Raw genomic sequence first — 279,943 nt, 5'->3', positions numbered from 1 at the left:
CCAGAGCTAATATATGGCAGCTTCCTAAAGTGCACCCGGGAAAAAAGGCCTGCTTAATGGTGAATTCATGGATAAACTGTAATTTTAATGATTGGCTAGGCCGATTTACTGTATCCGGCTAAAGGAGTTTAAATGAACGAAAATTGTGCATAGGTACATAACCTCAAACATATGACATCGAGTCGAGTTCCCGAATTAAGGAATTACACTTATGATAAAGCTTTTAAAAATCAGAACTAAACTAAGATCTACTTACCACAGTTGGGAACACAACACTTTTTCACAGCTGCCATTATTTCAAGTCCGTAAAACGTAGCCGGGGTCAGAGAGCAAAATATAGAATCGTCGGAGTCAGAAGCGGAAAGCGGTAGGATCGTATAAGGCAGGAACATCAAAGTCAGTAAAAACAGGCCGGGTCGTCGGTGGAAAAAACAAAAAACATGAAAAAACACCATGAGCACTTCCGAATCGCACGAGGTGGGAAACAGAATGTTTTGACATGGACACTTGACAGGAAGGTGACAGCCAACTTCAAAATGGCTGCCCGCGTTTCAGTTTAATTTCACACAATTACAACAGATTTTTGTTTTCTGATAATATAAGCTGAATTTAGATTAATAAGTTATTATGAATGGATGATGTATAACAAAAAATAATGACTTTATTGAAAATAATTAATTTATCAAATTATGATAAAACGAAACGGTGCAACGTACACAGCACCATCTGTTGACAAGGTCTCGAACACCGATTTACAAAGATTTCTCATATAAAGTCAGAAAGTACTAGCTGCGTAGACCCTGGCTAAAATCATGGCTGACAACTTATTTCTTTTCAATACGAAAACCTTCAGAAACTAATGGAATCAAAATAAAACCAAAGTTGCAGGTACTTGTCGAACGAATGTATTATAAATTTCTCTATATTAAGATTTATTACTAGACATCGGATTATATGCATTTGCATATTTGCATATGCAAATGCATAAAACTCGCTAATTACGGCGTTAGTGCATATTTTAGCCTTTTTCCCCAATAGTGCATATTTCGTTATGTAACGGGAGTTTTGATTGGTCGACTAACCTTTATTAGCCAATCAGAACGCTCAGCGAGTAAACAAACCCTATTTTGGCATGGTAAAATGGCGAAAAATTACAAAATGGGCTCCATTTTAAGTAAATTTTGAGCTATTCAAAATAGGGCTAGATTACCCTAAAACTTAAAACATGGGTTGAATTCCAAAAAAGGGCTAGATTTAGCCCGGAAAGGTCTAAGGTGGCAACACTGGGCTCGCGGGTGACAAACGTCACAAATTTGCGCTCGAAAATTAGGTAAAAATGCCTAATTGTATATTGGCACAAAAACTATACTAAATTTCATGAAAATTCACTGTATTTGTACAATCTTTGATTTAAATATATAAAATAATAAAGGTTTTTTGATTTTGTATTGTGCATATTTTAGGCATATCAGTCGTTTTTAGTGCATATTTCGGCCTTTTTTAGTGCATATTTGCATGCATATTTTGGCATTTTGTTAGTGCATATAATCCGATGTCTATTTATTACTAATTAATATAATAGAAATGGCCTGGGAATGGTTATAATTAATTTTCTAAGAAGTGAACTCATTAGAATTTGCTTTTTATAGAGCTGTAGACGTTTTTAAACTTGAAAAGTAATTGAAATAAATGGTAAACAAAAAGGTAAACTTTGAAAAGCTCAACTTAAAGTTATTTAAATTTACTTATTTTTCGTTATTTATTATATAATACATATTTTAGGGCTTAATTCATACCTAGCTATTCTATATTTTGATCCATACATATAAAACAAAACAAATAATAAATATTTTGAAATAAATATATTATAGTATATTATGTAAATTCTTGAAAAAGGTATTAACTTATTTTATGTCTTTTCAAATATTCTCTCTCTTCTCTTTACAAACATCTGAATTTATATCATTACAAATACTAACTATCACCTACAACTTTTGCTGCCTCCCCGCACAGCTTACATTTATTATTATTTAAAAAGATCACTATATAGTGACAAGGCTGCTCTGTTATACATAATTTTGATGTATGAGTATTGTTTATTTCGTTTTGTCCATTCAAAGTTTACTTTTCCAATAAAAATATATTAGTTTAAATAATACTTATGTAAAATTTCCAGGATGGCAGAGCATTGTTACATTTGTAATAAGCAAGATGGAGGGGTGGAAAAAACAAAGATTAACATATTTGAAACCAAGGTAATTTCTCTACAATATCTACTTTATATTATAAAGCTTGTTTGAATGCGGTAATCTCAGGAACTACTGGTCCGATTTGAAAAATTCTTTTGGTGTTAGATAGCCCATTTATCGAAGAAGGCTATAGGCTATGTGTGTCTTGTGTTTTTACCTACTTTGCTTCACTCCTATTAGTTTTACACCTTCCTTGATAAATGGACTATCTAACAATGAAATAATTTTTCAAATCGTCCCTGTGGTTCCTGAGATTAGCGCATTCAAACAAACTCAGCTTTATAATATTAGTATAGATATCACAGAAAATTAATGTTCATGTATTCTTAATTTCAGACACCTATGTCGGGAAGTAGAATATTCGAGCTGTTATTAGAAATATCAGGAAAGGAAGTGCCACAGGAATGTAAGGAAAACAATAATTTGTGCGCAAAATGCTATAAATCACTACTCGAATATGATTATCTGCTTGCTAGGTAAGCAAATTAATTTATTATTGTATTGAATATGTATCTTAATATATATAAATCTCGTGTCACAATGTTTGTCCTCAATGGACTCCTAAACCACTTAACCGATTATAATAAAATTTGCACATCATGTGTAGTTCGATCCAACTTGAGAGATAGGATAGTTTAAACATGTAGGTGCCACGGGCGAAGCCGGGGCAGACCGCGGAGACGCGCTAAAATCATGTATTAGATACCCCACTATATATTAAGGCGGGGTATTAATATATAGTGGGGTATCTAATACATGATTTTGATTTATTATTTCCCTTTACAGTGAAGAATTTTTTTTTGTTGGGTTGTGATAAGTACAAACGTAATATGAAATATTTTAATTGTAATGAAGTTAAGAAATGTTAAATATGTATTTGAATTATTTCTGAAAATCGGAATTATTCTGCTATTATTAGTGATTTTCTAATATGCTATTATTTTACAGGCTTAACGAAATGAAAACATCAATTCGCGACAACATTCACAAATCGGAACAGTTGCGAAACATCAAAAAGGAATTGATAGTAGACGACGCAAAAGCAAAAGACAAAAATAATATAAAGTTAGTGTTGCCTGCGTCTAAATTACAGCCTTTGCCACCCGGTTTTGATTTAAGAGTCAAAACTTCAAATAGTTGGAGTAATGTGACTACTAATATTCCTAAAAATATGGTAAGTAATGATTTCATCTATACTAATATTATAAAGAGGAAAGGTTTGTATGTATGTATGGTTTTCACGGATATACTACTGGACCAATTTTGAAATTTGACACAGATAATCTTTAGACCCTGAGAAAGAACATAGGTTACCTTTTATTGCGAAATATGTACCACAGGCGAAGCCGGGGCAGACCGCTAGTAATTTATAAAATTGCATTATGTACTATGTCGATTACCAAAACCAAATTGAGGAAGCAGAGATCCTAAATATCACATTTCTATTACATCAAACCACTTGCGTTAATTTAAAAAGGTATTAAAGTGAAACTTTTATTACATCGTCTCAAACTTTTTGGTCTGTGTAGCGCATGTCGCGTGACGGTCGAACCGTACGATAATTATCGTACAAATACGATAATTTTGTGCCTAAATTTCATTTTTTCCGTGGTTTCATAAAACCAATTTCTCATCTTTTTCTATTCTCTATTTTCAGCCGTCAGTATCAAGTTTACCGAACTTAACAGAAACAACAGACGCAACAGAAATAACATCGACAATTAAAACTGAAATGGATATAAATCAATTATCAAGCATACCAAGAGTTATTATAGAACCTGAGACGATAGCAACACTATTGAATAAAGGCAATTTCACCCTAAATGGTTTAGCAAAAGGCTATGTTAGAGTGACGAATGAACAAAAAGATGAGGAAAATCATGAAGAGAAACCTATGGAGATTGATGAAGGTTAGTTTTGAAGTTTTTAATTGTTATTAATTTATATACTTACTTAACATATTTCTAGAAAATATAAATATATTATGTAGATATTTTATTTAAGTAATTAAAGCTTAATTACTTAAATAAAATATCTTAAAGCTTAATAAAATTATGATTAAACTTAATTAATTTTGTTCTAATGAGAAATAAACTTTCCCAGATTTTTGAAGTGAAACTTCTTTAGGCGCGTTGAGAGTAAAATTCCAAGGTCGCGTCATAGCAATACCGTCACGTCATGAAGTAAGGCGACGATTTTGGTATCTTTGAATCTTGCCAAAGAAGTTTCACTTCTGACACTTGTGCTCGGCAAACACGCTCTTTTTTTCAAAAAGTGGCATTTCCATTAGATATTAATCCGTCAGTCCTCGGATCACAGACACAATAGAAAATCTATTGTGTCTCGGCCCGATCGGGCCGCTCGGTGGTCAATGGGTTAATAATATCCTCTTATATTATAACAATAATGATCATAGTTACTAAAATAACTTCCATTATTTTTCTGTAATATAATATATATTGAACTATATATAATACTAGTCCGCCCCGGCTTCGCCCGTGGTACATGTTTCGCAATAAAAGGTAGCCTTTGTCCTTTCTCGGGTATCAAAATATCTCCATACCAAATTTCATGCAAGTTGGTTCAGTAGTTTAGGCGTGATTGAGCAACAGACAGACAGACAGAGTTACTTTCGCATTTATAATATTAGTATGGATTAATAATATGAAACAATTGCTTATTAATTTTCAGACGCAGTTGTAAAAGTACAATATATAATATTAATAATATGAAAATTATTTATTAAATTTCAGACGCAGTTGTAATAGAGAGTGAAAATGGTCCCATAATAGGTGTAATGTCAGGGCAAAAGTTTATATACGGTGATAACGAGATATCATTGGTCGTGCCTCATGATAACGATAGTTTGGACAATAACGATGATCAAGGTAAATTTAAAATTATCTATGTATGGTAAAAGTCCCTTTTTGATAGAGTTTTTCCTAGTTAAATAGTATAAAACTAGCTTACCGCCCGCTTTGTCTAAAACCTAATAAATTATATACTAAAACATTCCTCTTGAATCACTATATCTATTAAAAAAACGCATCAAAATTCGTTATTCGTCAAGGCGGGCGTTTATACAACCTTGATAGTATATATCTCATTTCTGTATTGGAATCCAACCATTCCTCTTACGAACCTTAAATTACGTAAAACATATACAACGCTAGAATTTAAATAATTAACAATTATCAATAAATTATTTACAGATTCAAACTCAGGATCGCACATAGAGCTCCAAATGTCAGGCGACGAAGAAACAGCTAATGCTATAATAGCCGCTGCTAACGAACAAGGTAATATATAATCACTAGCTTTCAAATTCATATTTTCTTTATTTGCAGAATGTAGAATTACAAAGATGTTAGGTGGGTACAGATTACATAGATTCTTAAACATTCTGGCTCGTAGTTGAGCGTGAAAATATATGTATTAGAAGGCCCAGAATAAGACATAGGCTACTTTTTATCCCGGAAAAACCCACAGGAACGGAAACTATGTGGGTTTCTCTTTGAGAACGCGGGCGAAGCCGCGGGAGGAGATCTAGTTTTATATGTATAGAGAAGATAATAAATTGTTAATATTTCAGGTGCCTTCATTAAAGTGGATTCCGGTGAAATGTATGAAGTAAAATCTGTTGAGAGTAAAATCGGAGATAGTAGCCCTAGTAGCGAGATGCCAGTAAGTAAAATCACTACATAGTATAAAACAAAGTCGCTTTCTCTGTCCCTATGTCCCTTTGTATGCTTAAATCTTTAAAACTACGCAACGGATTTTGATGCGGTTTTTTTTAAATAGATAGAGTGATTCAAGAGGCAGGTTTTAGTATATAATTTATTAGGTTTTAGACAAAGCGGGCGAAGCCGCGGGCGGTAAGCTAGTTATCATAACAAATTATAGATTTGAAGGTTTTAAATTTTAATGAAAATTAAAGTACTGTTAATTCTACAATTTTTAAATATGTAAAAATATTTATGTCATACTAAATAGGATATTACTTAAATAATGATGTCTTTTTTGATTTTATATACTTACTATTATTGATTTTATATTTTAATATTTTAGATACAAATGGTAGAACAGGATGGTGATAAATTTAAATGTCTGCTGTGCGAAAAAAATTCCAAAGCAGGTGAGATTGTTTCATTTCTTTCTAATATTTTTTGAATTGAATTGAAAATTGAATTGAATCGCGTCATGGCAATACCGTCACGTTATAAAGTAATGCGACGATTTTGGTATCTTTGAAAAGAAGCTTCACTTCTGACACGTGTGCTCGACACACACGCTCTTTTTTTATTACATTGACCTGTTTCTGTTTAACATTTCCCTAGAAAATTATTTATAACTACAAAATATTATATAATAGACGATAAAACCCATGGAGGGTTGTCGTGTAAAAACCACAGGACAGTTCTTTGGCATATTATTACAATATATGATTATAATATTTTGTAAAACTGACATGATTTAAAACAGCAACTATGGAGTTTCTTGCCGGTTCTGCCCACCAGAGACTAAAGAGCAGTAACAGCCCTTTTGTGATTTTTCGTTTTATTAGTGATTCTGAAAGCGGGTTTCTTAAGCTTTCTATTGAATTAACTTACTTATTTCTAAGACTATAAGAATGGTTTTTATTTAACAGTTTTCACTTACTGCAAACGAAAAAAATTAACAATTTGGCGTGATTTCCCAACTAAAATACAGTATAAATTATACTGCAGATTAAATTTTAAGGTTTCATAACTAAAATGCAGTAAGCAATATAATTTTACCGTTCTTTAGATAGTTTTATATTTCTGGAAAAAAATTAAAAAAAAAAAATTAATACGCAGTAAAATTTACCGCCATACAAGCTATTTTTACTGCAAATTAAGAAAATACAATTTATTGTCACGAACTCCCAACTAAAATGCAGTAAAATCAAAGCTTGTCGCATTTTAGTTGTGAATACTTAACATTCTTTTATCATTATAAACTGACTAACACGCAGTAAAATACAGCATTACTGCAGATTAGTTTGGATAACATAATGACACAGATATGATTATTCCTAGCTAAAGTGCAGTTAATGTTTTAAATACTGCAACTGTGAACTAGCTATTTTTCTTACTGCACTAGTAAATTGAACACTTTTTTCTTAAAAAACTAACTAAAATGCAGTATTTTTTTGACCTTACTGCATGTTAGTTGGGTTTCTTGACAAAATAACTGATCCAAACGCAGTAATAGGGCTTTTTGCTGCATTTTACTAAGTTTAAAATGGTATTTTTTACAAAAAAGGCTATGCAGTAATAGGCACCAAAAAGAATAAATGGCCATAATAAATTCAGTTATTAAGATATATTTTTTTTTATTGCTTTAACGTGTGAACCTATGCCTTTACAACCTTTCTGCATTCAAATTTTTTTGCTTATCATTCTGTTGATTTTTTAAAATCAATTCTTAACTTTAAATGCGTTTTACTCGAAATCGTGATTTTGCTGTTACTGCACTTTAGTGTATGGTGGGCAGGGTTCTTCTCCATAGATACTGCTTTCCGAATCGGTGGTAAATGTAAAAAATATGTAATGACGTTTCAAAAGTGCTTCTCGAAGAAATCTATTTGAATAAATAAATGTTTGAGTTTGAAATATATTTTCCCATAATAATCATGTAATAAAACTAATATTTACAGGTTCGGAGCCAGAATTGTTAGATGATGCAGTCGCAACGATGAAACACTTGAAATCATTGCACGGAGCGAGATTGTATATATGTCACTGTGGGGTTATGTTGAGACGAAGGGCTGATTATGTACAGCATATTGGTGAGATATAATGTAATTAGTAAAATTGGGGAAAAATAAATATTCGAGTTTGAATAACTACATACAGTCCCCGGCACGTAACTTGGCAAGAGTCGTTAGATGCGCAGAAGTCGTTCTTTAGGTCTCTTTGGTGGTCAAGCGGGACGCGGGGTATAACGTAGCGCCGATCACGACTCGCTATTGGTGCGTCAGTCGACCCTTGCCTCCCGCACCGCGTCTACGTTCCGTTCGCTCCCGATTACACTTGCGTGCACGAAAGTTGTACCCTTTGTTTTTGTTGACTTTTTGTTACGAGTTCAGTTTTAAATTAAGTTTTGATTTTGTTTTGGCTTTGTTAGTGTTATAGTTGTTGTTTTAACTTTAGTTTTTGTAACGTGTATTACAATGCTCTCTCCTTCCACCAGCTCAGGTGGTAGTTCTAGTTTGATGCCAGGTGTAACAGTATTATTAACCGATAGTGACGACGAGAATTTATAATTTTTAACAATAATATTTTTTTTTACTGAATAAAAAAATGCATAATATTATGTTTTATTTATAACACCCATTAAATGTCACGAATTCCTCCGCTTTGTTTAACTACAAGATTAAAAATAAATGATGGCAATAACCATAATAACAATCAATAAAAGTGACCAGTTTTTTGTTCCACTAAGTGTAGGATGCGCGAACTTGCCCCCACTACGCCAAAACCTTGCCAACTTACGTGCCGGGGACTGTACAATCCGCATATTTAGGGAGGACACGAAAAACAGTGTCCATCCATCCATCCAATGAAAAACATTTATAATTGTTTTTTCTAAATATAATACTAATGCTATAAAACTAAAAATAAAATAGGAGCGAAGAATGTTAACTTTTAGCCATAAATCACAGGTTTTGCTACTTATTTTGTTATTTAACCTTTTGACCGCCAGAGCAAAAACGCATCGCCGTGCCCTCCACGCCAAGCCACAAATTCAATGAGATAACCTTGAAAATAGTAGGGATTCCAAAATGTTATCGATAAACATAATAATTCACGTCTGAATATTTGAATAAACAGCTTATAACACAAAAATAATATTTATTTAACCTCATCTCCTACTGTAAAAACTTAAGACCACATTAAATAGCAACTATCAACAAAAAAAATCAACCTTTTGAGATACAAAAATACATATAAAATTGCAGCAAGTTACAGCACTATTCTCTATCAGTTACGCCCCATTGGCATGTATACATGCCAATGGCGCGGGCAACCATCCTTTTTTTTATAATCTCTCGCTTCTGATTAGGGATGTGTAGCTGTATATTATTATAACTTATCGAGTTTATTTATTAAGTTTATATGAACTATAGGTATTATTGTGGAGTGTTTATTTGTAAATATCAAAACAACTATTACCTTTAAATAAAGGGAATTGCATTAAACTACATATTTATTTTCCAATCATTTACAAATACTAATTATATGTACCTACATATAATTAGTATTTGTACCTATTTAGGTCAATTACCATATTTTGATATGACATAGCGACAATTTGTATCATAAGAATATTCTAATAAAGGCACTCACACTCTCGGCAATACTCGATAAAATATTTTTACAACTTTCCGCACTTAACAACACGGCACGCGCTTACGACGTCACCAGTCCGACATCTATTCATGTCAATGGCGCAGAAGGGATTGCATATCGATACTGTGCTAGGGATGCGCATGATTGGCGAAAAGGAAAATATTCAAATCAACAATATCCACAATATAGACAATATGGTATTATACCAAAGAATGTAGTATTTACCTTTTTTCTCAGTGACTAAGCTTATATATTTTTTTTGTAGTTATTACAAAAATTAAGCGAATTAGAGTAATTTCGCTGAAATTTTAATGAAGTTACTTGAATATTACACTACATCACTAGTAGGCACGTATACATGTCATTGGCGCGAGAGAAAATGCTTTTTTAGCCATTAATTAAGTTATTTTTTGTCATCAAATATTTGAATAACTACTTTGCAATTTTGTTTACTGTGTACAATTATGTAATAACTGGGGATTCAGTTCATAAACTGTATAAGTAAAACACGTAAAAGTAAAGGTTTAATATGTTTATTTTGTATTTATCTATGATCTGTTTCTTGGCATGTATAGGTGTCGCTGGCGCACAGGGCACGATTGCGCATGACATCTATAGATGTCATTGGCGTTCAAAAGGTTAATTGTTATATTTTTTAATTCCAGAACAACACGCGGAGAAATCAAATCAAATAGTACAACCTGCTGACAAGAGCAAAACCCACGAATGTAACGTGTGTAAGAAGAAATTTAGGTAAATATTGAAGCAAACAAAAATAAATTATATACACTTATATAAGGTGTTTTGATAATTTTATTAGTGCGCACAGGAAAATATACTTAACTTTAAAGTCATTTATTAACGCGTAATTTTGTAATCTTTTGCCTTTAGATAGATCCATCAGACATAAATTTTTTATTGCAAGACGTTGTTTTCGTTGCTAAATAGGTGCCATACGCAATTTTTTATTTCAAAATAATTAAAATGTCATCGAAATAAGTGAAATTACATCCTATACGATTAGAACTATTTCATTTTAAGTATGTAACTAATATAAAACGATTGTATAATATATCTTATATATCTTATTTTGATTTCCAGTTCCCGGTTACTGCTAAACGAACACACAAACACACATACAGGCAAGCGTCCATACCCTTGTGAAATATGCAATAAGTCCTTTGCGTCGAGATATACGCAACAGTCACATTTGAAAACTCATCTTGTGAGTATTATCTATACTAATATTATAAAGAGGAAAGTTTTGTATGTATGTATGGTTTTCACGCATAAACTACTGGACCGATTTTGATGAAATTTTGTACAGACAAATTTTTGGACCCTGAGAAAGAACATAGGCTACCTTTTATTGCGAAATAAAACAACGGACAAAGCCGGGGCGGACCGCTAGTCTTATTATAAAATACTAGCTTTCCGCTCGCGGTTTCGCCCGCTTTTTCTAAAACTTAATATATTACATAGTAAAATCTTCATCTTCAATCTATTAAAAAAAATGTGTGCGTGTACTAGTGTACACACGTAAGAAGTGAAACTTCTTTATGACCTTATTTTTCAAAAAATAATTTACTATATGCAACTTTACAGAAATACGTCGAATCACGCGTGGTAGGGATGAGAAAAAGATGGCGCGTAACGGAAGAATGTCACGCGTAACGAAAAAATGTTACACTAAATTTTTGTCCAACCCCGATAAAGAAGTTTAACTTCAAAAAAACCGTATCAAAATCCATTGTGTAGTTTTAAAGATTATAGGGACAGAAAGCGACTTTGTTTTATACTATGTAGTGATGTATAATACTTTCGTAAAATCGAGATAATACTATGATTTTATTTTATTTTCCAGGAACGTCCACGTCCGTTCAAATGCAATCAGTGTGGAAAATCGTTTTTCACTCAACACAATTTGCATCATCACGAGAAAATACATTCGGGAACAAAAGATTTCGTGTGCAATGTTTGTGGTAAGTTAAGGCGCGGGTCAAACACAAGCGGCTTGGCGCGGGCGTGCCATAAGCGCACCTCTTGAATCTGTTTTGCACCACGTGCTTCTTATACATTTTGTATGAAAGAATTTTTGTGTTGTGCCAAGTTGTGCCAAGGTTGCGCCAAGGTTGCGCCTTTCCAAAATTATTTCATACAAAATGCCAATAGCGCACCCGATGCACGCCTGCGGCGCGGCGCGCCTGCAGGCGCTTGTATATGTCCCGCGCCTAAGAGTTATTAAAACTATACTAATTGAAAATGTTCAAAATACGAATAAATAAAATGTGTACATAAACATAAAAAATTCAATACAATTAGTACAAGTCCTTTTTGAAATCTTATATATAAAAATGAATCGCAAAATGTGTTGGTAAGCACATAACTCGAGAACGGCTGAACCGATTTCGATAATTCTTTTTTTATTATATTCCTTGAAGTACGAGGATGGTTCTTATGTAGAGAAAACGTAATCATGTACCACGGGCGAAGCCGGGGCGGACGTACGGACGACGGACGGTAGTTTTTAATATATCCAAGCATTGAAAAATCGGCCCTAAATGCAATATGCAATTATTTTATAAATACACTAGTGGCCCGCCCCGGCTTCGCCCGTGGTACATATGAAAAATAGATGTTGGCCGATTCTCAGACTTACCCGATATGCACAGAAAATTTCATGAGAATCGATCCACCCGTTTCGGAGGAGTATGCAGACTAACATTGTGACACGAGAATTTTATATATAAGATATCAATCACTCGGATGCGCATTTGCAAATATTTAAAAAAAATGTAGGTAGATATAAATAAATAGAACTAGTGTTAAATCATAGTAGTAATATTTTTTTTTTACTTTTAAATCACATATAATTTATAAAGAATAGAAAAAATTCGATCACGAGGCGGGACTCCAACCCGCATCCTTTCGCTCCATTCCGGGGCATTAGGTTCGAGTCCCGCCTCGTGATCGAATTTTTTCTATTCTTTATAAATTTATACTTATAAAGCTTTTGAATGCCATAAAACCAAAAATATAATTTCATCAAATATATTTTTCCAGGCAAAGCGTTCGGAACTCAACACAATTTAGAAGTACACGGTGTAGTACATTCAGGCAAGAAGCCGTTCGTTTGTTCGGTTTGTGAAAAGGCATTCGCAAGACGGGCTGAGGTTAGAGATCATATGCGTATACATACTGGTGAGTTTTTGTGTTTAAAAGCTTTAAAAATATAAAAAAATGGATTTTGAGAAAACAATAGGTTTACGAAGAGATAATTATCATAAAGTTGAAATAAAGTAAAAGTACGCTTTAATGATGGAGTCAAAAAAATGTAAAAGGAAATGAAATTTTTATAAGACAATATAATATGTTTTATTTTTAAAAAGCACCAAAGCGTTCCTAAAGTCTCTGACAATCTCTTTTGTTGGATTTAACTTTAAAAAAAAACTATATCTAAAATGTATTCATTGAAAAATGAAATAATTACTTTTGTTGATATTTCATAAAGTGAAATAATTACTTTTGCTGATTTGTTTGATACAGAGAAATAATTACTTTTCCTGATTTGTTTGATAAAGTGAAATAATTACTTTTGTTGATATTTCATAAAGTGAAATAATTACTTTTGCTGATTTGTTTGATAAAGTGAAATAATTACTCTTGTTGATATTTCATAAAGTGAAATAATTACTAGTGCTGATATTTGATAAAGTGAAATTATTACTTTGGCTGGTATTTACATACACCTTCGCAATTATATTATGTATATTATGACCACTGTACACTCACGTTACCATCTATCCCTCTCTCTCTCTGATATCTCTCTCTCTCTCGCTCTCAGGCGAGCGTCCATTCGAGTGCGAAACGTGCGGGGCTCGTTTCTCGCAGCGCTCGAACCTGCACTCGCACCGACGAGCCACACACTTGGACGATAAGCGGCACCAGTGTACACACTGCCCTAAACGGTTTAAGCGGCGTCGGTGAGTATACACATACACACACACACACATTGCACAAAAATATGCACACACAAAGATTACACAAAAATATGCACACACAAACATTACACAAAAATATGCACACACACATATTACACAAAAATTTTAACATAAGGGTCAGACTCAAAATATAACTTTATATTCTACACGAATACACGAAAAGATACACATTTCATTGTGAGAACCTATACTAATATTATAAAGCTGGAAGAGTTTGTTTGTTTGAACGCGCTAATCTCGGTAACTACTGGTCCGATTTGAAAAATTATTTCAGTGTTAGGTAGCACATTCATCAAGGAAGGCTTATATCATCACGCTTAGACCAACAGGAGCGGAGCCACGCGGGTGAAACCGCGGAGCGCAGCTATTGAGAAATAAAACAGTACAAACTTTAAATTTCTCTGTAAAAATGATATCTCAACACTAATATTCAGCGTCATCCTGAGACATTTAAATTACACTGCTGATTTTCAGTGCCATCCTACGACATTTAAATCAATACCTAACTGAGAAAATTAAATATAAAAAGCCAACATTTGCAGTTTGCTAGACTACCACATAAAGTCGAGTCACACGGGCGAAAGGCCGCTCAAGTGTGAAGTGTGTGCCGCTACATTCGTGTATCCGGAGCATTATAAGAAACATATAAGGATACATAGCGGCGAGAAACCGTATATTTGTGAGGTGAGTTTCGTGAAAATGTATGTATATTGTTTGTGTCGTTTAATAGACTTGACTGCGGTAAAAAGGTAACCTTTATCACTATTTAGTCTCCTAACAATATCTAGGCTGAAAAATTGCACTTTACACTTTTAAATAATTGACAGACTTTGTCGTTGGTAAATAGTGCGTTTTAGCTATCCATGTCATTTAGGATGCGTTTTAAGCTATTGCATAGCTTCTATCGCGGGCCTTGAAATTCCATAACGAAAAAACCTCACGCTCCCCACTCCGACGGGCGGAGGTGTGGCTTGAAGGCATAGCATGCAATAGCTTTACCGCGGCAGTCCCCGAGTGTCACACGTCTTTTTTTATCCTATTTAGGGTTTTTTGCGATTTTTTGATTTATTTTTATAAACTTGTCTACAGGTGTGCGGCAAAGGCTTCAACTCGCGCGACAACCGCAACATGCACCGCTTCGTGCACTCGGACCGCAAACCGTACGAGTGTGTCGCGTGTGGAGCCGGCTTTATGCGGCGACACCTGCTCACACACCACATGCACACCGCCGTGCGTACACACACACCTGCTCACACACCACATGCACACCGCCGTGCGTACACACACACCTGCTCACACACCACATGCACACCGCCGTGCGTACACACACACCTGCTCACACACCACATGCACACCGCCGTGCGTACACACACACCTGCTCACACACCACATGCACACCGCCGTGCGTACACACACACCTGCTCACACACCACATGCACACCGCCGTGCGTACACACACACCTGCTCACACACCACATGCACACCGCCGTGCGTACACACACACCTGCTCACACACCACATGCACACCGCCGTGCGTACACACACACCTGCTCACACACCACATGCACACCGCCGTGCGTACACACACACCTGCTCACACACCACATGCACACCGCCGTGCGTACACACACACCTGCTCACACACCACATGCACACCGCCGTGCGTACACACACACCTGCTCACACACCACATGCACACCGCCGTGCGTACACACACACCTGCTCACACACCACATGCACACCGCCGTGCGTACACACACACCTGCTCACACACCACATGCACACCGCCGTGCGTACACACACACCTGCTCACACACCACATGCACACCGCCGTGCGTACACACACACCTGCTCACACACCACATGCACACCGCCGTGCGTACACACACACCTGCTCACACACCACATGCACACCGCCGTGCGTACACACACACCTGCTCACACACCACATGCACACCGCCGTGCGTACACACACACCTGCTCACACACCACATGCACACCGCCGTGCGTACACACACACCTGCTCACACACCACATGCACACCGCCGTGCGTACACACACACCTGCTCACACACCACATGCACACCGCCGTGCGTACACACACACCTGCTCACACACCACATGCACACCGCCGTGCGTACACACATATTAATAAAATAAAATAAAATATTATACCTTTAAATTTAATATAAAGAATAGAAAAAATTCGATCACGGGGCGGGACTCGAACCCGCATCCTTTCGCGCCATTCCGGGGCGGATGCCTGACCAACTCAGCCACTCGTGACCCGCCAGAGCAATCGAATTTATTCTATTCTTTCAGTTTTGTGTCTAAGGGACACACCGCGCGCCATCTATTGAGATGATTAACAACCATCTCAACCAATATGAAAGATTTTTCAATGAATTTATTGTAACGATGGAACACGACCTTTTTGTTTGTGTGCATGTGTGCATTCAAACACATACACCTTCACAAAAAAACTGCATATGCATACAAACACAGATATATCTCTATACAAACACTATAACTCACACGCACTCATGCAATTCAGAAAAAAATATTTATAATATCAAACTAATATTTTAAACAAGAAATCTGTATTCTTGTTATCATAATACACAAATATTATAAAAAAAGATAAAAATAAAAACTTTTTAATAATACTACACTACACATAAATTATATACTCTTTAAAAAATCCTACATTTTTAATAAGAAATTGTATTTATTTCAATTAACAGGGCCACGTGTCAGAGTCGATTGTCATCAACCAACCGCGAATTAGTAAACTTGAAGATAATGTAAGTATATTTACTTCATTAAGGGCCGATTTTTCAATGCTTGGATAAAACTTATCCGTCCAATAAAGTATTACACGATAATATTAAAATGTCACGTAAACTGTCAAATACGGGCAATTATATTTAAAGAGAATTACGTTTTTAAAATGGTAGTTTTATACATTATTCGACGAATAAGTTTTAACCAAGGATTGAAAAATCAGCCCTTAAACATTTGTGAAGTGAAACTTCTTTAGGCGCGTTGAGAGTAAAATTTCAAGGTCGCGTCATGGCAATACCGTCACGTCATGGAGTAAGGCGACGATTTTTGTCTTTGAATCTTGCTAATGAAGTTTCACTTCTGACACGTGTGATTAACACAAAGTTAAAATGACGATTGAAATGTACTTTTTTTTTTGTAATAAATACATTTTTTGTAGGGATGTAACGATACCGATACCGATACCGATATATCGGCCGATATATCGGCAAGCCGATATATCGGTATCGCCGATAATAAATCAACCGATACCGATATTTTTTTATTAAATTCTTCCTTTTCTTTTATGTTTTTGCATTGTATTCATTCATATTGTTTAAAACTATTTCTGGCCACAGTGATCCGAAGTGAGTGTATTGAGAATATTTTTCTCTAAACAGTTGCAGTCGCAGTATAGGTATATTATCAATACAGGTTGCAGAAGTAGGTGTGATTCGTGTGGGTTCATTAAAAAGTTTATACAGATTAAATGACTGAAACAAATTAACAATTCGTGTTGCCGTTTGTGTTTGTAAAAGTATATCAATATTAAAATCACCACATACTATAACTTTTTTTTTACTCCTACTTAAACGCTTTAATATTTCTTCCATGACTGTCTCAAACATATTATATTCACTGGAAGGGGGTCTATAAACGCAAACAATAATATAACGCTCCAGCTCCACACAGGACAGTTCAATGGTCCGTTCTACAGAAAGACTAACAATGTCAGTTCGTTCTTTACATTTTACACTATCATGTACAAAAATAACAGAACCTCCGTGAATATCCTGTGTCCTAAAGTAATATTTCTGTTTATATATTAGTTATTTATATATTCTGTTTCTGTAATAGTGTTAAGGAAGAGCGGAACCTCCTGACACAAGCATTTTATTTGCTTACTAGGAGTGTTCCAATCACAAATTTGTTTATGTAAAGGAAAGAAATAAATAATTTTGAATTTTTTTAATTTTTAACGTGATAACGTTTTTAAAATCGTTTTAGTCGGGTGACATGTTCATAAACTTGTGTCACACCAAAACCTCACGAGCGCGATCGCAGGTATAACGAGAGAGAGACGGACCGATCTCCCGTTTCATCTCGAGCGCTGCCACTGCATTATGTTATCACGTAAACATCTCGATCGTAAACCTACTTTACAAACAACCAATTTTTTTGATATCAAATAATTCAAAAATCCGCGCCCAATGAACGATGCGGGAGGCCGCCCGCGCGTGCGCACTTTGTTTTCTGAAAAAACTCTACCAATATAGTAAACTTTTATTAGGTACTGATTGTATGTGTATTACTTAAAGTTTTACTGACTTCGTAAAATAATAATACTAAAATAAATGGTTTTGTTGTTTTTTAATTTGGCATTTTTATTTGAAAGAATACGATTAACAGTCGTCTCTGTTAAATGTTGGTCACTTTTTATGCATAATTCACTATTTATTTTCTACCAAGCCATCGATATCGGTATCGGTATCGGTATCGCCGATACATTACTACAAATATCGGTATCGGTATCGTATCGGCAAAATCATGTATCGTTACATCCCTAATTTTTTGTATTAAAAATATTTTTTTTTTCAGGAAATTAAAACGCAATCTGTCATCGTGCGGGATAAAAAGAGAGACGATAAACTAATGGAAACCGTAAGTATTTATTTCTTAAATAAAATTATTTTACAATTTACCTTTGGATTTTTCATTATTTTTTTGTAATAGAAAAACTCAAAAACTAGTGAACCAATTTTGAAAATTATTACACAAACAGAAAGATAGAATATAAGATAGATGGATTCCTAAATGATATTCCTTATAATCTAATATAATATAGATTAAATTTAAAAATACATGTAAAAAAAATATTTTATTTTCAGATTTACGAATCGGCCGATGTTTTAGAACTTGATTCTGCTGAAAAAGTTGGTAAGTGTATTAAACTTTTAGAAAAATATGTTTGAAATGTTTTATTTCATTAATAATTTTAATAAAAATATATTTTTTTACAGTTGAATTGGAAGGGGAAGACAATACAACAAAATATATAATAAGTACGGATAAAAAGTTTATGATGTCTGATGGTGAGATACTTATATAGTTATTTAAGTATATGTACTAGTCTTACCCGCGGTTTTACGCGTTTTAAAAATATGTGTAATTCTTCAATGATCTCTTTTTTTGATAAATTTTATTGACAGCAGTTTTGCTATTTTGAACTTTGATTATTTTTTTGTAACTTTTCAATATATCGTGGGTACTAGTACTGGTTTAAATATTTTTCAAGTCGAATAATTAAATAAGTTATTTTTGTAATATAGTATTTAATTGTATTTTTATTTTTTCAGGAAAATCATTGAACTTGGTGCCTGAAGTTGAAGGTGAAGAAACAGCCTTGCTAACTATACGTAAGTATTTATATACTTTTGTATATTAAATATATCTAAGGAATTACTGTAGTTTTTGCATAATATATTTTACAATGTAGTAAGTTAAATGATGATTAATGAGATTCTTATTAAAGTTTTTGATATAAATAGAAAGACAACGTTTTATTGAATTTAATTTTTCAATTACTACCAAAAATGGATTTTTTTAATATATTTTTTTATTTTTTAAACATATGTGCAAATAAATTACTTATTTTTACGCAAACTTCACGCTGTTTATTTATTTAGAGACCTTTTCTTATATAATATTTTGATAAAACATACTCAATAATGTTTATTTTCAGAGCATTTGGAAGGTGTTGAAAAAATAGAAGGAACTGTCTTGGAGAATATCACAGCGGAGCAACTCGAACAAGCCCATGTGAATATACTTGTATTATTTAAATTATACATACTATAAAATAAATTTAATTTAAACATAGTTTTCTATTGGTAAAAGAATTTTCAAAATCCGCTACAAATATTATTTTGTACAACAAAAACAAAATCTACTACATTAGTAAATATAAAACATTTTATTTACAAATTTCAAATTTGAAAGACCTATTTGTTATGATTTTTTCTTCATAAAATATTAATAATAACAATATTTTATAAGATTGCTTATGAAGAATTTAAAACAAATCTAGAATTGAAGAAAAAAACATAAAAACTATAAAATATTAACATACCTTTATTAATATGTATTTTCTTTTTACAGATACTAAGCGACGGCAATAACACAGTTCGTTTGATTCAAATACAACTAGCGGATGGAAACAGCGGTTGGGTGGCTGTCAGTCAATAGACAAACATACATACAAACTTTTGCCTTTTAATGTAATATTATATACACTACCATGTAATTGTAATAACCAAATATGTATTGGGAAGTTCTTTGATTTTGACTGAACTGAAATAAATTTATTATAGTAATCAATTTTAACTAAATTTTTACGTTAATTGATGTAAATAATAAAATAGATTCTTCTGTCAGATGTATTAAATTTTTTGTGTTTAACGGTCTTTTACATTTGTTGTAACTGTAATATATGTTTAGTTGTAAGTTAGTGTAAATAAAGTTATATTTTTATATATTTTGTGTTTTTTTTTCTGATTCCTATCACCTTCAACCTAACCAAGATATTAAAAGTAAAAACAATTTTCTAAGGCACTACTGAGATATTTTTTTTGTCAGATAGGAATGTAATATTTAAAATATTATAAACATTAGCTAACAATGTAAGTCAGTCAGTAAATATTGCATAGAACGATTTCAATAAACATTCGCATAGATTCTTAAATATAAGCCAATAATTATTTACACTTTAAAAACACAAACTTGCACTGACACAAAACTTCGTTTTCATACAAAATATAAAATACTTCACAGATATCAATATTAAATTTAATTATTGTAAATGAAAAACACTGGTCGTGTTTGAAAATTGTTACGCTTGGTTGCACCATTTTATAGTTAAAGTTAATGTCAAATTTAACAGTAACGCTGACTTTTACTATGACTGCGAATTGGCTTGCAACACAACGTATAATTTTTAAACCCGGTTTCACCATACTCTGGTAGTTACGCTGTAAGTTCTTTTTACGGATCGTTAAAGTTAGAGAGTGTCCCACTGGAGGAAAGTTATCAGTCTCTTAGTTAAAATTGTCAAATGACAACTAATATTTTCCCTAACCGTTACTCATGTTTGATATTGCTAAAGTAACATGGTACAACCCAGCCTTAAATAATAGAATAGAGAAAATCGATATACTTAATTCATATTCGATAAGTGAACCTATTTCGCTGTAAGCAAAATTTTTCTGAGCCGTGAACACTCAACGCCATCTATTGAGAAATTAGGTAAACATCACAACCAGAAACTCAAACATTTATTTATTCAATTAGTACTTTTCAAACGTCATAGGTACATATTTACCACCGATTCGGAAAGCAGTATCTACGGAGAAGAATCGGCAAGAAACTCCATAGTTGCTCTTTTTAATCATGTCAGTTTTACAATTTAATTTTACAAATTAAAATTTTACTTCATTAGCTTTATATTTATTTACTACGACTCCGTCCGCGCGGATGTCGGTCTTCGCGTGGATGGTTTATTTCTCTATTTTGAGTAACTCTGACAATAACATCTTATAAAATATATCTATTGGACCCAAATACGGCTAGGCCCAACGTGTGTTCGCGGTTCTACAGAACAACGTCTATGGATAAAACTGAAAAATTAAGATTTTTTTTTTCTACGTATTTTTCCAGAATAAAAAGTATCCTATTTTACGCCCAGAATAATAAGGTATAATTATATCAAGTTTCATCGAAATCGAATCGTTAGTTTTCACGTGATGTCTTCACATACAGACAGACAGACAGACAAAAAGTTTTTTAATCACATATTTGGGTTTGGTATCGATCCAGTAACACCCCCTGCTATTTATTTTTTCAATATTTTCAATGTACAGAATTGACCCTTCTACAGATTTATTATATGTATAGATATTGTATCGTTGATAGCACAATTTTCTTAAAAATACTTTGTAGAAAAGACACTACGTCAAACCTACATCAAAATACCTTGTCAGTCCGACATCAACGTAGCAATAGGAATTTTGATTTTTGTGTCATCATTCAAAGCGATTATTTTAATATTACAAATAGGTACACTATATAATTTTATTATTGGTGTATAAATTTTTCGTAGATATTTTTGAATTGAGGATTGTCCTTATAAATTATTGTGAAACAGATAGAAAGGGAATAAATATCAATCACAACAACAACAATTTATATCAAAATAAGTTTATTTCAACAAAATAAAAGTAAACATATGAACATAATTATTTCATCTCTTCATAATATCCCTTGTTGCATTTTCTCACTTATAATTTTCAATAATTTGAGTACCTGAAATAAATAAATAAATTTTTAAGACACAATTTTTATAATAAATAATTTTCACATAAGAAATTAAAAAATGAACAGAAATCTATAAAATATAAGTGATACCTTGGAAAAAACAAAGGTGATTTTTGTATATAAAAACCGCGTGCAAGATCCGAAATCTGATAAATATTTATATAATTACTAGTTTTGCGCCGAGGTTTTATCCGCGTTACTCCGTTCCTGTTGGTCTTAGCATAATGATATATAGCCTATAACCTTCCTCGATAATTGGGCTATCTAACACCGATTTTTTCAAATCGGACCAAGTAGTTCCTGAGATTAGCGCGTTCAAACAAACAAACAAAATCTTCAGCTTTATAATATTGTAGTATAGATATTATTCTAACGCATAAGCTACATGACTGCCAAGTATCTGGTTTCCCGTGAAAGAGTAACAAACATACATACATTCATACTCACAAAAACGTGTATAAAGTATGTATAACTAGATTTCCGCCCGCAACTTCGCCCGCGTTTTCAAAGAAAAACACGCATAGTTCCCGTTTCTTTGGGATTTCCGGGATAAAAAGCAGCCTATGTTTTATTCCGGGTCTTCAGCTACCTAAAATATCATTGTAATCGGTTCAGTAGTATTTGTGTGAAAAATTAACAAACATCCATCCATCCTCACAAACTTTCGCATTTATAATATTAGTAGGATATAATAAAAAATCTCACCATTATCTAAGAGCAGACGACTCCTTTACAAGTATCTCCATACATAGGACAGGGTCGTTCGGAGATTTTCAACGGTTCGCATTTACCGCAAAATTGTATTACTCTGAAAATAAAGATAAATGTTAGTTATATATTAATTACATTTTAGTTTTGCAGCATTATAATACTATAAGACATATATTATAACCAGAAGTGGTTTTACTGAAAAAAAATATAAGTGACTAGCTGCTCCGCGCGGTTTCACCCGCGTGGCTCCACTCCTGTTGGTCGTAGCGTGATGATATATAGCCTATAACCTTCCTCGATAAATGAGCTATCTAACACCGAAAGAATTTTTCATATCGGCCAAGTAGTTCCCGAGATTAGCGCGTTCAAACAAATAAACAAACAAACAAACTCTTCAGCTTTATAATATTAGTATAGATTAATATAAACTGCATTTAATCTTTAAGTAAATTATCAACATTTTTTTTACATTTTTATTTAATACGAGAGTTTGATCATACTTGATCATGTCACTCTCAAAAATAAAATCAAAACATAACAAAAACATTGCAACAATAAAAATCAAAAAGGCTTAACGTAATATCGGGTGGGACCTTTTTTTAAGTGGGGAAATCTTCAGAGAGGGAGGGAGGGAGGTTCTGCTGCAATGCGATCGAGCCCGCGTGGTGTTATTGGTGGGCGATCTGCGAGCCTGATCTGATCTGCTGCAGGGAAGAATGTCCGTGTGTGCTTCAGTGTGCTCAGCGAGACCCGGTGTGGGAGCACTGCGAGCCCAGCGCGGTGCCGACTGTCTATGTGTATGTGTTTATTGTAGCTACCAAACAGATGAACCGATTTCGATGTGTTTTAACGTGATAACGTTTTTAAAATCGTTTTAGTCGGGTGACATGTTCAGAAACTTGTGTCACACCAAAACCTCACGAGCGCGATCGCAGGTATAACGAGAGAGAGACGGACCGATCTCCCGTCTCATCTCGAGCGCTGCCACTGCATTATGTTATCACGTAAACATCTCGATCGTTAATCTACTTTACAAACAACCAATTTTTTTTAAGCTATTGCATAGCTTCTATCGCGGGCCTTGAGCGCGGGGACCGAATCGAGAAATTCCGTAACGAAAAAACCTCACGCTTCACACTCCGACGGGCGGAGGTGTGGCTTGAAGGCATAGCATGCAATAGCTTTACCGCGGCAGTCCCCGAGTGACACACGTCTTTTATTATTTGAATGCCAAGATTCCAATAAATACGAACGGCGAATTCATTCGAAGGAGTGAATAAATAAGTGGAAGAATGAATGAATGAATAAAACTTTCCTCACCCATAATCCCCCTTTTCCATCCACTTTTCGTCGATTTTATTCAACTGCTCCCACTTCCCTTTCGGCAAGCCGCAAATTAAATCCGCCTTTACTGTTCGACACGCCGCTATGGGCGCTGGTAGAAAACCTATGATATGAAAAAAGCATTAAATTAATAATAATATTATCGTGGTACTTAAAAAAATATGCAATTTAATAGTTTACTTGTAAATTAATTATTCACAAGTAAATTATTAAAATTGTGGAAATACAATTCTAATTGTGGAAAATGTTTCTATTGTTATGTCTCGTTCAAAATTTTATTATACTGTTGAAAATTTTTTCACATTATATCCAAAATTTGTATTTGATTCTAATTTACAAATTGGATCGAATCGCAAATCTTCACAATAATTTTTAGCAATTAATTAATATTAAATAAATAAATAAATAAATAAATATTATAGGACATTATTACACAAATCGACCTAGTCCCACAGTAAGCTCAATTAAGGCTTGTGTTGTGGGTACTAGGCGACGATAAATATAATATTTAATAAATACATATACATATATAGATAATAACACCCAGACCCAAGAACAAATAATTGAGTTCATCACACAAATATTTGCCCTGACCGGGGATCGAACCCGGGACCGTCGGCTCAGTAGGCAGTTACTTTACCACTGCGCCAACCGCGTCGTCAAAAAATATTGTAAAAAATATTGTATGTTAAATTTATTAAAATTAAGGTATGGAAAAATTAAACGCTATTTTTTTATTAAGTTACCTTAAAGTTATAGTCCGGGATACATCGCCCATTTTTGCAAGTGATTACTATCAAGCTAATTTTTCGTGAGTAGCTTCATTTTGATGAGATGCCAAATAATTTCATGTACGAAACTCTCGATTGTGGTAGCTACCAGAGGAAACAAGGATAAAATATTTTGATTTGATGGTTCTCAAATATTAATTACTAACTGAATGTTTTTTTTTGTTCAATCTCAAGATAATTATCTAAATTATTCGAAAAAATATTTGTGCTACAAAATCTATGGTTTGATCAAAGAGTCCCCCTTTCCAATGTGTATCGATAACGAAGTCATCATAAATGATTACTAACCAGCTGATTTTTTTATTTTCACTTATTTAATACTTATATAATTCAACAGACATATTGTCCTACAAATTGCGTAATAAATATTTGAGAACCGTCAAATCAAAAAATTTTATCCTTGTTACCTCTGTAAGCTACCACAATCGAGAGTTTCGTACATGAAATTATTGGGCATCTCATCAAAATAAAGCTACTCACGAAAAATTAGCTTGATAGTAATCACTTGCAAAAATGGGCGATGTATCCCGGACTATTAATACAAATGAAGAAAAATAATCACTTGTATGAAACCAACTAAATTAGACTCGATTTTGACCCACTTTAAACGGATAGATTTAATTCAAACTTTGTGCATTTATCAAGAATCGATGGCAATACAATAATTTCACGAGTTTAAGCATGATTTTTAGTTTTTATACACTATACTAGCTTCCGCCCGCGGCTTCGCCCGCGTGGTGTTTAGATAAAAGGTAGCCTATGTTTTTTCTCAGGGTCTAGAGATTGTCTGTTCCAAATTTCATCAAAATTGGTTGAGAGGTTTAAGCGGGAAAGCGTAACAGACAGACAGACAGAGTTACTTTCGCATTTATAATATTAGTAGGGATATTAATTATTTCGATTCAAAGCACATTGAATATACAAACGCGGACTATAATTATACGTAATAAATAAATAAATAAGCAAATATACTATGTATAATAATAACCAAATCCGACCTTGCAACGCCGGTTCGAATCCCAGGGTGGGATTACAATTCCTCTCTCCCAGTAATTTCCTATAATTCAAATCTCCTTTAAACAACACGCAAGTCGCAAATTGTAATTGTCTATATAAATCCGGATCGTATTTCTTCATGTCTTTATACACGTGCGGGGACGTCCAGAAATCGTCGCACTGAGGAAAAAAAATATTTTTTGATTTATTTATGATAAAAAAATACTAAAAAACTACATTGGTGAAGATATTGTCAATAAAGATAAATATACACATGTAAAACAATGATTGTGTTTCAGAAAATGAATTTCAAGGATAATCTAATATGGTAAGTATTTAATAATTTGACATTTGGTAGCAATTTAATCATTTGCAAGTTGCGATTAATATTTTCATGTTCAAAGTTACAGGTAAATTAGCTTGGAGAAATTTTTGCATATGTAGTGGTGTGTATATTACTCAGATCTTAGAGCGCGTTTCCACTATATCGTTCTGGCCTATACAAAAATGTTTCGATATCCTAACATTACTATTTAACTTTATACTTATTCCTAGCAACACTTTTGTTTTCAATAAAAACAAGTTTTTATTTGAAAGAAAATGGTTTTGACTTTATAAAAAAAAATATATCATTCAATTTTACGTCCTTGAGCAAACGACAAGGCGACTACCGTGAAACAATAAAATATCGTGTCCATAATAATTTGTTTCATAATTAATATTTGACCATAATAATTACGAAACAAAACAAATAAATAAATCGTCACTTGATAGTGGAAAGTGGAAACACGCACAAAACCAGAATAAACCAGTTTACGCTGTCCGCAGGTGCCACGTGCAGTCGTTTGGTAGCGTTAGAACATAAAGTACATTTCATTCAAAAATTATAATTATTATGTACGTAGTTTAATTGATAAATTTTGTATTTGTTGATTATTGTTATTATTTGTTATTATTGTTATAATATTTGTTGAAGTGAATTACATGTCCCGCAGCCGGAGGCCCCAAATGAAAACTCAGATGTACTTAAAAACTACATTTAATAGCTAAAATGAGACTTTTACACCCATGTCTGCACGATGCAGACCGGAGTTAAAGAATGAATTTATACAGTTTAATAATTATAAAGACGTAAGCTTGGATGCTAACTAAGGGAAATCGCATCCACATTCTATTCCCGTGCGAACGGCGTATTCAGCAGTTTTGTATGAAGGCAGGGCCATAACTAGTGTTTAATTTGTGTGTAAGTGTTGTAACTTTATATTGTTAATTCAATATGGCTCCAGTGTTAAAACATGGTCGAGGCAAGCCTTTGACTTCTCAAACTAAAGAATTAAACTTTAAATGTCGTTTCTTTTTCAGGTTAGTAAATTTTTCATTTTAGTAACATTGTTAATGTAAAAGTTATATGTATGTTAAATGTGCAAATATTAAAATAAAGTCTCATCTTTTTCAGAGGAGAAACACATATAGTTTAATTTAAAATCCCTTATATATACAGGGTTACTTGTAAAACACCGGCAACCTCGCAGGACAAGATAGCTAACATCATAAGTAACAACAATTCGACTTTTGATAATTTGTTAGATTTTATTTTCATACAAAAATAAATATTCATTTAATTTTCCGTCTGAATATTATAAACTCTACGCCTCCCAAAAATTACGTAAACAAAAAGCGAACGAGAGGGGGAAGGGGGCGTCGCGTCGTCCATCCGATAATTAATAGAACATAGACTTACAAATGTAAGGAGAGTACAATAAAAGTTTAAAAAATCATTTAAAAATAATTTATTGCGTTATGCCAAAAGTCGTAGAACAAATGTTGTTATTTATGATGTTAGCTATCTTGTCCTGCGAGGTTGCTGGTGTTTTACAAGTAACCCTGTATAAAATAAAAACTAAAAATAAAATGTTGTTTTATTTTATTTGCTGACCATACACTACTACAAACGCAAAAATTTCTCCAAGCTAATTTACCTGTAGTTAACTATGAAATTTTAGCAAATTTTCATGTGAAGGATTAATTTCAAAGATACACTCTAAAATAAATCACAATTCACAAACTACAGAATACATCGTTAGTCCTTTTCATTTTTATGACCTTTTTCACAAAATTCACAAGTATGAATTACTAGCTTTCCGCCCGCGGCTTCGCTCGCGTTTTCAAAGAAAAGCCCACATAGTTCCCGTTCCTGTGGTATTTCCGGGATAAAGCCTAAGCTTATGTGTTAATCCAAGTTACTCTCTATATGGGTGCTAAATTTCATTGTAATCGGTTCGCAAATACTAATTTGCGTGAAAGAGTAACAAACATACACATACACATACATCCATCCTCATAAACTTTCACATTAATAATTTATAATATTATAGTAGGAAGTTTGAGTTAGGGTTTAAGTTGAAACTCACCATAACAACAAAGGTCCCGTCTTGAACGTATGACTCCCAAGTACTCGCCAATTGCTGTAAACTATCTGATGAAATTACGCGCGGCGGTTCTTCTGCACTATCTTCTGTTGCATCTGCATTCAAAATAAATTAAATAATGTAGTTTTTTTTTTGTAAATGGAGGCTCTTATTGTCGGAGGCCAAGACTCACTTTGGGTCCCTGCGCCACTCTAGTACGCTTTTTTGTTGAAGTGAAAACTTCTTTAGCGGCGTTGAGCACTTTTTCTGTAATGGGTATAAAATGTTAAACTCGCGTCAGGACACGTGACCTGATCGAAAAAGCGTAAGACGGATACCATTCCAAAATATCAAGCATGCTCAACCTTAATTATCAAGTTTTCACTTCTGCCGGCACTCCCGTCTTTTTTTTGTAATTTATAAGTAAAAACTGCTTTAATATTATATGTATGAAGGAATATAAAAAACAGCGTGTGTACCGAGCACTCGTGTCAGAAGTGAAACTTCTTTGGCAAGATTAAAGATACCAAAATCGTCGCCTTACTATGGAGTAAGGAGTTCAAAATACACACAGACCCACAAAACATTTACTTTTTAATTAAAACTGTATTATTATAAAATATAATACTGTGTATATATAACTTTTTATCATTTTTAAGGGATCGGGTACTGGTGTAGTTAGTTGTCATCTATATACATATATATATGAATGAATGACGTTTCGAGTTGTCACGGCATCACGCGTGAACGGTTGCACCGATTTCGATAATTCTTTTTTTATTACATTCCTTGAAGTACGAATCCTCGTACTACTACTAATAAGAACTATCCAGTTCTTATGTAGAGCAAACGTAAATATGTACCACGGACGAAGCCGGGACCGCTAATCTTAATATATATAAATCTCGTGTCACAATGTTTGTCCTCAATGGACTCCTAAACCACTTACACTACGGCCAACGTAACTTGGCGGGCCTGAACTTCGCGCAGAAGGCTGCGCACGAACGTTTTTTAGGAACGAAATGGTGGCATGAGGCGGCGTGCGCGGGGCGGAGATCTAGGCTAGGGCTTGACTCTATGTAAACACAATCATCCCTTTATTCGATCGAATATCGCAATCGATTTTTATCGATTTGAAATTTATTGATTTTTGTTTATATGAGATACTGAACGAAATAGCTTTACAAACTTATTGAATTTTGTCGTTAGTAAAAGAGATTTCGAGTTTAACCCATTGAGCCCCGAACGGCCCGATCGGGCCACGACACAATAGATTTTCTATTGTGTCTGTGATTCCGGGGCCTGAGTTATTAATAGCAAAAAAAAACTAATAACATTTTATTTTCATGGTTGTAAGACATGATTTAGTTAAATATCACTTATTTATAAACGACCACTACAATAAGGACTGATTGAGAATATTTGAAACCTATTATAAAATTAAATATAAATATATTTCACAATTCAATTTCAATCGATTTGAAAAAAAACGATTAATCACAATCAATATCCTCAGACACGCATAGTGGACATCCCTTTTTGTTTACGTCGTATAACTTCGTGCATATTCGGCAATTCTCGGTACGCAATTATGTATCTCAGTCACACGTTAACATTGGTGTCGTGTTCGTGTCGCTATCTCTGTCTTGAGTACAGGCGGTTACAAAAGTTTTCGTTGAGTTGATCGTTATTATTTGTTATTATTATATTGTTGAGTGTTAAGTTTAAATTTGTTCGTGTTTAAGTTTGTTTTAGTGATAATTTGGAATATTCTACTTGGAATTTTGTATTATTCGCGAACAAAGATGCCACCTAAGCATAATATGGTTTTAAATCGCCAGGCGAGAAAAATAATATTCGATTTAACGCAGTATTTTAAAAAAGAAAAAGAAGAAGGCGTAAAAAATGTTGACAAAGTTTTTTTAAGAGTTGCTGAGTGAATCCTGAATTCATTAGGTTATTTTTATTGCTTTATGTCTCATAGCGTTTTGATATTTATTTTATTTGTACTTGGTCTCTGTATAAGGAAATTTTTATTCGAATTTCAGTTTAAAAGAAATAAATGCCTATAACACTTTTTTTTACGAGTGTACATGCGCAAAAGTTCGTAGAGGCTATGTTCAGGCCCGCCAAGTTACGTTGGTCGTATTGTAACCGATTATAATAAAATCCAACTTGAGAGATAGGATAGTTTAAACATGTAGGTACCACGGGCGAAGCCGGGGCGGACCGCTAGTAAATATATAAATTTAAAAGCATTAGGATACCTGGTTTAGGATCGGCCGGCACTTCTCTACGGTAACTTCCCTTTGCGCACGAACTTATCACATATCTGAAATTGTAATAGTTGTCATATTACAAAAATAAAATAAATATAGTTTTAAACACACAAAAAACACTTCAATACAGTTTTTATGAAATTATTGTAATATCACCGCTACTTGTGTATAAACTTTACTAAAATCTGTCATTTAAAGTGGGTCAAAATCGAGTAACGGATTCGGTAATTTCTAAAAACATTTTATTTTTTGTTAGTTTATTTGCCATACTCTCAAAATTGATTAATGACATTAAGTTATTGATCACACCTTTTAAAGTTATTGTATATATGCAAGGTTGGAAAAAAATCCTACTATATTGCTTTTTTGAACTTCATACAGTAATTATTTATTTAAATATGTATTTTTATTAATTATACTCACTGAAAATCTACCGGAGTGACGTCAGACACAAACCAAGGAATTTTCTTAACGTGAAACCTAACCTGGACAAAAAATGAAATGTTATAAAATTATGTTAGTTATAATAAAATAAGTTTTTAACCAGCTATTGCATTTAGCTATTTAAAAAATGTCACTCGAATTATTTTTCATAAATATTCAAATATAAATAATTTTAAGAATAAGATATATAATAATACTAGCGACCCGCCCCGGCTTCACACGGGTGCAATGCTGATACTAATTAATACACTACAGAAAAACTGTGAACGTTGTATATAAAAACAGCGGCCCGCTCCGACTTCGTATAGATAGCCTGGCGGCCGGCCGGTACCGCCGCAAATGCTACGTCCCGCAATTTTTAAATCTGTAATATCTTCGAAAATATTCACTTAAATCATACGGTGTAAAGGGCCATATAGATCTATATTAAATGAACAATGTATTCAAGGTATTTAATTGGTTAAGGATTAATGCTGTATTGGTTAAAATCGCATCGAAAATTAGCCATTATTTTTCGTAAAAAGTAAATGACAAAAAAATGTTATTGTGGGTTATCCATAAGAGATAGACATATACCATCGCGGACTTTTCTGTAGACCTTTTCAATGTGTATAATACTTAGTACATTATTTTGATAAAACTCGTAGGGTTCAGCCTGCGTTTGCAATGTAAGCGGAAAAGATGTAATTTTTTACGACATCACTTTAGAAACCTCAAAAATAACAGTACTTCTCCACTATTTAATGGATGTTATTATACATATAAACCTTCCTCTTGAATCACTCTATCTATTAAAAAAAACCCCATCAAAATCCGTTGCGTAGTTTCAAAGATTTAAGCGTACAAAGGGACATAGGGACATAAGGACATAGGGACAGGGAAATCGACTTTGTTTTATACTATGTAGTGATTACTAGCTTACCGCCCGCGGCTTCGCCCGCTTTGTCTAAAACCTAATAAATTATATACTAAAACCTTCCTCTTGAATCACTCTATCTATAACAAAAACCGCATCAAAATCCGTTGCGTAGTTTTAAAGATTTAAGCATACAAAGGGCCATAGGGACAGAGAAAGCGACTTTGTTTTATACTATGTAGTGATGTTTTAAAATAATACCTTTTGTACGATTTTTTGTGATATTAAGAAATGTGCCAAGCACAGGTCGGTGAACAGCTCGTAGCCCGCGTTGTCACAGACTATATCTGCAAAAAAAAAAAAATCAAATCACAAAAAATACTAAATGATAATATAAGATCTCGTTTAATCTATACTAATATTATAAAGCTGAAGAGTTTGTTTGAAAGCGCTAATCTCAGGAACTACTGGGCCGATTTGAAAAATTATTTCGGTGTTGGATAGCCCATTTATCGAGGGAGGCTATAGGCTATATATCATCACGCTAAGACCAACAGGAGCTGAGCAATGCAGGTAAACCCGCGGGGCACATCTAGTTATTGATATCGTACAAAGTGTACAAAGTTTGAGTTCATTCTGTCTCTTTAATGTTGGTCAAAATCCAGTCTAAAAGTGTCGGTTACAAACATACAGGTGAAGTCAATATAAAGTATGACGTTTAATTGTCCTATATAAGATACGCATCATAAAAAGTCTGCCCGTCTCTCTCGCACGCAGTCTTGCTTATGAGTTATTTTGTAATTATACTACTAACTAGACTGTGCACCCTGGCCATAGAATATATACTCTAAGCCCTAAGGCGACACTAAAGCATGTATGTTCGTAAAATCGCTAACAGCTATGTGTGCGTGTTTGGAAAGCCGCGGGGGCCATGGCTTAACAAAATGAGGGACAAATCGTTTGAAAATTTATGAAATGCTAGTTGATTTAATGTATTTAAAAATATAATAAACATAGATACTGGTTTCCGAATCTGTGGTAAATGTTAAAACTGTTATTATGAATCAAAAGTGCTTCTAGAAGAAGTCTAATTGAATAAATAAATGAAAAAGTTTGAGTTTAAAAGCAATAATTTAAAATTATAATATAAACACATTTATTTATCATACATGTATTTATTTATCTACAACGCATTTTCAATTCAAGTCTACACTTACAGTCGCATTTTGAATCAAAATCAAAATTTTTAAACATACTACATATATTGCATAAGTGTGAGTACTGTGAACGTGCCAACTTTAGTTAATCGGCCTATACTTGTGAGTTACCATACCATTTGTAAGTTAGTAATCACATAACTTAAGTACAACTGAATAACTTACCGAACATAACCGACTCGGGTACTGTGAACTTAGCCGGGCAGGGCGGAGGCGGAGGCCCTTCGGGGACTTCGCCCTCGGGCGGGGCTTCGGGGGGCTAGAGAAATTAAATATTATTATAATAAAGACTATTAATAAATAAAGCTTTATTTTTTCCATAAGAATATACAATTTAAGTTAGTTACAGTTTGAGTACATTGTAGAACAATTTAGATACTTAGGTTTCTATATGGACCCCGTACGGGTAGAAGCCTCCCCCAAAGAATGCCACTTGTCCCTGTTTTGGGCCAAGTTCAGCCAATTTATGGCCAATAGGATATTACAAATATATTGTTACTTTACATAGTAACTAACAATCATTGACAAAACAAGAAATAAAAATTCATCTATTCCTACTTTAGCTTACATCTAAAAACTCAAGAGATATATATGTATTTTTGTCTCTAAATACCAACTATTTAGGAATAGAATGTAGCTTAATATCTAAAAACTCAAGAGATATATATTTTTGTCTCTAAATACCAAAATATAATACGACATCTACCTATAAACAACATAACAATTAACATTCATAACTACATTTTTTGCTTCTTTACTCTAGTAATATATTATTATTATAAACTAACTATATAACAATTAATTGTCCTATAAAATATTCAATAATACAACAATATAATATTTAGCTACTTTTTATATATGAATAAGTATATTACTTTTTCATCTTGCTCACAGAGAGGCAAACCGGCGGCCGTAGCTAGTCTATTGCAACTGCACTTTTTCAAAGTGGTATTCTGCAAGATATTTTATATCCAGAATATTGATTTCAATTTAAAATAATATTTCCATTCAAATTACAAAATCATCATATTTAAATCCAAAATTTTTCATTTTTGGGATCATTATATTATAAAATAAAATTTCCGCCCGCGTTTTTAAAGTAAAACCCGCATAGTTCCCGTTCCCGGGGGATTTCCGGGTGTAAAACCTATCCTATGTGTTAATCCAAGTTACCCTCTATATGTGTGCTAAATTTCATTGTAATCGGTTCAGTAATATTTGCGTGAAAGAGTAACAAACACACACACACGCTCACAAACTTTCGCATTTATAATATTAGTAGTAAGTAGTATAGTGATAACAAAATTTTCAATAATGACTCACCCCTTCGATAGCTTTTGCTATATTTTCCGCTCTAACAACAACTTGATCCGCTATTTTAGCTGAGTCATCTACAAGTATCTGAAAATTAATAACAAGTATATAGTAAAATATGTAGTAGGAAATAATCTATACTAATATTATAAAGCCGAAGAGTTTGTTTGTTTTAACGCGCTTATCACAGGAACTACTGGTCCGATTTGAAAAATTCTTTCGGTGTTAGATAGCCCATTTATCGAGGAAGGCTATAGGCTATATTATATCATCACGCTACGACCAACAGGAGAGGAGCCACGTGTGTGAAACCACGGAGCACAGCTAGTTAATAATAATAAGTCCCGATATTAAAATCACTACTATACTATCACTAGTTTGTAAATTAAAAGTAAAATTTTAATACAATTCAATTCACAATCACGCTCAAAAATTATCAGAAGCAAAACTCTGCCTTCGCGTGTTTTAAGCAGAGTTTTCAAATGAGCGATACAATAGACTTTGAACATTACTGCCGACGAAATAAGGTGTTGATTTCAATGAATGTGATACACAAATTTTTCGACGACCTTTACTAGGCTATTTTGAGTTTAATTTATATATATTTACTAGCGGTCCGCCCCGGCTTCGCCCGTGGTACATATGAAAAATAGATGTTGGCCGATTCTCAGACTTACCCGATATGCACAGAAAATTTCATGAGGATCGGTCCACCCGTTTCGGAGGAGTATGCAGACTAACATTGTGACACGAGAATTTTATATATAAGATTACTCGTCTGGAAAAAGTTTGTCTGGAAGAAATCGCTCTAAAGCGATAAGAGCGCCATTTGTACTTACTTTAAGCTATCTTTCAGTGTTTGTATTTCTTTTTTATTCTCTTTAAGTGCAATAAAGGATTGATAAATAAATATATAAATATATTCAATGGATTTTATGTATTACTCACCTTGTCTTTAAGGTCTAGAATCATTTGAAACGGATCTATGACATCTCTAGACGGACTCTTTTGGACACCCTCGTTTTTTAACTTCACTTGTTCACCCATAGACAAGGATAGATCGCATTTGTTGGACCATAGACAAATCTAAAATACATAGACGATATAACAAATAAATAAATAATTCAGGATAATTTTCACACACGGCACGATTTGATACCATACTAAGCTATCGCTTGTGTTATGGAAACCAGATGGCTGATAAACATACATGTATTATTTTAAAAACTTAAATAGATAATCAACACCCAGACACAGAGCAAACATTTATGTTCATCACACAAATATTTGCCCGGGGTGGGAATCGAACCCACGACCTCTGGCTTGGATCGCAGGGCCACTAGTCACTACCAACCAAGCCAACCGGTCAGTCATATTTAAAATACGTATAAAGAATAAAAAAATTCTATCAGGAGGAGGGACTCGAACCCGCATCCTTTCACGCCAATCCGGGCGGATGCCTGACCCACATTTATATTTATAAAGCATTTGAATGACATAAAACCAAAAATATCAAATTCTACATAGACAATATTTAATGAAAGAAATAAAATTAGGTATCTTGTTCGTGAAAATCCGCCTTGCGTGTGTTTGTGATATTGTGTGTCTGTGTTTGAGTGCTTGCTTGCGTGTGTGTGTTATTTTATCCACATACCTTCAACAAAGTCATAAAATACGCCTTGTGTGTGTGTGTGTTATTATGTGTCTGTGTTTGAGTGTTTGCTTGTGTGTATGTTTTTATTCACCTACCTTCAACAAAGTCATAAAATCCGCCTTCCTCTTATCCTTATCGCTAGGCTGTAACATGGTGCTAAGTTTCTCAGCCACAATGCACATTGGTTCAAGGCTGTTGGTAAAAGACTGAGCTTTCTGCTCGTCGAACGGGTCGAATTTTTCCAGTGTTTTACTGGAACGTACATACGAAAATTGTTGGGTTGAATGAGCGTACATAAAGGATGTAATAAATATCAAGTCACATGAACGAAAATAAAAAAATTGTCATCATAAATTGAAGTAATTTTATAGCTGTTTTTGAAGTGAAATTTCTTTATCGGGGTTGAAAAAAAATTTAGTGTAACATGTCGTTACGCGTGACATTTTTCCGTTACGCGCCATCTTTTTCTTATCCCTACCACGCGTGATTTAACGTATTTCTGTAAAGTTGCATATATAGTAAATTATTTTTTGAAAAATAAGGTCATAAAGAAGTTTCACTTCTTACGTGTTTACGTATTATATGTATGTGTACACGCACAAATTTTTTTTATGTGTGTGTGTGTGTGTAGCTAATCTATCGGGTAAATGCTAATTTCGCCAAAATATACTTTTGAGCCTTGTAGGTATTACTTTATAAACACATCTAAAGATTTAAATTGTGTAAAAATAAAACTAGGATGCATGTTGAATATGTACAAAAAAAATTCAAACAATAATGTCACTTAAGGTTCGTTCAATTAAAACGAAAGAAACAATGAAACTTATTCATACAAATCGCACAATTATTAAATTACACAAAAAAAATGAAAATATTAAAAACTCGATATCGACAACCCTAACGACAATGTTGTCCATTCTACTCACTTCAGTTCACACCCTTCCCTTAACCGCCTGTAAACATAGCACTCAGTGAACACCCAAGTGTTAAGGAAATAGCTAGGGCTGTCAACCGCGGATATCCACTCGTTCCACCGCTTCGCTTCAGGGCTGTCAACTTTCAGTAAATCGTAGGGTTTGTTGGTGACTAGGTCGTTCTTTAGTTTTGTTATGTATTGTATGTAGTTGCGTATGTCTTCGTCGGACTGAAAATTTTTAAAATATAGTAGGTAAGTATAGTAGTTAAAGAGATAGTGAATAATATAAAAATACCTTTAAATTCTCAACATTTTGTAAATGGGATATGAATTCATTTTATAGTTCAAATAATGTATAGGTACTATTATTATAAAGCTGAAGTGTTTGTTTGAACGCGCTAATCACGGGAACTACTGGTCCGATTTGAAAAATTATTTCGGTGTTAGATAGCCCATTTATCAAGGAAGGCTATATATATGGCTTATATAGGAGTGGAGCACTACGGGTAAAACCGCGGAGCACAGCTAGTGCAAAATATTGTAATAAGTACCTATGTTAAAATTAATAATACATAACAGAACTATTCTTGCAGTGGAGCCATACATAAGCCAAAAACATAAAGAATTACAATATTATTACCAAGTCCATCGACCAAGTTGATAATAATTTATAACGTTAAAAAAAAGAGAATTCTATAAATCATATTACAAAACAATTTCTTTCACTGGTCCGCCATTTTTTATAAATATATAATGTAAATAAACCCGTACCACATGGTAAAGGTTTTTAACGACTGTACCAAAAAGATAAAAATATGAATACACAAAATACTCACAGCACCACATGACCCTTTTATTTTAGAACTCTCCCGCGAAAGATAGTCGATAACTTTGGTTAATATAACCGGCATACGTTCCTTTAGCGAGTAATACGCGAAACTCCTGTAACGAAAACGATGTTTATTTGAAAAATAAGGTATAAAACGAAAAATAAAAATTTTTGGAGACAATGTTAAAATATTGACTGAGATTTTTATGTCTATTTTTATAAACACATATCGAACAAAAGGAAACATAATAAATACAAAAAAAAAAATTAAAAAAAACAAAAAGTTATGGCCGCCCGAACAGGGACTTGAACCCTGGACCCTTGGATTAAAAGTCCAATGCTCTACCGACTGAGCTATCCGGGCTTCGAGAAGTGTGTCGAAATTACGCTATTATAGCCACACCACCGCTATTTCATCGTCTTAACATTTCATAAACTGTAATATTTTATTCAAATTGAACATTATTGCTATCATGATAAGGTTTCATGTACTAAGGAAACTTGGGAGCGTGTCTTCGATCGAACAATATATTAGTTTTATGTGTGTACAAACATGAACCTTATTCCTTTGACATTAAGTTTATATTATAAAAAAAACGGCAATAAAACACGATGCAAGTACTTAAGTGAATAAATATTAATTAATTATTCTTCATCAATTCAAAGATAAATTGCTTACATATATAGGATTAGGATTAAAAAAAATGCATTTTACCACTACACCAGGGGCCGTATTATGAACTCTTATTTCCAGACAGTTTACGCCGTGAATTGAACTGACCGGCCATAAAACCGTATTTTCCCGACTGCTGGCTGGCATGTTTTATACGTATACGAGCGCTAATTTTATGGCCCTTTTTATAATGGGCAGCGTTGGGCGAGTAGAGGCAATCACGATAGTGTAGAGGGCCTAATTGTCTATGATCGGCCGTCATTGTAGATGTTTATTACTAATCGCCGTAATGGCGGCAAACATCGACGATCATATGTTGGGCCAACGTTGCCCATTGTGAAGAGGGCCCATTAGCTCTTATTAAGTAACGACATTATTAAAATTGCCTCAAATCATGCCTCAAATGAAGACTAAATAATATATTATATGGATAGCCAAGAAATTAGAAAGATGGGTGAAAAAGAAAGAATTTTATACACATTTAAAATTATAATTTTTAATACACAATTTTTTTATTAATATCACATTATTCGAACATAGAGTAATTTAATTATTTACAAAATAATATAATCAATAGAAATAAAGTTTAAGCTTATAAGTAATATGATTTGTTACTTACTTAAGTATTAACACTTGTAACAAAAACTGTAGATCTATATGTATATTTAAAAATGAAACCCATTTTACTTGGTCACGGCATCACGCGTGAACGGGTGGACCGATTTCGATAATTCTTTTTTTTTATTATATTCCTTGAAGTACGAGGATGGTTCTTATGTAGAGAAAACGTAAATATGTACCATGTGTTTTTCAGATTCTATAACAAGTTTGGTATGACCTGGCATTTGTGGCATGTGTATACAGAAAACAACCATTCTTTAAAAGTACAAATAATGTACACTTTTTATATTTTAGACACAATGGAATAATAACATAAATAATATCTTTATTTAGTATGTTATAACTTATAACATAATTTTCATATATAACCAATAAAATATAATATGTATTTACAATATAAATATAAACTTAGTATCTAAACAATTATAACTAACTTAACTTAAAACAGCTTCATCTTGCTATAATATTCTCTAATGTGTCACAAATTACATTAATCTGAAACAAAAATATTTTAAATAAGTAATAGTAGGGGAGCCCAGGATGCTAAATGTGGATTTACTCGAGCGTCACGGGAACCTATTAGAATTGGTAGATTAGACCATAGCGAGAAAAAAAGGTCCTATAATGTTTTCACTTTTAGCGGTGGGGAAGGGTTTTTTGATTTTTTTTTATTTAAAAAAGAAAAAAATTGGCTTGGAAATACTCAAGCGCGTTAGATATTGATATTTTGCATGCTCCAGGACGTCATTGAAAAAAAGTATACGTTAATCTGACGATTTAAGTGGCGATTTAATCGCTATGAAGAAAGGGTAAAAAATTAAAGTAATATTATTCGAGCGCGTCAGATTAATATATGGGGGGGTTAATTACAATATAAGAAGTCCCCATTTCGCTAATCTGACGATTCGAGCTCAACCTTAGGGAATTATGGATTATTCAAATTTTCCAGCGGGGCCCCTGAGCGCACCCACCAACCATAACTGCTCATATTGACTAGAGGTACTAATGAATAGCTAAGGTACCGTCCCTTATAGTAATCTGACGCGCTCGAGTAAATCCCAAAATCCCCCTCTTGGCCTCCCCTTTTTTTTTTTTTTTTTTTTTTTAAGTGGGGAAATCTTGCATAGATACCCACGGCCTCCGGGGAAGGGGCCGTGGGTTATGTCGGATTCCTACCGACCAAAACCCCACTGTGTTCCGTCAAGCCGCATCAACGACGGGGCCACGGGTATGGTAGAATTCTTCCGTGACCCCGTCAGCGGCTGCCCGTCGCCGGGCCAAAACAAATTGTGAGCCAACCAGCTCTAACCTCATGGGGCGGCGTGAGCGGAACACGTCTCACGCCACCACATCTCTCCGGACGATGGACTAAATCCCCGCTCCATCGCCCGGCTCCCCTCGTTAGGGAGGCTGGTTGCGGCCGCGTAAATCAGCCGCAACACGACGACGACGCCCAATAGGGCGTCGGCGCCGGATCGGGTCCGCGTGAGGATCCCTCTCGCGGACCCGCTCAGCCTCCTCTTTCCGCGAGATCACGTCCTCAGAGAACGTGATCACCGCGCGCCAGGATCTGTCGCTGCCCACCATTGCTCGAACTATGGAAGGCAGAGAGAGATCCGACCCGACGACCGCGACCAAGCGAGCACGAGGCTCGGCCCACGCGGGGCACACGGCAAGAGTATGATCTGCCGTGTCCTCCGGGCAGGCGCACCAATGGCAAGCCATGCTGGGCTCCCTCCTCGCGACTTTGCACAGATACCGCCCGAAACAACCGTGCCCGGACAGTACCTGTGTAAGGCGGAAGGTTATGGCCCCATGCCGCCTGTCGCACCACTCTCGCAGCACCGGTCGAATTGCTGCGACCGTCCGCTCTCCAGCGCTGGGCTCTTCGAGCCGGCGTTCCCACTCCCGGAACCGCCGTTCGACGGCCTCATCCCTCCACTGCTCAACCTCCTCATAGGATGGGTTGAGCCCAAGTAACTTGGACGCCGAGACGCGGCGATACACGTCCGCGAGCATCTCGGCGTCCAGTTCCCACGGTGGCGTTCCGGCCATCACGCACGCTGCCTCGAATGAGACCGTGCGGTACGCCCTCACTACCCTAAGCGCCATGACCCGCTGCGGTCTCCGCAGGAATGGTCTATTACGGGCGCTTAAGGCATCTGCCCAGATGGGGGCCCCATAGAGGGCCATGGAGCGGATTACGCCTGTATACAAACGGCGACACCCACCCCTGGCACCCCTAAGGTTTGGGAGCAAGCTTCCCAGTGCCCCGGCCACCCCAACAAGACGGGGGGCGAGGCGACGGAAGTGCTCCACGAACCTCCATCTGCTGTCCAGCACAATGCCTAGGTACCGCATTGTGGATCCAACCTTGATGGGCACCCCGCTAACCCGGATCTCCGATCCAGCGCTGTGTAGCCTTCGACGGCCGGGAAAGAAGATAGCCTCCGACTTCTCCAGCGCCACCTCGAGACCCAGCCGCCGAATGCGACCCACCACGTCCGCCACCCCCGCGGCAGCTAGGAGAGCCGCCTCGTCATACGAGGCACCACGCGCGGTCACCAGGGTGTCGTCCGCGTAGCAGGTTACGCCGACACCTGGGAGATTTGCGGCGCGCAGGACCCAGTCGTATCCAATGTTCCACAGGAGAGGTCCGAGGACTGAACCCTGTGGAACACCGCACGAGACCTCCTTCTCGCTCCACCCATCCCGGGTAGGATACGCCACAGCCCTGTCCGAAAGATATGATCGCAGTAGGCGCATCATATATTCCGGAACGCGGTGAAAGTGGAGCGCGTCAAGAATCTTCTCCCACGGCAGGGTGTTGAAGGCATTGGCGATGTCCAAGGACACCGCCAGAACAACCTCGCCGCTCTCAGTCGCGCTCTCCACAGTCGCCCTCACACGCGTTATGGCATCGAGCGTAGACCTCCCCCGGCGAAACCCAAATTGGTTGTTGCTGAGGTCCGGACCTATTCCCTCTAAATGGTTGACGAGGCGAGCTGCGAAAACGCGCTCAAAAAGCTTGCTCACCTCGTCAAGCAGAACGATAGGCCTGTAAGCAGTGGGTGAGTTCTGCGGGCGTCCATCCTTCCTCAGAAGGACCAAGTTCCCCGTCTTCCACCTGCGGGGAAATTGGCCCTGCCGAAGGCAGGCTGAAAATAACTGCTCTACTCGGGGTCCGAGAGCCTCCATCGCCAGCACCCAGGCTCGACCAGGGATTCCGTCTGGGCCTGGGGCGGTGTTCTTCTGCTTGAGTCGCCCCACCGCTGTTTCCACTTCGTCCCGGGTGACATCTGGAACAGATACACCTGCAGAGTCTTCCTGTTCGTCAGACGTCGCCGCCGTTGTCAAGGCATCTGGGCCGCCGTTGGCAAGGCTTCCCCTCTCTGGGAACAGGGTTGCTACTATCTGTTCCAGTAAACGAGGCTCGAGGGACTGAGACAGGGGAGGGGCCCACGGGCGGAGCTTCTGCCTTACCCGCTTGTACCTCTTGGCCTCCCCTACTATAATGCAGACATGGAAATAATCATTTTGGTTGCAAGGTATGGAGGAAAAATTCACAATTCATATATTTGGGTGAATCGTCCATTGAAATCGCATCACTACATAGTATAAAACAAAGTCGCTTTCTCCGTTCCTATGTCCCTATGTATGCTTAAATCTTTAAAACTACGCAACGGATTTTGATGCGGTTTTTTTTTATAGATAGAGTGATTCAAGAGGAAGATTTTAGTATATAATTTATTAGGTTTTAGATAAAGCGGGCGAAGCCGCGGGCGGTAAGCTAATATAGATCTAAATAGGAATGAGTCCATATAGTTACTTGGTGTGGAGAACTATAAATTAATGTAGATGAAGTGAATACAAATTAAAAAAAAAAAATTTATGAATAATTATTTGCCTTCACGTCATTCTTGATATAATACCATTTATAGTCAATGCTTGTGTGACATCAAATCTATCAAATTCTTTCACCACAAGAATTTGAGATTAAGTTTACGCCAGTTTTTATTAATGTAAAATGAATTGTACTGCACTATATTGTGTACTAGCTGTGCCACGCGGTTTCACCCGCATTGCTCCACTCGTGTTGGTCTTAGCGTGATGATATATAGCCTATAGCCTTCCTCAATAAATGGGCTATCCGACACCGAAAGAATTTTTCAAATCAGACCAGTAGTTCCTGAGATTAGCGCGTTCAAACAAACAAACTCTTCAGCTTTATAATATTAGTATAGATTTAACTTACCCGTCAATTTTGTTCACAAGCTTCTGCAACGTCAAAAGTATTTGTTGCAGTGTTTCTCCATTTTTTTCTTCTACCGCCAATCGCTTTTTACTTATTTCTATTAGTATTGCTCGAGTATCCTCTTTTGTTCTACTTTGTGTTCTACGACGTCGTTTTTCACGAAACGACGAGGAATGATTATTTGGAGATACTGCTTCAACAGGGGGTGGTTCTTTACTATGGTATGATATCTCGGACGATAGTAAATCCTTTTGAGATGATACCTCATCTTTAGATGGTATCTCCTCCGATTTTACCTCAGATGGTTCGTCCTTTTGAGATGGTACCTCCTTTTGAGATGGTATCTCTTGAGATGGCATCTCATCAGATGGCATCTCTTCAGATGGCATCTCTTCAGATGGCATCTCTTCAGATGGCATCTCTTCAGATGGCATCCCTTCAGATGGCATCTCATCAGATGGCATCTCTTCAGATGGCATCTCATCCTCCTCCTCAGATGATACCTCCACCTTTTGACGCAGTATTGCCTCACGTTGTGAAACACTAGTTTCTCCTTTGTCTGTATTTGCAGCCTGAAATTAGTTTTTACTATGAATTAACGTTACCCTAATTTTGACAATTGTTTTGAACATCAACAGTGCTTAGACACAATAACCTATACTTATATAAGAAAGCTGAAGAATTTGTTTGAACGCGCTAATCTCAGGAACTACTGGTCCGATTTGAAAAATTCTTTCGGTGTTAGCACATTTATCGAGGAAGGCTATAGGCTATAAATATAATATATCATCTCGCTAAGACCAACAGGAGCGGAGCACTGCTGCGGGTGAAACCGCGGGGCACAATAATAATTATATAGAACTCACGAGTGTGTCAACCTGAGTGTTAGACAAGCTAGCGGCTTTGTTTTCACTTATTAAAGCGAGGAATTTTAATTCAATCTCAGTCAAGGGTGCCTCCCTTGCTCCAGTGCTGAAGGAACGTCGAACCGCTGCCACCCTCCTCTTTAACTTGGATTTGTAGTCGACCCAATACTAAAAAAATATTTTTATACTGTATTTTTTTTTACTTCCCCTTATTAAATTACAATAAATTTGGTTTAGTATGTTTAATGTATACTTAATTTAAGCAATATACAAATTAATTTCATGCTTTATGTAAATAAGCTATTGTTTTAATATAAATTATAAGATTTATAATTTCTTTTAGCTTCCATTAAAATATCATCACTACATGTAGAAGCTCTTATTTTATTGACGCTTCTATTAATTGTAAATAAGTAACTTAAGTTATATAGTTAATACAAAACATTTATAAAATATATTGAAAATACTTACACTAGACCATTCCTTCCAAGTTTTCTCTGCGCCTTGCCCTTGATCATTCAAAGACGCAGCGACACTTTCCCACATTCTCTTTGAATCCTCACGCGCTTGAGCAGTTTTATTATAACCCATAGCAATATCTCTATGGGTTTTCACAAATTCCAACAAAGCTTCCAATTGCAACAAGGTAACGCGCCGCCTACGATTGGAATTTACCTCGCTCACCGAACTAAATGATGTGAAATAAAAAGTATGTTTTGTGAAACTCACGTAATACCAAAAAAAAACACTTTAATAATAATAATATGAAGTGTCCGCAAATTGACGTCAAGCGCAAAAAAACACTCAAAATACGCCACTCTTATAACATTATAATTTAAAAAAAAATCTTGATTACTTTTAAAAATAGAAATTTTGAATTTGAAAATGGAACTCCCGCTAACCCAGCTTTTTTTTCTAAAAGCAACGTACGAGTTTCGTTTGAAAAAGTTATTCTTAATGATGGATGTTATAAACGCCATTATGATTACATATTTACTTCATAATGGTGTTTATAATCTTATTATTATGTTAATATGTAATTGTTATTTTTCTTTAAGTTCATTTTCATGATTGAAACTCAAATTTGTGTGTAGGTACTTTATTTTTTCATACAAAATAAATTTATTAACGAAAACCGCAACTTTCCGATAAAACCGATAATCTTATTTTAGAACGACATAGACGTAAACCATTCTGTAGAAGGTCTGTGATATGTGTCTTATAATACAAACAGACGTAAATTGTCTGGAACTTGAATGGTATTTTAAAAGGTCATAATACGGCCTCAGAATTTACTAAAAAATAAATAATATTTTGAATAAAAAATATTGCACGTACAAAATCTTGTCATTATCTCTATATATAAAACGCTTCCCGCAGTCTGTTAGTTAAATAGACTTAGCTTACAGATGATTGAAAAACTTATAAAATAAAGGTTTAAACCATAAACTTGCTTGTTTACGCTAAACTGAAAGCTTCAACCACTACTTGTGTGTTGTAATCTAGTTTATTTGGTGTTTTAATTATCAAAATATAGGTATTTAAATGTTTGTGGCTGCACTATTGCGAAAAACTCTTCACTAATTGAGTATCACATTTATATAATAATTAATAACAAACAATAGAATAATGACTGGTATACATATTTTCTAATAAGAAATAAAGGATAAAATACTTGCTCATTGCTGAGCATTATTAAATTAGGTACGATTTCGTATATAGTTCAAAAATATTTATACTACTCTAGGCCCACTGGTTTACATGTTAAAATAATCAATATAGAATACGTACTTTTTGAACGTCCCTTGCAACTGCAAATTAATTGGAGTCGCTGTATTTATGAACGGACTGGGTTTTTCAACTTTAATAAACGGCCCGCCGTAAATAAATTCTGGAGTTGTACTATAATCGTCATCACCCGTTTTTGCAACATTAGCTGAGGACGCTCCACTGCCCGGCGTTTCTGATATTCTTTTTGTCGATGTCGTACTCATTTTTTTAAGTTTATTATTTCATCACAAGAATTTAGATAGATCCGTCCATACACGGTGCGGTGGGTCCAGGAAAATTGACATTTAGAAAACACCACAGGAAAACACCGAAAATATTTCAACTGTCAAACGAATAACTGACAGTGGCGTTGATTCGTAATACGAAACGGTACTTGTAAATGCGAGCCATATGTTGTGGTTGTTTGATTGTTTGTAACTTTATAAACAGAGACTTTTTAGATTATATTCATTTAATATTCATCTACGCTCATAATATAGTTTTTTATTTAAAAAAAAGAAACTTATCCCATAATCGAACAACCGTTTGTTAAACTGACTAGCAGAAGAACAAGGGATTGTAAATGCAAACGAGGTGATACGAATTACGAAAATTAGAAGAAAAATTTTAAATATTTAATTTTATATGAGCAAAGCATTATTTTAATGAAATAGGTAACATGAACATTAAATTCAAGAATACTTACATTCCATACAACCCGCACATATCAACATTTCGCGGGGTAACAATTCGCATCACGGGCAAATTTTCCGTGTCAACAAACCAGTCGTAGGCTGGCATTTTGTTTTATTATTTTAATAACTAAACACAATCACACACAATACTGAATCATACAAGTACACATTTATATATGCGTATTAAGCATGTTACACGTGCAGATTTCACTGTACAAAAGAAACTTATGTTATTTCTGAAACTATTTCGGCCATGAAGCCAAACTAAAAATAGAGCACAATTTCAGTTACGTACAAAGATTTTACTATTGAATTATTTGAATACGTTTTATTTTGGCAAATATCGTGAATATGTTGTATAAAATTCATCTTCAAAGTCAGTCTCAAATGCTTTTGATTTTCCATAATTGATAGAATAGGTAGGTAGTAGTAGGTACCTAGGTTCCCATGAATCAAAAAGTATTAAGTAAATAATTAGGTACTTAATTGCTTCTACAAACAAAAGCAATAGGTAGAAGTCGTTCTGTTAAAAAAAACTACTAACCTTATGTATTTTGATTTTTACGATGAGCTTAAAAAAAATAAATTTAGAAATTCGGAAAAATATAAATTACTTAGGTATGTAGCTAGGTACATAGGTACCATCTATGGTACCTATATAAAGGTAGATAGCTAATAGGTATGCGGTTTTTGAAGGTTTACCTGATCAGCGATTTATACCTATGGCAGGTTATGTTATGTACAGAGCATGGACTAATAGAATCTTTCTATTAGTCCATGGTACAGAGAGCAGCTTTATTTCTATTTAATAACAGGTACCTAGGTATTGTCACAGTATTACAATATTATTTCCTAGTATTGTTCTATAAAAAAAAGCTAGAAGAGTAGGTAGGTTCGTGTCCCTTCGTCCAGCATACTCACCACAACTCACCATGGAATCCTGATATTTCATGAATGTCAAAAAACTGTTCTGAAATAGTGCTAAATAGTGCCCAAAGGAAAAAAATAGTGCTCTTGTACTTGCGAAGTTATAGCCATAGTTCGATGAGTATGCTGGACGAAGGTTTCGCCCAGCATACTCACCTCCGTCCGGAGAATCTGTATACGCTTCAAACATAATTCATACTTCAAAAAATAGTTCCCAAATAGTGCCAAACGGTGCCCAAAAAGAAAAAACAGTGCTCGAATAACTTCGGAGTTATAGGCTTCGTTCAGTGAGTATGCTGGGCGTAGGTTCTACGCCCAGCATACTCACCTCAGTGCGCGAATATCGAACGAGCTATAGGTATAATTTACGTCTCAAAAAATTGTACTTGAAATAGTGCCCAATATCAGTCCAATTTTTGCTTGACTTTTGACTTAGAAAACCATTAAATTTTAATGTAAACTTCTACATACTAACGTAAAATGGGGTACAGTCGTCGACACATGTTTTTGGACAAAAATATTAAACTTTCTAATTGTAGACTTCATGTTATTGGAAATAATTATGGTATTTTCTCACATGTCAAAAACTTTCGATTAAATGCATTATTATATATTTTATAAATAATAATAAATGAATGAAACTTTAAGCGTAAATGAAGTCTATTACTTCATTGCATTGTGTGTTTGTCTGAATAAAAACAGTCATTTGCAGCCAATAAAATTAATATCTTGAAAAATTGTAAAACGGAAATTATACAGTTTCTTTTTGTATATATGTTGCAGGCAAAACTTATAACCAGTCAAAACTAGTACTGTGACATAGTTATACAAATTTTTAAAACTCTTTCCAATAGTTTCATCAATGAAAGGTTTAGCAATAAAAAACATTTTTAATTACTTACGTTATTTATTACTATTTAAAGGGCCAAAGTAATCAGAATTCTAGTTAACTAGTTCACAGCTTTTGTTAACATTCATAATATAATCAATGTAAATAGAAAAAATTGTAGTTTTAATATTGTATATAATATACATATAAAAAAATGTTTAGCGTCGCGGGCGCCGCGCGTCGTAAGCCCCATACCTATTGACCGTACGTGCATCCATTACTGCCACACTATATTGAACTTTATCACATGAGGAATACAGGTCAATTCCGTAAACGTTGTGGTACCGTCCTTGATCCGGAAAATGATTATTTTGAATAATTTTGTCAGTTGTAATGTAAGCATTAATAACAGCAACTTTATTTTTCATGCATGATTTACTTCATTTGATATCTTAATCCTTCAAGCGCCGTGATCTAGACAAATATATAAAATCATTGTTCCTAGCTACCGGGGTCCCATGCGACGCGCGAAGGCTTAATCATATTATTATAAAGTATTATTAAAATAATGTGTAATTAATAATATTGCGATTCTAAAGTAAATACTCCCTTACATAGACAATATAACAAAACAAATAATTTACACAAGACAAAAATTGTTAGAAAGAAAGTTAATAATATTGTATTCGACTGTACTCAATGTAATGTATGTAGAAGTTTACAATCAAATTTAATGGTTTTCTAGGTCAAAAGTCAAGCAAAAATTGGACTGATATTGGGCACTATTTCAAGCACAATTTTTTGAGACGTAAATTGTTCCTATAGCTCGTTCGATATTCACGCACTGAGGTGAGTATGCTGGGCGTAGAACCTACGCCCAGCATAAATAAATAATAATAATAAATAAATAAATACACTTTATTCAGCACCATGTAAATACACGTAAAAAAAAAAAAAAAAGAAACAGACAATATGATTATAAAGCTAAAAAGGCGGCCTTATCGCTACTAAGCGATTTCTACCAGGCAACCTATGGGTAGGATTTTTAATTATAAGAAAGAGGTGAAAACAATAGGTGGTGCAGCAATGAAAATGAATTACAGTATATTTAAACCATACAACTACTTATATTATAAATACATAATAATATGTAATAAAGATAATTTAAGAATACCTACTTATACATTATATACATATTAATATATACGTACACATAATATACAATACATACAATACATACAATACATAATATAAATATACCTATACAATACAATTATTAAATAAAATATAAGGATACTAACAATTTATTTGGGAGAAGAAATGGTTGAAAACTAAATTTTTAAATATGTTCAGCGATTTCGCACGTCTGATTTCAATTGGCAGAGCGTTCCAAAGAAGTATCGACTGTATATGGAAGGATTTGTGGTAAAATTTTGATTTATGGGGAGGAATTTTCAATAGCAAATTGCCAGTGCAGCGCAGATTTAAATCAACATTCGAACGAAATTCAAATTTTTCTTTAAGGTAGACAGGGGCTTGAGGATAGAAAAGGATTTTGTACAAAGATGTAAGTACATGCATGTTGCGACGTAGACGTATGGGTAACCATTTGAGCCTCATACGGTATTCTGTGACGTGATCATACTTGCGGAGGCCAAATACGAATCTTATACAAACATTTTGCAGCCGTTCAAGTTTGTCCAATTGCAATTCAGTAAGGTCAGTATAGCAAATGTCGGAATAATCGAGGATGGGAAGGAGGAGGGACTGTGCAAGAGAAATTTTTGTTGGAATGGGTAAGAAATTCCGAATACGTCTTAACGAATGTGATGCAGCAAATACCTTCTTACTGAGTTCGTTAATTTGTTTGTGCCAAGATAAAGTGCGATCAAACATAACACCAAGATTTTTAACCGAATCACTTACCGGTATAATTGTGTTATCTACAGTAATAGGAGGAAGAATTGACCAGTCAATCCTCGAAATGAAACTGGGACTCCCGATGATAATAGATTGAGTCTTTGATGGATTGACTCCCAAACCGTATGATCTACTCCAAGCTACTATCGAGGCAAGATCCTTATTCATCAATCGAATAGCAGATGGTAAATCTTCGAGAGTTGAACGAGTATAGATTTGGAGATCATCTGCATACATATGTGAGAGCGAAGTAAGGGAAACAGTGATATTATTAATAAATATGGAAAAGAGGAGAGGAGAAAGGACGCCACCTTGTGGAACGCCAGCAGTGATGCTTGACCAAGTTGAGAAAGTACTATCAACTTTGATTCGTTGCTGACGCCCCAGCAAGTAACTTTGAAACCACGCAATCACCGTTGGAGATATGTTAATGGAGCGAAGCAAGCTCACTAGGATATCAAAGTCTACAGTGTTGAACGCGTTACTGAAATCCAGTAAGGTAAGAATAGTGAGCTGCTTGTCATCGATTCCCGCTCGAATATCGTCAGTGATCTTAGTGAGTGCAGTAGCCGTACTATGCCCAGGACGGAAGCCAGATTGACAAGGATTTAAGATGGAGTTTTTGTTGAGGAAACGGGTTAACTGTTCGTGGACTAAACGTTCCAGTGCTTTGGATAAGAAAGGGAGGATGGAGATTGGACGATAATCGGAAAAGGATGCAGGATGGATTTTTTTAGGTAAGGGTAGAACGTCTGCATTTTTCCAGGCATCCGGAAATATGCCAGAGGAGATGGAAGAGTTAAATATGAAAGTTATTACAGGTGTAAGGATATCAATAATAGGAAGGATCATACTGCGGCTAATACAATCACCACCAACGGCTTTAGAAGAAATCGATGAAATGCTCTTCTTAACATCACAATCGGAGAATTGCCTGAAATGGAACGGTTGATAATTAGGAGTTTGATAAGAAGAAAGATTATTTAAAGTTTGTGATTTATGATTTGAATCGAAGTTAACAAGATTTTTTGTGAAATGTTGGTTCATCTGATCGATATTGATGTTATTTGGAAGAGAAGGCTGCTGTTGTTTACCAACTCCTAAGGATTTTAGAAATTTCCAAACCTTGGCCGTGTCGCCGTCCTCGACTGAATTATAGATATGGCGCCGCTGAGCATCTCTACATAGTGTATTGCAGTGATTCCTAATCTTATTGTATTTGTCCCGGTTAGCAGGAGAGTTGTTTGATCTTAATTTTGCTTTAGCCCTATTTTTAGAATTTATTATCGATTTAATGTCGTCAGTTAGCCATGGAGCTGGTAAGTGTTTAACTTTTACCCGTTTGACAGGTGCATGGTGGTCATATAAATTTACCAGTAAAGAATTAAACACATTTACCATTTCATTTACGTCACTTGCATCGTACACAAGACTCCAGTCAATCTTGCACGCATCCTGATTCAGTCTATCAAGATCCATTCCAGCAAAATTTCTCTGCAAGAGGATTTGAGGTTTTACTTTAGGAGCACGCAGTTTATAGGATAGGAAGAGGAGATCATGGTAGGAGAAAGCTTCCGCGGGATATTGACCATGTTTACAGACAAGGGTAGGATTTGAAACAAGGATTAAGTCTAATAGGGAGGGAGAACTGTTTGGGAAGTAATGAGTAGGATCTAGAGGCAGTATGTGGAGATTAAAAGAATCGACAATTGAGACAAACCTTTTAGCACGCGAATCATCTTTAACCAGGCAAGTATTAAAATCACCCATAAGTATTATGTGGTCATAGGATGGTACAAAATTCTCCAGCAATTGATCAAATGACGCAAAATAGTCCACATGCATCGAAGGACTATAAAATACTCCTAAGAGCATTTTGGTGTGAGAAAGGGATATCTCGACAAGGAGATGCTCAGGAGCATCAGGAGGAGGGGGTTGACAGGAAGAACTAATAATTGAGAAAGGAATATGGGAACGCAGGTAGATTGCTACACCACCACCCGTTCTTCCAATACGGTCGTTGCGTATTAGTCGAAAGCCGGGTATGGAGTAGCAGGAAGATGGGAGTGTGGGCTTTAACCAGGATTCGGATATCAGTATTGCATGGATATTGGGATTGGATTCAAAGGATAGTAAAAGATCTGGATAATGCGCTGGGATACTTTGTGCGTTTATATGAACGACATTGAAATTTTTAGAAAAATCGGTGAAGTTGTTTATGAGTAAAGATTGTAGAGATGGGTGCGATACACTTTGGAAGCTATCATTCGTACTGCTGCTTGAATCGGACGATAACGCTGAGACAAAACTATCATTATTAGAGTCAGACATAAAAATAAAAGTTGATAAATAAATTGTAATAAATAATAATAAATAACAATACCTATAAAAATAATCAAAATAATAAATACAAATATATGTGATATATAAGCAATTATACCTAAAAACAATCTATCAGTTTATCCTTTACCCATCAGTTACCTTTAACATAAGATAGTATGGTAATAAGTAATAACATTACATAACTATTAAAAAAGAAAAACAACAATAATAATAAATTAAAAAACACTGCTTACAGCTAATCAACTAATATTCAAAAATGCACGTATCTATGATAAAAAAAACTTGTGACGGTGACATTTGACTTGTGGTATTTGACGTAAGTGTCATAATTGTTTACAAAATATAGTGTGCCAATTAGAACTATTTCTTTACATATTATTAACATAAACTAGCATTTTCTAACTACCAACGCAAAAAAAAAAAATAGAAGTTAACTGTAAAAGAAGGAGCATATCACACACAAACAGAGATTTGAAATAGCAATTTTGGCAAATAAAGATAAAAACATAAAACATACAAGTCTAGTGGCATAGAGAGAAGCAATAGAAGTTATAAATGATAATACCAAAGCCATAATCAGGAAGGAAATAAAAAAGCATATCAAAATACAGACAAGAAAAAAGAAGAGTAAAGAACAATATCACCATATTGACGTATTGAAGATCTATTTCTTGATTACTCTTTTGGATCTTGGAGGCAATTTATCTTTTGGCTGGAATCCAGATGATGCAGTTGGAGCTTTGTGAACAGGCCGGTTTGAGGCAGAATCACTGACAGGAACATCATCCAAGTCTGCAAGTGCATTAATTTGGTGCCGATTCCCATCCGGCCCGATCAGAAAGATGTTGCCATCCCTGGTCCAACAGCGCTCAACACCAAATCGCTTTCGAGCAGCCATGAAAACATCGTGCCTTGGCTTTGTCAAAAACTCAGACAATGTGATGCCAGATCCCTTCAAATCTTTCTTGGCAGACCAGATCTTGTGCTTAAGCGATATGTCTTTAAACTTGACTACTATGGGACGGGGTCTATCATTGTTGCTTCGTCCCATGCGATGGCAGCGGCTGAAAGATGTTATTGAAGCATCGGGAATATTCAGATGCTCGGTTAAGATACCAGCTACAGTAGAGTCCACTTTTTCATTTTTATCCTCCTTCACTCCATGAATTAATAGTATCTTCTTCCTGGTTTGCATCTCTTGTTGATCAACAAGCTTATTAAGGAGAACAACTTCGGACTGAAGGCATTGTAATGAAGTCAGCACAAAGGTTCGGAATACAGTAAAGTCTGAAGCCAATTTCGACGAGGGACTACCCATTGGTGCTGCAGATATAGCTTGGAGATCCTTTTGGAAGTCATCCATTCTGTGATTGAATGTTTCAACCATTTGCTGCATGGACTGTGCAATAGATTCCATGATTCAAAGGAATAGTGCAAGATAGTGATAAGTGAGGTTATGTTGTTGTGACACTGATTTTAATAGCTACCAAGTTTAAGTGAAATAATTATAGGATACAATAACCAATGGCCAAGGTATTTATAGCATATTAACTTTTTAAAAAATATTAAGATGAAAACGAAAATAATATTTTAAATTAAACAGCTGATCAAACATGTGTTTACTGTCACACACCAGCATACTCACTGAACGAAGCCTATAACTCCGAAGTTATTCGAGCACTGTTTTTTCTTTTTGGGCACCGTTTGGCACTATTTGGGAACCATTTTTTGAAGTATGAATTATGTTTGAAGCGTATACAGATTCTCCAGACGGAGGTGAGTATGCTGGGCGAAACCTTCGTCCAGCATACTCATCGAACTATGGCTATAACTTCGCAAGTACAAGAGCACTATTTTTTTCCTTTGGGCACTATTTAGCACTATTTCAGAACAGTTTTTTGACATTCATGAAATATCAGGATTCCATGGTGAGTTGTGGTGAGTATGCTGGACGAAGGGACACGGTAGGTTCCTATATATGCATATAGCACTGGCCATTGAATTTATGATCTGAATAAAAAAAAAAATTCAAATTTCCAAATACGAATTTCCCTCGCTTTTCATCATTTTAAAGAATCGACTAGGGTACAAGCTACTTTCATTACCTAATCTCAATAAAAAACCATTTCAAATTATGTTCTGCGTATATATCTAACAAGAAAAAAGTGTTAATTAAAATTATTAAGTAGTGGTAAGTGAAGGAAAACATTAATCTATCATCTAAAGTCTTTTATTATGATATATGTACCTACCCATACCACAGGATATAATATAATAGTACTACGCCCATACCCATAATAATTAGTTGTGTAGCAATAGGGTGTTTATGTAAAAATAAAGGTGTATTGAAAAGGAGAAGGAAAATAAAAGCTGATTGTAATTCGTTAAAAATATATTTTTATAAAAAAACAATATGTACGTGACGTACCTTAAAATTTATATGGAAAAACATGAATACAAATAATTTAGACACTGAATAATTCGTATCATTAGAAAAAAATTTCAAATTTTTTTCAGTTACAATTCTGCCTAGTTAGTAGGTTATTACTTATTACTAAATTATTAGTGAAATGTACGATATAATTTTACAAAGTTTAAATCATATGACAACCCAAATACAATCATACTGCATACAGTATTCTCGAGAATAAAGAAAACATTACTTATAAAATATTTGAATGAAGAAATACCTTTAATTACAGTAGCAATAAGTATTTTTGAGTTAAAAAAGTTAAATATTGAAATCTTAATTACTTACATAATGAAACAAAACAGTATCTATCAAAGAAAACAAACAAAAATCATTAATTTTCAAAACATAACAAAATTTTTTTTTTCAATCAACCTTATATACTATAATTAAAACTTAATTTACATAAAATCTAATTAGTAATTCATCTTAAAAACTATAATCACCCAAAAATTCATCAGCATTCCGTTATTTAGTTGACACAATTTAGCACGGCATAATTCAATATTTTTAAAGTGAAACTTTTATTACATCGTCTCAAAATTTTTGGTCTGTGTAGCGCATGTCGCGTGTATCGCGGCTGCCGAGTAGGTATACCTCTCAGAGGAATAAACCTATTATTCCTCTGAGGTATACCTACTCGGCAGCCGACCGACACGCGACATGCGCTACACAAAGCAGTGTTCGGAACCATTCGAACAGTTTCACTTTTACCGTGGTTTCATAAAACCACACAACATTTTTTTTTATATATTATGTACTATACAAATTTGAGTTTAAAAAAAATAGCTCACATATTTTTTTTTAATAATTTTGTTACTTACAGCTGTTAACAACCTTTTAAAAAAGATTTATTTAAAACTTTTTTATTTTTAAACGTAATAAAAAACACAGTTCCTAGTCCCGTTTACCCGAAATTATGTTTTCTAACAATAGCGTTAAATAATAGTAGATAAAGAAGTTACTATCAAATACCTAGTCATAATATATTTTCTATTTTAAAACAATTTTATAATAAATATGTTTGAGATCAATGCAATTAATAAAAAAGTACCTATCGTAACTTAGGAATAATTAAGAAAAATTAAAACTTACGTACTAGTCATGTTCAAAACTTCAAAAGTTACTTAACTTTAATAATACTGAATTAAATTGAGACAGTCACACAAAAAGAAAGATATTCATTTTCGTCAATATATCCTAAATCCTAATTCTCATAATTTTCTTTTAGTCACATGCAAAATAATATGTATATACATAATATAATAAAAATGTTTCCAAAATGTATCATGTATAAATTATAAATATAAAAAAGACGTGTGGCACTCGGGGACTGCCGCGGTAAAGCTATTGCATGCTATGCCTTCAAGCCACACCTCCGTGCCCGTCGGAGTGGGGAGCGTGAGGTTTTTTCGTTACGGAATTTCTCGATTCGGATAGAAGCTATGCAATAGCTTAATAGAATGATAGAAATGAAAGAGACTAAAATGAAAAATATTTTCCCCAACTAGTAAAAAAAGCTATCAAAGAATAGGTCACATGATATGATATTGATATAAAGAAAGTCAAAATACAGTATTTTTTTTATAAATAAATAGTTACAATTTTCTTTGTTTTATAGTCAAAGGTTCTGTATAGACTTGGCTATTCCACCAGAGAAGTTAGCGAGAAATGTGTTTGTAAATAAACAAAAGTATCAAACAATAAAGTAAAACGCTTCACTAAATGAAGCGATATGATTGGTGCTTTAGGCGCGGGTCAAACACAAGCGGCGCGGGCGCGGGCGTGCCATAAGCGCACCTCTTGAATATGTTTTGCACCACGTCCTTCTTATACATTTTGTAGAAAGAACTTTGGAAAGGCGTCGAGACGGCACGACACGGTTGCGCCGTCAGTACGCCCGAGGCGCGCCGCGCCGCTTGTATACATTCACATAAAAATGCGTCAATTACGTGACGATGCTGATTTTAATATAAAATTTTGCACCCGATGCGCGCCGCGCCGCTTGTGTCTGTCCCGCGCCTTACAAACACTTCCCTTGCTACACATCCCCGTACATCTCTGGTGAAAAAGCACCCTAAGTCCTAACAGAATAATTTTGTTGGTGAAAATATTTTGTTCTATATTATAACAAAATACGCAAGCAATGATCATTTTAATTATTTTAGTCAATGATAGATATTAATCTGTAGTTTAATTAAAATTTGTCAAAGTAGGTATTAAAATGTGGATTTTCGATTATCTTAATATAAATTAGTCATCATACATAATAGAATAGAGCGTGTATATATTTTTATTAAAAAAATAAATTTGTTCAAGCAAAATCGTAAAAATTATAAACTAGATATTGTACAAGATAGTCGCATGATCAGCAAAAGAAATTTGTATGCTTTTCTGATATTTTTCACACATAAATACGTATATTAATTATTACTTTTATAAATAATCATGATTATTTTAAATGTAGTCAAAGTTAAAAATTAAAATTAAGAAAAATAAAATAAAAATGGTTATCAAGAAATATGAATTTTTGACACAGATTTTTGATAAATATTGGTTTTCTTTTGTCTTTATTTAAATTAGTCAAAATGTGATTGATTAAAATGTAATTTGTCATTCATAGTGAAAAAGTAATCACACACTAATTATTTACATTATGACGTCATAAAAAATTAGAAATATGAGGGTAGAACTAATTTTAAATGTACAGTTATCATTTTCATTAGCAGTACCTGGTCCATGTTAAAAAAATAACGTAAATTGTATAATATAGTCGTTCTTATTTTTTCAGTCAATAAATTTGGGCGTGTTTAAAAAGGTGATTTGGATTTACAAAATTATATGTCAAATATATGAAAAGAAGCTTATAACTCAGGTTTGATCCTGTACTTTGTTAATGTTTAAAATTACATGGTAAGTTTAAAATCCAACAACAATATTTAAAATTTAACATGTAATATCATAAAATTCTCATATAACACAGTCTAATATTCAGTCAAAACTTCAAAAATTAAAATATTAGGAAATGATTATAGTTAATAATTCGTAAACATCAGAGCTTAATTATATTATAATATACTTAGTGCATTCAAGGAATTCCGGATGAGGGGAAATTTCGGAAAATTGTGAATACCACTTCATAGCATCGTTTTATTGTGAGTATTGTGACGGTATAGCATGAAAATGAACGGATTTGTTAATAATAGCATTCATATTTGTTTAATATATCACTACTTACATATTAATTTAAAATTATTGTATTTACCCTGTCATCCGGAATTACCCTAATGTACCATATTAGTTTAATAGCGTCTCCTACCATTACTAAGAACGCGTGTATTCTTCAAAGTGATGGTTGTCGACTGTAGCGGCTTCCCATTGTTACAGTTGCGTAGAACAGGACAGTAAGTACTGAAAAAGATTGTCGATATTAGAAATAAATATGTGATTTATATTTTATAATAATGAAAATGGTTGATATTAGAAATAAACGTATGATTTATAATAATAGTTAAATTATATTGATTGTTATGTTTCATATTCCTAAACAATAATTTAGTATTAGGGGCATTTCACGCGAAGCGGACACAGATTTCAGAGCCCGGTTTCAGATTTCGGTAATATTTTAGTACATATGTTACATCTGTATACATATATCCTCGGTTGACCCTGAAATTTGTGTCCGCTTCGCGTGAAATGCCCCATAAACTTATAATAAACACCACAAACTTCAATAAAATTAAGAAGGTATGGTATGACTTGTACTATGACTAGGCAATGTACTATGAAACCCGCGTAACATGTACGTTTCTTCTTTATCTCTTACCTTGGGCAGCCTGGAAGAGATCGCTAGTAAGCGATAAGGCCGCCTAATGTACCTACCATATTAATCCTCTTTGTATAATTGTAAATATTACTTGGTGTGGTATATTAAATTGTTAAATAAATAAATAAATAAATGAAACTATATGAGTAATAGAAATCAAACTTTTAAATTTTTCATACAAATACAAGAATAATCCAGAGATTACTATAGTTATTTTTTTTTGTGCTTGGTAATTACCAATTAATTAATTACCAATTTAAATTTAATCCATCAGTCCTCGGATCACAGACACAATAGAAAATCTATTGTGTCTCGGCCCGATCGGGCCGCTCGGTGGTCAATGGGTTAAATCAGTTATAAATAGAGAAACTTACATTGTATGAGCTTTATCCCCACTCTCTCCACACTGTGAACATACATGTGATCTCAACACGGGGCAGGTTACAATAAATTTATTCCCAACCTTTTCTTTAACACAATGAGTCATGTATACCTTTGGTCGCTCACCATTCTTCTTACAAAATGAACATATTTTCGTCTCGCCTACACCTATAGATGATGCTGGTCTATCAAAGTTGATTGGATTTATTATCGGCGAAGCTTTCGGTGTATTTCTAATAGGTTGAGGTGAATTTAGAATGTTACTTAATGGTGTAGGATTTCGCGGTGGTGTGAGATCAAAGGTCTTTTCAATTGGGAATAACTCATAATTCCTGCTGGGTTCCGGTATCTGCCACATTTGATCTTCATTTGAAGTATACTGCCGTTCTGGTATCTGCCACATTTGATCTTCATTTGAAGTATACTGCCGTTCTGGTATCTGCCACATTTGATCTTCATTTGAAGTATTCTGCCGTTCTGGTAAGATCTTTCTGCCAAGTATGGGCCGTTGACGGACAATAGGCGTGTCGAATATTGATTTTGGCGATTGATTGTCAAGAGGATTGTATTCATATGAGCTTATCGACATTCTTCGCGGTTCGTACATTCTGAAGCTGTATTCGGAGGAAACGCAAGAGTTTTCGTAAGACTCCGGTGAATTAGAGTCGGTTGAGCTTGATAACCTGAGTGGTGTTGGTTGGAGTGGAGACGCGTGGAACTGCATGGCTTCTGCCGCTGGAAACAGAAATATAGTACATATCACTACATAGTATAAAACAAAGTCGCTTTTTCTGTCCCTATTTCCCTATGTATGCTTAAATCTTTAAAACTACGCAACGGATTTTGATGCAGTTTTTTGTAATAGATAGAGTGATTCAAGAGGAAGGTTTTAGTATATAATTTATTAGGTTTTAGACAAAGCGGGCGAAGCCGCGGGCGGAAAGCTAGTTGGTAATTTAGAACTGCAGGTTTGAATGGGCATTATTTCTATAAGTTAGGGTTAGACTATTTCTATTTACTGTACTCCTTTCTATTCCAATTATCCTACTAATATTATAAATGCGAGTTTGTGAGGATGGATGTGTATGTTTGTTACTCTTTCACGCAAATACTACTGAACCGATTACAATGAAATTTAGCACAAATATAGAGTGTAACTTGGATTAACACATGGAATAGGTTTTATCCTGGAAAATCCACGGAAAGCTAGGTTTTCATATAGAACTGTAAGTTTAAATGGGAGCTCTTTCTATGACTTATTTTTAAGTGTTAAACTATTTATCTTAACTCTACTCCCTATTACAATTTATTATATTAATTGTGTTAAGTATATAGGTATAATAACTAAACAATAATATTTAATTCTCCTTTATTTTTGTTGTGGGCATAGAATTAAAATTAGGACATTTTTCTGTGCCTCATTTTATATAGCTAGCAATTTTTAAATATTTTCATTTAAAAATGGAATACTTTTATTCCATTTTTAAATGCTAGGGGTTGCTAAATGCTAAGTTTATAATTTCAGTTACCTGGTGTATCTACATGTAATAGGTATTAATTAGAAAATGTAGATATTATGTAATATTAAAAATTTGATGAGCTTGTGGTAAAAATACATAATTTGTCTCCTATATTTAAGTAAAAGGTATTGTGCATTGTTTGTAATATTTGTATAGTAATTTTTCATATCACTGTATAATTAATAAAATTATTATCAGAAGCTCAATAATATATTGGATCTCAGGGATACAAGATGTGAACAGTGATACCTACATTAATTGATTAACTGTAAGTATACTATTTGTACATATAAAAATAAGTAAGCATGATAATATACTTCAATGTTTAATTAACATAATATTGGGAGTCATTTATAGGAAATATTATTATGGTAAGTTCTTAGGAATAATTTAGTCAAGTTATAAGAAATAATATCTTACCACTTCTCTCCAATTTAGGCCAGAACCTCTGATCAGCCTCGTAATCAAACAGTATGTTTTTAGTCGGGAACATGTCGACCTGAAATATTACAATAACATTTTTAAAATTACGAGATTTTTACTATTATTTACAAAAAATGGCGTATTTACGTCCCCGCCCCCCGGTCCTCAACTCGAAAAGTTTTACGAGCTTTCGTCAATCGTCGTGTTTGTGTCATAACAAGTACTAAATAAAAAGAATAATTTATTTTTTTCGCATAAATAATTATAACAAGTACATGCCAAAATACAAGATTAAATGAATAGTTCGATAATTTAAATAAGAACGTCGTTTTGGTCTTTTTGTATAATACGATGAATAAATATTTTAACAAATTGATTTTAATGCGGGAAATTTAAAATAATAATTACATATATCATTAATTGGCACTCTACATGGTTGTGTGCTTTACGGATAAAAAAAAGATTTTTATAGGACTTGTCTGCAGAGAACGATTTTTAGATAAAATATTAGGAAGAAGAATCGATTAAAACAAATACTGGTTCAAAAAGGTAACAGTAGGTACAAAAAAAGATACCTGCCTTTCAGAGTAAGAGTTGTAGGTATCAAATTACAAACGTTTTTTTCGGGCGAAAACTAATAAAACGGAAAATTAGTCTTTATTTCATCTACCTAGTCATTACCTAACATACAAAATATTATTCCAACAGGAATAGGTGATAATTTACATGAAATTACAGTTATAATTTATAAAGCATGGAAATTATGTAAAGAATATTGCATATAAATACTAATTTACCTTATTGATAAACAAAAACCTATAATTATTATTACTCAAATATATTTAAAGCAATACTCACATGCATTTCAATTTATTCGATAGTAGACCAGCACAACCTTCGCCTATGAAAATCAAAAATTAAATGATATTTTTTTCTTCAAATTTCGCCGACCTAGCGGCATGATCAAAGGAGCGAATTTGCCCTACGAACCAGTAGTTACAATTTTTATTTATTACATGTTCGATTCTGGAGGAAATTTAAAAAAATCTTTCCATATATTTTGATTGATAAAGTCTACATTAACGTCGATTTAATTTGATTTTAGCATTATTTATGAATTAACAATTATTTCAGAAAGAATGTTTCTTAAATTTTGTGATTTATAAAATTTTCAAAAGCTTATTTAACTAAGCATAATTGATTTGTTAGAAATCTTCTAATATTGGGCATAAATCGCAATAAATACCACCAAAAAAATATAATAAACTTGTTTAAAATATGGGAAATATGAGTGAAGCTACCTTTCTTTATAACATGCCGCGTCTCTTTGAAGAAGCCGCCCGGCACGTGTATTTAATATCGCTATTCGACACTAGATGGCGCGCCCAATTTAAATAAGAAATATCAATTTATTTAATTACGTTATCGTTTAAAATATTTATGTAAAACACTGTGAAGCATTGATATAAAAAACCTTTATATATCAATGCCCAAAATTTTATTGTTTTCTATTTCATATTATTACCTAAATAGAGCATCCTACCTAGGTATCTACGTTTTTTCTAATTCGCATGCTAACTATTGGAATATTCAATTTAAAATAAATTAGGTACCTACCTAGGTACATCCTAGGTATATTATTATATATTTTCATTTGTAAAGTTATGAAATTATCCACAGAAATTATCGCAAAATCATTATACTATAGCACAGACTAATAATAATATACTACTTGTATACGTAGTATATTATTATTAGTCTGTGATACTACGTATACAAACTATAGGTATTTATTGGTTCAATCAAACGTCGCTAGATGTAGATAGTGATCAATTACTAGCTTACCGCCCGCGGCTTCGCCCGCTTTGTCTAAAACCTAATAAATTATATACTAAAACTTTTCTCTTGAATCACTCTATTAAAAAAAACCGCATCAAAATCCGTTGCGTAGTTTTAATGATAAGCATACAAAGGGACATAGGGACAGAGAAAGCGACTTTGTTTTTCTATACTAATATTATAAAGAGGAAAGGTTTGTAAGTATGTATGTATGTATGTATGTATGTATGTATGGTTTTCACGCATTTAAACTACTGGACCGATTTTGATGACATTTGGCAGAGATAACCTTTAGACCCTGAGAAAGAACATAGGCTAACTTTTATTGCGAAATATGTACCACGTCCACGGGCGAAGCCGGGGCGAACCGCTAGTATTCTATAAAGGTAGGTATGTTTGTAGTTATTTGAAGTAAACAAAAGTAAGTGAATATCGTAATATTTAATTTAACATAAATTATTTTCACAGACCGTTTACCTATTTTCTCGATTGTAACTTGACGTTAGTCTGATCAAGATTTTCGTTAGATGCATAAAGATATTCTTTAGTGGACCACTTACGTAAGCAGAGGTTCCATTGTTGTACGATACGATACGACAATTTTATTCTACTAATGTTCTACTACTAGCTTTTCGCCCGCGTCTTCGCCCGCGTTTTCAAAGGAAAACCCGCATAGTTCCCGTTCCCGTGGGATTTCATCATTTCATCCTATGTGTTAATCCAAGTTACCCTCTATATGTGTGCTAAATTTCATTGTAATCGGTTCAGTAGTTTTTACGTGAAAGAGTAACAAACATCCATACATCCATACATCCATACAAACTTTCGCCTTTATAATAGTTATAAGTAAACCATTTACATTGCCAATTCTGGTACAACGGACACGCTTGACCTACTCTAATTACACATAGTAATTAGAATTTTGCGGAAAACTAATTTGCATACCCAGAGCCATTCCCAGGCGATAATCTCAGATTTGTATGGGAAATGATGGCACTAGCATTATGTAAGGTTGTTTCATTGTTTTAGTTTGATTCCTTATGTATTTGTGTCCTGCTATCCTTTATATTGTGAAATGGTACCATGCGTTATATCTATACACTTTTTCGTATAGGTATCTATATTTAACTATTTTAGTGTGCTATATTTACCAATTTACTAGTTTTCCGCCCGCGGCTTCGCCCGCTTATCACATTCGCTTTTAAATCTATAAAAAAGCACATCAAAAACCATTAGATAGTTTTGAAAGCTTAAAAAGAGAAAGACTGACAAACAACAACAAACAACTTTGATTTTATACTATACTTGCTGTCCCGGCAAACGTAATCTGCCTCTCTTATCAGTTATCACTAATCACTCAATCTACACAGTAGACAAAATTTACATGCGAATCGGTCCAGTCGATTCGAAGGAATATGATAATTGATAACTATACTAACATTGTGACGAAATAGAGAAGAGATAAAGATTGCTTAATAATATACAGATTAATCATGCTATAAATCAGTAAAGTATTTCGAAAAGCATACATCAAAAAGCATATAGTTCTATCTAGACTCTTGTCTAGATCTAGATCTTTCTAGACTCAATTAGAGGCGCACGTAGGCTGACAGATGAATTAATAGGTGATGTTCTCAAATTAGATTTTATCAGATAGTACACCCACAAACCAGTAACGAAATACTTTTTAGTGATGTAGAGTTATGAATGTTTAGACAGTTTAGTTTTTGGGAGAATATTTTGGTAATCATTTAATTTATCAGGCATGTAATCATTTAATTTATAATGCATTATAATAAGAGAACTTCATTAAATATCTATAAGAAGTAGAAATATATACCTACGTGATAGCAACTAGCTTTGTACGCCGTTAAATTTATTAATTTATGCCTAGCCGGTAGCCCCTTTATTCAACGGCCGGCGCTATACAATCAATGGTACTAAATAAAAAATAATAAAATAGTTAGTTGGCTGCGACATTAACATACCTACACCGTAATAAAAAAAAACAATTCAAAACTTAAGATGGTAAATATTTTATTGCAATTTATTAGTTACATTCTTGTTCTACATTTATATGGCGTAACAAATGAATGGTTTCATCTTCAAACGAATAAAATACCTACAAATTACATATTTGTACTTTGCCTCAATTATTATATAAATATCGTGTCTAAAATTATATAATACAAAAAAGCACAATATGTAGATCAAGGCCACCGCAATTATAAGCTTATTGTGCTATCTTTATTTGTGGCACAAGTTATAAGCTGAAGCGCAAATCATAAGCGGGTCGAGCGATAAGCGGAAGCGTTTCTTCCATATAAATTTTAACAGTGAAACTTCTTTCGGCGCGTTGAGAGTAAAATTTCAAGGTTCTTGCCAAATAAGTTTCACTTCCGACACATATGCTCGGCACACACGCTGTTAATGTATATTATACTTAGACTAATATACTAGAAGTAGATTATACTAGACTTGACTTAAATTTAAATAGGTACTTTGAGTAGAGCATTCAGCATTGGCACATTTTGATTTGTTTTATGTACTTATTGTGATAAGACAAATCTAAGAATTTATTTATTTTATCGTAATCAGTTTCTTAAAACGTTTATAGCGGGAAATTACGCTATAAAATATTGCTTTAATTTTTACACTCAACATAGGTAGGACTGATAATACTCTAAAATAAATCGCTACTTCCTATAACTTGGCCACATCACAATATTTGTGTAATCCACGTCTTGTTGATTGTATTTGATGTTGTTTTGACGTCGCCATTGTATAGCCAGCTCATTATTTAAAGATAATAGCTATTTCTTTGTATTGATCTAAATTGGATCTCGTTTGGAAGGACGGTATGGGATCAAGGTTTTAACATACCCTTGAAGAACTTCCTAAAAATTGCTCAATTGAAGTTTTGCCTCAGTAATTATAACCAACTAGCTTACCGCCCGCGGCTTCGCCCGCTTTGTCTCAAACCAAATAAATTATACACCTTCCTATTGAATCACTCTATGTATTAAAAAAAACCGCATCAAAATCCGTTCCGTAGTTTTAAAGATTTAAGCATACAAATTACAAAGGGACATAGGGACAGAAAAAGCGACTTTGTTTTATACTATGTAGTGATTTGTAAAAAAGTACATAATGTTGTAAGTACTTAATTATTGGGGATATTTTTTCCCATAGTTCGGAACCGTTTTGATCAGCCAAGTGTTTGGCTGGTACTTGGTAGGTTGATATGAAATGACATCGAATCTTTGGTTCTAATGACAATATATTTTATTACCTTTTTCAGAAGACTATCGAATAGAATATCTCTGCCAGGCAAAGGTTTGACGGGATACTTTTTTTATACTACATAGGTACATCTATACTAATATTGTAAAGCCGAAGAGTTTGTTTGTTTGAACGCGCTAATCTCAGGAACTACTGGTCCAATTTGAAAAATTCTTTCGATTTGAAAAAGATATCCCATTTATCGTGGAAGGCTATAGGCTTTATATCTGCATCACGCTAAGACCAAGAGGAGCGGAGCAACGTCGAACGCGGGTGAAACCGCGGGGTGCAGCTAGTACACAGATACAAGTAATACAAGAAGGTAAGTGGACGGAAAATTATTAACTTTACCATATAATTAAAATTACCATAATCTTAGATAAGTACCTACCTATAATGATCGGGATTCGGGAATGATTCCCAAAACTTCTTATTTCGTATAGACCATATAGAAATTATGTATTCTATGGTGTAGACAAACGAACATTACAATCCCTATAAACCATGGCAAAATAAAATATTTCAACACAAATTTCGTAATGACGTACTACTTTTGGTAATAATTACATCTGCGGTCGGCATCCATAGAGATGCTGTGATACGCTTAAATGTTAAATGTAACAATTTGCTGTACATATGCTTTTGTAAATACATGTTATTGCTGACGAGCTTTGACGTTATCTATACTTCATAGTATAAAGCTGAACGCTGAAGAGTTTGTTTGTTTGAACGCGCTAATCTCAAGAACTGCTGGTCTGATTTGAAAAATTGTTTCGGTGTTGGATAGCATATTTATCGAGGAAGGCTATAAGCTATATATCATCACGCTAAGACCAACAGAAGTGGAGCCACGCGAGTCAAACCGCGGAGCGCAGCTAGTAATGAGATAATTTTCGAAAAAGAATTACCTAACTACTTTATAGAAAGAATTACTGTTTCGAATTGACCAACAACAGCGGATCACCAATGAAAAATGCTGCAAAAATGGAAAAAGAAGATAAATCTTTTCAGGGCAAACAAAGTGTCGTGGGACAGCTACCTAGTTAATTATCTAATTAGAAATTGAAGTAGTTTTATTTGTTTTAAAATTGCCTGATAGTATTCCTTTCTTTGGCTGCACAATACGGAGAATGCAACTCTATTTTATTGTGATTAATTAATATGTCTTTTGAACGTCTTACATTCGCAAATAAATGCATTTGAATTTGAATTGTATTATGTAAGTACTAAGTAGGTATATTATAACAAGCTGAATCGTGCGTGAGCTACAAAATGGGTGTTTTAAACACTATCTGACCTGGATTTAAATCCGTTATTATATATACTTATTCGTGATAATCATTACTTAAGCTTTAATTAAATTGATTCGTTCATTGTATGATATAATTAAGTATTGTTGGCTCGTGATCCATCAAACCTTGGTGTGATGAAAGTTATTGTGTTTACTGGTTTTTATACTACAAATTACAATAAATATTTTTCGACTGCACAAAGGAGGGTTACAGGGTTTCTATTATTTTTCTACTATTTGCATATAACCATTAATAATAGAACAATAACAATAATTGAATAGATAAATAACAACAAAATAAATTCCAACTAGGTACACTTCAAAACAAATTCCAAGGAAATCGATCATTGAAACAAATGGGGTAGATGTATATTGCATAATACATCTACCCTTCAAATAGGTACTTTGAAAAAGTCACAGTGCGGTCTGCTACTGCTAGTCCTGGGTTTGACGTTTCAGTCGTTCTTCTGTCCCATTGAACTATTATCTATACTAATATATCTAAGACTAATATTATAAAGCTGAAGAATTTGTTTGTTTGTTTGAACGCGCTAATTTCGAGAACTACTGGTCCGATTTGAAAAATTCTTGCGGTGTTAGATAGCTCATTTATCGAGGAAGGCTATTGGCTATATATCATCACGCTACGACCAACAGGAGTGGAGCCACGGGGGTGAAACCGCGCGGAGCAGCTAGTACATAATATGAGAAGAATGCACTTGATTTGCGTCAATACATGTGCACTATATTTCCTGTAGAGCTGTTTTATCCAAATATAAAAATATATATAGCAGATAGCATTTTTTAAAACAGTAATTACATAGGATAATTTTCATTTTGACTTGGTAGGTACCTTGCTTGCTTGAGATTTTTGAATCGTCCGGAATATACTTAATATTATAAAGAGGAAAAGTTTGTATGTATGTATGGTTTTCACGCATAAACTACTGGACCGATTTTGATGAAATTTGGCACAGGTAATCTTTAGACCCTGAGAAAGAACATAGGCTACCTTTTATTGCGAAATATGTACCACGGGCGAAGCCGGGGCGGACCGCTAGTTATATAAATAAATGTGCATGTCTATATAGAATGTTCAAAACCAATTGTTAACTTCACCAAGACTATTGTAAGTTTTCCGACAAGCAAACAACGAAATGAAGCAACCTTGATACTTTCATTATAATTACGATCTGCATATATCATGGTTTTGAAACTTGCATGGACTGTGAGAGAAATAGAATAATGAATCGAGGCGGTAGTAATTCTTATCGTGACGGGAGATAAAAACGGGTTTAAATGTAAGTGAGAATAGTTCATCGATTTCAATCAATGAATAGGATAGGTGTCAATATATTTGTTATGCAATGCTGCTATAGTTCCGTGTAGATTCTGTTTGATTATTTCTTAAAAATAAATATCAGAAAAAAACATGCAACCTACCATATCGCCGCAATGGCGATTCAGTTAATGTAAATACCAAAGTCCTAAATAAACCCTTTTTTATTCATTTAAGATAGCCAGGCATTTGACAGCATCCTATACCTGATGGTAAGTAGTGATGCAGTCTATGGATGGACATGCCTGCCTAGAAAGTGCCTATTCACTTTTACCCGTTCCAGTCCCTTGCAGTTCGGTTTTATAAAAGAAGAATTAACCTAAAATCCCTTATATCTAAATTCCTGAAGAAAACACTTGCGCACCGCAGTTCGCAGTTGCGCAACTGATGCGCAGCTGCAGCGCTGCATAAGTATAGAAAGCCTGTCTGTGCAGTTGCAGTGAGAAGAAAATATATATTGTGTCCTTGCAGTGGGAAAAAATGGGATGATGACGTCATAAAATATAATGTGACGCGTTTTTTTACGCCTTCCTTATTTACATTCGTGACACTTAACTCGGAAAACAATAAAATGCTCATAACGACATGTTAATGTTTTGCTTCTTGTCAAAATATTAAAAAAGTGGATCAGATAAATATATCAAAGGATCATCCCGCTTTAGTGCCATAAAATAGCACTGTGTGTCCATAAATTTTTATCTATTCTCGTTCTATTATAATAGGTAGGTACACATTATTGTAATTGTAATAAATACCTACTTAAAATTATATTGAATAAATTATTATAATTATTTTTTGACAAGCTTATCATTTTATTTCAGGTAAAAATATCTACTAATTTTATCTCAAACCTGTTTAGATGTCAGAATTAAATTAGGCCATAATTACCTACATCAGTTCTAAATTCTATACCAATATTAAAAAGCTGAAGAGTTTGTTTGTTTGATTGAATGTTATAATCTCGGGAACTACTGGTCTGATTTGAAAAATTCTTTCGGTGTAAGATAGCCCATTCATCGAGGAAGACTATAGGCTATATATATCATCACGCTAAGAGTTAAGACCAACAGGAGCGGAGCCGAGCAAACCGCGGAGTGCAGCTAGTTAAATGTAAAGTATGAAACAAAATTATACCCTAAAAACCTTCCTAAGTGGATTACTTACGGGAAAGTCGTTATAAAGTATAACTACATGGCCACACTTATCATAACTGACAGATAGCTATCAGCAAATTCAGAAAACATTGACCTCAACGTGATGTTACATCTGAATCATAACGAGGATCGAGGAAAACAGTGGGAAGTTAATTGAAGTGAGAATTATTGCAGTCACGGATGAATGAGTTTTTAAAAGACATCTAAATATTCCTGGTTCCTGGGTTCGATACTCGGATATTTGAATGTGAAAAAAAATAGGTTTTATTATATAAAAGAATGACTATGATAATTAAATTATTATATTATCCAATATAAATGATAAATAAAAAAATATGCAAGTTATATTGCATTGATCATACCTACCAAGTGGGTAACCTATTTTATTTATAGTAGCCGCACCATTATATTAGAACCTGCGGACGAAACCGCGGGCAAAATCAAGCATTTCTATAGCTCATACGTGTTATTTTGATGCATAACCATTAACCATACCTATATTACTCTAAAGTTTCATCCAAATACTTTCAGAATTTTTTCGTGAAAGAGTAAACAAAAACTATAATATTTTAAGAATGAATATTAACGAAACTGATGAACTGAATTCTGTTCTCTGTTTACAAAAAAAAAATGAATTTTTGATATATATGACTTTTGCCAACATTAAGAAAAAAGTTTGCATTAAAAAAATAACGCTAGGTTGCCTACCCACTGTCTATTGTTAACTTTCAGGAATGCGTTTAAACGGAAATAAACAATTGCTTATTCCTGTATCTTAACTTTTTAATCTGTTTTGTCGTCATTGTCGGATAAGGATATCCTCTTGAAGGGATGAAATTCTTAAAGTGTCTAAAAATATCTAATTTCCAACGATAAATTACATGAAACGTTTTATTATCGGTACATTGCGAGATCACGACTTGCACTTGGCCGCAAATGTTTTATTAGCACAGATCTGCATACATAATGCATGTTGTAAATCTCATTAGTCGAAAATCATATTGCACGTACGCTAATAAACTATATCATAATACGATGAGCCCCACGCTTCATAAAAACTATAAAACTATCATTTCGCGAAACTGTATCACAGTGTGTGTTTGGTGGTAATTTTTGTGATTAATAGTTACAGTAAATGAAGAGGATCATAATACTTAAATAATTTAACTAGAGTAAATTAATTAATGTAGAGCACATATTGTAAAAATTTAAAAATTCCATGCTTTAACACATCGAATAGAATAATGGAGTGAAAAATATTAAAATTTTGCAATTATTTTGACTTCTTAGTAAGGATTCTTATAAATTTGAAATAAAGTAGCTAAAACAAGACTAATATTTATTTTTATGTATTTAAAATTTTCATAAGCTAACAAAGGATGTTTAGTTAGATCAAATTTAAGATAATTTTTTTTTACATAATATATCTGTAGTTATTAGGTACCCAATATTTTGAATTATTAATGGGTTCCCATATGAAAGCATATATGATTTCAATCTGACTTTCCCCACAAAGGCTACACATGTCTGTCTGATTTATCAAGATAACCCCTGTCTCTAATTAGCCTAGTTTTTATAATATTATAGTTCTAAATAAGGTTACATGACTATCCAATGGAATGAAATGCTTTCACATATTGTTTATTTTACCAAGGATAACTAAATAATTATTACGTAAAACCATAGGTGATAAAAGTGTAGTTCTAAAATAGCATTTGGAGATAATATTATGTTCAATGATGTTTCGATAGAATGACTAAAAAATATCTATAGTAAGTAGTAGTGTTTACCTGAAAAAAAACTGAAAAAAATCAAAATCATGTACATCTTGATGAAAATTTCATCAAAATCAGTGTAATAGCAATTAGCATATTAAACTGAGAATTCTACAAAAAAATTGTGTTATTTTATCAAATCAAATGTCGGTGTTGGTGAAAATAAATGTTTTTTTTTTTATTATCATCATTAACACGCATCAATAAACGTTTTTCTTTCTTTCTTTTACTAGCTTCACCTGTATGTTTATAATAATACTAGCTATCCGCCCACGGCTTCACCCGCGTTTTGAAAGAAAAACCTGCGTATCTCCCGTTCCCGTGGGATTTCCGGGATAAAACCTAGCCTATGTCTTAATCCAAGTTACCCTCTATATGTGTGCTAAATTTCATTGAATTCGGTCCAGTACTTTATGCGTGAAAACCATACATACACCGACTTCTAAAGGACAGACGGATTGAATTCAACGATCAGCGACAATACTTACATACAAACTAAAACATAGGTCTAAAACAATAGTTCTAATACGTTATGTCACATTAACAGAGTTAACAATAATTAGCATAAATCTTATAACAATGAACTAACTGTGTCCCGCGACTTTTCTTCATTTTACTTCGTGTTAGCAAATTCTTCATAGAAATTAACATTTCTTATTTCTACTCCGAGAATTAACATATTATACTTTATAGTTATAACTTATGCGAAACAGATTTTGAATATTTAACGGATTATAATCACGATTTATTTGATACTAGATTTCCGCCCGCGGCTTCGCTCGCGTTTTCCAAGGAAAACCAGCACAGTTCCCGTTCCCGTGGGATTTCGGGGATAAAACCTATCCTATGTGTTAATCCAAGTTACCCTCTATATGTGTGCTAAATTTCATTGTAATCGGTTCAGTAGTTTTTACGTGAAAGAGTAACAAACATCCATACATCCATACAAACTTTCGCCTTTATAATAGTATTAAGATTAAGATTTAAAACCAAACTAAAGTAAATCGAGCGTAATAAAATTCCAGTTTTATACCTAATTAGTGGTTGTATATTTTAATCGTAAATAATTTAATTCAAATAGCTGTTTTGAAAAAGGTCACGATTAAAGCACGAATTTGTTTTACAGATTTGGAAAACTACAAATGGCGTTTTTCAAGGTATGTACATATAATTTCAACTACATATTTATATTTTATTTATTTATTTATACAGGGTGACTTGATTTATAGGATATAGGTGTAATAGTTTGAAAGGGTTGACAGTATATTATTATAGCTCATTTGGAGTAAAAAAATAAACATTACCTAGACGAAAATTATTAGTTTCAGAAATATTTTACAATTTACTTTTTTTTTATTTACCAAATTATTAGGGAAAATGATAAAAGAAATGAACATACACACACATATTACATACGTTTGAGTACAGTAGATTAAAAGTAAACTAGTATAAACCGACTTGTTCCTCTCAAAAATACGTAATTTGTCACGCACAATAAACTTAACAAATTATTATTGCTGTCGCTCGATTATTTAGAAATTTTTCATTTCGTTACGTCATACATATTACAACTACCTGATAATCTCATATATAAAAATGAATCGCAAAATGTGTTGGTAAGCGCATAACTCGAGAACGGCTGAACCGATTTCGATAATTCTTTTTTTATTATATTCCTTGAAGTACGAGGATGGTTCTTATGTAGAGAAAACGTAAATATGTACCACGGGCGAAGCCGGGGCGGACCGCTAGTATTGTAATACAAATAGCTGTAAGGAATCTATGTATGTAAAAATAAATAAATAAATAAATAAAACTTACTAACTTATAACATAAGCACAGAATACTTAATAGTAGCTAACGCTGTTAGAAGTAGCCGTTATTTGCTCTACCCAGGAAGAGCCAAATTATGCAGCTTACTACTAAAAGAATCGTAAAAAAATTCTAATGCAATAATTTGCAGCGTATATCGAAACAAATAACCTCAATCAAACACATAAAAAATAAAAATATTTGTGCACGTTTTTAGTATAAGTTTATCTAAGTACCTACTAGCTTTCCGCCCGCCGCTTCGCCCGCGTTTTCAAAGAAAAACCAGCATAGTTCCCGTGGGATTTCCCGGATAAAGCGTATCTTTTGTTTTAATCCAAGTAACCCTCTATATGTGTGCTAAATTTCATTGTAATCAGTTCAGTAGTATTTGCTTGCAAGATTAACAAACATACACACACATACACATACATCCATCCTCACAAACTTTCGCATTTATAATATTAGTAGGATAACTACGTAATAATAATATAGTCTAGTTATACTTTCCGGTGTATAATGTTTTTGTGTAGAAATGGCAAATTATCGGTCTATTTTAGGATAATTACAATCACGACTAGTATGGGTCATTAATCATAATGGCAGAAATATGTAGGGCAGGGCCATAGAATTTGTGTTGTAAGTTTTGACGAAAATATATAGGAACTAGATTTCCGCCCGCGGCTTCGCCCGCGTTTGCAAAGGAAAACCCGCATAGTTCCCGTTCCCATGGGATTTCCGGGATAAAAACTATCCTATGTGTTAATCATAGTTACCCTCTATATGTGTGCTAAATTTCATTGTAATCGGTTCAGTAGTTTTTACGTGAAAGAGTAACAAACATCCATACATCCATAGGTACATCCTTACAAACTTTCGCCTTTATAATATGTATTAGATTCCAATGGTCATGGACCTTATAATAGTATCGAATACTTGTTCCCTTATATTGTACCTACTAGCTTTCCGCCCGCGGCTTCGCCCGCGTTTTTAAAGAAAAACCCGTTCCCCTAGGATTTCCGGGATAAAACCTATCCTATGTCCTTTCTCGGGTATCAAAATATCTCTATACCAAATTTCATGCAAATTGGTACAGTAGTTAAGGCGTGATTGAGTAACAGACAGACAGACAGAGTTACTTTCGCATTTATAATATTAGTATGGATTGTACCTATTATATTTATAATTGTATGTATTGGCATTTGCATTTCACATAAGTTTTAGTCATCGATTTTTAATAATAATAATGTTACTCTTTCATGCAAATACTACTGAACCGATTACAATGAAATTTAGCATACTTATAGAACTTGGATTAACACAGGATAGGTTTTATATACCTACCGGAAATCAACGGGAACGGGAACTATATGGGAAGCTAGTTTATATGTATATACTAGCGGCCCGCCCCGGCTTCGCCCGTGGTACATATGAAAAATAGATGTTGGCCGATTCTCAGACTTACCCGATATGCACAGAAAATTTCATGAGAATCGGTCCACCCGTTTCGGAGGAGTATGCAGACTAACATTGTGACACGAGAATTTTATATATAAAGATTATAAGTGTGTGTAATATAGAGCTCAGGAATCTAGGGTCCATTTCTAATTAACCACTGAACCAAAGTGACGGTCATAGTGTAAGTGTAGCATAAATCAGAGTGAAGTAACCGGCACTATCCTAGAAAACAATGCGTACATTCACTGTGTATAGATGAGGCTTATATGGAGATATAGTTTAATATTATTTAGTTTGTTTTTTGGAAATGCGAAAGATATGTGTTTTTTTTATAAGTATTTATAGCGGGGATGTAATTAAATTGGAAATTTATAATATACTAGCTGTTGCCCGCGACTTCGTCCGCGATTACGTCGTTTTAGGTCATTCGTCGTTTAAAAAAAATACGTGACACTTTATTTTTGAATGTTCTTAATTGTCTCTTATAAAATTTAACTACATTAAAATTGAACACTCTGAAAATCTTAAAATCGGAGAAAATTGAAAATCTGAGAAAAACATGAAGGAATGTGATTAAAATTCTACATTACTTAGTATTTCAAATAATAATCTAAATTAAATGTAGATTAACAGTTTGAGAGCACCGTTATAGAATATGTACCTAAGTATTAAATTACGTTAGTTTACATAGTAACAAAACAAAAACACGATGACTTTCTTTCGCGCTCGGTACCACAAACTAAGCATGTTAATGGTACGTGGCCCGCGTCACTTGACCCCCCGCGAGTTCCCCTCCTTTGCTATGCGAAAATACATTCGTCGCCCTGCTGTAGGAAAAATTGTAATACTGTGGCCTGGGCGTTATACACGCCCAGGGAGTTCCTGAGTGCCGATAGATGTCCGTCTATCGGCATTTATAACAATCTTATATTAATATCACCATCTTGAGGAAAAGCTTCTAATGTCGATTTAAAACTGCATACATACGAATTAACCTGATGAAACATGTTCTAAAATTGTGAAATGAGTTCAGTTTTAAATTCGAGAAATATTGATAATTCTTGTATTCGACTATTCGTTGTAGTCGAATACAAAATATATTTAAAGAAACTTAGGTTGGCCTTCAGGCAAAAGGGATCCTATCAAATGGTAAACTTGACCTTGTATCTTAAAAGTAAGCATGAAAGGACCTTCTGATAATTGTTGAGCACCAAAGGATCATTTGAAACGCACTACTATAAGAGCGAATATTGTCTAAGAACTGTTTAGATTGCACGTCATGTTCCTCTAAAAGTAGTGATTTCAAAGGTTCCGGTGTATCTTCAAACGAAAGCCGACTCCTTACTCCACTTTAAAGCATTACAAAAATAACATACTACGTTAATATCGCCTATACAGAAGATGATCTGTAATCAATTGTGAGGTTATAAGAAAACCCACTTTTATATTTGTCGGACCCCACCACCGAATTCGTAGATTGATCTTCTATGTTTACCTCTAAGTCATTAAGACTATGCGAAATCTGTCTGCAGTAAGAGGGGCCTCTCGCTATTCGTCCGTTTCCAGAGACCGAATAGTTTCAATTCTTAATCTTTCATTAAACAAACTTAATAATCGTTTTTGTCTCAATTAATTGTAATATTCGCGTCCCTACTCTAGTCATTGCTTATGCTCATGTTCATCTTCAAGAGATCGAATAATATTATGGTGCACCCTATCATTTGTCAAACGGTCTTCATATTGAGTAAAAGTTTCAGATTCTCGAGATAAAATGTGACGGCCGTGATCAGCTGTGAGACGTTATACCCTCTCAGTGAAGGTTTCGGTCTCACGGGATAGTACATGCCGTTCGCGGTCAGCTGTGAGCCGCAATTCTCGTTGTGAAGCGGTTTCAGGTTCTCGGCATAACACGTGTTGTTTTCGGCCTAGAGTATACCTCTAACGATTCTTGAGAACTCTTATTTCTCATTTTCTTAGCTTTGCTCGAATTTCGAGATAAAGATTTTTTAGGTGGCACTGATGCATGAAAATAAAAATTGAGTTAAAACGGACTGAGAGTGTTATAGACAAATATAATCAGAAAGCTTCGAACTCCTAAGCTATCGGAAGTTACACGTGTTATTGTGAGTCAACCATAAAAGATAGACATTTATGATGTCGGGAGATATTTTTTATATAATAAGGAGAACATTTCTTTCATACATGATTTCTGTGTAGCTTTAACCATTAAGGTTGCACACGCGACGAAAGCTTAAAAATGGAGTTACTGCTCTGCTCAGGAATATGAAAAATAATTGTACCAAGTTTCGTTTAAATCCGTCGAGTAGTTTTTGTTTCTATACCGGTTATACGGACACAAATTTTACTGTTTGCTTCTTTGGCATCAGTGTCGATCCCTAATCACCCCGTGATAGTTATTTAGGAAATATATTTCATGTACAGATTTAATATACCTAAGTATACATAATATATTTAGATTCCAATTTCCATGTAACGTTAAATTCGACTATACAATAACTAACAGACAACGCAGGTTACTCTCGTTTCCGTAAGTTGAGGCGGCTACATATTCGGTCCTCATAACATCACTTTTAATGAACGAAACGACAGCGCGGTTTAATTCGATGCCAACACCATCAGAAAAAAGGAAATATTTTTAATTGTGAAAAAATATTATGATTTACACTATTTTAATATAAAATATATGGCTGTGAGTGTGTAAAAATAAATCCAGCTAGTTTCACATCACACTTATGTTTATAATTAGCTATACGACATGAAAATATACATATTAATTACCAAGCAATAATCATACAGGTAAATACTGAACAAAAGTATTAACAGTCAAAGTTTATTTTTACTAACATTTAACAACACCCATGTAAATGATGAAGAAATGATAATTATCAACGAACTAACCTTTTCTATAATACTTAACACAGCACATTTTTTAAATTATCTTGCTCAACTCTGCTCAAAAATTTGAGGGTTTTGTTGGAACTGTAATGTGTCAAAACTATGATATATCTAAACTACGATACAACTTGCATGCGGAAATGCTCATTACAATCAGTGAATTTAAAGAATAACTAACAACAACTATTCAATTTTATTGAGCTGATGAATATCTTTTGCCTGGAAGAGATCACCGCCGCCTAATAAATATACTGTGTTTTCTTATAAAATCGTAACATAATTTCTTTTATCTACTAAATTTTAATAAATAAGTTCTTTTTGTTATTTTTATCTAAAAATGATCTTGAGCTTATATTAGGCAAAAGTATACATTAACTTTTTATAATTTCAGGACCGCACCTTAAATGGGGTGCTCGGAAAATATGCCTACGGATTATTAATAGAGAAATGATACCTACACAACAAAGTTATGTTGGTTCCATTTTATTTATAAAATATAATGAAAATTGGCAAATATAAAACATATTATGTAAAATGATTAAAAATAAATAAATGAAGCAACTACGATTCAAAGAAAACATCTTTTTCAGTGTGAAAATGCTCTAAGCAATCCTGGATGATGAGTAGGTATAATATCATGTACTCTCATCCCAGTACGGTCGGTACCTCGATAGCCATAACGATAAATATTATAATCAGATAACAGCAAAGTCAGAATAAAAATCATAACTTGTACAGTTGTGAGTGCAAAATTTATGTTTCATTTGGCAATAACATTTTTTTCGGTACTAAAACGTAGTAGTTTGATAGTTGGCTGCCCCTCCTCTCCTTCCTGAAAAATATCCTCCAAAATTACCCGAGATACTTCCAATGATTGAACCATACGTTGGACATTAACTTCAGTCAAAAATTGACGAAGCGGATGATTACTAATTTCCACTTAATCCTTGCTGCCACTATCTTCATCATCAAATCATCAATTTTCAAGTGGTGTTGTAAAATTGTCAGCAGAAATAGTCTTCCAAAGGCGATATAATTTTATGAACATTGAATCTGTAAATAAAAAATCAAACGTTAATAATTGTAAATCAATAAAAAAAGCTACTTACAAATAAAATTTTATCAACAAACTACTGTTCCCAACGCACCTCAAAATCTTGTAAAAGTCAAAAAGAATTCATCATTTTATTATTTCATTCTAAAAGTGTAATATAAAACCATTATAAAACCAATAAAAAACATGAATTGCTATCATTATAAAAAAAAAAATACCTATAAAAGTAACAACTTACCTTTTGTGGGAACGCATGGTGAAAATTCACAAAACACGAAGATTGAATTTGATATTTTTGGTTTTATGACATTTATTTTAATTTTATTTATTTATTTATTTATTTATTCAAATGCTTTATAAATATAAATTTATAAATAATAAATTTATAAAGAATAGAAACATTCGATCACGAAATTATGTGGGTTCGAGTCCCGCCTCGTGATCGAATTTTTTCTATTCTTTATAAATTTATAAAACACGAAGATTAAAAATGTAACCAATGAACACAATCAATATTAGATTAATTGTAATGGTGTCTAGTTTGACTTAAAATAATAAACATCTACCCTCACTTTTAAAAATGTAGTATATTCACACGAAATATAAGCGCACCTTATAGGGAAGGGAAGATATGGGTTAAAGAGTTAAATAAATAACATGATTATATTTAAATTATTAATTTTCAACAGTTGTTCAGTAGTGATAACATGTAAATTGATTTGATTTTTACGAAATCTCATAGATGGCGCTGTTTCAAATTTGTCTTTATACTACTAAATTCATTAAACTGTTTCTCTGCCCAAATTACGTAAATGACATAGTTTTTATTTTGTAAAGCTAGATAATAGCATGGCTTACTCGAAACCAACATTTAAACATGAGTCTTTAGATTGCACGCTGTCGTAGTACACGGAATATGTAAGAAAAATAAAGGTTCACAGCTCCTCCCGCGAAGGTGATATCATGATAATATGTTTAAACTATCCTCACCCGACCTCTTAGGAATATTCATGCAAAATTTGAAGTAAATCTATGCAGTACTTTCTGAGATTAGCCCGGAAATACATACAGACAAACAGACAAACAGACAAACCGACAAACAGACAAAAATTCTAAAAACTATATTTTTGGCTTCTATATCGATTATAGATCATGGATCAAGTATTCTTTTAAAAAAATATTCAATGTACAGTTTTGACTTTCCTACGATTTTATTATATGTATAGATAACGTATCATACTTCGTTATTAATATTATAAAAAAAACTAGCGGTCCGCCCCGGCTTCGCCCGTGGTACATATGAAAAATAGATGTTGGCCGATTCTCAGACTTACCCGATATGCACAGAAAATTTCATGAGAATCGGTCCACCCGTTTCGGAGGAGTATGCAGACTAACATTGTGACACGAGAATTTTATATATAAGAAGAAGATATCATTCATTTTTTCAATTCTTATTTAAAACAGAACAAATGTAGTTGAATCGTCCAAATTGTTGGTTTCAATAAAAAAGACAAAAAAGTAGGTATTTTTTTATTTTTGCAAAATCGTAAAATGGCGCCATGTAAGCCCAACATAAAACAATTAATGGTTCTTTCTGTTGTAACAATGCATGTTTGATGGCCATAGTTTGTATTCAGTTCTCAGAGGAAAAAATAATTCCTTCATCGGGCTGTTTTCTCTTGTTTCCCGACTTTGCTAAAAAAAGGGTTATGTTATTCGTAAAAGGGCTTGATGATTATTTTTATTTCAAGTGATAATGATAGTGTTTATTTTTCTAATGACGGACTTTGAAAGTTAAATTGTATGTTTTTTGTTTTAAAATGTCGTTAATTTCTAGATGTTTTTCATAAAAATAAATAAAATAAGACAATATCAATTATTTCAAATCTATGATAAAATATAAAAATTAATAACTACTAACTAGGCAACTAAAAATTAATAACCTAATGATTTTAATCTAATATAGGTACATTTTTTATTTATTAATTAAAATAAATGTTAATCTAATATTAGGTATGAAGAGAAAAAATTAGCTTGTTTGTTTGTATTTAAATCAAAAACCACAACGACCGATTTTAAAAATTCTTTACGTCTTGACCGGTTAAGTCTAGTAGGTAAGTATTTAATTTTATCCCAGCTTCGCTCGTATTTACGCGTGAATGAAATCCTTTTATTTAAGAAAATGTTTCAGGCGAAGTATTCAGGTATTGTTTTGAACTGTTTATAAATAAATACTAAAATATTATTATTTAATTTTCCAGGTACTCAGCATAACATTACTAGCATCTTTGGCACATTGTGAGCCGCCAGTCAACTACTACAATGGAGGTTACAATAATGGATTAAATCGACCGAATAATAATTATTTACCGCCAAATTCAGGTAATTTTTTTTTAATTTACTTACGCGGTAAAATTAAATTATTTTTCATGATTTTTTCTGTAATTACTTTTAATGTGTGATAGTAAATAGGCAATTGCATTTATAATTATAACTCCATGAATGCAAAGTAAATCATCATGAAATGTGAAAATTTTTCTGTATATATTTTAGTTTCGTAATTTTCGAGTAACATTTTTTTATTCGTTTATTAGCTTCAATACCACAGTCTACAATAATAAAAGTAGCTTAGCTTATGTACGGGTACAAGATCTTTTGCAATTTAAGGAATAGGAAACTACGTACACTTCTGCTATAGTAAAAAACTAGCTTTCCGCCCGCGGCTTCGCCCGCGTTTTCAGAGAAAACCCCGCATAGTTCCCTTTCCCGTGGGATTTCCGGGATAAAACCTATCCTATCTCTCAAGTTGGATCGAATGGTGTACGAATTTTATTATAATCGGTTAAGTGGTTTAGGAGTCCATTGAGGACAAACATTGTGACACGAGATTTATATATAAGAAATAACTGAAAGAGCATTTAAAATTTTTCTACGTGGAAAATTAAATTTAAATGTAAAAAAGTGTATTATGATGCAAAACGTAGTTATCTTTATGAAACACTAGCTGTGCCCGCATGGGTCCGCTTGCGTAAATGAAATTGGGTAAAAGGAAGTAGGTACCTACAGTTCATGGCGGTCGTAATCATGCTAATTACGAACTTTAATTCACTTCATTGTGAATTTTATTTTATGTACTTAATAATGACCTGGTAGTGGTATCATATTGTATTTAATCAATAAGTTTTACCCGCAGCTTCATCTGAGGCTTCATCCGCTATGCCTAAAATTTTGCAAATATTTTTTACCAAAAAAAAAATATTTCTAATTCACTTTTGACAATAATATACTTAATTAATAAACAAAATACCGTTTAGTCAAAGTCGCTTTCCGGGTGTCTTGCTTGTACGCTTAGATCTTTAAAATTACGCAAAACATTTTGATGATTTTTTTTACTTATATTTTTTGACATTTAGATAGATTGATTCAAGAGGAAGGTATATAATTTGTTAGGTTTTAGACAAAGCGAGTGAAGCCGCGGGCGGAAAGCTAGTAATTCATAAGCAAAACATCGTTTATTCAAAAACTATACATATTCTTATATATGTTTTCAGGTTATACACCACCTAATACCTATCTACCTCCACACACAGGGTCTTACCAAGGCTCAGAATATAATGGTCTAAACCATAATCAAGGTTATGACAATGGTCACGGTCAGAATCACGGTCACGGTCACGGTCATGGGCATGGTGATGACAATGAAGTGGTATGTAATTTTTTATATATTTTAATATATAAATTATAGATATTTCGGGAATTTCATAGGTAAGTCTATGTTCTGCCGAATTTACACTAGATTATAGTGTAAAATTGGTAGATTCTTGATATGTGTAAGCCATGAAATGGCTAAACAACAGTTTTTGTGGAGTTTAGAAATACATGTTGATATTCCTACTTTACCCATGCTATAAAACTGGGAGTTTATTAATTAGGTATTTCATTAAAAATCGTTTGACTGACAAAATAATATAATCCATACTAATATCACTAATATGCGAAAGTAACTCTGTCTGTATGTCTGTTACTCAATCACGCCTAAACTACTGAACCAATTTGCATGAAATTTGGTATGGAGATATTTTGATACCCGAGAAAGGACATAGGCTACCTTTTATTGCGAAATAATAATATGTACCACGGGCGAAGCCGGGGCGGACCTCTAGTCTGACATAAATATATAGAATCAGCACGCACATACCTTATATTATCCAAAATACGTTTTTAAAAAACCTGATATACATACCTTAAAATATTTACAATTATTACATTGATGAATATTTTCTATGAAGCCATATACGTAACTTTATAATTGACCTTTCAATTTAAATTCAATAAATAATAGTGTTATTTACATTCTTGTAATATTTTATACAATAATATGTTATCACAATCCTTATCAAAATATGTTTATTACATCACCAATAAATAAAATAAATACAAAATTAAAGCTTATTTACAATCATTCAACAGAATTCCTCTTAACATTGTAAACGAAGTAAGAATTTATCGGAATTAATCTATAAATATTATCATCAGTTGCATAGAAAATATCACCATAGTCACCAAAAATTATACTCCTAGGAAAGAACGATAAATTTGCTACTTTGTTCGCTGTACCGTTCCTACAATCGATTTCAAACAGGCCATTATCAGTGACACCGAAAGTTTTCATTTCATCACTTAGAAAATGATAAACGACATTCAAATCTTTGTTTTTAACAACTTCAACACCGTCCACTGCACAAAAAACACCGCACATGGTCACAAAATGTATATTTCTTTTGAAATCCACGTCAAATTCCATGACTGTCTTCATGTTTCCAACTTTGACTGCCCGAGTTCCCAGATTGAAGATTTTGTAAATCATATGGTTGTTCGCATCGATTATATACATTGCATTGTTGCGGATGACAATTTTGAATATGTTCATATTGTAAAGACCTATATTAGTAGCCACATTGGAAACAGGATCGTACTTGTATAGACCATTATCAGATCCGAAATAAACATCTCCTGTATCTTGGTCCACTGCAGTTGCCTTATTCTTTGTTATTCCGTTGATTTTCTTGGCATTTTTTGTTATTACATTTATGTAGGCTCGACCAGAATTCTGCAAAACATCGTCCATGTACATGAAGTAAAGATTTCTCGTTGACGAATCGTAGGCTAGCTCTTTTGGGTCTTTGAATTGGTCAGTTAGAAGTTCCTGTTTGTATAGACGGCCGCCGATTTTCTGTATTGGGGAGTCTGTCAAGTACACAGTTACTTTTGCCTCCACACTTAGGATCGTCACTAGACTTATTATAAGGTACATTATGATTCGTGCACTATACGTCACTATGTGAATCGCACTGAGCCCAATTGAGAATGTTTTCATCATTTATCTGGTTGAGGTTAAACTAATTTACGTTTGCTGCTGGTTTATTGTGTTGGTCGACTTTGATCTCTATAGCCTTGGGTTAGAATAACGTTTTGATTCAATTGACTCGATCCTGGTTTGAGTGAACAAGTATGAAAATTGTCATAATCGTCCGGAGGTCATTTGGGACAGCTCATCTCTTACTAATGCGTTTAATTATGTTCGTTGTACTGGAGCAAATTGCTTAAAATTTTTGTATAACAGGTCACAACAATTGTAGATTATTTTTCCTGCATTAAAATGTTATCCATTAATTCATTAAAATAAAAATAATAACTTAGCATAATTACTACATTCTGTATTCAAAATTGAGCATAATTTTTAAACTAATTTCGATTATTAATCGAGTTAGATATAAACGCGTAACTTTTTAAATAGGGAAATAAAACTGAACACATAAAATCAATTTATATATTTACAATCACAGCTTACAGTAACAACCCTTAATTCGAACAATTGTTATTTTTATTAGGTTTCAGTCTAACCAGACTCGTAGCATCAGAGTAAATCATATGATTTTCATTATCAAACGCAAGGCCGAACGCATCATCAACTGTCAACACTTTATCTAAACTGACTACTTCTTTATTAACTTTAAAAACACCATCCATCATACAAACATATGCATTACCATTTATATCTGTTGTCAAACCACGCACACTATCACTTTGAGTCTCTTTGTATAAAACTGCGTCTTTCGTACCTTTCTTCTGACCGTATAAACCAGTAGCATTTGTATAGAATAGAATATCTTCATTATCAATTACGAAATGATCAACTTTAGTGTCTTCTAAATCCTTAAACCTCGTAGAAGTACCATCTATGAGCGTGTAAAGGAACTGTCTGGGAAAGTCTGAATAGTACAAAATGTCTTTGAAGTATAGAGTCCATATATTGGCGTCAGCTTCTCCAACGAATTCTGCTTTCTTCGACATGTGATTATATTTGTATATACCTTCACTACCACCTATATAAACTTCATGGTTCTTCTGATCTACTGTTTGTGCGAAGCCGTTATACACACCTGCTACTTCACCAAATTCTTTAGTATTTAGATTGATAAATGCTGTTTTGAATACATCGTCTTCTTTGTTAATACTATAGCTGAAGTATAGGGTATTAGTGCTGTAATCTACAGTCATTAAGTATGGTCTATCGATGTCTGTTTTAAGGACTTCCTTTTCGTGGTATAAATCGTTAACAGTAACGCCATCACATTTTTCTTTCACCACTGCTGCTTGAATGAGAAAAGAACTTGAAAGAAGGAGTAGTAGATGCATTTCTGAAAAGTAAATTATGGATTAAAGTTTTGAATTACTTAGGCTCAGGTTCGGCTTAGATCAAGTGAAGTACTTAGGCTACAAAATTGAGAAAATAAATAAATAAGGGTGCAAACTTTGCTTAAGAATCTTTAGGAAATTATTGAGGCTAGATTTATTAAAGGAGATTTGAGGACTTATAATTAGACGTTATATTCTATCTGTAAATGAAAAATTTCGCACTAATAAATTATCTTATTTTTGCCTTAAATTATGTGGTAATTTAATTTATTTTTCCAAACGTTCAAGGTTAATTTACTTGTTACATAAAATATAACAAATAAATCACTTACCCGTTAAGTATTGCGGTCAAATTATTACTAAATAGATAAATGAATTTCATATAATTCAACGTATAGAACAACAAAATGCATAGAGTCGTTGTTCTCAAAGTATTTACATTTATCGATTTGACCAAGCTTCCATTAGAAATACTATTTTATAACTGTTAAACAAAATTAACTAATACATAATGAAGAAAGTAGTTCAATTAATTTTTTGTTCATTCATTAGATACTATAAAGCGGAAGGCCCGCGTTCGAATCACAATACAATTCTTCTATTCATTCGCAATTATAAAAATTACACATTTTTTTAGTCACAAACATCGGCTCTATGTATTCGCTTCCTCGATACGTAAACCAAAGGTTATCTTTTAGCAATGTGATATAGATATTAAGTATAATTAGTTATGTTCTTATATTGTTGACAATTGTTTTGTGGCATGTCTAAGAATTTAATTTTCAAGGTCGGGGGTTCAAAGCCAGTGTTGATCATTCATTATCTACATATATTCATTTGTTAAAGGTTTAGAAATATTTTAAGCTAAAAACTCAAAAAATAAAGTGCATGTCACTCAGAATCAGGAATAGTGTAGTTTTAGCTGTAGCGCCTCTACCAATGATTAATGTAACTACATATTTTACGATATCTATACAAATATTATAAAGAGGAAAGGTTTGATTTTTTGTTTGTTTGTTTGTTTGTATGAATTGAATAGGCTCCGAAACTACTTGGCAGATTTGAAAAATTCTTTCACTGTTGGAAAGCTACATCATTTCTGAGTGACATAGGCTAGGTTTTATCCCGGAAATCCCACGGGAACGGGAACTATGCGGGTTTTTTTTTGAAAACGCGGGCGAAGCCGCAGGCGGAAAGCTAGTGATCAAATAATTTTGATCATTTCATGAAAAAACCGCGCGTTTAGTTGGCCATATCGTGAAACGATTTCTTATCATTGATCTGCTCAAGCCACATCATGATGTGGCCAAACTAAATTGGCCATTTCACGAAATGCGACCATTTCGTGAAATGGCCAATCATATCATGAAATGAGCAAATTTACAATATGGCCACGACATACATATAGCCTATAGCATTCCTTGATAAATGGGCTATCTAACACCGAAAGAATTTTTCAAATCGGACCAGTAGTTCCTGAGATAAGCGCGTTCAAACAAACAAACTCTTCAGCTTTATAATATTAGTAGATTATATTAATATTCCTACATTACTTAATTTAAAATATATTATTTCAGCCAAAAGCCTACGAATTCGGTTATTCAGTGAAAGACGCGAAATCAGGCAACGACTACGACAGACGAGAGATGTCCGACGGTAATGTAGTGCGGGGTGAATACAGGGTGGTCCTACCCGATGGAAGGACTCAGATTGGTGAGTTTTGGGATAGTGATAGATTGGTAGGTCGAGTTTAATGTATGTAGATTGTGATATAAATTTTTAATTTACCAAATTATTGTCAATTCTAATAACTACCTACGTAATCTCCGCTATGTTGAAGTAAAATTATACTTGCCTAGCCTTCGTAATAATAGTACGATTTACTATGCTTGTATATATCAATTGTTTTTATTTATCCATATCAGAAAAAAATGAAGGAACCCTATCCATTAAGCGAAATGCTGTCTAAGACCCTATCGGATCCTAAATCCTAATACACCTCAAACGAATCCTAAAATAATATTTTCCATAGAATGATTTACTACTATTAAAATGGTAATTTTCAATTACCGCATTAAACATTCATAAGTTTTCAAAAATAAAGGAGATGGGTTCGAATTTCGTGTCATGATCATGCCATGATTTTATTTTTTCTCTTCTTTACAAAAATTCATTCTATTTAAAACAATTTAAACAATTTAAACAATCTTAATTGTTTAAATTGTTGTTTTTAAATTGTTAATTAAACAATTTAAATAATTAATTTTAAAAATTTTAAATTCCTCATATTATTATTTATTTATTATTCCACAGTATCCTACCACGCCGACTGGCAAACGGGTTACCACGCTGACGTGAGGTATGAAGGAGAAGCGCAGTATCCTGAAACTAACACTAATGTTTTGGGTAAGTTACAATTTATTAATAATTAATTACATATTATTTTTGCAGATTTTTGACGTGACAACGTCTTATAATTCGATAGAGCACGCACGCACGAAAAAACATGACTCATGCGGCGTTACCTCGCTCTGAGGCGTTCCATGTAAGGCTTGAAGTGCGAGCGAGAGCGCGGAACGAGCGACAAAGAAGCACAATCGGACGTTGTCACGTTCAACTATCGTCAGTAAACCGACTTTACAGACAACCAATTTTTTTGAGTAAAATTTCAGAATCGCGTCATGGCAATACCGTCACGTTTTGGAATAAGGCGACGATTTTGGTATCTTTGAATCTTGCCAAAGAAGTTTCACTTCTGGCGCGTGTGCTCGGCACACACGCTTTTTTAAAAAAATAATTATGATGTACTAGCTGTGCCCCGCGGTTTTGACCGCATTGCACCGCTCCTGTTGATCTTAGCGTGATGATATAAAGCCTAAATTTCTGGATAAATGGACTATCTAATACCGAAAGAATTTTTCAAATCGGACCAGTAGTTCCTGAGATTAGCTCGTTCAAACAAACAAACTCTTCAGCTTTTATTAGTATAGACTATAGATGATTATAGATATTAACTATGGGTCAGTTAAAATCTAATTTTCTTATTTCTCTCAGGATCAGGATCCGGTTATAACTACAATGCACCGGAATTCGGCGGTTCGTTGACCGGTTTCCATGGCAACGGGCAACAGTTGCCCAAACCCTCGTATGGGCCTCCCGCTTTTCATTGATTTTTATAATAATGTCAAAAGAATTGCTTAATTTGTGTGTAAATTATAGATATAAAATTTCTTGTCTCAATTTTTTAAATTTTAAGTTTAGTTAAAATTGAGTGTTTCACATAAAAAACAGGATATATTTTATCTTTCAGAACACTATTACTATTATGTAAACATTTGTAACGAATTGTAACGAATTTAAAAAGTTCATTCAGAAATAGTATTTTTTTTAATTCATTTAAAAGCTATGAAAATATATGAAAACTGTAACTATGTACTGTAATTTTTTGACTAAACGTATGTACCTACCATTGTGAAATAGATACATATTATGTACCTACCTATTTGTTTTGTTTTAAAAATACATATGTATTTATAAGCATTTCTATTGACAATAACACCGAGAAGTATTAAACCGTAGTTGGTAAGATTTTTGTACAAACTTAGCTATATTTTTGTATTGAATAAATGACTTTTTTATATGTATTTGTTTTATTTGCCTCTACCTCTTCCTTGGTATAGTTTAAATGAATCGGAATATGTTTTATTTCCGTTATTTTATCGTCATATCTAAGCGTACCTACTAAATGTTAAAAATATGTACTTAATGACGTTTCAATTATTGTGCTTCTAGAAGAAGACTAATTGAATAAATAAATGTTTGAGTTTGAGTTTAAGAACCATCCTCGTACTTCAAGGAATATAATAAAAAAATAATTATCGAAATCGGTTCAGCCGTTCTCGAGTTATGCGCTTACCAACACATTTTGCGATTCATTTTTATATATAAGATTTAAATTATTTTCTGACCTTATCGACTATAGATGAAAATTATTTAAATTAACAAAAATCATATTTTGCAAATTGAAAAATGGAATAATTTTATCAAATTAGTGTGTTGTCATCGGTCCTCAATAAATCTACAAAGTTTGAACGAAATCTGGCCGTTTAGTGGGTCAAAATCGCGCCCAAAGAAGTCGGTTACAAACAAACATACAGGTGAAGCTAATAAAAGGCGTGTAAAATAGGTTTTGTGTACAACGGGTTTACATCAAGTATTGTGTTTGTTAAGGTGTTTGTGTGTAAATTATTGTTGGCTTATAATATTATGTATTTACTATCATTTGACTCAGGACATTGATAACTTTGACGACGCGGTTGGCGCAGTGGTAAAGTAACTGCCTACTGAGCCGACGGTCCCGGGTTCGATCCCCGGTCAGGGCAAATATTTGTGTGATGAACACAATTATTTGCTCTTGGGTCTGGGTGTTATTATCTATATGTATATGTATTTATTAAATATTATATTTATCGTCGCCTAGTACCCACAACACAAGCCTTAATTGAGCTTACTGTGGGACTAGGTCGATTTGTGTAATAATGTCCTATAATATTTATTTATTTATTTATTTATTTATTATTATTATTAACTTTAACTATGCAAAAAATACGCTGTTGCAACTATTTTCGCATTAACTGTAATAGCGGCAGTACACATGGGGCCAAGGCGTTGGGCCAACGTGTTGGGAAAAAATGAAGGATATCAAGATTCCTGTTCACACATTGGCGTACTGATCATTCTGCATTGGCGCTTCAAGGATGGACGTAGTCCGTAGAAGTTCTTGCAGCCGCGGCAATTTATTTATATACAGTGCGTTTAATTATTACGTACATGTGCATCAATAACAATGAATGTACTCTGCCGTCTGCGATGATACCATTTTCCAATCTCTATTGTCCTTTTTTTATAACTGTATAAATAAAACATTATTATGTTTAGATTTTTTCAAATGTTTAAAATGTGTACATTTTACATTTAATTTAATTTTAACTACCTATAAAACGAAACTTTAAAGATTAGATTTTAGATATTATTTTATTAAATGATAATATTATTTATGTAATAAAGCACAATTTGATCAAAATCATGCTCATTGTATATTGTTATTTAATTTTTAAGAACAAGTAACTTTTTAATACTATTTTACTCATTTTATAAATATATTCATTTTTTTATCGCATTGTATGAAAGTTAGATATGAAAAACATCTAGAATAATATAATAAATAGAAAACAGAACATCTAATTTATTGAGTCATATGGTTTTATTTTTGTGTAGTTCATGCCGTGGATTCCAAATTATTCCTTCATGTCGATACAAATCTACGAATTGTAAAACCTCGGCGCCGCCATCGCTATCGGAACATGGTTAAACGTAAATTTCATTGACGCGCAACGATACTGTCTCCGCTGACGAGTAACAACAAACTGAACAAGACACCAACGTGTGAACGCTGTTTGTGGAGCGCGCCAAGATCCTTTGATGTGTGCACAAAAAACCGACAACATTCGGTTGGCCTGCCAATATTGGCGCCAACTAGGCTAATGAAGCCAACATACCGCCAAGTAGCTCTCTACACGTTGGCCCAACCCGTTGGCCCAACACATTGGCCCAATGTGTACTGCCACCATAAAAGTCACCGTTACTGTTATTGTTAAATTTAACATTAACCTTAACTATAACTAAAATATGGTGGAGCAAGCCTTAGTAAATCAGGAAATACTAATACTAATGTTTTTAAGTAACTACCTAAGTGCCATATCACACTAGCGGATTGCGAGCGGTTTCAAAGCGGAGCGGGTGCGCAACGAATACGTTGCGGGCGCGCAACGAACACGCCGCGGTTGCGCAGCGAATTCGTTGCGGACGCGTCATTTTGTATACTCTCGCACAAAAGCCAGCCCTTCCGCCTTGCCTAACTTCCATTCAATATTTCCATCGTTTCTGTAGCACTCAATTTTTTAACCGTACTGTGGAAATGCACTTACTTAACAGTTAACTAAAGATGTAATAACAACTGGAGTTGTTAAAAAAAGGTGCTATAAAATTGAATTACTAGGACTTTTAGAATGTACCATACATTCCAAAAGTATGTAACGACTGACCAGTATAATCTCTCCCATAGCAACGTATGTTATAAAGAGATTTTGTGAACCTAATTATGAGCAAAGTGATAGTGAGTTGCTGGTTGCTTGATAAAATTTTCTATTCACTGCTATTTATCTAATAATAAGATAGCCCTGTTTTAGTTAAGGAGCTTTAACATTTATTTCACTAATGAACTTTCTTAATGAGCAATTAAGTTATCTGATTGCATTTCGACCAAGATTTAATAGATAAAACAATACCCTAAACATTAACATGTTATGAAACTCGTAAAAAATAATGATCTCATAATTATTATACTATCACAAGTTATAAGTAACAACCAGCACGGATTCCATTTTGTTAATGAGTGTACATGACTGCGACGTAAACGTTGCGCATCTGCCACGCGTCCGCAACGAATTCGCTGCGCAACCGCAACGTATTCGTTGCGCACCCGCTCCGCTTTGAAACCGCTCGCAATCCGCTAGTGTGATATGTCACTAAATGTTTACGTTTTCTGATTTCCTCCCATAAGAACTAACCTCGTATTTCATGAATAGGTATTATAAAAAAGATTAAACGAAATCGGTTCAGCCGTTCTCGAGTTTTGTGCTTACCAACACATTTTTTGTTTGCTATTCATTTTTATTATAGATTGTTATAAAACGACAATTAAATAAAACAAATATTACATTATCAATACTTTATTCAATAAGACTATTTGATACAATAACAGTATTTATCCAAATGCGGACTTGTTCCATTTAGACACGCTGGCTCCTTGCCGTACCTGAAAACAAGAATATTAATAATTATAGGTAATTAAAACTGCAAATTTACAAATATATATATAAACATTATTATTTATACACTAGTTACGCCAACGGATCCCCAAGACATTGCTGCGTCGACGTTTCACACGGGAACGTATTGTGCGGACGTAGCAGATTCCATTGGCGCAACGTAATTTTAAGTTTTCATTTTATATTCATTTAGCTTTATAATTATTAATTGTTAAGACTTGCATCGAGCAAGACGTATTGTAATAAGTTTATATTAAAGTATTTCTAAGTGAATTCGTAGTTTTTTTTGGGGCCTCCGGCTGTCTGAAACATAATTGGCGCAGCCGGTAGGATCCTCAAAAATAAGTGGCATAGATAGTGACCTTCGCTATTGCTACGAGGATCCAGAATCTACGGTTTCTGCGGCCTGGAGGCGACATCCGAACATTGATCCCGAAAGAAGCCGAATTATGTTAATGTAAGTACATAGAATAGATCTGTGTTACTTATCCTTTTAGTTTTAATCCTTTTTGATATTTTTTATATTTCCAAAATTTTCCATCCGAGAGAATTATTTTCCCGGGAGCCTGCATCGAGTAGGTTATCTCGTAGGTCGTATCTAGATAATAATCGTAGGAATTTAGGTAGCTTAGAAAGTATTTTTGAAGAGATGGCTGTACATGACCCTGACGTTATATTTAAGGCCTTACGCCCGGTTCCCGAATTCGACGGGAATCCGAATGTTTTAACTAGATTTATAAAAATTTGCGATCTAATAGTTAACCAATATGTTAGTACAGGGCCAGGTAGTGAATTATCAAATTTATGTTTAATAAACGGAATTTTAAATAAAATTACCGGTTCTGCCTCTCGGTTTATGAACTCAAATGGAATTCCCGAAAATTGGGCCGGTATAAGGTCGGCTTTAATTAATAATTTTTCAGACCAAAGAGATGAAATCTCTTTGTACAATGACTTGTCTATGGCTTCACAGGGGTCCTCAACCCCGCAGGAATATTACGAAAGGTGCCAGCAACTTTTTAGTACAATCATGACTTACGTTTCGCTTCACGAAGTGATCGAAAGTACAATCGAAGCGAAACGTACGCTCTATAAAAAAGTAGCCCTTCAGGCTTATGTTCGCGGTTTGAAAGAACCTCTAGGGTCACGAATTCGGTGTATGAGGCCCGAAACGATGGAAAAGGCCCTCGAATACGTGCAAGAGGAACTTAACGCGACATACCTGCAAAATAGAAATAGTATTCAAAAATTAGATAAAAAGCAATTTAATTTAGGGCCCATGCCTTTGGGGCCCCAATTTTCATTCAATAATACACATGTTCCAAGAAATTCCGAACAATTTGCACCGATGCCTAGACCTAGTACGCATCAACCTGTTCAAGGTCGGCCGCAATTTAATAATTTCAATAGGCAGCCGACGCGAACACAACAGATGTTCCGCGCTTTACCACCGAATTATAATCCGCAAAGTAACGTTTTTAGGCTAAAACCAAATTTTAATCAAAATCAAGGTCCGAAACCAATGAGCGGCGTTAGTCATTATGTAACTAAAGAGATTCCATCTTCTCAAATTGCGCATAATTTTAGGAATAGGGAGATGCATATGCATGAATCCCAAATACCTCATGAAAGTTACTACTTTGATAATGATTTTAATAATTATGACAATAACTGTTACTATGACTCTGAACAATACTTTAACGATTATAATGACTATGACTCATCTAACCTTGACTGTAACTATATTGAAGAACAGCATTGCGACTTATCCCAAGTAGTGACACCTGAGTTAGAGCCCTCTAGCGGTGATAATGAAAATTTTACGAAAAAGTGCCTTTTAAAAAAGCCAAGATAGAGCTTAACATTCAAACGCAAAGGCAGCTTCCTTTCATACAAATTTCAGATCCACCTTTAAAATTATTAATAGATACTGGTGCTAATCAGTCGTTTATAAGTCCGGAAGCAGTTCAATTATTTTTTGCACATGTAAAATTAGATTACGATCCCTTTGAGGTAACGAACGTTCACGCGACAACTCGCAATAATTATTCAATAACTATACCGTGCTTTTCAGAATTTAGGGATAGCGAAAATATAAAACTTTTTATATATAAATTTCATGAATTCTTTGATGGGCTTATAGGATTAGATTTGTTAGAATTTTGGGGCGCAAAAATTGATTTGAAGGACAGAGTTTTAATTACGCGTTATGCTCGAAACCCTATCCTCATGTATAACTCGTGTAACATTAATTTTTATGAAGACGTCATACCTGCCGGTTCATCAAAATTGGTTAAAATTCCCATTAATTGCGAAAATGGTGACGTCATCATTTCTGAGCAGGCTGTAGGCAGCTGCGTGATACCCCAATGTTTAACTTCAGTAGTGGAGAATAGAGGTTTCCTGGAAGTGTACAACCCATCTCCGCATGACGTAATTTTTTCATTAGATAGACCAATTAACTGCGAAATTTTTAATGCAGAAGTTTTTAGCAATAATAGAGTTACATCTCGTGCAGATAAAGTTTTATCCAAACTTAGAACCGATCATTTAAATCCGGAAGAACGTATCAATTTAGAGAAATTATGTGCTAGGTACGCGGACGTATTTTACATTGAGGGAGAGCCTCTCACGTTCACTAATAAGATTAAGCATAAAATTAGGACAACGGATGAGGTACCCGTTCACACTCGTAGCTACAGATATCCATTTATTCATAGAGAGGAAGTCAAAAGCCAAATTAAAAATATGTTAGAACAAGGTATCATTAGACCTTCTGCATCTGCATGGAGCTCGCCTATATGGGTGGTCCCAAAAAAAGCAGACGCTTCAGGTAAAACTAAGTGGCGGCTTGTTGTAGACTTCAGAAAGGTTAATGAAAAGACAGTAGATGATAAATATCCCATCCCCAATATAAATGACGTCCTCCATAAGCTAGGAAATTGCCAGTATTTCACCACCTTAGATTTAGCTAGTGGATTCTATCAGGTGGAAATGCACCCTGATGACGTCCACAAGACAGGTTTCAATGTCGAGCATGGGCACTACGAATTTTTACGTATGCCCATGGGCTTAAAAAATTCTCCATCAACTTTTCAAAGAGTGATGGATAATGTTCTCAAAGACCTACAGAACACGATTTGCCTAGTTTATCTCGACGATATCATTGTTTTTAGTACGTCATTGCAAGAGCACATGAATAATTTGGAAAAGGTTTTTGCAAAATTGAGAGAATCAAATTTTAAAATCCAAATGGACAAGTCAGAATTTTTAAAATTAGAGACATCGTATTTAGGCCATGTTATTTCTAAGGACGGAATTAAGCCTAATCCGGACAAAATTTCAGCAATTGAAAAGTATCCTATACCTAAAACGCCTAAGCAAATTAAGCAATTTCTCGGTTTATTAGGCTATTATAGAAAATTTGTACCCGATTTCGCTCGTATCACAAAACCTCTAACGCAGTGTTTGAAAAAAGGCAAGAAGATAATTTTAGATACTGATTACATAAATTGTTTTACGAAATGTAAGTCTCTCTTAACGAATGATCCGATTTTACAGTATCCAGATTTTAGTAAAGATTTCATTTTAACAACGGACGCTTCAAATTTTGCTTTAGGAGCTATTTTATCGCAAGGTCCTATTGGTTCTGATAAGCCTATCTGTTACGCATCTAGAACACTTAATGACAGTGAATTAAATTATAGTACTATAGAAAAAGAGCTTTTAGCTATAGTCTGGGCAACAAAGTACTTTCGCCCTTATTTATTTGGCCGTAAATTCAAAATCGTTACCGATCATAAGCCATTACAGTGGGTTATGAGTATGAAAGAACCGAATGCAAGACTAACGCGGTGGAAACTTAAGCTTAGTGAATATGATTTTTCGGTAATTTATAAAAAAGGAAAAGCTAACACAAACGCAGATGCGTTATCTCGCGTTGAAATTCATAACGAAGAAATTAGTTCCGTATTAGTTAACACACCAGTAGATAATATTTCAATTAGCTCATCCACAGAGACAGTTCATCTTAGTTCACCTAGACGTAATCAGAACGCAATGAGGTCTTCAACCGAAACGGCTTATTCACCATCAGGTGACCATATATCGCTAGGCTCATCCACGGAAACAGCACATACTAGTAGAGAAAATCCTATACTTGAGGTACCAATTACGGACGAACCATTAAATAAATTTCACAGGCAATTATTCATTACGGTAGTAGGCGATATTAAACGTAAGCCTAAAGTAACTAAGCCTTTTGAAAATCACACGCGTATTTCTCTCCAATTACGTCAACCTTACCTTGAGGAAGATATAGTCGATATGATTAAGGAATTTGTTAGTCCAAAAATTAAAACCGCGATGTTAATAGAACCATATGACTGTATGTTCGATATTGTTCCCATTATACAGGAAAAGTTCAAGAGTTCATCATACAAACTTGTGATAGCCAAATCCGAGATAGAAAATGTCAGTGACTACTTAAACCAGCAGGATTTAATTAGAAAGTACCACGACGGTAAAACAAACCACCGGGGGATAAACGAATGTTACTTAGCTCTTTCCAAACGTTATTTTTGGCCTAAAATGAAGGATGAAATTACTAAATTTATTAACGAATGTAGTATATGCGGTCAGGTAAAATATGACAGGAAACCCATTAAACAGCAATTCAAGGTTGTTCCACCAGCTACAAAGCCTTTCGAAATTGTTCACATAGATACTTTTACAGTTGAGACCGAAAAATATCTAACTATTATAGACGTGTTTTCCAAGTACGCGCAAGCTTATTACCTCCGAGATATTACTGCTATAAGTATTGTGCAAGCTCTTTTAACATTTTCAACGCATCACGGTCTGCCTTTAACGATTGTAACTGATAATGGCACGGAATTTACGAACCAAATTTTTTCTGAATTTGTTAACTTACATAAAATTAATCATCATAAAATACTTCCAAATTCGCCAAATGATAACGGTAATATAGAAAGATTCCATTCCACGCTTTTAGAACACCTTAGAATACTTAGATTAAAAAATAAAGAGGCTATGGTGACGCACTTAATACCTTACGCACTTTTAGCATACAATAGTACCATCCATAGTTTTACGAAATGTAGGCCTTATGACCTCATACTTGGGCATATGGACCCTAGAGACCCTGTGGATATTGATCTAACAAAACACTTAATGCAGCAATATATATTAACACACAGGAGTAGAGTACAGGAAGTATATTATAAAACGATTAACGAATTTTCTTTGCAAAATAGAACTAATCTAATAGAAAATAGGAATAGGGATCGGGATCCCGAGATCCAGTACGAGCCTGGTCAGATAGTATTTGTCAATAACCCATTAGCTGCCCGTAAGAAATTAGCACCCCGTTATACTAAAGATAAGGTTTTAACTAATTTGCCTATACATATATATACCTCTCGTAAGAAGGACCCCGTTGCAAAACACAGACTTAAACGTGTGCCTAAGACCGTCAAATTGTTACAGGATACTGATGCTTCTCACGATCCCCGTAGTAATGACACAGGAGATAAAACTTGACGACTTAGGAAATGGACCAGGACTACTGCCGTTTAAACTTGGACAAGCGAGACTTTTGACGCATTATCATACGTTTTTAGAATACATAGAACTTAATGACATTGACATTAAATTAAGGACATTACAGGACCAAATTATACACTATAAAAGGACTCTAGACAGTGAAGCTTTAAGTTTGTACGAAAATCAAATTGAGCACCTTTCTTCTAAATTAGTGCAAGTTTTAGAACATCTTAAATCGCTTGAGCCAAGTCGTGTAAAAAGAGGTCTCATTGATGGGCTAGGATCGGTAATAAAAGGCATAACTGGTAATTTAGATTACACAGACGCAATAAAATACGATAGTGTTATCAAAAATTTAGAACACAATCAGGATCAAATAGTTAATGAATTCAATACTCATATTAGTATAAGCAAAGAATGGATGAAACGTCATTCTGAACTTATATCTAAAATTGTCGAAAATCAAGTAAAGATAAATTCTACTTTAATATTTTTTATGACGCAACAAGACTATAAAATATCCCGTTTGATAAAATATGCTAAATTTGCCCAAATCCTTAGCATAATGACAGAAAATGTAGATGATATATTGCAAGAATTGGTTAGAATTGAAAATACATTAGCTTTCATTCGTACGTCCTCAACACATCATTCTATGTTAAGTTCAAATGTGTTAAAGGATATATTAATAAAATTAAATACTATATATGGTAAGGATAGAATTTTAGAGTTAGAATTAAGACAATATTACGATATTTATTTATTTATTTATTTATTTATTTATTTATACAAAACCATTCCTATCATTACAGTTTACCCAATGCGATAGGGAGGTCAAATTTACAATACAATTTTTCATTAATACAAAAAGAAAAAAAAAAAAAATACATTAATTAAGATTATAATATACAACCGCTACAATTATGTTTGAAATTCTAGTCAAATATTATAATGATTAATACATTATATATAAAGCTGAATAATTCATATTTTTTAATAATGTCAAATTTAAAACATATTAAATTAAAAGTTAAAAACTAAATTTAATTCAAAAACGCAATATTAGTACATAATATAATATAACAGTATCACAACATTGATTTAAGTACACTTAATACAGTTTTAGATAATTTCCAATTGAAAACATAATAATATTCCATTAATAGTCAGAAAATAAAATTCATTTATAAATCCAATATTAAAATAATAAAACAATAAAAATACATCAATTTAAATAAAGCCACTCATTTCTCAACAATTTAAATAAGTTGTAAAATCTAACACTGTATAATATGTTAGATTTTGGGACTAGGAGTAAGCAATAAAATTTAAAATAATCTTTGTCAATTCACTCAAATTATTTGAAAAAATGTCAGACTTGCTGTGCACCTCATTGACAACATGGATGGCCTTTGTCAAAGGGGCTCTAGACAGTAAATTAGTTCTGGCCTGGGGAACAAGTAAAAGCGGCGGGCTTCGACGTTTCCATACATATGCGTCCGGTACACAGAAACTAATGCTTCGTAAAACTTGCGGGTTCTGGTCTTTGCCCCGTAGTATACGTATCAGTATCAGTGCAAGTTGGCACTCCCTTCGCACTTTTAAATCGTAATATCCTACCATTCCGAGAACAAAAAGAGTAGGATACTGCAAAGGATAATATGGGTACACTGCATAAAGTTTCATGTATAAATATCTTAAAAATTTATTTTGAATTCGCTCCAACATAAACGAATATTTTTGTTCATACGGAGCCCATACAACTGAACCATATTCAAGATGGCTTCTTACCAGTGCATTATATAGTGATTTGATAGTTCCGATATCGGTAAATTCCCGTGATTGTCGCAATATAAAACCTAGGTTCCTATAAGCCTTTTTGCAAATGTTTACAATATGATCAGAGAATGTTAAATCAGAGTTGAAGTATATCCCTAGATCTCGTATTTGAGAGACTCGCTCTATGCAACTCGACTCAATATTATATTGGTGAAGTAGCGGTGTTCGAGTGCGAGTGAAACTCATTACATAGCACTTAGTTGTGTTAAAATAAAGTTTATTGCTCTGACCCCATTGAACAATTCTATTAATGTCGTTCTGTAAAAGTTTACAATCCATAAAGTTTTTCACATTCATGAATAATTTTAAGTCATCCGCAAATAGTAAGCAGGTCCCGTGTTTAATCACTTCCGGTAAATCATTAATCATTAATAAGAATCCAAGAGGTCCTAAATTACTTCCCTGGCTCACGCCTGACCTAGTGTAATATGGTTCAGATAGAAAGCCTTTGTAATCTACATATTGTTGCCGATCTCTCATGTAACTCACAAAGAATTCTAATAGCTTTGGGGTGTATCCTACTTCAGCAAATTTTTTTAAGAGGATGTCATTATCGACTGTGTCGAACGCCTTTCGAAAATCAAAATATGCAACATCCACCTGGCCTCCAGCATCCACCGCCGGGATCAACTGAGTCATGAAACTTAGGAGGTTTGTGGCAGTGCTGCACGCTGGCCGGAACCCATGTTGCTCGTCCGAAAGCATTGGTCTGATTTGCTGCTGTATTCGACTATGGAGGGCTGCCTCAAATACCTTCGCAGGTGTCGACAATACAGCCACGGGCCTATAATCTCTTACACTGGATCCAGTTTTATTTTTGGGAACCGGGATGACACGTGTTATTTTCCAACGGACCGGGAAAGTAGCAGATTTTAAACAAATATTAAATATATAGAGAAGGGGTTCGACTAACACTCTGCTGCAATCCTTGAACAGAAAAGCAGGTATACCATCAGGCCCTGCAGAATGCTTTGGCTTCAAATGTTTTAGCGCATCACTTACATCTTTTTGGCTAAAAGCCTCCACATGCACTCGTGCGCAAGATACTCCACTGGTCGCCGCCGCCGCCGCCGCCGCCTTGACATCTAATCGTGGTGGTACGCTGCTATACACAGACTCAAAAAATTTCGCAAATTGTGCAGCACATTCCCCATCGTCTAAATGTTTGTTATCCTCTATAATGACTGTTTGATTCGGCGTGCCTCGTTTAGACCGGATATATTGCCATAAAGATTTCGGATCCCTTTTGAACTGTTTTTGAATTTTATCCCTATGCAGTTTATGGGCAGTCTCTATTGCTGTTTTTATTCTAGATCTATATGCAGCAAATGCATCATAATCGGTTTTTAGTTTGGATATTTTATATTTTCTATGTAACCTAGCCTTAACTTTAATGTCATGTATAATATTTTTCGTGTACCACTCCGGATATTTATATCTCATATTTGTTTTGAATTGTTTTTTCTTGGGAACACATCTATCAAAAATATCATACACTTTCGCATAAAAAAAATCTAGCGCCTGTTCTACACCTTCCATTTTATATAAAGGATCCCACTCAGTAGACGTTAAAAGTGCGTACATCAATTGAAAATCAGCCTTATAAAAGTTCCATTGTAATCGGTCATTTGTGAACCCGGCGGAGGCGGGCTGGGTGGTGGGGGCGGCAGCAGCGCTCGCTGCAGAGGCTTGCGCGCGCAGCCGCACCGTCAGCGGTGGATGATACGCGTCCGCAGGCACTAAAACTTCATCCGCTGCAACTACCTCAATTCCATCGCTAAAACCCGAGCACAGAACCAAATCCAACTGTCGACCTAAACAATTACATGTTGAATTTTTTTGAGTGAATTGACAATAAGTCATAAAATATTCATAATAATTATTTATATTTATTGAACTAGAATACAGATTAAAGTCACCTAACACAATAACTTTTTCATATTTACAACATAATTCCTCAATTTTCTTAAATAATACCATATACTCATTTTCTGAACTACTTGGAGGAATATATACAACACAACATAAAAATAACATTTTATTACCTAAATGTACAGTTGCACAAACCATCTCGAACACGCAGGAGTCTATCGCGACGCCGGGCGCGCGCACCTCACGTAGCTCCAACCGCTGTGTGGCCACGAGAAATACGCCGCCTTGCTTGCGTCCGTCATTGCGGTCGCAACGTAGAATTTGATATCCGGGGGGAATAATTTCTCTATCTTGTATAGACGGACTACACCCAGATTCAGTTATAGCAAAGAGATCTGCATTCAATAATTCAATATTCACTCTAAATTTATCCAATTTCGTACGTAAACCCCGTGTATTTTGATAGAATATTTCAAACTCAGAACTTGGTTTATTCATTCGCTTTTTTATTGGATTTTCGAAACCAAATCCATTCATTAAATTCAACATTTACAGGCCAAATTTCAGCTTTATTCAATTTATCAAACATCTGCTCCGGTACGCTGATAATAAAAGATGCATAATCTCTCTCGATTTTATGTTTGATTTTTTCAATTTTTATAGAAACATCAGGACCACATACCGATTGCACGTAAGAAGTTATGTTTTCAATAGTGGTATTAGAGTGTAAGCGCCACACGTGTAAATGTTTCTTACGTTCAGTGCCCTTTAACGCCACAATTGACTCGTTATTACCTTTAGTCACATAGTTCTTGGTTTGACGTCGCTGAGTATTTTTATACGGCATTGATTTAAAATTAGTATCCGCGCTTTGTTCCATCATGTGCTCATCGATTACATCCGATCCATTCATAGATAAAGCCGATAAAGTCGCAGGTTTAGTGGCCACACACTTATTTGTATTGAAAACATTCGTACTTTTAATTTGACTTGTTATTTTGTGACTTAATTGTGGGCTATTTTGCTGATGGACAGTTTCAGCGAACGAACGAGAGGAAATCAGATTTTCCATTTCGCGCGATAATTCACAATTTTGATTATTTATTTTTGTGATGATTTTATTTTCAAGTACCTTCATAATTGCAATGATATTAGTTAAATCAGTTGTTGTTTGTGTAACTACATCTTGCAAATGCTTTAGTGTTTTTTCGTGGCTATCTAGACGGGTTATTATATCAGAACGTAGTCCTCTCAACTCTTCTAGTAGCTGGAAATCCATGCAAATAGTGGTAGGAGTTAATTGTGAATTAGTGCCGCGTTTAGTGTTAACATTACTTTTTGGTGTTGTGAATAAGTCTATCTTTGGATTCTCATTCCTTACCGAAATATTATCAACATTAGATTGTCTAGCATTCGAATACACACACAGAGGACATGCCCATTTTTTTTTGAATTCATGAGGAAGCTCAGTGTAGGTGGTTAATTCCATTTGAAGGCATCTGATATCATATTTTTTCTTACATTTATTGTTGGAGCATTCCAAGAATAAGTTATCAGGTATACATTCCCGACACATATTACAATTTTTTTTATTAGACATATTTATATTTGATTCACACAAAAACACTGAGACAGCTGTTAACCGTGCAATACTTTGATAGGTGGATTTCACTATTCCGGGTGAGTTTAAATCGTGGTTATGCCCTTTTCCAGACTTTTTCGTTGTATTCGATGCTCATGATTTGGTGAAATATTCAAGTAAGAGGAATTTTGTAGATAATTTTCAAAAAACTTTTAGCATAAACTTTCGAGTTCAAACTATTTGCTTTCACTTCGCCAACACCAATAACTGATAATGTACTTTATAGATATAACACTTTACTTTAACTTGTGACAATTTATATGAATAGAAATACTTTATTTTGATTTTAAAACTTAATTTTTATTCTGAAGCTGATTATAACGAACGTTACGCTAACGCGCCCTCTAGCGGTTATAATAAAACCAGGATATTATTTTAATGGAAAAAAGATTATAATTGTTCTTAAATTTCCGATAGTGTCTAAGGATTCATTTACTTTTTATAAATTAGCTGTTTTTCCTAATAAGTACATGCAGGCTCTCATCCCTCCTTATCCTTTCATTGCCACAAGTACACAGTCTTTCTTGTACATGGAGGCTGAATGCCCGAAGTACGGTAATGGGTATCTTTGTGAGATAAAAACCAATCAGATCCAGACGAAAGCAGACTGCATACAAGATTTTATACAAAGTCAAGTCTTGGGCCAAGGATGCAGGATGACGGAAGTAATCCTTTCTCAAGAAATGATACTAGGACTGGATGACAGACACTACATCCTATCTATGCCACTCCAGACGAAAATACATCTAAGATGCAAACAGGACGACTTCATGACTGTTAATGGCAGCTTCCTCATAACCGTTCCTGAAAATTGTATCCTGGAATCAGATAAATTTAAAGTCAATAACGTTCAAGATAGAATCCGAGGACAACCACTGAAAATAAGTAATATCGACTTAAATGAAATACACTTCAACCACAGCCTTGAAAATCATGTAAAGTTGAATTCAATAAATTTGGAAGATCTGCATAAGATTCATACTAAGGTACTGATGCAAGCACCGATTGAACTAGAAAAGGATACATCGACGATATACCATACCACTGTCCCAATTTATACATTCCTTTTGGGCACTTCACTACTTTTCGCAACTTATAAAGTAATCAGTTATAAGAAGGTTATGTGCTGGAAGAATCAAGACGACCCTAATACAAAGACGGAAGATCAAGACAGTCAAAATTGTACCGAATCTTCGCCAGGACCACAGTTTCCAGCAACATTTTATCACACCGTGCTCAAATAGTTGCTGGTCTTCGGGGGGAGGAGTTACGCCAACGGATCCCCAAGACATTGCTGCGTCGACGTTTCACACGGGAACGTATTGTGCGGACGTAGCAGATTCCATTGGCGCAACGTAATTTTAAGTTTTCATTTTATATTCATTTAGCTTTATAATTATTAATTGTTAAGACTTGCATCGAGCAAGACGTATTGTAATAAGTTTATATTAAAGTATTTCTAAGTGAATTCGTAGTTTTTTTTGGGGCCTCCGGCTGTCTGAAACATAATTCACTTAAAAAAATCGTAGTAGTCTAAATTGTAATTGAAAAAAAAAATATTTTTTAAAGAATAATTGGGGCATGATCTACAATCGATATCGCAGCCAAAAATATATTTTTGTATGTTTGTATGCCCGGGCTAAACTCAAAAAGTACTGCATGGATGGCGGAAAGCTAGTAATTAATAAATTGCACACTTGGATTTGCATGTGTTTTGTACTTTGTTGAATAAATTTTACTGACAATATGCATTAAATTAAAAATATGAAAAAATATAATTTTTGCTCTCTAAAAATACAATTAGTATTTTAAGTTTAAGTTAAGATATAAAAACACTTTACATTATTTAAAAGAAAATCGAATAATAATATTATTTAAAACTATCTGACTTGTAAAAATTATATATGATGGTTCTGTTTTGAAATATTATAAATAAGTACCTATATACTACACTAGCTTACCGCCCGCGGCTTCGTCCGCGTTTTCAAAGAAAAACCCGTTCCCGTAGGATTTCCGGGATAAAACCTATCCTATGTCCTTTCTCGAGTATCAAAATATCTCTATATCAAATTTCATGCAAATTGGTTCAGTAGTTAAGGCGTGATTGAGTAACAGACAGACAGACAGAGTTACTTTCGCATTTATAATATTAGTATGGATTATAAAAATGTAAAAAAACAATACAAACGCAGATATCCTAGATATATCCCGATCGCTAACAATAAACTTGTCCGTCAGTACATTGTATTTTATTGTCGCTTCAAAAGACGCGCGTTTTGGACTCATCACCGCCTGAAAATTATAAAATTATTTTAAAAACTGTATATCACTACATACTTAGTATGTAAAAAACAAAGTCGCTTTCTCTGTCCCTATGTCCCTATGTATGCTTAAATCTTCATAACTACGCTACAGATTTTGATGCGGTTTTTTTAATAGATTGATTGAGTGATTGATTCAAGAGGAAGGTTTTTATAATTTATAAGGTTTTAGACAAAGCGAGCGAAGCCGCGGTCGGTAAGCTAGTTTACTATAAAAATAAAATGTAAACGGTAGAAATATGTTATAACGATTCAAAAGCACACGTGTCACAAGTGAAACTTCTTTATCAAGATTCAAAGATACAAAATTCGTCGCATTACTCCATGACGTGACGGTATTGCCATGAAGCGACCTTGAAATTATACTCTAAACGCGCCTTAAGAAGTATCACTTAAAAAAACAATAAATAAATTTACCATCATTTGATAATACATGTTTCCTTCTTGTAAGGTAACGTTCGTCCAGTCCCTTCTAACTATCCATTTTATTGATACAATCTCCCTTTTTGCGCAAAAATCTCTGTAAACAATATGATTAAATTATTAAACAAAACTGTATACAAAATAGTTGATCCATTTAGGAGCTACAAACACAGTTAAAATTGGTATAAACTATAAATGATGATGATTTTTGAAATGAATTGACATAGGAGCAAAAAAAAGTCGTAAAATATCAGTAAAATCATGAACACATTATTATGTTTATATTAATATGGCTATCTATGTATGTATTTAAAAGAGCAACTATGGAGTTTCTTGCCGGTTCTTCTCCATAGATACTGCTTTCCGAACCGGTGGTAAATGTTAAAATATGTAATGACGATTCGAAAGTGCTTCTAGAAGAAGTCTAATTGAATAAATAAATGTTTGAGTTTGAATAAAAATTTTTTTTAGTCCTTAAAGTACTAAAAAAAAATATAACACACCGCTTCTCCGCTGTAGCGTTATTGATGAACTCTGCCAGAGTGATAGCTAGTGTATTATACGCGGGATCACTCACACCAACATCGTGCCACTTTGTATTAGTGCACACACACCAATGTGGTAGAATTGATGCGTCTTCGCATGTACGAGTACTTGGTATCTGAAAAAAAACACATAAATATAGAGATATAATATAATAGACTAGAGGCCAATGTTGTAAAAATTATGGTTGAACCACCAGGTGACCTATCTAGAACGATATAAGAGCATAAATAAGATTCAGCACTATGCCGTCACTTGTAAGCTGTCCAAGTAAGCTAACCTAGGTTACCTAAGTAAATTTGTAAACAAAAATCTGACAACTAACAACTACTACTTCAAAAACTAATACTACAAAAAAATCTCTCTAGAAAATCTACCTAAAACAACAAATAGTCCGGGATACATCGCCCATTTTTGCAAGTGATTACTATCAAGCTAATTTTTCGTGAGTAGCTTTATTTTGATGAGATGCCCAATAATTTCATGTACGAAACTCTCGATTGTGGTAGCTTACAGAGGTAACAAGGATAAAAATTTTTGATTTGAAATAAAGCTACTCACGAAAAATTAGCTTGATAGTAATCACTTGCAAAAATGGGCGATGTATCCCGGACTAAAGTGAGTTAAAACTAACTTTTTACTTTAAACAACTACGTAAATAATAACTCAAAATTACTCTACTACTTACTACTTTTACTATAGATTATTTAAAATAACTAACCGGTTGCAATAAACTCAATCCCCGCAACATTTTGCTACCAGGCACGATATAATCACTTGCAAATAACTTAAGGCCCATAGCGTCCAAAATAGTAGTATGAATATCAAACGGAGTAGTAAGTACTTTACTATTTAGTTTTAGATTTTCTAATATATTCGGTTTTTGTAATTTTAATATTTCCGGTAATGTTATTGACATGAAAGCCAAACGTTCCTCCATTTTACCTTGATACGTGTTTCGACGCATGGGGGAAAATCTATTGAAGTAAATTAAAATTATTTAGTATAATTATTCAATCTATTTAATATCAATACTAATATTATGAAACTGAAGAGTTTGTTTGTTTGAACGCGCTAATCTCAGGAACTACTGTTCCGATTTGAAAGATTGTTTCGGTGTTAGATAGCCCATTTATCGAGGAAGGCTATAGGCTATATATCATCACGCTAAGAACAATAGGACCAGAACAATGCGAGTAAAACCGCGGGGCACAGCTAGTATTTAAATAATAACAATACCTTGGTCCATGATCGCCCATCAAAATGAACAGAGTGTTATTCAAAATATCGGAATTTTTCAAATATCTCATAAAATCAACTAAATCATCATCAGCTGTAGAAATTAGATTGAATTCATCATGGCTTATATCCGCTATGAACGTAAAACAGAATTTTTTCGATTTTATTGTTGTGAACTGAAAAACAATTATAAATATTTAAAAATAAATAGAAGTACGTAATTACATTTTAAAATTTTAAACTTTTTTACTAAAAAACAAATAAAATATCTTTCATACTCAAAAAGCAATATTTTTTTAACAAAAAATCCCAAATAATAAGAAAAAATGTAAATGGGACTAATCGAAAGGCACCAGTTTTCAAATAATAAAGAATAATCAAAATCGGTTCACCCAGTTAAAAAATCCGATGTAACAATCCCAAAAAAAGAGCGTGTGTGCCGAGCACACGTGACAGAAGTGAAACTTCTTTGGCAAGATTCAAAGATACCAAAATCGCCTTACTCCATGACGTAACGGTATTGCCATGAAGCGACCTTGAAATTTTATTCTTCGCATAAAGCAGTTTCACTTCAAATAAATAAATAAATAAAATCTTTATTTGAATTCATACATTTTAATTTGTCACATTGGATTGGGGTTCAGGCCCCCCTCAAAAGAAAAAATACCTGTTTAGTCAAGTCAAATAACACTTTATACTGCGGTTTTTCCCCTATACAATATCTCTTTTTGGTCCCCGTCCACCATTTTATCCCAGATTTGGCTTCCTCCATGAGAAAGGATCGTAAATAGTGATCCGCGGGGCATTTGGAGAAACCATTGTATCTGTATTGGAAGGAACCAATCCATGGCATGTCTTCGTAGTATGCCGTTTGGTAGCTGAAAAAAAAATATTATAGACTACAGGCCCATGTTGAAAAAATTATGGGTCATTTGACCCACCACCTGACCTATCTAGAATGATATAAGAGCATAAAATAAAAAGATTCAGCACTATGACGTCACTTGTAAGCTGTCCACCTGAGTGCAGATGAGAATTCGAAGGTTCAGGTAGAGATTTTCTCCCCTTGTCTCCATGATTTTTGTACGGCGTTGCGGAATAATGGCTTAAAAGCAGTATAGAAATAGTATGACACAGATGCCGTACAAAAATGGTGGTCCACAAAGTCGGAATTTATTTTTATTTTTCGACAGTTGCCGGGGTAAATTTGGTCATTTGATTTTGTACGGCATCTGTGTCATTCTATTTCTATACTACTTTTAATCAATTATTCCGCAACGCCGTACAAAAATCATGGAGACAAGGGGAGAAAATCTCTACCTGAACCTTCGAATTCTCATCTGCACTCAGGTGGACAGCTTACAAGTGACGTCATAGTGCTGAATCTTATTATTTTATGCTCTTATATCATTCTAGATAGGTCAGGTGGTGGGTCAAATGACCCATAATTTTTTCAACACGGGCCTGTAGTCTATTACATAAATAAAATAAAATGCAATTTATTTTGTGTAAAAAATTACTATAACATAAGTACAAAACATTTTCATTTAGGTATCCCGGCGAACATTTACACTCATAATTCTTAGCTATCCATAATCCACACACAATATGTTTTATCTGAATTTGTCTTATTTATCCTTTTTTAATAACAAAACCTATAATTATTTTTTTTCTATCGAATACTTTTTTTTTAATTTAACCCTTTAACACACGGTACTATTATCATCGGAGGTTTTTTAGTATTTTTTTCTAACCATATTTTTATTTTTAATTTTTTGTAATTTTTTCACAATATCCCTTACCCGTCATCCATAGCAGTTTTAAATATAAACAAATCGGGGTCTATCTTAGCGTCTGTGTGCACACGCCTCGCGCTAGTGTGCTGCCACTCGTGTTTCCCCGTTAGTATGGGAAATAAAGCGTCCGGTGTACCATCGCCTAGTATGTTATATCTAAAGTATAAGAAATCAAAATAATTTTGAAGATTTTTTTTCACAATAGATGTAATATTAATAAATAATTTATTTATTGTACATCAAATTAAATAAGTGAAGAAAGCAAAATAATATTTGTATATTGTAGAAAGACGGTTTAATAATAAATTAAAATTAACTTTACTAAGCAACATACTTATGATTCCAAAAAGTACAAATTACAAAATTTGTACTAGTCAAATAAGTAAGTAGCAACTAAATATTGCATTGAAATAGCCATAGAATAACACAAATAATACTAAATTATAAGATTATCTTTTCAAAAATTGACATTTTTTATAACTTTTTTTTTTCATACCCATTCAAAATCACGCCACCCAGTTCGTTCACCAAAACGCTATAACTCTTAGGCATCTTCCTTATAAAGCCGTTATGCGACGTTGAATCGAAGCCGAGTATGAGCACGTTTAGGCTTGTTACACGTGAGGCGGAAACGCTGCGTTTTATTTCACGCACACCGGAGATGTAGCCTTGCCACCTGTGGGATAGGAGGCCGAAACTGGAAGGAAAACAAAAAAAAATGCTCATTCAATAACTTATATGTAAAAAAAAATGCATTCGTTTTATATTTTCTACGTAAAAATTGAAAAAAAAGAAAAAAAAATGGGTTTGGTATAAAGTAATTATCGGTATGACTAACTGAAAAAACATGCGTCATGCTTTTCATCATTTTTTCGTCAAAAAAGATCACCGCCCGAACAGGGACTTGAACCCTGGACCCTTGGATTAAAAGTCCAATGCTCTACCGACTGAGCTATTCGGGCTATGGACGAATGTCACTAATAAGTAATCTGAACTTTTAAAATATAATGTCTAAGTAAGTATAATATTTATTTATTTTTTATTTTATTTTATTAGTTTCCAAACAGCTTACACAACAATATAACAAACAAATTATTCAAGTACAATTAATAACGTTCTAACTTCTATGTATAAGCCTATTATATGGATACACAAATGTTTATGGGGCGATTATAACACCTAACGAGTACCAGTGGCGAGACAGTGTCCTCGGCCGAGTGCTCGGTTGGTATAAACACTTTGGCTTTTACATGCGCTAATAACCTTGAGCATATGGACGGATCTCAAACCTCTCCCCCTGCACCTTCTTTTTTCCTCGCATTTTGTATTTAAAAAGATACTAATCAGTGAAACAAAAAATCCTCGTCAGGGACTGTTGAGTCTGTTGTGTAACTGATAATTTATTAAACACTAGCGACCCGCCCCGGCTTCGCACGGGTGCAATGCTGATCTAAATACACTACAGAAAAACTAAACTGTGAACGTTGTATATAAAAACATAGCGGCCCGCTCCGGCTTCGCACGGGTATAAAATAGATAGGCCGGCCGCGGCCGGTACCGCCGCAAACGTTACGTCCCGCAATTTTTAAATCTGTAATATCTTCGAAAATATTCACTTAAATCATACGGTGTAAAGGGCCATATACATCTATATTAAATGAACAATGTATTGAAGGTATTTAATTGGTTAAGGATTAATGCTGTATTGGTTAAAATCGCATCGAAAATTAGCCATTATTTGTCGTAAAAAGTAAATGACAAAAAAAAGTTATTGTGGGTTATCCATAAGAGATAGACATATACCATCGCGGACTTTTCTGTAGACCTTTTCAATGTGTATAATACTTAGTACATTATTTTGATAAAACTCGGAGGATTCAGCCTGCGTTTGCAATGTAAGCGAAAAAAATGTAATTTTCTACGACATCACATTAGAAACCTCAAAAATAACAGTACTTTTACACTATTTAATAGATGTTATTATACATATAAACCTTCCTCTTGAATCACTCTATCTATTAAAAAAAACCGCATCAAAATCCGTTGCGTAGTTTCAAAGATTTAAGCGTACAAAGGGACATAGGGACATAGGGACAGGGAAAGCGACTTTGTTTTATACTATGTAGTGATAAAATTTTCAGAGCTCTAAGTCAGCAGGTTACGAAGTTTATAGAGTATTTGCAGAAAAATCGATGACCATGGCACATTTTTTTTCTAGAAATCTATTAACTTTGGAAAAAAGTCCTCGCGAGCAATTAAAGATCAAAGACCATCCTATTTTATATATTTTTTTCGGTATTGTGCTTTATGTTGTACCAGACTTTATAGAGGTTGAACATAGTCGAAATTGCCGGGAATTGCCGGGTAACGCCTTAACGAGTGCTCGGCCGAGTACTCGGCCGAGGAGAGCGGCGAGAGAGTCACTAGAATCCCAATTTGTTTACTAGGTCGAGTACCCACCTCCCCGCTTCATTCTTCTGCCCCCGCAGTGACTCGCTATCCCGCTCGGCACGTATAAACACGCACTCGCTTGTCACTCGGCCACTCGCCACTCGTTCGTTATTCGTCATCAAGAAGTGTGCGTGTTTGTGTATTTTTTCAAACAATTTATCAAAATCTCAATTAAAATGGCCGCTAATAACGAATGGATCTACTGCAATTCATTAAAAAGGCTATGTTGCTCCAAGGGCATTTCGCCTTAAAATCCATTTTCTGGTCCAAATTCGTTGATCTTCCTCTTCTTATAAATCTCACAATTCGTTAATAATATCTGGTAACAGCCGATTTAAAACCCGTTTAAATTACACCCGTTTTATTACCCGTTTACATTGTGATAAAATATTAGCATAATGCAGGGGTTAAAAAAAAAAATAATAAAAATTAAATGTAGATAAAGATATTTATGTAAAGACTAAGGCAGATTTTTAATCTTATCTAGATAGACTATTAATGAGTACAGCTGGAGAATGTTCGTTTTTTCTCATATAGACCTTCCCAAACTTACCCACACGAACTTGTAATCAAGTGTCTTAGAAGCTTGTCTAATGTCTAGCCTCCATGAAAATATGTCTCATTTCTGGCGTGAGATTTTCAGCTACATAAACTTGTTTAACTTCACCTACAACACTGAGGTCAAGCGAGTTCAACACATTCCTGGAGTTAATTTATTGTAGCGATGCACTGCTGTCTGCTGATAATATCATATCGCGATGCCTAGGAGTCATCAATGTAACCAAAATAGTGCGTGGGCGGTCGGTGCTTTTCACCCGTTTGGCCACACGGTAGGAAGAAATGACAGCATCGTTGGGAAGCGAGACAGATATTTTATCCAAAAAGTTAGAGACAATTGAACTTAAGTTCTCATCCTTTTTATCAGGTACGCCATGTAATTCAAAATTATGTCTTCTGGATATTTGTTCCAATTGGTTAACTTTATTTTGAAGAGTTTTCAAATTATTGTCAATAGTAGAAGTAGTTACTGACTTTTAATTCGGTTGTAGTTAATGTCTGTGACGAGGAATCAGCTTGTACATCGTCGAACTTCTTCGAGAGAAATTCTAGTGAGCTTTCATGTTCAACTAGTTTGTTTTTAATGTCTACAATTGAGTTCTTCGTACACTTCAGAGCGGCCTCATTACGATTGCTTATATCTTTTAATTTACTAGAGCATTCCATTACAGAGTCTAGATCGGTGCGAAGTGACTGAAAGCACTTTTTCATTTTGATTATTTCAGATTGTAAATTACAATCAAGAACCCCGCTGAAAGTGTCAATCTTCTCTTCCTGTTTGTCTAATCTCAATTGCATATCACTACGGAATGATTTGAGCTCCGACAAGATGGTAGTAAAATTCGCGGAATCACCAATGGAAGAAGCAGCCACAGGAGACGTCACTGCACCAGGAGTAGGCCTAATAGGTGTGTTCGTGTTGTCACCACCCCTTCGAGAAGCAGCAACACAAGCAGGACATACCCAATTAATACGGGCCACTTGTGAAGAATTGGTTGATAGAACGCATTCCATATGATAAAGAGCACTATATTTAGTGCATTTTATTCTCTTATGCGTCACTAATACGCTCAAATTACATGCCAAACATTCTCCAGCCATAATTAATCAATGATCGTGTAGACACAGCATTAGCAGAAAATATTCATATAATTTTTATATCTATGGCAACTTTTGTGTGAATTGGCAGTTGACACTAGACAGTGAGTTATGACAGTTGCAATGTTATTGTTATTCGTTGTAGAAAAATTCAAATTTCAAAATTTCTTCTTGTTTTTACCCTCTGCCCTCTTCTTGAAAGTGTTATAGAGTGAAACTGTGTTAATTTTCAGGTTTATAATGTGTAAGCAGTGTTATAAGTTTTACTCACTCAAAAGTCCGAAACATAGGATCAAAATTAGTCAGAAATTACACTCGGTAAATCACTGTCTAGGTAAAAAAGTAAAAAACAAAATAATCAGAAAAAATACAACAAAAGAACAGAATGATTTGCTTGAGTTGAAAGACAAATAAAATTTAATTGTATTTTATTTTATTGTTATAAGACATTTTAACGATACACATTACATTTAGGATTATCCATAAAAATAAAATAAAATATAACACCATTATCCAAAATTTTAAGTAAAAACCATGGTAAAAACATACTTATTCACTTACCCTTTTTTATCGTACCCAAAACACGACACCTTAAAGTAATCACTCTGATTAAGTATATACTTTTCATTACCAGACAACTTAATTCCATCACCGATTTTATAATTATCATCATCTATGTATATTATATCTTTGTATACACAGGTGATGTCTTTTTTCGAGTCTAAAATCTCCTTTTTAACATAGCATTCCGACATCTGTATGAAAAAATATATAAATCTTGTTTATCTGTGTATGCAAAAGTTTATGATCATTAACAATAAAATAATAAATGTAGTAGTTTAAAAAACTAAAACACATGCTTAGACTCATGAAATTATTGTATCATCAATCATTATATCCCAAGAGCCCACTACGGCCAGACATTCCTTATTTTATAAAAGTTGAAAGTTTCTCTGTGTATGTCTCCTATACACACAGGTAGTAAAGGTGTATTAAGTAGTACCTAACTTTCATTATAGTTTAAAAGCTAAGTTTTATATATGTTAATTGGGGACATATAAAAATATGGAACCTCAAGAGCTGGACAGTTTTCATGGTTTTTACATCTTGCCAGACACATTTAAAAAATAACTAACATATCATCAAATTCACGTTACTACCTAAAAGTGTAACAAATATGAAATAACGTACTAAAAACATTAGTTAACTATAATTATTAAAAAATAATAGTATAATATAAGTAATAAAGTTATTACTTATCTTTTACGGGGACTTATGTTGATGGAATTCCACGTATCACAATGACTTTTGACAGTTAAAAATGAGATATCAGTACTCCCAGATACTTCCCGTGAGTCATATTGCTTAACAGACGCTTTAAAGCTCTCACAATAACTAAAAAGTCATCGAGATACGTGAAATTCCATCAACATATTAAGTCCCCGTAAAAGATCACACACACAGAAACACCTTTACTACCTGTTTCCTGCCAAAGTAACCACAACCCAAACTTGATAGTCGCTGGTCATTCTTATCTGTATAGGAGACATATACAGAGAAACTTTTATAAAATAAGGAATGTCTGGCCGTCGTGGGCTCTTGATCTTGATGATTAGCTTATGATGTTAACGATGATGTTGTTGAAGATTATGACGATATTGAAGATATAAATGATATTGAAGATTATGACGATATTGAAGATATAAATGATATTGAAGATATAAATGATATTGAAGATTATGACGATATTGAAGATATAAATGATATTGAAGATTATGACGATATTGAAGATATAAATGATATTGAAGATTATGACGATATTGAAGATATAAATGATATTGAAGATATAAATGATATTGAAGATTATGACGATATTGAAGATATAAATGATATTGAAGATTATGACGATATTGAAGATATAAATGATATTGAAGATATAAATGATATTGAAGATTATGACGATATTGAAGATATAAATGATATTGAAGATTATGACGATATTGAAGATATAAATGATATTGAAGATTATGACGATATTGAAGATATAAATGATATTGAAGATTATGACGATATTGAAGATGGTGATTGGTGACGATATTGAACATGTAAATGATATTGGAGATGATGACAATATTGAACATGTAAATGATATTGGAGATGATGACAATATTGAAGATGTAAATTTTATTGAAGATGGTGACGATATTGAACATGTAAATGACGTTGAAGATGGTGACAATATTGAACATATAAATGACGTTGAAGATGATGACAATATTGAACATGTAAATGATATTGAAGATGGTGACAATATTGAACATGTAAATGACGTTGAAGTGGTGACAATATTGAACATGTAAATGTTATTGAAGATGGTGACGATATTGAACATGTAAATGATGTAGATGGTGTCGACAACTATGTCGATAATAGTGATATTGATGATTAAATATTTAAATTAATAATATTGGCATACATTGCACTCAACCCAATCCTTCCCTTTGCACGTAACTTTCGGCATATCTCTGTTATATTTCATGGCGATTGGTGAAAAAGGGTCTATAAATGGGAAAATACAACCAACGTTAGGCGATGATACATGTGTGTTTGCGTGTATTCTGTAACAAAATGTATTTATATTAGCGATCCAACCAAGAATAATATCATACTTATTATTAACTAGCTTTCCGCCCACGGCGTCGCCAGTTTTATCTAATACTTTCCAAATCATATTATACTTACTAAAATCTTTGTCTTGAATAAAAACTGTGATAAAAACTATCGAAATGTGTTGCGTAATTTTAAAGATCTAAGCAAACAGACACTCAAATCTCGGAAAGCAACTGTTTTATATTACATACTATGTAGTACCTATGTACTGATTAGGTTATCAACTAAGAATAGGATCGGCTCAGCGACATTTTTATGACGTAGCTGTTAAATCAAACGTATTTAAATTATATGATTGAAGATTCAGACGTAATAAACAGGTAAGTATAGATTTGCAGAAAGGTTTTCTAAACAAATTCCATTTTATACGAGATTCTTTAAAAAATAAACCATATTGATAATTCTTAAATAGAATAGTAGTTTTTTAGTTGGTAAAAAAAAGGTTTGTGATGACATGTTAAAGAGATTATTATAAAAATAACCGCCCGAACAGGGACTTGAACCCTGGACGGCTGGACCCTTGGATTAAAAGTCCAATGCTCTACCGACTGAGCTATCCGGGCTATGTTTTGTCGAAATTAAAAATCAATTGACCTATTAATTTTATGTGTATTTCAAATTTATTTATATTGATCTTACATACTAAGTAATTATCAGAAACTTTTATAATTTTTTTGTACAAATCTTTTATACATATAGTATATCGTAGAACGCAGATAACTGCAAAAATTCTTTTTCGAAAAGAAAAAAAAACAACATTTTTTAAGAATTTGCCTTTGAAAAGCACATGAGAATTTAATATTTAGGCTATGAAATAATTTAATGAGAAAGAAAAAAGGAAAATACTACGAAAAATTACTTCAAAAGCGTTCTTCTTCCCCTTACCGTACCTAGGTACCTAGTTACCTACGTCTTGAGATATTGCACACTATCGAAATGTTATACCTATAACATCGATAGTTCCCTAAAACTATGCAAAGTTTCTACTAAAATAATTAAGTAAGCATACAAAATAATATTAGTTCGTCTTCGGTAAAAACCAAAGACGAACTAAATAATAGAACCGAGAAATTTGCAGGGGCCGTATTATGACCTCTTATTTCCAGATAGTTTACGCCGTGAATTGAACTGACTGGCATATGGCATACCTATTGTGATTTACGGCCCCTAGTCTGCTGTGTTGCATCGCGATAAAAAGTGAGTGAAGTCCCGTGTCCCCGAAGTGGGGTAAGGGGCAGATAGATGCATTATCCATACATCTATTTCACTGATCGATTTTTCTTAAGGGACAAGTAGGTGATCAGCCTTCTGTGTCCTGCCAGACCGAGACATTTTTTTTTTCTTCGTCTCCACCGGGAATCTAACCCAGGACCCGTGTTTAACGCTCACGCGTCAACCACTGTACCAGCGCGCATCGCGAAACGTGCAGTGGAATGCGTGTGAGCAGTGAGGCGATTTTTTTGTAGGCATTGCATATATTTTTTTGGTCAAAAATATTTTAGAGCAAACAAACAATTTCATTATCTTCAAAATCTATACAAATCTTAATACTTACTATATATATAAAAATGAATCGCAAAATGTGTTGGTAAGCGCATAACTCGAGAATGGCTGAACCGATTTCGATAATTCTTTTTTTATTATATTCCTTGAAGTACGAGGATGGTTCTTATGTAGAGAAAACGTAAACATGTACCACGGGCGAAGCCGGGGCGGACCGCTAGTACTATTATAAAGGCGAAAGTTTGTATGGATGTTTGTTACTCTTTCACGTAAAAACTACTCAACCGATTACAATGAAATTTAGCACACATATAGAGGGTAACTTGGATTAACACATAGGATAGGTTTTATCCCGGAAATCCCACGGGAACGGGAACTATGCGGGTTTTCCTTTGAAAACGCGGGCGAAGCCGCGGGCGGAAATCTAGTAACTAATACTATACAGCTGAATATTTTGTTTCATTTGAACGCGTTAATCTCAGGAACAAACGGACCGAATTAAATATTCTTTCGTGATCCAACTAGGTACATTAATCATTATATTAGTACCACGGGCGAAGCCGGAGCGGACCGTTAGTATTATTGGTATTATCACAGATAACATAATGTGTATTAGTATAAACATACTTACGGATTAGTGTTTAACATATCCTCGTTAAGCTCCTTGTACATTAATAAATAAAGACCAGTGCATATAAAAGTGCAGACAAACACGAATGTTAGCATTTGTATTTTTCTTGATCTATTCTGTAGCCTTTTTATGTTGTGGCTTAGCTGAAAATAAAGGTCAAATATGAAACGGCTTAAAACATTGAGATATACATATTGAGACGACACCGCCTACATCACCTATGTTCCGCTCAACATACGCCATATGGCGTATCTGCACGCTCATTTTTTATTTGTTTTAAAGTGGAACGCATCAAATATGCCTTCGTGTGTGTTACGATATTGCACAAATAATACGGAAAAGTGACTAACATAACTTTTCATCGGTAAGTACCAACTAGATAATAATTTTTAAAACTTAGTTAGAGCAAAAAAATGGCGCACAGATTTTGTTCGTGGTGTCTCCTCCATACGTAGTAATATTATCTCAATGGCTTAAAATTATTTTCGACTAGCTGTATTAGGCCTACTGGGAACTAAATAAAAAAGAGCGTGTCACGTGTGTGCCGAGCACACCCTGCACACGTGTCGGAAGTAAAACACTTCTTTGGCAAGATTTTTGAGTCTAACCAACCATTGATACCAAACTCGTCGCCTTGAATCCATGACGATGAAATTTAACTCTCAACGCGCCTACACGCGAAATTTCACTTCAAAAGCTTTGCTCATCTTCCTGAATATAGAAAATTTTTCTGCGGAAACGCGTGTATTAAACTAACAATTTTTGGCGTTCGTAAACTATAGAATTTGCGAAAAATTTTGTAAATATGTATTTAAATATTTGGAAATTCTCTCTGGTTTATTGTTCACTAGCTTTCCGCCCGTAGCTTCATCCGCTTTTTCTATAACCTAATAGGTACCTAAATTACCTATATACTAAAACATGACTAAAACCTTCCTCCTGGATCACTTAAAAAAAAAACTGCATCAAAAATCATTGCGTAGTTTTAAAGGTTAGGGACAGAGAAAGCAACATTGTTCCATTCTAGGTAGGTATCAACTATCAGGTACCTATGTACCTAGTTATACATATTTTTGCCGCGTAAAATGACTGGAACAAGACAAGTATTACGACCATATCTGGGGGCACGGTAGTGCCCCCGCCAAGACGAGCCAAGCGAGGCGCACGGGCACTACCTACCTTTTCTCGAAGCGCTTCGACGTTTTTTTGAACCCTCATAACTTGGGTTTGGATTATGCTAGATCAATAAAATTTTCGGGATATATTATCAATAGCGGACTTATTGAACATATTAAGTTTTAATTACATTAGCTTTTATACTTCAGATTTTATTTATATCTAAAAAACGCTAATTTCGTCACTGACTCACTGATGATCATCAAAATTCTTAAGGTATTTCCTAATGTCCTAGAAAGCTGAAATTTTGTATGTAAGCTAGTATTAGCTCACAAACAACAAAAAAATTATAAAACTTGTAACTTTCATCCCCCAACCCCTTAAACTAGGGAATGAGAGTTTGTATGAGACCTGTAATTTTAAATTAAATTTTGATGACGCTAGAGGTCTAATCTAATAATCTAAAACTTGGTTCCCCTAGATATATACAATGTATACTCCTTGTTAAAAAAAATTGTTACAAACAACCTACAAAAAGAAATGAAATCCCACTAAAAACATTTTCATGTAAAATGTTGCCAAGACGAGCCCATATGACTCGCACTGTCAAAAAGTTATCAGATCTCATGTAGAGCCAAGCTTCTAACACTACACGCCCTAACTCTACAAGGCCTAACTTCACAAACTCTACACCTTAGTCAAAATATGTGGCTTGGCCGTTCGTTACTACAAGAACTATTGTATAACACAAAAGTAATGAACAGTGAATTAATTTTTCACCTTACGCCGATGTGAATGTAGCGAAATGGCCAAGCCACATATTTTGACTAAGGTGTAGAGTTTGTGAAGTTAGGCCTTGTAGAGTTAGGGCGTGTAGTGTTAGAAGCTTGGCTCTACATGAGATCTGATAACTTTTTGACAGTGCGAGTCATATGGGCTCGTCTTGGCAACATTTTACATGAAAATGTTTTTAGTGGGATATGGATTACGACCAATGGTATTATAAAAAAAGTGTAGATAGGTAGGTTATTAGCGCTCTAGTGGCACTTCAAAATGTGGCTAATTAGCCACACTTTCTCTTTTTGGCTTACGATATTTTGAATCATGCCATCTCACTTTGACGTCTATATGTAGTATGTACGTTCGTAGGTAGATTGTCTAATCTAAAAATGAACGCCCCTCCACTAAACTTAATTGTTTCAATGTGTGAGGACAAATAATTATTGAACCACTTTATATGTGTGCGCGCGTCGATTCTACTGCAAACTTTGACACTCGCGCACTGATTTGTCAACTAATCGGGCGATCAGTTCAGGTGCCTAGCATTGTATGGCGGGGAGAGCGCACTATGTACGGAATGACACGTCCGTTCTGTCGTGCATCGCGTCATTTATGCACTAGTTGGCCAACTGGTCCTGTCGTTCGGGCATGGACGGGACTGGAGGACTGAACGACCAATGAGGCAGACCAATTTGTGTGTATTGCGTCTATACACGTACTTTGAATGTGAGCGTAAACACAGTGGAGGGGCGTTCATTTTTAGATTAGACAATCTCTACCTATCTATGCCTTTTTCAACATCGAAAGTCGTGTCGGTAATCTGATATATTATGTCTGTGTCTGAATCTTTTTACTTATAATATCATTGATTACGAACATATAGGCTTAAAACGACGCCGTTTTGCACGCCTCATAAGCGAAGCGTTGAGGTGGGTACTACTGTCACTTCGCGCAAAACATCTGATTTTTCAAACTTAAAATGTCTTTATGTATCATACATTGCACTTGTAAGATAATACATACACACACATATTAAGAAAAAACACTATTTTTAACGTTCATGATATTTTTGATGTCATTTTTGTTATTTAAACTAGTTAAAAAACAGTTTAAAAAAGTTCTGTCTTGGACGTCCGTGTGTCTGTATGTGCGGATCCTTTTTCTTGTTAACACGATAGCGACCGAAATACTTTACTAATCGAGTCTTTTTTTTTTCTCTTACCCTTTCATTTTTCAGGGTCTGATTCGATGTGGTTTAATTGTTATTAAATAAACAAAAATAATAATTAATAAATATTTATTAAAAAAAAATTATGAGGCGTGCACTTTTGGATTTTCCAAATTATTTCAAATATGGCGAAGTAATGATGAATGAATGAGGAAGTGGCAGTGTAGAATTTTAATAGTTACGATTAGCGTTGCCGAACTATCGATAGTTTGACTATCGATAGTTGACCTTGAAAATAAGTCAGAATATCGATAGCACTATCGATAGTATCGATATTATCGATACTATCGATACTATCGATAGCGTTAATCATGGAATACTATTGATGAACTGCAATAGTATCGATAAAATCGATAGTATTGATTGCCAATAGTTGCTATACTATCGATACTGTCGATAGTATCGATACTATTGCTACTGAATATTGCAACTACAATCGATACTATCGATAGTACTGATACTATCGATAGTTTTGAGCTATCGATAGTAGTAAATTGTGCAATAGTATTGTTCACGATTTCTTGGTATAATTCTACATCTAGTTCTCTGTCATCCACTATAATATTATTGATAAAGCAATACTATCGAGAAAAAGGTCACTATCGATGGGACGATATTATCGATAGTATCGACACTATCGATAGTATCGATAGTTCGTTCGATATTGAGCTTCGATAGTATCGACACTATCGATAGTATCGATAGTTCGTTCGATATTGAGCTTCGATAGTATCGATACTATCGATGGTATTGCTATGTGTCGATAGTATTTACGCTTATAGGACTATCGATACTATCGATAGTATCGACACTATCGATAGTATCGATAGTGCTATCGATACTATTGCTTTTCCCCAACTATCGATAGTTAATCGATAGACTATCGATAGTGGACTATCGAGCGGCAACACTAGTTACGATGGTACGAGTCAAAATAAAAGTAGGTAGGTATGTACTTACAGGTGTAATTTTAACTGTTCAATATAATATGGGTCAATTCTCGGGTGTGATAAGCAATTTTTTCGAAATGTTTGAATGCAGTTTTCGTTCTTTCAAAAAATAATGGGTTACCTACTGAATATAAAAAAATCTATATTCAGTTGTACGAGTATTTTCCCTCCTGGTGGCATAACAAAATTCCACTCTGTATTTTGTATAGCGACAAAACAAAATATTGTCTTTGTGCGGTTGCAAATAAAGGTCCGCCTAAAGCAAAGGGGGCGCAAAGTAAGGACTTAGAAAATTTTTGATCAAAAGTGAAAAAAATTATTTTTTTTGCGCGTCGACGGAGCCCCGCTTCGCGGGGCTCCTATTTCTGTGTAGTTTTTTTTTTAACAAACCTAACCTAACCTAACCTAATGAAAACCATCAATCTTTGAAGGTGAATATCTCGGCCATTTTTGATTTTAGAGAAAAGTTGTTCCTATAAAACATGCTTATATTAGCGTAATCTTTACGATAAAACAATAATAAATAGGTGTTATAATATAAATTTTTTAAGTCCTGCGCCCCCTTTGCTTTAGTCCAACCCATTTTTACAGAGACCAAAAGTATCTGACTAACTAATACACAGTATAAAATTCTGATTCAATAGCACTGAAACGTCATTTTTAACATTTACCACCGATTCGGAAAGCAGTATCTACGGAGAAGAATCGGCAAGAAACTTCATAATGGCTCTTGCCGCTTTTTAATCATGTCAGTTTTACAATTTTACAAATTACAAACATTTATTATTTCTATCCTATTGTATCTATAGAAAATTTAAGATAAAAGTCCTTATAGGCCATGGCAATTGGCAGCAATGTAATTTTTATCAGGCATTATAAAATGAATATATTAACTTACTTTCCAAATTATTGATGACAATATCCATTTCATTTCTTTGTCTTCACGGACCATCACAACGCAATTATATTGTCTATTAATAACTACAAATTAAACTTATAATATTTAAATCAAATTTCAATTGAGATCGTAATTCGTAGCGGCAATTTTTTTATTTTTTTGGCAGTTGACAAAAGTGAAGTCAATAGAATGTCTTTTCTTCTTTACATTTAATCAAGTAAATTTCCTTTTTAATAAAAAATCAGAGAATTCATATAAATGTTTTTTTTTTATTGGAACAGATTTAATCTTTTTTTATGTTATACATCATAACTTAACTTAGTATGTACTTAAACACAATATTTTGTTTTCCATAATTTAATTTTAACTGGAAGTAGGATTCGTGTTTATATCTTGCCAACATGATAAAAATTATGTATTTATTATTTCTGTTTCCTGTATTGTCTATGATTTGAGGCCTGAGGGTCTTTCTGTTTCATAAACAATACATAAATTTACACTATTCATCGATATTAATTTAGGATAATATCTATTTTGTAATCATTTGGCAATAACAATTGCTACTGCTTTGGTAAACAGTGTGATATAGCACCGCGGATGTTTGAATAATGAATATCACCAATTATTGTCAACATTTATTTTGCATAATGTACACGTGCAAACATACTTAAAATATACTACTACGAACACAAAAAACTAATTAAAAGAAAATATAATAGAGATAAATAATACAACAAAGTAAAACAATATTTTAGGCTTAGATTGTAAGTTTGGGATTTGGCATATAATTTTTAATTCATGTTATAACAAAAGTTTATCCACAAAAAAAATCGAGAGGTGTATAGAAGAATATATTCTGCTTAATAATAATTTTCTTATAGGTACCTTTATCATGAAATGCATAATTATTATCGGTAACCTATTTATGTGACGGCTATTGGTTATTACCGTTGCAAGATAATTGAAGTATTCTATATAGAAAACTATGACTACTATACTAAAAATGTAGTGCAAAATTTTTATAGTAAAGTAATTCTTTTAACATTTCTACCCGTTTCAACGCGTTTTCTACGCCACTATTCTAAATAAATTTAGGTTTACCTAATTGAATAATTTCCATTGAACTGCCTTAAATTAGTTTCGAACTTGTGAATTAATTCCTTAATCTTCAAAACAACCAATAGGGCTCAACTCTAACCTAACGAATAAATCAGCCACTGCATAAATTGGTTCATTCATCTTACTAAATGCAAGAACCTTTAGCCTTGCAATATCAGAAACTTTGTCAAATACATATTTGTACTTATTATATACATACACTCCCTTGGCAGTACAAATGTACGGCTTATGGTAAATGTCCGTAGTTAGCGCATCAACTGTATGCATTTCATGAGTATTAATAGCTCTTGTGCCCATTTTAATTCTAAAAAGCTTCTTATTTTGTGTGAAAAACATGTTGCTGTCATCGTCTATGACAATTTTATCAGCTTCCACTCCTCGCATCTCTGGAACTAAACTAGCGTAGCCATCTTCAAACTTGTACACTTCTCGTTTCCTGTTTGTAAAATATAGTCCATCTCTAAAATATACGCTTTTCACATCCTCCTGTATTGGAAGTCGTTCTGGAACCTTCTGATCGTTTATTTTGTAGAGACCGTCAGCACCACCGACGTATACTTTCCCATAAAACTGATCAATAGTTACGGATGTTGCGTTTCTTATCCCACTTATAGTTCCTACTGTACGAGTGCCTACATCAAAGTAACCAAGAAGAAGCAAGGGTTTTTCAGAAAGTGTTTCATACGTAAAGTATATTGTATTGTCGTTTTTGTTATAGGCAAAATCATGTAAGTTATGAATTCCTTCCTTGATTATGTAGAGGTTATAGTACTTATCATCGAAATAGACACCATGACATCTCTTATCACCAGTAGTCAAGGTGATGATGGCAAATATAATAAACAGCAGCTTCATGGTAGAACTGTAACAGAAAGGAAACACTCAGACTATTGCGTATAACTAACTATTGGAAATTAATACAAAAAGTAACACGATAACCAACTAGGTAGGGTACGCACAATCCTATTGTTTGTGTGTATACTGTAGCGCTGCATATACTAACAAATAAACCTCATGAACAATTGACCATGAACTGGATTCTATGTGTATCTATTAAGTTATTGTTCATTCATGCACATACAACACATCCTCGATCATACGTAAATCGAGTTTGATAAAAAAAAATATTTGTTTAATTTTACGACAAATTAGCTGATGAAAAATGCTCCTCAACTTTTGTATGCATTATACAATATACAGCCATAGAGATATTGCTCATAATATGTTACCTACGTGTGTCCCACTTAACAGTCTGATTGGAAAGTAAAATTATAAACAACTTTAATATTATAGCCATTGTTAAGTAGGTATGTGGTTTATGTTATACACATAACAATTTTTAAATGTTTTCTAATTTTAGGTTTTGAATCTATATTATTTTCTTTTAGAATTATTAATTTTGCCCCTTTTATATTATGAGCGATTAAATTGTTGTAAATTTTTTAATGTGTATTTAAATACAATGAATACATAACTTATAAGCGGCATTTTTCATTTTATTATTAGATTATCATTACTGACCTACAACTCTTACCTTGCACAAACAGCAAAAACGATCACAAGCACGTCATTTGTAATTTGTAGTCAGCATTAAACTGGTGTGAGGAGTACTTCGATTCTCGAGGTTTGAACGTGAAATAAAACAGAAAATGTTTATAAATATAAATCTTGACCTCCTAACATTTGAACTTCCGGTCAAGAGCAAGATTAGATTATCAAAATAGCTAGGAAAAAATACTATAAATTAGGTATTTATTTTACGCATAATATTATTATTTCGGCTCTTATGTCGTCTTATTTACCATTCAATATTAATTGCTCGTTTAACCATCAAATTATTTTTTGTTTTCGTAAAAAAAACTTTCTTCCTAAAATATGTACATAAAGAATCACAACAAAATTTAAAAAAAAGTTGGGAAGCTCTGATTGTTTCTTTTTTTCACATTTCTGCATAACTTAAAAAAATAGCAATGTATTATTAGCATCGTTTCCTATTAAATTATTTACTTTAATAGCGCTTATCGAAACTCCGAAAAAGCTAAAAGAGATCAGAGAAAATAATTAAATAACTACTTCTTTCCTATAACTTTTGTCTATGGTCAGTACCAACTGCACCATGCAAACAGCTGTCAACGTCAATTTGAATTTGACATTGGTGGTAGTCTGTAATCTTTGCTCGCAGGTAACCCTGCTCGCAAGTTTCATTTTGCATTATAAAACGTTTAATAGTTTTCCTTGAATAATTTATTCTGTAGCAGTATATTTTATTTTATTTACATTCTACACGCTAGTGTCCAATGTGTAATATATAAATAAATAGAAAGAAATGTGTGTCAGTATTTCGATATTGTAAATAAAATTTAAGGGAATTCCTTATTGGAGTGTTTAGTGTTTACCCTTCAAGTAGCGGTAAATAGGGTAAGTAATTGAAATAAATGCGTAATTATTGGCCTTCAGGGTATATTCCTAACGTTAGTAACTACCCAGTTTTTAATTTGTTAAAGGATAGAAAGATATACAATAAAAAATACTGCGTACATTATTATTTATGCAACTGGAGTAACAAACGCACATTAAAATATTTTTCTTTTATTCTTGGGAAATATTCTTGTTTGTATAAAGAATTAACGAATAAATTAGCATAATCGCTCACTTATTTAAATAACAAATATTTGGAAAATCCAAAAGTGCACGCCTCATAAATTTTTTTAATAAATATTTATTAATTATTATTTTTGTTTATTTAATAACATTTAAACCACATCGAATCAGACCCTGAAAAATGAAAGGGTTCTATTCCTGAGCATACTCAAGCGTAAGAGAAAAAAAAAGACTCAATTAGTAAAGTATTTCGGTCGCTATCGTGTTAACAAGAAAAAGGATCCGCACATACAGACACACGGACGTCCAAGACAGAACTTTTTTAAACTGTTTTTTAACTAGTTTAAATAACAAAAATGACATCAAAAATATCATGAACGTTAAAAATAGTGTTTTTTCTTAATATGTGTGTGTATGTATTATCTTACAAGTGCAATGTATGATACATAAAGACATTTTAAGTTTGAAAAATCAGATGTTTTGCGCGAAGTGACAGTAGTACCCACCTCAACGCTTCGCTTATGAGGCGTGCAAAAATATGAATCCTTCATAATTGATAATTTTTTCTCTAATTTATAAAAATCGATTAAAATTTTCGTATAAATAAATATAATAATTTATGTTCAAGAAGCACAAGAAAAGCAAAATTATAATTCTGCCGAGATTATTTAATTCATGTGAAGAGAATATAGAACAATATTGAATTATTGTTAAAAAAAGTAGATGATAATTCATACATAAGATATTTAATTTAAAACACCATGTTCGTTTATTCCCAACAGAAGAGATTATGAAATACTTGATTTTTAATCTTGTATCTCATAAAAGTTATTACCTGAATTTAAAGTCATAAAATAGTTACAAATTATAAATATATTCGTCAGATACGATTTTGTATATTTTTCTGAGAAATAACATTTTGTCATTCATGCTGATTACCATTTCTATGCATGAAACAATTGTGATTTATTATAGCTATATTTTTAGAATAACTATGATTAGGTAATACATTAAAAAATGAAAGAAGTAAATTATTTATTTAATAGCACATAGCCTCACATGAACAGTGCAAATACAATACAAAACATACTTATCTACAATAATATTATAAAGAGGAAAACTTTGTTTGTTTGTTTGTAATGAATAGGCTCATAAACTACTGGACCGATTTAAAAAATTCTTTCACCATTCGAAAGCTACATTATCCAAGAGTAATATAGGCTATATATTATCACGCTAAGACCAACAGGAGGAGCCACGCGGGTGAAACCGCGCGGCACAGCTAGTACATAATATAGTAAATACACATTGAAGTTGTGGTCTGTGAAATTGTAGTATATTAGTGAGGGTACACACAAATAATGTCACCGATCGTATGTCAGTTTGTTGTGTCAAATAAAAGTGATTGCATCATCCTTGTGTTTTAATATAAATTGAGCCTCAAATACCATAATTGGCGACGAGGAAATAGTAATTCACACGTGAAAAAGTACAAAGAATACAGTGAAATATGTCTTTTGTTGGAAATGCATCATTTGGCAGCAATCTCACATTCGACCACCGCGCGCAAGAATGGAGTATATTCATTAGTCGTTTTAAGCAGTATTGCACGGCTAACAGCATTGATGAAAATACAGACAAAGCCGGGGTGAAGCGCCGCGCGTTGTTGTTGACAGCGTTGGTAGAAGACACTTATCGCGTCGCTAAAGATTTAGTATTTCCTTCGGATTTAGAAAACATCGAGTACGCCACACTCGTACAGAAGTTAAACGATCATTTTATCTCGAAGAGAAGTAGTTTTGCTGAAAGATATTTGTTTTATAAGGCTGAACAAAGACCGGGGGAAGATTTAACTGAATGGGCGGCGCGAGTACGACATTTAGCGCAACATTGTGGCTTCAAGGGCGAATTGGACACAGCACTACGTGATAGATTTGTATTGGGTCTAGTAAATGCCAAAGAAAAAGAAAAGTTATTCGCTGAGAATATCGATAATTTGTCTTTCAACAAGGCGTTGGAGATGGCATTAAGCGTGCAGTGTGCCCGCTTGGCATTGCAAAGTGCTGATTCGGCATCATCGGCGAGTTTGCAGCCGGGAGTTGAACGAGGTCCGGTTGGTGTGTTCGCCGTCCGTCCCGGCGCCCCCGGGAGGGCGGCCCGGGGCCCCAGCTTCAGTGAGAAAGTGTTATGTGTAGTGTGCGGTGGTAAAGGCCATTCAAAAGAGCAGTGTCGTTTTAAAAGTTATAGTTGTAATAAGTGCGGTAAACAAGGGCATTTACAACGAGTTTGTAACGTTAATGTTAAGCGTAATAATTATGTAGAAATGCACGGCGAGGACTCTGAAGTTGGTGAGTTATTTAATATTAAATGTTTAAATGGAGAACCTATGCGTCTTTCGGTGTTGTTGGATTCGTTAAAGTTTATTTGTGAAATCGACAGCGGTAGTGCAGTATCCGTTTTGCCATATCTTATTTATGAAAAATATTTTAAACGTAAACTGTTGTTACAACCGAGTAGTGTGGTGTTTAATTGTTATAACGGGACTAGAATTAACCCATTGGGTTATATTTGTATGAACGTTACCTATGATAATATCGTTAAACCGATTAATTTTTTTATTGTAAACACACACAAAAACCAACCGATACTTTTAGGCCGTGATTTTATTTCTATTTTTAGTTTGGAGTTTAGTTCGTGTAACTACAACAGTTTAGAATCAAACGGACTTGCAGATAAGATTTTAAATAAATATTCTGTACTTTTTAGTGATACCTTAGGTACGTTTAATAAATATAAAGTGACTTTAAAAATCAAACCAGGGAGTCAATTGAAATTTTTTAAACCTAGACCGGTGCCGATTCCATTGAAAACTAAAGTGGAGGCGGAATTAAATCGTTTACTTGATTTAGGTATTTTGGAAAAGGTTGATTACTCTGATTTTGCAACACCTATCGTTCCCGTTTTAAAACCCGACGGTAATATAAGAATTTGTGGGGATTTTTCAGTAACTTTAAACAAAGTGCTGTACATCGATAATTATCCGCTGCCTAGAATCGAAGATATTTTTTCTAAATTACACGGAGGGTTAGAATTTTCTAAGCTAGATCTTTCTAGGGCTTACAATCAATTATTATTAGATAATTCCAAAGAATTGACATGTATCAACACTCATTTGGGTCTCTTTCGATACAATAGACTGGTTTTTGGTTTATCGAACGCTCCGTGCATTTTTCAGCGTACTATGGATCAGTTATTGGTGGGTATTGAGGGAGTTTGCGTCTTTTTGGACGATATTTTGATAACGGGTCCTACAAAAGCATTGCATTTGCAGAGATTGGAGCTGGTTTTGAGTAGATTGCAGGATGCGGGTTTACGTGTAAAACGAGAGAAATGTAAATTATTTCAGACGTCTATCGAATATCTCGGTTTCGTCATAGATAAAAACGGTCTACATAAATCAAAACAAAAAGTTGAAGCTATTTTAAACGCAAGTTGCCCAAAGAACGTTAGTGAGTTGAAATCTTTTCTAGGTATGGTAAATTATTATAGATGTTTCATACCAAACACATCGAGTGTTTTGGATCCGTTACATTTGTTACTAAAAAAAGATACAAAATGGTTTTGGGGCCGTGAACAGAATGAGGCGTTTTGTAGAATTAAACAAGAATTATCTTCGGATCGGGTGCTGGCTCACTTCGACCCCGAGCTGTGTACGATAGTGACGGCAGACGCGGGGCCGGCGGGGCTGGGCGCCGTGCTGGCACAGCGGCAGCCGGACGGCGCTGAGCGGGTAGTGGCGTATGCGTCGCGGTCGTTGTCGTCCGCGGAGCGTAATTATGCGCAGATTCAGAAAGAGGCATCTGCTATAGTTTTTGCAATAAAAAAATTCCATCATTATTTGTACGGTCGTACTGTTCCTTTCACCTTACGAACTGATCATAAGCCTTTGTTGTCGATATTTGCATCAAAAAAGGGTATTCCCGAACTCGCTGCGAACCGTTTGCAGCGATATGCGTTGTTTTTATCGGCATACAATTTTAATATCGAATATATTAATAGCAATAACAATGTTGCAGATTTTTTGTCTCGATCGGTTCTAGAAATTCCGTCTGAATCTGAATGTGATTTAAATACAACCGACTCATGTTCATACGTTAATTTTATTGCGAATTTATTTTTAAAACCTATATCTTTTAACGAAATTAAGAGCGCCACTGAAAATGATAATATTTTCATTAAAATTATAAATTTCATTAAGCACGGTTGGCCTAAAAAGCTTGCGGATGTAGATTTAAAACCGTATTTTATGTGTAGAAATGAACTTTCATATGAAGATGGTTGCATTATGCGCGGCCATAAGATTGTAATTCTTACCATTTTACGTGAACGTTTATTGAATGAATTGCATAGTTCTCATTTTGGAATCGTTAAAACTAAGAATGAAGCGCGCACTCGTATGTGGTGGCCTAACATCGATAAACATATTGAGCAAAAAATTGGTTCATGTAGTATTTGCAATGTTTTTCGTAGCAGCCCCCCGCGCGCGCCCCTCGCCCATTGGTCCTACCCCGAGCGTCCTTGGGAGCGCATTCATTTAGATATGTTTTCGTTGAACAATAAACATTTTTTAGTAGCAGTTGATGCATATTCTAAATGGGTAGAATGTTTTATTATGTCAACGACAGATAGTGAAGCGGTGGTATTGAGAGTCAGTGAAATGTTTAGTAGATTTGGTTTAGTTAAAGTTATAGTGACGGATAATGGAACTAATTTTTGTTCAGCTTATTTTGAAAATTTTTGTCAACGCAATGGAGTAAAACATGTAACCATTGCACCGTACCACCCAGCGTCTAACGGTCAGGCCGAAAATACTGTGAAAACATTTAAACGCAGCATTCAGGTGATTTTAAACGAAGGCAGCTCCAAAATGTTGGTTGATAAATTATACGAATATTTATTTAATTATAGAAATTCGGCTCACTGCACTACCGGTGTCTCTCCCGCAGAGTTGATGTTTGGCCGTAAGTTACGTTGCCGTTTAGATTTACTTTGTGAACGTAGTACGGTGGCTGGTGGCACTTCACCGACCTCAGAGTCTTTGTCAAGTGTCATTAAGGATAATGTTCATGCTAAACAGATTTCACAAAGTAACGCCTATGGGGGTCATCGTAAAATTATATTTAAAACCGGAGATGAAGTTTTGTTTAAACACTATTATAAAAATGGAACCAAACATACTTATAAATTTGGTATAATTAAGAAAAACATTGGCTCAAGGATGTATTTGGTTTATGTACCAGAACAAAATGTCTACGTTCGCAAACATATAGACCAAATTTTGATTTATAAGGGTTCTAAAAAATACAATGAACATGTTTCTGATGATGTGAGTTGCTTCGGGGACTACACTTCTAATGAGGTGACTGAATCTTCAGTTCCTGGGGAACATGTTACAGAACAAGATCCACCGCAATTGCAGGGGGTTCCTCATGATTCAAACGTTTTGTCATCGCCAGCTCCTCAACAAGAACAGGTAGAGGAGGAGAGGAGTGAGTCGGTACCAGTTGGCTCAGATTCTGAAGGAAGCTCTGTCACTACTAGCGTGAGTTCTCCTTCCGCCCCTATAGACCCCCGGAGTGACGATCAGTTGACACCTCGTAGATATCCTTTGCGTATACGTAAAAAACGTAAATTTTTGTAATACCTAGTCATTAAGTTGTAACTAAAGGTGGAGGGATTGTAGTATATTAGTGAGGGTACACACAAATAATGTCACCGATCGTATGTCAGTTTGTTGTGTCAAATAAAAGTGATTGCATCATCCTTGTGTTTTAATATAAATTGAGCCTCAAATACCATAGAAATATAATGCAATTAAAAGGGGATATCACTTGGAATACCTGAAATGTAACAATGCAGCATCGATTTTCAGAGATATGTGATGTTTGTGATTTTCGTAGATGCCACAGGCATTTACGTTACTTTTTGACCAGTGCATCTCTGTTTGAAAAAAAAAAAAAAGACGTGTGTCACTCGGGGACTGCCGCGGTAAAGCTCTTGCATGCTATGCCTTCAAGCCACACCTCCGGGCCCGTCCCCGTGGGGAGCGTGAGGTTTTTTCGTTATGGAATTTCTCGATTCGATCCCCGCGCTCAAGGCCCGCGATAGAAGCTATGCAATAGCTTAATTAATGCTCCAATCCTGTTGGTTGTAGTATGATATATTATAGCCTTTAACCTTCCTCGATAAATTTAAATTTGAACCACTACTGTCAGAGATTAGCTTATTCCTAGAAAACACCACATAGACTTTTCATGTTATTATTAAAGATAATTTTGATAAAATTATTAATGAATTTTTATCAACTTAAATACAAACAGTATTTTTTAGTTATCAGTTCAGTTATTCCTTCAAAATTCAAGGAAAGTCTTGATTAAATAATACTGAAAAATGATATCAATTCATAATTTATAATCTTGATTTAAAAGACATAAGTGTGCTTTCAAATAGAGATTATAATAATCATTCAATTTTTTGTATATGTGATGGATAATTAATTTTTTTTAATTGTATATGGTAAATGTTAAAAATATGTAATGACGATTCGTAAGAGCTTCTAAAAGAAGTCTAATTGAATAAATAAATGTTTGAGTTTTTTTTATAATAATATTTTTTTTCAATATGATTGGAATTCATAACATTAATCATTCAAGTACAATAATTTTAGATAAGCATTTATTATTAACATATTATATCTTTATATTATATTATGTTCGATTTTCCAAATAATAGGTATTGTGTACATTTTCCTCATAATATCATAGATACACAAATATTATCTCGGATATTTCAATTAATAGTTTTCTGACCATGACTTCCTTGTTGAAAGAAATCCCCATAGGAATGACATGTTTCACTGCCGTAAAAAGTAGCCTATGTAACTATCTCAAGACACAAAAATCATATAATATAAATGCTCTGTTGTGATGTAAAGGAATGACAAAAATTTTGTATGTATCTTTACTTATTATCTTCTTATCTCTTATATATAAAAATGAATCGCAAAATGTGTTGGTAAGCGCATAACTCGAGAACGGCTGAACCGATTTCGATAATTCTTTTTTTATTATATTCCTTGAAGTATGAGGATGGTTCTTATGTAGAGAAAACGTAAATATTATGTACCACGGGTGAAGCCGGGGCGGACCGCTAGTAATATTATAAAGCTGGTGTGTTTGTTTGTTTGTACGCGCTAATCTCAGGAACTACTGGTCCGATTTGAAAAATTAGTTTGGTGTTAGATAACCCATTTATCGAGGAAGGCTATAGGCTATATCATGACGCTAAGACCAACAGGAGCAGAGTAATAGGGTAAGACTGCAGGGCACAAAAAAAAAGTGAAGTCCGATGTCCCCTAGATCAGCCTTCTGTGTCCTGCCAGACCGAGAATTTTTTTTTTCTTTGTCTCCACCGGGAATCGAACCCTGGACCCCTCGGTGTTACGCTCACGCGTCAACCACTGTAGTTACCAAGGACGCGGTCAGACAGGGCACAGCTAGTTGGTAAAAAATTGTTCTTTTCTCTTAGGATTTGAACACGAGGCTTCATGGTTGGTAATTTACATAAAAAAATACCAAAGAGGTGTTAATTCTTATCAAGAACTATAGTCATAAATAGTATTCATTAAAAAGTAATTAAAAGTTAATGTAGTATGTTTAGTATCCAATTATGTTTTACATGCAATAAAAGTGTTTCCTTTATTTCATTAGGTATTTAAATTACTTCATTTCAATGTTAATTTGTATGAATTAGAAATAATGTTTTTCAGAAAGATAAATAAGTCATTTTACTTATTACTATGTACTTTTTATTTATCACTAGATACGCTTCGCAATTTCACCCGCGTGGCTCCGCTCCTGTTGGTTTTAGCGTGATGATATATAGCCTATAGCCTTCCTCGATAAATGGGCTATCTAACACCGAAAGAATTTTTTAAATTGGACCAGTAGTTCCAGAGATAAGCGCATTCAAACAAACAAACTCTTCAGCTTTATAACATTAGTATAGATTTATACTAGCTTGTTCAGGATTTGTCTAGGTTTATTTTAACCCTATAAACATTTAATTTAATATTTTATAGTTATTAGTTAATTATACTTATCATGGTACAACAGATAGAAGTAGAGCATAAATAAAAAATAATAAATAAATATTATAGGACATTATTACACAAATCGACCTAGTCCCACAGTAAGCTCAATTAAGGCTTGTGTTGTGGGTACTAGGTGACGATAAATATAATATTTAATAAATACATATATAGATAACACCCAGACCCAACAACAAATAATTGAGTTCATCACACAAATATTTGCCCTCACCGGGGATCGAACCCGGGACCGTCGGCTCAGTAGGCAGTTACTTTACCACTGTGCCAACCGCGTCGTCAAAAATGTTGCAAGAATTGAAAAACCTATTATTTTTGAAATTTTGTGGGTCAATTAATTAAATAAAAAATTCCTTTAACACAAACCAAGTTATCTATATAAAACTATAGTTTTAATTTCTACAATCTGTATTTCAGAGTCAACAATGAAAAAAATGTGGTACAGATCAAGAAAAAACCAACTTGTTATAATTATATTACTTATATTTTCCTTATTTTATTACATATCTATAAGTAATAACTTACATCGAGAACCAAACTTGGATATAACAAGAAGGTAAGTGCCTATTTGTGGTGATTAATTTTATTTACACTAATAAAACAAGCATGCTAGAAAACACTATCATTTCATAGTCATACATTTCACACTTTCTCACATAATATAATATATTATTAGTCAATCACTACATAGTATAAAACAAAGTCGCTTTCTCTGTCCCTATGTCCCTATGTATGCTTAAATCTTTAAAACGACGCAACGGATTTTGATGCGGTTTTTTGTAAATAGATAGAGTGATCCAAGAGGAAGGTTTTAGCACATGTTTTAGTATATAATTTATTATGTTTTAGACAAAGGGGGCGAGGCCGCGGGCGGAAAGCTAGTTTTGTATAAACAGTAAATATGTACCTCCTGTGTAGGTCCTAATTTTTTTTTACATTTATTTACAAGAATGTAGTTACAAACATTAAGCATGGGTCCTGTGTTTGCGACCAATAGTGACCACCGTTTATGAAAAATGTATTTTTATATTTTTCCAATTTACCATGTTTATATTCAGCCAATTTACCAATTTACATGAATAAACACCAGGCAAAAATGATAAAATTTTATGATTAAAATAAGTGTCTGCTGTGTTCTCAATTTCTCCGAAAAAATAGGATCTGATTGAATCGATGGCCTAAGTTAAATTTGTTATTTAGTCCTTCAGACATATTCTAATAAGAATTAGGTCTAGTTATAAATTATCTTATCTTCTTATATATAAAAATGAATCGCAAAATGTGTTGGTAAGCGCATAACTCGAGAACGGCTGAACCGATTTCGATAATTCTTTTTTTATTATATTCCTTGAAGTACGAGGATGGTTTTTATGTAGAGAAAACGTAAATATGTACCACGGGCGAAGCCGGGGCGGACCGCTAGTCTATAATATAAAAATGAATCCCAAAATGTGTTGGTAAGCGCATAACTTGAGAACGGCTGAACCGATTTCGTTAATTCTTTTTTTATTATATTCCTTGAAGTACGAGGATGGTTTTTACGTAGAGAAAACGTAAATATGTACCACGGGCGAAGCCGGGGCGGACTGCTAGTTATATATAAAAATATGTAAGAATTGTGTATGTGTAAAAAAAATATTAATAGACATGCGCGTATTTCATAGAAAGGCGGAACAAATATATTTTTAGACAAAACAGAAATTAAAAAAATACTGTGAGAGTGGAAATAATTTAGATAATTCAGGTATTGATTAATCTTTTATTATTAACTGTCAATCGTTGAAATATGTCAGATAATGTATGTATGTATGTTTTATGTTTAAAACACGTGGTGATAATGATAACACATGGCATGTGTTTTTACTTAATAAATTTTTAGTATTATCTATCGATAATTATTGTATCTATATAGACAACTATTAGTTATATCTTTATTTCTTGGTATTGGGTAAAGATAAAACTATACCTATAAATACGATAAAATATTTTGATGAAAAAATGATTTGGTCATGAAATAATTTTGTACCGACCATTGAGATAATATTACTATACGTATGGAGGAGACACCACGAACAAAATCTGTGCGCCATTTTTTTGCTCTAACTAAGTTTTAAAAATTATTATCTAGTTAGGTTCTTACCGATGAAAGTTATTCCTTTGCACATTTCCGTATTATTTGTATTATTTGTGCAATATCGTAACACACACGAAGGCATATTAGATGCGTTTCACTTTAAAACCATAAAAAAAAACCGCTCAACATACGTCATGTGGCGTATGTTGAGCGGAACATAAGTGATGTAGGCGGTGTCGTCTCCATATATGTATATCTCAATGGTACCAACCTAATAATTTTTTCGAGCGAAATATCTTTCTCGTAAGAATATCACTTGCCTGCGAGTGGGAGTTTATTCAGAATTGGTCAAGCCGTTTCGTAGATTGCTATTTTCCTTTAGATAGGTACCGTGTTAGTATAACTTCATAAAAATAAAATTGTTATTTAAACATTAGTTACCTACTAACTGACTGAACACAAAAATTTTAATAATTTGTTTACACAGTCACAGTTATTCAATAACAAATAAACATGCAGTAGTAAGTAAAAAAATACTAAATATTTAAACCTATGAAATGAAAATTTTGTCAGTTTTTACACGGTAAAATACCTATAATTCAGTTAGTGTATGCTATACAACATTAAGAATATATGCTATATTAGTGCAAAGTTTCATCAAAATCCGTTCAGTAATTTATGCGTGAAATGTAACTATTTGCGCGTTTATAATAGCAGGATAAGCAAGGTTCTGTAAATTACTATACAACCTAAGTAAAAACCATCTCAATGTTTATAAATGACATTATCTATTTTAAAATTCACTCAAATCGATTCATCCATTCGAGAACTACACAAACGCAGATACATTTTATTTAACAATCTTTTTCGTCGACATTTAAAATTCTTAACGCTGTGTTACTATTATGAAAATACCCTTGAAAAATTGTTATTTTCCACAAATTACCATGTAATTTAGAATCGGTATAGCACAATGGTTATTATTCTTTGTTATATTTTACGTCATTACATAGCTACATTATTGGTATGTAATACTAGCTATCTGCCCGCGGCTTCGCCCACGTTTTTAAGAAAACCCCGCATAGTTGCCGTTACCTTGGGATTTCCGGGTTAAAACCTATCCTTTGAAATGAAATGAAATGAAATGAAATGAAATGATTTATTTTGCAAGAAATGTGGTAGATTTACAGATGTTGCATAATTCATTGTTCAGCACAAATCGCCAATTGATTGGCATGCAAAAATTAACAAGAGAATGTCAATTATACATAAATATCATTTTTATAATAATTATATATGTCAACTATTATGTACCCTTTTTCACTTACAATTATATAATATATATGTCAATTATTACGCTTTTTACTATTAAATGTCCATTTCTACAAATACAATTTAATTTATATAAATAAGTAATTACAATATTATAATATTATATGTCATATTTTGATTTTTGAAAAAATTCTTTTAAGTCATAATAACATTTTTCAATTAGCCAGGCTTTTAAACGCTTTTTAAAAATATTAAATGGCAATTCCCTCAAAGATTTGGGAATTTCATTGAATATATTTATACACATAACAGATGCATTTTTATGGTATAAGGCCGTACGGCATTTAGGCATCAGCAGCCTTGTAGGGTCTCTATTGCCAAGTTGATATCCCTCTTTTGCAGATCTAAACAAATCCTTATGTTTCTTAGCAAAAATACAAGATTCCAGGATGTACAAACCAGTTAATGTTAATAGTTTGCATTTTTTGAAGAGTGGTCGGCAAGAGTCCATTGGGGACGCATTACAGAGAGCCCTAACACATTTCTTTTGTCCAATAAAGACACTCTTTACATTAGTTGAGTTTCCCCAAAACAGTATACCATACCTTAGCACAGAAGCAACGTAAGCATGATATGCTGTCAGGGCAGCTTCATACGAAATTGTTTTTCTTAGTTTTCTTAGGGCAAATACGAACTGGTTAATTTTAGAACAGATAATTTCACATTGTAATTTCCAGTTTATATGCTCGTCAATTTGTACCCCGAGAAACTTTGTACTATCTACTTGCTCTATTTGTTTGCCATTGTATTCTAGATTTATGCTAATTTTATTTGTCTGATAATTAGAAAATTGAATATATTTTGTTTTCGTCATATTGGGTGTCAAATCATTACTCTCAAGCCATGTCATAATAGAATTTAATGTATTATTCAAAGTCATGTTATAGTCAGAATCTTTTTGATTGTCAGGAATAGTCAAACATATGTCATCAGCGAATAATGCACAATTATAATTCGTCACGTTTGGTAAATCATTTATATAAATTAGAAATAGCAAGGGTCCCAACATGCTTCCTTGTGGTACACCACACGTGTTATACTCATAAGATGATTTATACGGCGTCATTTCATATTTATGATTTAAATTTGAGATTTCTACACACTGTTTTCTTTCGGATAAGTAACTCTTGATTAAGTCATAGGCAATGCCTCTGACTCTTTGTGTTAATACAAGCTATGTGTGTGACAAATTTCATTGTGATCGGTTCAGTAGATAGTATTTCCGTGAAATAGTAACAAACATCCATACATACATACTCACAAGTTTCGCATTTATATAATATTAGTAGGACTAAGTAAGGTAGGTACGCGACTTCGTCCGTAGGTGTTACTGAAAAACCTTAATGCCTAGATATAATGTGTAAAGATACTGCACTTTAAAATTTTGTGAGAATGGACGGACGTTTCCTCAATTATGCCAGAACGGCTGAATAGATCTGCATGAGATTAATCTACTTACATGTTTTATCGCGAGACGTGGTTTAAAGAAAATTCATTCAGTACTTTTACATAAAAAATCCCTTCAAGAGGATATATACATAGCGCCAGGAGAAACCATATCTAATATTATAAATGCGAAAGTAACTCTGAGTGTCTGTCTGTTACTCAAACACGCCTTAACTACTGAACCAATTTGCAAGAAATTTGGTATCTAGAGATATTTTGATACCCGAGAAAGGACATAGGCTACTTTTTACCCCGGGAAATAGGATAGGTTTTATCCCGGAAATCCCACGGGAACGGGAACTATGCGGGTTTTTCTTTGACTGCGCGGGCGAAGCTGCGGGTGGAAAGCTAGTTCTATATATGTACGAGTAACTGTTAAATACTGTATTATGTATAGTGTATAAGTAACGATAAGGATAAGGAATGGTGTTGCAACGAATTCCATTATTTATGCTTTTGACAATTACTTTAACGATACATAGTTTTTATACTGAATTATGTAAAGTATGATTAGACTGTGTTGAAATTCAACCGTCACACTAAAACCGCTCCCCCTTGTTTCCACTGCACGTATCGATGAAATACACATTCGACAAATCCGCATTGTGATACGGGAACCACGAATCACGATATATGTAGCCGAGCTAGGTATACGTGGAGGGAACACTTTAAAATACATACGAGAAGGCGACCACGAATGGATATCTATCAGCGGTTAGATAATATGTAGTTTATTCAGAGAACATAAAACTTATAAGTTAAAAGCAATTCATGAATTAACTTACGTAGACATATACATGTAAAATATATAGATAAATCATTCAATTATTACTTCTATTTACATGCATGAAATAAAGACATGATAAGCAATGTAAGGATCGAAACCACACTCTCAGGTGTAATTTTTAACACACACAGACTGACACAGGTATTTTATTGCACATAATATGATACTAGTAATTTAGTACTTACTTCAATGATTACAACCGAATATAATATGTTAAATCTTATAAAAAACCTTTATCTAGATACACCTCCCCACATATTTTAATACTTTAATCCTATAATCACAGACATACACAATTTCCCATCAACCCCTTTTTAGTTTAGTTTTCTTTTGCTATTTGCATGTATATTAGTTGCTCGTTTCCATTTTAGTGATGGTATTGTGGGTGAAATTAATCATCATTCCGTTGTTAGACCGCATTGGGACCAAATTAACACGCCAGCTAATCTTAACAGGTAATGGTTTTATTATGCTCGTAGTGTTGCTTTTAACCCCTTAAACCCCTAAACTGTGATTTGAACCCCTATTCACAGTTATAGTATGTATATGTATCTGGTTATAATAATCACATACAGTTATATATATCTGGACTCTACCGATCTAATTGGTTACTTAACAAAACAAATATTACTTGTTTTTAATTACGCTTACAAACGATTCTAGTAATAGGTGGCCATTCGGTTAGTCGGCGTTTGGATATTCGATGTTCTACTAAAACTACTACATTTTTGTATGTTCTACTTTTTTGTCATGAAAAAAATGAATACACAAAGCTATTATAAACATCATCATAATAATTTACAGCAAGTAACAGCTAGTGTTGATATAAAAAACTATGTTACTTAAAGTTCCTAAGTTTAGGGGTTTCTAGTAATACATAAGGGGTTGTGAGTAATATATATTTTTAGTTAATTTGTACATCATTCAAACGCATGTTAGAATCACTGGTGTATTTGATACAAAATAATATTATGTACTATGTGTAATATAATAACGTATTAATGATTCTCAATGTTTTTGTGCTTTTTTTTTTGCTTTTAGTTGATCATATTTTTTTTTGATATGTAAGTATATATGACTTGTATATTTAAGAGTTGTATTTATCAATGCTCTTATTTATTAAAAAAAGTTACTGCTAATTTTGAAATGAAACTTATTTAGGCGAGACGAGAGCAAAATTTTAAGGTCGTGTCACGACAATACCGTCACGTCAAGGAGTTAGGTGACGATTTTGGTCTTTGAATCTTGCCAAAGAAGTTTCACTTCTGACAGGTGTGCTCGTCACATGCTTTGCATGTTTTTTGTTATTTTATTAGAAAATAAAAACATTGAAACTTCAACTCTAGTAATGGCATGATTAATTGTGTTATTAAAGATTTGTATTTTTTTTCTTTCCAGAAATTCTGTAATAGAGTGAGTATGCATTGATTTGCTTTGTTTAGAATTTGAACGCTTTCTATGACTATATGCTTTGGAGTTTTTTTGCATATGAGTAGTAATAGTATTGATGTATTGCAAATAAACTTTTAAGGTGAGAACTATCATATGTTTATATTATTTTTAAAACATTTATATAAGTAATAATAACAACTTTAACTGGCATAATATACATCTTCATTTAGATAAGAATCCTTACTAATATTATAAATGTGAAAGTAACTCTGTCTGTCTGTCTGTCTGTTACTCAATCACGCCTAAACTACTGAACCAATTTGCATGAAAGGAGAATGGGCATTTTACTATGGAAGTTGGGCCTGAACCCTTGAGTTTGACCAATACACATGAGATATTGTTTTTATAATAAATCATAACACATACATAACGGGAAAAATATATATAAAAAAATAATCAACCGGGTTTTTGTACAGTCACATCAAGTTTTATTACTTTGTGTATAATATTTTTTGCAATAAATAACTGTTATAAGACAATGACAATATCTTTATGTTACTCCAATTCACTTTCACTTACAAATATGTACTAATCTTAAGCCTTCTAATAACCGAAATACACTAATATTATGTTTTGTAACAGGTACCTATACCGTGTTTATTATAATTCAACGTAGTTAGACGTTTTTTATGGTTAAACTCAGTCACTCCAGTGACATTTAGATTTATATTTACTTCACTCGAATTAAAAACACCGTTATTGTGCGCAAAATAATAGCCAAATAAATAAAACTTTTTGCCTTGACTGTACAAGAACCCGGTTGATTTATTTTTTTATTTTATTTTTTTCGTAAGGTATGTGTAATGATCACAGACATCATGTCTGTGGTAATGATCTATCACAAAAACAATATTTCGTGTGTATTGGTCTTAGCCCAAGTTTCAGGCCCAATTTGCCCATTCTCCTTTGGTATGGAGATATTTTGATACCCGAGAAAGGACATAGGCTACCTTTTATTGCGAAATATGTACCACGGGCGAAGCCGGGGCGGACCACTAGTTTATTATAATAAAAACATTTAAACATGCTTATTGGTACATCATCATACATCATCATTTAGATTTCAGTTGATTTGGTAAAACATAAGCATGAAAATTGGGTTTACTTTAACATTCACAATTTTTTAATATAAAGTACCAAAATTATTCGAAAAAATTAGTATAAAAGCCATTTAATTTAATTCCTAATTCAATAAAGTCAGACTTTATTAATTTATTTATGGACAAATTGAAAATAATAAATGCGATTGTACAGAAAAAGACGCAGGTTCGAATCCCACCTCATGGTCGAAATATTTATATTCTTAAAAAATTGGTATTTAGTTTCCATATGAAATCATTTTTTTTCTTCAAAAACACTCTTTAACAATTTTTAAGTGACTTAAAAATATCTACACCAGAAACGAATTATTTTAACTACCATATAAGACATTATTTAAAAAATACGTCACCAAAAAGTTTTCTCAAACAAAAAAAAAGTTACCCCAAAGCAAAAAATGACAAAAAACATCCACCGTTACAGATACATAGAGAAGCGGCTCGAAGAAGCGTTACAACAGGACAAAGGCACCGGGTGTGAGATACCCCACCTCGATCCATTCGCGCAGGAGGTCACTAAGTTCGATAAGGAACTGCCAAAAGTTGTTTGTGAGGGACAGGATTGGGTTAAGTGCTATGTGAGTATGGAAAAATGTTTAAAAACATCAGTAAACCTACTAAAAACGTAAAAAAATCATACATCAACTGGTTTAGAAAGAAAAAATGTAAAAAATAAACAACTAGACTCAAAACAGTCAGAATTGTCCGTATTAAAACTCTGCCTGAGTCTTTATAGGGAGGTTTTGAGTTTTCTAATGAGCGATACAATAGAATTGATGGGTCCGAATTAGGATTATAAAAAACACGAGTAGTTTTCCTATTACGGTGGTAGTTATTTCCAGGTAACTCTGTATTAGCCATTAGGTTATATGATCTCCTATTACGGCCCTATTCATAGAACATAACGTTATTGATACGAAATAAGGTGTTAATTTTAATGCAACGCATAATTCTGTTCATGCGTCTAGTTGTTTAGAGTACGTCATTGAAAAAATTATCACGGTCACGGTAATTGTCATGTTCATGGCTTTGCCCATAGTTAAAGTCATCTAAATTAATATTATCAAGAGGAAACATTTGAGTTTTTGTGTGTATGTCTGTTATGCGACAAAACCTACTGGACCTTTCAAAAATTCACCACTAGAAAGCTACGTCTTTATCGAGTAGCATAGGTTTTCTCAAGTAAAGCCGGAGAATGAAGCAAGTATATTTTTAGTTTTTTTATCCAGTATATAATATTTTTATTTCTTTTTCACAGCTATCACAATGCAAAGTGGTACCAGACATTTTAGCAACTACCCGCGACATTATATGCACTTACAACGATATTTTGTACGAAAGTGACAAAAAATACACCATTGGACCCCCCACGGAAGTTAAAGGGGGGAATCCATACGATCTGGTGAAAAGTGATCATGTGAAAATCAAATGTACTGGAAAACATGAGAATAGGTGAGTTTTATTGAAGTTATTTTAAAGTAGAGGTTGCTTGGATGAGATTGTTGATTAGTGATAAGTTTGACAGTGTGTTACTAACTAAAAATTCAGCAACTAGCCTCACTTATAAAAAATATATTACATTGTATACAATGTGCTGTTTTTCGTTTTCTATTTCACTTATTCATAAGCTTTTGCTTCACCGGTGTGTTTGAAAACAAGATATTGCTTTGAACGCTTATTTAAGCTATGATACGTCACAATATGGCGCGTAAATCGATTTAATTCTTAGTTGAATAGCTACTAATATTATAAACGCGAAAATGTAAGGTTGTCTGTTTGTCTTTCACGCGAAAACTACTGAACGAATTTTGATGTAGCTTATGTATCAGAATAAGACATAAGCTATAGAAATATTAGTTTAAAAGGGCACTGCTATTATATTATATCTTTTTACAACTTTTTTTCTTATATTATATGCTTTATTTTCAGCATACTACCCTCAAAATGGATGGGCCATGGGGTTGGTTTTCGTTCGATCCGTCCCAAGCCCCCGCCCCCGGGACGGGAAGAAGCATATAATATACTTTTTCTGGGTTTTGATTCGACCTCAAAAAATGGTTTTATCAGACGAATGCCGAAGAGTTTTAAAGTCATCAATGAGATTTTAGGAGCTACTGTTTTGAATGGGTGAGTAAAATTATAAGTAAACTAGCTTATGCGCGCGGCATCGCCCGCTTTGTAGAAAACTCAACAAATTATTCCCCAAGAACCATTCTATGTATTAAGAAAACCCCATCAAAATCTCTTGCGTATTATTAGTTACAGTTATAGTTGCAGTTGCAAACAGGCACGAATACCGCGGAAAGCGACTTTGTTTTATGCTATATAGTGATAAATAAATTATTCTAAATAATTGTCAAATTGTATATAAAATAAAACTTCACAAACGTCTATAAGGTCTTTAATTGTCCAATCGTCCATAAACTTCAAATGACGATATAGGCGTATCACTACATAGTATAAAACAAAGTCGCTTTCTCTGTCCCTTTGTATGCTTAAATCTTTAAAACTACGCAACGGATTTTGATGCGGTTTTTTTAATAGAGTGATTCAAGAGGAAAGTTTTAGTATATAATTTATTACGTTTTAGACAAAGCGGGCGAAGCCGCGGGCGGTAAGCTAGTTTTTCATATTCCTTATATCCATTGTCTACGTTTGTCCAATTTTCTTTCATCTAACATCTAAAGCTAGTGAACATACGCTCGACGCGACGTTGCCGCACCGCACAGCGAGCGGCTGATGATTGCAAGACATTATGAATATAAATAAATAAATAAATATTTCGGGACAATTTTCACACACAGCACGATCTGATCCCATACTAAGCTTTCGCTTGTATTATGGAAACCAGATGGCTGATAATAAACATACATATATATAATTTTAAATAAATACTTGTATAGATAATTAACACCCAGACACAGAGCAAACATCTATGTTCATCACAAAAATATTTGCCCCGGGTGGGGATCGAACCCACGACCTCTGGCTTGGAAGGCAGGGCCACTACCAACCAAACCAACTCGCCCGTCAATATTGCGTAGAATCATCTACGGAGTGGCAACGTCGCCTCGCCATTCACAATGCGTTTCTTGAACATACATATACTTGACCAAGTCTCGAGATGACAGAAAACTAACGCGACGTTGCCGCACCGCATGTTTCTACGCAAGATGCATTAATCTTGCAATCGTCAATTGAAAGTGGATTGAAATGCTTATTACGTAGACAAATTATAGGTCTAATTTAATTATTCCGTACCAAGTCAAACTAAAAGCTAAGATGTATTTTTATTTTTTTTATATTTTATCGTGATATGGATTGATAGAATTTTTTGACGAAAAACCGAAAAGATATAAACATCTTTTCGGTTTTTCGTCAAAACATCAATTTCTGATTCATATGTTTTATTTATTATTTGCATGCTTTAAATAGTTACCCATTAAAAAAATGCAGTTATAGCGAAGTATACTTCTTAGCAAATATTTTACATAGTAATGCAAGAGATAGATATACCAACACCAAAAATATATAAATATTCTCCAATTGCACGTTTTAGGGCCGATTTTTCAATGCTTGGATAAAACTTATCCGTCTAATAAAGTATTACACGATAATATTAAAATGTCACGTAAACTGTCAAATACGGGCAATTAGAATACGTTTTTAAAATGGTAGTTTTATACATTATTCGACGAATAAGTTTTATCTAAGCATTGAAAAATCGGCCCTTAAACATATTTGGAACGAAGTTTCTTATCGCGCGTTGTGAAAAGGGGCTAGACGAAAAAAATTCTTACAAAAGGTTATCACGACACTTTTTGCTAGAGTTGTGCGGCGTGCGCGTGGCTCTCTGTCTGTCTCTCTCTAACTTAACACTTCGTTCCATCCGGATGTCCCTTGACATCGCTCAAGTTTTTTTGACGTGACAACGTTTTATAATTCATGCGTCGTTACCTCGCTCTGAGGCGTTCCATGTAAGGCTTGAAGTGCAAGCGAGAGCGCGGAACGAGCGACAAAGAAGCACAATCGGACGTTGTCACGTTCAACTATCGTCAGTAAACCGACTTTACAGACAACCAATTTTTTTATTATTATTTTATTTCCAGGTACAATATAGTAGGCGACGGTACTCCAGCCGCTTTATTTCCGATATTAACTGGCAAGACCGAATTGGAGTTGCCAGATGTAAGGAAGAAAATGAAAAACAACGGCACTCTGGACTCTATGCCGTTTATATTTTATAAGTTACGGGACGATGGGTAAATATGTAGTTTGTTAGTTTGTCCATTTGTGGCTAAAAAATAATCTTAAATCGCAGATTAGAGAAAATAATAATCTACCTCTAAAATTTTCTTGCTAATGTTATAAATATGTTAGTTCGTTTGTCTCTCTTTCACGCTGCATCGGAGCGATTGAATGAATGGTTTCTTGAAAAATAATTTTTTATTTATTATTTTATGCTTAAGAGAAGACAATTATTAATATTACATCACGCTACATTTAATAGATCGTAAAACCACGAGGTGCAGCAAGTTAATTTTAAAAAATATGTAGAACTAACCCACTGACGTTGTAATTTTGCTTTAATATTATTTCTATTCATGAAAAAATGTCTTATTCATTTTCATTTATTAAATAACTATATAACGGTGCCGGTGCCTTGTTAAAGCGTGTCCCAGACAGACGCGGCCTGCGGTGGCGGTGACGGTCAGTTGGATGACTTGAAAGTTTTAGGAACATCATAGACACACAAGCCCCAGGGCCGAAAAAAATAATAATAAAAAAAATGTTGTGTGGTTTTATGAAACCACGGTAAAAGTGAAACTGTTCGAACGGTTCCGAACACTGCTTTGTGTAGCGCATGTCGCGTGACGGTCGGCTGCCGAGTAGGTATACCTACTATACACGATACACGCGACATGCGCTACACAGACCAAAAAGTTTGAGATGATGTAATAAAAGTTTCACTTTAAAAAAAAAATACATAATTGTTTCGGGAGCCGCAAGCCCCGCCCCCTCCGCCACCTCTTCTGTGTGAATGAGCGCGCGGACATGAGGCGGCCATTACGCGATCAGTTGTAAATTTTTGTAACAGGCCGCGTGTACCGCGTGAAATTATGCCTATAAACACTGAGTTATTTTTTCGAATAGTGCAAAATTACCCAGTTTTGTATGATACATGACATAAAGACTAAAAAAAAACAGCAAAATATGGGCAATATAAGCAATAAAACTTCGTACGATTGGCCATTACTAACGTCCACTTGCAGGTGAGACTCAAGAGTTAATGTGTTGCCGTAAGTTAGAATGACCTACGTCCAAGAAGGCAACAGCAGATCGCCACCGCAGGCCGCGTCTGTCTGGGACACACTTTAATAATAAATTCTACGATTACTCAGTTCAGTTACAGTCAGATTGTTTTAATAATATTTATCTTTTCATATTTTTTTGCTACCCCATATTGTCTCCTGAAAGAAAGGGTTCCTTTGTGCCTTAACGAAAACGTAAAAAAATAGCCGAATTGTTTCATCCATTCTCGAGTTTTATCTTATTCATTTTATATAGATTTAACTAGCTTTCTGCCCGCGGCTTTGCCCGCGTTTTCAAAGAAAAACCCGCAAGTTCCCGTTCCCGAGGGATTTCCGGGATAAAACCTATCCTATCGCTCAACTTGGATCGAGCTGCACATGGTGTGTGAATTTTATTATAATCGGTTAAGTGGTTTAGGAGTCCATTGAGGACAAACATTGTGACACGAGATTTATATATATTAAGATTTAATACATTTCAGGTACCGCACAGCATATTTCGAAGATATGCCCTGGATTGGCACATTCCAATACCGTTTCAATGGATTCCTTCACCAACCAGCAGATCATTATCTCCGAGCTTTCTATTTAGAAGAGTCAAGTGAAGGTAAAAAGTGGTGGAAAAAAGGGGGGAGTAAGTACTGTGTGGGGGATACTCCGCAGTATAAGTTGATGATGGATATCACTGATCAGGTGAGAGAAAGACCCGAAAAACTCAAAATTTAACGAAAAATTATTATAAACTCATTATGAAAAATTATTATATATACCTTACGAGTTACGACTCGACTATATGAATTTTAGGAAATGAAGATTAATGGATTTTAAACGCGATTTATTCATGATATTATTAACTCGAACTTTACAGCGAGCGTGTTCGGGGAAATGTTAATCCATACTAATATTATAAATGCGAAAGTAACTCTGTCTGTCTGTTTGTTACTTAATCACGCCTTAACTACTAACCCGAGAAAGGACATAGGCTACTTTTTATTGCGAAATATGTACCACGGGAAAAGCCGGGGCGGACCTCTAGTAATGAATAAATCACATTTAAAATCAGTAAAAGTCAATACAATCAATGTTAATAATTTTTATTGTATTGTTTAATTGCTTTTTATTGTATGTTTGTGTTCTATGAATAAACGTATCATCTATCTATCTATCTATCTATCTTAACCATAATTAGGTTAAAATAATTATAAGGCTTTGTTACATTTATGTACTATAAAAAATTAGACTCACAATCGCCTATTAAAAGGTCGGTGGGCCGCGTAGGCGGAGTTTTGTGCTTTGTGTCTCATTTTTGTAGCCAATTTTCTGTGTCACACTGTCTATAGTAGATGTTGAGTATATAAATTTATAATGTAGTTTATGTGTATCTGTGAATGCTATGGTACAAACTGTCTTTGTAAATGTTTGAAGTTTTCTCGTTTTGACACTTGGTGCTATCTGTCCTTTTCATGGTTGCTCTGTGCTGTACTGCTGTGTAATGTAATGCGTTTAACTTTTATTAAATACATCGGTTGTAAAGAAGAAGTTTTATTGAAAATATTACCAAATCCCAACAGGTTATGGGCCCAGGCATATTTAAAATATATTTTCAATAAGAGAAATCTATAAAAGAGCAAGATTACAACCGGTGTAAAAACTAACCTAAAATGGAGGTTGCGAACTCGATGAAAATTGAGAAGTTTGATGGGAGAAATTTTAAACAATGGAAATTTCAAGTTAAATGTGCATTACGAGCAAAAGGATTGAATATCGAGAAGGCAAGACCTACGGAAACCAGTTCGCAAGTGCAATGGGACAAAGATGATGGCATGGCAATGTTCATTCTGACATCGTCCATGGATTTAAACCAAATATCTTTAATAGAAAACTGCGAGACTGCTAAACAAGTTATGTCAAAATTAGAAGCTATCTATGAACAAAAATCTGAATACAACAAGATGTTGATTCATGAAAAATTTTATCAATATTCATATAGTGTCAACGATACTATGGCGCAGCATGTGTCCAAGGTAGAAAGCTTGGCAAAGCAACTACGGGAGACTGGTGAGAAAATCAGTGACACAGCAATTATGACAAAAATTCTAAGTACATTACCATCAACGTACCGTTCACTTAGACAGGCATGGTTGTCACTTGATGAAGGAAGTCAAACAATTCAAAACCTCACTTCTCGGCTAGTAGATGAAGAAGCCAGCCTTGCCAATGATATAAATGTTAGTGAGACAGCATTAGTGACATCAAAAAGTAATTTCATATCAAGAAGTGAAAATAAACAGAAAACTTCAAAAGATCAACAAAAAACAAGTCATAGATTCATATGCTATAATTGTAACAAAAGAGGCCACTTCGCTAGAGACTGCAGACTGCCAAAGAGAAAGCATGATAAGAAACCTAACAATATGTTGGCTTTCAGCGCTGCACTGAAGGAACATGATGAAGAGGCATGGATTCTTGATAGTGGAGCCTCAATGCATATGACATTCAAGCGGGACTACTTCTGTGAGTTTAACGAGTGCCAAGAGAACAATTCTGTTAAATTGAGTAACAAACAGAATATAAAAATATGTGGTAAAGGAACTGTACTGATAGACAAAAAGGTTAATGGTTCATGGGAGAGGTGTAAACTTGAAAATGTTTTGTATGTACCCGACTTGAGAAGAAACTTATTTTCGGAAGGTGCTGTGACAAGAAAAGGATATATGATAATGAAGAGCAATGAAAAGGCAATGATTATGAAGAATAATGTTGTTGTTATGATGGCATATCTATCAGAAAATAACCTATATGAGTTAGATGTCAAAACAATAAAACAAGAAAGTTGTAATGTTGTGCAAACAGATATAAAAGTTTGGCATGAAAGATTGGGACATTTAAATGTGAAGGAACTTCAGAATATGTGTAAAAATGGTATAATTCCTGTTACATTGAGTGGAAATCAGGATTTTATTTGTGAAGCGTGCCAGTATGGAAAGCAAGCAAGGCGCCCTTTCTGTAAATCAACCAGAGGTCCAACACAGCCTGGTGACATTGTGTACAGTGATGTTTGTGGCCCTATAGAAGAACTTTCTGTGTCTGGTATGAAGTACTTTGTTTTATTCAAAGATGGAGCTACAAGCTACCGCCATGTTTACTTCATAAAACATAAGAGCGAGGTATTTCAATGTTTTCTTAAGTATAATGCAATAGTGAAAAACAAATTTCAACATGATTTGCACATATTACATACAGATAATGGGTGTGAATATGTGAACCAAGAATTTGCATCATATCTGGAGAATAAAGGAATAACACATGAACGTACTGCCCCTTATACCCCTGAACAGAATGGGAGAGCAGAGAGAGAGATGCGTTCAATCATGGAAAGTGCAAGAACTATGTTGTATGCGAAAAACATTCCTTTAAACTTGTGGGCAGAAGCTGTCAACTGTGCAATATATTTATTAAATAGAGGTACATCAAGCCAAACAGGAAATGTTACACCATTTGAACTGTGGCATGGAGTTAAGCCTAACTTGCAACACATAAGAATATTTGGGTCCATTGGTTATGTACATGTACCAAAAGAAAAGCGAAAGAAACTTGCAAAGAAAAGTGTGAAGATGTTGTTAGTTGGGTATGAACATGAGAATTACAGGATGTTTGATCAAAATACTAGAAAGATTATAATATCGCGGGACGTGAAATTCGATGAATACAGTATGCCAGAAGAAAAACAAAGTTTTGTAGAAGTAACAGCTTCACAAGAAAGAGAACAAGATCATTTTACAAGGTCTACTCCAGAGGATGAGTTTCAAGAAAGCAGTACTGATGATAGTATATTTTAGTATATATTTTTATATTTATATGAAGAGCTCAGAGGATTTAGATGTAACTTATATCCCTCCAAGAAGTATATGTTTGGAAGAGGAAGAACAGAGAAACATCACACTACGTCCACGTCGGAATAGAAACCTAGAAGTAAATATAACTGAATTGGAATTACCTAACACTTATGAAGAAGCAATGAATAGTCCAAATTCTCACCTATGGAAGAAAGCTATAGATGAAGAACTTCAGTCACATGAAAAAAATAAAACATGGATATTAACTGATCGAACTGAGAAGAAGCCTGTTTCTTGTAAATGGGTGTTCACTATAAAGAAGAATAGAGATGGAGAAATAGTACGATTCAAAGCACGACTGTGTGCACGTGGGTTCACACAAGTCAAGGGCGAAGACTATAATGAGATTTTTTCCCCTACTAGCAGGTATGATTCCATCAGGGTGTTGCTGAGCATTGCTGCGAGAGATGAACTGCATATCGAGCAATTTGATGTGAAGACGGCCTTCCTGTATGGTGAGCTCTCCGAAGAAATTTTCATGGAGGTGCCCGAGGGTTTGGAAACACAGTCTTCAAAAGTATGTAAGTTAGTTAAATCTATATATGGTCTTAAACAATCATCGAGATGTTGGAATGAAAAATTTAGTTCTTTTTTATCTTTTTATGGATTTAAACCATGTCCATCTGAGAATTGTGTATTTGTAGGATATTTTAAAGATGTTAAAGTAATTTTAATTCTTTATGTTGATGATGGTTTGTTACTGGCTAAAAGTAAAGTTGTTTTATCTGAAATAATAAAAATATTCATGCAAACATTTGAGATTAAGACTTTAGACTGTAATTCTTTTATTGGAATGGAAATAGATAAAGGAAAAGGTTATATTAGTGTAAGTCAAAGTCAATACATTCAAACAATAATTAATAGATTCAATTTGTTAGATGCTAAGGGTAGTAGTACCCCCGCTGATGTAAATGTAAAGTTGTCTAAGAATACAGTTAGTGATAAACTTATTAATTTCCCATATAGAGAAGCGGTGGGAGCATTGTTATTCTTATCATCAATATCTAGACCTGACATAGCTTATGCTGTAAATGTTGTTAGCAGGTATGTCAATAATCCAGGTCCTTCACATGTTATAGCTGTGAAAAGAATCCTACGTTATTTAATTAATTCAAAAGATATGAGAATTGTTTATCAAGGTAATGCTGACTTAGTTGGTTACTCTGATTCAGACTTTGCAGGTGATATGGATAGTAGAAAATCTAATACAGGTTATATATTTCTTATGAATGGAGGTCCTGTCACTTGGTCTAGTCGTAAACAAAATACTGTGGCATTATCCACAACAGAGTCAGAATATATGGCAGCTAGCGAAGCCGCTAAAGAAATTTTATGGCTTAGGCAATTTCTTTGTGATATTGGGGAGCCACAAGGCTCAATAACTTTAAATGTTGACAATCAAAGTACAATCAAATTGATACATAATCCTGTGTTTCACAGAAGGAGTAAGCATATAGATATAAGATACAACTTTATCAGAGAGAATGTTGCAAATAAAATTGTCAATATCAAATATATTGAGAGTTCAAATCAATTAGCTGATTTCTTAACAAAAGCTTTGCCAGCAAATAAATTTAATTCTATTAGAGATAAGATTATGAGAAATGTTTAATGTTATGTAGACTTCATATAAATGTGCCTAATGTTTAACTTTTATAAACTTCATATAAGTGTGTCTAGTATTTAACTTTGTATAAAGTTAGAATAAAAAGTGTATGTAAGTTGAGAATAATATTTAACTTTATATAAAATTTGGAATAAAAAGTGTATGTAAGTTGAGAATAAAACAGTTTGTAGTTTATGTATTAGAGGAGTTATTTGTTCTTTATGAAAAATGTATGAAGTTAACTAGAATATTTTATGTTTGTTTAAAAAACATTTAGTTGTCAGTTAAGTTGTTATGTCTACCTTATAAATTTAGGTGGGAGTGTTGAGTATATAAATTTATAATGTAGTTTATGTGTATCTGTGAATGCTATGGTACAAACTGTCTTTGTAAATGTTTGAAGTTTTCTCGTTTTGACACTTGGTGCTATCTGTCCTTTTCATGGTTGCTCTGTGCTGTACTGCTGTGTAATGTAATGCGTTTAACTTTTATTAAATACATCGGTTGTAAAGAAGAAGTTTTATTGAAAATATTACCAAATCCCAACAGTAGAGCCATTTTAATAGGCAACATTTGACAGTTCAACAAAATTCAACGACGTAACCTAGTAACGACGACATAGAATTAATTATTATTTCGTTTTGTTAGAACTGCACATTTGCTTAACTTTTTTCAATTACGATTACATATTTACGATATTAATGACCGATACAAGTAATTTTAAGATTTAATTTTACTGATATAGTTGTCATCAAATGTTGCCTATTAAATTGGCTCGACTATAAATAAACGTTTTTTATTTCTTCTTTCTTTCATACTATACATTACTTATATAATTTAAAACAAATTTCAGTTCTTCAAGTTACCGGACAAGAAGTTCTGTTTCACGTTCATAGCGGACATCACCCATGATGACTTCAACATGATAGCCACGGCTGATGATGAGACAGCATCCTTCTTGGAGAGATTCATCACCAGTGGGCTGGGTGAAGACACTGCTATCTTGGTGTTCGGTGATCATGGGCCGAGGTGATGAAAAGTTTCAGTTTTATAGCTGTTTAGTGGTTGATGATGAGACAGCATCCTTCTTGGACAGATTCATCACCAGTGGGCTGGGTGAAGACACTGCTATCTTGGTGTTCGGTGATCATGGGCCGAGGTGATGAACTATATTATGATGAGAATTTTCATTTAGCAGTTTAATGATTGGTGATGAGCAGTTCTTTAGTTCTTTAGTTTAGTTGATGATGAACAAATACTATATTACTTGATGTTTGTGTATGGTTTTTATTTATTTTTATTAATCAAAAAGATAAATCATATAACAAATAAATTGACATGCCAAAAACCACACGGACATGTGTATGTGTGTATGTTTGTTACTCTTTCACGCAAATACTACTGAACCGATTACAATGAAATTTAGCATACATATAGAGTAACTGAGTAACTGGGATTATAGATTAGATTATAACACATAGGATAGGTTTTATCCCGGAAATCCCACAGGAACGGGAACTACACGGGTCTTTCTATGAATACGCGGGTGAAGTCGTAGGCGGAAAGCTAGTCAATAAATTTTACGATTCATTAATATACAATAATTTCAAACCACAGATACGCAAACGTCCGCGACACGTTACAAGGTAAACTAGAAGAGCGTCTCCCTCTAATGGCGATCAGACTGCCAGACTCTCTAACAAGGTCCCGACCAGACGCTATACACAGTCTGGTCGGGAACGCAGAAGTTCTGACAACACCACACGATATACATGCTACAATATTGGATATAATGGGTCTGTCTAGATATTGGAATCCGTACAGGATAAAAGGTGCGGAAAATACGAGGGGACTGAGTTTATTGGAACCGGTGAGTTTTTAATAATAATATTATCTTTCTTAATATATCTTAGGCGCTGACTCCACGAGCGAGAGAATCGCGGCGATATTATCGTCGTGCCACGTATTTCTATACACTCTCTATGGAACCGTCTCCACACGGCGATATTATCGCCGCGATAGGACGAGTGGCAATGAGCGCGCGAAACGTCATTACATCGTCGCTAGCCCGCTGCTAGTCGCGGCGGGCTAGCGACGAGCGCGCGGCGGGCCCGCTGTCAAACGCAGCGGCATTTCAGCGTTGCCTCTGGTCTTCTCGTAGTTCTCTTCAAGGAAACGTGACAGATACCGTTACGAGTCGCCGCGGAAACGCTGCGATTCCGTTACGACTCGTGACGATACACGGCGGAATTATCGCTCGTTCGTGGAGATTATCCGACGATATAAGGGCGGACTCGTCGCGATTCTCTCGCTCGTGGAGTCAGCGCCTTAATATCTTAATATATATTATAAAGGCGAAAGTTTGCAAGTATGGATGTATGGATGTATGGATGTTTGTTACTCTTTCACGTAAAAACTACTGAATCGATTACAATGAAATTTAGCACACATATAGAGGGTAACTTGGATTAACACATAGGATAGGTTTTATCCCGGAAATCCCACGGGAACGGGAACTATGTGAGTTTTTCTTTGAAAACGCGGGCGAAGCCGCGGGCGGAAATCTAGTATTATAATATACTAGCGGCCCGCCCCGGCTTCGCCCGTGGTACATATGAAAAATAGATGTTGGCCGATTCTCAGACTTACCCGATATGCACAGAAAATTTCATGAGAATCGGTCCACCCGTTTCGGAGGAGTATGCAGACTAACATTGTGACACGAGAATTTTATATATAAGATAAAATAAATCTCGTGTCACAATGTTTGTCCTCAATGAACTCTGTAGATACGCGTTCACTGTCGTATACGCAGGGGATGGGATTGGCTCGTTACGTCGCCAGTAATTAGGGTAAACACACGTCCGCTCACGCCGAGGGCTGCTGCGTGACTGTGCTCCCCACTACCCGCGAACCCGAGACATCCGGGGATATAGTACCTATACTTTACTCAAACACTACATCCCTTCCTTATTCTATTTTTTTCTTTTATTAAAATATAATCGTTTACAACATACATTATAGACATACATTATAGAAAGCTATCAGACTGATTTAGTTCGGTATTTCATTAGCGGTATTCTTCGCTTTCATTTACATCACCGTTGTCTCCACCTGTATCCTGAACTTTCTGGACCCCTTCCATTCCATTCTCCCTCTGTTCTTATTAAGTTACATTACTTCTATGCTTTTGGCTAGTATCCACGTTTCTGACAAGTACGTATCCACCTTCTAATCGTTCTACACTGTTTCGAGTTGGTTTAAAGTTTGCTGTCAGTTTGTTACGCTTTTCCATCTTCTTTACATATTATACTTTATCACTTGTTATTGACCTTAAAATCTCCTCTTTCTATCTGTATGTTATTTTCTATTGTTTTTTAACCCCTTTTTCTAACATCGGAATTGTCAAATTCTTGTTCGTTATACAACCGAGAGGAAATTTTATCTTTATTTTCTGTCTTCCAGAGAATGCCCTTGTTTTCCAAAAGAATTTCATTTCATCGTTTGTTCTTCGGAGCTTGTTTGTATATTCAACTTTCCAGCTTGGTTCCGCAGTTTTCCTACAACTTCTCGAATATCTCTCCTTCTTCCTGTTTTATTTGTTGAAACATATACCGGTAAAACCTGCTAGCTTTGCCAACGGTTGCAGACTTTGCCATAGCCAACTTCTGAGGGAAAAAGTGTAGTCACATCTTAATATCAGTTTTTTGTCATGTATGCATGCCTTTATAGTAAAATTTATGAGTTAAATGGCAAAACCGAATGAGATGTGGCAGCCCAGCTTGTTTTTGAGATGTAATTTTCGGCGGTTACTTTTTTCGAATTTTGGCGGTATGAAACTTAGTGCTCCGGAACTTTTACAAAAACAAACGGGAAAAGCATTGCCTACGTAAGTATTTTTTTGATATTATGTTAACATAATGTTCTTTAGCTAAATAAAAGCTGATTTACTGTGCTACAAGCTACCTTTACTTCGCAATTGGTATTGGTAAATTCAACAACCCCAATCACAACGTCTGTGATGGTGACTTTGCCATGTTTTGTTGGAGGTTAGGGCTGCCACAAAATTTCTGATGAATATTTTATCAAGTTTAAAATAACAACAATTTTTATATTCAATCAAGATCATATAAATAAGAATTTGTCATTGTTTAAATCTTTTAGGAATGTCGTGTAATGTGTGATATTAAAAAAAAGTTAGTTAGTTTAATGAATACTATTTTTTTTTGTTTTATTATGTAAAACAATTCAAAGTTAAGAAACTAACTAGAAGTAATTGATTATGTTTTTTTTTTTACTTTTACTAAATTGTTCCTACTACGAAAACATTTTTATTTGACAACCCTAACCCTAACTTCTTCTTATATAGGAAATATTTTGGAAAGGTTGGTGAATTTGCCACCTTCTTAGAGAGTTAAATTAAAAGTGCTAAATAATATAAAGTTTTTACTTTATTTTACGGGATATAGGAAGAGTGCAAATATATTACTTTTTAACCTCATAAACTCCAAAAATTTCATTTTTTCTTTCATATGGCAAATTTACCAGAAGTGACAGCTAACTTTGCCATAATTGTTTTTATGCTTAAAATATTATAATTTACAAAAATGAAATAGATATTTAGTAATATTGTAAATTTTCATGAAATTTACTACGTCTAGGTGCAGGTTACTCATTACGTTTTCATACAATTATATTTTTTTTAAGCGAATCAAACTTTTTAACACATGAAAAAGTGGCAAAGTAAGCAGGTTTCACGGTACCTTTCGATAAATAAAAACACAAACTCAACATTTACTCATTCAATAAGACCTCTTCTAGAAGCTTCTTTGAACCGTCGCAACATAATTTCACGCATTACCACCAATTCGGAAAGCATCATCCATGAATGGAACCGGCAAGAAACCCTTTAGCTATTCCTCTAACATCATGACAATATTACATTTAATTTAACATATAACATAATGATGATGCCAAAGAACGGTCCCTCTTGATCCCACGCGAAAAGCCTCCATGGTTTTTTATTCTCCATAATAAATATTATATTCCTTAATGCTGCAATAGGCTCACTGAACTAATACGTTTTATATTTAAGTTTTAAAATTACCAATACTAAACTCTTTAATTTTATCAGGAGTTCTATTGTAAAAGAGTACAATATCTTGACCCATTAGATAGCCGGAAAATAGCATGTCAATTTTATTTTGTTCCTTATGTAATAACAATGTCCATCTCCTTCTGTTGCGTATTATTGCAGTATTATTGCGTACATTTAAAACGTTATTAAAATCTAATTATATACTGTGAAATTACAGTAAGGAGGCCAGTATCTCTTAGTGAGTCCCGCGCACGCAATTTATATAAATGCGTATGGACCATTTGTGCAATATAAAAACAGTTTCAATATCTGCTGCCAAGCCCCATAGTAGCCATATGTCATGAAAGTAGTTAATAATCCAATCTAGTCGTATCTTTATACGTGAAATGATGCCTCATGTTCCGAACTGTACGCAGCTGAGCTGGTCCTAGCAGCGGCAGTGCTAACATAGACTCCCCATTGTAACTTCTCGTCTTATTTTCCTATAGCTGTGGCAAATAACTACACCGACTCCTTCAGAATCAGTTACATATATTTCAGGTAGACTGTAAATAGTCTCCTGTAACTCAGATCCACCTAACAATAACAAAGTGGCCCTATTTTTTTCGGTGCCTTTCGCGCATCCAAGAAAATCCAAGAACACCTTTTCCAACAAAAAGCAAATGTTGCATTGTCATCTTCTAGGTCGAGTATACCAGGAGGGAAAGTAAGTTAGTCCTTCTTTAGTCCAATAGGGACAACCTAAAATCAGGTTTGATTTTATGTGATAACACCGGTACGTATTTATTTATTTATTTATTATTTATATAAGGCACAGTTACAGGATATAATCCACAAACATTTACATCAACTTACTAAATTAATCAGTATTAAGGTTACAATCCAATTAAAACTGCACAAAACATTTAAATCATTACAATAACATAAAAAAGTGAATACAGTAACTATATACCCTCATTAATTGTTAAGTCAAATGTTTTATCAATATATCACACAACAGGTACTCATTAAAATTACAAGAAATGTTGTGTGGTTTTATGAAACCACGGTAAAAGTGAAACTTGCTTTATACCTACTCGGTAGCCGACCGTCACGCGACATGCGCTACACAGACCAAAAAGTTTGAGACGATGTAATAAAAGTTTCACTTTAAAAATGGTCTGTATGCTTTACATTAATATAATGAAGGCTCATACTGCCTACTGCTAACAAACAACATACTATATTATACGTATAGTTTACATTTTAAAATGGGGCCTATACAGCCATCGCAAATTTAAGATGAATGGTTTACAAATTTACGAAGGCCCGTCCTGCCCACACTACTTTTACATAAGGTTTGGAGGGCCCGTACAGTCTACATAACCAATTAAGCAGAATTTACAATTTATGAAGGCTCATACAGCCTATATATACAATTACGTACAATTTACCATTTATGAAGGCTATATAACAAATAACGCACGATTTACAATTTATGAAGGCTCGTACAGCCTATGTCACCAATCACGCACGATTTACATTTAATGAAGGCTCGTACAGCCTATACAACCAATCACGCACGATTTTCATTTAATGAAGGCTCGTACAGCCTATGTCACCAATCACGCACGATTTACATTTAATGAAGGCTCGTACAGCCTATACAACCAATCACGCACGATTTTCATTTAATGAAGGCTCGTACAGCCTATACAACCAATCACGCACGATTTTCATTTAATGAAGGCTCGTACAGCCTATACAACCAATCACGCACGATTTTCATTTAATGAAGGCTCGTACAGCCTATACAACCAATCACGCACGATTTACATTTAATGAAGGCTCGTACAGCCTATCCAATCACGCACGATTTTCATTTAATGAAGGCTCGTACAGCCTATACAACCAGTCACGCACGATTTACATTTAATAAAGGGTCGTACAGCCTATACAACCAATCACGCACGATTTTCATTTAATGAAGGCTCGTACAGCCTATACAACCAATCACGCACGATTTACATTTAATGAAGGCTCGTACAGCCTATCCAATCACGCACGATTTTCATTTAATGAAGGCTCGTACAGCCTATACAATAAATAAATAATAAAATAAATATCATAGGACATCATTACACAAATCGACCTAGTCCCACAGTAAGCTCAATTAAGGCTTGTGTTGTGGGTACTAGGCAACGATAAATATAATATTTAATAAATACATATATAGATAACACCCAGACCCAAGAACAAATAATTGAGTTCATCACACAAATATTTGCCCTGACCGGGGATCGAACCCGGGACCGTCGGCTCAGTAGGTAGTTACTTTACCACTGCGCCAACCGCGTCGTATACTTCTTGCATAAACCAATAATTTTATTCATTATTATTATTTTAAATTTGATTTGCACCCCGTGTGCAGTCTCGTCTAACTTGAAGATAGGATAGGTTACATTTCAGTTTATAGTCGCAAAAATATATATATATATATATATATATTTTAATTATTTGACAGTCAGTTCTCTGTGTATCTGTTACTTCCAATTGATCCTTACATAATATGGCGGTATCTATTGACTGGATTGAGTAAGTATTCAATAGATGGCGCTATTTAATAATTAGAAGACTACGCGTTTGACCGTTCATATTCATAATTAAGACAAGACAACGTCTGTCGGGTCAGCCAGTATGTATATATTTATCGAATATAAAAATAATATTTACAATTGCATGATTAATATTAAGCGAAATACGTAGATCAAGCGTAGATCAATTATAAAGTTATATCTTTCGTTTGGATACTACTTACATATTATTTTATTTCATTTAGTCGGTACACAATTCGCTATAAGATACTACAGTTAATATATTTTGTATCCAATAAGTATAAGTTGTAGTACCTACATAAAACTTCCGACTAAATACTCTAAATAGTTTTATGGCCATACAAATGTGTACCTACAGCGGGTACTGTGCAGTGTGCACGCGTAAAGAGTGTAATAATAATAAATAATAAAAATACTTTATTGTACACACAGATGAAGTTGACAGAAATACAATAAAAACAGCAAAAGAGGTTAAGGTACAGTAGGCGCCGGATATTATATGAATTAAGTATATTTGAACAACTAATACGTAGAAGAGGAATTAGTTATGTCTTCATTTACTTTTTACGACAACATTTTATATAAACAAATATATCTCTGTCTCTATCTCTGCTAGGAAAACACACTGTCATATACGTATTATTTATTAGTAAATTATTGCATTCGTACAGTCACGTGGTCTCCTCAGAAAATCAGTGCAGCAATACCCTTCAATTAATGGTTGCTGCTTTGCGGTAATCCTTTTTGCCGCTATTGCTATCTCTTCTTTTTAATTTTATTAGATTATTAAGAATTGCATTTTTTCTTTATGGTGGCAAATAAAGTCTTCTATTTCGAAACAAATCATCATGTCATATTTATTAATTGTTCTGATACCGACTATTATAAATCATTATTATTTATAATAAGTAGTTACAGCCCTATAAATGTACATATTATTTACTATTATAAAACAGAGTGCAGCAATAACATAATTAAATCATAATATTTAATACAATCTACAAAATTTATAATACAAAATCATTGGCCGCTTTGTTTGGCTTATTTAACCTCATGTTGGTAATTATAATAACTTTGGCAGACAGTGCACGTACTTAGCACCGCGTAGCTTTAATGTCACGCTCTGCTCATGTCACACAGATTGACTAACGTGCCTCGCTAAGCAAAGCCTAAATACTCGCAAACCATTAACTTAAGAAACTATTGCATTATCACCGATCCCTGATAAGTAGGTATGCAGATACTGAACCAAATCTGTCCGTTCATAACGGGTTAAAATCTAGTCTGAAGGACTGACTTAATACAAGTAGATGAAGCTATTAATAGCATGTTATAAAGAGAAATCATTTAGCAGAATATCATCGTTTGTATCATGAGTATATAAGTAAGAATTATCATAATACAATACTTTTGTACACGCTAGGTGTTTTCCTAACTAATAATATCAGTTTTACAATAATTATGTACTCAAATACATTAAAAAGCAAATATTTCGTCGGACGCTTATATAACTTTTATGAAAATTATAACGTTAGACGTCAAGCGTCTGAGTACCTACACCCAGCGCTGGCGCTTGATAGTCTGTTTAGCAGTATAGTTACTGCGCAGTACAATCATAGAAAATATACTGGTACAACGCGTTTGACATATTATTAGCGCGGCGTCAGGTTAGTGTTACGTTTAGTACCTTGACGTCGCGTACGTACGCATCCTATGTGTCAAACTCAAAGCCTAAATCATGATTGTCGCTTACGACTTGGACAAAAGCAAAACGTAACGTAATTAACATTAGTAATCTACCTCCCATATTTTTATTTTTTTAATTATTTAAAATTATAGATCTGACCTTTATCCTCGTCGCCAAATGTAGATACGCGTTCACTGTCGTATACGCAGGGGATGGGATTGGCTCGTTACGTCGCCAGTAATTAGGGTAAACACACGTCCGCTCACGCCGAGGGCTGCTGCGTGACTGTGCTCCCCACTACCCGCGAACCCGAGACATCCGGGGATATAGTACCTATACTTTACTCAAACACTACAAACTCCTAAACCACTTAACCGATTATAATAAAATTCGCACACCATGTGCAGTTCGATCCAACTTGAGAGATAGGATAGTTTAAACATGTAGGTACCACGGGCGAAGCCGGGGCGGACCGCTAGTAATATTATATGTAGTGTGGAATGTTCGTTGGAGAGAAGTATTTTAAATACTGGAGATAGTAAATTTTTCTGAAAGGAAACATTCATTTATTTTTGACTAGCTGTGCTCGGCGGTTTTAACCGCAGTGCTCCGCTCCTGTTGGTCTTAGCGAGATGATATATAGCCTAAAGTATTCTTCGATAAATGGGCTATTCAAAACCGAAAGAATTTTTCAAATCGGACTAGTAGTTCCCGAGATTAGCGCGTTCAAACAAACAAACAAACTCTTCAGCTTAATAATGTTAATAAAGCATAGAAAAGAAATAGAACTGCATTCAACGAATTTCGATAATTCACTTGCTTCGACTGTGAAATTTTTATTTATAAATTGTGATAACGTCTCTTGCCGAGAGATGCTCTTACATTGTTAGACGCTAGATGCGGTCTGGGAATCAACCATCTACTATATAAAAAAAAAAATTGGTTGTCTGTAAAGTCGGTTTACTGACGATAGTTGAACGTGACAACGTCCGATTGTGCTTCTTTGTCGCTCGTTCCGCGCTCTCGCTCGCACTTCAAGCCTTACATGGAACGCCTCAGAGCGAGGTAACGCCGCATGAGTCATGTTTTTTCGTGCGTGCAGCCGGCTCTATCGAATTATAAGACGTTGTCACGTCAATAAGTCGGGTTTTCCTTCCTGACGCTATAACTCCAGAATGCACGAACCGATTTCCACGGTTTTGCATTCGTTGGAAAGGTCTCGGGCTCCGTGAGGTTTATAGCAAAGAAAAGGTGTCTCTGGTGGCGAAACGGAGTTCGCCCGGTTTGCTAGTCAAGATATAATTTAAACTAGTTAGACTATTTATGCAAATTATTTAATCGTCTTTTTCAACCACAACAAAAACAATTACATAAAAAACTATACATCAATAGTTTTAATAGTCAAAACTTTTTATGCGTAAATAATTTTTGTAAAATTGAATTGTCAACGATTACATTATTTAAAAATTTATCTTCAAAGTCTTCTATTATTTAAAAATATGATATTAATTCTTTCATGCGTTAGTTTTATTTCTTACTATTTCTTCAGATATTGGTTAAATTAAACTTTGTTTATTTATAATTTTATTATAATTTCCAGATATCCCAAAACCGTTCTTGCAGCGAAGCCGGGATAGAACCACACTGGTGTTCCTGTTTGTCCTGGGAAAGGGTGGAAACGAGTGAACCGATATACGATAAGTGTACAAAAGCCATCGTCGATTATATAAACTCGCTCACTGAGAGTGTTAGGTGAGGAAAAAAAGACGGGTTGCACTGGGGGAGTGCTAACGTTGAGCATGTTTGATATTTTGGAATGGTATCCGTCTTACGCTTTTTCGATCAGGTCACGTGTCCTGACGCGAGTTTAAGATTTTATACCCATTATAGTAGGGGAGCCCAGGATGCTAAATGTGGATTTACTCGAGCGTCACGGGAACCTATTAGAATTGGTAGATTAGACCATAGCGAGAAAAAAAGGTCCTATAATGTTTTCACTTTTAGCGGTGGGGAAGGGTTTTTTGATTTTTTTTAATTTAAAAAAGAAAAAAATTGGCTTGGAAATACTCAAGTGCGTTAGATATTGATATTTTGCATGCTCCAGGACGTCACTGAAAAAAAGTATACGTTAATCTGACGATTTAAGTGGCGATTTAATCGCTATGAAGAAAGGGTAAAAAATTAAAGTAATATTATTCGAGCGCGTCAGATTAATATATGGGGGGTTAATTACAATATAAGAAGTCCCCATTTCGCTAATCTGACGATTCGAGCTCAACCTTAGGGAATTATGGATTATTCAAATTTTCCAGCGGGGCCCCTGAGCGCACCCACCAACCATAACTGCTCATATTGACTAGAGGTACTAATGAATAGCTGAGGTACCGTCCCTTATAGTAATCTGACGCGCTCGAGTAAATCCCAAAATCCCCTCTTGGGCTCCCCTACTATTACAGAAAAGTGCTCCACGCCACTAAAGAAGTTTTCACTTCAATAATAACTTTGAAAAAAAAAATGTAAGCGGCCAGGGAACGCCTGAAAGATGTGAAACATCGACATTATTGTTGTGAATTAATTTGGTTTTACGTGCGCCTATAGATGTTTCACATAAAAAAAAACTACAAATATGTTACAATGAATTAAAAAGTGTCTTTAGACATGTATAATTGAAAGAGTAGAATAAATTTGATTGCTCTCGCGGGATCAAGGCGTCACGCCACGGAATGGCGAAAAGGCGCGGGTTCGAATCCCGCCGTGTGATCCAATTTTTTCTAGTCTTTAAAAAATCATAATTTTTAAAAGATCCAAATATGTAGATTATTGAATAATAAAAATAAAATGAAAAGTGGTAAGAGTAGGTGAAGAAATAATAATAAAAAAATGCACAATATTTGTTATTAATAAATAATGAATCAGTATAATTTAGCTACTGATCTCCATATCCCAGCTCAAATTTAATTTAATTTATTTATCCATGTTTTGTTATAAACTCGATTAAGGGCTGATTTTTCAATCCTCGGTTTAAACTTATTTGTGGAATCCATACTAATATTATAGATGCGAAAGTAAGTCTGTCTGTCTGTCTGTTACTCAATCACGTCTAAACTACTGAACCAATTTGCATGAAATTTGGTATAGAGATATTTTGATACCCGAGAAAGGACATAGGCTACTTTTTACCCCGGGACATAGGGTAGGTTTTATCCCGGAAATCCCCCGGGAACGGGAACTATGTGGGTTTTCCTTTGACTGCGCGGGCGAAGCCGCGGGTGGAAAGCTAGTATTTTATAAAACTACCATTTTAAAAACGTATTCTAATTGCCCGTATTTGACAGTTTACGTGACATTTTAATATTATCGTGTAATACTTTATTGGACGGATAAGTTTTATTCAAGCATTGAAAAATCGGCCCTAAAACTAATATTTTCAGGTCAAAATGCATCCCTCGTACATTACAAACAACATCATGGGTGTTAAGACAACGCCCAAACAACGGAGTGCTAACATTCGTAGCGGCTAAAGACGCGGACGGATATGTGGGCAAGTTCGGTGCCCGGGTGAGGCCCGATAGAGAGAATTATCAGGTTAAGGTACGATTTGGTGTAAAAAATTGGTAAAAGTTACAAAAAACGACAAAAAAATGAGGGGGAGGCCCGATAAAGAGAATTATCAGGTTAAGGTACGATTTGGTGCAAAAAAATTGGTAAAAATCACAAAAAAATCTAATAAAAAATGAGCGTAGACACGAGGACGGACGCAAGTATACATTCAAGTATACCAACACCATCTAGTCTTTTACATTTATTTGAAACCCTGATTCGTTCAATCCTAGAATTTAACTGTGTCATATGGTCACCGCACTATACAATTCACATCAGACGCATTGAACGACTTCAGAAGTTTTGCTTAAGGGCTAGCGCATACATACAACTTTTAAATCGACTCAACTATTGAGTCGACGGAGGTGCGCATACTATCGATTTCAGTCGATTTGTAACCCAAACAAAATTTTATCGGAATACTCTTTAAGGCTTTTTAACAAGAGAACAAACGTTGTGCCGCTTCCAATGCAAATGCGAGACTGAACAGTCGTGGATCGACTGTTTAGTCGATGGTATGCGCACTTCAATACATTGCAATACAAAATGAGCGTGTGATCGATAGTTGTCCAACTTTTTAATCAAAAGCAGATCGATGAGGCTTTTTGATTTTTTTGTCGATCAACTATCGAGTTGATAATATGCGCACGTTCATATATTGCTGTGTACTTTTGAAACACAACAAAATAGTTGTTCAACTAAAAGTTGTATGTATGCGCTAGCCCTAAGGCTGGTTTCTCTTCGTTACCACATCGGACGAAGTGGATACTACGAGTCTTCTTGAGAAATTTAATCTTGTCTCGTTGGAAAAGCGTCGACAACATGAAACACTAACACTCCATAAAATTGTTCACTCATCTATCCACTCTCCGTCACTACTGTCAACTGTTAATTTTAATGCTTCATTTCGCTTCCGGACTAACAAAACTTTTTCTTTACCTTTAACCAGGAAAAATACCTCTTTTTATAACCCCATATCTCGTTTCTGCCGTTTGTACAACGATTTATCCACAAGATTCCCGGACTTTGATATATTTGATCATCGAATAAACATATTCAAAGAACATGTTTGCCAAATCTTGAAATGATGTCCTAGTTTTGTTGCTATTGTTTAAGAAACCATTGTTTTAATTGTCTTTCTTTTATATGTATGATCAAATTATCGAATTTTAAACATTAATTTATTGTAATACGCTTTAGATAACTGTAAGCTGTATCCCATTGTAGTATTAATTTACACGATCTTAATTACACGATCCAGATGCAAGTATACATACACACGATCCGGTCGTAGCGATCCGCGGTTGGCTCCGCTCGTGTTGGTCTTAGCGTGATGATATATAGCCTACAGCCTTCCTCGATAAATGGGCTATCGAACACCGAAAGAATTTTTCTAATCGGACCAGTAGTTCCTGAGATTAGCGCGTTCAAACAAACTCTTCAGCTTTGTAATATTAGTATAGATTTCTAGCTATCTTCCTATTGTATTTTATCCCATAAAATTTAAATAATTTATATTATTTTTCAGATTTCCGTGGGACCAGGAAAGGGTATATATGAGGCTTCAATGACCTATATTGTTAAGGAAGATAGATTCGAAATCGATTCCAGAGATATTTCCAGGACAAATGCGTGAGTTTTTATATTATTTTTATTATTTACTAGATTTGAGCCCGCTGCTTCGCCCGCGTTTTCAAAGGGAAACCCGCATAGTTCCCGTTCCCGTGGGATTTCCGGGATAAAACCAATCCTATGTGTTAATCCAAGTTACCCTCTATATGTGTGCTAAATTTGATTGTAATCGGTTCAGTAGAATTTGCGTGAAAGAGTAACAAACACACACACACACACATCCTCACAAACTTTCGCATTTATAATATTAGTAGGACACTGATTTCAATATTTTTTTTTGCATATGCAGAGAAATATAAATGGTTTTGGGGCAAAAGATATTACAGTTAATTTATTTCGGCAAAAAATTCTGAAACAGGCACACATACAATCAAAACGGAACTTGAGTATATGATTTATTGGGTATTTTTCTTTCGATGTATAACACAGTTACGTAATTGAAACATTTTCGCTCATTTCTTTTTTTATTAAAAAATTATGCCTTTTTTAAGACTTATTACATTTTTTGAAGTGAAAACATCTTTAGCGGCTATAAAATCTTAAACTCGCGTCAGGACACGTGGCCTGATCGAAAAAGCGTAAGACGGATTTTTTTTTAGCCCTTATATTCCATGCGTAAGACGGATACCATTCCAAAATATCAAACATGCTGAACGTTAATAATCAAGTTTTCACTTCTGCCGGCACTCCCCCAGTGCAACCCGTCTTTTTTTTAAAGATTTACTTGGACTTTATGTCTAAAATTAATGTTAACAGTAAGAAAATAGAGTTTACTATCGAATCCCAAGATATTTTTTCTCTAGATCAATTATTACTTTAGTTATAAACGAAATATTATTATTATTATTATTTATTAAATAAGAATTGAGACTTACTTTTCCAGCTCGAACACGATAAAAGAGTTATGTTAAGGAGCCTCCTCTTAAATACCAAAAACACTAATATATATTTTTGTGTATTAATAAGTAAATAATATACATGTTTCTTTTATTTTTTTTTCAGATATAACAACGAGCCGAGCTGTATTAGCGCAACGCATCCACACCTCAATATGTACTGTTACTGTAGAGATTATAGTTAGAAATTATATTATTTATCATTTGTAATTAAAAAAGAGCCTGTGTGCCGAGCACACGTGTCAGAAGTGAAACTTCTTTGGCAAAGATACCAAAATTATCGCATTGACATTACGTAACGGTATTGCCAGGAAATTTTACTCTCAACGCGCCTAAAGAAGTTTCACTTCAAAAATCTAGTTATTGATAATATCAAAATTACATTAAATTACATATTATTATATAATAAGTGTAAATATCAAAACATATTTATGTAATAATATGTAACATATTATATTAGTTATTTTTTATTACAGTAGAACCTCGATAAGTTAAAGTCCAAGGGAAACACAAAATATTTTAAGTTATAGAGGTTTTAAGTTATCAAGGGTCTATCCATTTTTCACTGCTTCTATAGCTTTTAATTTATCAGCATAGGTGAGGGTTGTTAGTTTTTTTTGGACTCATTTTAAGCTAGTTTTATCACACAGTAAGTAAAGTGATGTTTCCAGGACAACAATCAAAAACTTAAGATGCAAGTAAGTTGTTGTCTGTTGTCATATAAAGCTAACCGCCGCAAAGCTTTGAAGAATTTCGATAAAGCAAACAATAGGTAATGTATTGTTTACGTTAACAATACATAGTAAACACGTGCAAGCAATAAATACCGAAACCTTTTGTTTTGACACTCTTTCAAAATGACTCATTGACAAATAATTTTATGTTATAGAGGTTGTGGAAACATTTCTTGAAGTTACTGAGGGCCAATACAGAGATTATTTATTTAAGTTATAGAGGTTGCGTATTTTAAGTTAAAGAGGTTTTGGGCTCTGATGGGAAGGGAACACATTATTTTTTGAAGTTACAGAGGTTTTTATGTTACCGAGGTTTAAGTTATCGAGGTTCAACTGTATTTATATAATTTAAGAAATACAGTTAAATAGATATTTATTATTTAATATACCTACAAATCATAAAAAAAATGTATGCGTACTAGAGTACACACGTAAGAAGTGAAACTTCTTTATGACCTTAAAAATGTCACGAGTATGGCGTAACGCAAAAATGTCACGCGTACGGCGTTACGCAAAAATGTTACACAAAATTTTTGTCCAACCCCGATAAAGAAGTTTCACTTCAAAAATATATAATCCATAGATAAAATATCATATTACATGTGTTGTGAAATCGAGAAAATAATTTTATTATTTTTGAAATAAAAGTAACATAATTATAAAACTATGACTAAAATACATTATTTAATAATTTTATAGTGTTCATTCTATTTTGTATATATCTATTTATTTTGTTTATTTATAATATAAACACGTAAGAGTAAAAGAGATAGTAGATATTATTCATTTGTAGTGTAAGAGCGAGATGCAAGATTTAGCTTTCTAGATATATTTTTTCAAAGTAAAAATTGGTTAATTTAGTTAATACATTTTTAAATTAATTTTCAACCCACGTTTCTCGTATCAGTTTTTAAGTTATTTATTTGAAATTATTGAGATTAACATGTGAATTATTCCAAAAATAATAATTAGATTTATATTTTTGTATATATATATATGTATTATTAATTTTAATTAATATGACAGTTTTTAGCTTTATGCTGTTAAGTGTAAATGATCGAAAATTGTTGTAAAAAAAAATTGCATAATGAAAATCTATCAAAATTGAAACAGCAGTTGCGTTTAAAAATGGGACATACATTTAAAATTTGTTAAATAAGTTACAAAGTATTTATTTTACGCTAGCTCTTTTTAAATCAAGCTATATTATTATGTTGTGGTTTTTATATGTACATATTTTATGTTTTGTATGTGTAGTGTATTTTTTAACGGGTTTAAATCGCGATTTACTTCATTAAGTATATTATATTATATACCAACGTTTCTAAGATTTGATTTTTCCGTGAAAAAATCGTGTTTTTAATTATGATTATTAAAAAAATTAAATTTTCCTGTATACGATCTCAAGATATTTGAAATTTATTTTTATACTCTTTTATGGAGTTTCACAATTTCTGGATATGTTCTGTTTAGCTTATCTGTCAGTTAAAATTAATAATTTTAGGGCTGATTTTTCAATCCTTGGTTAAAACTTATTCGTCGAATAATGTATAAAACTACCATTTTAAAAACGTATTCTAATTGCCCGTATTTGACAGTTTACGTGACATTTTAATATTATCGTGTAATACTTTATTGGACGGATAAGTTTTATCCAAGCATTGAAAAATCGCCCCTTAATGAAAATGTATTTATCTATCAGTTAAAATGACAAAGTGTATGAAAATGTACGTCATAAAGTGCTGGATAGACTATCAGCGACTTAATCAGCTAGTCGTGAAACTGACGGTTAAAAATTGTATCTTTTAAAACATTGTATTTTGATTTCGAATGGAAATGGAATGGTTGAATCAAATGCAAAAGTTTAATTTAACTCGGTTTATTAGTTCCTGAGATTGTCATGTGTAAGCAAAATTCAATGGAATTTGTTTTTTTTTATGATTGTCAATTCATACGCTCGAGATTATAAAATCCTATTTACATGACTGAAAAAAGTGGGTAATGTTTAATTTTATGTAACTATGTATGTGAGTTTATTCAACCAAATAACTTCAAAAAGGATGGAAAGATTTTGATGTATTGTATAATTAGTATTTTTTCTAATGCAATAGATTAAGTTATATCTATAAAAAAGATCTTTTTTGTATTAATAACTTATTTTATATAGTTTAGTTTTATCGTATTTATTTATCTATCAAAAACGGCTTCACTCATATTGATGAGATTTTTGTATAAATACGGGCTTAGAATTTTGTTTGTATAATATGTACTACCTAATAGACTTAGAAAAAAATTCAGCCAAGTTCTAATATGATAGAAATAATCTATTCAAAAGAAAATAAAGGCCACCATGTTTTTTTATTTTAAGAATTGTATTAGGTTGATAAATGTTATAAAATTTGTCAAGCCGTTTCCGAGTTTGTTCAAAACGCTGTGACACGATAATTTTTATTAATAGTTTTTGTACATATACATAATTAATTTAGTTAAAACAACTTAAAAGTCTAAAACTCAAACTCAAACTCAAACATTTATTTATTCAATTAGACTTCTTCGAAAAGCAATTTTGTATTTTTTATATTTTTACATATTTTTAACATTTACCACCGATTCGGAAATGGAGAAGAACCGGCAAGAACTCCGTAGTTGCTCTTTTTTGGTCTTATAAGATAGCTTTCCACCCGCAGCTTCGCCCGCGCAGTTAAAGAATAACCCGCATAGTTCCCGTTCCCGTGGGATTTCCGGGATAAAACCTATCCTATGTCCCGGGATAAAAAGTAGCCTATGTCCTTTCTCGGATATCAAAATATCTCTATACCAAATTTCATGCAAATTGGTTCAGTAGTTAAGGCGTGATTGAGTAACAGACAGACAGACAGAGTTACTTTCGCATTTATAATATTAGTATGGATTAAAATATCAGTGGCCCTTATTTTCTTTCGATTAGATATCGTGTAGTATCTATAGATTAAAACCTACCGGAAAATTAAAAATGTCACAAAAGTTTTTAACTATCAATAAATTTTCGTAAAGTATTATTTTCTGGTTGAGCACCAAATATTATACTAGTCAGTACAATGCGAATTTTGTGCTTTGTATATATGTAATAAAATAATTAATATATTAATACCTAATACAATGTTTTATTTTAAACTAGCGGTCCGCCCCGGCTTCGCCCGTGGTACATATTTCGCAATAAAAAGTAGCCTATGTCCTTTCTCGGGTATCAAAATATCTCCATACCAAATTTCATGCAAATTGGTTCAGTAGTTTAGGCGTGATTGAGTAACAGATTGACATTAATTATAATATTTATAATATTAGTATTTGACATTTATTATATACACATAACAATTGACATTTATAATATTAGTATGGATACCTCTTTTTTAATAAATCAAAATACATCGAGCCGTTATGTGATTTATCAAAATTATCAAGAGATTTACTCTGAGGAGCTTGAAATGTAGCTAATTAGCTTCATTTTAAAGTTGTCTCATTTTCGCTCACGATAGTTGAATCATGCCATCTCACTTTGACGTCTAATCGTTAGTATGCCGTGTTTGAAGATCGAATGTTGTGTTGGTAACCTATCTACAGTTTTTAGTTTTAATTAATCTATACTAATATTATAAAGCCGAAGAGTTTGTTTGTCTGTTTGAACGCGCTAATCTCAGGAACTACTGGTTTGATTTGAAAAAAATATGTCGGTGTTAGATAGCCCATTTATCGAGGAAGGCTATAGGGCATAGGCTATATCATCACACTAAGAACAACAGGAGCGGAGCCACGCGGGTGAAACCGCGGGGAACAGCTAATAAAACAAATAAACGAATTTTGCAGTTATTTGAAAATATTATCGACTGTTGAATGACTGACTGACTGAAGAATAAAATAAAACAAGAAGTTTCCGTCAATAATATGTATTTCATAAGGAAATGAATCTAAACTTGTTTTCCTGTTTTTGATTCAGTTTCCTGTCCCATTTTGTTATTAATAGGTACGTCTTTATATTAAGGGGAAAACTGGGTCAGATTATAAAGTTGGTTACACATATAAATATGAGAATGTAGAAGATACATTAAATGCGTGTGTGCCTAGCACACTTGTCAGAAGTGAAACTTCTTTAGCAAGATTCAAAGATACCATATCGACTTACTCCATGACGTGTCGGTATTGCAATGACGCGACCTTGAAATTTTACTCTCAACGCGCCTAAATAAATTACACTTCGAAAAAATATTACTTTCATCTCCGAACCTAAAGTGCGCGAATGAAGCCGAGGTGTTACCTAGTATATATACTAGTATTATAATATTTATACGCCTTTAAATAATATATCTGCTTACGTACTGTGGTATCTATACTAATATTATAAAGCTGAAGAGTTTGTTTGTTTGTTTGTTTGAACGCGCTAATCTCGGGAACTACTGGTCCGATTTGAAAAATTCTTTCGGTGTTAGATAGCCCATTTATCGAGGAAGGTTATAGGCTATATATCATCACGCTACGACCAACAGGGGTGGAGCCACGGGGATGAAACCGCGCGGAGCAGCTAGTATATGATAAGAATAGCTTATACAATTAGCTTACTTGAGTAACAAACATTGAGGTATTATTACTACGTATAGAGAGGACACGAACAAAATCTGTGCGACAAGCGCGGCGGCGCGGCGCGGGGCGTCTAGTTAGTCATAGATTAAGCGATGAGAGTCTGTGACGTTTGCCTCTAACTCGTGTTACAAAGGGTGTAGTAGCGATGCCCTCTCTAGTACGTAGAACATAGTAACTCAATGGTAAGAAATATTAAATTATCCTTATTAATGTATCTAACTTCAAATTGGTATATAAAGGTTTAAGTTGTATTCAAATGAGGATTTCAGCTCAAATATGAAGGTAAGTGTAATTACGTCTTAATAATGTAAGGGCCATATTCACTGTTTCGTAATTTTTTTCCTTTGTTTCATAAATAACCTTTGTTTCATAAATTTTACGGGTATTATGTTATTCTGCTATTATTTTATATGGAACTAGTGGTCCGCCCCGGCTTCGCTCGTGGTACATATTTCGCAATAAAAGATAGCCTATGTCCTTTCTCGGGTATCAAAATATCTCCATACCAAATTTCATGCAAATTGGTTCAGTAGTTTAGGCGTGATTGAGTAACAGACAGACAGAGTTACTTTCGCATTTATAATATTAGTATGGATTACAATAATAGTAGATATCGTTATTAAATAGTTTATTAATATTATTCTTGTAAATTCAAATTCAAATTACATTTATTTTACGAATTACAAATATAATGTTAAATCAATTTAAATTATTATGTGTTTGATTTCCAGTTACTTATTCTTTTCGTTGCAATTGCTATTGCATCTGTATATGGAAAACCTCAATATAATGGGTAAGTGAGTAGAATATATTATGTACCTACATAATTATTATTAATAATAATTATTCTTTGTTCATTCCTTTGTGTTTACAATAAAACATTTTACTTTTTAACGAATTATACAGGATATCTTAAATATCTATAGGAATCCTTTGTAATCAAAATTCATATCTATGAAAAGCATACGTATCATATTTCTTAAATCCTATTTATATTTTTAGATATCCTGTTAACGGTGCTGCCTCGGTATGTTTTTAATTTTTATTAAATAAGTACATATTGATGGTTAAATTTTACATTAAAATTGCTTTTTCTTTAATATTAATAATTTAATTTGACAGGACAACAACTACCTCTATAAATACATGGTAAAACAAGAGCCAGTAGGTCCCAATTTTGGGCAGCGCGAGTCGCGAATCGGCAACCGTGTTGTTGGCATGTACTATGTGTTGCTGCCTGACGGACGGATACAGGTAATATATACTAATATTATAAAGCTGAAGAGTTTTTTTGTTTGTTTGAACGCGCTAATCTCAGGAAATACTGGTCCGATTTAAAATTCTTTCGGTGTTAGATAGCCCATTCATGAGAAACCGCGGAGCGCAGCTAGTTATTAATATTTTTACAGGTAATTTATAATTATTTAATGTTTTATAGACGAAATACTGTTTTTGTTACATATATTTATTTATTTTTATTAATCGAATACTGGGAGTCTATTAAATCCTCTCTTAAATGTAAATAATAATCTTAGTGCTATGAGAATGTTACAATAACCTACATAAAACTTGAATACATTGAAACTATAGGCGATCTTATCGCTTTGCAGCGATTTCTACAAGACAACCAGACGTACTTTCAATAAATTGAATTGTGCAAATAAGTTTATAATTGGCATTTAAATAAGTAATTTTGATTCATGCATTCGATAGATTTTCAATATTTTAGAAGTTTGAAACAAAAAGCTTCAAATTTAAGCTTTTTATTATATATTTTATTATTAATTATTATTAACTTTAAATATTTTATTTAAAATCTAGATTGTACTAGTACTTAATAGTTGTAATAATAACAGCATTATTATTTGATTTTTTCAGAAGGTGGATTATGTAGCTGATGAAAACGGCTATAGACCTACAGTTTCCTATCTACTACCCAACTAGAATCCATCATTATTGATCTAGCCAATTTCAAGTGAACTATGTTAATTATGATTTATTTATAAGATATTTTGTTGTTAACTTATGATGTTTATAAATGATTTAATAGAGATACCACTATTACCTATTTTTTTACCTTTTTCAGTTTTCTTATTGTAACCATTCGTAACTTAACTAACTATGTCAAAATAAAATATTGAATTACAAGAAAATATTAAATTCATAATTTTGATCAACGGAAATATATGAGAAAGTGAACCTATGTCTTAAATAAATGTTATTTTTATACATGCATGTTTTATTTTAATTGCTTATAAATCTTATAATAGTTTTTATAAAAGGATTTTTTGCAATGTTTTCTTTTTATTACAAGCTCCATGGGACAATACAATTGATTAAAAGGTAGGTAAGATAGGTTACAGAAAAGAAACAAATAAATATACAAAAGCAAAGTTTATTAAAGTAACCATTAAAAATAAAACTGTACAAGCCTTAGAGAAAGATAGATTTGGCAAAACTGGCCATTTCGTAAATTTAAGATTTACGACAAACTTTTAGTTCCAAAAACAAACAGTTAAAATTCAAACATAAGTGAAACTTTGAAAAAAGTATGTTTTTTATATTATTACGATTCATTTCTCCCAATTTTAATAAAAAAATTGGAAGGCGAAACATATTTAATATTCTTAACTATTACTTATGAACTAAAAGTTTGTCGAAACCTACATTTTACATAAAATATCTTAACCTTAATAAAAACATCAAAATCCGTTTATCATAGCCTCAGTCGTTTGTTAACAACGATACAAATACAATACATTACAATTAAAAAACCAATAGCATTTATACAAATAATATACATATTTCTACATATTATTTTTAACAATTTCTAATTCTTCATTTATAATATTACTAAAAATAATAGGTGGTATTCGTTCAAAAATGTAACCATTTCACTTTAAAAATCAATACAAAATCACAATAATAAATTCCTTCAAAAACCCCAGAGAGATCAATTTATACACTAGCATTTTTTAAAGTGAACCCCCGTTGCAGAATATTTAATACTACCAGTATGTATAATAATATTTAATACTGGTAACCCCCTTGAGCGTTCTGGTTGTAACCCCCCGCCTGCGCGTTTCTGTTGTAACCCCCGACCCCTAAACCGGTGTCTTCGTAGGATATTTTCGGTCTGTAACCGTTTTGGTCTGCTTCGTACTCGACAGTCTGGAAATAATAGATTATTTCAAATCTTTTATGGTTAATAAATATTTTGTTACGATACATATTACCTACACAACTCACATTCTACTTTTTAGATTATCAGGAGATTGGCGATAATATGGTTACATTACGATATAAATCTCTAAATTAGCTGTAATAGATATTTGCTATAGCATTTTCTGATACAGAATTGAAAATATTTTAAAAGTTCTTACTATAAATTTGGATTAACATTAAAATTATTGATTTGGAGAATACAGCATCCAGAAACTATCCAGGCTTCAATTATTATATTCTTTTAACTGCTTGAATAAATATATAAAAAATATACCTGTTTCCTGCCATCAGGTAATAGCACATAGTATAAACCCTCGGCTCTGTCTCCTTGACGAGATTCGCGGTGACCGAAGTCGTTGCCGGAAGGTTCGTCTTTCACCATGTATTCGAAACTGTAGTTTGCAGGCTCCTAATATAAATTATAAGATAATTTCGTGAAAAGTTCAGTTATATTTAACTACTACGGTTAATTTTGTCTGCTCTCGCTAACATACAAAACACGAATACCTTCGTATTTGTGTATTGAAGAAGAAATTTTTAATAGTTTTGTTGGATGATTCAGAAGTAATATTAAATAAAGTGAACCCTTATTGACGAAGCTGCTGTGATCCTTTCATTAGTATGGCAGAAATAATATTTTTATGTCTATCTATATCTATTGAAAAGTATAGCAAGCTGTTGAGCATTTATTAACATAGAGCGAGGTATAAGTAAATAGGAAATAATTCCGTTTTAAAAATCATATGTAAATGTAGAGCATCCTTACCCCAGAGCTTCCATCATCGTAGTTGTATCCGCCTTGCGTGGGAGGAAGGTACTGACGGTTTTGGTTTCTGTTGTAGCCGTTGTTGGCGCCATTGCCATTCTGAGAGTATTGACGGTTACCACCTGTATTACCACAGTTAGGTTAAATGTAGAAAATATAAATTTATAATGAATGTATTCCAATGAATACCTAAATCGCATCATGCTCGATACTACAAATAAATAAATAGACATGAAAAAGTAAAAACACTGAAAATACGATGTAATAAAATATGCAATTATTGTATTTCTACCGATCCTTGATAAGCGAAGGTACTAAGTTTGAATTAAATCTGTCCGTTTCAAGTTGGTCGAAATCAAGTCTAAAGGAAACAGTAACATACAAACACAAACATACAGGTGAAACTTATAAAAGTGTGTTAAAAATAATGCATTATTCTGACTTATTATACGAGAATTTACATTAATATTCATGGTTTCGATTAAATGTAGTAAAAAGAATTAAAACATTACCTCTACCAAATCCAGGAACGCCGTATTCTTGCGAAGGGGTCACGAACTGAACCCCGAAGTCAGAAGAACCAAACCCATTAGGGGTTCCATACTGAGCAGACGGTTGCGATAGGCGTGCGCTTTGCGGCGGCAGGTATTGATTAGTCAGACTCTGTGATGGGGGTCCGTATTGGTTAGATGGTATCTGGTTTGGGGGTCCGTATTCTGAGGAAGGCCGACGGGAGGGTGCGTTGTATGTGCTTGACGGACGATTTCTACAAAAATATATAATTTGTTATTGAAATGGATATACTGTTTTTAAGAATGTAGTTCGTTGTATTTTTATATTGATACTAGCGGTCCGCCCCGGCTTCGCCCGTGGTACCTACATGTTTAAACTATCCTATCTCTCAAGTTGGATCAAACTGCACATGGTGTGCGAATTTTATTATAATCGGTTAAGTGGTTTAGGAGTCCATTGAGGACAAACATTGTGACACGAGATTTATATAAGTAGGTGACGCGCAAACGACCGGGCTCAGTGGCGTGCCATGACTGAGGCCTATGTCCAGCAGTGGACAAGTGTAGGCTGACAATGATGATGATGATGAGGTGACTTATTTTTAAGTAATCAGTGTGAGCTTTTGTTTCTCTGTGTAAGTATATTTTGTTGAAATTTCAATTCAATACCTATAACATAGAAATAAAGAAGACTAGCTTTCCGCCCGCGGCTTCGCCCGCTTTGTCTAAAACATAATAAATTATACACTAAAACCTTCCTCTTGAATCACTCTATCTATAAAGTAGTTTTAAAGATTTAAGCATACAGAGATAGCGACTTTGTTTTATATGTAGGTACTACTAGGTATGTAGAGATATTGGCTAATTAGGTAAACCCATTGATTTTCTTTATTGGCAAAAGATGTGTGTTAACAAAAACATGTTTTTCAACCTTACGACTATTATATTATGAATGAAAAAAAAATAATATTTACCTGAAAATAGCATCTGTCTGTCTCTGTCCTCCAAAACCAGGAACGCCGTAGGACTGAGAGGGAGGGAGATACCTGAAAAAATGGTTATAAATTTATCGTTTGTATTGTATGTATTGGATTTGCACCTCTAAAATAGATGATAACCAATGATAATTAATAAAATAAAAAGAGATTTTTTTAACTTTAATGTTGTTTTATTGGTATTTAAAAAAAAGTAAGTAGGGAAACATTTTCACAAATAAAGTTAAATTCGTTAAATTACGACTTGGCTGTACCTACATTCGATCTTATGACTTTTCTATAGTTGCGTCTTGGCCTAATTTTGCATGAAAATTATATTTTGTGGGATTTCTAAAGAGCGACTACGGATTTTCGGCTCTTTTCTTGAAACTGCTTTCAGAACCAGTAGTAAATATTATATAATGTGTTTATACTAACCATTCAATAGCGTTCAGTTAAGTTTATCTTTGAATATTTTTTTTTATTTGAAAAGTTATATTACCAACCATGTACCTACTGTTTGTATTGTTTTCTATCTAAATTTTTGCAAAATTCTGTTCATGTCTTTTGTATTGATGGATAACCAAACATACATAAAACACAATATTCACCTGTTGTTTACTGGTGGTTCAGCAAATGCTGACACAGCAAATAATACACCAACTAAGAACAACTGGAAAAAAAAATATAAATGATAGAATTAGAAATTATAGATACATTTTGTTGCAAATTTTTAATCACAATATTAATACTCATTTAATATAGATTGTGCTGAGCAAATAAAATATACACACCTTCATGACTGCTTCGATCTCCTGTGATGTCCTGTTTAGAAACATTTAAATTGCGATAAGTATTATTTATTATGTAAGTAATTCAATAACAATAATTAGACGTTTTAAAACGAAAAAAAATATATCTCGTTTGCAAGTTACAACTATTTAATTGTAAAGAAGAAAGTAGGTAGATATATGTATATTATGTTGAAATTCCTTGCAAAATATCTTATTTCCATATCTAATTATTGCTTTTGAAAAAAAAATCAAACTACGAGAAAAGCTAGACTATTTTTGATATAACTATCTACGTTTATTTTTTTAAATCATAAAATTGAATTCACTGGAAAATACTTATTTAAAAAAATCTATAGACTTCTGTTAGGCTGTACATTTTCCACAAAAAAAATTGAAGATGAAAATTCGAATTTAGGGGTGAAAATGAAAATGAGAAATTTCAATTTTCTGTGCATTACAAAAATAGATTACACTTGCACAGTGCACATGGCCTAAAAAACTTAATTTTGAAAATATCTAGATTATGTGTTCTAAATGATTTTTTACAACTAGGTACTTATTTCATATTACCTTTAAAACGTCGAAATCACTGTATAAGTAAAGAGATGATATTGGAATGATGATCCGATACCATTCGGAGACTTATATACTAAATCTTAACTCGTTAGGCGTGCGTGAGCGCATCTCCTGATATATATTGTGTGGAGAATGCTCTACTTAAAATATTTTTAATATGGATAAATGAAGTATGGATATTGCATTTTTAAAATGACTTGAAACTATTAGTGACATATCACACTAGCGGATTGCGAGCGGTTTCAAAGCGGAGCGGGTGCGCAACGAATACGTTGCGGTTGCGCAGCGAATTCGTTGCGGACGCGTGGCAGATGCGCAACGTTTACGTCGCAGTCATGTACACTCATTAACAAAATGGAATCCGTGCTGGTTGTTACTTATAACTTGTGATAGTATAATAATTATGAGATCATTATTTTTTACGAGTTTCATAACATGTTAATGTTTAGGGTATTGTTTTATCTATTAAATCTTGGTCGAAATGCAATCAGATAACTTAATTGCTCATTAAGAAAGTTCATTAGTGAAATAAATGTTAAAGCTCCTTAACTAAAACAGGGCTATCTTATTATTAGATAAATAGCAGTGAATAGAAAATTTTATCAAGCAACCAGCAACTCACTATCACTTTGCTCATAATTAGGTTCACAAAATCTCTTTATAACATACGTTGCTATGGGAGAGATTATACTGGTCAGTCGTTACATACTTTTGGAATGTATGGTACATTCTAAAAGTCCTAGTAATTCAATTTTATAGCACCTTTTTTTAACAACTCCAGTTGTTATTACATCTTTAGTTAACTGTTAAGTAAGTGCATTTCCACAGTACGGTTAAAAAATTGAGTGCTACAGAAACGATGGAAATATTGAATGGAAGTTAGGCAAGGCGGAAGGGCTGGCTTTTGTGCGAGAGTATACAAAATGACGCGTCCGCAACGAATTCGCTGCGCAACCGCGGCGTGTTCGTTGCGCGCCCGCAACGTATTCGTTGCGCACCCGCTCCGCTTTGAAACCGCTCGCAATCCGCTAGTGTGATATGTCACTTAATCCATACTAATATTATAAATGCGAAAGTAACTCTGTCTGTCTGTCTGTTACTCAATCACGCCTAAACCACTGAACCACTTTGCATGAAATTTGGTATGGAGATATTTTGATACCCGAGAAAGGACATAGGATAGGTTTTATCCCGGAAATCCTATGGGAACGGGATTTTCTTTGAAAACGCGGGCGAAGCCGCGGGCGGAAAGCTAGTGTATTATAAATATTGCAATTCTATGACAATATTCGAGTAATTTGATTTGGAATTATTATAACTTAGGCAAATACTAGAATGAATGTAATGTGCATTGGGAAATATTATTTTAATAGCCATGGACTGCAATATTACATTTTCTTTTAGTTATGTATAAAAAAACGTTTTAACTCAGTAAAATCTAAGCCTTTGTTTGTAGGTAGAAGCCCAAAATAAAAGCAAGTTACCCTTCTTTCTCTTATTAAAACCTTCAAATTAGACTAAGTAACACTTCGAAAATACACTTTTAGAAGCATTTTTCAATGGCATTGTATACGATACATCGGTTCGAAAGTAATTTGGCAAGTAACAAATTTAATAATATACAAAGTAGAGTGCCTTCCACCACAATACTTTACAATCGCAAAAGCCCAAAACGGCGAAGCGTGCTCCACAAGTTTCTGACCAACATACAATTTATTATGACTAGTGATCGCCCGCGGCGCTCGCTGCTTTAATTGATTTATCAGTGTTGAGCAAGTGCGATTTATTTGTATAAAATATGTGTTTGCAGGTGATTTTAATTTGTTTATTAGTCAGTTTTATTGAATTATGGCCTTATTAATGACTAGCTTTTTTTGCGTGGTTTTGTTCGGATCCTAAACCTTTAGGATAACTTTTTATGTTAGGTATATAAATTACTAGCTGTACGTCCTGGCTTTGCTCTGTTTTAACTCGGAATAAGAAATAAAATAAAAAATAATTGCCCAGTGTTGCTCGATATTTGAATGGTAAAATAAATTCGATTTAGTAATTTTTGATTAAGACATAATAAAAGAACAAACATAAAATCAAATCTAGTCTCTTTCAATTAATCAATATTTTTCATTCCCTTTGAACTTTTGTAGAAAAATAAGCTCTTGAATCTATACATACGGATAACATATTTTTATACTAGTTTTGCTCGCGTTTAAGGAAGTAGGGATAAAACGGTTCCCCTTTCCGGATTTAGAACACATAAGATAACTTCATCATCATCATCAGCCCATATACGTTCCCACTGCTGGGACACGGGCCTATGAGGGTACAGGCCATAATCCACCACGCTGGCCAAGTGCGGGCAGATGTCACATGTCGAACTTTTGATTCTTCGACATGTCAGTTTCCTCCCGATGTTTGCCTTCACCGTTTAGTTAACTTATTTGTTTTAAATAAATTATTTTATTATTAATTTGTTTAATAGAACCTGTAAGTACCAATATTGCCGAATCTTTCACAAATATTCATCCCCTATTCTAGGGGCTGCGAAAAGATTTCCAAAAAAGGTACCTAGGTATTTTTAATTGGTCAGAAAGAGTGTGAAAAATATATACTTAGTTTTTGATACATACTAAGAAAATTAAATTTTAAAAGAGCAACTATGGAGTTTTTTGCCGGTTCTTTTCCATAGATACTACTGCTTTCCGAATCGGTGGTAAATGTTAAAAATATGTATTAATGACGATTCGAAAGTGCTTCTAGAAGAAGTCTAATTGAATAAATAATTAATGTTTGAGTTTGAATGTGTACTTTGTACAGATCTACTTTCAAAATCAGATTAATAATAATTTAAATTATGTGTCCACCAATGGGCTGGTTCCAACCTCCTTATTGGATTTTGGATATTGGATTTACCGGTGAAGCCCATGACAGTGGGGATACAGCGGGCAGTCCTGCTGGACAACGCTCGGATAGTCCGTAGGTTCCTCACTCAGTCGCCCTAGGCTCCGGCCGTCTGGCCACTCAGCCGGAGTTGTTAACAACACCGCCGCGAGGCAAGATACTTGCCCCCCATTTAAATTAATCCATTGAGTATTATTATTATTATCCATATAACTACATATATGTATACTTTACGATTATAATATTATTCATTAAAATTATTATAGACAAAGAAAAAAAAAATGTCTCGGTCTGGCAGGACACAGAAGGCTGATCACCTACTTGTCCCTAAAGAAAATCGATTAGTGAAGCATATGTATAATGCATCTGCCCCTTACCACACTTGGGGACTTGGGACTTCACTCTTTTTTTATCCTACTTAATATGGATTAATTTGCATAGATATTAGGAGGATATGAAGCTTTGTAAAAAAAGACAAATTCAAAACTTAAGTTGTGGTGCTTCTTGCTTTGCCCTTTTACAAGTTATGCTAATTATGTATAGTCATTTTTTAAAGTACTACCATTTTGAAAAGTTACTTATACCGCGAATTGGCAAAAAAAGCTAGAACACAATTAAACGATACATTTATCCATATAAATAACATAAAGGGAAAGGAGATGCAATATGCAAAATGCAAATATCGATTTGGCCGGCGAGTTACGAAACCGTATCATTTGCACCGGAATCAATCATTTTGCATTCCGACAGCTTTGTATGCATGTGACCTTGCTTATTTACCCTGCTTTGCCCTGCGGTTTTACCCGCTTTGTCCGTGTGTTGTTTGTTTTACCATAACGTAATCACTACATAGTATAAAACAAAGTCGCTTTCTCTGTCCCTATGTCTCTATCTTTATAACTACGCAACGGATTTCGATGCGGTTTTTTAAATAGATAGAGTGGTAGAGTCAGCTATTAAAATAAACTGTATCAAAATCCGTTGTGTTGTTTTAAAGACCTTAGCATACATACATTCAGATAGACGCAGGAAGTGACTTTTATAATCTTTTTTAAATTTTGTATCTGTTATAAGATGCAAAATTTTCAAATCAGAACCGTGGTTCCTGAGATTAGCGAGTGCAAACAAACAAACTCTTCAGCTTTATTTTATATGCACATTGCACAACAGCTATAATAATTACTATTTTACTAACTTGGAAGGGCACCATGAAAGGGAGATATTATTGATATTAATTTACTTAAATATATAGTATCTTGATTACCTAAATCATACTTATGGAGAAACATGTAGAGATTCTTATTACATTGTATATTAGGTACATATTATTATGGTCTACACTGCATAGGTGTAGTTTATGTAAGTCAAACTATTTAATTTGGTATGTTACTTGTCTATTACTAATTAAGTTTACGTTTAAAAAAAAGGGAAGAGCCGACATAACAATAATTAAGGAAAATAATTTGGAAAATCCAAAAGTGCACGCCTCATAATTTTTTTTAATAATTATTTATTAATTATTATTTTTGTTTATTTAATTACAATTAAACCACATCGAATCAGACCCTGAAAAATGAAAGGGTTCTATTCCTGAGCATACTCAAGCGTAAGAGAAAAAAAAAGACTCGATTAGTAAAGTATTTCGGTCGCTATCGTGTTAACAAGAAAAAGGATCCGCATATACAGACACACGGACGTCCAAGACAGAACTTTTTTAAACTGTTTTTTAACTAGTTTAAATAACAAAAATGACATCAAAAATATCATGAACGTTAAAAATAGTGTTTTTTCTTAATATGTGTGTGTATGTATTATCTTACAAGTGCAATGTATGATACATAAAGACATTTTAAGTTTGAAAAATAAGATGTTTTGCGCGAAGTGACAGTAGTACCCAGCTCAACGCTTCGCTTATGAGGCGTGCAATACGATTAATCTTTAATGTCTATTACAAAGATGTTTTAATTCTATCCTCTTCTACTTATTATCCTTCCTACTAATAATTTTAATATTATAAATCGGAAAGTTTGTGAGGATGGATGTATGTGTACGTGTATGTATATTTGTTACTCTTTCACGCAAATAGTATAGAATCGATTACAATGAAATTTAGCAAACATATAGAGGGTAACTTGGATTAACACATAGGATAGTTTTTATCCCGGAAATACCACAGGAAAGGGAAGTATGCGGGTTTTTCTTTGAAAGCGAAGGCAAAGCCGCGGGCGGAAAGCTAGTACAGTTATAAGTTTAGACATAATTGCACGTATGACGCAAATTGTAGATGTTTTAAACTTTGAGAAATGCAGAATATTATAATATGGTAGCTAAATTTAGTAGTTTGTATCGAAAACCTTATAAAACCTAATTATGTGAAGAGTAATGTTTATTTAAAAACACCGACCCAAATAATGCCGAAAATTACAAACCTCAAAAACTTTGGCCCAATTTACAAAGTGTAACAACTTATTATAAGCCTATTATTTATCAAGTACATATTACTATAATAATAAACTCGATTGAATTCGGTCCAATTACTCAGCACATCACGATTGATTATCCAATGTTACGCAAAATATAATTTAATTGTGCCAATTCAATAGTTTGGTACGAATATTATTTTAGTTAAGTATTTGGTTGTTATTCATTTGATATATATATTTCTTTTAAAACTTATTGCTTGAAACCTATCATATGAATATTATAAATACGAAATTATAATGCTTTTACAACTAAACCAATGTACCGAATTAGATAATTTTTGAAATGAAAATAGTTACCTAGAGGCGCATGTTTAACTACATTTTTGTCATACGTTGAAATAGGGGATGAAAGTTTGATAATCTATATTATAATAAAAATGAATCGCTAAATGTGTTGGTAAGCGCAAAACTCGAGAACGGCTGAACCGATTTAGTTAATTCTTTTTTTATAATAATTTTCCTTGAAGTACTAGGATGGTTCTAATGGAGAGGAAACGTAAACATGTACCTACCACGGGCGAAGCCGGGGCAGACCGCTAGTATCTACTAAAATACATACAAAATTTCATAAATTTCGCTTAACCATGAAAAATACAAGACGACTTTTTAAAGGAGAATGGGCATTTTACTATGGAAGTTGGGCCTGAACCCTTGAGTTGGACCAATACACATTAGATATTGTTTTTATAATAGATCATAACACATACATAACGGGAAAAATATATATAAAAAAATAATCAACCGGGTTTTTGTACAGTCACATCAAGTTTTATTTCTTTGTGTATAATATTTTTTGCAATAATTAACTGTTATAAGACAATGACAATATCTTTATGTTACTCCAATTCACTTTCACTTACAAATTACGTACTAATCTTAAGCCTTCTAATAACCGAAATACACTAATATTATGTTTTGTAACAGGTAACTACCTATACCGTGTTTATTATAATTTAACGTAGTTAGACGTTTTTTGTGGTTAAAGTCAGTCACTCCAGTGACATTTAGATTTATACTTACTTCACTCGAATTAAAAAAACCGTTATTGTGCGCAAAATAATAGCCAAATAAATAAAACTTTTTGCCTTGACTGTACAAGAACCCGGTTGATTTATTTTTTTATTTTATTTTTTTCGTATGGTATGTGTAATGATCTATCACAAAAACAATGTTTCGTGTGTATTGGTCTTAGCCCAAGTTTCAGGCCCAATTTGCCCATTCTCCTTTCATGTTTAATTTACATAACATCATATCAATTTAAATTTTAAACACATCACTCATAATACCTACTCATCACTATTTAAGTTCTACCGTAAAAGGCAAGAACATCACTAGTTTATCGATATGACAATCCATCGATAAATTCGGAGCAAGGTCGCCATAAAAATACCGATGCTATGTACGGTTGTTCTTAGAAATAACATCGATATCGATACAGTATTGCATAAACATAGGTGTAACTCCTATTAGGGTTCCGTACTGAAAGGGTAAAAATCCCTATTATTGAGACTTCGTAGTCTGTCTGTCTGTCTCTAGGCTGTATCTCATAAACCGTCATAGATTGAAAGCTGAAATTTTCACAAATGATATTTTTCCGTTGCCGCTATAACAAAAAATACTAAAAATTGAATTGAATTCGTGCGCGAGTCCGACTCGCACTTGGCCGGTTTTTATTACAAGCTAATACTAATTCAATTAGATGAATGATTTGCAAATTTTGTTGTGCATTTTAAACTAGCTACACGGCCCGATTTCGCACGGGAGCAGTTAGAATGTAAACCATGAAAGTAGTTTTTTACTTTGTGTTGAAACAGTTTCATTAAAAGTAATAAGGAGTTTTTTTATTAGTACATATGTATCAGTTATATAATAATACTTCTATACTAATAATATAATTATGTAAAGCTGTACTTTGTTTGAAAGCACTAATCTCAGAAACTACTTGCCTGTGAAAGCTAAGAAGAAAGAATATGAGATTTTCTCAAAAATTTGATGTACATGGTAATATAGTGACAACATGATCCATTTTTTTTTGTGTGGTGTTTCTCAATGTTAGCCAGAAGGGCTTCTACATTTTAACGCGGGGGTGAACGGAAGGTTCACCCTGGTAGCGACATGCACAAGGGCGTCCCCCCTTGACGGGGATCTCGAACCTCGGCTTGGGCTGTCGCTTGAGTGGAGGAGGCCAGCTGAAGGGCCCTAATCGGACGGGACAACATGATCCAATGTAATTAAAATAACAGGATGTTATTCCGTTTACTTTGATAAAATAGACTAGGGTTTGTAGATTGATAAGATTTTCCATAATTTCCAATGATTTATTTTAAAACAATAATAATTGATATACTAAACAGAACCCTAAAAAATGAATAAAACTCCTTTGAATACCTACCGTTTTAACATTTTTAATATAATTTAAAGGTACCTATACCTAATGCTTGCGTAAATCTTTACTTATTTTTTAGATAATATTACAAAGCTGAAGAGTTTGTTTGATTGTTTGAACGCGCTAATCTCAGGCTAGTAGAAGCTGGTCCGATTTGAAAAATGCTTTGGGTGTTAAATAGCCCATTTATCGAGGAAGGCTATTTATAGGCTTATATATCATGACCAACAGGAGCGGAGCAGTGCGGGTAAAACCGCGGGGCACGGCTAGTACTAAATTATTTAGTTATCTAGCTTCTAAAATGTAGATTACTAGTATAATTTCTAAACACGTATTGGTTTGCCAATCTCTTGTAAGCTTCGTCGATATGTATCGATCATGTTTTTAAGTTATAAGCTGAGGAGGTTTGATATAAATAAAATGACAAAATATTAAATTTTATATTGAATGAAATGAAAGTTTTATACTGAATAAAAATAACTTTAGGTTTGGAAGTAAGGTGTTAAAAACACACTGGTAATATATTTTTTTGTAAATATGTATGTAATTACGATGGAGTACCTAAGTAGTTTATAATCTGTTAAACATAAGTTTTGTAAAAACACACAAACATTGAATCAACTGTATAAAATATAATTTTCATCGCAGATATAATTTAAGTTGTGATCAATAAAAGTTGATAAATTGTTTTATGAATACCTATTCCTACTTTCCCAAAAATATTTATTTAAGATGTAATAAGTTTCACAAAATCTAAACGTTCATACAATTTATGATTTTGAAAACAGACTGAATAGCATCGTTTCGTCAATTATTGTTTGCAATACTTAATAGTAACTTATAACTTAATTAAGTATTGTTATAATTTGGACCAATCACGACACAGTGATCCTAATTTCGATGCGCACGATTCGACAGCTTAGTCAGGTTTTGAGTACCTATGAGTTAAGGTGCTCGTCGATTATCCATATAATTAAACTAGCCGCGCTCCGCGATATCACCCTCGTGGCTCCGCTTCTGTTGGTCTTAGCGTGATGATATATAGCCTATAGCCTTCCTCGAAAAATGGGCTATCCAACACTGAAATAATTTTTCAAATCGGACCAGTAGTTCTTGAGATTAGCGCGTTCAAACAATTTTAGTATAGATTATTTTGACTTATCAAGACAAGTTTTGGCCTTTTAAGTTACCTATGGTATGTGTTCAGATTTTAAATTAACAATTTCATTTTTTTATATTATCTATTTAAACTGCTTTTCTTCAAATAAAAGTAAATATAAGGCAATTGTAGTTGCGTACATAAAAAATTCATACGTATTTAAAAGAAAAATATACTTAGTACAAATAAAAAATATAAGGTACTTGTTTATTTTTTGTTAAACACATTTGTCAGTTTTAATTTTTAGTAGGTACGATAAAGAATATTATAATTTTATAACATGGATGGTGTGTAACAACCTTTATACCTAGTTTAAAAATTGCAATGTTTTTTGCCATTGAATTCGTATTAAATATAATTAGTAATTTGTCTTATGTAATATGTACAATGATTGATTGGACAAGTTATTTAATTAAGATGAAGTATTTATTTAACTATTGATTAAATTAAATTAAACACAGTTTTAAATTTTCGCCCGCAGCTTCGCCCACATTGTCAAAAGAAAATCTGCATAGTTCCCGTTCCCGTGACTATCCGTAACTAATAACTATCCTACGCTAATCGTCACCCTTTATGTGTGTGCCAAATTTCATGAAAATCAGTTCAGCAGTTTTTGTGTGTAGAAGTAACAAACAAGGATACACATTTTCGCATTTATTACATTAGTAATTTAGTAGGATATCACGTAAAAGCACTTGACAGAATCTAATTTATATTGTTGAGATCAAAATATAGATCATATTAGATTATTGTGTCACGATCGACTACCTTTTGTTACAATCAATTGGTTTTATTAAAATGGTTTTGTTTAATAATAATTATTAGAATAAGGTACTTATATCTGTTTACTAAATTTTTTTCCAACCCCGATAAAGAAGTTTCACTTCAAAAACTTGGGAAGTGAAATTGTTACATGCAATTGTTGTTAATTACAATAACGTGATAATATTATAATTTACTAGCGACCCGCCCCGGCTTCGCACGGGTGCAATGCTGATACTAAGTACACTACAGAAAAACTTTTAACGTTGTATATAAAAACATAGCGGCCCGGCCTGCCGGTATACCGCTGCAAACGGTACGTCCCGCAATTTTTAAATCTGTAATATCTTCGAAAATATTCACTTAAATCATACGGTATAAAGGGCCATATAGATCTATATTAAATGAACAATGTATTCAAGGTATTTAATTGGTTATGGATTAATGCTGTATTGGTTTAAATCGCTTCGAAAATTAGCCATTATTTGACGTAAAAAGTAAATGACAAAAAAAAGTTATTGTGGGTAATCCATAAGAGATAGACATATGCCATCGCGGACTTTTCTGGAGACCTTTTCAATGTGTACAATACTTAGTACATTATTTTGATAAAACTCATAGGGTTCAGCCTGCGTTTGCAATGTAAGCGGAAAAAATGTAATTATTTACGACATCACATTAGAAACCTCTAACAGTACTTCTCCACTATTTAATCACTCCCCTTTAATCACTCTATCTATTAAAAAAAACCGCATCAAAATCCGTTGTGTTGTTTCAAAGATTTAAGCGTACAAAGGGACATAGGGAAATAGGGACAGAGAATGCGACTTTGTTTTATACTATGTAGTGATAGTGATAGTGATAGTGATGATGATAACGTGAATAATCCAATCCTAAATACCTACTAAAATACTTCGAAATAGGTTAAAGCAATACATTTTTAAAATTTTTGAGCGATATCTATACAAATTTCTTTGGATTGTAAACTTAGGTACTACCAAATTAAAATGTTCCACAAATCAAATTTAAATAAAAACGTTGTTTTTGTTTTATATAATTTTGTCTGTATGTGTAATACGATCGTAATATCTTATCTTATATAGAAATGTCCTAAAAATGGCATATGAAACATGCTTTTGATGCTCATAAGTCATAAGAAACTCAAACTTAAATTTTAAGTACATTGCAAATATGATTTAAACGGTAAAGTATTCAATATAACTAAAACATCTGAATAGCCATCTATCAATTGATTTAGATGTATCCATTCAAGTGTAAGAGCCCTAAGCTGTCTAGATTTTAGATATTAAGCTTTTAGGATTCAATTTATACAAGTAATTTATTATGAATTAACGATAATATGCGACGTCGAAATGTAATAGTTATTTCGTTTATTTTGAGAGACATCTTCATAAAATATAGAATTTGTGATAGTACGTAGTATATTCATCCGACCGGGGTTTTGCCCGCGTTATCAAAGTATTTTTGGGATAAAAAGTAGCCTACCTATGTCTTATTCTGGGTCTTCAGCTACCTACATACCAAATTTCATTGTAATCGGTTCAGTAGTATTTGTGTGAAAAAGTAACAAACATCCATCCTCAAAAACTTTCGCATTTATACATAATATTAGCAGGTTTACTTATAATTAAGTTACTAGAATGGCTTATACAACTTAAAATATGCTTATATTTTAAACATTATTGAAGTGAAACTTCTTTATCGGGGTTGGAAAAAAATTTAGTGTAACATTTTTTCGTTACGCGTGACATTTTTCCGTTACGCGCCATCTTTTTCTTATCCCTACTACGCGTGATTCGACGTATTTCTGTAACGTTGCATATAGTAAATTATTTTTTGAAAAATAAGGTCATAAAGAAGTTTCACTTCTTTTGTGTGTACTAGTACACGCACACATTTTTTTATAAATTGTGATTTCATAATCAATTTATGTGGTTAAAAATATTGATGAAATTCTGGGCGTTAACTTATCACTTTGAATAGACAAGTGGCTCTAATCGAGACTAGAATCTATCTTAAGGCTAAAATTTCATCAAGATCCAATCAGCAATTTATGTGTAAGAGTTTTAATAAGTTGTAAAACGTTGCGCACTATTATCTACTGAATTATTTACCTAAGTTTCATTTATTTTGTGCCTCTTATTAATTTTTATCAAGTTGCCAAGTTACTTATTATATAGATTTTATATATTTTGGTTAAATTGAGTCTCCTATATAATATTAAATATTAATACTAGCTGTGCCCCGCGGGTTTACCCGCATTGCTCCGCTCCTTTTGGTCATAGCGATATAATACATGTTATAGGTAGGTATTTACATACAGACAAACAGACAAAAGTTTTTAAAACTGTATTTTTGGCTTCGATATCGATTGTATAGATCACATCACGCCCCAAGTAGGTACCTATTAATAAAAAAAATTCAATGTACAGTTTCGACTTTCCTACGATTTTAATATATGTACATAAAGATGTATGTTTGTTCAAGCATCAAACCTCGAACCATTTAACCACCAAGTTATATGTAGAATGTAGATTATAACGAAAAGTGTAACGCAAAATTAGTATATTAATATTCAGTAAGATTCGTGACTACAGTAATCGCCTAGCACGATTCGAACCAATACATTCTCCATTGCAACACATATAAATTATAGAAAAAGCCCAACTGTATATTATGATTAAATTAGGATCAAAAAGAGAGAGATTATTTTTAAAGAAAAGAAATTGATCACGAGGCAGAATTAGATCGAATATTTTCGATCTTTTAAATTTTTTCTCATTATATAAAATTACTAGCGGTCCGCCCCGGCTTCGCCCGTGGTACATATGAAAAATAGATGTTGGCCGATTCTCAGACTTACCCGATATGCACAGAAAATTTCATGAGAATCGGTCCACCCGTTTCGGAGGAGTATGCAGACTAACATTGTGACACGAGAATTTTATATACAGGGTGTCTCAGAATGTTTTTCGTTTTTCAACTGACCGTTATGCGTCAACCACTGGTAGTGGGGGGAGGGGAGAGGTCTCAAACGCTTGGCAGGTTTTTGTAGTTTAGGAGTGATGAGTAATTACATGGGATCGCAGCGAGCATTTTGAGTGCGAGCGTTTTACAAATACAACGATTCGTACACTATTGTTCGGCGTATATAGGATACAATTCAATATAACAACATTACGAAATGTGCCAAGTGCTAATTTGATCAAGCATTGGGTGCGTAAGTTTGAAGAGACTGGGAACACAATGCCGGATAAATCAACGGGGCGCAAAAGAACATCGAGGACGAGCATGAACGTCGAACGCGTTCGCCAGTCTGTTATGGACGACCCGCGATAGGCACTACGATTGCGCACAACTTCCTTGAATTTGAACAAATCCACGGTGCATAGCATTATTTCCCAAGATTTGCATTTTCACCCTTATTAAATTGTTATTGTTAAAGAAATGAAGCCCGATGATCCTGCTAAACGAGTCGAATTCTGCAGGACAATGAAATTCAGGAGGAGACATCTCTTGGCCACCAAGAAGCCCAGATTTAACAACTGCTGATTTTTTTCTGTGGGGCTATCTAAAAAGTAAAGTTAACAATCCATTGCCACCCAACTTGAATGATTTGAAGCAAAGAATCACTGAAGAAATCGACGCTAATCCAAGAGCAATGCTCAGCGAGTGATTTAAAATTCTAACTCCAGGCTAAACGAGTGTAAACAAGCTAATGGGGCGCATTTGCAAACGATCGTTTTTCATAAATAAAATTCATGAACTGCCCTTTAATTTGATGCTAAATAAAACTAGTTTAAACTGAATTTTCTAATTTTTATTTCATATTAAAAAACGAAAAACATTCTGAGACACCCTTTATAAGATAAAGCACTAGCATACGGTTCGCCCCGGCTTCGCCCGTGGTACATATTTACGTTTTCTCTACATAAGAACCATCATCGTTCTTCAAGGAATATTCTCTATTGCATCACTTATAGACTACAGGCCCATGTTGAAAAAAATATGGGTCATTTGAACCACCAGGTGACCTATCTAGAACGATATAAGAGCATAAAATAATAAGACTCAGCACTATGCCGTCACTTGTAAGAATTGTCCAACTGAGTGCAGATGAGAATTCGAAAGTACAGGTAGAAATTTTTTCCCCTTGTGTCCATGATTTTTGTATGGCGTTGCGGAATAATGGATTAAAAGCAGTATATATAAATAGTATGACACAGATGCCGTACAAAATCAAATGACCAAATTTACCCCGGCAATTGTCGGAAAATAAAAATAAATTCCGACTTTGTGGACCACCATTTTTGTACATTTGCACTCAGTTGGACAGCTTACAAGTGACGGCACAGTGCTGAATCTTATTATATTATGCTCTTATATCGTTCTAGATAGGTCGCCTGGTGGTTCAAATGACCCATAATTTTTTTCAACAGGGGCCTGGAGTCTATTATTTATTTAATATTATTTATTATAATAATAGACTTGAGTTCAATTTTTTTTAATTAGAATCCTATTAAAAGAAGAGTAGAATAGTATCTTGCAAAGAAATAATTTTGATTCAACTATTTTGTTGTAATACTTCGGTAACAATAATTGGACCATTGGACGGACCTATTTGATGAAAATTTATATCCATGGATCTGGATTATGGATGGTCTGAAAATTGGTCGTAATATACTTATTTTTCATATGTCTTGGCAGAACAACTTTTAACGGTTCAGCTTTATTTCAAATAATTTTAAAGAAAAAGTAACTTGCCAAATAAACTTGAACACAAAGAAATATCATCAAAATTAGAGCAGTAGTTTTACATATTATTGCAAATAGGTTATTCAAATATTCTGAGATTTCATTCACATCCGTTCAGATATTGTAATTTTATGAATTTAAAACATATTTCCCTTGAAACTATCGCATTTTGATATTTCCAACCTACTTAAAAAAAGGATGAATTTCTCAATTAAACTGAATTTTTTAAGTGAAATTTCTTTAACCGCGTTTAGAGAAAATTTTTACGGTCACGTCATGGCAAGACTGTCACGTCATGGAGTAAGGCGACGGTTTTGGTATCTTTGAATCTTGCCAAAGAAGTTTCACTTCTGACACGTGTGCTTAACACACACGTTCTTTTTTAGGTTTTTACCTCTGTACTTTCGAGGGACCGATTTTGATAATTATTATTTTACTAGGTTTCCGCCCGCGGCTTCGCCCGCGCAGTCAAAGAACAACCCGCATAGTTCCCGTTCCCGTGGGATTTCCAGGATTGCGTCATTTTCCCGGGATAAAAAGTAGCCTATGTCCTTTCTCGGGTATCAAAATATCTCCATACCAAATTTCATGAAAATTGGTTCAGTAGTTTAGGCGTGATTGAGTAACAGACAGACAGACAGAGTTACTTTCGCATTTATAATATTAGCACAGACTAATAATAATATACTACGTATACAAATATTAGTATGGATTTGATAGCTAGTGTCTCGCATTTAAAGGTTTATTTCTGACTTAATACCTCTATAGGCGGTAAGGATTTTGTTAATTATTTTATTATTAGATATTTAAGTAGTAAGTACGAATGAATGAGATGGGTTATTTTAAATATAAACACAATTTCATATTTTTACTTCTAGTAACTTTGCAAAATGATCACTTACATAACTTACATACAACATGCAAATTAATATTTCAACTTATGTTATAAATCATTGGTTCGTTTACACTTTGACAGGTGCAAATATTTAGGTCGTAACTTAGAAACTAAGTGGATCCGTGTAAACCTACATAATACATATCTATAGTTTAATTGAGCATTTAATCTAAACAAATATTATATATTCTATAACCAATACTAATATTATTAAGCTGACAAGTTTGTTTGTTTGAACGCGCTAATCTCAGGAACAACTGGTCCGATTTGTAAAATTATTTCACTGTTAGATAAACCATTAATTATATATACCTACCATCACGCTAAGATCAATATGAGCGTAGCAATGCGGGTAAAACCGTTGATCTTAGCGTGATGATATATAGCCTATAGTCTTCCTCGATAAATGGGCTATCTAACACCGAAAGAATTTTACAAATCGGACCAGTTGTTCCTGAGATTAGCGCGTTCAAACAAACAAACATACACACAAACTCTTCAGCTTTATAATATTAGTATAGATGATACTTTATGATGTACTAGCTTACCGCCCGCGGCTTCGCCCGCTTTGTCTAAAACCTAATAAATTATATATTATGTACTAAAACCTTCCTCTTGAATCACTCTATCTATTAAAAAAAACCACATCTAAATCCGTTGCGGAGTTTTAAAGATTTAAGCATATATGTATAGGGACATAGGGACAGAAAAAGCGACTTTGTTTTATACTATGTAGTGATGATGTGTAGGTAGTGATAGTTGAAGTGGGTAGGTACAATAAAAACAACACAATCCGTTCAAATGTATTTATTTCAATCACAGTCCTACATAAGTATTAAAAATCACAATATAATATCTTTTACATAATTATTAATATTTTAACAATTTTATATATTTAAAGGCAAAAAATTGAAAGCCTCTATAGGCGGGACCAGCCGCACCAAGTTTATATTAAAATAAATGCGACAGTATGTTGGGTTATAACAACAGAACGGCTGAACCGATTTTGATGGATTTTAACATTTCGATAGACTAAAGTAAGACGTGGTGGTATACAGTTTTGTAATGTGTGAATAACATTAAAACATGGAGATGGACTTCGTTAAAAAGAAAATTTTGAATATTCAAAAAGAAATAGCAACAAAATTAATTTTGATACACATTTTCTTTAAAAACATTAATAAAAAATTAAAATCACATGTATTATTAGATATAGATAGGTTTTTGTACTGTTTTTCACAATATTGATAACATCCTATAACTATTACTTGTATAAACCAAAACCCACATATTTGTTCTAAGTAAGTTTAAGTTGACTTAGATTTACTTAGAACCAAGAATACAAATACTTTTAAACGGTTTTAATTTCATATTTTGAACATCATTTTTCTTTTAATTCACAATACTATTGGTCAGAAATATTTACATGAATACAATATTAAAATACAAATATGTAAAGTTCTAGGAAGATTCGTCTAAAAACAATAAAAATAAATATAAAAAACGCAGCGTTTCGCCGTTCGTGTGAAGTGCTCTTATAAGTAACAGGAACATCGTGTTAAGTAAACTTGCTTTGTTTTGCTTCAGCATTATCCATCTTTGTCGTCCGGCTGAAATAAAGCTATCTTCATATAATAAACGTTTAAAAAACGCAGGTATTTTTAATTAAATTTTATTTAGTATATAATATGTGGTCAATGAAATCAGGTAATGCAATAAACTGTTAGGTTTTATTAAATCCGTTCAGGAGATTTTGAGATAATATTAGAGAAACAGACTTGTGTTAATTAGATCATTGATTTTTACTATAAGTCATAAAAATAAATAAATAAATAATTATTTCAGGACAATTTTCACACACGGCACGATCTGATCCCATACTAAGCTTTCGCTCGTGTTATGGAAACCAGATGGCTGATAAACATACATATAATTATATAGAATACACAATTATAATATTTAAAATACCTACATAATTATATAGATAATTAACACCCAGGCACAGAGCAAACATTTATGTTCATCACACTAATATTTGCCCCGGGTGGGAATCGAACCCACGACCTCTGGCCTCTAACGTCAAATAATAACTTTAAAATCAGACAAAAAACATAAAAACTTACTCGAGCCGGATAAACGAAGGTTTTAATTTCAGCGGAACCAAATATATTACTGGCGTGACAACTAAACTCGCCCATGTCTTCCCAGCGGAGCCCCGCGATTACTAGCTCGCCTGAACGGAGCACCTGGGGATAAAATATAATATATAATACTTATAATCTTAATATATATAAATCTCGTGTCACAATGTTTGTCCTCAATGGGCTCCTAATTCCTAAACCACTTAACCGATTATAATAAAACTAGGTTTCCGCCCGCGGCTTCGCTCGCGCAGTCAAAGAAAAACCCGCATAGTTCCCGTTCCCGTGGGATTTCCGGGATAAAACCTATCCTATGTGTTAATCCAAGTTACCCTATATATGTGTGTTAAATTTCATTGTAATCGGTTCAGTAGTTTTTACGTGAAAGAGTAACAAACATCCATACATCCATACATCCTTACAAACTTTCGCCTTTATAATTATAATAGTATTAAGAAAGATATTCGCACACCATGTGCAGTTCGATCCAACTTGGGAGATAGGATAGTTTAAACAAAACACAAGTACCACGGGCGAAGCCGGGGCGGACTTTTAAATTATATTTAGAAATTACGTTTTTAATGCAATTTATTCATCATATTATTTGGTTAATAAATCACATTTTATTTCAGCGCCATCTAGTGACGAGTTGCAGAACTTTGACAATTGTGACGTGTGTGTGGTTTAAATATTGAAATGATATTATTTTCATCTTATATATAAAAATGAATCGCAAAATGTGTTGGTAAGCGCATAACTCGAGAACGGCTGAACCGATTTCGATAATTCTTTTTTTATTATATTCCTTGAAGTACGCGGATGGTTTTCATGTAGAGAAAACGTAAATATGTACCACGGGCGAAGCCGGGGCGGACCGCTAGTTATAAATAAATAATAGGTACAATTATAATTTTAAAATGTATTGAGTTCAGTTATTAATTAGTTCTAAGAATAATTTTATGCCCTTAATTTTACTTAACAAAGAGTAAAATTGTAATTAGGTAAGGACATATTCTAATCTACCTGAGTATAATTTTATGATAGACATAATTAAAGTCTTAAATATAAACAACCATTATTTACGACAAGTTTATTAGAAGCTTATTTAGGTAAAAAATTACGATTATTAATTATTATTATCCTATTTATTTATTTATTTATTTATTACGCCAAACCAACAGTAAATACATATAAATCATTGCAAGCTTAAATCTAGAAGTATATAAATGGTAAGGATGTATCTACCAATTATAGGTAAGGACAATTCATTTAGAATATCATAAACTTACTTAAATTGTACCAACTAAATCAACATAGCGTTTCATATGTTAATTTATTTTATGACTAACGTAACTATATTTAAAGTAATTAACAATATTTTTAGAAAAAATTGAATACGAATCAAAGCAAATATCCACCAAATTAGATTATCCTAGATTATACTTATAACATTTTCGCCAAGATTATATGGAATAGGTCCATCAGAGATACACAGTCTTATTATGTTATTGAGTTATTCTATAATATACAAAAAGAAGGGTTGCACTGGGGGAGTGCCGACAGAAGTGAAAACTTGATTATTAACGTTGAGCATGTTTGATATTTTGGAATGGTATCCGTCTTACGCTTTTTCGATCAGGTCACGTGTCCTGACGCGAGTTTAAGATTTTATACCCATTACAGAAAAAGTGCTCAACGCCGCTAAAGAAGTTTTCACTTCAATAAGATTTCGCTTGAGACCGCTAAAAACCAATAAACACAAAAATTACCTTCATCCTCTGATCATTCTTAACAACTTTTCCATTATTATCCTTCCATACCACATTAGGCCTTGGATGTCCCCGCACGCGGCACGGCAACGCGACATTAGTTCCAATTATGTCCACGAACACTTTGTATGAAACGAGGATGCGTGGCGCTAGTGGGACCAGTTTGGAACGCTCTGATAATTCTGTGCTGCCATCTAGTGGGGAGTAGAAAGAGTTAGATTTAGTGGTTGTGTTAATGTTGTTGTTAATATTCTTTAATAATATTAAAAGAGCGTAAATATTATAAATTTGTATTTTGCCTAAAAAAATGTAGTGTATTGAGTTGTGGTTAAGCTAAAGCGTGTATACAGAAATAATATCGGGGTAAGTAATTAAACTAAAGCGCCACGTTCGTTCCAATTATGTCCACGAACACTTTGTATGAAACGAGGATGCGTGGCGCTAGTGGGACCAGTTTGGAACGCTCTGATAGCTCTGTGCCATCTAGTGGTGAGTGGAAAGGTTTAGTAAAATATGTGAAGCTTTCTAACGTCTGCTTAATGTTTTTGTGTATTCTGTACATTATAATTCAAGGCTATCGATTGATGTATGGGTAATCAAGGAAAGTGTATTTTTTAAAAACGATTTATAGAGTTTTAGTAATATTATATTATGTATTACAGATAGTAATAATTTCAAATTCTTGTATTTTATTGTATTTTTATGTTTTATTGTATGTAGGTAAATATATTGTGAAAATTTAAATAAAACTGTTTCATTATGATCGTGTTTATTTATTGAAGTGAAACTTCTTCAGACGTGTTGAGAGTAAATTTGGAACGCCGCGTTATGGGAATACCGTCACGTCATGGAGTAAGGCGACAATTTTGGTATCTTTGAATCTTGCCAAAGAAGTTTCACTACCTACTGACACGTGAATTCGGCACACGAGTCCTTTTTTCATTTTATTAATTTATTACTTTTTGATGAAACTAATTACTCATGTATTGTTAGCAAAGCAAAACACATACATATGTAGCTTATTCTTATCACTTAGATGTGATTTATTTTATTTACTTCATTTTCATCCATATTATTGACTTGACTGACCGGTTGGCTTGGTTGGTAGTGGCCCTGCCTTCCAAGCCGGAGGTCGTGGGTTCGATTCCCACCCGGGGCAAATAGTTGTGTGATGAACACAGATGTTTGCTCTGTGTCTGTGTGTTAATTATCTACATAAGTATGTATTTAAAATTATACATGTATGTTTATCAGCCATCTGGTTTCCATAACACAAGCGAAAGCTTAGTATGTGATCAGATCGTGCCGTGTGTGAAAATTGTCCTGAAATATTCATTGAAGTGAAACTTCTTTATCGGGGTTGGAAAAAAATTTAGTGTAACATTTTTCCGTTACGCGCCATCTTGCTTTTATCCCTACCACGCGTAATTGACGTATTTCTGTAAAGTTGCATATAGTAAATTATTTTTTGAAAAATAAGGTCAAAAAGAAGTTTCACTTCTTACGTGTGTACACAAATACACGCACACATTTATTTATTTATTATTATTATTAGTACTAATAATACATACCATCACTGTACACAACAGTAGAGGCCCGCACCGTGGAGGGCCCCGACACAACAAGGCACGTGTACTTCACGCGCGGCCCCGCGCGGGACACCAACAGGGTCGAACTCACACGCCCAAGGGATGAGGCATTGGTATCGATTATTTCGTTCGATTCTTTGTCGTACTGGAAAGAAGATTTATTTGTTAATTGGCTGTGTAACGCAAAGAATTATTATAAGTCGTAGACAACAAACAATAAATGCCGTAAATAAATAAATCTATACTATACTAATATTAAAAGGCTGAAGAGTTTTTATGTTTGTTTAAACGCGCTTATCTCAGGAACTTGAACTTCCCCTTAATTGTGTGAATAGACTTGTTTAAAAGTTAAGCTTGCTATCTAAAATACTATAATAACAATTTCTACACATCATATAGTTGCTTATTGCTGATTAAAAAAAATGGATACCTAAAAATAAAAATAAAGGATTTTTAGCACATACATAATATGTAAATTAACATTCGCAATTAATTTTTGCAACACCTTACATTTTAATTGACACAGTAAACATTAAGAAACATACCTACATACACATACACATATTATATCCATCCTCACAAACTTTCGCATTTACAATATTACTAGCTTACCGCCCACGGCTTCGCCCGCTAATTCATTATTACTAAACTTCCTCTTGAATCAAAAAATTAAAAATAACCGCATTAAAATCCGATACGTAGTTTTAAAGATTACAGCATACAAAGGGACATAGGAACAGTGAAAGCGACTTTGTTTTATACTATGTAGTGAATATTAAATAGTTATTTTATTAATTATAGTAGAAGGAAGTTATCCATACCTCAGTAACAGGTGCGTCGTTCCTAAACCAATGGACAGATGGCGCTGGCGCAGCGATCGCTTCACAAGTGAGTTCGAGTGTAGTTCCCGCGGTGTGGGATAGTTTAGCCGCGGGTCTTTTTGTTAGGGTTATGAAGCGTTTTGTTTGTTGACGGGGTACTACTGGAATTAATGTTTTAATTAATTAAGTAATTATAATGTAATGTAAAAACATGATTTTAAACAATTACGGAGTTTCTTGCAATTTCTTCTCCGTAGAAACTGCTTTCCGAATCGGTGGTAAACGGTAAAACTATGTTATGAGGATTCAAAAGTGCTTCCAAAATAAAGTATTTTTATGTAAGTTGTTGAATAAATTTCTATTGGAGGATGAAATTTCAAATTCGATCCAATAATTTCAGAGGTTAGGTATCTACTTGGTAAATAGAAATAAGCAAAAAATATTGTTTGCTTATTGCAGAAATATTTCTGGCTTAGCCTAACTTTCTCAGATCAAAATATAATCGAGTAGTTTTTGAGTTAAATAGTAACGAACAAACAAAAAAATCATACACTTCTTTAAAATATTATAAATTATAGTTATTAATATAATTATACTCACAATTATTGCTCTCTATATGATTGTCCATGTCTAATATTTTCATATGTCGATTGATGTTGGACGCGCGGGAGTCGCACAGCAGCGCCGCGGCGGCAAATAGCAGAACTTTGTACATTATTGTTGAGATTCTTTGATGAGTTAACTGTGAATAAATATTATAATATGAATATTAACTATAAATAAATAAATTTTTTTATTGTACTAAAAAGGTTATTGTGATAGACTTTATATCATTTATTTGTCAAAATATGTCAAAAATATGTATATATTTTTGACACAAAATAAATAATTTGATGAATTGTTACTGAAGCGGTGTCTTTAGATTAGGCTTAATCTGTTCTAATAATATGAAGCTGATGAGTATGTTTGTTTGAACGCGCAAATCTCATGAGGCACTGGACCGATTTCAATAAGTCTGTCACCGTTGAATTATGTAGGAGATCCATAAGTGCTAAAGGCTATATGATATGCCTATAAAAGCAGTGCCCCTCGGTTTTACTCGCATTGCTCTCAGTGATGATATAGCCTATAAGCCTTCCTGGATAAACAGACTATCTAACAGAGATATAATTTTTTGTCAATCCGGCTGGTGGTTCCTCAGATTAGCGCGTTTAAACAAACAAACTCTTCTGCTTTATATTAGTATAGATGTACTATGGGTAAAATCGATGGATTGGATGGATATGGATTGCTAGTTGCCTTAGAAATGGCAATCTTTTTCAGGGTCCGTTCTTTTAGTCACAATAATAAATAGATATAGATAAAAAAATAGGATTATCAGTATTAAAAACAATAGATAAATATCATTGTAATTAATGATTAAGGTTTCAAAATAAATTAATTAAAACACATCCATTTTTCACGCATCAGTAATTAAACGTTCATTGACCTTTTATTTTTGAACCGACTTCATAAAAGGTTCTCAAATAGTTTATGATTTTTTTGGGTTTGGTACCTCAGAACTTTGGACTGTGTGAACTGATTTTGATAATAATTCTTTTTTGAAGTGAAACTTCTATAGGCGCGTTATGAGTAGAATTTCAAGGTCGCGTCATGGCGATGATTTTGGTATTTTTGAATCTTGCCATAGAAGTTTCACTTCTGACACGTGTGCTCAGCACACACGCTCTTTTTTATTTGAAAGCTGTTCTTTCGGTTGGCACCAATAAAACTTTGTATAATACCCATTTGATGTCAGTTTAGTTTTTTTGTAGAAAAGAAAAAAATATTTTAAAGATACCGTTTTTTAGGTGTTGGTATTTCTCTTTTGGGGGCGTTCATAAGTAACGTGAGGTGTTTTATTCAATTTTTGATATTTGCCGAGAGTCGAGACCCCCCATCTCCCCAACGTAAGGTTAGATGAGATTTGATAAAACTTCCCGTCACGTAATTTATGGACCCCTTTAAAGAAATCTATACTAAAATTATAAAGCTGAAGAGTTTGTTTGTTTGAGCGCGCTAATCTCAGGAACTACTGGTCCGATTTTAAAAATTATTTCAGTGTTAGATAGCCCATTTATCGAAGAAGCCTATCCATACTAATATTATAAATGGGAAAGTAACTCTGTCTGTCTGTCTGTTACTCAATCACGCCTAAACTACTAAACCAATTTTCATGAAATTTGGTATGGAGATAGGTATTTTGATACCCGAGAAAGGACATAGGCTACTTTTTATCCCGAGAAAATGACGCAATCCCGGAAATCCCACGGGAACGGGAACTATGCGGGTTTTTCTTTGTCTGCGCGGGCGAAGCCGCGGGCGGAAAGTTAGTAGTGCCCCGCGGTTTCACCCGCATTGCTTAGCTCCTGTTGGTCTTAGCGGGATGATTATAGCCTTTCTCGATAAATGGGCTATCTAACACAGAAATAATTTTTCAAATTGGCCTAGTAGTTCCTGAGATTAGCACGTTCAATCAAACAAAAACTCTTCAGCTTTATAATATTAGTATAGATTGGAAAAGGATTACATTTGGTACACAGGTTTTAATTCGTAATAAAAAGTGTGGATATGATATTATACTCTATACGTAAATATGTTATCTTTAGACTCTCAATAACAAATAATTTTATTTTTGGACTAAAAGCTTAACTAATTATACACATTTTCATACACAGATTATGGTTTAGTGATAATATTATAATTTATAATGTTTGAACTAACTTTTACTACTACTATAAGTAAAAATATATTTTTTATTGTAACATTCTTCATAATAATTATTATTTTTTATTGTATTTATTTACTAGGTATATGCATAGTATGTACACTACCTAAGTTCACTATAGTCATGTCTAAAATTCTATGTTTCCCTTGATATTTCCACAATTTGCATGGCCTAGCCACAGATAATAAATAATAATATTAAGCCTAGCATATATTTTTGAAAGCTTTTACAAAAAACGCGATTAAATTTTTATAAAAATAAAAATTACAATCGAATCCAAAACCTCCAAGAACTCACAGATTATGCAAAAACTGGTTAGCAACAAGCAAAAACATAAACGAAATATTTATTTCCGCGATAGAGACGTCAACTTTTTTTGCGTCAAATTTTGAGATGCCACGAGCGATGACGTCACAGCCCTTCTAAGAAAGGCCTCCCGCACACCTGTCATGTGTAATAATAATTTTTATGTGATGAAATTATAATTCGCTTATGTTGGATTATCCTGTGGTATTTTTAAGAGGAAATTTTAGTTGATTATGTCGTGTTTTTATATTGAATTTTAATAAAGTAGACCTCGCATTTGCAATCATATAAATATTAAATAATATTAGTAATACCTATTTTCTAGCGCATTTAAAATCATCTTATGTTGTTCTTGTTTGTATGTCACAAATTATGTAATTTGAAGCTTCATTTGAATTTTCTATATGTAATATGCCTACTAATATAAGTACTTAAATAAAGAAAAATAAATAATTTAACATTAAATTTTTTCTTAACATCGTGGGTAAAAGTTGAATCACTACATAGTATAAAACAAAGTCGCTTTCCCTGTCCCTATGTCCCTATGTCCCTATGTCCCTTTGTACGCTTAAATCTTTGAAAGTACGCAACGGATTTTGATGCGGTTTTTTTTAATAGATAGAGTGATTCAAGAGGAAGGTTTATATGTATAATAAGATCCATTAAGTAGTGGAGAAGTACTGTTATTTTTGAGGTTTCTAATGTGATGTCGTAAAAAATTACATTTATTCCGCTTACATTGCAAACGCAGGCTGAACCCTACGAGTTTTATCAAAATAATGTACTAAGTATTATACACATTGAAAAGGTCTACAGAAAAGTCCGCGATGGTATATGTCTATCTCTTATGGATAACCCACAATAACTTTTTTTTGTCATTTACTTTTTACGACAAATAATGGCTAATTTTCGAAGCGATTTTAACCAATACAGCATTAATCCTTAACCAATTAAATACCATGGATACATTGTTCATTTAATATAGATCTATATGGCCCTTTACACCGTATGATTTAAGTGAATATTTTCGAAGATATTACAGATTTAAAAATTGCAGGACGTAGCGTTTGCGGCCGCTCGGCTATGTATTTTATACCCGTGCGATGCCGGAGGCCGGAGCGGGCCGCTATATTTTTATACCTATACAACGTTCACAATTTTTCTGTATAGTAGGTATTTAGTATCAGCATTGCACCCGTGCGAAGCCGGGGCGGGTCGCTAGTTCTATATAAAATAGAAAACAATCGATAAAATGAGAATCTTGGATATGGCCCGGATAGCTCAGTCGGTAGAGCATTGGACTTTTAATCCAAGGGTCCAGGGTTCAAGTCCCTGTTCGGGCGGTCTCAACTTTTTTTACATATTAATATTATGTATGGGAATATTTTTGAGTATGTATAATATATTTGTTTGATTACAAAAGTGATTTTTTTTATGACATAAAACTATATCATGATAAAAACATTTTGCAATTTTTTCGATTTTTTTTATTATTTTTGAAGTGAAAACTTCTTTATACAGGGTGTACCAAAAAGTAGTGATGAACGGAAGCTGAGAGGTAGAGGATCTAGAGGGGTATCCGAATCACCCCCATGTATGTTATGCGATTTTTCGTATTTTCGGAGTTATGACGATTTTTTCAATTTTTCACCTATCGCCGAGTACGATGATATTTTCACTCATGCTGACGTCAATGATTGCGGAAGATGCTTGATTTTTTTTGTGTGCTAAGCTGAAAGATAGGCCAATTCAGTATGGTAACATTTACTATCGTTAGATCTTTGAATGGAATAAAAAAAGAATTAAATGGCAAGAAAGATAAAATTACCCAGTATGTTCACCACTTCAAGGGCCCGTAAAAAAATAAAATCACATAAAAAAAGTTTTCCGTTTGACTTTTAAAAACTTGCTCTATCTATCAGATAGCTACCCTGAAAATTTCATTTTATTATTCAGAAGGCTTCAATCGAAAAATTTTAATCTAAATGTGGTAAGTGCAAAAATTGAATTAACATGATGATCATTAAAACCAATAAATAGGTGTTTAATTACCAGAAATTTTTAAAATAACCCCGCTGTTGCTCAATGCAAGTGCGACATCACCGTAAAAAGTTGTCTTTTAAATGTCTGAATGCCCTTTTATCATTTTTAATGGTTTCTTCTGCTACTATGAATTTCCGGGTTATTTCGTCCAAATTGTGGCAGTCTCTCGTCTTTGTAGTATCCCCACGGAAAAAAATCAATAGGGTTTATGTCCGGGGACCGTGCAGGCCAGGCTAAAGGGCAAAGATACCCTGAAAGATGGATTGGTCGTTGCAGCCTGCGCATGCGCCGGTGACGCCTGCCTTAAAGCCTGGCCTCCACGGTCCCTCGACCTAAACCCCGTTGATTTGTTTCAATGGGAATATTAAAAAGACCTCGGCTACTTGAGAGAATGCCACAATTTGGACGAAATAACCCGGAAATTCATAGTAGCAGAAGAAACCATTAAAAATGATAAAAGGGCATTCAGACATTTAAAAGACAACTTTTTACGGTGATGTCGCACTTGCATTGAGCAACAGCGGGGTTATTTTAAAAATTTCTGGTAATTAAACACCTATTTATTGGTTTTAATGATCATCATGTTAATTCAATTTTTGCACTTACCACATTTAGATTAAAATTTTTCGATTGAAGCCTTCTGAATAATAAAATGAAATTTTCAGGGTAGCTATCTGATAGATAGAGCAAGTTTTTAAAAGTCAAACGGAAAACTTTTTTTATGTGATTTTATTTTTTTACGGGCCCTTGAAGTGGTGAACATACTGGGTAATTTTATCTTTCTTGCCATTTAATTCTTTTTTTTATTCCATTCAAAGATCTAACGATAGTAAATGTTACCATACTGAATTGGCCTATCTTTCAGCTTAGCACACAAAAAAAATCAAGCATCTTCCGCAATCATTGACGTCAGCATGAGTGAAAATATCATCGTACTCGGCGATAGGTGAAAAATTGAAAAAATCGTCATAACTCCGAAAATACGAAAAATCGCATAACATACATGGGGGTGATTCGGATAGCCCTCTAGGTCCTCTACCTCTCAGCTTCCGTTCATCACTACTTTTTGGTACACCCTGTATATTAGCGGCTAGGGAATGCAATCCGGATTACCCGAAATCCGATAAATCCGGATTTTGCTCGAATTTAAATAGGCTTTTAAATCCGGATTTAAAAAATGGAATCCGGATTTTTCGAACATATTAGCACAGTATTACAATATTTATAGGTTTTAATGTTTCTTGCGTTAGACGATAGATGGCACTGTAAGTGCATCCCGTTCCCGCGCAAGCAGTCGAATTTGGCGCGAATCGCGACACGTCGCGAAGCGGGCCTAGAAATAATACGTTTGAATTTATATCTTATCACATTGCATTACTGTTGACTTTTGCTTACAACAATTTATCACCATTCGAAGCGTCGACTGGAACGTATTTCAGCTTACCCAGCTTCGAGTATTCGAGTGAAGACAGGCTAAGTAATGGAGTAGCTTCCATTTATAATGTTTTATTTTAGCTATGATTAATAAGTATTTTTTTTAACTTTGTAGAATCTTGTTTATTGAAGTTATACCTACTTTGTGTGTAGTTGTGTTCATGAAAATTTGAATTTTGTTATTACTGATTTTGATAAAAATAAGAACTCTGATGGAAAGACTGTCATCATTAATAATAAAGAATGAAAAGCAAAATAGGATTTTGCTTACTGATTTAGAAAATTGAAGCTGTTTCGTTTTAATATGTTTGTATATTATGATGAAAACTCTGTTTGCAATTTATGTTGTTTCTATTATCTAAGAAAATATTAAATGTTTTGTTATAATGTTTATGTCTGATGGATGTGACAAGGAGTCTGCTTTATGTTTTTTCTTTACCAAAGTGTAAAAGTTTTTATTTTATTAGAATTTTAGAGTTTGTCTAGTTAATTTCTAGGTATTGAAAAATATAAATACATTTGATTTAACTAAGATTCATGTTTTTTATTGATTTTACATAATAATAAACGTTTCAAACGGAAAAGTCAAATTTTTCATTCAAAATCCGCTAAATCCGGATTTTCCGGATTATTGTATAAATCCGTTTTTCAAAATCCGGATTTTGTAAAGTAAACGGATTTGCATTCCCTATTAGCGGCGTTGAGCACTTTTTCTGTAATGGGTATAAAATCTTAAACTCGCGTCAGGACACGTGACCTGATCGAAAAAGCGTAAGACGGATACCATTCCAAAATATCAAACATGCTGAACGTTAATAATCAAGTTTTCACTTCTGCCGGCACTCCCCCAGTGCAACCCGTCTTTTTTTATGGGAAAACACATACACTGCATAATATAAAATTACTCATATAACATCAAATATATTATACATATATGTTTATTGTAGGTATATTATCATTAAGAACACAACCTCCTATATCAATACATAAACAAACCTTATCCGGATCCAAAGGTTGCCTGGCAGAGATCGCTTATACGCGATAAGGCTGTCAATTTAGCATGTACTTAGTATATTTTTCAATTGTTTTATCTGTTTGAGTGTGTTAAATAAAGGGTATTGTGTTCATATTGATAACTTTCTAAAATAAGGTTATGATTTGTTCATTTTTCATTTATTTTTATAGTTAAGTAAAGTTATTACTTATTAAATTTTAAAACATTATTTATTTAAATAATATTACATTTTACTGAAATAAAAATGTTGTAAAGTTCATGCGTATTGCATAAGCATACAAATACCTTTTCATTTCAAACAGCTTATTGTGCGTAAACCTTTTGAAAATTTTATTGAATCGGTTAAAAACACAATAGACCATGGCGCCTATTTTTTGTTGTCGGCCATTTTGGAATTCCTGTTGCAACTTACGAATGAATTACGTAATGCATTTTTCGTTTTGGCGCGAAATTTTTGTAAGGTTATGATTTTTATGCATTTTGTTACAAAAATTAATAATTAGCTAGTTTTAGTGTAAAGCGTAATTCTAGTTTTTTTTTATTTTATTGGTTTATGGACTGATTGATTAGATATTTAAAAGTAGGGTGAGCAGAATTCCATTAGGTGACGATATTTAGTACAATACCTAACCTAATGTTTGAAGATTTAAATCCTTATTAAAATGTATAAAATAGGTAGTTACTGAACAGAATATTTTAACCTTATGTAATATATGTTCGCTTTTCTTTCCATAAATATAGGATAAAAACTAATATGTACATAGTTATTAGGAAATAAGCATAGATACTCAAATTGTAATTTTTATAACAAATATCGCTTTTCGTATTTAATTTAATATGAATATCTATGAACTAACTTATTTAAAAATACCTACTTAAATTATCTAGTGTTTTGTTATTCTATAAGGGCCGATTTTTCAATCCTTGGTTAAAATTTACCATTTAAAATGTCACATGTAAACTGTCAAATACGGACAATTAGAATACATTTTTGAAATGATAGTTATTCGATGAATAAGTTTTAACCAAGGATTGAAAAATTAGCCCTAAAACAATATAAAACGTTTTCTTTGGCTTAAATCTCTGAAATTTCTGAACTCGGTATCTTCTAAAGAAAAAGCATTTCTTTCAGGGTTTTTAGAAACTTCATTGCTTATAAATACATTTTTTATTCGTGACTTTTTTTAAATGTGAATAATGTATTTTTTTCAAATATCACAAAATATATTGTTTTGGAGTTATTTATTTAGGAGTCTTAAATACCTACCAACATTTTGCAATACACTCGTTTGCAGTAAATATTATAAAAAATAGATGTTAGTGAAGAAATGCAACTATTGTATATTTTTATTTGTTATTACAAGACATAAGTCACGTAGGTACTTATACACGTAGAACCTTAATGGAGGTTTTTAAACATTTTACTACTTTCGCGCTATTATGACGTAAAAAGTAAGTCATAGATTTTAATTAGGTACTAAATAAATATTTTATGTCTAGTTATGTTCACGTGATTTTAAATGATATTCGATATCTGTATTGATCAAAATATTTTTAAAAATATCCTAGACAAAGTGCTAAATATTAAAAGCCAAAATATCAAAAGCCATAAATTGTTAAATTAATTTCTAAAAAGATTATTACTTACTACTTACAAATATTTTATAAGCCGACTTTATCAAAAGTATATCTTGTCTATACTATTAGTGCTATTGATAAATCGCGGATAAATCTTAACACATAAAACAACAAAAAATCGCTATACAGCTCACAAAATATACCACAGAAAAAACTTCAAATACATTTAAAAAAACACACACCTATTAAAAACCGCAATTCGATTTTTAAATCGCAAATCGCGCGAGCTGTCAAAGCCGACAATAAAATTGTTGCGAATAAAAAAAAAGTTACGTTCAATATCACAGGCCACAGAAAAAAAAAACACAATTTAAAAAAAAGTTATGAGCTGTCAAAATTTAAAAAAAACTATTAACACTTTTAAAAGGCGCGCACACACAGGATCATTGTCCGGGACTAAATGGGTGGCAAATGTATAACCATCAGTTATATAGCTGGCTCCTTGAATACCAAATTAAAAAAGTGGACAAGTGTGAGTCGGCAGCGCTGTGTGGGTTCTTACGCGTCTTAGAAAGTATTTGATATGTGTATGGAAATAGTTTACTATTTGTTATAAGTAATAGAGAATTTGATGTGTAATTGTGAAAAATCGTTTATTTTATTTTTGTAGATTTTTGTTATTAAAGTATTTTTAAACTATGTTTAATGTTTAAATTTTATGTAATGTTTATTGACTATTAATTGGAAAAATAATAAAAATATATAAAAATTGTAAAAATCGAAAATCTGATAGTTCAGCATTTTTTTTTTTGTTAATCAAAATGTTGAAAATTGCATATTGTATAATGACATAATATAATACGACATAATTCGACAGAGTTACGGTTGAATTAAAATATAATACAAGCAGTTACGCTTGTTACATTTAGATATCTAATTAATGACTTAAAATAAACTGTTGCTATGTAGTTTTGCATTTTTTATGTGGTTAAATTAATATTTAAAATGAGTTTATTTTTAGTTTTTGTGGTAATCACTAATCACTAGATAATCATAAAAACTATTAAGTATACTTTAATTAGGAAAAAACCATGATTTTTTTAAAAATACAACAGAAATTACTCAGATACTTTTAGTTCTAATAAATCTAAAATGAGCATAGCTAAATTAATTTGAATTTTTGTTTGCACGACTGAACCCTAAAAACGCACGAATCAAAAGGCGTGAAACTTCAGCAGTTATACTTTTTAGCTTTATAATGTTTGATGGTCTATATTTTAGTTCTTGTCTTGTCTTGTTGAAGCCTTGAGTTCGATTTTTGATTAAATCACATCTAGTTATAGCAATAAAAAATAACAACAATAACAACAACTTTTAAAGAAACAAAAAACAGGGAAATCAAGAAAAAAATAAACTGGATTCAAAAATATGAGTAAAAAATAATATACTTAGCATTAAAACATCACGTTATTGTTACATGGCTTGCAAAAGCAAAACAAAAATTTGGAAAAAAAACACTACCTATTTTAAAAGCTAATTTCAAATTTATAAACATAATAAGCTGTGTCAAAAACAATTCTAGCGAAACTTCCAAATAAAATGGCAATTATGATGGTAAAAAAAATTTCACATTTGCTATAAAATCTATATTTTTGAAGCAGTGTAAAAGTTAAAACTTACTTTTATAAAAGTGTAACCTTTCAAAAGCATTTGAAAAAGTTGACATGAATAAAAATATTTTGTGTTTGAATTAATACAAGAAAAAATGGGAACATGCAAATTTATAAATTACTAGCTTACCGCCCGCGGCTTCGCCCGCTTTGACTTAAACCTAATAAATTATATACTAAAACCTTCCTCTTGAATCACTCTATCTATTAAAAAAACCGCATCAAAATCTGTTGCGTAGTTTCAAAGATTTAAGCATACAAAGGCACATAGGGACAGAGAAAGTGACTTTGTTTTATACTATGTAGTGATGATAGAGAAGAAGATTTTCCTATCTCGTAAATTAAGAAATGACTGAATCTACTTTTTCCTGTTTAGTGTTTTCTCTTGAATTTAAGCCCTTAGGGGAAAAAAATAAAAATCCATTAATCTAGTTATATTAGGTAGACCTAAATAAATAATTATTCGTAGTAACCTATATTATTAGGTCTAAGAAATTAGTTCATTATTTTGTCACTAGATGTCACTATCAGCATCGGTAGATTTTAACACAATAGATAATATTGGTTAATGTTTAACTATATTTGATAATTTAATTTATTTTCAGGTAGTTACGTTGTTTTTGATGATTTAAAAAAAATAAAGGTAAGTAATATAAAAAAAAAAATGTGTGATATTTACACTTAATTTAAATGAGTCAAAGTCAAGTCGCTTTATCTAAAACTTACAATTATTGTAATACAAGCTTCATCAACTACAGGAATAAAAATCGGTGCTGAACAGACTGTCAGACGTGTGAATTGTGATATATTGTCTTTTTATTTTTGTGGAGTTTCTTGCCGGTTCTTCTCCATAGATACTGCTTTCCGAATCGGTGGTAAATGTTAAAAATATGTAACGACGATTCGAAAGTGCTTCTAAAAGAAGTCTTATATATTGAATATATAAATGTTTGAGTTTGAGTTTATCTCATAGTCCAAATTTATTGAGATTCAAAATTAATACTATAAATCATCTTTTGCGCATCAACACATTTTTCTAGAAAATATTAAATATATTTAAATCAATGCCGAGATTGAAGATGCGCAGACGCCTGAATGTTGTAAATAATAATTTTTCTCTTGTCTCTAAAATACCTAACTACTTGCAATTCATATATTTTGAGGTTATGTTAAAATGCGCGGGAATCGCCATATTTTTTTGTGTCTAATTTTTTGTATGTGGAACAAAATCGATTTTTCTTTTGTTGCATTTTTTTTTCGATAAAAATAAAGTTTTGGAGATTTTATATATGAATATAGGAAAATTATAATTTATATTGGTATTGGCAATTATTATTTATTAATAAGAAATATAATGCGTTAAATTTCTACTACAATAACTATTATAAACTACTATTTATATCTATGGTTATCTTTTTCTGTATTTTTTTCAATGAAAATTGAAAAGTCATTGTAACAGATACGTATATTTAAAATAAATCATTGAAATTCGCAAGGAGGTTAACAATAATAGGTAAACATGAATTTTACAGCTGGCGATCCATTAAAATTCATCATTTTATATTCAGCAAGTCTGGATATTACCGAAGACTTACCGGAAATGGTTATTTGCACGTCATTTATGTTTTATGAAATATATTTTATGATTTTGGGCGTGGTTTTATAAGAGTTAAGCAACGTAGAGCGCGGTCAGCTTATGGATGGGTGGGTACTTTTTCTTCAGTTGACACAGGATTCGTTATTGAGTCATCTACCTATGTGTTTACATAAGTAGTTATTAAAGAACCTATGGGTTTCAACTGAATGTAAAAAAGAGGCTATTATTATATGTCTGCTAGTGTCATTATTTAACTGCGTTCTTGCTTAAAAATATTATAAAATATGTAAATATGCAATGTATGATCACCCGCAAAAACTTAAAACTCCATAAAACATCTGTATGTTCTGAAGTGTTTTTTGTTCATTGTCTGTACAATGAACAAAAAACACTTCAGACAAGGCAAATTTGACTTACGAAAATGTCGGAAAAATCTGACTGTAACTGTATAGAACAAAGGAATTTTCCCCGAAAAGCCATCTGTCAATCGACATATTATGAAAGTCAAATGAAGTCAGAGGCCTTCGCTTCCCTCTGTGAGCCTCTGGGAACAAGGTTACTACGCATATAATGTGGTAAGACATCTGGTGATGGTATCATCATCACAATAAGGATAGGTTAATTCAAATCAGTATGATTATGTATTGGTGATGAAGGAAGTAGGTACTTATATATAAGATATGCCCCCGTGCTCAAAGAAAACTACCGGGAAATGATAATTGTTTCAAATCACCGCAGTAAAAAGTACATACTTGCTCCATGAAAAGATTTAATCATAAAATATAATATCTAACGTCATGTGTATATCTTCTTCTTCTTATATATAAAAATGAATCGCAAAATGTGTTGGTAAGCGCATAACTCGAGAACGGCTGAACCGATTTCGATAATTCTTTTTTTATTATATTCCTTGAAGTACGAGGATGGTTTTGATGTAGAGAAAACGTAAATATGTACCACGGGCGAAGCCGGGGCGGACCGCTAGTCTTATATATAAAAATGAATCGCAAAATGTGTTGGTAAGCGAGAACGGCTGAACCGATTTCGATAATTCTTTTTTTATTATATTCCTTGAAGTACGAGGATGGTTCTTATGTAGAGAAAACGTTAACATGTACCACGGGCGAAGCCGGGGCGGACCGCTAGTTAGATAATAATTTATAACGACAGAAGAGAAAAACAAACATAGTAAAGGCAAAGCTATCACAGCTTTGCCTTTATCCTATGTTTAGATTATAGATAGTGTGTTAAGTAGGTGTTTAAAACTTCTTTTAGTTAGAGCTTGTCGAACTTATAAGGGTAGTTCATTCTAAAGTTAGGCCGTATTCAGAAAGAAAGCTGGAAACTTATAATAATTACCACTTACCAGCGCTGTTATGCGCCGGTAAGCGTACTGGCGCATAACAGCGCTGGTAAGTGGTAACCCGCGCAGGAAAATATATGAACAAGCGCCCATAAGCGCCGACAAGTACCGACAAGCTTCGACACGCGCTGGTCAGCGCTGGGTGCTGCCATATAAAGTTTGTCTTGGGCTGCTTCAACCTGCTTTCTTTATGAAGAAAGAACCAGCGCAGACAAGCGCCGGTAAGCGCTTATAAGTTTCCAGCTTTCTTTCTGAATATTCCCTTAACCAATAATAAGTTTACCAATCATTCTAGAATTTACTTTACCTTTGCACTGCGTAGAAAATCTCAGAACGCTTCTGGTCATCAGTTTAGTACAAGTCAAAAGTCACATCAAAATTGTAAATGTTAATTTGCAATACAAACAATAAGAACCGACAGACGAATTACAACTAGAGCAAGAAAAAAATATTGAAAAAGTCATGGGATAGGCGATGAAAGTAAAAATAATGCTAATTCTGTATTGAGAAGAGAAATCACGTTTGTTGAACGCATTTCGTTTTTAAATGATAAGAGTCACGTGGGGAAAGACAATTTGTAAAGATTTTTGGTGAAAGAACTAAGATAATACATTGAAAGAACTGAGATAATAAATAAATTATTAATAATACGGTTTATCCCCGTCTAAACAAAGCTTATATCTACAACGTAGTTGATAATATTGTGACAACAAAAACTGAATTTTGATGATGACAAATTATTAGTTTTCTGTCATCGATTTGCAGGGGTTAATTCATTGACTCATGAATTCTATAAAATACTAGCAAACCAGGCGAACTCCGTTTCGCCACCAGAGACACCTTTTCTTTGCTATAAACCTCACGGAGCCACCTTTCCAACGAATGCAAAACCGTGAAAATCGGTTCGTGCATTCTGGAGTTATAACGTCAGGAAGGAAAACCCGACTTATTTTTATATAGTAGATAATATACATATAAGCAGTTTGTGTATTGTAAGATTATTAAGTTTCCAAAATCATTTAAAGAATGTGGTAGTGAATATTCAAAAACTGATAACCTTAATGTTCTATGATGAGCGCAAGTAAACAAATAAGGAAAAAACTGTTTATTATAAAAAAGAACACTATCTAAGAACAAAAACCAAATTATAGAAAAATAAGCCTATAGAATCAAACTTGTACACTTATTATGTTTTTTTTATACATGTGAACTTAGATATTACGCAGTAACGGATGTATGAAAAAAATGGCCAAGTGCGAGTTTATAAATGACAAAAAAAAGTATATTGAATGATTACATCTTATATCAAAATTAAATAAACATAAATTCGCGCAAATTAGCATTATCACATCTTATCACGATTAATTTGCATAACGTAATAATTTATCATAAATAATTATAGATGCATTACAAACAAATTGATATTTGGAATATTGTATGATGTATCGATATCAATTATTTAAAACCAACTGTGCCCCGCGGGTTTGCTCCGATCCTATTGGTCTTAGCGTGATGATATATAGCCTTCATCGATAAATGGACTATCTAACACAGAAATAATTTTTCAAATCGGACCAGAAGTTCCTGAGATTATTCCGAGCAAACAAACAAACAAACTCTTCAGCTTTATAAAATTCGTATAAATTAATCTTATCTCTGATAATGCACACTTGATATTAAATGCAACCATTCAAGCAGGGCTTACACGAATTGTTATTTATCAGTCCATTCATGTATCGATAATGAAATTCATCTCAAAATCACGTGTGCTCTTATATAAGTTTCTGAGTATTCCCCGTTTATCCATACTAATATTATAAATGCGAAAGTAACTCTGTCTGTCTGTCTGTTCAATCATGCCTAAACTACTGAACCAAATTTTATGAAATTTGGTATGGAGATATTTTGATACTCGAGAAAGGACATAGGCTACTTTTTATCCCGGGAAAATGACGCAATACCGGAAATCCCACGGGAACGGGAACTATGCGGGTTTTTCTTTGACTGCGCGGGCGAAGCCGCGGGCGGAAACCTAGTTATTCTATAATTTTGCATTACATATATTTTGAAATTCATTAAATATCCTTGACCGTTGATTATGCAACAGATAATGTGGCAATGTAATGTCAAATGTATGAAACTTCAAGGATCAGTTCACATGTCAGCTTATACCATTACTTTCATATGTAGTTTTTCCTTATTCATGATTTAAGTTTTCTAGATACAATTCTAGTGATCGTTAGGGTAAAAGCCGGATAGTTGCGCCAGTGGGATACTTGCCGCAGTTTCGAATACACTATGTTACGGACATTAGTGGCAATAACGCTTTACTATAGTTGTAAGTACCCCTCCCGCAGACCTCAGTGCCACGTCAATCGTTTGTGTAGAATCACGCGTTTCATCTTTGCGAGCGAAATTGTTCCGCGGTGAAACTTCGATAGGCGTTGAAACTATATTGGTAAGTCATTTGTATTGAATATTTTTGTTACTAATTGTGATTTCAATATAGTTTATGTTTCATTGCGTGCATTAGACTTTAAATTATACTGTTAATTACATTTTATTGCAAAATATTGTTGATTTATTTCGCAAATAAAAAGGGCAAGTATCCGTATCAAAAAGGATAGTCGCCTTAGAAACTTGTGCGGATAGTTGCTCTCGGGGCAACTATCCGCAACTACAAATTCTTTCACTAGCAAATATTAATATTATTGCGTTTTTATTGGTAATAAGGCATCTCCGTGCCGGTACAATATTCATTTCGCTAATTTTTTATTTAACTTCCAGGAAAATACCCTGTCCTTGATTTTGAAAATGAAAAAAGACTAGTGACTCATATACTAAAGCTCGGAGACGCAGGATTTCCTCCTGAAAGAAATACAATTCGTCAGCTAGCTTACCAGTTTGCCGAAAATTTGGGGTTAAAGCATAACGGCTGGGCCACAATGGTTAAAAAGCTTTCTGGAAAGAAATCCCGAAATAGTTTTGAGGCAAGCTGAGGGTTTATCAATTGAAAGAGCGAGGGGTCTCAACAAGAAGACGTTTCCAAATGTTTTGATCTACTTATTACCTACTGTCTTAACTGAGAATGAATTGCTGGTTAAACCAGATGGAATATTTAATATGGACGAAACTGTATTGCATGCGATGTGGAAAGATGAAATCCCTCACTTCTGATGATTAATGCCAAAGTTGTAACAAATAATAAAGACTGATTAAGTGAATTGATATAAATTTGTTTTTTTATTTAAAAAAAATATTGTGAGGCATCTATCCCCTCACGAGGCAAGTATCCTCTGAAGTATTATTTACGATAGGCAACTATCCGCTAGATTAGGCAACTATCCTTCATTTGAGAGGTCAAATAAAACAGGATTTACTCAAAACCTTTAATAATTATGTTTAATAAAATAGGCTAATATGATGGCTTAAAGACCTATCTTTTGATATACATGTTTCATTATTCTTATTAAGTACATAATTTTTCATAATAAAGCTTTTTTGAAAAGTGGCGCAACTATCCGGCTTTTACCCTATTTACATACAATTGTATGAATTTAAAAGATATGTCACTGTTGAAGCACTTATAATGTAAACGACCAATTACCGATCCTTGAGGTACACCCTAATTGTTCTATGGCATTAAATTATGTAATGTAATATTATGTTGTTTTCTGTTATATATTATATGCGTTACTTATATATTTATTATGCTAGTACGCACTTACGCAGTCCTTTTATGTGCTATTTTAGTAGCGAATTTAACAATTATAATTTCTATTAGTAATACCAAAACTAGACAAAAAATCGTAATTCTTCAACTAAAAAATAAATCATTGATTTTTCTATAGTCGTAACCGCTAAACATAGAACTGCGTATGTACCACTAAAGAATAGCTTTATCATTTTGTATCTCCTATCTCTCACTTTCTATAAATTAAAGGAAACTTTTAAATCCGACATGACTTGCAATTTTTTAGTCGACTGATACGATAGTCTATATCGTGACTTCATGCCAACTGTCAAACGCGTGAAGTTTTCTTTTTTTTGGCGCCATTTTCTTAACTTTTCCTTCATCCCTATTAGCTATTTGTAAAATACATAAGCTCTCATTGGTCTTTACAATTTCAAATTGACTAGTTATGAAATTCTCTTAAGATTACGATCTACTGAATAAATTGAAACGTAGACGGTTACACAATAAATGTAAAATAGGCAAAAAATTTATAGAATTTTAATGGTAGTATGATATCATTTTCAGCATCTTATTTTGACACGGTATATTATTATGTAACTTTTCACGAATTTAAACGATTAGCAAAAAAAGAGCGTACCTATGTGCCGAGCATGAGCACGTGTCAGAAGTGAAACTTCTTTGGCAAGATTCAAAACCAAAACCGTTGCCTTACTCCATGACGTGACGGTATTGCCATGACGCGACCTTGTAAAAATTCTTATTCAGTTTTGAGCTTTTTGAACTCTGAAGTTTGCTTTTGACACACGCACATCAGTGTTTATTAAAGGTGCACTCACACACATCAGTCACCGTCAAGTCACCGATGACTGATCGGTGACGGTTTGTGTACGTATCCACAAACACCAGTCACCGTCATGTTGTCCGTCAGTCACGTCGCCGGTTTGACTGAATCATTGAACACATACATCAGGTTAGTCAGTGATTAGACGTGTGTCACGCTAGAGAACATGTAGCAATTGACGGTAGCACGACGCTGACTGAACTGAGACGTGACGGCACCGGGTGAGTGGGGATAAAAGTATGATACATGTATGGTAAGATTATTTGACGTGCCTGACCGGTGACGTCACTGATAGATTTCGTGCCGGCGACTGTCGTGTGGGAACAGAGTCATACTAGAACTATTGATACATATTTTTTTTTAATCCTGTCCGGTGACGTGCCGTGACGGTGACTGATGTGTGTGAGTGCACCCTAAAGGTTATGGTCGAATTTGGACCACTGGGTGATCAATAGGAGAAATATATACGTAGATGTTCTAGACAGAATATTTCAAGTTCCAACTATCATGACTAAGATCACGTAAGCCTTGTGATACGTCATTCATCATTTAAACTATATTCTAAATGTTATGTGATCTATTGTTGCTTTTTTTTTTTTTTTTTTTTTATGCAATGGGAAAGCAAACGAGCAGACGCGTCGCCTGGTGTTAAGCGAAACGCGCCGCCCATGGGCATCCTCTCCACTGGGAAGAGGATGTGTTGCTGTCCACAACAAGGAAAGAGAGGGATATCACGGGAATTTATTTACATTACTGCCGGTTTTTCAGGTACTTAAAGGCACTCTTTTTGAAAGTCTCCATGTTGTAAGAACTCGGGAATACCGCCGTTGGTAGGTTGTTCCAAAGCTTCACAGTTCGCGGGAGAAAGTTTCGCGTAAAACGCACTGTGGAACTCCGCCAGCAATCGAGGTGGTGAGGGTGGAACTTATTTTTCTGGCGGGAGGTGCGGTAGTGGAATTGAGCGGGTGGGATTAGACTGAAGAGTTCCTCAGCTGCTACATCTGCTGCTGCTACATCCCGTTTCTGTTTTAAAGTGATTCCTTTTACTCATCCTTGTGTTAATTTTGATATTTATACGTATTTAATTTATTCTTCTTCTATTCTTTACTGATTTTTGTATGTTTGTTACTTTTTCGCAGAAAAATCTGATCGGGTCCATATACAATTTGGTACAGTCTACACGAATAAAGCCGCAGGCAGAAGTTAGTTACTTCCTTTTTTGAATTACGTAGTAACTATTTAGTTATCTGTCGTAAGACAAAAATCTAAAGGAGTGGGATAGAGCGTGCTATTCAACAACCCCCCCTTTTTGAAAATGACACTGTGTATTACGAGAAATATAATAGTATGGAAACTATTAATTACTATCCATACTAATATTATAAATGCGAAAGTAACTCTGTCTGTCTGTCTGTTACTCAATCACGCCTTAAATACTGAACCAATTTGCATGAAATTTGGTATAGAGATATTTTGATACCCGAGAAAGGACATAGGCTACTTTTTACCCCGGGACATAGGATAGGTTTTATCCCGGAAATTCCACGGGAACGGGAACTATGCGGGTTTTTCTTTGACTGCGCGGGCGAAGCCGCGGGTGGAAAGCTAGTACTTCATATATTTTTATAATTACTAAGTATATATGTAGTATTAATAGTTTCTTAGTAACCATGAGTTTAAGGAAGCCATTAAAGAATCGCAAAAATGTGCTTTTTATAACGTACGACATTTTATCGTATGTTCAGTGATCGATATTTTTTTCTATTTAAAAAGTTCAAGTGAAAATAGTAAGTGTTTCGACAGATATGCACTGACTGCGGTGCTAAATTCTACTGCTTTTTTCAAGTAATATATGAAAAAAAAGGTTGTATATATGTATTATAAAACTGTCTGTCTTTAGATATGCTTAGATATTTAAAAAAAAGACGGGTTGCACTGGGGGAGTGCCGGTAGAAGTGAAAACTTGATTATAAACGTTGAGCATGTTTGATATTTTGGAATGGTATCCGTCTTACGCTTTTTCGATCAGGTCACGTGTCCTGACGCGAATTTAAGATTTTATACCCATTACAGAAAAAGTGCTCAACGCCGCTAAAGAAGTTTTCACTTCAAAAATGTATGTATATTTATAGGTGTTAAACCCCTGAGTGATAAGTTACTGGCAGAACAAAATTTGCCGAGTCAGATAGTAGTATATAATATATATTATGTACTTATGAAAAATCGGGTGCTATAAAGGTCTAGACATTTTCTATATTATCTAATAGCCCATGAAATCTTTCAACAACGCAAGAGCATTTTCAGTCTAAACAAATGTATTTATGAATCTTTGTTTTCTTAAAGAATATGGTTTACCTGCGTTGAAAGAAACGTAAGCAAATATATCAGAAATATTTATGTACTTTTAGGAGGTTGAACTCATCTTTATATTACATATTCGACTCATTTTTTTATAGTCTACGCTAATAATATGTTAAATTAAATTGATAATTTTCTCGTGTGCATGTTGATTAAAAAATAACGTATCGGTTGACGGTTGTTATAAGTAAAGCGTTGTTCCAATATTTTTGTATGTGATATAGTTACTACTTATTGCCAATTGGATGCACAGATATTGATGCAGTTTTGCTAATCGAATTATGTGATTGGATGGATATTATTTATAGGAAATATAAGCTGTCAACTCCAACTATTAAAAATTTATTCCATCTTGGTAATATTGGTTATACGAATTTGTTTAGTTTCACTAGCATTTTCTATATTATTTAAGATTTTTTGAAAAGAAACAGAATGGTTGAGTATGGAATTTAAAAATGAATGGAAATTCACGAAAACGTTGTATGCAATTAATCTTAGTAAGTACAGATGAGATAAATGGGATATCTAATGATTTAACTATTAATTTATGGGATCGGTTGCAGGTTCTCTATTGTTGAAATGAACCACGTTATGTAAGTATAACGTGTTTAGACAATCATTTTGGGGTTCCGTAAGTGTGTGCTAATTTGTGCCGCCCGGAAATTAAATTAAATAAGTAAATACTTTTTATATCCAATTTTAAATAATATATTAATCATAATACTTGGTGCGTGATCAATTTTAACCCAACATGTATAAAAGATCGAAGATTGCTACCTATATACATATCTACTAATATTGAGCAGAATTATATTAATCTTATCTTATCTTATATATAAAATTCTCGTGTCACAATGTTAGTCTGCATACTCCTCCGAAACGGGTGGACCGATTCTCATGAAATTTTCTGTGCATATCGGGTAAGTCTGAGAATCGGCCAACATCTATTTTTCATAACGTAAACATGTACCACGGGCGAAGCCGGGGCGGACCGCTAGTATGTAGATAAACAAAAACTTTGTGCTTTAAAAACGATCTTAAACTATGTATGTATTACATAGTAATAAGTGAAATACAAAAATTACTTCTTGAACCAAGAATGAACGAGGATCGATTCATGTAGTTTTGACTAGAAAATATATAAGCTATGAGCGTTTATTTGTTGAAAAACGAAATACACATAAACTAATTACACACAATTTTTAAATATTCGCGTACTCGATGATTTATTAGTAAAGTACAATAATTATTTGTAATTATCTATGATATCTTTTCTAAATAACCAAGAGCAAGACTTTATGAGGCCTACCTTATCCCGCCCTTTCGAAGAAACTGAAGGGCAGGTAAACCCTTGGCGTAACTTGTCGATAAAAAGTGACAAGACATTGTTATGTGGAAGATAGTGGGCTATGTTTCCATTGTTACATGGTAACAGAATTTCTAAATTTTATTTATAAATATATATACTTAATCCTGCAACTAATTTCTGATAAACATTTTTATTTATTTAGCAAGTTAGTTTACTAACAGTATACTTTTGGAAGCGATATATTTTATTCACGTAAAAAAATAATTTTATCGGGTTTTGTTTCCTAATTTAGCTCCTATATTTCTGAATTTTCTGATCTAAGTAGTTTAAGGTAGTGCGTATTTCGGTCGTTTAGTCAGTTTTGTTTGTAGTTTATGGTTATGTAGTAGTTTGTAGTATGTGGAGAAACATAAATATTTAAATATTGTTTTACCTATGTACGGTTCAAGAAAGCTTGCTTTTATCTTTACTCATTTCTTTTTAACACGCATAAGCTTCACCTGTAGGTATGTTTGTATGTAACCGACTCCTTCAGAGACGATTTTGATCGACTTTAAACGGACAGATTTAGTTCTTACAACGGTGTGTACAATAAAGTTCTCATTCATTCATTCATTCATTCATTCTTAATTCAATAATTTCATGAGTTTATCTTAGTAAAGCGTGTTTCTTTTTATTTATTTAATTTTATTTATTACTCACGAAATACGGAAATTACTGAGAAAATATAAAAAGCATCATGAAAGGTCAGCAAAATAATATAGGTAGTTAGTTTGTAAAAATGTCGCTGTACAATGGAAACTTTTTAACGTCCATGTTACGTGACCCACTGCACGGACAGACTAAAAGACGACTGTTCATTATACAAACAAAAATAAACCATACTGCCAAGCTTTAAAGTTCAAAATTCAATAAACGAAAATATTCTCAAAGTCCCGAAAGCTATTCAACGCGTACCGAGAAAATTGAACTGTATGCTGTAAAGATAAGGACTAAAATAGCTTGCATACGTTTTAGCATGCAAGCTTGAAATGAATGAAAAATAAACTCTATCTCTTTGTGATAAGGATCAAAATGTAGGGTGGCAATAATTTTAACTTGCATAGGATTTTCCCCAATGCATTTAGATCGACTCGATAAAATCTCTTAAGAAATGACTCATTTTCTGTTTGATCTTTTAATTCGTATTGCTATGGCAATGGAGATTGGTTATGGAATCGTATGACGGTTTAAATTGCTTATAAATTGAAGGTAAAGTTTAACTGGCTATGAAATTGAATTAATTTTTATGCAGTTAAATGACTGGACGGAAAATTACTAGAATAGTCTTCGTTTTTAAAGGAGCCGGTTTTATTTTTATATCTGTTCTTTACTAAAAATAAAGTTATTTTTTCATATGAGTAGGTACTAGGTACTTAGCTAACAAGGAGCTTGTTATTTTTGCTTTTTTACGTTTTATAAAATTGTTGATATTTAGTACAATGCCTGTTTTATTGTTTTAGGTACTTTAAACATTATGTTATTACTCTTGATGCAACGAACCTTAGAATTATTTTAGTGTAAACACGCGTAGAGCATTCTTTCGTTGTTCTTAGCGCGCTCGAAAAGTTCAGGTTAGTTCAGGTTGAAAAATAAAGTTTATTGTAATTATTTATTTCTGATATACCAAATTGTAACTTATTGTTAAATATATCCGGGTAATAAATTATTTAATCTAATATTTGTCATCGTAATACAACGATAAAGTATATATCCTAATCCTATTGTATGGATTATCATATAATCTATCTCTGTGCCTAATTCCAACCAGATCATATTACAATTGAAAACTATCATTACGTACCTATATTTATTTATGTATTGTATTAAGCTATTGCATAGCTTCTATCGCGGGCCTTGAGCGCGGGGACCGAATCCAGAAATTTCATAACGAAAAAACCTCACGCTCCCCACTCAGATGGACACGGAGGTGTGGCTTGAAAGCATGCTATGCAATAGCTTTACCGCGGCAGTCCCCGAGTGCCATACGTCTTTTTTTATTTTATTTACTGTCTACTACTAATTATTGTAACAAATACGTAATTTAGTTTTTGAAAGACAATAAGCGATCATTATCATATAATTATTAATTATAATAAAAAATTATCCATAAACTTATTTATTTCCTACTCTTTAGTTTTAAAACCTTAAATATATTAATATTAAACATATATCTTTTTCCTTATAAGGTTTTCGTGTATTTTAAAATATTTCTCTTGCATTCGTTCTATTTATTATTCGGGGGTGTGTCTGCATCAATTTATTCAGTACGTGACGGTATTTTACAATTTATTGCGTCATACTCGGAGCCGACAGAGGTAACCACGCGTTTCCTCAATCCGCTAGGGACAGTATAGTTTTAGTGCTTTTTGGGACTGTTTCAGGTGTTTTAATTTTTTAATATTTTGAAGGCACAAGGTTTTGGTTGTAGTTTGTTTTATAAAGAAATTTTAAATAAATATTATAAAGATTGAACTTTTAAGGTGTTTGTCAAATTTTTCATACTTGCCATTAGTCAGCTTCATCTTCACTGAGTAACATGGGCTCAATTTTTTGTTATATTTGTAACCAACTTCGGTGAACCGAGAAAAGCGATTTTATTTATGTTTTTACTTTGTGTAATTTTAAAGGTCTGAGTTTATGTAAAATGTTGTAGTTTTATCGTATTCCTGAATATAAGTAAAATAATTATATTTATAATAATAATAATAATAAGGCGTAGGGATGTGACGACCCCATCGCCCCCGGATGGCATATCTACAATAGATATCCCATCCGTGCAGTCAGTCACCCCGCAGGGCACCTTGTGGCAAGGTGTCGGGGAGTAGCGACCCCGCGGGAACCGAGCGCTCCCGGGGGAGGTCCCTGTCCTCACCTCCGGACTGTCCCAGTGGCAGTTCGGAGTGAACAATGACGAGGTTCAGGATCCCCCACCTCTGGCTTGCCTTTGTTGGCCGTCCAGAGTGGAGCCGCCAGAGCTATATGCTCGGGGGTGGAAGTGTCTAATGGCGTAATAGCGGGGAAACCCGCTCCGGGCCCGAGGGCCCGCGATGGTGAAACCGGTGCCGCACCTCTCTACACCCCTAGCCGTTCAGCTGATGTTGCCCCCTTGTTGCCATTATCGGTAACCTTTTTGGGAGCCCATCGACCGAACTGGCGAGTCACCGTCTGCCATATTTTTCAATTTTTAATATTGAAAAGGCAGACGTCCATAGTCCCCATAGACCCAACCTACCGATCCACCGAACACCTCCTTTCCATAGCCTAGATTCGTAATTCCCATATTTTGCAATAGTCCTACATTGGCCGCGGACTGCCCAGGGCTGTATCTCTATAGTGCAGTCATGGGCAGCGGCTGGTGTCCCAAAACACATTAAAATTCTCTAAAGGGCCTCTGCGTGTTGGACCTGTGTCCCCACGTAAGCCTCCCAAAGGACCGGGTATCTTCCTTCTGGTGATACCCGTGTATTATGGAGAGAAACATAATAATAATAATATAATAATAATAATAAATCTTTATTTCAGACATCAATATCCATACATAATATAATTACACATACATTTACAATTTGGCATATATTTGGGACATTTAACTTTAACTTATTTATCAGTATAAAAAAAAAAAAAAACAATTGAACTATTTACGGTTCCTACCTAAATGAACACACAACCAATACCTAAAAATGGGACTGTTTAAGTACTCGGAGAGCGTATTTATGATTTTGTTATTAGAGGAGCGTATACGTGACCAAAAAGATGCTATTCGCAATCTAATAATTGCGAAGAAGTCATTGATGCCGCCATCTGCGAACATGCTAGACGCACTGCAGTACCTAGGCAATTTCATTAGGATGCGGTATGCATCATTATACTGCACCCTAATGGTGCCAAAAGCTTTTCTAGTGAAATTTGACCATAATTGACAAGTATACAAATTTTGACAATATGTTTTAAATAGAATCGATTTTACCTCTTTATTACATTTAGAAAATCTGCGTGCTAGCATGTTGCATCTGACGGCAAGCGCTCGTCGCTCACGTTCAATATCCTCATCATCATTTAGGTTTTCTGTGAGAAAGTGTCCCAAGTACTTAAACCGCCCCACACGTTCAACGGGTGTACAATTCAAGTAAACGTTAGGAACCATATCCGGCCCTCGACCTGCCTTAAACACCATCACCTGTGATTTCCCAACATTATACTTCAGACCATGCTCAAGCGCATAACGCTCACAGATTGAGAGCATGCGCCTGAGACCATTGATTGAGGGACTGAGAAGAACCATGTCGTCGGCGTAGCTCAAGTTGTTAACACAAGTACTGCCAATATGACAACCCACCTTCGTTCTACTCAGTTCCTCAATCAGATCATTTATATACAAGTTGAACAAATCTGGTGAGGTAAGCCCACCTTGACGCACTCCGCAGTTTAACCTATATTCGTTAGACAGCGAGTCGCCCCATCGCACACAATTGGTTTGGTTCTCGTACCAGTATCTCAACAAATCAACAACATTTGATGGAACAGAACTATTAGACAGTTTATTCCAAAGTAGTTTATAATTTACAAGATCAAAAGCGCGGCTGAGGTCCAAAAAACATGCGTACACGGAAGTATCTCGAGTTTTATAATAATTTATGACACTTTTTACGCTAAAAATTGCAGAATCTGTTGAGAGCCCGGGACGAAAACCAAACTGAGCGTCGTGTATTACAACATTCTTCGACAATTCTGGGTAAATAAGTCTTTCAAGAATTTTTCCCAGAATTGTGCCCAGTGAAATAGGTCTGTAATTGTTTAAATTCGAAAGTTCACCCGTTTTATTTTTAGGAACTGGCACCACAACAGTTTTCATAAGATAAGGAGGAAGATAAGAAAAGTTTAGACATAAATTATACAAGTCTGCCAAAACGCGAAAAATTTCCGGCCCTGCGTGTATTACATGCTCTAAACTAAGTCCGTCAATGCCTGGGGACTTACCGCGTGACATGCCCTTTACCGTCTTAGCGATATCCTTAGCCGTATATTTACACGGGTTTTTACTATTATTTATAACTTTATCACTGGCATTAGTAACCGAGCTTGAGTTTATTATTGGTTCTATTTGAAAATGCTTAGCAAATAAATCAGCAATTTCTTTTGGTTTCTGAACATTATTTATACAAGCGGGTGCAGATGTTTTGCCCTGTAAATTTTTTGTCGACTCCCAGAATTTTATGAAATTTTTATTCTGTTTATGCATTGCTAAGATGTCCATTCTTATCTTCTCCTGGTTGTTTTGACACCATTTTAGTTTGTTTTTAAAAGTCCTTTTACTGTTAACCATATTAATAAATAAGTCCCCAGTCATTGGCTTACCTGCAGCTACCCAATTTTTAAAATTAAATCTCGCTCTCTGGTGCAATTCCCGAACATGATAATTCCAACCAGTTATATTCATCCTCCTAACCTTACGATGACACCCAGAACTTACAATTGCTGCATTCTGTAGTGTTTGAACAATTTTGTCATAGTATTCATTAATTAAAAATAAATGATTTGTACAATTAACCGTATCACAGATCTTACATTGACTAGAATATTTTAATTTAATTAAGTTATCACAGCATTGCTTACTATAAACATTAATTTGATTTAGGTCTCTATTACCCCAAATAACACCACTATTTAATCCCTTGCTACTGCAATGTACCTTACACTGAACAACTTCAATGTCACACTGTACTATAAGCGGTAGGTGATCTGACCAATACACATCGTGTAATACATTTATCGAAGTGATACTAGGAAAAGCCGCTTTAGTCACAACACAATGATCCAGCCAAGATCTCGTATAATAGACATCACTTACGTACGTGTATTCATTGGAGTCTTTACCTAAAATTTCTAGGTCGGCACATAAAAGATCGTGTTCGTTACAAAAGTTCATTAATTGGCGTCCAAATCTCCCATTCGGATCAGCATTAAAATCGCCAAGACAATAGGCCGCCTCAACGTCGCTATCCTCTATTATTGCAGACATTTGTGCCAACGTTGACGTAAAATCTATAAGATTCTCTTCCTTGTCTGTCGGTAAATATACGCTCATCACCAAAAAGTGGCGGTCATCCATAGAGATACGGACCGCAGCTAGCCTATCACTTGTACATTCTACTGAGACAACGCTAGAAAATAATGTCTGCCTCCACAGGATAGCTATTCCTCCATAAGGACGCCCGCGTAGGACGCCCACCGATGTATCCACCGATGATTTAGCAAAGGCACTAAATTTAGAGTCAATTTCATTTACTAAGTTTAAGTCATGTGGAAGAAGCCACGTCTCCTGCAATGCAATAATGTCATTTGTTTTGCATAACGACCGTACTTGATCAAGAGATCGTTTTAATGATCTACAATTAAATGATGCCATTGTTAACTTTTTACCCATATTTTAATTGTTGTTACTACGTTCGGAGTGCGTCTTTGCGAAACGTTCACGAAATCGACGAAACACTAATCCTGTGGGCCAGAAATTAGGGTCCAAAAATCTATTCAAACGGTCCGCTGAAACTACCACTTTAAATGAATTAAATGTCGTCTCAACATTCTGTTGCAGAAGTTCCACGGATATGAACTCCTCACCCATATCTTGAATATGCGCTATGATGTCTGCTTCATTTACAGTCTTTTTTGTCCGCGAGACATATACAGACGCCTGGGAAAGCATTACTTGTATTCGTCCTTTATTAGTCAAAGTTCCACGCATGTTAGTTTTGTGTTTACGTTTTTTATATTCTACTAGTTGAAATTCGTTATTTACACCTTGATTGTCCAATTTCTTTGTCATTGGTAATGATTGCGTCGTCACAATATCCCTGTATGTAGGAATTACAACTGAGTCCGTTTCTAGTGAGAGGTTAGATGTAGATAGGTTGTCGTCGGGTTCGCGAAGTCCTGCAGAAGATGCTGCGGACTCCGTCGATTCGGTAATGGTTCGTGGCGCTGGTTGGGATGCTTTACTTGCAGTTTTGTCTCTGATCCGTTTTGTTTTCTGCATATGAACTGTACGCGTCAATTTATTACTATCATTCATGGTCATATCCACATCACGAGGGCGCAACTGAGTCAATTCACTACGTAATGAGGTTTCAAAATGGGTCAATTCGGACTCTGTAATACATTCAGTTCGCATACAATTTATTTCATTTTTAAGAAATGTCAAGTCTTTTAAAAGTCGAGTAACATCGACATAGTCAAATGTAATAGGAGGTAATCGATTGAGATCCCTAGCCACGAATATTGGCTGGTCGTCAGGATCAGTCTCCTTTAAAACCTTTATTATATCTTTTATATTTTTCTTCATTTTGTCATCACCCTTACGCCGTATAATATGTTGACTACAACTCAAAGTAGAATATAATTCTATTTTTGCAGTTTCAACTTCCAGGTCCGTAAAGTTCGAGGCACATATTTGAAGAACGCTCAATTCGTCCAATACATCAATTTTATTTTGAATAAATGTTAAAAGTTCATTTATAATAACTTTACGTTCCGTCATGATTAATATTGCGAATAATACGCAAACAATTCACACAGCATAATGTTATCGCATTGAATACAACGCGCGACAGCGAGCACTCGCTAAACCGGTTCCGCGACGACTGTTGTTTATCTATATGTATTGTTTCTGTTAGGTTGCTTCTATACCTTTTCCCACCAGAGAAGATAATGTACTTCCCATATTGATGTTGGAAATAAATCCAAAATTACCTGCAACAGAAAAAAAATACAATTTAGAAATCTTCACTCCACTTAAACTATTATAAGTGCTGATAAATCGTTCAAGTACTATCACTGTCTGGTACAAACCACTTTTATTATCTTATAAAACAAAGTACAATAGAAATTGTAATGTCATTATACTAATACTTTGATCTAATAATATTATATGCAGTGTATTTCGCAACTCACTGATAACAAAGTTCTCATATCAGTTGATTTTCTTTTTTATGGAAAATGTACCTCTCTTATCTAAGAATGTCACATTGATTAGTATTTTAATGTCATGTATTTTTACGCGTGTTAATAATAGCCTTTATTAGTGCAAAGGAAGATTTTTTTGCGTGTAAATTACTATCATGTTTTGTACGATTAGAGATATAATATTTTATCCCCAAAAAATAATTACCATTATAGATAGCTATTACCTATACTAAATAGAAATAGAAATAGAAATAGAAAGCGTTTTATTTGCCACCATGTAACTCTTAGTAATTAATACACAAAACAGAAAAAAAAGATAGTAATGGAGGCAAAAAGGACTCCCCGTCAGCAAAGCAGCAACCACTATCCTCCTTGCATGATGTCGATGCGACTAGATAAATTATATTATTTTAAGACATTTGCATGTTTTGTGGATACGAATAAACATAAATAATTTATTATTAGATGACTCAGTGACAGTGAAGGAAAACATCGTAAGTGAAACCGACATGTCCAAAAATCAAATCCGCCAACCTGCAGCCAGCGTGGTGAATTATGGCCTGTATAGGAGACCTGTGTCCCGGCAGTGGGAACGTATATGGGCTGATGATGATGATGATGAATATATTATATAGATGATCATTTTATTTACTTGTGTGACGAGGTGATAAAAAGTATCTAGTTCGAATTATTAAGGTGTAAGTTTTATAAACTAGACTTCCTGAGTTTCTTCAGGAGGAGACATATAATCTAAAAGCATATTTTTTGATTGTATGAGCAGGATAAGTATCACCTTGTATCTACTATCAGTCGAAAGATCGATTATATTTAGATTTCATCCGCCGGATTTAAAGCGGGAGTAGATCCCGCAGATAAAGCATTGATAATAATATATGTATATTCAATAAAACAAATAAATTATCAGTGCCTAATTGTCATGTGTTTTGCATGCCAGTACTAAGTCACACGAATGGTCATTTACTATAATGCGAAATAATTATACTACTATTCTAATATCATGCCTATTTCACGCGTACTCTATTTGATAAAGCTTATACCAGTCAATGTACTGATATCATATCTAGTGTGATTAGAATAGATTAGAAATGATAATTTAAAACGCACCTGGATATATTTTAATAGTGGTCTATGTCTTCTTCGTGTAACTACTTAAATTTCATGGAATATGAGGTTCATTTATTATGAAAATAATATAACTAAGCGCAAAGTATCTACTAAATTTAGCGTATGTTACATAGTTATAAATATACCATGCTAAAATTAGGTAAATGAGTATACAATATATTTTTTGATAAATTCTTGTCGATAATTTTTTGCCTATCTATAAGACATCAGAGTGCTATAAAAAAATACTGTATTCAATATATGCAAATATATTAATATACAAGTATTAAAATTCGCTCATTTTCTCGTCTACAAAAGGGCGTAAAATAATCTTAAAGATATGATGTTCTTCCGGGCTTGCGGCCAGCCCAGAACTTTAGATAGTGTGATAACGTATTGATAACAGTCTCGTACGATTTACTGTTTAAATAGATAATGAATGTACTCATACATTTTAAAGGAAAATCAAAGATAATTGAATGTTTTGCGACGGTAGGTCTGGTTAAGTAAATACTTCGTTCTTCGCGTTTTGTCTTTTTTGTGTTGGATATAATGACTGTTATTTGTAAGTGTCGTAGATAAGTAAAGTCTGGCGTGGTTAAGAAAACGAATGTTTCAATTTAATTACGACTTAAAATGCATTGAACGATGTTTTTATGAATTGCCTATATTATTACTATCTTCATATTTTTCCCTCTTTCAAAACAAAAGGTTTTTTGCAAAACCTTTATTTTGTAATTCACACACACTGTTCACTGGTAATTCCATTTTTGTAATGTAATATTTACCGATTTGTTTAAATCCTTCAAAATTCAATAATAATGGCATTTTCATATTACAAACAAACAAAAATACTTTATTGTGCACCAAAATTGTTTAACTTAGAAGTACAGAAAAAAATAAATAAAAATAAAACAAAAGTTGAGCACAACAGGCGGTATTATCGCTAAGACAGCGATCTCTTCCAGACAACCTGGTGGTCAAGAATAAAACAGTGAAAGTACAAGTGCAAGAGGTGCGTTTATAAAGTTAAAAAATAATAATATATACAATAGATTATTAAATTACTCTATTTTCACGTGAAAAAATCTCCACAAATCACAGTCCCATCGTCCCACAAAACCGTAACAATTGGTCACCCTACCTCATTCATGCTTCCCCGAAGCGATACGTCATAGATAACAGAAGACCCGTGGAATGTCCACGTGGTGACTTTAGTGCGGGCCCTAGGGTTTTTGTTACCATTGCGTCATACCTTTTCGGTGACAAATTCTTTACTTTTTATTGACCACGTGCTTTTTAGGGACAATTTTTTGTTGAAATTACTCGATTTTCGTTTATCAAAACTAGACTTGTTTAAGCCTTCCCTGTAGGTACCTACTAACATTTCAAAACGAGGTTTAGCGAGACTAATGAACAGCAAAAAGTTTTTTTTTTTATATTATAACGAAACTAGCGGTCCGCCCCGGCTTCGCCCGTGGTACATATTTCGCAATAAAAGGTAGCCCTTAGTACTAGTCCTTTCTCGGGTATCAAAATATCTCCATACCAAATTTCATGCAAATTGGTTCAGTAGTTTAGGCGTGATTGAGTAACAGACAGACAGACAGAGTTACTTTCGCATTTACCTTTTATTGCGAAATAAGTAGGTACCACGGGCGAAGCCGGAGCGGACTACTAGTCGGCCATAAGACAAATAAAGATACGGGGTTAAATGAGACTTGTGTCAATCAACTAGAAAAAGAATTGGCTTGGAAATGTTATAAGAAATCACCCAATCATAAAACCAACATATTCATAGAATACCACTTCACTTCTCATCCACCCACTATTTGATAAACCAAGAAACCAGGAGGATGGTGTGCTATTAAAAATTACTTTTGGTGGTCTACCGAGGTAGGGAAAACAACCATAAAAATTCTCCTGTTGCAGATATGACTAGCAAAACCTTTATTGATTCTTTATTATTACTTTTTCTATAGCAGTCACAAACGACCCAATTCATACTACATACGTCATCATCGCGTGATCATGCTCTTGCGCATGTCGTTGCTATGATGCATTAAGAATTTAGAATACACGTGCAGTTTACCGACTTCTAAGAAAAGAGGTGCTGGTGGTATGTTTAACCGACTTTAAAGAAGTAGTAGAGTAGGTATTGTACCTACATGTGCATTTGTGATTTATCAATGTTTTCGCTAATTGTGAACTGATTTAAATGGTTTTAGTTAGGGAAAGAAATAGGCACGCTTAAAATCCAATTTTATGTTTGTTTGTTTTTGAAGTGAAACTTCTTTATCGGGGTTGGGAAAAAATTTAGTGTAACATTTTTTCGTTACGCGTGACATTTTTCCGTTACGCGCCATCTTTTTCTTAACCCTACCACGCGTGATTCGACGTATTTCTATATAGCCATATATTATTTTTTGGAAAATAAGGCCATAAAGAAGTTTCACTTCTTACGTGTATACACTAGTACACGGACACATTTTTTTTTTAAATCACGATTCGGGTGATAGAGCCTGATGACAGACGGGTGGACAGACAGACAACGTCTCGGTAATAAATGTAAAATAGATACATACAAGCATACACGTTATACACAAAATTTCCTAAGAATCGGTCAAGCCGTTTCGGTCTTCAGAGGAGACTGCAAATACCGCGACCCGAGAACTTAATAATAATATTGTTTTAGAAGATTTTCCCCTGTATTTCAATTTGTTGTTGTGCGCACAGCTAGTAGTAAAATAAAATAAAGTTTATATGACCTTTAATTGTATTCAAAGTATATTAATTTCTGATAAGAATAAAATGTCATTACATTGACGTAAAATGTCAATTTCGTATCATTATTCCGACAGAATTTATTTATTACTGAAAGTCGTGCGTGTCCTAATTTGTAAAAATACGGACGGATAATTTTTTGGATAACCCGATTGGTTTATTGGTCTTATTAGAAAATCAAATACAATATTTTTATTGATAGATATTATAAAGTAATTAAAAATAAATGTAAAGTAGATATGTAATAACACATATTTTATATTGAAAATCTAATTAGACATTATGTAACAAAAGACAAAAGCCCAATTAGACTACATATTAAATTATTATTTAATTATTACACGAGAAAAAGCTAGTAAAAGTTGGGGTTAGTACGGTTTTTATCTTACGAATTTTTACCAAATAGGACGCTTCATTCAAAGCTGTGAATGAATGAATAAATGGGTTTATTGAACTACGCTATCTGCTATGTTTACGTTACGCCACGTGCGTGATAATATATTTAACTGCTAATTTTATTTTATTTTCATATAACTAATCCATTCGATATATTAAAATAAAAATTTATAATATAAGTTCACTAGGTAACAATTCGGATAAGAATATTTTCAATGTGAGGAAAAATTCATGTAAAATATAACTGTAAACCGTAAACTAGAGGGTGTTATAAATTTGACGTCAGTGAAGACGTCAAAATAGATAAGTACTGAATTTAAAATGAAATAATTTTTAGGGATTTGAAACGCGATTTCACATTCTCGCTCATCGTTTTGACACCCTTTTGAAATTCATCGATATACTATGTAGCCATAACTTTATAAGTGTGTAAGACATTTTCATTTATATACCTAACTAGCGGTCCGCCCCGGCTTCATCCGTGGTACATATTTACGTTTTCTCTACATAAAAACCATCCTCGTACTTCAAGGAATATAATAAAAAAAGAATTATCGAAATCGGTTCAGCCGTTCTCGAGTTATGCGCTTACCAACACATTTTGGGATTCATTTTTATATTATAGACTAGCGGTCCGCCCCGGCTTCGCCCGTGGTACATGTTTACGTTTTCTCTACATAAAAACCATCCTCGTACTACAAGGAATATAATAAAAAAAGAATTATCGAAATCGGTTCAGCCGTTCTCGAGTTATGCGCTTACCAACACATTTTGCGATTCATTTTTATATATAAGACTAGCGACCCGCCCCGGCTTCGCACGGGTGCAATGCTGATGCCTGATACTAAATACACTACAGAAAAACTGTGAACGTTGTATATTTAAAAACATAGCGGCCCTCTCCAGCCGGGCGGCCGGCCGGTACCGCCGCAAACACTACGTCCCGCAATTTTTAAATCTGTAATATCTTCGAAAATATTCACTTAAATCATACGGTGTAAAGGGCCATATAGATCTATATTAAATGAACAATGTATTCAAGGTATTTAATTGGTTAAGGATTAATGCTTTATTGGTTAAAATCGCATCGAAAATTAGCCATTGTTTGTCGTAAAAAGTAAATGACAAAAAAAAGTTATTGCGGGTTATCCATAAGAGATAGACATATACCATCGCGGACTTTTCTGTAGACCTTTTCAATGTGTATAATACTTAGTACATTATTTTGATAAAACTCGTAGGGTTCAGCCTGCGTTTGCAATGTAAGCGGAAAAAATGTAATTTTTTACGACATCACATTAGAAACCTCAAAAATACCAGTACTTCTCCACTATTTAATGGATGTTATTATACATATAAACCTTCCTCTTGAATCACTTTATCTATTAAAAAAAACGACATCAAAATCCGTTGCGTAGTTTCAAAGATTTAAGCGTACAAAGGGATATAGGGACATAGGGACAGGGAAAGCGACTTTGTTTTATACTATGTAGTGATAGTGAAGATTAATATAAGTAAAGTATGTATATATATCGTTTTTGCAAAACAACGCGCTAAAAATATACATCATAAGATAATGTAAAAATATTCAGTCTGAAATCCACGAACTAACATTTTTTTTTATATTTAATCTGTGAAATCATAAAAATGGCCCGAAAATTATTAATTCGTCTGTAGACAAATCCTTGCCCACTTGACTAAGCTTAGGTAATTGAATTCTAAAATAAGACGAAAACAACAAAATAGTTTATTTTTGCTTAACTTGAGTTATCTTTAAGTTAGATTAGATTGAAAATTATTTCTAAGAAACATCGAGTTTAGAACTTTGTGAAGTATTTGTGAATGAGATGCTACAAGTTTATTCCCGTGACTTTACTTGTTAAAATAATAAAATATTAGGTAAATATTCTAGCGGTCAATACATCTGCAATTTTTGAAAATGATTTCAAGGTCGTGTCATGTCATATAATATGTGGTTTTGGTATATTTGAATTTTGCCAACGAAGTTTCACTTCTGACACGTGTGCTCAGCACACACGGTCTTTTTTATAAAATCTATCGTTTGTGTGAAAGAGCAGCTAGGTATATTTGAGTAATACTTTCACAGGCTCTCACACCCATAATAATTAATAGCATAGGTATTATAATTTATATACCTAAATGAATTATAATTATAATATTATTACATGAGTCGAGTTTACGTCAAGATAGAATAAGTAAATACCTATCATTTATATTCACATAAAAATTAGCATTAGAAAATCCTAAAATACCATCTCGAACTGTTGTCTCGGGCGATGCCCGAAACAACAGTTAACTATTCAACACTTTTTCTTTCAAAAAGCTTATGTCATTCGATTCGCAGTAAAGAGTTTGAGATATGACGTAACCTCCTTGGTTACCATATTATCTAAATTAATTAAAGAGGTTTGAACTGGCCGTACAAGAAATTGCCGGTGTCGTATGAGTCATCGCGAAAAAAAAAGTTAAAAAGAAAAAAAAAACATGGCGGCGCAAAAAGGCGGGAATGCGAGACAGCAGGTGTTCCGTTCGAAGGACGAGTGCCGATGAAAGTCGTTTCGTATTTAAAAATTGGGGGCCTGCTTTTAATAAATTATTAAAAATACTTTTTTCGATGCGTTTATTTAATCTTTCAATTACTTAGTCGTATTTTCACGTAGTACGTCTAAATAACATACCATCTTACCTATCGAGTATCAAAACTCAAAAGTCCTGCTTTTTCTTTGGGATAGAATCAAATACAATTTATACAAGGGACAATTTTTATTTTTTTTGTCCTAAACAAAATACACGCAAACCACCTTCGAAATATTTTCTTTTTGTAGTTTTAAATTAATTCTAAATAACACTACTTATTGATTAATTATTATGTAAATTGAATGAATCTTAAATGCCCTGGTTATCTAGTGATAGGGTGATAATGAAGGACTAGTTATTTTTACACAAAGGTTGTAGGGGTGGAAAATAGTTCTTGTAACAGAATATTAACATACACAATGTTGGGATAGGTTTAAATACGCTATTAGCTTCACCTGTATATTTTGACACATTTTGACCCACTTTAAACTGACAGATTCAATTCAAAATTTGTACACTTATTAAGGATCGGTGACAATACAATAATTTCATGAGTTTACAATATTAATTATCCTTGTACAATTGCTTTTGTGCTGTAAGACACTTTTCTTTTTTTTACCTTCCATTAAAAAAATAACTTGTGTGCCGAGCACACTTGTCAGAAGTGAAACTTCTTTGGCAAGTTTCACTTACAAAGTTAAACTTATTTCATTATAGATATGCATAATTCCATTTTTTACTAAAAAAACTAGCTTTCCGCCCGAGGCCTCGCTCGCGCTTTCAAAGAAAAACGCGCATAGTTCCCGTTCCCGTGATATTTCCGGATAAAACCTATCCTATATGTTAATCCAAGTTACCGTCTATATGTGTGCTTAATTTCATTGTTATCGGTTCAGTAGTATTTGCGTGAAAGAGTAACAAACACACAAACTTTCGCATTTATAATATTGAGTAAGATAGATAGGATATAATAAATAACCAAATAATATAATGAACCATCTCTCTTTTACCGGAGAAGCATTTCTCTCGATTGTTTATTTCGAACAAAAAACAAAAAAATATTATGACGTAAGCTTGCCAACCGGTCTGAATTTGACCTTGCCTTCCCTTATGACATGAGTGCATCTTTTTGTATGTTTGTCTGTTGTAATCATTAATAAAAAAATATTATAAAAACAAAAAACTCGACTGCAATTTTGAAGTGAAAATTCTTTGTAAAAAGTTTAGTGTAGGTAATATTTTTTCGTAACGCGTGACATTTTTCCTTTGACGTATTTATGTATAGTTGCATATATAGTAAATATTTTTTTTGAAAAATAAGGTCATAAAGAAGTTTCACTTCTTACGTGTGTACACTAGTACACGCACACATTTTTTTTCTATTCATTACTTTTTGGCGCCAATTTGTTTATTTTAATTTTGATGTACCCAGTGTCATACGGATCTAAGACGAATTTTAACATAACCCTTCTTCTGTAGAAGTCGGTTAAAGACGACTACAAATCTAAAATACGGCATTTTGATAAAGAAAAATCTTTAAACTTTAAAAAAAAATCTAAGCGTCATGTAATATAATTATTTTAGCCATTATTATATTACATTATACTGGAATAAACTAGATATTAGATGACCCTGTGAACTTCGTATCACCTACAATTCATTAGTTTAAAAAATATTTTCGATACTAATTTATAAAACTTTACTATTTTAAAAAAATAATTGAATAATCTATAACATCTGAACGTAGGTACCTACACATTATTTTTTAAAACATACTAGACCACTAAAAGACTGTATTACGTATCAATATAATAAAAATAAACCAAGCAAAGCCGAAATTTAACTCAAGTATCGACTTACCTTGAACATGACCTCTTTACTTTTTTCCAACCAACAAAAACTTACCAAAGAAAGAGAGCAAAAACCTGAGTGATGTAATGACGAAGTAATCCATAACATTTAAAAATCAATAAAGAGTTGGATAATAATCTCGCAGTATATAAAATAATATTAATATTATGTAATTAACCAGTTCGATAACGATAATATATTAATTAAACGTTAAAGATAATCTGAGCATGACTTTGATAAATTGGTAAAAAAAACGCAGCTCTATAATTTGAGAATAGTTCTAATATAACTGTGCCCCGCGGTTTTACCCGCAACCCCCGTGATGATATATAGCCTATAGCCTTCCTCGATAAATGGGCTATCTTACAGCGAAATAATTTTTCAAAACGGACCCAGTAGTACCTGATATTAGCGCGTTCAAACAAACAAATTCTTCAACTTTTAATATTAGTATCGATTTTAATTTAAATACCATATTCCATGTATGATTTCAATACGATTATTTAATCGAAATATATTATTATTATCTATGATTGATTGCATTATATAGAAGCAGATATTAAGTACTATTTCAATTATTGCCGTAATTACGATATTTCAAGGATCATTATAACTTTTTATTATTTTTAGGGCCGATTTTTCAATGCTTGGATAAAACTTATCCATCCAATAAAGTAACACAATAATATTAAAATGTCACGTAAACTGTCAAATTCGGGCAATTAGAATATAGTGCGTTTCACGAGAGAGTTCCCCTGCCGTTATGTTGGCATACCTGACTGTTAAAAACGTCAAAGAGCTTAGAAGCGTTACAGAGCCATTTCTCTTTCACCACTTCTAAGCGTATGCGGCATGATGCCAATCTCTAAAACATTTATAAATTTCGGAAAACCTCGACAACTCTGTTTTTACAATGATAGTTTTATACATTATTCGACGAATAAGTTTTAACCAAGGATTGAAAAATCAGCCCTTAGCAAACTCACTTTAAAAAACATAATATGATAACATAGTAATTAGTATAAATAAAAGTAAATCTACTGTTTGTGTACCAAATTATTTGCTACCCGTCTTTAAAGGATTTTTTTCATGCCTACACTAATTTTTTAGTCAATTATTGAACACGGATTTTATATCTTGTCAATGTATTGTTAATTTGTTCTTTTCACGATTCATCTTCTTATTACATATAGGTATATAGAGGTATAAATCTCGTGTCACAAAGTTTTTACTCAATGGACTCCTAAACCACTTAACCGATTATAATAAAATTCGCACACCATGTGCAGTTCGATCGAACTTGAGAGATAGGATAGTTTAAACATGTAGGTACCACGGGCGAAGCCGGGGCGGACCACTAGTTATATTATTATGTAAAGTACTTAGTCTCTGCCGCATTATCATCTAGGGACGACATTATCATCATCACCAGCCCATATACGTTCCCACTGCTGGGACCAGGGACACGGGCCTCCTATTGGGTACAGGCCATAATGTCATTGAACTTTTGATTCTTCGACACGTCGGTTTCCTCACGATATTGTATTCGTTCTATTGAGCAGTGGTGATGTTATAATATGTGCAGATGAAATAAAAAGAGCGTTTGTGCATAGCATACGTGTCAAAAGTGAAACTTCTTGAAGTTTCACTAACCACAATCGTCGCCTTACTCCATGACGTGACGGTATTTCTATGACGCGATCTTGAAATGATATTCTCAACGCGCCTAAAGAAGTTCTACTTCAATAAACGCATATCATGCTGCGATGAGGGACGACTTTATTTGCAAACTAGCTGCGCTGCGCGGTTTTACCCGCAGTGCTCCGCTCCTATTGGTCAGCGTGATGATATATAGCCCATAGCCTTCCTCGATAAACGGACTATCTAACAGTGAAAGAATTTTTCAAATCGGACCAGTAGTTCCTGAGATAAGCGCGTTCAAACAAGCAAACTCTTCAGCTTTATAATATTAGTATAGATTATTTTGTATCAAGTGATATGACATTATGTTTGACGTAATCAATTACCTACTGTCTGTATGACGGTTGAAGTTTTGCATCCACGTCATAATTTGTACATTCATTTTATGTATGAATTGACTTCTGTGCGTGTGGACTGTGAATTTAGAATGCCCTTTGCGTAGTAACAGGGCATTTAATATAATATTATCATGGCATTTATATATCTATGTTATAGTTAAACCCCGAAGCTCGGGCACTCGTAGGTTGGACTGGTCAAAACTCAGGTCTGGCATAATGACTTTGTCAAAGCCTAAATAAATGTAGATAATATTTCGGCCTTTTACTAAACAATTTTCGTCAGTCGTTGTCTAGCTGAAGCGTCTGCTGCTGACTTCAGTCAAAGGGTGAAATTCAAGTGTATTTTGAGGATTGCCTGATGGCTTTTCCAAACCTAAGATAAACCAGTCCTTCCGCTAAGAGATTGTGTTTCGGGATTTCGGGACTATAACATCTATACGAACAGCTTGAACGCTTTAATTATAGGAACCACGGAACCGATTTGAAAAATTATATCACAGTTAGATAGCCTATTTATCGAGGAAGGCTATATAGGCTAAGACCAATCACGCTAAGACCAATAGGAGCAAAGCAATGCAGGTAAAACCGCAGCTAGTTAGCGAATAAACTGCTGGGCGCAGCCTGTTATTATCTAAAATAATGTATCAAAATTATTATAATACATACAATGGCTAACCCACGCAACTTTGCCTGCTCTCAAAGCCCAAAGGAAATATTTTTGTTACATTTTTCATTTCTACACTGCGTGATGTTATATTTTTTGTATTACAGCCTACACCTTTCTTCCGTAAATTGACTATCCATACAAAAAAATACAGTAAATATCTGAACAAAAATATTGTTTAATTTCAACCAGAGATTTGCGCGTTATTTAAAGAATAAAATAAAACATAACGCAGATACCAGAATGTTCCTACTTTAGGGTCGCATTATGACCTCTTATTTCCAGAGATTTGAACGCAATAATTATTCTGATTATAATATGAATTTGCCAGTCAGTTCAGTTCAAGGCGTAAACTGTCTGGAAGTAAGATATCATAATACGGCCCCTGAGGAAGTTTATGCAAAGCTGGTTGACTTAAAAGAACTTAAATGGGGTACCTCCACAGATCACAGAAACTAAAGGGAGATATGGTTAGGGGGCGGGGCCGGTGTCGCAGCAATATGTACAAAAAGAGAACAAGCTGTAGCGGTGCTGTATACGTACGTCACTTACAATCTAGTGTGCGAACGAATAGTCGCTCTCATATTTTTGTGTGATGACACGCACACAACGCGAAGTATTGTTTTGATTTTGTTTACTGCAGTTGTGTGCGTAAATTTTTTATGAGACACGGTTTCGTACTCAGCGCAAGCGATTGGCATCTCTCTAGATCTCTATGGGTAGGGTAGACTGGGTACGATTGAAACAAAGGACGGTTGAAACAACACGAATATCTCGCAAACCGTTGGTGGGGGGGTTAGGGGTCCAAGGGGAAAATGAAGCGCACAAATGTTCTAAACACGAACCACAATGTTGCGTCGATCTCCGCGCGCTTCAGCTGATTTTATAAGACCCTATTGTGTTTTTATGACCAAAAGTAAGTATTTTTGCTTGGAGATTTTTCCAATTATTGGCGTTTCTAATTAAGTGACAGTATTAAGTGTGCGTTTTTGTTTGAAGTGAATCTTGTGGAATATGACATTGTGACTAGTTTTTGTGTATCATTGTTGTTACAATTACTATAACTGTATTTTACCTAAAGTAGGAGTTGGGGACGGTTGAAACATTTTTTTTGGGTACGGTTGAAACATTGTTTTAATTATGTTTTGATTTTTTAAATGCCGATAGTACGTGTAAGAGAGATTTTGGGAAGACAAATAGACTTATCGAAGTACAAAGACGCATATGAGGAGGTGAAAACCGGAAATCATTGCGAAAAGCGGCAGAGAAGCACGATTATTCGCTTCTAAGGTAAATACGAATGCGAGATGACTCTGACGAGCAAGAAAATCAAAAAATGGGAGTTAATAGAGGATATAACAATAGAAGGTATAATAATAGAGGGCGAAAAATCAGTAAGTCTACTATTTACACTGACACACCAGATAAGGAAGAGGTAAGAAAAGAGCAAGAATTAATATTGATACGAACAAGAGCTAAGCAAGTGAAGAAGCGATGGATAGAGGAAAAAGGAAGAAATTTGATGGAGGAAAATGTAAAAGAAACACCATAAAAGCAAAAAAGAATAATGTACAAGAGGAGATATCATCAGAAGATGAGGAGTAGGTTCTTTTGTCTTGTTTGTATGTCACCATATTTAGAGAGCAGACCATAATGTAAAAGAGTTACTTAATTATTGTTAGATATAAAATAAACAATCAATAAAACATATTTTAATACTATATTTTGTATTATTCGCATATTTTTCAACTGACCCAATCACTGTTTCAACCGCCCCTGGTATGGGGACGGTTGAAACAAATCGGGTTTATTTTTTTAATTTGATCTACTATTAAAAATAATGCACATGGAACTAAAAACATAGCGCCTATTAGTAGACAGATACATGCTCTTTTATTTAACATATATTTTTCATCGCTCGGGTTATAAAAAGCAAAGTTATGGTCGTTATAAGTGAAATTGTTTCAACCGTACCCAGTCTACCCTACCTCCTTTTCAAAGTCGGTTAAAAATTTATCAACATTTGCAGTTTCTCAGTTACAGTGGTTAAATGAATGACATTAACACACTTATACCACCGTTACGGCATGCGTAAGTAAACTTGCTAACTTTCGCTTTTAAAACGTTTATTTTCATTTTAAAATATTTATTATGTGTGATTCATGGCCACGTCTATGCAAAGGTATAGTTAGGGAATATTAGAAAAGATATGTATTAAGGCTTTTACATGCGCTAATAACCTTCAGCATACTTGACGGATCTCAAACCTCTCCCGCTGCACCTTCTTTTTTCCTCGCATTTTGTATTTAAAAAGATACTAATCAGTGAAACAAAATATCCTCGTCAGGGACTGTTGTGTAACTGATAATTTATTAAACATAAAATTTTCAGAGCTCTAAGTCAGCAGGTTACGAAGTTTATAGAGTATTTGCGGAAAAATCGATGACCACGGCACATTTTTTTTCTAGAAATCTATTAACTTTGGAAAAAAGTCCTCGCGAGCAATTAAAGATCAAAGACCATCCTATTTTATATATTTTTTTCGGTATTGTGCTTTATGTTGTACCAGACTTTATAGAGGTTGAACATAGTCGAAATTGCCGGGTAACGCCTTAATAAAAGATGAATGTTCAGTAATTGCTGAGACATAATAGAACTGTACTGGTTTCTAATAATTTTATTAAAAATCCCTCAGCAAGAAATATTTTAATGAAAGTAGGATTCTGATAATCCGATTTGAAATTAAAATATAATTTTTATGTGCTAGGTACATGTTTCCTTCCGCACAATTGGTAAATTGATTAAAACAGAAAAAAAGAGCGTGTATGCCGAGGACACATGTCAGAAGTGAAACTTCTTTGGCAAGATATCAAAATCGTAGCCTTACTTCATGACGTGACGGTATTGCTTTGAAGTGATCTTGAAATTTTACTCTCAACGCGCCTAAAGAATTTTCACATCAAAAAAAAGAAAATTAAAAGATAGACTTAACAGTCATTATACAATTCAGCATTTACTGTGATCATAGTAACAGCCATTGTACAATTCAGCATTTACTGTGATCTTAGTAACAGCGCTGTCAAACATTCCTACAACACTGCTACAAAATTCCCACCATACAATGTTTCCTCATAGATTATTTCTCAGAAATCTCCGTGATTAATGAACGTAAGCAATTAATTCATTGAAGCCTTTCGTTTAGTGGGTTTTTGGTTATGTCATAATCGATAGTAACTATTTAATGTACTACACTTTTAAACATTTAAATAAATTAAAATATCTTAATTAAATTTTTGGTTTTCTCTCCCAGTACCTTAGCAAAAACGTTAAAAAAATAGCCGAATTGATTAATCCGTTCTCGAGTTTTACGCTTGTAAATTTTCAATATCAAAAATACCAAAATCGTCGCCTTACTCCATGACGTGACGGTATTGCCATGATGCGATCTTGAGATTTTACACTCAACGCGCTTAAAGATGTTTCACTTCAAATATGTTTTTGGAAGACATCTATCGTAAAGTTTTAGATATACATATAACGAAGTCCCGTGTCCCCTGTATTTTATCAATTAGTATGTCAATGTGAAATTCCGCTATCCCACAATCAGTCAGACAAATCTTGAACTAACCAGTTGTAATATATTGTCAATAAATCTTCGCGGAAAAGATGACGTCCCCTTAAAATTTAACTTTAACCTTCTTAAGAATGAATTAGCTGTAATTTGGAGGCTCTTGCCGGTTCTTCTCTGTAGAAACTGCTTTCCGAACCGGTGGTAAATGGTAAAACTATGTTATGGCGGTTCAAAAGTGCTTCTAGAATTTAGAAGAAGTCTAATAATTGTTTGGGTTTGATTTGAATTGACACTAGGGGCTGTATAATATTATTGTGTGTACAGCTAATAGTTTAAATTCATAAAGAAAGAAAGTTAATATTGTAATATGTAACTGTTTAAATTAATTGGTGTAATCTATAATTTAGAAATAAGCATAGCAACAAATTTAAAACGCGTCAAAACTTATTTCTGTCTTTTGTTTCAACGTAATCGTATAATTTTTAGAAAGGCCACTTAGAAATCTGGTACCATATTGTAACATAACCTTACAAATTTATACAATTTTATAAATTCTAAAGTTACATTATAATTGTGGTTCTAGTACTTCCTAATTTCCTAGATTATAAAAACTATTAAATTATTCGTTTAGCACAATTTAGTTATAATTTTGGCCCTGAATGTCTGTACTTTCTGAATGCCCTAAATTGTCTAAAACGAATGTGTCTGTATAAAGGTTAGTTCATAATTTTGGTACAAGTACGTGCCCTAGGTGGTCTAACTGTAACAGAATGTTACGTAACATTACAAAGTCCGTGCATTTAATGCAGTTCAACGAGATAGAGTCGCCACGCCGTCTCTTCAAGTTTTAATTGGTTTTTGCACAGAGTAATGAAGAAACAGAGACAAGATTTATAATATTATTATTTAATAATACATATTCTTTAATAACATTATTTGACCATTCAAAAGTGCTTCTAGAAGAAGTATAAATGGAGAAGTAAATGTTCGAATTTATGTATACCTGAAGTAAAAACGTATTGAAATAACGCTCTAAGAGATAGCGAGGACTGAGCTGAGGACTATGGAATTTGAACAGAAATTGTGAAGAAGCTTATACAATTTAAAAAAAATGCAATAAAATATATAAAATCACAAAACTGTTCAGGCTACCGTGACTTTTCACCTTTTTCATTTGTTTGCTCCTAATAAATTCACCAATCTATATATTATATAAAACTCAAAGGTGACTGATATAGTGATCTATCAACGTACAGCCCAAACCACTGGACGTATCGGGCTGAAATTTGGCATGCAGGTAGATGTTAGGATGGAGGCCTCCCCTAAGAAAGGATTTTGATCAATTCTACCCCCAAGGGGATAAAATAGGGGATGAAAATTTGTATCATGTTTATTTATCTTTTCCACGCAGATGAAGCTGCGGGCAACAGCTCGTTATTTATAATAAAGTTTACCTTGAGTACTTATATTATTGTCGCGAAAATAGAATAACCCACACGCCATCATTATCGGTTCTTAATACTTTACGTGCGTGACCCTTTTATTGTGCTTTTATAAGAGATTGGTATAATTGCTCTTTTTCACGCGTTCCTAAATAACTTGGCATTTATTTTTGTACATTGATTGACTTAAATTATTACTATAATACTGTAGTAAATCCTATGTCACATCGGTAAGTTGTCTTATTTGTGTTTAGAAATAAACAAAGAAAGAGGCAAAAAAGGTAGCTTAAAATTATATACCGTTATTTCTACTTGAATCGATGTACTCATACGTATAGTGGGTAGCACATAATTTGACAACTTTCTTGCGTTTTTTTTTGTGGTGTCTCTCGATGTTAGCCAGAAGGGCTTCTACATCTAAACGGACGCGTTTCTTGCGTAGTAGGGGAAGCTTGTACGCATGTTAAAATGTACGAAAAATCGTGCTACCCCGCTAAGTCAAAACTTGTGAAGTTACGAGCCGACTATTATATCTTAATCTTAATACTTACTAATATAAAGGCGAAAGTTTGTAAGTATGGATGTATGGATGTATGGATGTTTGTTACTCTTTCACGTAAAAACTACTTAACCGATTACAATGAAATTTAGCACACATATAGAGGGTAACTTGGATTAACACATAGGATAGATTTTATCCCGGAAATCCCACCGGAACAGGAACTATGCGGGTTTTCCTTTGAAAACGCGGGCGAAGCCGCGGGCGGAAATCTAGTCTAATATATAGTAATATTAGTATTATACCTATTACATAATATTATAAGTAACTTACGAAAATAAATTATTGAACGAGTTAAATGTGTACGTATATTAATGTGAAAGTAACAATGCCATGTTCAACCTACGTTCCAAAAACGGAAGTTCTAAATGAGACGGTATTTTATTTTGTCACTCGATAATTACGTGAGTTCATCTGATTGAAGTGATTCTTTTTGTGTTAAATTGTTGTTAGTTGGTCCCATTTTAGATTGAAGGTTACGACGGTGAAATCTTTTAACTGACTTCAAAAGGCAGATTCTCAGATTGGGCATGCTAAATTTCATGGGAATTGGACTGGACCGATGAAAGGACTGGTCCTTTCGGAGGAGTATGGTAAGTAGCATTGTGACACGAGAATGAGAGAAGTATATGCATATAATATAGAGAAGACAAGAGAAGAGAAGTCTCTGTTGTTTTATAGTCTGTGCCCTTTCGCCTAGTAACAACTGATGGTAATTGACATCTCTCGGGCGGTCCGATGATTATTGCCAATTGGCTTGCATCGCCTCATGAATGTCACACTGTAAGGGCTAGGGAATCGAACCCGTGACCTTGTGTGTGTGGGTTTGATAAAAGTGTTTTTTTTTATTGGTCGGTACGGTGACTCGGTACTAGACTTTTTTGTATCAATTATTAAAATTTTGTTAATAGAGAAAAAAATTCACTATAGCAAACATCATTTAGGTACCTAAATATTTTTTTGTTCCTGAGTGTGTGTAATACGACTTTAATATTCGTATTTTTATTTCTTTTACTACAATAATTAATAGAGAAATGTTTACAAACAGAAAATTAAATAATAACAACGTTATAGGTATTAGAAATAAAACAAAGGCACTACGACGTTACAAAAAGTGCCAACTGCCAATATTGCAAGAAAAACGGACTACGCGAAAAAAGATAACTATATAAAATATAAATTTAATTCATAATAATTAAAAATGATGCAATTCTGTCTTGTAAAACAAACGCAACAATTATTATGAAATCAGAAAAGCATCCAGAAAAAAAACTATATAATATATTAATTCTTTTTCATTATATTTTCTTACAGGTTTTAGAAACCGCATATTATAAATGTATTAAAACATAAAATAACTTCAATAGATAGGTAACTGTTTTACAGGAAATAATATTGATTTCTTTCTATAATAGAATGTCATTTTCCGTTGCTTGTGGCCATGAAAAAGGCGTTTATAAAGTGAAATATAGATCTATACTACCAGAATGAAGACGAAGATTGTGTTTCTATGTTTGTTTGGTTGTTTACCAAATTAGAACCGAATTAGAAATGCACAACTTATAATTGATACTTAGATGTCATAGGTTGCCTGGAAGAAGTCGCATCTAAGCGACAAGGCCGCCAAATTTTACATTAGATACAAATTTGTCTTATTGTAAAATGTTATTTATTATGTGCACTGTACAATAAAGTGCCTTTTATTTTATTTATTTATTTATAGCTTTTCGCAGCTTCGCCGCGTAGTCAATAAAAAACCCGCATAGTTTCCCTTCCGCTTTCAGTACTATAACACAAGTCGTATTATATTCCACCTTTGACACAAAAAAAAAATTAGGCTACTTTCTTTGCTAAATGTTAACCAATTTTACCTTTTTTTAAGTCACCTTAAAATTGTTAATTGAACAGTTGAACACGTGGATCAATAAATCGCTCGTTTCGTGGCCACAACACAGAACTACTCGACAAGGAAGAGATTGTATCAAAAGCGAATCAACTTTATTTCTTCCTTACTTTGTTTTAAACTGGAAAAAATTAGCTCAATTAATTATTTTAATAAAATGTTACTGACAATTATTAAATCCTACTTATATAATCAACGCGATAATTAGTGAGAATTGATTTTTGGTACATGTACAAACGGCTGAACGGATCCTGATGAAATTTGGCACATTGATAGATTACGTCAGGCCATAACTAGTGACAGCTAAAGACAGAAGAATATTATAATAGTAATAAGGTATGTTTTTATAAGTTTTTTAAACAGAAATCGTGCCTATGACCTAATAAAAACTACCTCTTCCGTAATCTATAATCTTCTTATATATAAAAATGAATCGCAAAATGTGTTGGTAAGCGCATAACTCGAGAACGGCTGAACCGATTTCGATAATTCTTTTTTTATTATATTCCTTGATGTACGAGGATGGTTTTTATGTAGAGAAAACGTAAATATGTACCACGGGCGAAGCCGGGGCGGACCGCTAGTCTACATAATATAATCAGCTGAATATGTTTTTCAATTCTTTGAAATGTAGCTATAAATTAAATATTTGTATTGCAACATGAAAATCTTTAAAGTGTAAATCAATCGTAAGCAAATCAATTATTGAAGTGAAACTTCTTTATCGGGGTTGGAAAAAAATTTAGTGTAACATTTTTTCGTTACGCGTGACATTTTTCCGTTACGCGCCATCTTTTTCTTAACCCTACCACGCGTGATTCGACGTATTTCTGTAAAGTTGCATATATGTAGTAAATTATTTTTTGAAAAATAAGGTCATAAAGAAGTTTCACTTCTTACGTGTGTACTGTGTACTGTGTACACAGACACATCTTTTTAATTTCAGTTCAATTGAACTATACGACGTGACTTTTAAAAGAACAACTAGGTAACATATGAAACATCCAGATTAAACTAGCAAGTTTCGGAAATTTAAATCTATACTAATATTATAAAGCTGAAGAGTTTGTTTGTTTGAACGCGCTAATCTCGGGAACTACTGGTCCGATTTGAAAAATTATTTCGGTGTTAGATAGCCCATTTATCGAGGAAGGCTATAGGCTATATATCATCATTCATCATGCTAAGACCAAAAGGAGCGGAGCACTGCGGGTAAAACCGCGGAGCACAGCTAGTCAGAAATAATACCAACTCACACTTGGTCAGCGTGTATAGCCAAAACAGAACTCAAACATTTATTTATACAACTAGACTTATTTCACAAGTGCTTTTGAATAGTTGGTAAGTCACATACCTACCTACAACCTACATTATATTATCATTTATAGCTATATCAACAAAAAACAAGCAAAGTCACACGAAAATTCAAGTATATAATTGATATTCGACAAAATGTCGATTAAACATTATATAGAAACCTTACTCAATTAATAATAAGTTGGCATTTATCAATGAATAAACTCAAGTCAGCAGACTGAAATTAGGGTGCGATTACGACTTCTAAGAAAATATAGTTTCGCTGATGCTCTCTTTATTGTAATAATTGAATATGTTTGATTTACGCTTGTGTAATTTTAGCGTGTTTGGTTTCTTTAACTATTATGTTAAGAATGGTTAAGAATTCACAAGTTTGAGAGATTTTTTAAGAAAAAAATCAATCACGAGCGGAATTCGAACCCAGCGTCTTCCGCCTTCCCGTGGTCGAATTATTTCCATTCGTTAAAAATTTCTTTAGAGCAAGAGCTGTGATCTTTTAGTGCATTCAGCTAGCGTATTCAGTGTTGTTCAGTATTAGAACATAGCTTAAAATCTTTGTGAACGCACTAAGAACAACAAAATAATGCACTACCGACGCCTGTTTCTAAATGACAAAGTGGGGTTAGAATGGGCATTCGCTCGTTTGATGTAACAGCACCTGTTCAAGCGAATTTTACATTAATTGAATTTTTGTTGTGTATTGATAGATGCGATGAACGTAAATCTAGTATGAAATAAACAGTCAAAGTGAATACACGTATTTTTTCTTCAATATCCCTCTACTGAGCTAATTTGAACCTTAACACAATAAACATATGGACCATCGATGCCGGATTATATCGAATAGAGGGATTAGCGAGCTCGACCAGCGAAGACAAAAGACGACATTCCTTAGATAACACGGGTGTTCTTTGCATCGGTATTGTGCAGTTTTTAATGTAAACAAGTTAGAATTGAATAATTACGTTTTATAACATTTGTGAAGATTGATTATTGGAAGATTTTACTTACTATTTACGAATATAAAAAATGTCGCCGCCTACTGTGGAACAAAGTGGATATTTAAGTACAATGGAAGACTTAGCTAGTACTTTACAAAAAACACAAACGAACTTAAAGAAGTGTCCTAAGCAGCGATTAACGGAAGGTTATATCACAGCGCGATTGCAGACGATTGAAGAGTATTGGGCATCGTTTAAGCAAGCTCACAACGGTCTTGTTAAGTGTACGCCACGGGAACAGAAGGGAATATTGACATACTTCCTGAACGAAGAATATTATTTATATGAAGATTTGTATCTTAATTTGGAAGCCGACTTACGGGATTTATTAATTAAACTGAAACAACCGAATCAACCCACTCCGCCGTGTGATATGTCAATAACATGCGTAGAAGGTCAACAATCGTTTTCTAAGTTACCCAGGATACAATTACCGACTTTTTCGGGAAGATATGAAGACTGGCCCACTTATCAAGATTTATTTAAAGCGCTCGTTCATGACACTTCATTAGGGGATGTACAGAAATTACATTATTTGAAAACAAGTGTTTGTGGTGAAGCCGAGATGTTGTTAAGAAATATACCTATTACCGGGTCGAATTATAAACAAGCGTGGGATACATTAAAGGGACGATTTGGAAACAAAAAGATGATTGTTACTTCTATTTTAAAAAGATTATTTAACCAAAGGAAAGTAGTGAACCAGTCTGCAAGTCAAATTAAAGCAATATTAGATACAACAACAGAGTGCATACAGAGCCTTAATAATTTGAATATTAACACCGATTCTTGGGATCCTATAATTATATTTCTGGTGGGGCAGAAGTTGGATACAGAGTCGTTAAAGGACTGGGAGGAACTTACACACAAGGATGGAAGTGATGAACTATCTACATGGTTAGAACTGAAGAAGTTTCTTGAAGCTAAGTTTCGTACACTTGAACTTGTCACGCCAGTAACAACATCTACTAGGGAGAAATCTTCAACATATAAGTCACATCACGCCACAGTCGAAGACGGCCGCCGGGATATTTATCAAACACCACATGTTCAAGTTCAAGTATTATGTACATATTGCAACAGTGAGCACTATATATTCAACTGCAAGAAATTTGTGAATCAGTCGGTTGATGCGCGACAAGAGTTTGTGAAGAAGAATTATTATTTATGTTACAATTGCCTTCAACCGAATCATAATGTATACCGATGTAAACAAAGGAAAACATGTCGAGTTTGCGGAAGAAAACATCATTCACTTTTACATAAGGTTAGACTGACACATACGGACGAAGATGAACAACCACAACCAGAACAAAACATTACAACAGCACACTTCTCTAGAGAACAACCCGATCAACAAGTATTGTTAGCGACAGCACAAGTTATGGTTAAAGCGAAGAACGGTTACACACACATGCTTCGTGCTTTAATTGATCAGGGATCAGAGGCAACATTCGTTTCTGCGAGAGCAGCGGCACTTTTGGGTTGTACAAAATCCAAAATCAACGGTGTAGTCTCAGGAGTGGGAGAAGGAAATCGTATACAAATACAACATCTAGTCGATCTCGCAGTTTCGTCACGATGGAAAGAAGAAGATGATAGTATTGAAGTCAGGGCTTACATTCTTAAGACTATTTCAACAAGTTTGCCCTCAACACACATCAAGACGAACTGTTCAGAGCTCCAAATGTTACCATTGGCTGACCCTACCTATCATACACCAGGAAGAATTGACATGTTGTTGGGAGCGGATGTCTATTGCAAAATTATAGAAGAAGGATTGGTAAAATTATCAGATGGGTTAGTGGTGCAGAAAACACGTTTGGGATGGGTTATATCAGGTCGAAGAGATGAAAGGGTTATAGATAACAAACACAATGTAATAACACTACATATAACAAGGATGGTTGAAGAAGATAATGATTTACTTAGAAGGTTCTGGGAAATAGAAACAGATGTCTACAAAAAGAAGAAGATTCAAACAAAAGAAGAAGAACTATGTGAGGAGATTTACAAAAATACAACAAGAAGAGATTCAACAGGACGATATGAAGTACATTTACCTTTAAAACAAAGTATAGAAGACACGATTAAATTATGTGGAAAAACAAAAGAGCAAGCTATGAGAAGATTTACACAACTAGAAAAGAAATTTGAAAGAGATGAGAAGTTGAAAACAGAATATACAAAGGTTATACATGAATACAAGGCAATGGGTCACATGAAACAGGTAAAGAATGTCAATAGCGATAATGCTATTTATCTGCCACATCATGCAGTAATACGTGATGACAAAGAAACGACGAAGGTACGAGTCGTCTTTGATGCATCGGCTAAGAATTCTAATGGCTATTCATTAAATGATTGTATGATGATTGGACCTGTGTTACAGCCAGACCTCAGAAGTTTAATTATAGCGTGGCGAATGCATAAGATATGTGTTGTGGGGGACATCGTTAAGATGTATAGGATGATCAACATGACTGCTAAACATACACCTTTACAACGCATCTTATGGCGAGATAACCCTCATGATCAAATTGAAGAATATGACCTAACAACTGTAACCTTGGGTACAGCAGCAGCTCCTTATTTAGCTGTGCGTACTTTAATACAATTAGCAGATGATGAGTTGCATAATTATACGGACACTGATGTTATTAAAAAGGCTTTCTATATGGATGACCTCATGACAGGAAATGAAAATATTGAGAAGACAAAGAACATGTGTAAAGAAATAACAGAGATATTAGCTAAAGGAGGGTTTCAAATGCAAAAATGGTCTAGTAATTCAGAAGAAGTATTGAACTATTTACAAAGAAATGATATTGATTCAAGGGACAAGATAAATATAAAGTTAGATGATGTAATAAGAATTCTCGGATTAACATGGGATAGAAAGGATGATGCATTCAAAGTATCAGTAAACTTACCAGAAATGAAGCTTCCTGTAACAAAGAGAACAATTCTATCTGATGTGGCTCGACTTTTTGATCCTTTTGGGTGGCTTTCGCCTGTAATTGTTACTGCGAAGATTTTAATACAAAGATTATGGTTGTGTAGCCTAGGATGGGACGATCAACTAACTCCGGATTTACGCGAAGAGTGGATAAGATACAGAGAACAACTTACACATTTGCAAAACCTCAAGATACCACGTTGGTTAAAAACTACACTTGATAATGACGAAGTTGAATTACACGGTTTTGCAGATGCATCTGCTCAAGCTTACGCTGCAGTTACATATCTGAGAGTTATTCATGAAGAGAAAGTACATGTAACTATACTTGCATCACGAACCAAGGTTGCACCATTGAAGCAAATATCAGTACCAAGATTGGAACTTTGCGCTGCAGCCCTACTAGCGGACCTGATTGAAGATCTTGTGGAAGTACTCAAAGTACCTAAACACAGAATATTCGCCTGGACCGATTCAATGGTTGTACTTTCATGGTTACAGTGTCAACCGATTCACTTGAAGACTTTTGTTGCAAATCGGGTTGGAAGTATAACACGAGTCTTGGATAATGAATGTTGGAGACATGTCAAATCTGCCGAGAATCCTGCAGATATTGCAACCAGAGGCATTGACGCATGTGATCTAGTAGATTCTGAGATTTGGTGGATGGGACCGGTTTGGTTACAACAAACAAACCTTCAACTTGAGAGATGTGATGTTCCGAAAATAGATTTAGAAATGAAGAAGCTAAAATATACTGTTGTTATAGAAGAAAAGCCAATTTGGGAGAGATTTTCCAGTATGTCAAGAATGAAACGGGTACTCGCATATTGTAGAAGATTTGGTAAGAAACGAACAACACAAACACATCATTATTTAACATCACATGAAATGGAATACATATTAGAAGAATGCATAAGATATTATCAAAACTTGGTTTATGAAAAAGATATAGAAGCGCTAAAGAAAGAAGGAAGAGTGAAGAAACGAAGTACACTGATAACATTAGCTCCATTCATAGACGAAAGAGGCCTTTTGAGATTAGGAGGCCGGTTGCAGAATGCATCACTGTCAGATACAACTAAACATCCTATTATAATACCGAGTCATCAACACATTACAAGGTTGTTAGTTAACGAAGCACATACAAAAACGCTCCATGGTGGCATACAACTAATGTTAACTTACATTAGAACAAAATATTGGGTCACGAGTTCAAACGGCCATTATATACAAATTGATAGCGTTGCCTAAAGATTTTTAGTTTATTTGGTTTACATTTATACACAATTGTTATTTACAAATTTACAGTCCACTAATATGTTATTTACAGTTGTTGTATAAATTTATTTGAATGTTATTAGATGAGTTCATGTTGATTTTACTACTGTATAAAAAACTATTGTTTTTGGCCGCCGGTATGTTCAAGCGTATTTTACATTAATTGAATTTTTGTTGTGTATTGATAGATGCGATGAACGTAAATCTAGTATGAAATAAACAGTCAAAGTGAATACACGTATTTTTTCTTCAATATCCCTCTACTGAGCTAATTTGAACCTTAACACAATAAACAGCACCGTAATAAAATTTTTCATTAAAAGTTTTCCAGTTGCTTGCTTCAAGTTAATATTCTTACTAGAAATTAATCGGAATATGGCTTCTACTGAGAAGAATCATTAAGATACCTTAATATGTGATTGAATGAAAGAAATTTTGCACCACATTTCAAGTAAACTTAGATTTGAAATGTGTTGAAACCATGTTGAAACATGTTTGAATTTTTTAACCGACTTAAAAAAAAGGAGGAGGTTATCAATTCGGCCGGTATGTTTTTTTTTATGTATGTACACCGATTACTCCGTGGTTTCTGAACCGATTTACGTGATTCTTTTTTTGTTCGATGCGGGATGGTGTCGGATAGGCCCAGTAGTTTTTATTTTATGAGCATTTTTGTCTGTATTTGTAAATGTTGCAAGTGCAAGTTTGAAGTCGGTTGTTTTTAACGCAGTTATTGACTTGTATTTACTAAGCTTTTGAACATAAAGTAGTTAAACGAACATACATAAAAACTAAAAATCGTCTGATCTATAATAGGAGTATGAAGAATATAAGCACCCTCGTTGTAATAGTTCACTTAGCTTTTTTTATACTTCAGAATAAAGTGCTTTGTACTTAATCTCAACTTAATGACATAAATACTCCTGTAGGTTGCTTAAAAACGAGTCATTAAAATCATTTAAATCGAATTACAAGTTCTTTTTTATTATTTACATTCTGGATTTATATAATTTAATACACATTATACAAGTTGAGTTTGAGTTTGAGTTTGAGTTTGAGTTTGAAACATCTATAATCAAACTTCTAAATTAGAACGCTTATTAATAACTAGCTGCGCTTCGCGGTTTTACCCGCGTGGCTCCGCTTCTGTTGGTCTTAGCGTGATGATATGTAGCATATAGCCTTCCTCGATAAATGGGCTATCAAACAACGAAAGCAGTTTTCAAATCGGACCAGTAGTTCCTGAGATTAGCGCGTTCAAACAAACAAACTCTTCAGCTTTATAATATTAGTATAGATATCGCACTACCCGCAATTTTTTAATCGATCTCAACAAAGAGATCGATTAAAAAATTGCGACTCAGTAAATAGTATGTTCATATGAAAATATTTTATCCTACCGATATACACAACGTAGTATAAATATATAAATAACATATTATAATTATTATAATATTTCTTTGACGATAAAAATTTAAAGAATGCTATATGGTTACTGTAAATAACTAAACGTGACCAATTAATGATCGTAAAATATGACACATATTTTTATCAGGATTAAAAAATTCTTTACATATTGTAACGGAAAACTATGTTAATATGAATAGGCACTAGATTTCCGCCCGCGGCTTCTTCCGCGTGGTAAAAATAAATTCCCAAGGGAATGAGATGTTTCACAGCGCTATAAATTAGCCTATTTTTCTATCTAGCCTACATACTATCTCCAGAAAAAATATACCTAGTCTTAAAGGACTAAAAAACACCCTTTTATTTATGAAATGATTCTATTGTCACCGATCCTTGCTAGACTGCCTCCTCGGTAAAATGGTTGACGCGTGAGCGTAACACCGAGGGGTCCTGGGTACGATTCCCGGGGGAGACGAAGAAAAAAATGTCTTGGTCTGGCAGGACACAGAAGGCTGATCACCTACTTATCAGTGAAACAGATGTATAATGCATCTGCCCCTTACCCCACTTGGGGACATGGGACACACCGGTCACACCGCTCCTTGATAAGTAGCTGTATACAAAGTTTGAATTCAATCAGTCCGTTTAACGGTTTAAAATGGTTCAAAATCGAGTTTAAAGGAGTCGGTTACATACAGGTGAAGCTTATAAAAGCGTGTTAAAAAAATTAGTTCGGTTTTCTATAAAACGCGTGTTTTTTATTTTTTTAACTATTATTTATTTTATCAAATTAGTGTATTGTCATCGGTCCTAAATAAATCTACAAAGTTTGAACGAAATCTTGCCGTTTAAAGTGGGTCAAAATCGCGCCCAAAGAAGTCGGTTACAAACATACAGTCGGTTACAAACATACAGGTGAAACTAATATAAAGCGTGTAATGATACTATTATTTAATCTCTCCGTTGCGACGTGAAAGATAGACAAAAAATATTCTTCACTTTGTGGTAGAGTGGTTAGTGGTAATGGTTGTAGAGAGAGTGTATTCGATTCCTGCTATTTAAAATTGTGTGAACTGTGAAGAATGGAGATTTTCGTAACATATATGTTACATACATAATTCAATCTTAATGCCTAACGGCGGGGGCACACGATGCGTTGCGGCGCCGCACCGCAAAGATTTCACCGTGTCAGTGGGCACACGAGCGGTGCGGCGCCGTAACGTTGTTTTGTCGCAGCGGCGCCATAGCAGCGTTGGACAGTCTGTTAATGAAAAGCGAGCGTGTCTCCTTCCTTGTGACGCAAAACAACTGAGCGGTGCCGCTCCGGCGTCGCATCGCATTCACCCCTCCCCGCCTCGTCTCGGTGGTTGCAAGTCCGGTGCGGCGCCGGAGCGAATCGTGCGACATGCCACAGATATTTCTATGTAAGACGACGCAGCGACACCGCTCCGGCGCCGGACCGCCACCGCAACGCATCGTGTGCCCCCGCCGTAAAAGTAAGCACTATGACTGACTTAACAACAATAATATAGAGCTGATTTCACAGCATTCTATAATGTCTACTGTAAGTAGTATTACTTTAACTCTATTTATTCATGAATAGGTATATGTATAAATACATATACCATCATTTGAAGATAGCACCATACCTTAGCACACGCACTATATAATTCTTCAAAAGAATTCTAAAATCTCTACGCAATTGTAACCTCTTCAAGCGAGATTAGAAAGTAACTTATTACATATTTAAGTTGAAATCACAGATACTTTAATGTTAACTTAACTGCCACTTAAACTGCAGTTAAGTTGATCTTGAAAGGCGAATCAGACGTTCTTATTTTTTATCCAAGGTTACTTGTCTAGACTTTCGAAAACCTTAAAGGCTAGCGCAAAAATTATCTGCGATTTCTTTGCGACAATTGCTGAGTTATCTATACTTCTATACTAATATTATAAAGAGGAAAGGTTTGTATGTATGTATGTATGGTTTTCACTTTTCACGCATAAACTACTGGACCGATTTTGATGAAATTTGGCACAGATAATCTTTAGACCCTGAGAAAGAACATAGGCTACCTTTTATTGCGAAACATGTACCACGGGCGAAGCCGGGGCGGACCGCTAGTCTTTCATATTTTCTTATGAATTTACTAGCTTCGCCCCGCGGTTTCATCCGCGTGGCTCCGCTCCTGTTAGTCTTAGCGCGATCATATATAGCCTATAACCTTCGTCGATAAATGGGCTATCTTACACCGAAAGAATTTTTCAAATCGGACCAGTAGTTCCCGAGATTAGTGCGTTCAAACAAACAAACAAACAAACTCTTCAGCTTTATAATATTAGTATAGATAGATAATGTGCTGTGCTTTAATATGTCTAGTATTGGCGGATACCATGATGTCGTATAGCTGTATTATTTCCAATGTGGGAAATTGATGGCGCTAGACGTCGTATGTAGCGCTGTCCCTTTCCCACACTGGGAAAAATACTGCTTTAAGACATCATGGAATGGCTGGTCCTATGTCTAGTCTTTGAATGTAGTAAATAAGTTAAAAAAAATTTGGTTCAAACTCAAACTCAAACTCAAACATTTATTTATTCAATTAGACTTCTTCTAGAAGCACTTTTGAAACGTCATTAAGTACATATTTTAACATTTACCACCGATTCGGAAAGCAGTATCTACGGAGAAGAATCGGCAAGAAACTCCATAGTTGCTCTTTTTAATCATGTCAGATTTACAATTTTACAAATTACATATGTAATAATATCATAATATTATATTATCATAATATGCCAAAGAACTGTCCTGTGGTTTTTACGCGACAACCCTCCATGGGTTTTTATCTTCCATATATTCCTTAATACTGTAATAGGCTCTCTGGACAAGTACATTTTTAATATAAGTTTTAAATTTAGAACTACTAAACTCTTTAATATTATGAGGAATTCTGTTGTAAAAGCGTATACCTTGGCCCATAAATGAATTTTTAACTTTAGCTAGCCGGAATAATGGCATTTCAATTTTATTTCTGTTTCTTGTGTCATAACAATGTCTATCTCCTACTTTTGTGTGTAAGTAAGCGTTATTATGTACATATAAAATATTATTAAATATATTATACTGCGACGGTACAGTAAGGATACCAGTATTCTTAAAGAGATCTCTTAGTGAGTCTCGAGCACGCAAATTATACAACAGAGCGTATGGCTCTTTTCTGTAATATAAATATAGTTTCTATATCTGCAGCCCTGCCCCATAGCAGAATTCCATAGGACATTATGCTATGAAAGTAGCTAAAGTAAACCAATCTAGCCGTTTCTTCATCGGTGAGATGCCTTATTCTTCTAACTGCATATGCAGCTGAGCTGAGCTTAGCAGCGGTGGTGGTAACATGGGCCCCCCATTGAAGCTTCTCAAAGTCGGTTGTCTGTAAAGTCGGTTTACTGACGATAGTTGAACGTGACAACGTCCGATTGTGCTTCTTTGTCGCTCGTTCCGCGCTTTCTTGCACTTCAACACTTACATGGAACGCCTCAGAGCGAGGTAACGCCGCATGAGTCATGTTTTTTCGTGCGTGCAGCCGGCTCTTTCGAATTATAAGACGTTGTCACGTCAAAAACACGCTATGCACATACAAGTGTACAAAGTTTGAACTAAATCAGTCCATTTTTTGCAAAGTTTCTCTAGAACTCTATAAATGATGAACTTATGATATTTAACTTCAAAGAGCAAAAGATAAGAACCCTTATCAATGGTACCAACACCATTACTTGAGCAAAAAGGCAATTTAATTATATTATGTATTAGGTATAGCTTTGCCTCGCGGTTTTACCCGCATTGCTCCGCTCCTATCGTTCTTAGCGTGATCATATTTAGCCTATAGCCTTCCTCGATAAATGGACTATCTAACAGTGAAATAATTTTTCATATCGGACCCGTGGTTCCTGAGATTAGCGTGTACAAACAAACTCTTCAGATTTATAATATAAACGTATAGATTTGCAAAGTTTCTTTAACGCTATAGATGTTTAACGACTTCAAAGAGCTAAGATAAGAGCCCTTATCAATAGTAACAACACCATTACTTGAGCCAATAGGCAATTCTTGTATAATATACATATTATGATTTGTTCAATTTCGTTTCAAAGATAAATCATTTTTCTGAACTTTGAAAGCGCCATCTAGCCATAAGCTAATCAAAACTAGATGACTGATAGGGACTTACTACTTACATATAAATATAAAAATAATACATATAGTATATTATGTTACTATTTACTTAAAATATCCAATACATATCCATAACTTTAGTTGATAATTGATTAAACCCATGGCCTCATTTATACATATTTCGGGTATGTTACTACGCTAATCAAATAGTTAAATCCTATCCTACTAATATTATAAATGCAAAATTTTGTGAGGATGGATGTATGTGTATGTATGTATCTATGTTTGTTACTCTTTCACGCAAATACCGATTACAATGAAATTTATAACAAATATAGAGGGTAACTTTGATTAACAAATAGGATAGGTTTTATCCCGGAAATCCCTCGGGAATGGGAACTATGCGGGTTTATCTTTTAAAACGCGGGTGAAGCCGCGGGCAGAGAGCTAGTTATATAAAAAATCTAACACAAATCTTAGCATAATATAGGTAATTATGTAATAACGTCGTAATTAGCGACTAATGGCCGTTCCCAATATCGTATCTACCTTCGGTTTGACCCTACTAAATAGAAAATGCTATCTATCTTTTGTTTTGGCGTCCCAATAAGCTTACTAGGGATAAGCTAACCTATCTCTGATCGCTATCTATCGTCTGGAGGACTAACTGCACTCTAGTGCAGTTATATAGTATATTTTTCTCTTTGAATTTGTCTATTTGAGCGTCCCAATAACGCTTTGACAGCTGTCAGCCAGTAATGGCCGTTCCCAATATCGTATCTATCTTACGATAGTTAGAACCTTACTAGCTATCGGAGATAGCTGTCTATCTATAACCGTAGTTTAAATATTGGGAACGACCATAGATATTCATCAATACAACTGTCACTAAAATAGTAGAATATTTTAAATGCTACTTACTATAAAATGTAGTTCATCGATCACACCACAATAATTGATGAAATTATAACAGAGATAGGTTATATTCCAGAATTTGGAGTTAAATAAGTAACCTATGTACTAAGTGTACGCAGTTACAGGTTGCTAATATTCTTAGTTCTAAAAATAATTCATAACTAAACAAGTTATATTTTGATAGAAAAATTTAAAAAATATGCAAAACAGTATATAAAGAGACTAGCTTACCGCCCGCGGCTTCGCCCGCTTTGTCTAAAACCTAATAAATTATATACTAAAACCTTCCTCTTGAATCAATTTATCTATTAAAAAAAACCGCATCAAAATCCGTTGCGTAGTTTTAAAGATTTAAGCATACAAAGGGACATAGGGACAGAGAAAGCGACTTTGTTTTATACTAGTGATATAAAAGTTACTAACAAAACTGTCCGTTAAAACAATCGGGTGTAAGGGGCGTTGCTTACAACGATAATTACAGTAGAACCTCGATAAGTTAAAGTCCAAGGGAAACACAAAATATTTTAAGTTATAGAGGTTTTAAGTTATCAAGGGTCTATCCATTTTTCACTGCTTCTATAGCTTTAATTTATCAGCATAGGTGAGGGTTGTTAGTTTTTTTTTTGGACTCATTTTAAGCTAGTTTTATCACACAGTAAGTAAAGTGATGTTTCCAGGACAACAATCAAAAACTTAAGATGCAAGTAAGTTGTTGTCATAAAGCTAACTGCCGCAAAGCTTTGAAGAATTTCGATAAAGCAAACAATAGGTAATGTATTGTTTACGTTAACAATACATAGTAAACGCGTGCAAGCATTATTGCTATTTCGGTATTTATATACCGAAACCTTTTGTTTTGACACTCTTTCAAAATGACTCATTGACAAATAATTTTATGTTATAGAGGTTGTGGAAACATTTCTTGAAGTTACTGAGGGCCAATACAGAGATTATTTATTTAAGTTATAGAGGTTGCGTATTTTAAGTTAAAGAGGTTTTGGGCTCTGATGGGAAGGGAACACATTATTTTTTGAAGTTACAGAGGTTTTTATGTTACCGAGGTTTAAGTTATCGAGGTTCAACTGTATTTCAAATTCAAACTGTTTCTTCAAAGTTTAATACATTTTGTATGTTGAAAATGATAATAAAACCTTACCTTGAAAATACACGTGGTTAATACTGCTTGCACTTTTCACACAAAATCGTTACTTTATAGCGAAATACAGATAATGCTGTATCCGAATAATTTTCATTTTGTTTTTGAAAAGAGGTTTTACTGGCGACACGTGGTCACAGAATTCGAAATTGGAACTGACACAAAACAATGTTTATAAAAATAAAACAGCAATGGCGGCGATTTCGAAAATCGAATGTTCCCGCTGGAATACGATATAGTGACGTGTGCGTTCGGAAGGAAGTATCGATAACTTTTTTCGTATAAACGCCCGCGTGCGCGACCTCGAATGCCGCGTTATGTACTGAAGGTAAGGTATCTTTATCAAACGTAACTGACGTTTGCAGCTTAACTTTAAGAATGTAATAACATTATTCTGAGTAGTGTTGCATTTTACTGTCATATCGATTCTTTATTGCGTCAGCTTCAGTTAAAATGTGATATTATGATTTAGTGGTTAATTGCGTTCAAGTTAATAGTGTTAATGAACTGTAACGGTATCGTGAATTTTAATTTATTTTATAGTATACTTTGTAGTTTGAATTTAAGATATTCCAAAATTTCTTAATTGGATCTACGTTAAAATGACGTTAATACTTTCTTCGTTGGAAAGTGGGCCATGAACGTACATACTGGAAAATTACAACAATCGTACAGAAGATTGGTGTTGGCGCGTACGTGACTGCGTGTGCTTCGTTTCATAATTACTCATAACCTTTACTACAGCCAGAACTAGAAATGGTAATATTAACTATTATATTTCACTAGGAAGTATATAATATTTGAACGTTAAACTGATAAGTGCTTATTTAATAATGCCAAATGTGTTTATAGCGTGAAAGGAAGACCTTTACTTCTCCAGTTCTTTATGCTTAAAGCATGTGTCAGCTTATTATATGATTTGGATATAACTGGATATAAACGGAACAAAATGTGTGGTAATAATTGAATCATTCGACAGCCCTGACCGTCAAATTAGGGATATCCTGTACGTTGAAAGTTCCTGTTTATATAATGAAACGGTAATAATTTAACATAACAGTTTACTTATTTTATAGTGTTACGGAAAAAGCCATGCACACATGTCTCTCATGACGTTGATATAACTGTTTCTGACGACATCTTCAAAACTGGCATTGACAATGACATTGTAACATTGAAGAATGCTTCCACAATGGAATTGAAGGGGAGCCAGGGTAATTACTCCACGAATCTAGAGAAGCCCTTAGTACCTAACTTTATTAGGAAGTCTCAAATTGACGTGTTCCGTTGATATATATGACGACATTGTTACAATGTTGGCGGGAATGCTGTGTGGCCTTCAATGTATTCTACAATTTGAAGAATTTGAGTCTTATGATTTATGAATTCCTTTTACTTCACTACGTTATATAATCATACATATATGTATGAAAATATACATATATGTATTAAACTCCTGGTTGCGTATCTTCATGGCGATAGTATTTCACTTTAGTTAAGCAGTGCACAAAATTTTTATTATGATCCGTCCAGCTTGAAATAAATCCAATAAATTATTTTCACATAAATCTGATGAATCATACAAAAACATTTATTTGCTTTATATACTTCTACTATAACATCATTAATTAGCTCTTTAATAGTGGCCAAGCATATATTTATTTATGAAAAAATGTAGCCATAGATAAAAATTTGCGTCATTATTTTTAATACTTCTTACCAACCCAAAATTGTATTATATGTATACTTACGCTTTCAATGCTATAAAATCAAGATCAACATGTCTGAATGTAACTGTGATGAAAAAAAAATGGCGATTCAAAGTGCCTAATAATGTAACGCAAAATTATTACACTAGATCGTTGTTTTAATGGTTCTGTCGATTGTTTTATTAAACCTTTGTAATTATCTTGGCGTGTATCATAACAACATACTAATTTAGTAGCAAAATACCCAGCGATGACCAAGTGCTCGTATAATAATAATAAATTAAATAGTAACAATATTTTAAGAAATATTTGTACAACATGGATCAGTTTCAGTGAGTACCTATTTGAACATTTAGATTTTCCAGATTTTTTAGATTTACGCGATTATAATCCATAATTTCAAATAAAATAAGTACAATTCTATAACCTCGTTATTTTATCGATACATGCACAAATTACGACATTTGTACATCACTAGCGAGCACGTAACAAGGGTGTGTCATGACGCCATTATCTCAAAGATAAAAACGCGCGTACGCGTAAATTTTATTTAAATTAATTATCTACTAGTAAAATTAAAGTTAGTTTCCTTATCAATAAAAAAAAAACTAATTGTGATTTTCTTAGAAATATCGTCAATAATTTTACATGATAATTTTTTTTGACAATAATGTGGCAGGCAAAGTTGTGAAATATTATAATTATAATATTACTAGCGGTCCGCCCCGGCTTCGCCCGTGGTACATATGAAAAATAGATGTTGGCCGATTCTCAGACTTACCCGATATGCACAGAAAATTTCATGAGAATCGGTCCACCCGTTTCGGAGGAGTATGCAGACTAACATTGTGACACGAGAATTTTATATATAAGAAGATGATTTTCTTATTATTTAGAAAAAAATTGTGTCGCTCTATTCGTACCTATTATACATTTATTCCAATATTCACAAATTGTATTAATTATTCGGGCAATAATTAAATACCTAGTGCAGGCACTGATAATATCAATCCAAAACAATTTAAAATAAAAAAAACCTTTCTCGCGAATCTACGATATTCATTTGTGAAAACAGAATGAAAATTGGTGCAATAATTTTTTATTATATTACGTACTAGCGGTCCGCCCCGGCTTCGCCCGTGGTACATGTTTACGTTTTCTCTACATAAGAACCATCCTCGTACTTCAAGGAATATAATAAAAAAAGAATTATCGAAATCGGTTCAGCCGTTCTCGAGTTATGCGCTTACCAACACATTTTGCGATTCATTTTTATATATAAGAAGATTATATAATATTATGTACCTAGGTAGTGATAGTAGTAGAAGTATTATAAATATAAAGAAGTTACACTCTTATTTCAAAGTCGGTCAAAACAATTTCTCATGTCCGTTAGTTTGATAAAAAAAACCTACGGAAATGAGAGACTTTATTCCGCATTATAATTACAGTAAATGTAGATATGCAATGCTATTTCCTATACATATTAGTATAGGAACGTATTATCTATATAATTTTTAGGGTTCCGTATTTATTTATGTATGTACTAGCTTTCCGCCCGCGGCTTCGCCTGCTTTGTCTAAAAGCTAATAAATTATATACTAAAACCTTCCTCTTGAATCACTCTATCTGTTAATAAAACCGCATCTAAATCCGTTGCGTAGTTTTAAAGATTTAAGCATACATAGGGACATAGGGACACAGAGAAAGCGACTTTGTTCAAACCATTCGTAAACCAAGTTTTACTCATGTCTTTTATAATTTAAATTATCTCCTTGGTATAAGGATTTTAAGGTACAATACTTAAAACGGCTCTGCAAATTTTGGTATGCTTTTGCAGTGTTATCTCTACTATATAAAAATAAGTCGGGTTTTCCTTCCTGACGCTATAACTCCAGAACGCACGAACCGATTTCCACGGTTTTGCATTCGTTGGAAAGGTCTCGGGCTCCGTGAGGTTTATAGCAAAGAAAAGGTCTGGTGGCGAAACGGAGTTCGCCCGATTTGCTAGTAGTTTATAATTTACTAGCGGTCCGCCCCGGCTTCGCCCGTGGTACATATTTCGCAATAAAAGGTAGCCTATGTTCTTTCTCAGGGTCTAAAGATTATCTGTGCCAAATTTCATCAAAATCGGTCCAGTAGTTTATGCGTGAAAACCATACATACATACATACATGCATACATACAAACCTTTCCTCTTTATAATATTAGTATAGACTAGTATAGATAACATACTTCGATATTCTCTTTGTTGGAACAGAAATAATACAAAAACAACAATCTTAATCAGTTTAGTACAATTTGAGGTTTAAATTATTACTGAAATAAACAAGTCACGGTAAAATTGTGAAAACCGTTAGATTACAAAATATCTATCCCGTGAGTTTGTAATCTATAATCAACTCGCGAGATTGTAATTTGTCATAAAATTGTGATCCGCGACAGTGTATTGATTACAATTTATTTATTTATTTATTTGATACACCAATTACAATTCACATAAGTACCTACATTAATATTTTTACTTGATCTGAATTGTCCAAAAAAGCGGGCGCATACCTACAACATTGATAAAAAGAGTCTCTACAAATTTTCAGGTTATTGATTTTAAAGTTAAATTTAACCACATTATATTGCTTCGGTTGTTAATTAATATTTATTTGTTATTATATCTATATGTGGTTAAATTTTGAAATGGACATTCTGTCAACTTGCAAACTGCACTAATGGACTTTTGGGATAAACAAATTCTTGAAAATACATTACTGCAATATATTCGTCTTATGGTGTTTTTACATCAAACTAGTGAATGCTCATTCTAAGCCCAATATGTCAAATTATTTTAGTGTAAACAGGCGTAGAGCATTCTTTTGTTGTTCTTGGTGCGTTCGAAAAGATTCAATGAATTTTCTAATAGAACACAGAATACGAGATTTCGTTTACGCTTAAAAAATCACGGAAGAATGCTCTTGTTCTAACTCTAGCTCTATTTCATTCGATGTAAATGATCCGTTATTGTCTAACAAAAAATAATGTGTTAAACTGCAAACAAATTTTACGAATAATTAATTTTTTTCGCTAATTTTACTGATCCCAATTTTTCGACAGTTTGCCATCTCGCGAGTTAGATTATAAACTAACGCTTTTTACAATCTTACGGCAGCATAAACAATAAACATCAAAGTAAGATCCTGCACGTGACTAAATAAAATTAGCATATACCTACCTATACATGTGAAAAAAAATCATACGGCTGTCAAAAATTAATTTTTGAAGTGAAACTTCTTTATCGGGGTTGGACAAAAATTTAGTGTGACATTTTTGCGTTACGCCACTCGTGACATTTTTAAGGTCATAAAGAAGTTTCACTTCTTACGTGTGTACACGTAAGTACACGCATACATTTTTTATTTATTTTTTAAATTTTGTTCGCAGTAACGTTATTTTTAGTAGTTAAGTTCGTTTGCGAATTGCGTAGTTACAAAGATAGTTTAAGACATTAAATTGGATTTCGTGAGTATTAGAAACAAATAAATTAAGATAATTATCTAAAATAAAAGGCACTTTACTAGCTTCACTCTTTAAATTTAATTTAATTGCAAAAACTACGACCAGTATGAGAACAATATAATAATATTATGACGAAATTTTCGTATAAGTAGGTATGTAAAAAGAAATAAGCATAAGTGACAACCCTAACTTGAACTAAATGTAAACATTATTTCAATATCTGTTATTATCCATAATTCACACCTGTATATGAATTTAAACAAAATATTATGTACATTACTATGCAAAAAATGAGATAGGAAATATCTTTTGAACTTTAACATCAATTAACGTATCTTATATATTATATGTAAAAATATTTTTTTAAACCTTAGATTGAATTATTGTTGTGTTTAATATTACCAAAAATAAATAACTTTAAATATACAAACGGAATAAAAGTACTTTGAGCTGAAACAATTAGGTCGAAACTTACGATAATTTTTTTTCTCTACTTTTTATATTCGTAGTTCTATATACAGGGTGTCCCACTATTGGTATACTAAGCGCGAAGGAACTTGTAGTTTTGCATACACTGATCACGTAAAAAATACTTTTAAAAAAAATTACGTCCAAAATTTTTTGCTAAATTTTTCCTGAAAATCCATGTTTTCTTCTCTAGCTTCGCGCAGCCGGCATATACCGCTTCTCTAATATGAGCATTTTATATATGAAAACATAATCTTAAACGATAGCTCACGTGCTGGTGGCAAAGTTGGGCGGCTCGCTTGTTATGGGTGTACACATAGAGTTTTAAGAATTCATCTATTTGAAAAAAAAATGCGTCTGGAATTTTTTAATTATTTTTTACGTACTCAGCGTATGCAAAACTATAACCTCCTTTGAGCTTAGTATACCAACAGTGGGACACCCTGTATATAGTAGTCTCTTTTAAAATTATGTATATGTATATTATTTAATTTTACATAATAATATGTACATCTATGATCTAACATAATATCTAATGATGATGCCATAGAATCCTGTGGTTCTTATGAGACAACTTTAAACTTTCCACGGATTTTCATCATCCATATATTAATGCTATCCATATATTAAGGCTTTCTGAACTAATACATTTTTTTAATAAGCAAGAAATTCCATAGTTGCGTTTAAAATGCTTTTATAATATTTAGGTATATTACTAAGTCCATTATCAGTAACATAAAGTACCTATATTTATTCACAGACCTTACGCGGGTCAAACAACGTTGTAAAATTAATCTATTATACAGGGATATATAGGGATTATCAAGCCATTAATACCGAGACTAAACTTAGGTTTTAACGCAAATCCTAATTAGGTGTTCCATATTCCAGATCACTAACTGAATACTAATGTATCTAAATTTAGGCTAAGACATTGGATATTGTAATTACTAGGTCTTGAGAACTACTTATAACTGTTTGTCCTAAAAACAACACCGCCCTACTATGAGGGTACAGGCCATAATCCACCACGCTGGCCAAGTGCGGGCAGAACACAATATGTCGAACTTTTGATTCTTTGACATGTCAGTTCCCTCACGATGTTTTCCTTCACCGTTTAGCAGTAGTGATGTAATGCACATTCGCAGATAAATTGAAATATTTCCTGCACACTACGTGAACCCCCTACTTATCGATTTGAAGTGCTAAGTCCTCACCACTGAGCCACCACTGCTACCTACATATTACTAGCTATCTACACTAATATTATAAAGCTGAAGAGTTTTTTTGTACGCGCTAATCTCAGGAACTATTGCTCCGATTTGAAAAATTATTTCGGTGTTAGATAGCCCATTTATCGAGGAAGGTTATGGGCTATATTATATCATCACTCTAAGATCATATGAGCGGAGCAATGCGGATAAAACCGCGGGGCACAGCTAGTATATTATATACCTAATAATGTTATGTAGTCTTCAAATATAACTAACAATTATGACGTCAAATTGGTTTTGTTTTTCATTTGTTTTCTTCAAAATTAAAAGCTAAGCGGTTACGGGGTTTCACCCACTTGGCTCTGCTTCTGTTGGTCTTAGCGTGATGATATAATATAGCTTATAGCCTTCCTCGATAAATGGGATATCAAACACCGAAAGAATTTTTCAAATCGGACCAGTAGTTCTTGAGATTAGCGCGTTCAAACAAACAAACAAACAAACTCTTCAGGTTTATAATATTAGTATAGATTGTTGCAACCACCCCCACTGTGACGTACGTTTATTGTTTTTCATCATATTTTCTTACAATTAAATATAAATACTAATTAGGTGTCTCATTGATAAATCTAATTAATAAATAAAGTCCCATGGCCATGTGAGATAAGGGTCAGATGTATTACATATATGTTTCACTAATCGATTTTCTTTACCGGTAGTTTGTGTTCTTTAGAAATTAATTACTTCTTAACGGTTTTAAAATGTGATTTATTCATTATATTGACGACTCTTGACCACGCTGTAAAGTGTTCAAATCGTCGGGTTTAAAAAATGTAATAATAAAATCGCGTTTAAAACCCGTTTGTTTAAATTGTAATGTATAAATTATATTACTCGTGTGAAATCAAATAAGAAAATACTTCTATAACCTGTCAGACTTAGACATTCCTTTCACCACGAATCGAAACGAAGAACCCTCGGTTCTGCAAGCGAACCACTGAACCAAGGAGGAGTTATTGAACAAAATAGTATCAAAAACAATTATTTATTGAATAAGGACTTAACAAGCTAATTGACTCAATTAGACCAATAATGTTTTCATTAAAATGTATTGAACCCCACTGTCTTTAATCTCGTGACCACGGGGCGCCATGCCATAACAGGGTGTTATTTGTTATATTTTTATTATGTTTTATACAGATTGTAATAGAATTGGCATAACATGTTTCACAGAAGGGTCGAAAGACGTTTTGAAATCAATTTGGCATGATAATTAATAATTTTAAGACGCAGGATTTAAGATAGTAGACTAAAGGAACAATAAATACATAAATGCATGTTAAACTTATGAGTTCATTTTATGATATTTCATATTAAATATATTATTGTATAGTGTATTATCCGAAACACAAAAGTATTATCATAGATTGCTAACTGTATTTACGTGTTATTATTAAACTAGATTTCCGCCCGCGGCTTCGCCCGCGTTTGCAAAGGAAAACCCGCATAGTTCCCGTTCCCGTGGGATTTCCGGGATAAAAACTATCCTATGTGTTAATCCAAGTTACCCTCTATATGTGTGCTAAATTTCATTGTAATCGGTTCAGTAGTTTTTACGTGAAAGAGTAACAAACATCCATACATCCATACATCCATACATCCTTACAAACTTTTGCCTTTATAATATATATTAGAATATTAGAATTAGATGGTTTTTCAAAATCATTCACAAAGGTCATTTGTTATTTTAACAGACAAGCTACACATAACTTATCCAGAAGTATAATTTTATCTTTATTATACAGTAGTTTTGAATACATAGGTTTAATCCGGAAAATATATTTGGGTTTAAAATTCTTTTAACTTATTTAACTTTAACCCAAAAATTCATGAAACGCGATACTAAATTATTTCGACTTAAGTACACTTTAAAAGTCTGAATATTTTTTTCACAAAGAAAATTTCGTTTTAATTAAAATTGCTCCACAAAATTCGACACAACATTTTAAATTGGAAAGCGAGTAAGTAATCTGTAAATCAATTGATTCCCAAGAAATATTTTACTTGTAAATTTTTATGTTGATGCCTCGTGTTGGAGGTCATAGGAATTTATACTCAAACTCAACGAACACTCAAATTATAGTTTCTTTTCCAAACCTAACCTATTGTTTTTTTTTTTACCTATAAAAAATTAATAGGTAGTGATAACAATGAGAATGTTCCTGTGTTTGCATGTATGTATACGCACCACAAGAAAAGCTAATTTAAAAAATGCTCTACATGTTCTGATAATATTATAATTTATAAGTATAGGTAAAAATGTCGTATATTTTTAATTAGATTAAAAATATACGACATATTATAGTAGATTAGTATCTACTTTATAAAGAACGTTTGAACCAGGACGAGTTTTCAGAATAATTTCGCAAAAAGCAGTAATTTAAATGAAAAACAAATTATTTCTAAAAATAACTATTCCTGAAATCACTAGAAGTTTCAAGGTTTTGAAGAGATTTATTCAAAACAGTTCAGCAGTTTTTACACAATTGATTTACATACCTTCATCTTTATACATTTTGAAAGAAAATTTCATATTCATTTTGAAAGTTATTAAAACTTTAATTATAAACAAACTATCTGTTAACCGCGGCTTCGTCCGTAAATTCCAAAGGAAATGAGATATTTCACCGCAGTAAATCCGCCTAACTATATCCCTATCTATATCTCTATCCTCCTGCTTTTCGTGAAAGAGTAATAAACATCCTTCCTCAAAAACTTTCGCATTTTTTATATACTTACTAGCTGTGCCCCGCGGTTTCACCCGCATTGCTCCGCTCCTGTTGGTCTTAGCGTGATGATAGCCTATAGCCTTCCTCGATAAATGGGTTATATAACACCGAAAGAATTTTTCAAATCGGGCCAGTAGTTCCTGAGATTAGCGCGTTCAAACAAACAAACTCTTCAGCTTTATAATATTAGTATAGATTTCAGGCAACATTCTAGAATATTAGTATTTACTATTCAAGGAGTTCTAGGATAATAAAATCCAGCTAATAAGCTACTTCTCTAGGATAGAACTGAATCAAAGCTGTATGCACTAACTTGTCTCGGTAACCAATTATCTACTTTAACCGTATAGTGTAACTGAGAGAACTGCTATAGCTAGACTTAATTAGTAATGAAGGAAATCTAGATTGATTAAGGAAACTTAGAAATATTTTGATTTCTGTAGGAATAATAATAATTAAATAAATAAATACTGAAAAGATAACTGCGTGAAAAACGTCCATTTTCCATAAAAAAGAGTTGATTTAAAAAATACATTTAAATCAGATTAAGTCGTAATTAGAATTAACTATTAAGATTTAGATTTTTCAGTATAATTTTGTTTTATTTTTCTTCAGTTAGGTAACTAAAGAAAAACAAAACAAATAGAAGCAGATGTTAAGTTATCGATTATTCTAAGCTACAACATTTGTACAATACTATTCTTTTCTTCTTTATTCTATACATATACCTAATACATAATGTAAGATTTGTGTCACGAGCAAGCACAAATTAGCTGAACAGATTGTGATGAACTTTTAAATATAGATAGTTTACCGTAATTGAACTCAGGCGAAACCGGGGCGGCTAAGTAAGCTTAAAACTGCTTTTCCATTCTTTAATTCAGTTTATTCATAATTTATTTTAAATGTTCGTGTCTCGATATATAAAAAGAAAATACAATTAAAAATCTAAATTCTAATCTAATTCTATACCTATAACGAAAAAATGTAATTAAAAACAGTGTTTTAAAATCGTTAAACTGTCATCAATTTAATACCAAAGCAAAACACTTTACTTTACACGTAATTAATCTCTCCTAAAAATCCAACAATATTCAAAAAAACATGTTTTAAAACCGTTAAAACTTAAAAGGTGTTTTAATTCCAATAATTTTCACCACAATCACCCACCATTTTATCGAAGCGATGTTAATCCGAAATTATCTAGTATATTCTGTTTTAGTGGGAACGGACCACACTAGGTGATTTTGAAACACAATTTAATTAATATTTTACATTTTCGTACTAAAATTGGTGCTTGAAATTCTTTAAGTGAGTATTTTTGCTATATATTTTAGAAGTGATATTTGATATAATTATATGTGTGCGTGTTATTAAACCAATGAATTAATTCATTAATTAATATATGATTTGACCTTTATTTTTAGATATAATAATTCAAGTTATAAATTATTGCATAATATAGTACATTATAGTTTTTTTTTATAATAATTATTTTTATTTTATTATGTATGTATAATTAAGTGCTCATTTGATTATATAATATATTTTTTAATAATTTGACGAATACAATTGTAATTTTAAATTTGTAATCTATTGTGATACTTTTCTTGGTATACCTATATAATTAATGTTATTAAATTTCTTAATTTTTTTAACTAATATTTTTTAATAGATCGACGAATTGTAATTGTAATAATTATTTTGAATGCTGTAATTTCCTATAATTAAAGGTGCAGAAGATCATGTACTTAAATTAGATGTAACAAATGTAATCTGTATCCTCTGTTGGAAATTCTAAATAAATAAATAAATAAATAAATAAATACATATTTGCATAATTTCATTGCGTAAGGCCGTGTGCGCACTGCGGATAAAATTCCGCGCGGAATTTGTCAGTTCGATGCAGTTCGCCGTACAAAACGAACGTCTAAAATGGATAACCGATCAATTTTGATTTACTTGCTGCTACGGCGGCGACGTAACAGACGTATCAAAAGAAGCCATGAGCACTGGATTCACCCGTTTACGGCATTAAGCTTTGTTTTTTTTAAACCCGCGGATTTTATTCCGCAGTGCGAACATAGTCATACTACTCCATACTGCACAAAATATCCGCGCGGAAAAAAATCGCGTGAAATCTGCACCAAATCACAGATTTGTGACTTCTAATTAGCGAATTATTTTCCGCATGGATTTTATTCCGCCAGTGCGAATACTCTCATTGTATTGAATGTGTTACAGAATTGCGGATAAAAATACGCGCGGAAAATATCCGCAGTTCGGCACGGCCTAATTTAACTCTATCTATAATGGCAATTCTAAACGTGACGTATAAAATTTATTTCTTTAATTTTTTTCCATCTTCTAGCAATTTAGTAATCTAGTCAATTTTCAGTCATTAGATAAAAGAAGAAGGAAAATATATTCAATTTTGTCATTAAAATATTGCACTAGCTTTGCTCCATGGCTTCACCCGCATTCTGTTCATATTCCCTATACTTATTCGTATCTCATATATTCATCTCATATACGATATAGGTATTAGTTTAAAAATTATTTCAGCCAAAGCAAAAACTACTATTTTTGCCTAGAAGGTCTTTCTTTGAAGAAAGAAGAAGAAAGAAAATAAATTTATATATAGCACTAGGTTTATGTGCAAAAAACACAGCCAAGAACATTACAAAATTTATCTTAAGATTAGCAAACGGATACAGCCTCAGCAAAATGCTGCACAAAAACAGCGCTGATTTTCAGGCTGCACCGGCGGCGGTTGAGGTCCGTCTTAATATAAAAAAAATTTCAAAATGTCTTTGCTTAAGTTCAATGAAATTGTGATACATAACACAGTCTCTACATTTACCCTTACTACGTAATTTGCACAATAACAGCGTATTTACATTCTACAATTTTT

General features: G+C 33.6%; 15 protein-coding genes and 4 non-coding genes across 19 annotated transcripts; 7 read left to right on the top strand and 12 right to left on the bottom strand.

Moving 5' to 3' along the window:
• The first annotated feature begins 800 nt into the window (after positions 1–800).
• Positions 801–20,201, top strand: LOC149896740 (uncharacterized). Its single transcript, XM_090117341.1, has 24 exons — positions 801–888; positions 2,177–2,255; positions 2,586–2,725; positions 3,198–3,423; positions 3,907–4,159; positions 5,003–5,137; positions 5,462–5,548; positions 5,842–5,933; positions 6,318–6,384; positions 7,930–8,061; positions 10,291–10,378; positions 10,727–10,850; positions 11,490–11,607; positions 12,689–12,826; positions 13,470–13,608; positions 14,169–14,310; positions 14,716–14,856; positions 16,371–16,430; positions 18,268–18,330; positions 18,558–18,606; positions 18,690–18,761; positions 19,026–19,085; positions 19,412–19,488; positions 19,828–20,201. The coding sequence occupies exons 2-24, from the start codon at positions 2,178–2,180 to the stop codon at positions 19,912–19,914; spliced, it is 2,568 nt and encodes an 855-aa protein (XP_089973467.1). The 5' UTR covers positions 801–888; position 2,177; the 3' UTR covers positions 19,915–20,201.
• Positions 20,202–21,905: 1,704 nt separating this feature from the next.
• LOC149896738 (damage-control phosphatase 1-like) lies at positions 21,906–46,313 on the bottom strand. Its single transcript, XM_090117295.1, has 16 exons — positions 46,004–46,313; positions 37,805–37,910; positions 36,979–37,196; positions 36,148–36,304; positions 35,347–35,484; positions 34,408–34,485; positions 33,960–34,037; positions 33,250–33,343; positions 32,129–32,214; positions 30,991–31,052; positions 30,556–30,620; positions 28,292–28,404; positions 25,883–26,060; positions 24,070–24,196; positions 22,744–22,846; positions 21,906–22,026 (listed from the first exon to the last, which is right to left on the bottom strand). Exons 1-15 carry the CDS (start codon positions 46,204–46,206, stop codon positions 22,750–22,752), a joined length of 1,800 nt encoding a protein of 599 aa, XP_089973421.1. The 5' UTR covers positions 46,207–46,313; the 3' UTR covers positions 21,906–22,026; positions 22,744–22,749.
• Positions 38,089–38,161, bottom strand: TRNAK-UUU (transfer RNA lysine (anticodon UUU)). Its single transcript has one exon. It is a non-coding gene; the product is annotated as a tRNA-Lys (tRNA).
• Positions 46,314–58,469: 12,156 nt separating the features above from the next.
• On the top strand, positions 58,470–89,575 carry LOC149896735 (uncharacterized). Its single transcript, XM_090117168.1, has 7 exons — positions 58,470–58,570; positions 73,123–73,153; positions 81,498–81,618; positions 82,788–82,942; positions 87,513–87,648; positions 88,249–88,341; positions 88,990–89,575. The coding sequence occupies exons 1-7, from the start codon at positions 58,518–58,520 to the stop codon at positions 89,103–89,105; spliced, it is 705 nt and encodes a 234-aa protein (XP_089973294.1). The 5' UTR covers positions 58,470–58,517; the 3' UTR covers positions 89,106–89,575.
• LOC149896737 (ommochrome-binding protein-like) lies at positions 83,524–84,876 on the bottom strand. Its single transcript, XM_090117230.1, has one exon. The coding sequence runs from the start codon at positions 84,614–84,616 to the stop codon at positions 83,696–83,698; it is 921 nt and encodes a 306-aa protein (XP_089973356.1). The 5' UTR covers positions 84,617–84,876; the 3' UTR covers positions 83,524–83,695.
• Positions 85,071–86,277, bottom strand: LOC149896736 (ommochrome-binding protein-like). The gene is made up of 2 exons (XM_090117297.1): positions 86,268–86,277; positions 85,071–85,937 (listed from the first exon to the last, which is right to left on the bottom strand). The coding sequence occupies exon 2, from the start codon at positions 85,933–85,935 to the stop codon at positions 85,099–85,101; it is 837 nt and encodes a 278-aa protein (XP_089973423.1). The 5' UTR covers positions 85,936–85,937; positions 86,268–86,277; the 3' UTR covers positions 85,071–85,098.
• A 3,164-nt stretch (positions 89,576–92,739) lies between the features above and the next one.
• LOC149896731 (uncharacterized) lies at positions 92,740–124,002 on the bottom strand. Its single transcript, XM_090117057.1, has 13 exons — positions 123,949–124,002; positions 118,977–119,119; positions 116,649–116,790; positions 114,734–114,927; positions 110,562–110,762; positions 110,072–110,221; positions 108,937–109,147; positions 108,270–108,445; positions 107,752–108,007; positions 106,991–107,148; positions 106,482–106,584; positions 105,932–106,035; positions 92,740–92,812 (listed from the first exon to the last, which is right to left on the bottom strand). The coding sequence occupies exons 1-13, from the start codon at positions 124,000–124,002 to the stop codon at positions 92,740–92,742; spliced, it is 1,965 nt and encodes a 654-aa protein (XP_089973183.1).
• LOC149896734 (uncharacterized) lies at positions 99,699–103,197 on the bottom strand. The gene is made up of 2 exons (XM_090117262.1): positions 100,719–103,197; positions 99,699–100,037 (listed from the first exon to the last, which is right to left on the bottom strand). Exons 1-2 carry the CDS (start codon positions 102,648–102,650, stop codon positions 99,699–99,701), a joined length of 2,271 nt encoding a protein of 756 aa, XP_089973388.1. The 5' UTR covers positions 102,651–103,197.
• TRNAK-UUU (transfer RNA lysine (anticodon UUU)) lies at positions 110,955–111,027 on the bottom strand. Its single transcript has one exon. It is a non-coding gene; the product is annotated as a tRNA-Lys (tRNA).
• Positions 117,325–117,405, bottom strand: TRNAK-UUU (transfer RNA lysine (anticodon UUU)). Its single transcript has one exon. It is a non-coding gene; the product is annotated as a tRNA-Lys (tRNA).
• Positions 124,003–124,757: 755 nt separating the features above from the next.
• On the bottom strand, positions 124,758–126,759 carry LOC149896730 (ommochrome-binding protein-like). The gene is made up of 2 exons (XM_090117328.1): positions 126,602–126,759; positions 124,758–125,929 (listed from the first exon to the last, which is right to left on the bottom strand). The coding sequence occupies exon 2, from the start codon at positions 125,920–125,922 to the stop codon at positions 125,110–125,112; it is 813 nt and encodes a 270-aa protein (XP_089973454.1). The 5' UTR covers positions 125,923–125,929; positions 126,602–126,759; the 3' UTR covers positions 124,758–125,109.
• Positions 126,760–129,001: 2,242 nt separating this feature from the next.
• LOC149896729 (uncharacterized) lies at positions 129,002–130,405 on the top strand. Its single transcript, XM_090117232.1, has 2 exons — positions 129,002–130,238; positions 130,348–130,405. The coding sequence occupies exons 1-2, from the start codon at positions 129,179–129,181 to the stop codon at positions 130,380–130,382; spliced, it is 1,095 nt and encodes a 364-aa protein (XP_089973358.1). The 5' UTR covers positions 129,002–129,178; the 3' UTR covers positions 130,383–130,405.
• Positions 130,406–136,257: 5,852 nt separating this feature from the next.
• Positions 136,258–170,553, top strand: LOC149896728 (uncharacterized). The gene is made up of 14 exons (XM_090117361.1): positions 136,258–136,391; positions 141,846–141,929; positions 142,873–142,887; positions 144,448–144,601; positions 145,282–145,475; positions 145,953–146,150; positions 148,133–148,285; positions 149,818–150,028; positions 155,691–155,866; positions 156,455–156,707; positions 165,817–165,968; positions 167,648–167,807; positions 169,345–169,448; positions 170,451–170,553. The coding sequence occupies exons 1-14, from the start codon at positions 136,261–136,263 to the stop codon at positions 170,527–170,529; spliced, it is 2,064 nt and encodes a 687-aa protein (XP_089973487.1). The 5' UTR covers positions 136,258–136,260; the 3' UTR covers positions 170,530–170,553.
• A 5,415-nt stretch (positions 170,554–175,968) lies between these two features.
• LOC149896727 (pro-resilin-like) lies at positions 175,969–177,865 on the top strand. Its single transcript, XM_090117056.1, has 5 exons — positions 175,969–175,974; positions 176,424–176,485; positions 176,695–176,719; positions 176,815–176,946; positions 177,571–177,865. The coding sequence occupies exons 1-5, from the start codon at positions 175,969–175,971 to the stop codon at positions 177,634–177,636; spliced, it is 291 nt and encodes a 96-aa protein (XP_089973182.1). The 3' UTR covers positions 177,637–177,865.
• Positions 177,866–178,464: 599 nt separating this feature from the next.
• On the bottom strand, positions 178,465–182,572 carry LOC149896726 (uncharacterized). The gene is made up of 8 exons (XM_090117252.1): positions 182,534–182,572; positions 181,964–181,994; positions 181,781–181,842; positions 181,170–181,241; positions 180,196–180,449; positions 179,684–179,805; positions 179,192–179,326; positions 178,465–178,863 (listed from the first exon to the last, which is right to left on the bottom strand). The coding sequence occupies exons 2-8, from the start codon at positions 181,967–181,969 to the stop codon at positions 178,723–178,725; spliced, it is 792 nt and encodes a 263-aa protein (XP_089973378.1). The 5' UTR covers positions 181,970–181,994; positions 182,534–182,572; the 3' UTR covers positions 178,465–178,722.
• A 16,118-nt stretch (positions 182,573–198,690) lies between these two features.
• LOC149896722 (neural/ectodermal development factor IMP-L2-like) lies at positions 198,691–267,647 on the bottom strand. Its single transcript, XM_090117188.1, has 7 exons — positions 267,340–267,647; positions 204,819–204,960; positions 204,219–204,376; positions 203,380–203,542; positions 201,809–202,002; positions 200,022–200,144; positions 198,691–199,508 (listed from the first exon to the last, which is right to left on the bottom strand). Exons 2-7 carry the CDS (start codon positions 204,931–204,933, stop codon positions 199,488–199,490), a joined length of 774 nt encoding a protein of 257 aa, XP_089973314.1. The 5' UTR covers positions 204,934–204,960; positions 267,340–267,647; the 3' UTR covers positions 198,691–199,487.
• On the top strand, positions 208,562–208,634 carry TRNAK-UUU (transfer RNA lysine (anticodon UUU)). The gene has a single exon. It is a non-coding gene; the product is annotated as a tRNA-Lys (tRNA).
• LOC149896724 (uncharacterized) lies at positions 232,666–233,577 on the bottom strand. The gene has a single exon (XM_090117055.1). The coding sequence runs from the start codon at positions 233,575–233,577 to the stop codon at positions 232,666–232,668; it is 912 nt and encodes a 303-aa protein (XP_089973181.1).
• LOC149896723 (uncharacterized) lies at positions 255,476–259,660 on the top strand. The gene has a single exon (XM_090117054.1). The coding sequence runs from the start codon at positions 255,476–255,478 to the stop codon at positions 259,658–259,660; it is 4,185 nt and encodes a 1,394-aa protein (XP_089973180.1).
• Positions 267,648–279,943: the final 12,296 nt, after the last annotated feature.

Source organism: Colias eurytheme, chromosome 27, assembly GCF_061535395.1.
Source record: "Colias eurytheme isolate Ceu_HAF_F1 chromosome 27, ilColEury1 Martin Lab GWU primary, whole genome shotgun sequence".
NCBI classification, from domain to species: domain Eukaryota; kingdom Metazoa; phylum Arthropoda; class Insecta; order Lepidoptera; family Pieridae; genus Colias; species Colias eurytheme.
The sequence above is the reverse complement of the archived record's forward strand: the minus strand, read 5'-3'. Positions and strand labels throughout refer to the sequence as shown.

What these genes read in the sequence shown, in the direction of transcription:
- LOC149896740 (XM_090117341.1), top strand. Translation starts at nt 2,178, where the DNA reads ATGGCAGAGCATTGTTACATTTGTAATAAGCAAGATGGAGGGGTGGAA. An exon ending in TCATATGCGTATACATACTG is followed by an intron (nt 12,827 to 13,469) that starts GTGAGTTTTTGT and finishes TCTCGCTCTCAG; the next exon opens with GCGAGCGTCCATTCGAGTGC. An exon ending in AAACGGTTTAAGCGGCGTCG is followed by an intron (nt 13,609 to 14,168) that starts GTGAGTATACAC and finishes CAACATTTGCAG; the next exon opens with TTTGCTAGACTACCACATAA.
- LOC149896738 (XM_090117295.1), bottom strand. Translation starts at nt 46,206, where the DNA reads ATGAGTACGACATCGACAAAAAGAATATCAGAAACGCCGGGCAGTGGA. An exon ending in TAGCAAAAGCTATCGAAGGG is followed by an intron (nt 34,038 to 34,407) that starts GTGAGTCATTAT and finishes AATATCTTGCAG; the next exon opens with AATACCACTTTGAAAAAGTG. An exon ending in ACCCGAGTCGGTTATGTTCG is followed by an intron (nt 32,215 to 33,249) that starts GTAAGTTATTCA and finishes TTTTTTTTGCAG; the next exon opens with ATATAGTCTGTGACAACGCG.
- LOC149896735 (XM_090117168.1), top strand. Translation starts at nt 58,518, where the DNA reads ATGGTTGTCGACTGTAGCGGCTTCCCATTGTTACAGTTGCGTAGAACA. An exon ending in CAGTTGCGTAGAACAGGACA is followed by an intron (nt 58,571 to 73,122) that starts GTAAGTACTGAA and finishes TTTGTTTTACAG; the next exon opens with ATTTGGAAAACTACAAATGG. An exon ending in AACTAACACTAATGTTTTGG is followed by an intron (nt 88,342 to 88,989) that starts GTAAGTTACAAT and finishes TATTTCTCTCAG; the next exon opens with GATCAGGATCCGGTTATAAC.
- LOC149896737 (XM_090117230.1), bottom strand. Translation starts at nt 84,616, where the DNA reads ATGATGAAAACATTCTCAATTGGGCTCAGTGCGATTCACATAGTGACG.
- LOC149896736 (XM_090117297.1), bottom strand. Translation starts at nt 85,935, where the DNA reads ATGCATCTACTACTCCTTCTTTCAAGTTCTTTTCTCATTCAAGCAGCA.
- LOC149896734 (XM_090117262.1), bottom strand. Translation starts at nt 102,650, where the DNA reads ATGTTGAATTTAATGAATGGATTTGGTTTCGAAAATCCAATAAAAAAG. An exon ending in CAAAGCTATTAGAATTCTTT is followed by an intron (nt 100,038 to 100,718) that starts GTGAGTTACATG and finishes TATCCTTTGCAG; the next exon opens with TATCCTACTCTTTTTGTTCT.
- LOC149896731 (XM_090117057.1), bottom strand. Translation starts at nt 124,002, where the DNA reads ATGGTCCGTGAAGACAAAGAAATGAAATGGATATTGTCATCAATAATT. An exon ending in GATATGTTAAACACTAATCC is followed by an intron (nt 116,791 to 118,976) that starts GTAAGTATGTTT and finishes ATTTTGTTACAG; the next exon opens with AATACACGCAAACACACATG. An exon ending in AACGCTACAGCGGAGAAGCG is followed by an intron (nt 106,585 to 106,990) that starts GTGTGTTATATT and finishes TATTGTTTACAG; the next exon opens with AGATTTTTGCGCAAAAAGGG.
- LOC149896730 (XM_090117328.1), bottom strand. Translation starts at nt 125,922, where the DNA reads ATGAAGCTGCTGTTTATTATATTTGCCATCATCACCTTGACTACTGGT.
- LOC149896729 (XM_090117232.1), top strand. Translation starts at nt 129,179, where the DNA reads ATGTCTTTTGTTGGAAATGCATCATTTGGCAGCAATCTCACATTCGAC. An exon ending in TAACCCATTGGGTTATATTT is followed by an intron (nt 130,239 to 130,347) that starts GTATGAACGTTA and finishes TTCTATTTTTAG; the next exon opens with TTTGGAGTTTAGTTCGTGTA.
- LOC149896728 (XM_090117361.1), top strand. Translation starts at nt 136,261, where the DNA reads ATGAAAAAAATGTGGTACAGATCAAGAAAAAACCAACTTGTTATAATT. An exon ending in TATAAGTTACGGGACGATGG is followed by an intron (nt 148,286 to 149,817) that starts GTAAATATGTAG and finishes AATACATTTCAG; the next exon opens with GTACCGCACAGCATATTTCG. An exon ending in GACTGAGTTTATTGGAACCG is followed by an intron (nt 156,708 to 165,816) that starts GTGAGTTTTTAA and finishes TATAATTTCCAG; the next exon opens with ATATCCCAAAACCGTTCTTG.
- LOC149896727 (XM_090117056.1), top strand. An exon ending in GGAAAACCTCAATATAATGG is followed by an intron (nt 176,486 to 176,694) that starts GTAAGTGAGTAG and finishes TTATATTTTTAG; the next exon opens with ATATCCTGTTAACGGTGCTG. An exon ending in TGCCTGACGGACGGATACAG is followed by an intron (nt 176,947 to 177,570) that starts GTAATATATACT and finishes TGATTTTTTCAG; the next exon opens with AAGGTGGATTATGTAGCTGA.
- LOC149896726 (XM_090117252.1), bottom strand. An exon ending in GAACCACCAGTAAACAACAG is followed by an intron (nt 181,242 to 181,780) that starts GTGAATATTGTG and finishes CCATTTTTTCAG; the next exon opens with GTATCTCCCTCCCTCTCAGT. An exon ending in TACCTGATGGCAGGAAACAG is followed by an intron (nt 178,864 to 179,191) that starts GTATATTTTTTA and finishes TATTATTTCCAG; the next exon opens with ACTGTCGAGTACGAAGCAGA.
- LOC149896722 (XM_090117188.1), bottom strand. Translation starts at nt 204,933, where the DNA reads ATGTACAAAGTTCTGCTATTTGCCGCCGCGGCGCTGCTGTGCGACTCC. An exon ending in TCATATAGAGAGCAATAATT is followed by an intron (nt 204,377 to 204,818) that starts GTGAGTATAATT and finishes TAATTCCAGTAG; the next exon opens with TACCCCGTCAACAAACAAAA. An exon ending in TACTGTTGTGTACAGTGATG is followed by an intron (nt 202,003 to 203,379) that starts GTATGTATTATT and finishes ACTCCCCACTAG; the next exon opens with ATGGCAGCACAGAATTATCA.
- LOC149896724 (XM_090117055.1), bottom strand. Translation starts at nt 233,577, where the DNA reads ATGAAGAAAAATATAAAAGATATAATAAAGGTTTTAAAGGAGACTGAT.
- LOC149896723 (XM_090117054.1), top strand. Translation starts at nt 255,476, where the DNA reads ATGTCGCCGCCTACTGTGGAACAAAGTGGATATTTAAGTACAATGGAA.